General features: G+C 39.2%; 9 protein-coding genes and 1 long non-coding RNA gene across 11 annotated transcripts; 5 read left to right on the plus strand and 5 right to left on the minus strand.

The window, feature by feature from the left end:
- Window positions 1-15962: 15962 nt before the first annotated feature.
- On the minus strand, window positions 15963-28279 carry socs5b (suppressor of cytokine signaling 5b). The gene is made up of 2 exons (XM_087802177.1): window positions 27897-28279; window positions 15963-21687 (listed from the first exon to the last, which is right to left on the minus strand). Exon 2 carries the CDS (start codon window positions 21647-21649, stop codon window positions 19982-19984), a length of 1668 nt encoding a protein of 555 aa, XP_087658303.1. The 5' UTR covers window positions 21650-21687; window positions 27897-28279; the 3' UTR covers window positions 15963-19981.
- Window positions 28280-35199: 6920 nt separating this feature from the next.
- Window positions 35200-51217, minus strand: LOC148069178 (rho-related GTP-binding protein RhoQ). The gene is made up of 5 exons (XM_087803207.1): window positions 51016-51217; window positions 50720-50778; window positions 41852-42016; window positions 38430-38525; window positions 35200-36943 (listed from the first exon to the last, which is right to left on the minus strand). Exons 1-5 carry the CDS (start codon window positions 51158-51160, stop codon window positions 36782-36784), a joined length of 627 nt encoding a protein of 208 aa, XP_087659333.1. The 5' UTR covers window positions 51161-51217; the 3' UTR covers window positions 35200-36781.
- Window positions 51218-58789: 7572 nt separating this feature from the next.
- On the minus strand, window positions 58790-61041 carry LOC148069179 (uncharacterized). The gene is made up of 3 exons (XM_087803266.1): window positions 60443-61041; window positions 59993-60180; window positions 58790-59494 (listed from the first exon to the last, which is right to left on the minus strand). Exons 1-3 carry the CDS (start codon window positions 60462-60464, stop codon window positions 58790-58792), a joined length of 915 nt encoding a protein of 304 aa, XP_087659392.1. The 5' UTR covers window positions 60465-61041.
- A 2957-nt stretch (window positions 61042-63998) lies between these two features.
- On the plus strand, window positions 63999-67222 carry LOC148069180 (transmembrane protein 254-like). The gene is made up of 4 exons (XM_087803209.1): window positions 63999-64856; window positions 65899-66002; window positions 66184-66243; window positions 66665-67222. The coding sequence occupies exons 1-4, from the start codon at window positions 64770-64772 to the stop codon at window positions 66783-66785; spliced, it is 372 nt and encodes a 123-aa protein (XP_087659335.1). The 5' UTR covers window positions 63999-64769; the 3' UTR covers window positions 66786-67222.
- A 906-nt stretch (window positions 67223-68128) lies between these two features.
- Window positions 68129-69979, plus strand: LOC148069181 (transmembrane protein 254-like). The gene is made up of 4 exons (XM_087803210.1): window positions 68129-68213; window positions 68854-68954; window positions 69133-69192; window positions 69696-69979. Exons 1-4 carry the CDS (start codon window positions 68136-68138, stop codon window positions 69814-69816), a joined length of 360 nt encoding a protein of 119 aa, XP_087659336.1. The 5' UTR covers window positions 68129-68135; the 3' UTR covers window positions 69817-69979.
- Window positions 69980-72335: 2356 nt separating this feature from the next.
- Window positions 72336-73832, plus strand: LOC148069182 (transmembrane protein 254-like). The gene is made up of 4 exons (XM_087803211.1): window positions 72336-72413; window positions 73091-73194; window positions 73452-73511; window positions 73712-73832. The coding sequence occupies exons 1-4, from the start codon at window positions 72336-72338 to the stop codon at window positions 73830-73832; spliced, it is 363 nt and encodes a 120-aa protein (XP_087659337.1).
- A 1837-nt stretch (window positions 73833-75669) lies between these two features.
- LOC148069183 (uncharacterized) lies at window positions 75670-86586 on the minus strand. Its single transcript, XM_087802614.1, has 11 exons — window positions 86466-86586; window positions 83018-83348; window positions 82839-82955; window positions 80831-81072; window positions 80596-80761; window positions 79389-79488; window positions 79231-79306; window positions 79039-79164; window positions 77589-77756; window positions 77456-77513; window positions 75670-75796 (listed from the first exon to the last, which is right to left on the minus strand). The coding sequence occupies exons 1-11, from the start codon at window positions 86579-86581 to the stop codon at window positions 75698-75700; spliced, it is 1599 nt and encodes a 532-aa protein (XP_087658740.1). The 5' UTR covers window positions 86582-86586; the 3' UTR covers window positions 75670-75697.
- Window positions 86587-90535: 3949 nt separating this feature from the next.
- On the plus strand, window positions 90536-93233 carry LOC148069184 (uncharacterized). 2 transcript variants are annotated; one of them, XR_015713014.1, is made up of 4 exons: window positions 90536-90657; window positions 92517-92608; window positions 92758-92908; window positions 92951-93233. It is a non-coding gene; the product is annotated as an uncharacterized LOC148069184 (long non-coding RNA). The 2 variants fall into 2 exon arrangements; XR_015713013.1 differs by having other exon boundaries at window positions 92758-93233.
- A 5437-nt stretch (window positions 93234-98670) lies between these two features.
- On the minus strand, window positions 98671-191244 carry stk32c (serine/threonine kinase 32C). Its single transcript, XM_087802982.1, has 12 exons — window positions 190894-191244; window positions 150977-151032; window positions 124787-124938; window positions 114821-114994; window positions 109177-109214; window positions 108919-109008; window positions 104344-104447; window positions 104146-104262; window positions 100751-100876; window positions 100358-100486; window positions 98982-99049; window positions 98671-98917 (listed from the first exon to the last, which is right to left on the minus strand). The coding sequence occupies exons 1-12, from the start codon at window positions 190973-190975 to the stop codon at window positions 98743-98745; spliced, it is 1311 nt and encodes a 436-aa protein (XP_087659108.1). The 5' UTR covers window positions 190976-191244; the 3' UTR covers window positions 98671-98742.
- Window positions 191245-198594: 7350 nt separating this feature from the next.
- Window positions 198595-205767, plus strand: pwwp2b (PWWP domain containing 2B). The gene is made up of 3 exons (XM_087802877.1): window positions 198595-199016; window positions 200899-202624; window positions 204732-205767. Exons 1-2 carry the CDS (start codon window positions 198877-198879, stop codon window positions 202622-202624), a joined length of 1866 nt encoding a protein of 621 aa, XP_087659003.1. The 5' UTR covers window positions 198595-198876; the 3' UTR covers window positions 204732-205767.
- Window positions 205768-225188: the final 19421 nt, after the last annotated feature.

Consider the following 225188-nt stretch of genomic DNA (forward strand, 5'->3'; position numbering starts at 1 on the left):
CCTGCACACACACCTGCACACACACCTGCACACACACATGCACACACACCTGCACACACATGTAACACACCTGTCAAACACCTGCACACACACATGCACACACACCTGCACACACACCTGCACACACACATGCACACACACCTGCACACACATGTAACACACCTGTCAAACACCTGCACACACACATGCACACACACCTGCACACACATGTAACACACCTGTCAAACACCTGCACACACCTGCACACACACCTGCACACACACATGCACACACCTGCACACACACACACCTGCACACACATATGCACACACACACCTGCGCACACACACATGCACACACCTGCACACACACACCTGTCAAACACCTGCACACACATCTGTCACACTTCTGCACAAACCTGATCACACTTTTCTCTGATGTTCTCCGTGTTTTCTCTTCTTCATCAGTTCACAGATGTAACCCAGCAGCCGATGACTGTTAAAGAAGTAGAGAAAGTCATGCCTTCCTTCCTTCCTTCCTTCCTTCCTTCCTTCCTTCCTTCCTTCCTTCCTTCCTTCCTTCCTTCCTTCCTTCCTTCCTTCCTTCCTTCCTTCCTTCTTTGTGACCTATTTAAAACATGCATCCTTCTTTCCTTCCCATATACCTGCCTCTGTTGCTACCTTTCTACCTTCCTTTGAGCTCAACTACCTTTTCTTCCTTTCTATATTTGATCTTTTTCTTTCTACTTCCTTACTTCCTTCCTTATTTCTGTCCTTTCTTTTTACTTGCTGACTTTCTTTCTTTTCTAAATATGGTCAATCTTTCTTTCTGTCTCTCTTATTTACTTTCTTCATATGTTTGTTTATTCATTCATTTTCTTTCTTTCATTTCATTTCTTCTATCTATATTTCTTGCTTTATTTATTTTTTCTATCAGCATTTGTTTCTCTTTCTCTTTCTTTTTTCTTTCATACTATTGTGTTTTTATTTTTTCTATCTGTATTCCCTTCTTCCTTTTTTTTCATGATTTCCTTTCTTCTCTAAATTTCCATCTATATTAGATCTTTCTGTATTTTTTCTTACTTATTGTCTTCGTTTCTTACCGACCACTAGTGATTTTCTAATGAAGCTTCATGAAACAGTGTCATTATTCTCAGAGTCCACTAGATGGCGTCTCTGCACTATTTTCCTTTTGTTTTGAACAACTGCTTTAATGAAACATCATTTTTAAACTGATGGCGCCACCTACTGACCTCTGAACAACATGACACTGTTTCATGAAGCTTCATCAACACATCACTACACCCACGACCTGTTCCTGACGCTTTCCTCACTCCATCCTTCCCTCCCTCCCTTCCTACCGTCTGACGGATGTAGGTCGACACCTCGGACATCACGATGTTGACGATCATCAGTTGGTGGAAGTCGTTCTGGAAGAAGAAAAAACACTTTGCTGAAGAGCAACGCGAGCAGCAACTGCAGTAGAAATCTTCTATTATCGTCTCACTTCCTCGAAGCCAGTCGCTGACGCTGCGATCACTGTGGCGTCGAGCCCGGCGAGGGTCAGCTGTCGAGATGTGGATCTACGGAGATTCCTCCTCCGTCCAGGACTCCTCGGAGGGTGTCGACTTTCTCCCACGCCGGCTTCTATCCGATCCAGAACACATCCTCCTGCGTGACCTCTGACCTCCCCCTTGCCGACACAGAAAGTAGACGACAAGAGAGTCGACTCTTCCTCACCTTTTCTGGGCGTCTTTGCTCGGGTTCACGTAGCTACGACCCTTATTAGGTTCAGACCTGAGAGTCACTCTGGCTGCGACCTCTTGACCTCAGGGTGACCCCAGGAAGTCAGGCATATCGCTGCTGATTTTATCTGCTCTTATCAAGATATCCTCTTATAAAAACACTGTTCAAGTACTGCTCATAACGACATATACGATCCTTCCAAATGTATATAGATCACTCATTTGTTCGTAGTAAAACATTGAAAATATAATGGTAATTTTTAAATAAAATACTAATAAAAACATTTGTCAAAGAAATGTTAAAATAAATTACTACAAGTAAAAAAGATCTTTGAGACATAAAACATACTGTTAATAATAGTAATAATTCAAATAATTTAAATAAATATTGTTAAAAAAAGGTCAGAGTTGTAATAAGAAATATTTCAAAATAATGGAAAATCATTAAAAGTCAACATTATATTGGAACATGTTTCCAAGATTTTTTTAAGAACTATAACTAAAAGACTAAAATAAAGTCAATATATAAACACAAAAAGGTAGAAACAACTACAGCAAAAATCATCGTGATTATTAATATTATAAATGATTATTATTAAAATCATCATTTGATTTAAAAACACGAAGTTTAAGAAAAATAGTTAAAGTTAAAATAAGGCAAAACAATATTAAGTAGAGAAAAAAACATTTATCTTTAGAAAAATGTCTGGTTAATGTTTAAAAAAATATCATAAAAATAACAATAAAAGCATTTGATATATATAAGAGATAAGATAAAAATATAAACCTAGACATTTTGTTGTACAATTAAAAAAATAATTTATAATATTAGCAATAATAATATAGTCGTTGGCAGTTGGCAATTCTCTCGAGATATCAGCAAATCTTTGCTGCAGCAGAGGACCGTACAGTGATGATTCCAACGCTGGTAACCATGGCGATGACACCCGCCTCTCCTGTATCTGAGAGTCGGGCCCGACGCCGGGTCGACGCCGCGCTCCCCTTCCCTCACCGACGCCGGAGCTTCACCTCGCCGCACACGTCTAAAAGTGCTCGCTCATTAGAGTTCTCTCACAGTCACACCAGCCGACCTCGAGACGAGTCGGGTTTCTGCGGCTCCTCTGAGCACATTGTCGTCTGCCTGGGAGGTTATTCTTAGCGGCGCCGGGTGAGAGCGAGAGGATGCAGATGAGAGACGAGCCTTCGTGATCCAGACCCGATCCTCAAGTGACTGCAGGGAGCAGCAGCGCCGAGACCTTTGGTTGTTGAGACCAACATGATTTTAATACACAAGACGTTATATATTCCTGCATCTTTGCTCTACAGCGCCCCCTAAAAAAAACTATACCTTACTTTTTGTTTACCTCTGTGTCTTTAAAAAAAAAATACGAACAAATTTGATTTGATTTTTTTCTCCAAAATCACGAGAAGTAGACGAATCGCTGAGCAAATACAATTTTAAAATACAAAAAAACAAAGACGCTCCAAGAAAGACTAATACAGAGAATTATTGTGGGGTGTAAATTTCCAGAAAACAAAATAGAAATAAAAAGAGCAAAGTGCAAATAAAAAGAGCAAAGTGCAAATTATAAGAGCAAAGTCCATTAAAAAGAGAAAAGTTCAAATAAAAAGAGCAAAGTGCAAATTAAAAGAGCAAAGTGCGAATAAAAAGAGCAAAGTTCAAATAAAAAGAGCAAAGTTCGAATAAAAAGAACGAAGTTCAAATTAAAAGAGCAAAGTGCAAATAAAAAAAGACAAAGTTCAAATAAAAAGGGCAAAGTGCAAAGAGATAACAAAGTGCAAATAATCTTGAAAGAGTTAAAGAGAAGTCAAAAAGTAAATAAAAACAACATTTTAATAATTTATTTCAATATTTATATCATGTTTAAACCATCAATTTAAATAAATCTATTAAAATAATTTGCTAACAACAAGAAAATAAACCTGACAATGTATTATTATATATAAATATTTTTATATAGTTCCAGTTCACAGCAGAAAATATAAGGTAGAACCATTTCATTAAAGCACAAACAAGAACAAAGTGCAAAGTAAAAGAGCAAATAAAAAGAGCAAAGAGAAAATAAAAAGAGCAAAGTACAAATCAAAAGAGAAAAGTTCAAATAAAAAGAGCAAAGTTCTAATAAAAAGAACAAAGAGCAAATTAAAAGAGCAAAGTTCAAATAAAAAGAGCAAACTGCAAATAAAAAGAGCAAAGTGCAAAGAGATAACAAAGTGCAAATAATCTTGAAAGAGTTAAAGAGAAGTCAAATAAGTAAATTAAAATAACATTTTAATAATTTATTTCAATATTTATATCATGTTTAAACCATCAATTTAAATAAATCTATTACAAATAATTTGCTAACAACAAGAAAATAAACCTGACAATGTATTATTATATATAAATATTTGTATATAGTTCCAGTTCACGGCAGAAAATATAAGGTAGAACCATTTCATTAAAGCACAAACAAGAACAAGTGCAAATTAAAAGAGCAAAGAGAAAATAAAAAGAGCAAAGTACAAATCAAAAGAGAAAAGCGCAAATAAAAAGAGCAAATAAAAAGAGCAAAGTGCAAATAAAAAAGCCAAAGTGCAAAGAGATAACAAAGTGCAAATAAAAAGAGCAAAGTGCAAATAAAAAAGCTAAAGTGCAAAGAGATAACAAAGTGCGAATATAAAGAGATTAGATCAGAGGAAATAACACAAATATATTAGCAACAAATAAAAAAAGATTTAAAAAACATCAGTATTTGTCAATAATGCAGGATGTTTAAATAATAAATCAACCAAACGATCAATAAAAGTGAGGTAACGGTGAAAGAGGCGTCTCTGCTCCTCCAACGTCGCACAAAGAAAGGGCGGCGATGAGTCGGGAGTGACTTGTGGAGGAAATATTGAATGTCCTCGTGTTTCTCAGTCGTATTCTGCCCTCGTCTCTCCTGCCAACAACACAAACTCTCTATTTTGTTCCCCGAGCAGCACTTTGGAATTCCATCTCCACATATTTCCTGCTCCGAGGTTTCAGCCTTAAGTGTGTGTTCGCGTGTGAGCGCCAGTTCATTGTACTTTCAGAACTCAAACCACTGTGTGTGTGTGTGTGTGTGTGTGTGTGTGTGTGTGTGTGTGTGTGTGTGTGTGTGTGTGTGTGTGTGTGAGTGTGTGTGTGTGAGCAGGAACAATCAGCCCTTTATGGAGTAAATACCACGGCGAGGAACAAGGACCCTGAACACATCAGCCATGTGACCCACTCCGAGCCGAGAACCGACCAATGACCCGACAGCGTCGCAAAAGTTCATCAGACTTTTTTTTTTTAAACGTCTCCTCGGGTCGAGGGGAACGAAGTTTTACGATCACAGCCGTGACCTTTGACCTGAGGCCTAATAAATACGTCTCCATGTTCAAACACTTCGCGAGTTAAAGACTCGAAAACCTTTGGTTTGAAAAGGTTTGATACGATGATGTCAAAGATTGATTCTAGTGAAAATGTATTGTGATGAATAATATGAATCAAATAAACAATGCAACAGATTTCTTTATTATTTTTTAAATTATTGATCAACTTTATTTTAATAAATCGAAAGATAATAAAAAACCTATTAATAAAATAACATGAAAAAAAAAATGTGGTAGTGTGAAAAATATTAGTTAAGCTATATTTAAAGCAACAATGAAATACAAAATATTTATTTTTGTCATTTTGTTTTCAATACATTTTAAAATTATATAATTATTTATTTAAATATTTGATCAATTTATTAAAATGATTTAATTGTTCTTGTTAATGTATTTTAATGCTAATGTTATTGATGCTAATGTTATTGATGCTTATGCTGGCAATGCAAATGTAAGTGATGCTAATGTAGGGGATGTTAATGTTAGTGATTACAATGTTAGCAACGCTAATGTTAGTGATGCTAATGTTAGGGATGTTAATGTTAGTGATTACAATGTTAGCAACGCTAATGTTAGTGATGCTAATGTTAGGGATGTTAATGTTAGTGATTACAATGTTAGCAACGCTAATGTTAGTGATGCTAATGTTAGGGATGTTAATGTTAGTGATGCTAATGTTAGTGATGTTAATATTAGTGATTACAATGTTAGCAACGCTAATGTTAGTGATGCTAATGTTAGGGATGTTAATGTTAGTGATTACAATGTTAGCAACGCTAATGTTAGTGATGCTAATGTTAGGGATGTTAATGTTAGTGATGCTAATGTTAGTGATGCTAATGTTAGTGATGTTAATGTTAGTGATGCTAATGTTAGTGATGCTAATGTTAGTGATGTTAATGTTAGTGATGCTAATGTTAGTGATGTTAATGTTAGTGATGCTAATGTTAGTGATGCTAATGTTAGTGATGCTAATGTTAGTGATGTTAATGTTAGTGATGTTAATGTTAGTGATGCTAATGTTAGTGATGCTAATGTTAGTGATGCTAATGTTAGTGATGTTAATGTTAGTGATGCTAATGTTAGTGATGTTAATGTTAGTGATGTTAATGTTAGTGATGTTAATGTTAGTGATGCTAATGTTAGTGATGATAGGGTTAGTGATGCTTATCTCAGCAAAGTCTGAAAATAATCATACTTTTGAGTAATATCTGCTTTATACTAGATTAAAAATGATGCTCTGTAAAATAATTAAACTAATTATTGTACTTTAAAGAGTTGTAGCGTGAAAAAGAAGTCAAATAATTAAATAAATATATATATATAGATTTCATTTTAAAAAACATGGCGTTATATCATATTTATATACAAATAATAATTCAGTGGTAAATGTTTAAAAATACTTTGATGATACTTGTGAAAACACACAGAGGCTGCTGACACTATGTGTGTGTGCTGAAATCCCACTGAGTCGACTTGTGACTAAAAACTATTCCAACATTGTTTGGACGCCACTAAAGATGGAACGTCGACGGACGTGGCGGCGTCGGGATCAGGGGTCGGAGGTCGTCGTGCTGCTCAAGTGACATCTCATCTACCGACGGAGAGAAGAAGAAGAAGAAGGTGCTCGAGCGAAAAGAGTGGAAAGTGACGTGAGAACCAGCAGCAGAATAATTATACGAGTGAGCGAGTGAATCAGGAAATAGCTTTTTTGGTTTTGGGAAACTCAAGAGTGGACGGGAGGGCTGCCATGTGCTAAATGAAAAACAGGAGCGTGAGAGGAGCGTGTGTGTGTGTGTGTGTGTGTGTGTGTGGAGGTGGTCAGCAGGAGTCGAACCCTCACCTCCTCCGGGGGTTGAGTCTCTCGCTCCATGTTCCTGGTTCCTCGGTTTCCCTCCTATCTTCCCCATCACACTGTTTTATTGCAGGAAATTTTCGGCACACCACATCGCGTGAGCTGCTGCTCCATTCTTAGCCCGGTCGGTGCTGAGCGCCAGAGTGTGGAGCCTGCCAGTGTGTGTGTGTGTGTGTGTGTGTGTGTGTGTGTGTGTGTGGGGTGAACCAAAGTGCTGCCTCTGATGCCAGTGCCCCCCCCACCCACCCACCCCCTCCTTCTTAAGCGAACAATAGTCCAGACCCAAATATGAACAAAGTTGTGTTTGTGAGTCAGCGTGCTGAAGAAAGACAGGAATTTGACTCACAACCTCCCCCAACCCCGTCCTCCCCGAAAACCACCGTCACCCACACCCAACCTTTTGACTCATGGGTGCGCTTCAAACCCTCACCTGGGCGTTCCTCTGGTGGTTTGTGGGGTTTAATTGAAATAATATTTACAGAACTTCTCTTCCTCGCTTCTCCCGACGGCGAGCGTTTATTTTTAGCGGCGTTGTGTCATTTCCTGTTGCAGGGGCGACCATGAGCTGCCTTCACACACTCTCTGGGCATCATTCACACACACACCCGCACACCCGCACACACACACACACACACACACACACACACACACACACAGGGAAGGGAAGGACCACGTGGTGATTTTGTTTTAGTTCAGGCAAACTAAGTAGATGCTATGATGCATCATTATAGCAATGCTAATGCTAACGATGCTAATGATAGCAATGGTAATGTTAGTGATGCTAATGTTAGCAATGCTAATGCTAGTGATGCTAATGTTAGTGATGCTAACTATAGTGATGCAAGTGTTACCAATGCTACTGTTAGTGATACTCATGTTAGAAATGCTACCTTTTCTGGTGCTAATGTTGGTGATGCTAATGTTAGTGATTCTAATGTTTGCAATGCTAATGTTAATGATGGTAATGTAAGCAATACTAATGTTAGTGATGGTAATGTTAGCAATGGTTATGTAAGTGATGCCAATTGTAGTGACGCAAATGTTAGCAATGCTACTGTTAGTGATGCTAATGTTAGCAATGCTACTGTCTGTGATGCTAATGTTAGTGATTCTAATGTTAGCAATGCAAATGCTAGTGATGCTAGTGTTAGTAATGCTAATGTAAGCAATACTAATGTAAGTGATGGTAATATTAGCAATGCAAATGTTATTGATGCTAATGTTAGCAATACTAATGTTAGTGATGCTAATGTTAGTTATTCCAATGTTAGCAATGCTAATGTTAGTGATGCTAATGTAAGTGATGCCAATGTTCGCAATACTTATGTTAGTGATGGTAATATTAGCAATGCAAATTTTAGTGATGTTAATGATAGCAATGCTAATGTTAGTGATTCCAATGTTATCAATGCTAATGTTAGCAATGCTTATGTTTACAAAATGTAGTATAATATATATTTAAATGTTCTTTCAAAAGAATACTCTATTTTTTATCTTTTACTGACTTATAAATGGTTGTGAATTGAAATATAACATTTAATGAAATGTTAATTTGTTATACTTTTTAGATTGAAATTCAATCAACAAAACAAAATACCTTTTTTAATGAATAGTAACATAGTTTTAGTTATTACTGAGTTATGACTCTGACCTCGTCTTGACAGCCATTCAGAAATCACTATTTTGACTTCAGCTCCTTTGCTGTCACAGCAGGGTTGCTGGTTAGAGTCCACGGTCATTTGGGGTTAACCAGATCCAACTCCTTAATAGACAGTTGGACCATGACTGTGTCCAACTTCGGTCACGAGGATGTAAAAGAGCGTTTAAAGAATCACCGGTACGAAAAAATTAAATAAAGTCAAGATTAGGTGAAGCGGAACCAAAACCCCAGAAACCAACTGCTCATTTTTTTTAATTCAATTTCACGAACATGCCTGAGGACTGAGAATTTTTTGGAGCGTTTCTGAACCGTCTTAAATCTTTGTTTTGACTTCCAAATAATCTCATCAGGAGTTTTTAGGCTCTGACAAAGACATTAGCTTGGCTCCATCGCAACGGAAAATATCTAAACAGAGCAAAAAAAAAGTATTGTGGACAGAACACAAAAGTATTTCATTCTTTTTACTTTTAAAAATGTATCACATAATTAAATTGGAAATATTTTTTATCAGTTATTACACATTGCAGGGGAAGAAGCTTAATCCCTAAAACTGGACTATTGGCATTGAAGGGCCTCGGTTGTGTTTAATTTGTGTCTAAGGGACTTGGTGTAGGTGTTAGCAAGAGTGCTGCTTCCACTGAGCACTTTGTTAGCATTTTTTTTAAACGCTGATACCTGAAGCTACACTGCTAATGTAGCCGCTAGCATGCTTACAAGCACACGAAGGGAACATTTTCTTTAAAAAACAGATTCTTCTTGTTGATTAGAAATCTTGGTCTGTCCGACAGGAAATGTGTTCCCCTGATGACATCATCATCTCCAAAGATGGTCAATACTAATACAGGAAGCTACACTGCTAATGTAGCCGCTAGCATGCTAACACGCACACTAAGGAACAGTCTTCTTTGAAAACAGCTTATTCACATTGACCAAGAAACCTTTTCTGTCCGGCAGGAAATGTGTTCCCCTGATGACATCATCATCTCCAAATATGGTCAGTACAAATACAAGAAGCTACACTCATTAGCAGTGTAGCTTCTTGCATTTGTATTGATACTGCTAGCATGCTAAAAAGTTAACTAAGGAACAGCTTATTTTCGTTGGGTGGGAATCTTTGTCCGGCAGGAAATGTTATCCCCTGATGACATCATCATCTCAAAAGATGGTCAATACTAATTCAAGAAGCTACACTGCTAATGTAGCCGCTAGCATGCTAACAAGTACAATAAAAAGCACACTAAGGCACAATCGAAAACAGCTTCTTTATCGTTGACCGGGAATCTTGGTCCGGCAGGAAATTGTTTTCCCCTGATGACATCATCATATCCATAGATGGTCAATTCTAATACAGGAAGCTACAATGCTAATGTAGCCGCTAGCATGCTAACAAGCACACTAACAAGAACACAAACAAGCACACTAACAAGCACACTAACAAGCACACCAACAAGCACACTGAGGAACAATTGAAAACAGCTTCTTTTGGTTGACCGGGAATCTTGGTCCGACAGGAAATGTGTTCCCCTGATGACATCATCATCTCAAAAGATGGTCAATACTAATTCAAGAAGCTACATTGCTAATGTAACCGCTAGCATTCCAACAAGTACACTAACAAGCACACTGAGGAACAATCGAAAACAGCTTCTTTTGGTTGACCTGGAATCTTGGTCCGGCAGGAAATCGTGTTCCCCTGATGACATCATCATATCCATAGATGGTCAATTCTAATACAGGAAGCTACAATGCTAATGTAGCCGCTAGCATTCCAACAAGTACACTAACAAGCACACTGAGGAACAATCGAAAACAGCTTCTTTTGGTTGACTGGGAATCTTGGTCCGGCAGGAAATGTGTTCCCCTGATGACATCATCATCTCAAAAGATGGTCAATACTAATTCAAGAAGCTATATTGCTAATGTAACCGCTAGCATTCCAACAAGTACACTAACAAGCACACTGAGGAACAATCGAAAACAGCTTCTTTTGGTTGACCGGGAATCTTGGTCCGGCAGGAAATCGTGTTCCCCTGATGACATCATCATATCCATAGATGGTCAATTCTAATACAGGAAGCTACAATGCTAATGTAGCCGCTAGCATTCCAACAAGCACACTAACAAGCACACTGAGGAACAATCGAAAACAGCTTCTTTTGGTTGACCGGGAATCTTGGTCCGGCAGGAAATGTGTTCCCCTGATGACATCATCATCTCAAAAGATGGTCAATACTAATTCAAGAAGCTACATTGCTAATGTAACCGCTAGCATTCCAACAAGTACACTAACAAGCACACTGAGGAACAATCGAAAACAGCTTCTTTTGGTTGACCGGGAATCTTGGTCCGGCAGGAAATCGTGTTCCCCTGATGATCATCATTTCCAGAGAAGGTCAATGGACTCAGACTTGATCAATCAAACCGAGTCACTTCTGAGGTTTTTTGGTCCAGATGGAGCGAGATGATTCAAACACGGGTGGGAGGAGTGACTCAGATCAGAAGTCGTCAGAGCAACTGTTGCTCAGAATCCAAGACCACAGGTTCACAAGTGACTCAGCAGGAAGTTGAATGTTGCAACAGGAAGTCCAGGAGGATCAAAATATGGGAAAAGATGGTTTAAATCAAACTCTGAAATAATGATTCTGTACTAGTAGGTTGTGACCCAAAGGTGGATTAGAGGCCGTTTCCTTGGCGAAATCAATTTTATTTTTGAGTAAATACACTTTTTTCGTCGTCCATCTGAGTCCCATCATGGCCGCCAAAGAGGGCGTCCGACTCTCCACCGCTGCACAGGCCTCAGGAACGAGGGATTAAATATAATGTTGCATGCGGAGTCTGCTGCAGCAGCGAGCTGAGCCGAGGAGGAAGGAATTTGTCAGAACTCCATAAACACATGCGAGGACGTGGATGCCAAAGCACTTCTGGAGCGAAAGGGGGGAAGTTTTCCAGGGGCCCGGGCGAGCGGAGAGGGAGCCGAGCAGCGAGCCCGGGAGTTGACGCCGGGGCCAGCCAAGTGGTGGCGACTCACCGCAGGAGACGCTCACGAGGGCGACGGAGAAATGAAAGCGTTCGCTCCGGGAGGAGAGAGAAGTATTAAGTGGACACTGGGATTTTCCACGATGGCTGCCAAAGGTCTGATCGGCGATAGAAGACGAGAGGAAGTGATAATCCAAACAGATCGAAGAACATCCATCTTCTCCTTTCATCCTCCTTCTGCGTCGTTTCTTCTTCTCTTCTCCTGTTATTCTCCATCACTAATCATTCTCTCTTTCTCTTTCTTTTCCTCCTCATCCTCTTTTCTTTCATCATGAATTTGTCCTCTCTTCTTAGGCCAGGACCGGATCGCTCTCTCTCTCTTATCCTTTATTTTATGCTTTTTCTTTTATCGTAAGAGTTCTCTATGTTTCTCCTCCCCCGTTTCACTTTGTTGTATCTGCTTTTCTTCTTTTTCATCCTTTAATCACACTCTCCAATAAAGTTTTTTCGGTTCGGTCCATCCTCTCCTTTTTTACCCCCTTTAATTAAACCTGGTCAAAATGTTGAGCGGCTCCAACCTAAGTGCCAGGTAGTCGTGCTTTCAGAATAAGTGATGATAATAATAATACACAATAGTACACAAATACCTTTTTACTAGTGATGGTCTTGTTGAAGCTTCATGAAGCAGTGTCATTATTTTCAGAGTCCACTAGATGGCGTCATTGCACTATTTTGCTTTGTTTTGAAAAACTGTTTTAATGAAACATCATTTTTAAACTGATGGCGCCACCTACTGACCTCTGAACAACATGACACTGCTTCATGAAGCTTCATCAACACATCACTACTTTTTACATAGACAAAATAATTATTAAGTATATATACAAACAGAACATGGTTACTAAGAAACACAAATACTTTTTTTTCTTATTGAAATGTTGAAATTATTATTTTCTATATAATTAAAATAGACATTGAATTGTTAAACTTTTTTTTTATAATGAGTAATTGAACAAAATGTGATTATTTTCACAATTAGTGTAGATGTTTAAACATAGAGTTACATATTCTAATTCCAATAATAAAAAATAAAGTGTCTAAATGTAATATTTTTTTTAAATATTTTTTTGCCTCTTAAATTCAGTATAAAAATGTTACCAAAAACCTTCTTGATCGTTGTCACATGATCACAGCATGTTGTGTGATTGGCTGGAAGTCAACTAACTATATATATATATATATGTGTATATTCCATATTAAAGCTATCTGCCTCCTCCCCTGTGTAGCTAGGACAGCCTCCACGAGAAGATGCATCTCTGAGATCCGTCTGGTCCAGACTAGAACCTCAAACGGATGATATCGATTCACATTCGCAGACAGAACTCCAGCTGTTCTCCACATCTGTGCGAGACAAGAAAAGCCTCTTGTCTTCTTTCGCTCTCATTCTTTTTATAACCATTTTCTTGTTGTGCGTCCAAGTCCGACAAACAAAGGAGTTTCTTCTTCCTCGTGTCACGGGGGGTCGACGTGTCCGAGGGTCTCTCTGGTCGCGCCTCAGATGATCACGTTTGTAGAGTCGCTGTCTGTCTTCAGCACCAGCAGGTCAGTCGTTCACGACACAAACTAAACAAAGAGACCCGAGGCTGTGACTGATGACATCAACTAATGATCGGACTGAGTTCAATGAGTGGGAGTGAGTCGGATAGACAAAATTGTATTTGTTTCTAGTGAGTCTGTAAAACATAATTGCCATCAGAATATTGAATGCTTGGATCTAACATTTCAGATATTGTAACGTTGAATTCTCTTCTTTATTTTATAATTGAATTCAACTTTTTGACATTTTAAAAAATGAAATACGTAATTTTCACACATTTAGTTTGATATTTTAATTTCAATTATTCAAAGATAAATGTTATGGATTTATTTTTAATTTTTAATTCATAGCCTTTTAAATTCAATATTAATAAATTTGAGGCCTTTTAAATTCAATATATATATATATTTAAGCCTTTTAAATTAAATTTTTAAAAAAAATTGAAAGCCTTGCAAATTCAATATTAAAGTTTTGAGGCCTTTTAAATTCAATAGCGAAATATTTGAAGCCATTTAAACTCAATATTGAAAAATGTGAAGCTTTGCAAATTCAATATTTAAAATTTGAAACCTTTTAAGTAAATATGAATACAATTTAGGCCTTTTTAAATTCTTTTTTTTTAAAGCCTTTTAAATTCAATATTGAAAAATGTGAAGCTTTGCAAATTCAATATTAAAACAATTGAAACCTTTGAAATTCAATATTGAAAAATGTGAGGCCTTGCAAATTCAACATAAATTCAGGTCTAAAAGTGCCACGAGACAAAACCAAACGATTACCGAGCTACTTGATCGTACTTTCAGCCACTCATGCATAAACGATCATGTGACGTCATCACTGCCGCATCCGTTCAGGTATTTTCCTGACAAAGTGTCAACTTTGTTTTAACGTCTTTAACATCTTAAAGTACATCACGATCAACGAGTACATTCAGATGTCAAAGGATTTAAGCGGGAACAATGTTTTTAGTCTGACGGTCAGATCCTTCTGTATAAGACTGTTTGTTGAAGCCCCGCCCACAACTTCTTTTGGGACCAAAAGTAAATGTTAGAATATTTTAAAATGTCGATATCCTGATGGCAATGATGTACTTCCATAGAAATAGTACACTCAGCAATGACGTTAAAATAGTAAAGTCAGATAGTTTGGCAGTACTCATCACAGAAACCCATTTTTATGATCCGACGAAAACGTGTTAGCAACGACAGGTGACCTTTGACCTGCGATAGACGAGTGTTTTCTGATATAAAAACTTCATCACTTCCATCCTCGGTGACCCACATCCAACTCTGGATTCCACAAGTTATTGCTGGGGAGTTATTGGCTGCGTGTCTATTGTGGTCGAGCCAGCAGACTTCAGGACTGTTTAAAAAAAAAAAAAAACATGGCGGCAAATGTACCGGAGCAAGTTTACACAAGTTTGTTGCTAAAGTTTTGTCACCCACAGAAAGTAGTCCCCCCCCTCGACCCTCCTTCCTCTTGGGCGAGCATCAATTATTCATAACCTTGGGTAGCTAACATGAAACCGATAACCCACATGCTATTTATACTTCGTTTGGGTCGAACAAATACTTGACTGTGAAGTCGTGTCTGTCGGCGGAGACTCTGAGGAACACGGAGGAGACCGAGGAGCTGAGGACGCAAGGAAGGAAGCAGCGAAAGTGCAAACCAAGTATGGATGAACGTCCGAGTTACAGGTCGAGTGTTACATAAACAACAGAATCTTATGTGTTTGGACAAAAACTAGGAATTTTAAGGAGAAAAAACACCGGAAAATCTGTACAAAAGCGACATTCGTGGGCTTGATGATGTGAAAAATGATAAACTTCAGCATCAGAAGTCACCTAAAATGTTTTTTTAAAAGTGCTGACTAATAGAAAATAAATACAGCAAGAAATAATACAAACGCAGTAAAAGAAAATTAACCAAAAATGATTTTAATGATTTTTTTAGCTAGTATTCAACATTTAAATGGGTATTATCATCATTATCTTATCGCATCGATTAAAAATCGAACCTGTGATGTCATTAGATCTTGTGACATCACTTGTTTAAAATTTGTTAAGTTTAAAAAAATGTACTCGGGCGTCATAGAAAATGAGATAATTGAAAATAAATAGACAGTCAAATAAAATAAAAATGACAATTTAGAAAAAATAAGAGTTTTTGGAATACTTTATAAATAGTCAGAAACTTTACAAAAAGATGCACAAAAACTTTTTTACAAAAAGAAATTAAAAAGAAAAACAACAACACATTGTGAATAAATTAAAAGTAGCATTAACATAAATGAAAAAGAAAAAATAAGTAAATGTAGTTTTAATGAATAACATTTTTTTTTTTATATATATATGTTTCATCTGTTGAATGATGTTTGAATTGACACAGTTTTAACATATTTATTTCATATTAATAAATAAACATAACAAAAACAAAGTGGCGTCACATGATCTTTAGTTTGATAAAATTACGAGTTGAAAGCTGAAATTTAAAAAAAAGCAGATTTTATCGTGTCAAAAAGAGTGAATAGAAGCACCGAAAAAAAATCTTTAACAAATCAAATAAATTCCAAATAAGTTTGTCGATACTTTTAATCATTTGTGTTGGTCTTGGGAGCAGGAGTTTTTTTTTTTGAACCTGAAACCTTGTGTCGTGAGAACAGACTGGAACATGTGTGTGTGTGTGTGTGTGTGCGTGTGCCGGACAGAAAAAAAACGACAACACAGCAGGCGACGTCATGGGCCAGTGTGGATTACACTTAACAGTTTTATTTGGAATATTAAGACAATGAAGCAGAAGCCAAAGCACCAAGAGTGACAGCTACACATGTCGCGTCCGACGCCTCTTCAAACGAAACAACCGGTGAAGCAGATACACACACGACAGACAGTGAAATGTGAGTGTGCCATTTACACAACTGACGGAAGGAAAAAGGAAAGAGAGAAAAAAAAAAAAGGATTGGCCGTGTTTGTCCGCCGGCAGCTCTCGGTTTCAGGACTCTCTGAAATGGGGGCTTCTGTGATTGGTCGGGGGGGACGAGTGAACGGCGAACCCCCCCCACCCCTCCGAGTTCCCGTCTTTGTGGGGTCCCGTTGCCTCGGCGCCCGCGACCACGCGGCAGCCAATGTGCACGTACAGCATTAAAGTGACAGAGGATTGTAACCATGGTTACGCGACACTCCGTTGCATATCAGGGAGGCGTCGTCACGAAAAAATAAAAGTTCTCTCATACATCTTTGTTTGCATATGAAAACCAGCTTCTCTCAAATATACAAGGGACAAATAAAATAGATCTACTTTGTTAGCTGGTAGAATCACGAGTCGTACCGAAGGTCAGGGGGGGTCGGAGGGTGAAGGGGGTCCTATCCACTTTACAGCCGGCGACATCGCCCCGGCTGCCTCTTGTAGTGCAGTTAATTTAGAAGTGTTTAATACGCATGGAACGCCCGTTTTTTTAGGAGAAGAAGGGTTGCACAGAAATGGCTAAAGTGTGGTCCATGTTTACGAGTCCCTGCTTCTAGGGCGGAGGGTCCGGGCATTGGCAGTAAAGCCAGGGGCGATAGATCGCCGTGCGGTTCCAAGTATGATGTCGGGTTTTTTGCCCGGTGCCGTTTTCAACGACTCCAAAAGCCGAGGCGTTCATATTCATCGTCGACTGATCGTGTAGCCATTAGCGCAATGATGCTGTGGTGTTGGGTGATGCAAAATGGATGAAACCAGACTAGCTACCACGACGATGACCCTGATGATGGACCTGACACAGGGGGTGTCGAACTCAAGTCGTACGAGGGGGTCGAGATCATAGAATTTATCTCAATTATTTCCATATTTGTTCTCAGTATCTCAGTATCAACATGAACATCAATCTTCTTCTGAGCCAACCGTCCGGCGGGCCACGTTAAAAACCCCTCTTGCGCCATGAGTTCCACGCGACCCCGGGGTCCACCATCAGGTCATCGGGATGATCGGCTACGATCGCACAGCCTGCGCCCGACTTCCACAGAAGAAGAGTCTTTTATCTTTATCTCGGCTCGTTTACATATTTATTTCCATCGAACGTACAACTAAGTCTACGGGGGTTAATATGGCAAACATGTGCTACAGTTAATGTCAGTTATTTCCCATGGGGAAAACCGGCCGAGGGTCCTGGGACTCTCCGTACAATGGGCCTGCCTGAGACGAGGGGGGTTTGGGTGGGGCGCGATGACGGTGGCGGAGCTGCTCATAGGGGTCGCCGTCGAACCCCTCACGCTCGTGACCGCGCCGTCATCTCGTTTCGAAAAACCCCTCAAATGTGGCTCCGTCCATTCACAAATATACCTCCAGAACAACACACACACTATAAGTCTGCAGCTCGAGGGGGGGCTATGGGGGGGGGGGGCAAGCTCTAAAAACTTCAAGTGAAATATATCTGGACCGACTGCTGCTTCCTCCTCTTCACACTCATTCATCTTGTTGTCTTTCCAGCACACAAGTACTCAGACAGTGACATCGTTTTTTTTCAGCTCAGAGCAGAAGCAGGATCTGGTTTTCTCTGGACTGAACGAATGACTGTCTCATTTAAAAACAGCAACAACCGACGGCACATTATCGACTTTGTGTGAAAGCGGCCGTCTCACCGTTGAGTTTGTGGGAACCTTTTCTTTTTTTTTTTTTTGTTGCCATCGAATCAAGTGCCAACACAATAAAACTGCATCGCTGTCTGATCCTCGCCAACTGCACTTTGGAACACAAATAAACAATTAAAGTGCCTTTTAAAAGAAGATAATAAAGTGTGCAGGCCACGACAAAAAAACAAGCGAGGGCACTCGGGGCACTCTCGGCGTCCGGTTCCGCTTTCAGAATTAGACACGGTTGATGTGACCAATAAGAGCGACGAGTTGTTGGAGCCTTTAAGGCAACACAGAGTTGCCCGGTTTAAAACCCGGCGATGGTGAGGTTAGCCCGGGACGTACAAATAATTCTAAAGTGGACCCTTTGAAAAGCCGATGTTTGCATCTACACCTTCGTAGATCTTGGAAAAAGCTGACGTAACGGTATATCAGTGACGACATGACGAGGTTTTTTTTTTATAGCAGCGTTCATCTATAACAGCATCGAATACAAGGAGGATTATAATTTTTTTAAGAAACCGATACAAAGCGGGGCCAACCGGTGCGGTTCATACTCTACTGGCCAGAACCACGTTAGCAACAAAAGCACGCGAGCCTCTCGCTACTGATATCGATCACCAACACTGTATCGTTTTCAGATGAAAGCACGTTTATCTGAGTGGAATATTGTTCACATTACACACCTGTGCTACAGCTGGGCTGAAATTGGACCTTCTTTGAAAACACTACCACACTAACATGCAAGCGTTAGCAATCCTTGAAAAAAAAAAAAAAAAATCGAACGAGCTGACTTAGCACCAGTGTAACGTGATCGAGCTGCGCATTGTTTTGCTCGGGTCTTCTTTGACGGCGTCATTATTGACTGAAAAAGCAAATTCACTGTAGATTATGTAATATTTGAAGAGGTTAATGTCCTCACCGAGGAACAAATATAGGAATATTGTATCACTCCTCTTCATAGCTGGGTGGTAGTACCACAGAAATTACGTTAATAAACTTCTGTTGCCTTAGAAAAATGTATAATTTGGTGTTTGTGTTTACTTGGATATTTTCTTGACACACCTTAAGATTCCATGGGAAACCCACATACTCCACTAAGCCCACCACCAGAAGCTCAAAAATCTTTTGTCTACTTACAGATTACTCTGATAAATGACACTTGAGTGGTGGAACTGAAGAAAAAAGTATGAGGCCAGTTTTCATTCTTGGTTGCTGGCAACACAAGAAAAAAAAAACCAAATCTTAAGGTCAAAACATGTCAAAGGCATTAGGAGGCAAATTTGAAGACGCCGCCAAATCAGAGCGTTTGCAAAACTGAACACTGTTGAGCACCGTAATTATGGCGAGACCAGACACCTCAAATCATCTCACGGCTAACAAGAATACTCCCGACAGAATGGAGCGCTCCAAAGCTGACGTGGTGGGAAGTTTGGTGGCTCTGCAGTTAGTCATTTTACGATCGTCATATTAAGGGAAACTTGTGTTATTAAAGGAGATTTAGCTCGGTGGATTTACTATTCTAAACTATATAGACCCTCCCAAAATCCCTTTCCTGTTTGTGGCTTAGCTGATCCTCTTGTGCAAATAGACGGCCGAGAATGTGCCTGATGTAGCTTTATCCATAGGAAAAGCTCAGACTGCAATGACGGCACCTCCAGATGCCCTCTACACACACACACACACGCACACACACATACCTTCAAAAAGCTCTGAGGTTTTCCTACATGCTCAGAAAGGAAACGTAGAGCACAGAAGTGAACTGTACAAAATAGCCATGAGGGTCTAAAAGGTGGTTTTTCGAGTCGTAATCGATGAAGGAGGCGGCATGCGGGCGGGTGTACAGGCGGGATGATGTCGTGGGATCAAGCAAAAAAATGTGAGAGGGGACGAGATGAAGCACTGATGATACTTCCACCCCTCGTCAGAAACAAGTTAGCAAGCCAGACAGCATTATACTGAAGATAATCATGTGCATTTCTGTGATGTTTAGTCATAACTAAAAGATTAGAATGAATCTTGTATAGCTTGTTACATTTTAATTCCATCTGACAACAGAACGGAGAACCATGTCAGTATAGCCTCTGATTGGCTGAAGAGGAATCCCTCCAGTTCTATGACCCTCCTGTAGTGTGTAGCGTGGGCAATGGAGACCACCATCTTATTTGACCTTAAGTGGCGGTTCCCTCTCCAGCCAGCGAACACGTACTTTCTGTTTATAGTGATACTCTTTGAGGAAGTCCTGCAGGGCAGGCGGTAGCGGCAAAGAACCTATGCCGTCGTAAGTGGTCCAGCGGCAGATGGCGGCCCGGGCCAAGTGCTGCAAGCCGAAGGGAAAGGTCCGATGAAGGGGCGCCGTGAGCAGCGGCTCGAAAAACATACAGGCGCTGGGGTCCTTGTAGTGCTCCAGCAGTCCGGTGACGGTAGAAGAGTGAAAGACGCAAGGGTCGTGTGCGTCGAAGCTAAAGTTGTGGTTCCACTGCTCGATGCGGGCGTGCAGTGAGCGGTTGTAACGACGGAAGCTAACAGAAAAAAGGTAATCCTCCTGGGCAGAGTCACGGAGTAGGAAAGTGCCTTCTGGCCGTCCGTCCAGCAGCGACTCGGCCTCGTAACGGTCCATCACGCCCCAGTAACAGGGCAGTGCGGTGATCTGCAACAAGTCTGGCACCAGACAGTGGATGTAGTCTATCTGGGTGTGAACCTTCCAGGGCCCTGGCTGCTGCCTACTCTGATGGCCTTCCCCTGAGGTGTGCCTTTGTTTGGGCTTCCTAGCCTGCAGACAGAGGGTTGTCGAATCCTCCTCAGAGTCACAGTCTTGGACCACTGCTGCTGTACCAAACACTTGAGCACAGGCCCCCGAAGATAGAGCACCCAGAGAGCTTCCAGATGTAGAGGGCCTGATCTCCCCAGAACCCTCCCCAATGCCAGGAGCCATTTTTGGTCCCAGTTTGTAGACGGATGAGCCTGGCACGGAGGCTTCCAGGGTATGGATCTGTGCGTTCGGTGGTGGGTCCACGCCTTCCTCGATGCTAAGTCTGCGGCGTTCTCTGAGGCGTTCCTCCTCGTCCTCAGGAGAAGGGTGAGCTGGATCGAAGGATTCCAGCAGGGCAGTGGAGGAATGCGGGCTGACCGGTGCCGTGTGTTGCTTGATCAAGTGCCACTTGTTGGCCAAGTCTGATCCCGGTGGAAAGGGGCAAGTCTCCAGCATAAGCTCCGTCAGGTGAATCTTGCGCTTGGAGCCGTTGGGGTTCTTGGAAGAGTGTCTGCGAGCAGGCAGTGGCAAACACAGTCCTACAGTATCACTAAGGCGCTGGCGCAGGGACCGCGAATTGAGGGTGCGTCCCACCGACACGGAGTCGCTCATCTCCTGGATCGAGCAGCCTCCGTAGCGTCGCTCCCTGCGACTGCCGCTCCCTCGCAAGCGTCCAGGACGTCGATCCGCCTCGAGCGAGCTCTGGGTTTTAGTCGAGCACGAATGTTTTTTCTTCCCCCCCCATGGTGCGTGGCGGGAATACGAGTCTCTGCGGGCCATAGGAACACCCCCGGGCCCGACTCGCACATCGTCAGTGTCCTTGTCCAACGTGATCTCTACTATTTGAGGTGTGTCCGACACACAGTTGTGATGGCGGCGTCCGGCTGTCACCATTGGCACGGGGAGGAGACTCCTGGATGGGCTGGAGGCGCTTGACGTCTGAGCCTCCGCAGAGCTGCTCCCTTGGCCCAGGTCCACCACACAGTGGACGGCATCCGCATCAATCCTGCTCTCGCCGGATCCAGAAGTGCCGCTATGGAAGAGTGTTTGGCATTTGCTCTTCAGATTGCTCCACATGATGCCAGTTTTTCTTCTCGAACAAGAGTCCGAGGGACCTGGGGGACAGAAGACATACGACCCGTTAAGAAGTGAATCGTAGCTTAGCTGCGACATGTTTAGAAAGTGAAGAGAAGTAGTTTGGAAACTTTGAAATTGTCCAGACTACTGTGCATCCAGTAATTACATGTGGTGTGAATATAACGTGGCCAAAGTGTCTGAGCGCTGGGTGAGCTTGAGTAGCTGGAGCAGCAGAGTTGCCAGGCAGACATGCAGGGACACAAGGCCACAGCTATAAATGAACCCGGGATCTGCTCACAGCTGATCTGCTGGTATGTACTGTATTACAGAGCCAGTCTAGACCTGACCCAAACCGTTCCCCATAACAGCAGCAGACAGCCCCGCATGCACACACAACTAATATGCTGGTGACTTACTTTAATTTGAAACCGGGCAGAGTAGCACCAGGTTAGAATCACAAAAAAGGAATGGTCATCATCTCAAACACAGTTCATTTGTGTTCTTTTTTTGAGTGTTATCTAGTCTTATCAGACACAGACACGAAACTCCTGACTGAGAAGCGGCAGGGCACGTACGGCCGATAAGAGAATATTAGATCCTCCACTTAAAGTCCTCCCGCGCATCTTTTTCTTTGCGATAAGCTAACTCAATTAGAGACGGGGATAAAAGCTGCAGCTGCACGCAAAGGGGAAGGTAATACTGATAAAGACATTATAGATTTGCACAGTCAGCTGTGACTGTGATGACCAAGAGGGCAGACCATTCCTCTGCACATGACTGTCCCGATGAAGCCCGTAACAAGGCAGGGACAGATTCCCAAATGACTAGATCAGCACGACTAACTCGGTTTAATATCAACCCTGAATGGTGCCTTTCATTTGCAGTAAAGATAAGGATAGCGACAGGGCTTTTCAGGCATGAAGATTGAAATTTAGTCTAAAATGTACAGTAGAGTAGTAGTAGTTCTCCATTTAAGTGCAAACTTGCGTTTGTTTATGTTAGCTTAGAGATTCAGGATGAACTCAGTAAACTAATCGAATTCACTTCCGTCTGTTGAGCAATGAACCTCAGCAACTGACCTTTGTGAATCTCCATATTGACACACACTGCACATGATGCAGTTTTTCAAGAAATAATTAAGCATTTAATTTAATTTTCAATGAATGATATGCGAGTAGAAAAAAAAAATGGAATTACTTAGCTTGTTGAATTGACGCACTTTAACAATCCTGTCCTATTTCTTAAGAAAAGATTTCAATTTTCCAATAGGTTTTGTTTTTTGTCTCAAGGGGAATTTATTTTCCCATAAAATATTTCACAGCTGTCCAAAAAAAACCCCAAGAAAACCAAAATTGCAGGAATCAGATCTGATTTGATCTCTTTTATCAACAAATAATTAATAAACCTTAGAATAAATCAATATTATTATAATCATTATAATCAATAAATCACGTAGGCTGTTGCTAATACTAGTGTAGATAATTCAAATAATCTATATATACGTCTTATGGTGTAATAAAATGTAACCTAACAAAATAATGTCACATGGAAATTGTCACATTTTCACAATTTCCAGGACAGGCCTGGTGTTATTTATTTATTCTCTACAAACTGCAATATTTATTTGGTGTCCTTGCCTAACAGTACAGAACATCTTTATTAACACTTTATTTTAAAATACGGCCCATGATTTAGGCCTCCAAACCCGTCCTCACAGGACACTATGAAGTGCAGCATGTTTAATGGAGATTTGTGACGTCATCAAATTCACCATGACTCACTCAGAAGTGGCTAATCTGCACGTCCTCACACACTAAGCCTAAATAAAGGATCTTCACTGTCCAGCATTCCTTTGTGCAACTTTAACAGGCTAATCTGATTTCCGCTGAGAGCTCTGAAGCCAGCCGTGATAAACCGGCCATGATATCAAACAAACCATATCATCATCAATTCTATTGTCCCTCCTCGTGCTTCAACAGGAGAAAAAAACAACGATGAAATTCTCTTTTGTTGAAACACATCTGCTTCTTGAAAGAGCATGTAGAGCATAATTGCTTCGATTATTGCTTTCTTAAAAAAAAAGAAAAGGTCAATTTATTGTCAGAACATAAACATTTCATCAGCTATTTTCCCCATGAGTTAGTTATGGATTTAATTGTTTTCTTTTTAAAGATTCCATGGGCCAAGAGCCTTTCTTGAACCTTCACAACCAATAGTGTATAGAATATCACAAAAAAAAGACACTACCTTCCGAATAAAATACATACTATTCTGTAGCGTTTCCATCTCATTATGACTCAACCATTGCGTGTGAACTGGAGGCCCGACGTAAATATTATCATAATTTCTGTCACATAAATCAAAACCATTTTCATTTAGGAGTTTGCCTCGCAGTGGAAAAAATGTGAGAATTAGAGGTTTAAGTGGTGTAGCAATCCATGACAGGAAATGAAATAGAAATGTGTTAAAGTAAATAATCCCTGACACCTTTCTTCAGGAAAGTTTCCTCAGGACTTGAATGAACTTCTTCATGGTTCGATCTGCTCGTACATTTTTCGGTTTCACTTTTTGAGTCATCCGACTAAATACAATACGAAGAGCACATGTAGGTTATACGTTTGTGATGTTATGGAATACATTTGTTGTTGAAATTATGTTATAAAGGTCAAAAGGCCGTCTGTGTATCCAAAGGTCCCTCTCTCCAAAAGACCGTAAATGTTGCCTATATTATTGAACATATCTTCGTTATCATATACAGTAAATGCAAATTCTGACTTCGGACCACCTCGGAATGTATTTCCTTTAGTGTAAGAGGGTTGATACCACCTGGGGAAGTAGATAACTATATTAACCAAAAGTCAATCAAAGAGCAACTTTTCAAGTACCATACTTTTCGTCTTTAAGGGCCGTTTTTGGATTGTTTTATCCCGACGGACATTATTGATACTCTGTTTTTTTGTGCTTTTTATTCGCCCCTTTTTAATGATAATGGAAATACATTGTTTTGTGTTGTAGAGATGTGAAAGTTTGTCCGCAAGCGACAACTTTCATAGTTTTCAGATCTGCCGAAAAACATCAATTGAGTAAAACTTGGAAAAGATACATTTATGTGAATAAATGGTTTCAGAGCACAATGAATCACTCAACTTGGGATTAAACTGCTGAATGAGAATTCCAACCCACTCCAAGCGTGGGAGTCGTGTTTGATAAGTGGATCTAACCCGGCGAGGCGGGCGAGCACCGCTGGTGAAGGATTTTCAGCCACTAATGTTGTTAGCTCTTGCCTCACCTCTGCAGCTACAGTGACATTACATACTTTCCATATATTCACTCCAGTGCTCCCAACATGATGAGCTGTTGTTTGGGGCTGGTTTCATATCAGATCAACTCCAGGTGGTTTTTCCATTGGGGCGTGTTTTCCACTTCGCTCGTAAAACGTACGCACAATTATGAATTAAAGTTTATATATAAATAGTATAATAGCAATTAAATCACAAGAACTATTTAAAAAAAAAAACTTTTTAGGGTTAGTTTTGCCCAACAACACAATATTTCCACAGCTAGAAACATTGAAATAAGTAAAGTATGAATAAATTCTGCCTTAACAATTATTTGACAAAATGTAAAGTTATTTCTATTTAATTAACTAGAATAGGGTTCATAATAAACATTTAATTAATTTAATCTAAAAGAAGTAACACCGCACACGCTCACTCAACCCAAAAAATAGCCCGCAAGGTACAACACAAATTAACCCTTTTACTGCTTTTTCACCAAATGCATTCCTTATTACAATATAATAACCATCACAATAGTCATATTTAATTTCATTAAAAAAATGTATTCATCTTTATCTTTCTTTAGTAAAGTATGGTTGTCACTTTGGCAAAAAAAAAAATCCTTAGGGGCCACATTTTATGCAGTGGCGGTTGTGAGGGGCCATCAAACAAAAACAAAAAGCAAAAAGTACAAAATCAAGTAATAAAATCTTGGCAAATATACTGAAACTATTATTTTATTGTATTTTATATACATTTAATTGTTTTAATCTGGTGTAAAACCAATGTTATTTTTATATTCAACTGGATTTTTTAAGGGGCAATAATGCATACAAAAAAATAACTATAGTCATATTACAGAGACTATTTATGAATAATTGTTATATTTTCTATGATCTTTGACCTCAATAGGGACAGGTGAATTATTATAGGTACTTTACTCAGGTGTGATCTACAGGCATTACACAATCATCAATTTATGATGAAAATAACTTTAAATTCAATAAACAGTCTGTTACAAAGGGTTGGGATTTTTTTAAATATACAAATGCCCTAAATGTATTTTACCTATACAATTCAATAAATTCTTGAACATTTGAAATATATACCACAATGTGAACTCGCTTACACAACACACGCAGTAGCTGGAAATAATGGTCGCCTCACACTACACCTCTCTCTACTCGACCCCCCCAGAAAAGAATAGTGGTGACGGAATAATGACGTCATCTGTTCCTTGACCCGCTATCAATTTTCTGGAAATGTAATCGGAATTCCTGCATCCTATTGTGTGGTATTTTGTTAATAGACAGAAAAAAACACAAGCAATGTATAAAAAAAATCCTAAGCCAACAACTGTCCTGCCAAGTTGATACACATAAAACTATTGAACGTAGGTGAAGATGCTTTGTTGAATTGTTGTCTGGATTGTGTGACATTTCCTCAACCATCAAATTATCTCAAATTTCACACCAATTCATTTGACAGTAGGACTGTAGCGAGTACTTATCTCACGATGGCGATATAGTCAGCTCACGATTAAAACATGGTATATTTTGAGACACTTGTCAGAATTTTTGGATCGATTTTTAGGGGAAACTTAATTTTAACTGACATCTTGTGATTAATCCACTCCCTATTGGTTGAATGAATATAACTCAGAGACATAGTATTCACAGCTTAAAAACTGCTGGAGTCGACTGTATCCTCTTGTCCTTAGTCATTCCGCTGGATTTCATTGTTCCTTTTATCTGCGGTGGACGTAACGACAAGGTTTAAATGAGACACAATAATGAACACGTGAAAAAGTTTTATAAAATAGATACCGTGTTGTTAAATATCGATACAGTATTAACAGAGATGTTTAAGTGTATGGATATTTTTTCCCACACCCCAAACCAGACAGGTTAATTCCTATTTATAGACCAGGTCGAGCATGTAAGGCCACTGGATGATCGTCACGACATGAATCAAGACTACACCACGAACCAGGCGTATTTGGCTCTCCGGGCCCCCGGCACACACACACACCCATTCTCCTGGGATCCAACCGGTCTAAGAGAGGCCCCGGAGAGAAGACACGATTAAGGAAGAGCAACTTCTTCTTTCTTTTTTTTAACCTCACAGTCGATCAGCGTTAATGAGATATTTGTAGCATCTCCCATTCTGTAAGCTATGCAGAATGGCAGATAGCCATAGGGGTCTATAAGTGACTGCCAAACACACATTCCCCCACAGGATCGTCTGTCAGACCCAATTAATTTCATTAATTAATGAACAGAATTGACTCCTGACAGTGACAGTGAGTCTTGGATCTGGAGATGCTTGAAGGGCTTCATCTGAAATAGCTCTTTTATATTATAAACATGCCACAACAACTGTTACATCAGTGACCATTTAATCTAAGATGACTTGAGTGCTTTAAGTGACTTGTCCTCACTGGAACCTTTAAAAAAAAAAAAAAGCTAAAAAACGATGCAACTTAACTTGGGCGAGAAAATGCATTTAAAAGTGAGTTTGGGATAGGATAAAAGGTAATAATAGGTGGTAAGTTTAAGTGAATGTGTGGTCATTATGCTGTAATAACGGTTAGAAGGCCGCTTGGCTTTACGGAGGCCCCACTCTTCTCTGGCCCCAGAGTTAGCATCGCGGCTAACACGGTTAGCTTTCGCTTTATTTAACACCGAAAACCGTTTTAAAATGATTTAAATACAAGTCCGGGCGATTAAACGTGTAATAACACGTTAACTCACGCGTCTTTTATTCAGTTTGTCGGTGTTTTTGACTGAAAAAGACAATGCATTAGCATTCCCTGGAAAGCTAGTTAGCATGTTAGCTCGTGGAGGGAAAAAAATCGACACAAAAATTCAGAATCGACGAAAAAAAGGGGTAAATTCGGGTGTTATTCACGTGTTATTACGACGCGTGTGGCTGTTGGAAAGTTGTATTTGGGGTTTTTTAAATCTTACCCTTGTGTCTTCGTGGAAGCTCTTTTTTTTAGCAGCTCTTTGTCTGCAGAAAATGGCTCTGGAGAGGAGTCCGGGATAAATCCTCCCCCTGGTGGACCGCGGCGTCGGATGAAAGCGCTTCACGTCCGCGGTTCCGTGGTGGAGTCATTCCGAGTTTTGTTTCCCGAACCGAACCCCGAGTCCGTTTTTAAAAGTGTCCGCCGCCGCCGCTGCCGCCGCTGCTGCTGCTCTTCATGGTGGCCGAGGGTCTCTCGTCTCTCTCTGCCTCCAGCAGCCAATATGACGGGCGGACCGAGCAGGACACGGGAGAGCCGGAGAGGAGGAACTCTGGTTCGGGGGGTGAGAGGGAGGAAGCCGACTGACAGCGGCCCGGTCCAATGACAGGAAGAGAAAGGACGGAGCCACTTCCGACCGAGGAGCCTCGGATAGGGAATGACCCGGAGGTGTCTCCGTGTGACGGGCGGGAGGAGCGGCCAATGAGAGGAGGTCCAGGAGGAGGAGGAGGAGGAGGAGGAGGAGGAGGGGGGAGACGTGGAGCAGTGATGCCGGAGGAGTCCCCGGGAGACGCTGATGTCATCCAGGTGAGTCAGGAACAAAGGCTCAGGTGCCCGCTGTCTGTCTGGACAGGGGTTGATGATATCGAGGAGACAAAAGGGTTTCAAAAAAAGGTGCAGTTGGAAACCAGACGAGGGGCCTCTGGCTGGACCAGATCATTGGAGTCTCTAAGAAAAATACAATGGTGTCTCACATGCTATTACTGTGTAATAGAAACAAGTAAGTAATACTTGATGTTTTCCGACAAGGTTGGTATTCATTGTGAATCTACACATACACTATGAATTGACAAGTATAAGTGTTTTATTTTCTTACTACTGAAAAATGTTAAAGCAAGTGTGTGTATTAGATATACAGTCTATGTGTGTTTGTTGGAGTATGTATGTTGGAAGTATGTTGGATTTAGTTATTGTGCATATAGTCCTCTTACATCGATTTAATTAAGTATATCTGCAATTTACAAAACAAAATCCACACACACACACACACACACACACACACACACACACACACACACACACACACACACACACACACACACACACACACACACACACACACACACACACACACACACACACACACACACACACACACACACACACACACACACACACACACATATATTTGGTAACATACAAATAACATAAGAATAACATAAGAATAACATAAGAATAACATAAGAATAATAAGAATAACATACGAATAACATACGAATAACATACGAATAACATAAGAACAATAAGAATAACATAAGAATAATAAGAATAACATATGAATAACATAAGAACAATAAGAATAACATAAGAATAATAAGAATAACATACGAATAACACAAAAATAATAAGAATAACAAAAGAATAACATAAGAATAATAAGAATAACATACGAATAACATAAGCATACTAAGATTAACATAAGAATAATAAGAATAACATAAGAATAATAAGAATAACATACAAATAACATACGAATAACATACAAATAACATAAGAATAACATAAGAATAACATAAGAATAATAAGAATAACATACGAATAACATACGAATAACATACGAATAACATACGAATAACATAAGAACAATAAGAATAACATAAGAATAATAAGAATAACATATGAATAATATAAGAACAATAAGAATAACATAAGAATAATAAGAATAACATAAGAATAATAAGAACAACATATGAATAATAAGAATAACATAATAATAATTAGAATAACATACAAATAATATAAGAACAATAAGAATAACATACAAATAATAAGAATAACATATGAATAACATAAGAATAATAAGAAAAACATACAAATAACATAATAAGAATAAGAATAACACTAGAATATTAAGAATAACATATTAATAACATAAGAATAATAAGAATACAATAACATATATATCATAACTATAACATATAAAGTATTTTACTAGTGAAAAAGCTACAAAATGAGTATATTATGTTTATTAATATGATAACTATAACATGTTCAGATCTGTATTTTAATATCCTTGTTTCTGGAGAGGAAGTCATTATTGCCCGAGGTTGTGGTGCGTAATCTCAAGGTTACAAAAGCCTCTTGGTTCATAAAAACCCAGACGAAGACAAGACTCTTTCATTCTCCGTCCAATTAAAGTGATCTAGTAGCCAATGAAAATAGTGAAAAGTGTCTGACGGTGAATTAATCTTAGCATTGCATCCCCGCGGGCCGTTTAAATCGGGTTACGGCACGTACACATTATTAGGAGCTGTCAAAATCCCTCCACACACACACACACACACACACACACACACACACACACACACACACACACACACACACACACACACACACACACACACACACACACACACATACACACACACACACACACACACACACACACACACACACACACACACACACACATGAGGTCATCCCTGGATCACTCGTAAGCACATGACACAAGAGCTAATATTCAGTGGGAGCGGTGAACGAGTGACTCAGCTCTGAGACTCATCTTTAAACACAGATGGGTTTCGTTCACGATCGGAATCTTGCTTCCTTTTCCCAAATCCACACATTTTGATCACTTGGATTTTGGGCATTTCCGTGGATGACGGGAACCCAGCCTTACACTCGTGCTTCAGTCATTCATGACCCAATGATGAGGCCATCACACAATGACTCTTCTCTCAAAAGCATGTATGGACAAGACTTGTTTAAATGCTCATAGAAATGTGTAGTAATATAGGTTTATATTTGTCTGAATCATATTTGGTAATTAATAATCTGATTACGTCTTCATAATAAGAGTAATTTGGAAATTAAAACAGTGTGGATGAATTCTGATGAATCCTTTTGGGAAGAATAACATACGAATAACATACGAATAACATATGAATAACATATGAATAACATATGAATAACATACGAATAACATACGAATAATAGGAATAACATACGAATACATAGGCATAATAAGATTAGTATAAGAATAATAAAAATAACAGAAAAATAATAAGAATAACATAAGAATAACATACGAATAACATGAGAACAATAAGAATAACATAAGAATAATAAAAATAACATAAGAATAATAAGAATAACATAAGAATAACATAAGAATAACGTACGAATAACATAAGAATAACATACGAATAACATAAGAATAACATATGAATAACATAAGAATAACATACGAATAACATACGAATAACATACGAATAACATATGAATAACATACGAATAACATACGAATAACATACGAATAACATACGAATAACATATGAATAACATAAGAATAACATAAGAATAACATAAGAATAAGATACGAATAACATAAGAATAACATATGAATAACATAAGAATAATAAGAATAACATAATCATAATAATAATAATAAGAATAACATACGGATAACATATGAATAACATAAGAATAATAAGAATAACATACAAATAACATAAGCATAATAAGAATAAAATAAGAATAGCATAAGAATAATAAGAATAACATAAGAATAATAAGAATAACATACGAATAACATAAGAACAATAAGAATAACATAATCATAATAATAATAATAAGAATAACATACGAATAACATATGAATAACATAAGAATAATAAGAATAACATACAAATAACATAAGCATAATAAGAATAAAATAAGAATAGCATAAGAATAATAAGAATAACATAAGAATAATAAGAATAACATAAGAATAACAAGAATAACATACGAATAACATAAGAATAACATAAGAATAACATAAGAATAACTAAATAATAACATAAGAATAATAATAATAACATACGAATAACATAAGAACAATAGGCGCAGTGATATGATATATTTTGCAATTCTATACTTACAATAATTTATATTTGTAGTATTGTCTGATGTAGTATTGACAAAGTTGTAACTGCTTTCATTAAAACTGTACAAACATCAACTCTAAAAGCTGCTGAAAACTGCTGTATCCTCTTGTCCTTAGTCACCGCTGGAATGCACCCCCAAAAAATGCTGTCAATATTTGAATAAAAAAAATCTTAAAAAAAATCAAACTATTTAATTGATATATAAACATTATTGTTATTAAAATAAAAAGTAGTGATGGTTTGATGAAGCTTCATGAAACAGTGTTGTTTAGAGGTCAGTAGGTGGCGCCATCAGTTTAAAAATGATGTTTCAGTAGAACAGTTGTTCAAAACAAAGGAAAATAGTGCAGAATCTAGTGGACTCTGACGATAATGACACTGTTTCATGAAGCTTCATCAAGAAGCCAACGGATTCGTATGAACAGACACTAGATGGCAGTGTTGTTATTAGCATTGACTTAGATACGATGACACTAAAGGAAATGTTGTCCAATGTTCCACAAGGCAAATCTCATTTCACAAAATACATTTTCAGTTTTATAATCGTTTTTTTTTTTGGGTTTGAACATGACAAATAAAAATGTTTAAAAGCACATTTTTTTTACTAAGACTAAAATACAAGTAACAAATGTTACATTTACATTAGTGGACATGTGCAAACAATTTAATATTTGTAGATCAACCGTGTGTTTAGGAATATTAATGAGTCAAATATCAGCCCATATAAAATAGAAAAGAAGATTTATTATGATAATAAAGTATTGTTTAATTCACTACACAGATTCAACTTTTGATAATTATACTTCATGAATTTTCACTGCTATGCCACTAGTAAGTAGTGACGGTCTGATGAAGCTTCATGAAGCAGTGTCATTATTGTCAGAGTCCACTAGATGGCGTCTCTACACTATTTTCCTTTGTTTTGAACAACTGTTCTAATGAAACATCCTTTTTAAACTGATGGCGCCACCTACTGACCTCTAAACAACATGACACTGTTTCATGAAGCTTCATCAACACATCACTCGAGGCACCATAGGATGTTACGTCACTCTCTTTTGAGTCTTTCTGTCAATGAGTGGACGTAAAAATGAAAATTAACGAGTAGAACAATTTAACTAATTTAAGATGATAACAAATACACTTCAAGATAACATCCTAGGATCGGTTAAGAATTGCGTATTTTCACTATTTTAAGAGCAACTAATGTGTTGATTTAAGTGTGTCTTACATAGATGTTTGACTTTATTGTATCATAAGTGTCTGTTTGTACGAAACTCTCTTTTGATTGAAATATTGACGTTAGAAAATGATCTTAAGCCCCGCCCACTCTGCTGTGATTGGTCAAACACAGAGGTTTGTCCCACAGCATCATCAATGCAGGAAGTCTCCATCTCCAAGGGACTCGTTGTATAAACAAAGCGGGGCGTGATTACAGCTGGCTTGGGGGAGGAGTGAAGCCAATTATCACGTCATAGTTGACTCTCGTAACCTCTCGTTCGCTGAGATCGTATTGACCAACTTCTAGGGTGGACTTGATTTTAATGGTTTGGGTTAAACTCATGTTTGATCCTCAAAAACATCATGTTATAGTAGTACTTAGTAAGTTGTCTTGTTCAAAGACGTGGTCCTGGAGACGTTGGTATGGTCTTGTTACACCTACTTCACACTGTGATAAATCTTCATAATGGTATGTCTGGTTGCATGTCATGCTAATGTGTCAATGAAAGACTCAAACACTCACACATTTCCACAGAAGCGTTTTGATTTCCTGTGATTCACGTGGTCGTGACGTCCAAATTCCTGCCCAGCCAGTTGCTACAGGCCTCGCCGCCTGAACGATCAGGTGCGAAGTTCAGCGAGGAGTAAGAACTGATTCATATTTTTCCGTAAGAATGACACTCGGGCCGAATTCTGAGTAAAGAGAACAAATCTGAGGTGTTGACAGGCTGGACTTCTGTGTGGGCAGTCGTTCAGTCCTGAAATAGATCTGGACGCAGAGCGGGATGGCGAGGGACTGGACACAGACACACACCGATGTTAATATCCTTTTATTAAAGACACAAAAAAACAAGATGTCTCGTCAAATATAGGCTTTTATGAGGAAACATCATTTACTTCTTAATCAGTCCTGGTGATCCAGGGTCCTGGAGCTGGACCTGAGGTACCAACTGAGCTGCGACCTCCCTGAACTTAACTTTATTTGGGCAGTAAAAACGGACAACATGATTGACAGGTGGTCATAATGTTCCTGTCACTACGTTCGATACAACTTTCTATCAGTTCCTGACAGGTAAGAGTCTCCGCCTTGTGGTGAGATGAAGTAATGCGACGTCACGATCAGACAAAAAATTAATACAAATGTATTCTGAAATTAGTTTTTCATTTTTGTCCATCTTTTATCTGGTTATAACCAGAGAACAGTTATTTTCAAAACAAATATAAAATGTGTGGATGAATTCGAATTAAACTAATTTATGACAAATAACACTCGCTTATTTGTGAAAAAAAGTGTAAACAATATTTTTATTCATGATATAATTACTTGTTTTGTTTAAAATATTACACATAAAAATTGTCCTGATATTATTAATTTTCGGAATGATGTATTTATTTATTATTTATTATTGACATTCATGAATAATACACATTTATTTATGATATATGGCCGTAATAAATAATTATAAATCAAAATACCACAGTATAATTAGAGACTAAATCATTCGACCAATAATCTAAATTAATCTGACCTTTGAATGACGAGGGAAATAAAAAAAATATGCAAAAGAAAACTATCTGAATAAAAACAAAAGAACAAACAAACATACAAGTAGCCACTAGGTTGTCCGCTGACTTTAGTCAATATAATTCTAATATTCAGATAACTTAAATATCGTATATATCACATTTTTTTTTGCATCAATTTTGTAAATAAAAATAAAATAAAAATCCTAAAACTTCAAAAAGAAGTCTTTAAAATAAACTAAAACTGTCCCGTTTTGTTAAAAATTACAAAATAAAGTCTTAATATCATGTATTCTAAAAATATATTCGATTATGAATTGTAATTTCATTTTAAACATGTATTAATAATTAAAATTGTTAAACGTAATTTATACAATTTAATTTCTTTATTTCTGTAAAGATACACAACTGTAATATATATATATATAAATATTATAAATTACCTGTAGATATGGAGTTAAAGTTTTGTTTAAATTTAGAACATTAAACGTTAGAAAATATTTTTAATTAAATGTTTATTCTTCTTTATTTATTTTGATGCATTGAATACAGTCTTAACTAAGAGGATTGTAGTTGATGATGCTCGTGACCTTTGACCCGTGCAATCCCATCAGAGCCATGCGTGGGCGAAGCAAGTTAAAAACACTGTCAACACGTTTATTAAGAGGAGCATCAGCAGGAGAATCGGCACTTCAGGGTTTCAGAACGAAAACATTGAGCAGGCGAAGAGAACAGGATCAGGCCGAGCAGAGCAGGAAGAGCACCGGAGACGTTAAAGCAGTCGAACCCATGAGCACGAGCTTGGTAGCAAAAGTTGGCACCTTTGACTTTAAAATAAAAAAAACAGCATACAAAGAAGAGCAAAGATTGACTAAATATGAAGCAACTGTATACACGTGTTTCCTGTGGTCAGCAAACTAGTTTCCCGTTTCTGATTTGAAAGTGAAGACAGCTTCGGTCAAGAAGGGAAACGATGCTTTTTTCAAGTGTATTTCACACTTAAAGGTCAAAGAAAACAGTCACATGCAAATGTTACTTCAGAGAAAATATTTGTTTTGTCTTGCTCAGGTGTGTACTTTGCTGACCAGGAAACTAGTTTACAGACCTCTAGACAGTCCTGGATATAGTTCGTACTTCTTGTTGAAGGGGTCAGAGGGCGCCCTCTGCTGACTGGTGTTTGTGCTGCAGCAAGTTCGCACCGTCACGACTTCTTAGAAAAGACACTTTTTACAGACTTCAAGCGAACATCTCAATGTGGACTGAACTTGGACATTGATTTCAACATTATTTCAATTTTTCGAGACCTTATTTCTATGGAATTTGGTTGTCAGATACAAATATTTTGCATTATTTAAAACATTTTTTTGATGAAGACATACTTTACAAATACATATTTTGTTGTCTCGCTATGAAATCGATTTATTTTTCACAATAATCTCTCATTAAAATGTTTATCTCTGGCAAAATGAGAAGCTTGCATCGAATGCAACCCTTTAAACGTTAGGTCAGAAAATTATTTAGACAGTTAACAATTTTATGTTGTATTTATTATTGTATTCTTTGTCCTATTTGTAAATATTTCCTAAATATTGAGTTCAGATTTACAATTCTGATTTAATAAAAGTATGTATTATTTCACTTTTTTGGCCCCTCACAACAGTCACATTATACATGTGGCCCCTGAGGAAAATGTTAGCTTGAAGTCAATCCAACCGACATCTTGAGCTTTCGTCAACCGTTAGCGACATGAGCGTCCGTGTGCTGTTAGCTTCTTGTGCATTATAGTTAGTAACATGTCGTACTGTGCTTCTTTGAGTTACGGAACCATGAGCGCCCCCTGTACATCAGGAGGTTGAAGCACAGTGGAATGTTTCTCATTGTGCGGCGGAAGTTTTGCATCATGTCAACGACATCTTGAGTTCTCGATCGTCCGATGAAAAAAGGGGATAAAAATGTTCCTGCTAAAGCAAGGAAAAAAGGAAAAAAGCTTTGGTTGGATCTCTGCTCGAGGGATCATTTACAATCATAACTCTTGGTAAAGTACATTTATAGAACGAAGAAAGTTTTTCACGAGGAGCAGCAGGAGTCACAGCTCGACGTCAGCGAAACGTTTAGAAAAGAAGATTTTCAGAGTCAACCCTGATCATGTCTCTGCACAGTCTGGCTTTTGTTTCAAGTCCAGGAGAAACAAAAAAAAAGGCAGATTTGAGTTTGTGCATCATGTGATCAGGCAGCAGTTGATGCAGCGAGGGCCCAGCCTTCTCTTCATCGCTCCCTTCTTCCTCTTGGGACTCAGGATAGCGATGATGGCCTCGTCGAAGACGGTCTTCAGGCCCTTCTGGGTCAGCGCCGAACATTCCACGTAACAACACGCGCCGATCTGAGGGACACGGAGGGAACATCAGCGGTGGTTGAGAAACGACAACACGAATGTACGGAAGAGCAGTCGCTCTATCCACACGTCAAGTTAAGTTAAACATCAAAAAAATCATTTGGACAAACTTACTGGACTTTTAAATGTACCGGCTGGTGACGTGGAAAACATTAGCAAATGGACTCAAAACCCAAGAGATGCGCAATCAGTAAAAGATGGATCGTTTTGTGGTATATTTGCACCAAAGTCACAGCACAAAAAAAATGAGAAAGAGGCAATTTGTGCATAATATGTGAAACCTGGTGCAGACGCCAGAACATAATCCTTCATCGACCGCAGTTCAGCCATTTTCTTCTCCTGTTCTTTCATCAACTTTTTTTTGGTTCTCCAGGATTAACAATCACATCTTTGCACCCAAAACTTTCTATAAATCCCTTTTACTCACTTGTTTTGGATTTTAGTTTGTGTCATTTTTTTTTTTATAATTCCTCCGGATTGAAACTGACCATCTTTTGTTTAACTGGACTGGTTGGACTCGCAATTGGACTTTTCTGACTCATAATTTGACTTGCTGGACTCATTATCCGACTGATTGGAATCACATTTAGACTTGTTTTACTCACAATTAGACTGGTTGGAGTCGCAATTGGACTGGTTTGACGCATAATTACGACTGATTGAACTCACAATCGTACTTGTTGGACTCACAATTGGACTTGTATGACTCATAATTTGTCTAGTTGGACTCGCAATTGGATTTGTCTTATTCATAATTTGACTTGTTGGACTCCGGTTTGGACTTTTCTGACTCATAATTTGTCTAGTTGGAGTTGCAATTGGACTAGTCTTACTTATAATATGACTTGTTGGACTCGCAATTGGACTTGTCTAACTCATTGGACTTATTGGACTTGTTTGACTCGCAATTAGACTTGTTGGGGCTCGCAATTTTACTTGTATGACTCGTAATTTGACTTGTTTGACTCACAATTGGACTTGTTTAGCTCATAATTCAACTGATTGGACTCACATTTAGACCTGTTGGACTCACAATTGGACTTGTCTATCTCAGAAATCGACTTGTTGGGCTCGCAATTAGACTAGTTTGACTTGTAATTTGTAGTTGGAGGTCAATAAGTTCATCTTCAGGTCCTTTATAAAAATATTTGTATTTGGGTTAATCAAGTAAAAAGTAGGAAGATGTATCAAAACTATTGTTAATAAAAAAATATAATCAAATGAGATCTATGGTTTTGTCGTAGACTTTCAGGATCTGGTCTGGATTAATCACCGGTGACCGCTGTAGCCCTGAACTTCCACCATCGATGTATTTCTGGAGTAATTGTCAGCCAAAGATGGAGCAGAGTTCTAAACCCGGGCACGAAACTCACATTCCCACAAGCTCATGTAACCGGATCTGACAGCTCCACAGCGTCCACAGACTCATTCTCTTGCCCTGCGGCTGTTTATCTTTTTAGGCGACTGTACAAACCTCCTTGGCCAGTTTCTGTCCCTGCTCGGTGGCGACCGGCTTCTCCTTCATGTCGTTGAGTTTGGCGATAGTCTTGGGGTCGTCACGGAGGTCGATCTGGAGGAGACGAAGGTTAGGCTGAAGCAACACAAATGTTTTTTTTTGGTTCTGATTCTGGATGAAGCCTCTGATACCAGAGACTCTAAATATGAACATGAATTGTTTATTTTTTTCCTTTTACAAAAACCAGAAGATGTTTGGCTCCATCCCAGGTCACCACAACATCTCTCACAGTAACTCACTACATGAGGATCAGACTAAACTGGTTCTTCTTTGATAAGACCATGTGACTAAGATGGTTAAAATACGATGATTTACTGATTAATTTCTACAAAAGTCTACATTCAAATGAATTTTTACTATTTCAAATCTTAATCCTTCTCTTTAAAATGATGTGAAACCTTTATATGGGTCATTGAATTGTTATAATTCTGGGTTAACAGTCTTCATCTTCTAGAAGAGACGACCATCATTGATCGTAACTTGAGATAATTATTGATTTATAGCATGATGAGAATAACATGTATGAGTCACAGCAAACATATTATGGTTAAATTATCAATTTCTACAAAAAAAATCTACATTAAAATGTTATGAAATTGTATTATTTAAAAATCTTAAAGCTACTATGATCTTAAATTAAATTAAGATTAAATGATCTGAAACCTATTAACCAGGTGACCATCGAAATCTAAATTAGTTTCAAACAATCAATAAAAAATATGAACGAACGTGGATTTTAAACAGTAAAAATATGACCGCGATAAACAAAATGAGGCGAACGGAACCTCGTTCTGATCCGATGCTCTTAATTTGAAATTGTATTTCCTCCTTCTGAATGGCGTCTGGGGAAGTTATGGTAAAGTTTAGCGAGATCTCTCCGCACTTAACGATGCGAGAAACCCAAACAACTGATAGTTTGACCCCAGTACGATGTTATCGTTGTGGCTGGTACGATAGACTCCAAGCTCCGCCTCTTGTTGCTTCTGATTGGTCAATATTGCGTAGTGTCTTCTGTGATTGGCTAGATTTACGCCAAAGGGTCCAAAGTTCATTATCATTAAAAACATATATACATAGTATTGAATAGGTAAATATAAGCCTGAGAAATGTCATGTCAAAGCATGACTGCACACTTAAATATGAAAAGGAAACAATGTTCCAAAGTAAAAAAAGTTTGATTATTTTGTAGTTGTATTTCGTAGAATGGGAATCAAACCTAATGGTCAAGCTTTATAAAATCATCAGACCGTCCTCCTCCTCCTGCAGTTCACTGATTGGTCCACAGCTCAGCATCAGAGTTCAGAGATTTTTAACATTTGAGTTCAAATCCTCAACTTATCTCTTAAGTCAGCTGCTCTTAAAAACTCAAGCTCAGCTTCGCTGCCGAGTTGATAGTGTTTCCCCGGCAACCGAACACAAGAGTGGTGGAGAGTAGACGAGTCCGAGTGGGCGTCCGATGATCCGTGTCGTTTCTTCTCTGACGATCGTGCGTAACGTTGATCTTGTGGTTTATCGGACGCGGCAAAAAAGGGGGAAGCTGCTGGATGAGCAACGAGAAGTTGGACTGTGAAATAACTTTGCACAAGAGCAGGAAGTGTGAGCCAACGACCGCCGAGAAGCAGCTGCTCCAGAGTCTGAATCGATTCAGCGGCGACTCACTTTGAATCCGTTCTCCTGCTGGAGGATGAATTAACTACTACGAGGGATTTTTAACAAAGAATCCATGTTTGAAAAGAAAGTTTAGTCCGGAGAAGTCGACTCAAGAACTCTTAAAAACACTTAAGAGGTCTTGTCTGACTCATGCGAAAGACTATAAAAAAAATTCTGATCAGCTCTAGTAGAAGAACTCACATTTCTCAGATCCTTAAATCTCTTCACTGGCTGCCAGTTTCTTTCAGGATCAACTTTCAATTCTGGTTCTTACTTTCAGATCTATTCATGGTCAGACCTTCCATCAGTGATCTGATCCAGACTTACACCCCAGCTCGGGCTCTGAGGTCCGTGGATCAGAATCTACTGATGGTTCCTGAACACGCTTCAGGACCAGAGGAGAGAAATCCTTCCAGACTGTTGCTCCTAAGCTTTGGAACCATCTCTGTGTTTGATGATCTACTGACTCCTTCAAGAAACATATTTTTTATTAACCTTTGTTTTGATTCTGGGTCAAAGTGACCCGACCTCCCTGGCTTCCAGAAATACATATACAGTGGTGGAGGTCGTTCACCTTTAATCAGAGGTAACACAATGGATACCACAAACACATTTGTTTGGGGTTAATAAAAAGTTCTTCTATCAGAGACACTTCCAACGTTGAGTTTAGAAAGCCAATGATACAAACATTTTAAATTGGGTAATGACATTTTTTAAATTTACATATAAAGCAATTCATCTTAAAATGTCTCATTAATAATGTTTATAGCTTGGATATTAATATATAATTGTGGTTTAAAACAGCCCTGTGAGAAAATAATAATAATAATAATATTAAAAGTTAGAATAGAATTAAAATTGATGGAGAAGGTTAAATTAAAATGTTCAGAAAGAACATTGGTTCGCTTGCTCCTTAAACTATCCAAAACTTCTTTTTACTCTCTTAAAAGTGATCGTCCTTACAAACTGTAATCGAAACTAGAAGAATTGCATTTCCAGAAGAAAATCACAAAGCAGATGAAGTAGTAGAATTAGTATAATAAGTAGTGGAAGTATAAGTAATAGAATTAGTAGTAGAATTAGTAGTAGAAGTATAAGAAGTAGTAGTAGAATAAGTAGTAGAAGTAGAATAATAAGAAGTGGAAGTATAAAAAGTAAAATAAGTAGTAGAAGTAGAAGTAGTAGAAGTAGTAGTTGTCGATGTAAAAGTAGTAGAATTAGTAGTAGAAGTAGCAGTAGGATTAGTTGTAGAAGTAGAACTAGTAGAACTAGTAGTAGAAGTAGAAATAGTAAAAGTCGTAGTAGAATTAGTAGAAGTAGTAGAAATAGTAGTAGAATTTGAAGTACAAGTATAAGAAGTAGAACTTTCAGTAGAAATATAAGTAGTATAATTAGTAGTAGACGTAGAATAAGTAGTAATATAATTATTAGTAGAAGTAGTATAATTATCAGTAGAAGTTGTACAAGTAGTAGTAGAAGTAGAAGACGTAATAGTAGAATTAGTAGTAGAAGTAGAAGAAGTCTAATCATCAGTAATAGTAAAATCAAGTCGTACAAGTAGTAGTAGAAGTAGTAGTAGAAGTAGTAGTAGGCCTGAGCAGCCTGATAATAATAATGACAAATAAAGAGAAGAACAGGATCTCAATGATGTAAATGCGAATCATTAATGATATCCAACTCTATGTACCCCCATGACTGTTTCAAACCTCTTGAATCTCAGACCGACTCACCTGAGTGCCTATGAGCAGGTACGGGACGCTGGGCGCGTACTCCTGCAGCTCCGGCACCCACTCCTCGCGCACGTTCTGGAAGCTGGCGGGGTTGACCACCGAGAAGCAGATGAGGAAGACATCGGTCATCGGGTATGACAGCGGTCTGAGTCGGTCGTAGTCCTCCTGGAGAAAGAACGAGGGGTTTACGATGGAGGTCAGGGTCAGAGAGGAGAGAGTCAGCCATGATTGATGTCCGCAAACCTGTGACCGATCGTCCTTCATGAATCATTCAGGTGTGTAATGAAGGAGTCTGGAGGAAGACCAGGGCAGTGTCCCAGATCGCATACTTGCGTACTCAAAGTTAGTATTTTTAGTGCATAAGTGCGTCTCAATTCTTAGTATGCGAAATTTAGTGCGCCATGCACACTAAATTGTCACTAAAATGCCCACAAAACTGAGTATGGTTCGATGGACACTTTCTACCCTAAACAGCTCCATCTTAATGACGTTTTAAACGTAAGTTACGTCATATATATATGCATATATATGCATATATATGCAGGTGCATTTTCAGCAGCAGTAGAAGGATGACACGTCTTCGGTGCTGATACCGGCATAAATATCTCGCGAATATTTTCTGGTTGAAACCATCGTTAAATAGTAGTAGAATAAGAAGCTGTTGCGTCATTTCCTGTTAGTGCATAGCAGCAGTGTTTGATTTGAGACATACTATCTGTTGAGAATTTGCGTACTAGTTAGTATGCACACTATCCTGATGCATACTAACTTCTAGTATACTAAGAGAAGTATGCGATTTGAGCACAGGGCTGTGTCCCAGATCGCACACTTCAGCACTTACACTTAGTATTTTTAGTGCATAAGTGCGTCTCAATTCTTAGTATGCGAAATTTAGTGCGCCATGCACACTAAATTGTCACTAAAACGCCCACAAAACTGAGTATGGTTCGATGAACACTTTCTACCCTAAACAGCTGCCATCTTAATGACGTTTTAAACGTAAGTTACGTCATATATATATGCATATATATGCAGGTGCATTTTCAGCAGCAGTAGAAGGATGACACGTCTTTGATGCTGATACCAGCTTAAATATCTCGCGAATATTTTCTGGTTGAAACCATTGTTAAATAGTAGTAGAATAAGAAGCTGTTGCGTCATTTCCTGTTAGTGCATAGCAGCAGTGTTTGATTTGAGACATACTATCTGTTGAGAATTTGCGTACTAGTTAGTATGCACACTATCCTGATGCATACTAACTTCTAGTATACTAAGAGAAGTATGCGATTTGAGCACAGGGCTGTGTCCCAGATCGCGCACTTCAGCACTTACACTTAGTATTTTGAGTGCACAAGTGCGTCCCAATTAGCAGTGTGCTAAAATGTAGTACGCAACGAGCACTCAAATGGCCAGAAAATTGAGTGTGGATCGATGGACACTTTCCACCCTTAACGTCCTCCATCTTAGTGACGTAGATGAAGCTAAACTGAAGCTACGTCACTGACGACACGTCTTCGGAGCAGATACTGACATAAATGTCTCGAGAAAACAACTTAAACTTGTTTCAATTGGTGAAAAGTGTTGTCAAGTGTCTGCGATATGGTTCCAACTTATGGTTGCGATCAGCGTTAAAAAGTAGTAGAAGAGGAAGCTGTAATTTCCAGAGAAGTCTTTGATTTCGGACACAATCAAGCACTTCTCAAGTACACTGGTTTATAGTACACATTAAGACAGTGTACGTACCAGGCCAGTGCATAATCTTTGACAGGGTAGTACTGTCTCAAATCAAACTCTGCTGCTACACACTTACAGGAAATGACTCGACAGCTTCTTCTTCTACTACTTTTTAACTTTGATGGCAACCAACAGTTGAAACACTATCACTGACACTTCATAGCACTTTTCGCCAGTTGAAACAAGTTATTAAGTTGTGTTTCATTGTTGTTGTGTGCTTTTGTAAAATAAGACATTTACGTCAGTATCTGCTCCGAAGACGTGTCGTCAGTGACGTAGCTTCAGTTTAGCATCATCTACGTCACTAAGATGGAGGACGTTAAGGGTGGAAAGTGTCCATCGATCCACACTCAACTTGCCATGTGAGTGCTCATTGCATACTACATTTTCGCACACTGCTAATTGGGAAGCACTTAAAATACCAAGTATAAGTGCATGAATTGAGACACAGTCCTGGAAACTTTAGCATCACGTGTCTCTGCAGAAGTTCTGCCAAGAAACTGAGGTATCAGGTTGAGATCCAGGGAATGGAGCAAAGAAAAGAGTGGAAACCAGAGCATGAGGTCATTGAGGGTCTTCAGCATCAAAGTGTGTGAACTCTTGCCGTTCCACTTCCCCAGCTTCAATTTAATACCATAATAAACGTCAGCGGCGGTTGAGTTATGACAAGGCGAAGACTGAGGGACCTTCACGAGGAGGATTGCTTCCTCTTTTTTTCACTCGCTGACGGAGACCATTACTGGCTCGTTTTTTTTGTTTTTTTTTCATTCCTTCGTCCTTCAAAACGAGGCGTCGCCTCCAGACCCGGACGTGCTGCCAACCCTCATAGCTGAACGGGCTAATTCACGCCACACGTCCCCTGTGTCGGATCAGCTTCTTTGGGATAAACACCTTTGACAGGCCTTGTGAATATTTGCCTCATGATGAACTGCTGGATCCACAGATGGGTTCAGGGCGGCGACAGAAACTGTGTCAAAGCCCGAGGTGGGTTTGAAGGTGTCCTGGTGCTCGTCCTACCTGCACAAGTATCACTTTAACGGTTCAAACTTTCCCTCTGATGTTTGCAAAAACGCTCTTTTGAAAAACTGTACAGCAGCTCTGAATCCACTAACATTTTTATCCTAGTTATTGAATGGTTTATATGTCAATAAAGTATGTTTCAATTAAAATAATTTGATTTTATTCCAAACATATATACATTTAACGTGCAAAGATTGATGGCGTTTGTTCATTTTTGTGTTGCGATTAAACTTTCTGCCACTACATGGTAACAGTCGCCTCGTCCTTCGCAGCTGGCGGAACGATGAAATCTGGCATGAACCCGGGGATGACTGAGGAAGTAGTAGATAAGTAGTGATAAGTACTAAAACTAGAATAATGAGAAGTAGTATACGTATAAGAATAGTAGTAGAAGTAGAAGATGTAGAATTAATTGTAGAAGTAGAAGTCTTAGAATAAGTAGTAGAATTAGTAGTAGAAGTAAAAGTAGTAGTAGAATTATGAGCAGAAGTATAAGAAGTAGTAGTAGAAGTAGAAGTAGAAGAAGTAGTAGTAGAATTAGTTGAAGATTTAGTTGTAGAAGTACAAGTGGTATAATTAGTAGTATAATTAGTAGTAGAAGTAGTAGAATAAGTAGTAGAAGTAGTATAGAGTTCTAAGTAGAGGTATAAGTAGTACAAGTAGTAGTAGAATTAGTTGTAGAAGTATAAGTAGAATAATTAGTAGTAGAAGTGGTAGAATAAGTAGTATAATTAGTAGTAGAAGTAAAAGTAGTAGAAGCAGAATATAATTATCAGTAGAAGTAGAAGTAGTACAAGTAGTAGTAGGCCGAAGCGGCCTGATAATGATAATAGGACAAAAAAAGAGTAGTAGACCAAATCGAATAAAATAAATAATAACAATATCATATTACTTGTTTATCCTAGTTATTTTATGGTTTGTATATCAATAAAGTGTGTATAAATTAAAATAATTCTATTTGATTTTGAAAATATATACAATTAACGTGCAAAGATTGATAACGTTTGTTCATTTTTGTGTTGCGATTAAACTTTTGCCACTAAATAAAAGCAGTCATGTCCTCCGCATTGTACGGAACGATGAAATCTGGCACGAACCCGGGGATGACTGAGGACTAGAGGATACACTCCACTCAAGCAGCTTTTAAAGCCGATGTTTGGACCTATTTTGTTTTGAAAACAAGTAGAAGCAGCGACAAATTTCGAGTCATGTGGTCTGTTCATTCTGCCAGGACTAAGTACTCAATACTACAAATATATACTTGTTCCTACTGCGTCACGATATATCGTATCAACCTCTAAACGCTAGTCAGTAATGCTTCATAATCGAAGTCTCTCGCACACCGATGCTCCAGTTGTGTCCTCAAATGTTTCCTGAACACAAAGACGCACAAAAGCCGACCGGAAGCGTTGATTGGATTTGTCCGCGGCTCACGACGATTACGACATCAGGACGTCCTGGATATTATCGGACAGACGCGCTTATGTCGGGTCGCATCATCCGTGTCATGTTGGAACAAGTGTGTGTTTATTTGTGTGTCGTGACCTTTTTTTGCTTTGACAAGAGTCACACACACAAGAAGGAACACAATGTGAGCAGTCAGCAGTTTACAGTCAACAGACCCAAAGCTTCTCTGGGGCCCGTTGTGTGTATGTGAATGTGTGTGTGTATGAGTGTGTGTGTGTGTGTACACAGACTGTAAATAGTCTTTTACTCAAATCTTCGGTTTGATGAGCAGATACATGAACACCTTGTGTAGCGTCTCTCTGTGGCTGAACAGAAATGTTGCACAACCGAGGGAGACGTGTACAAAGTGAAGACTTTTTTACTTTTTCATCTGCCAGAGAAACAAGCAGGAAGTTCGCTTCTCCAGGGACACGGTCAACTTGTTAGTGAGGTCAACAGCTAAAGGAACAATCGAATCATGTGAGATCCCAGGCCATGACTGAGTACGAGTGGATACAGTCGTCTCCAGCAGCGTTTAAAAAGTTGACTACTTGGATGTTGTGACTTGTGCTTGTGTTGAAGACCAAACTTTCCCAAAAGCTATCATCAGTTTTAAAACTTAATTGAGGTTCACTTGACTGTGCTAATGGCTACATTAGCTTTGCTTTTTAGTGATGATTTTGTTTAAGGTATCTTTTTTTTCTTCGAGTGTTATATCCGGACTTAAGACCCCAGATTTAAATAGGAGCAGATCAGCCGCCCCAAAAACTTACTCCCTGTGTTGTAATGAAGTGGTTCACTAAGGTTGTGTATTGGCAAGAATCTGACGATACAATATATTGCGTTACTGAAAACACAAGAGTATATTTGTAGTACTGTCAAGTACTTGACTCTGGCATTACCGGGTTTCCAAACAACATGACTCCTGATGAAGTCGTAACTGCTTTCATTTGTTTTGAAACCAAAATCTGTCCAAACATCAACATTAAACGCTGCTGGAGTCGACTGTATCCTCTCGTCCTCAGTCATCGCCGGGGATCTCAGGTTGTTCCTTCAGCTGTGAAGGACATGATGACTGCTGCTATTTTTGCATGTTAATTCTATATGTGCATGTCAACTATATTGACCTTTTCTACACAATTTTACATTATTATATTGTACTGTGTTTTTGTGTATTATTGTGTTTTTGCTTTATTTGTATGTGATGTATTATGTTAACTGTCTGCATCTTTGTTGAGGACTACAGATGGAAAGTAACATTGTCCTTTTAAAATAAACTGAACAACTTTATTGAAATACCATAAAAACCATAAACAATTATGATAATAATATATTATGAAAGTTCTATACTGTATATATACATAGCACTGTAAAAAATACCGCTTTATTTAAGTGTATCGATATTCTTAAACCCCCTAATTATTACAGATAATAGCAAGCTTGTCGCACATCCTAGACCAGACCTGGGCAGAGTGTGGCCCCTTTGACTGTATTTATGTGGCACTCGTGATGTCAAAGTATGATCATATATAAATGGTTCTAATGCATTAACAAATGTATTTATTATTAATTTTCACATAACACATAACATTTTTTGAGTATTTATTAAGTAAATTGAAGAAATGTTTTGGAAAAAAAACTCATATATATATAATAATAAAATTGCATCTTATTTGGCTGAATGTCCTTTTTTGGGGGGGATTTTCATTGTCTTTCTTTTTTCTTGACGGTCCCTAACAACATTCACATAATTTAATGTGGCCCTTGAAGAATTATAACTGCCCTGTTCTAGACACCATTCAGTGAACACTGCTGTCGCTCCGACCATTAATATCCTTAGTCGCCTCCGTCCTATCGGCTCATTTCATCCTGTCGGCTCGGCGACGTTCTCTCGTGAGGCTCAAAGTCGTCTGAGCCGAATGATATCGGTGACTCATCCCTCGCTCATGCCTGTAGTTCAAACCGTCTCCTGCGGGGTCTCGCTGTCAACAACGCTCCCGTCAGACGTCGGCGTCTCGACACAAAAGTTAGCTTCGGTATCTGCTGCTACATTCATCCGTTCATCCACCACGTCGGCCATGACCAGAGGTGGTGAGTCAACGCTGTGGCGAAGAAAAAAACCATCTGAGCAGTTTCACCTCCTTCCTCCTTCTGTTTCCTTCCCTTTTCTTTCCTCCTCTCTGCTCTCTTGCTTTTTTCGGGCCAAGTGGCTCTTTGATCAGGGAGCTGTAAACATTACCAGCTGGACGTCGAGGGGTGCAGGGAAGTGAGGAATAACTCCAGTCTGAACCCACATCTGTGACGACTTCTCCAATTCAGAGTGAAAAACCCCCCCAAAAAAACCCTTCCAGACTTCAAACTCATGTTGCTCTTCCTGGAACCTTCGTCCATGAGTTTGAAGAAGCAGCATTCAACACTACAGTGTGTCGAAGGTGGGGTAGATGTTCTATAAAACGGTGTGAGCAGGTTGGATTTTGTATCCTCCTCTGTTACGAATGCTCCCTAAGACAAAATCTATGAACCAGCTTTTTTTATCTATCTATCTATCTATCTATCTATCTATCTATCTATCTATCTATCTATCTATCTATCTATCTATCTATCTATCTATCTATCTATCTATCTATCTATCTATCTATCTATCTATCTATCTATCTATCTATCTATCTATCTATCTATCTATCTATCTATCTATCTATCTATCTATCTATCTATCTATCTATCTATCTATCTATCTATCTATCTATCTATCTATCTATCTATCCATCCATCCATCCATCCATCCATCCATCCATCCATCCATCCATCCATCCATCCATCCATCCATCCATCCATCCATCCATCCATCCATCCATCCATCCATCATCCATCCATCCATCCATCCATCCATCCATCCATCCATCCATCCATCCATCTATCTACGTATCTATCTATGTATCTATCCATCCATCATCTACGTATCTATCTATATATCTATCCATCTATCCATCCATCATCTATGTATCTATCTATCCATCCATCCATCCATCATCTATGTATCTATCTATCCATCCATCCATCTATTCATCCATCCATCTATCTAAGACGAGTGAAAATATTGAATATTTTTATCACGATACTGTGTTGATATTCAACAAATGTATTCTTTCGTTTTGCTCATATTCAATTTTTTTGTTTCATCAGCTGTTTTATGAAATATATATAAAAAGTTATATAAAATGATATAATCAAACTTTCTTATTTAAAATAAACATAGCAGATATTAATCACTTTTTGTGTTGCAATTCATCTTCTTGCAGCTAGATAGCAGCAGTCGTTACGTCTAAAGGAACTGAGGACGAGAGGATACAGTCGACTCCAGCAGCTTTTTACAGTTTATATTTGGGCAAATGTTGGTTTAAAAACCAATAAAAAGTAGTTAAGACTTCTTTAAGAGTCATGTGGTCTGTAAATTCTGCAGTCGAGTTATATAGTAATTCCTTCAGTATGTCGCGTATCTTTGCCTCTGTATCGTGGTACGTATTATCGGATTCTTGTCAATACACACACCTGGTTTTTACAGTGCCTTAAAAACAAATGTACCATTTACTGTTAACTGTTTGAATGCCACTTAAATGTCATTTTATTAATCATTTCAGGAGTTGACCAAACATGGCACCAGAAAAATACAATTTCACAACATTTGTTAAATCTTTAAGAGGTTGCTTTTTATAAAACCCCACAAAATGTCCCCTAATCCCCCATAAACCCTCCCCAACATTCTTTAATCTGGATGAACTGGACTTACTTGACGACACCACGCTGAGCAGCTCTGACTGAAAAAAGGTCTGGAAATATTTTATAATCTCACTAAACAGATGTGGTTTCATGCGTGAGTTTGAAAACATTTTTTTTTAAATTTTTATGGCTTAATTTTCATTTGACCCCAAATATTATTTACACATAAAACAGATTAAACTCTCGTCATAACCGGTGAGGTTCACTTTCACTTTCCACGGTCTGACTTCAATTTAAAACGTTTATATTCCTGATCAATTTATAGCTTTTTTAAATGTAGCCATCAGCTCAACCATGCAACATTTCTTTTTTCAAATATAAAAAAAACTACAATCCAAGACCGAAACTCGTAGAATGAATGCTAACAATAATGATTCAACTTTCTATTACTGTTGCCTTGTCTCAGAGTGTGTGTGCGTTTGTGTGTCAGCATGCAAGAGTACACAACTCATATGCTGAGTGGAAACATTATTGTGTGTGTGTGTGTGTTTGTGTGCGTGCACGTTCTCCGGGGGCTTTAACTTGTGCACTGCTGAATGGAACATTGTAAAGGAAAAGCCCCGGCACTAACACATCTGTGACATCACTACTGGACATTGGGGGCCTGTTCTGCACATAATACAACTATTGACGCCCCCCCCACCCCTCAACGCCGACCCCGACACACACCAGACCCGGGGGCCAAAAAGAACCGTCACCTGTTGCAGCTTAAGAGTCTGGGCCCTGGTGGAGGATCTGTTATTAGTCCCACATGGTGGGACCAAGATAGAGGAGGGGTTTTTTTTTTGGAGGGGTGGGGTGTGTGTGGGGTGTGTGTGTGTGTGTGGGGGGGGGGGGGGGGGGTTGACCTTGACATGGTTGGACTCAGACCAGAGTCCAAAATAGACGTACCTGACCAGCCGTGTCGTAGAGTCCCAACAAGTACTGCTTCCCTTCGACGTTGACACTCACTGCGAAAATAAAAAAAACGACAAAGAAACAGATGAGAGGAGGAAGAAAGTGAGGGTGGGGGAGTTAGAGAGGGGGGGAGAATAAAAGGGGGAGTGGGAGGGTTGGGGTGTGTGGGGGGGTTCCCCAACCTCTCCCTGCTAAAGGGAGGCAAACAAGTGGTTTTGATCCCAGCAACAGATGCAATGCAGTGAAGAAGTGTCAGAGACTTGATGTTTTTTTTGGGGGGGGGGTCTCACCTGCGTAATGGTCGAACACCGTGGGCACGTACTCCTCCGGGAAGGCGTCGTTGGCGTAGCTCATGAGCAGACACGTCTTCCCCACCGCGCCGTCTCCCACCACCACGCACTTCAGCATGACAACAGCACCGGTTCCGTTGGCCATGATCCCCACCTTACCATCCTCTCACCACCACCACGACGCCCTGTTCCCCCGACACGCCGGGATCACCCCCCCTCCTCCCACCTCCTCCCTCCCACTCCTCCTCCTCCTCCTCCTCCTCCTGATGCGGCGGCAGCGGCTGCTGGGCGGCGGTGGTGCGGGCATCACCAGCCTCAGAGGCGGACTCGGACCTGGACTCCCATCGCCCTCCTCCTCCTCCTCCTTCTAGTCCAAACTGAGTTTTTTTTTTAACTGGTTGCAGCTGTTTGGATTCTGGACGGAACCAGCAGCTCTTTTCCGAAGCTTCTCCCGTCCTCTCTCGCTGCGCTCCCCCGGTCAGTTGTCACGTTGCCCGGCGTGCCCTCGACTGTCCGCCCGCTCCTGGCGCACTGAGCCGCTGGAGCTGCTGCTGCCGGACAAGGTGGGCGCGCTCGCTGGAGGGGCGGAGCTTAGGTTAAAAAAAAAGAAAGAAAACCAAGGGGCTGAGGATAAAGTACAAACCACAGTGCTGGCATCAACATGAAGACTTGAAAAAAAAAAAATCAATCTAATGAGAAATCGTTGAAGTTGTTACTGAAGATCAATGAAGTCATGTCAGATCCTGGCGATGACTCAGGATGAGAGGATACAGTTAACTCCAAGCTGCTTTTAACGATGATGATTTTGTTTTTTTTAGAACTTGTTTATTGTCAATTCACATCAATCATAGATGACCTATCCATAATATGTAATATACATACAACAAGGTACTCCTATTCAAGTCACCCTTCAGGTAGATACAAGAAACACAGTATATAATACAAAGGCAAATCAAAAAGAAAGAAACTAAAAAAAGAATACGAATGATGAAAATAATAAAAAACATCAACAACCTTTACCTTGAGACAAATTAAGAAAGGGCTAAACATTCAGTTCGACAGTGTCTGTATTCAGATTATGCATCTCAAGTATACTTTTAGTTCTTCAGAACTGAAACAAAAGAAGGGGTGAAGAGGAAGAGAAGTAAAACAAATCCACAAAGCAAATCACAACTGTATTACAATGCTATAACAAAAGTAATTGCTCACCAACCAACCAGTTCTTGACCGTAATAATGAATGACAGAGGACCATCTTTTTTCAAACAAAGGGACTTTAAGTTGCAGTTGGGCAGTCATGATGTTTTGAGGTATGAACACATCAAAAACAAATAAAAGCGGATACGAATTTGTCATTGTGGTGTGTAAAATCCGGAGTAAAGTACTCGGACAATACTACAAATATATCCTGCTTCCTATAGTATCGTAGTGTATTGTAAGTAAGTAAGTAAGTCATTTTTATTTGTATAGCGCTTTTCCAGACCAGGGTCACAAAGCGCTTAAACAATCAAAACAAATTTCAATAAAGTATATACTTTAAAGGTCAAGAAAAAACTGATAACACAACAGGAGTTCCAGAAAATCAAGGAAAAGCTTGAACAAATAAAAACATATATCATTGTTATTGCTATAGAATCGCAGTGTATTGGTGTGGTGCTTATTGTATGGACAGATTCTTGGTAATACACATTAAAAGTGATGGGTGTTGGGTGAAATTTTCTGTGTTTTTGTTTCTGAAACATTTAAATAAAATAAACATTGTTATCCTGATATATAAGGAAAATGTAAATAAATGAATTTGAGTATTTGTTTTTCAATTCCAGAAAACCAAAAGACTGAATACAAAATCTTTTTTTTTTTAAAACACAAAACATACACTACAAATACATTCAGCTAATACAAGCATGTAAACATAAAACTGTTATCAGAATCAGAATTCGCTATTTGTGTCATTATTATTGTTTCAGCATACTGTGCAAACATCAAACATTATAGAATAAAATAAAATGAAATACTAAACATAAATACAAGATACATAATTAAGGCACACCAAGAACAAAATAAACACACATACAGTAGAAATAAACACCAAGCAAACATACACACACACAAAAAATCAGAAAACATAAATACAATTCAACCAAAACCCTTGAAAAGGACAAATATTTATATAACATGAAAACGAGCACAGACACACATTCAAAGTACAAAACAATATCAGAGAGCGAACAAAAATAAGAGGGAAACACAAAAACACACATAAAAGATCCTGCACATATGCATAAAGTAACACACACAGATTTGTACACAAATAAGAGTGTTTTTAATCCATTTATTTACTCTGAAACGACAGAATGGTGGAGTATCCTGCGGGTGAGATTCTTCCAGAGGTCAGAGGGTGACACACTTTCAGAGCAACATGACTCTCAGCTGACTCACAGCTGACAGGAAACTAGATCTGCATGTTTTTTTTAAATATCTTATCTAAATTAACACCTGATAAGATCCATGTTAAAATGTCGCAACATTAACGAAACTTTATTTATTTATTTATTTATTTTTTAGCAACGATAGTTGCTCTAATAATTGGCACTCGAGGCTTCTGTGGATCTCACAAGTTGGCTGACGATCCCTGGACCGACCAATCGTGCAGCAGGAGGTGGTTCTGGAGGAGACAGCTGCTGCTGCAGCAGGTCACATGACCAAACAATTACGTCATTGCATGTAGTAGCGAGAGAAGGTGTTGCATCCAGAGCACGTGAACTGGGCGTAGGTGACGTGATGATGAGAAGACCCTCGACTATGGATACCAAGATTACTTTTTTCTTACTTTGTTTTGCATTTTTTTGTTTTTAAATCAATTTTTTTTTGGTTGATCATGTGACTGCAGATTTTTTTTTTTTTTTACTTCACACACGGAATGTTGAAACTAAAAATCCTGTGACTTACAGTCCTAACAAAGTACTCAAAATCTAATGATGTAGCTTCACGACAGTGACTTCAGACAATTATGGTCTCTAATCTTGCGTAGCTGATCCTCATCTTAGATGTCTTGTCTAGATTCCTATGCCGAGAAACACCAATATCTTTTTTTTTTTTAAAGATATTGAATGTCTATTTATGGAGGTTGTGCGTCTCCAGTTTCCCCACTAAGGTCCAGACACCGTCTGATGGCAGCACTCTTGCAGAGTGGACGTTACATTTACTCTCACAAAAGTTTCCCAAATTAGCTCGTCGGCCGGTTTGAAGGGTTGGGTTTGGATTACTTTGGACTCATATTTTTAGGGAGGGCGGGGTTTGACATCCAGGAAGTTGTCGGCAGCTGAAGACCATCACTCACACGTCTGTCTGCTTCCAGCCGGTTGTGTGTGCATGTGTGTGTGTGTGTGTGTGTGTGTGTGTGTGTGTGAGTGTGTGTGTGTGTGTGTGTGTGTGTGTGACAGACAGAGTGTCGATGTCTGCAGGAGATTGTGGGTCAGAAATGTCTCCAGACATCCAACACTGCGACTGCCGAGATGACCTTTGTAGCTCACTCAGTAGGTTCATTTCATCGGGGATTTAAATGCATTCTAACAATGAATGATGAAATACAAATGCATAGTATTATATCGTCTTTAAAATAAATATTTACATTAAATGTATAAATGCAAATACTCTAAATTTCAGGTTAATTTCAATTGGAATTGGACAATCTTTTTTCCTCATTATTTTTAAGATCGCTTGAATTGTTACATAATTCCGTGTTTTTGCATTAAATAAATACATCAATAAAAACAGTATTTTTTACATTATTTTATTTAAAATCAAAATTTTACAATTACAATTGTAAACAATTGTAACTTTTTTTTAACTTCAATTTAAACTACTTTGCTGTTCATTTTACACAAAAAGAAATATTGTATTTCGACATGTGTCAAAAAATTTGAATCATGAATTAAATATGACATTTTTATGAATTTTTAATTCACATTATCATATTAGCTCATATTTTTATTTAAAAAAAAATATAAACAACATTAAGTTTTACCTTACCTTACCTTAAGCACTGAGGTGAAATGACTTTTACTTTCACTTGTATGCATGCAAACATACACAAAAACTTCTAGGACCCTTCAGTTTAAAAGAGTTAACCCTATTTGATTTATTATCTTCCTAAAAACTCCCTCACAGATCCCAACCTGACCTCGACCTTTTTCGCAGTTTTGACAGGAAGAAATAACCTGTCGCAGTCGTGTTGACACTTTCTAGTCACGGGGGACGACCTTAGATACATTGACTTGACACATTTATGAAACTTCTCCATGCGTGTCATGAGCCTTTGACCAAATATGGCGACAAAACACGTGAAAACAAATCAGTTGCTGTGAGTTTTCACTTTCGGCTCTGCTGTGTGTCAGAGCAGGACCAGAAGAAGCAGAAGTGGAGGAACATGTGACTCCTTTCGTTTGGAAGTTCACACAAATAACAGCAAGAAAAACACACACAGATAGTGGAAAGTATAAAAATGTGGTTGTAGATTAAAAAAAAAAAATGTTGTCACTATTTTCATCCACTAATTATTTTCTTTTTATTCAACAGTTGCAGATACAGATTTTAGAATCCAGATCTCCAGTACTTATGGAGAATAACTAGATTGTCTTGGGTCTGCCTCGGACAGTAACTTGGAAGGCATTCATTCTCAAGATTCACAATTTTTATTTTATTTTATTTTATTAATTAATTTCTTTGCCTACTACTACTACTGACTCCTTTAAGAAACATCTTAAGACGTTTTTATTTGTTCAGGCTTTTCCTTGATTTTCTGGAACTCCTGTTGTGTTATCAGTGTTATCTTGACCTCTAAAGTATATACTTTATTTATTATCTGTTTTGATTGTTTAAGCGCTTTGTGACCCTGGTCTGGAAAAGCGCTATACAAATAAAAATGACTTACTTACTTACAATAATTCTTGTTGTTGTTTATTTTATATTTTCTAAAAGAAAACCCAGTTTACATTAAAAACGAGGTTTACAATACTAAATATCTTAAAACAAACTTACCAAACTAAAAATATATGACACATTGGAAGAAACCCTTTTTTTTTTAAAACATATATCAAATGAAAAGAGATTTAAAACATCAATAGTTCAATAGAAAAGCCAATAAGGGTGGGTTGGGAATTCAAATTTAACCAAAATATCATTAAAATCTAAATGTGACTGTAGCAGTACAAACAACCCTAAATAGAATGTAAAAAGAATGAAAATAGAAAAGTCACAAAAACAAAATTACCCTCATTTTTTTTTTTTTAGCTTTGTAGCCTTTTTAGCTAGAAAAATGTTAGCTGCTAACTAGCTAATATTTTTGGTTCCAAATCAAAAAAGAGTGAGAAAAAAAATTGTCAAATGAATAATGAAGTCTTTAGTGTATTCTTTATGTATGCAGGTGTCATTTGAGAAGGTCTGCTTTAGATTTTCAACTTGTTTCTCAACTGAATTGTTCATTTTTATGTAGTTATAGAAAGTGTGACACAGCAAGTTATTCACGCTCGACCGTCTGCTGCCTTTGTTTTGAAGACACCTGTCCCGCTGCTGGTCTGAAGCACTTCCTGACGGGGTCTAAGTTTAGAGGAGCGTAGCACCCCGAGAGTCACGTCCCAACCAGCTCTCGCTCGGAGTCATTGTTCACGTCGGACAGGAACACGGAGACGACACCCATCCTCCAGGAGCCTGTAAACATGCTGTCGAGACTGGACCACTTCCATAATATCTGGTATTAAAATATACATCAGAGGATCAGGAGACAAACATCCTCCGATGATTCCTGCCTGAGCTTTTCATCTTGAACTCGAGTTCAAACTTCTGAAAAAATAAAGTTCACAAACATATTTGAAAGACAGCTGGAAGTTATTATGGGGCTTTTTTGAATGTGAGTTCTGACTTGTGTGGAAGTCCCACGCACTTCCTGAGACTACTTATAAAACTGTACTTTTTTTTACTATTTAGAAATAAATAATTTCATTCATAAGTTATTAAATATGTAAGAAATATAGATTTAGATTTTTCCTTTATTAGTCCCACAAGAGGATTTTTTGGTTTACAGCAGCATCAAAAGAAAAAAAGAAAATAAGCAAGAGCATACAAAAAAACTAAAATGTTATGAAATACTTAATAAGATATTAATACTAAATAAGAATACATTATGAATAGACTTCTAAATTTGAAAAACTTGTTATTTCACGGTATATAAAAAATGTACAATATTTACAAAATTCCCTGTTAGTTTTAAGTTGGTGCAGAAAACATTTTGGAAATATTTGTTATTTACTTTCTACACTATTACAAAATAATCTAGAGGAATGTTAAATAAAGATATTTTTTTCTAAAATTGACTATTTCATGGAGCCTGATGTCAGCAGGAGTGTGGAGATGAATAAGAGGAACAATAGCTTCAAACAACCATATGTAGTTATTATTACTAAATAATAGAAACATCATTTGATAATAACTCAGTATTTAATTATGACATAATATTATATTAATACAAAAATAAATATATAAATGCATTAGCAATATTTTATGTAAGGAATGAACTTCCTGCTGACAAAACAAAACAATTGTGGAAATATGTTTTTGAAATCTGTTCTTTTTAAAACGTATTAAACAACAAGAAGAGTTTAAATGAATTAAGATCTATTTCTCAAATATAGTTAAAAAAGTAAAAGATGATTTTCATCAAATATCTGCTGAATTATCTTGAGATATTGACCATTTTATTAGCCTTATGCTAGCAGGAGTGTGGCGGTAAACAAAGGTAACAAAAGTTACAAACCACAGAATGTTGAACAGTTTAATAATCACTGTTTCGATAAAATATGAATAAACTAATACAAAATAAATAAATACATGCATAAGTAATATGTTATGTAACAAATGTATTTTTGATTTAAAATTAAATATTAAATTGTATTAAATGTGGAAATATGTTGTCGAAATATCGTAAATGACCTTTACTTTCTACAATATATTTAAACGTATTTTAAAACGAGAAGAGTTGTGTTGAATTCATACATTATTTTAAATTTTAGGTTTAAAAAAATAAATAATTAAAAAATAATAATTATGAACTCTATCATTAAATATCCGCTCGATAAACCGGAAGTGTTCAGAATGGTATGTAGCCTGATGCTAGCATGAGATTGGCGCTAAACAAGAACAACAAAAGCTTGAAACAACCTCATATAGAACCTAGTTGTTGTTGCTAAAATAATATAAAAGTTGTTTTTGGTCAGAAAATTAACTTTATTCCTCTCTGAACGATCCCTTGGAAGAACCAGAACCTTTTTTAAAAATCGTAAGTTATAATTCATTAATGTGTACCCTTTGTTAAAATGGCGATAAGGAAACCGCTCTGGAGTTCTCGAATAATAAACCTTAAGTTTGTAATGTCATTTCAATGTCAAACTAAGAAACATCTTCTAAAATAGTGTGAGCGTGTAAACAGCGCCACCTACTGGTCGACATCGTTGACCTACTTTCCAGTCACGATTGATTGAAAATCAATTCAAGTCAATCATCTGCCAGAGTTTTGAATAAAAGTACAAGACTCAGGTCTTTTTAAATGTTTTTTTTAATTTTATTTTAAATACCATCATAGTACAAAAGTGCAGAAAGTCATAAATAAGCATTAAATAGTGGGTTAATGAATAAATACAGTCGTTAAATATAAAAATGAATGAAGCTAACAACCTAAGAAAATATGCTAACAAAGGGTTTTCTAAACTTCTTGTGTTCCATCAGGAGATGACCATCTTCTCGGCGTTGCTGTCCAGTCCTTCTCCTCCCAGCCAGTCCTCGTCCAGCTCGCCCAGGATCTCCTGCAGGGACAGCTCAGGCAGAGGCGCCACGGCCTGAAGTCCGCAGTCTTTGCCGCTGCCGTCCAGCGACATCCCGGTCCAGGACTCGTCCACCTGTGAGTAGTGACCCTCCGCGGGCGGGCTGTTCTCCAGACCGACGTCCCAGTACCCGGAGTCCGGGGTGTCGGGTGTGGACGAGTGCGAGTTGAACATGTACATCTGCTGCTCGGCCGACCCGGGCATCATGAAGGGCTGGTAGGGCTTCCTCATCTCCATGTGCGGCTGGCACCAGCGTGGCATCATGGGTGGGGTCTGGTTCCCCGGTTGCGGCCAGTACCATATCTGGGTCGGGCTTTCTCCCACTCTGTGTTGGCGCCCGAACATGGACTGGTAGTAGCCTTGCTCCTCCATGCTGGAGTAGTTGGAGGTGCAGGATCCAAACAGACAGGTGTCCTCCATCTCCTCCTTCACCTGGACCGGGTAGGCGGGAGGAGGTCTCTGTGGCAGCAGGGGTCCCGGCGGAGATCCCCTCGTCCTGGCGTGGGACGGGGTCAGGCTCTCTGGGACTTGACCCTCCAGCTGCCAAAGTCCTTTCTTGACTCCTTTGCACTTGAGGGTTCGAGCTCTTCGGTTCTGGAACCAAACCTGCGGAGCGGAGAGTTGGTTAGTGAGTGAGCGACTCCACAGCAGATGGTTCTGAAGGTTGTGATCGTGATGTTTATGGTCCAGAAACATCTCACATCTCACATTTTTACCAAATATATTACTTTAAATGGAACAGTTTATAAACATATCAGTTTCAATTTAGCTCTTAGAGGCTAATCTTTAGCATAAAACATTTCCAAACACTAATCAAAGTGTCTAAAAAACAACTTATTAAATGCTAAACTGTAATGTTGATGCTCAATATGCTTAATTAACTTTTATTTTTTATCAGATATATATCCAAATAGCCATAAATACTCACAAAAATCGCATAAGAGGAGGACAAAAGTCATAAAACCAGAACCCCTATCATCATATTTAGAGATTAGTACTGAGTAATAGAAACGAAAACAACATAAAATGGCTATTTTTGTACATGACCTTTGACTGAGGAGGGCCACAAAAATTAAAGTTACAATGCAAAAGCCAAAGCCGTACCTGGATGCGTGACTCCGGGAGCCCGGTGGTCTGCGACAGGCTCTCCCTGAGGCTGATGCCGGGGTAGGGGTCTGTCTCGAAGGTGGCTCGCAGCAACTCCACGTGCTCTTTGGAGAAGCTGGTTCTTTTCCTGCGGCTGGTGCTGCGAGAGGAGGCTCCGGCGGCGGGGGTGCCGGCCCTGGACTCATCTGGAGGTTTCAAGAAAAAGAAGAGCAGCTTGTTAAGTTCAGATGCTTTGAAACCAGGATGAAGCAGAAAATTCCTTAGAAACCATTATTTAAAAGAATTAAAAGTTGGTGATGACAATACGTCTAAATCTTTTTTTTAACAGTTGTCAATATTCTCCAAAATACTTCCGATTACAGAACATCTTGGATACAATGTAAAAACAGTCAAGTCTAGTATAAGAAGTGTAGCTCCACTCATCTTAGTGAAGGTCAAAGTTCTTACCGTTGCTGGTCTCTTTCCACATCTTCAGAATAAAAGCTGCTCTGATGTGTTCCAGCTGTAAATCCTCTGAAGCCCCCCTGAGTGGTTGTGACCTCTCTGTCTCTTGCCCTGACCTTTTATAGCTCTTACCTGGATGGTCCTGACCTGAAGGTTGGCAGTGGGGGTTGGAAGGGGTCCTTTGGACCGCCCCCCACACCCCCTCCTCTTCTGTCAGTAGTTGTCACCTGGCCTCAAAGCGAGGAAGCGAAGGGAAGTGACAACGACCGATGGGTCCTTAATGAGGCTCATCGATACCAATCCACTGAAGTCGTCAACGAACTTCCCGACACGTGATGGTTGTTCTGAGACTAATGTTCATTTCAATATTATCCAGTTACGTTTGCACTGATTTACATGTTTAATTCACCATTTCCACTCATTTCAACCTTAAACACATTTTAATCTTGTTTGTGCGATTTATTATCGACTGAACTTCCTGTAATTTCTTTTTCTTTTTTTTACATTATCTATTAATATTTGTTTTCCTTTTTTATTATGATAGTTTCTAAATAATATTTAATTTTTTTTAAATATGTTTAAATGGTAATTTACATCTTGCATACAAGCTCTTTAGTTTATTTTTTTTTTTCTGTAATACCTTTATTTGTGTCAAAAAAAACTTTTTTTTCAAGTTTATTTTCTGTTATTTTTATTTTTATTCAAATAATTATATTTAAAAAAAGGATTAGTTGTATCAGAAACTTAAACTTGTATTACCATAACATAGGATTTTTGTTGTGGTGTCAGTATGAAATAAGATAACACGAAAATGAACAATAGAAATATAGTTTCACATTTTTATTACTGGTAATTGTTGTCATAATTTTAATATTAACAACATTTTTTATTATTGAGTGACAATTATCTTGTCAAAACCATGAAAAGGGTAGAAATAAATACTCAACTCGATTCTTTTTTTTTACATATTTAAGTTTGCAAAAAAAAGTAGATTAGTGACGTTGAAGAACCAGGTTTTAGAAAAACTCATCTTAAACAATACAGGAAACTTTTAATATGCAAGATACAGATCAGAGCCATGATAACAAACACAATGTCAGTATGATTTTAACATTTGAAAAAAGTTCTAATCCTTCAACCCCACCTAACACTCTTGATTGATTTGTCGCATTGATTCCTGTGGTTCACGTGAAACGAACAAACAAACTTGGATTTGCAAACTGTCGGACGTTAATCAGGAAACAAAAGCTTTTGCAGAAGATGTTTAACCGAGCAGCGCCGCCACAAGCCCGTCAGCTTTCCTTTCATATGCACAGCAGTTTATCAGAGGCCGAGACAAAGAGGAGAATTGTTGGCTGATTAAAAGACTACACAGACTTCTGCTGCCATTCTAGCTGTCAAACGGTGTAAAAGGTGAGTGTTATTCATATATTTATTAGACAAAATGTTAAATCTGGTTCAACTTTACTTTACATTGATTTAAAAAATAAAAATTACATTTCAAGAAGATGTACATTTAAACAAGCCATGAATTAGTGACTTTCAAATAAACTGAAAGACATGCGCTATTTCTAATTTATTCATATTTAAAAGTTTGGGCTATAAAAATGTAGTGGAAGAAAATACATATGTTTATCTTAAATAATATATGTGATGTCTATGAAAAATATATGAAACATAAAAAAAAATAAGTTGGTGTTGTATTGAGCAAGGTATATATTTTACAATTATTTAATTAATTATCCTTATGATTAAAATAATCTAAAATTTGATTTTTTTTCTAATTGAAAAATATGAAATTAAGAACATTATTTGAATTTTTATTTTTATGTGGGTGTTTTTTTTTCCAAGAACATGGACAAATTGGAGAAAAATATTATGAATATATATTTTGTACAATGAGAAGCCAATATGAAAATAAAGTAAAAACATCAGTAAATATGTGGCACAAAGGCAATTGATTTTTTTTATTGAAAGGTTGATGTTATATTTATAAAAAATAGTTTTATTAATAAAATCATTCTTTAACAATACAAAATACATGTAAAACTACAAACAGAAAATGCCTGTGTTTATTTGAAATTATTTAATTTTTTTTATGTGGGTGTTTTTTTTAAGTACATGGACAAATTGGATAAAAATATTATGAATATATATTTTGTACAATGAGAAGCTAATATGAAAATAAAGTAAAAACATCAGTAAATATGTGGCACAAAGGCAATTGATTTTTTTATTGAAAGGTTGATGTTATATTTATAAAATGAGTTTTATTAATAAAATCATTTTTTTAATAATAAAAAATACAGGTTAAACTACAAACAGAAAATGCCTGTGTTTTTTTTATTATTTAAACTAACGTTCAATGGGCGCAGCAGAGTGGTAAATCATAAAACAGTGCAGGAGGTCAAAGGGCAGAGTTGTACTTTAAAACAGTGATGTCTGAAGTTTATCTGCTGCTGCTCCACAAACTCAGATCTTCTTCCTTATCATCTCCAGGAGCAGAATCAATGCAGCGGCTCCTGGAGTCTCACGGCTCTGCAGCTATCTATCCGCCTCCAGAACACACTGGAGGATTGATTGTTGAATTGTTGCTGCTTCATATTTGTTGAGTTTGGAATGATCTCGGAGAGATAAACAACCGAAGGGAAGAGTCTTATCAGGCGGAACCGAGATGAATGTATGGCTGCGTTTACATACAGGGATCCGTGATTAATCGCAGGTTAAGTGCAGCTCGGCGGAGGCTCCTTCACTGTCGACTGTCATAAGAAAACAAGTCACATGATCAGTTTATCAGCTTGACAGTGACAGGAAGTTACAAGTCCATCAGCGTAAGAATATAAATGTTTCTATGAAACAGAATGGGATCATCAGACTGTTGGATTATGAATTTAAGTTGTCTGGACTTAATATTTTCTTCAGGAAACTACAAGAAAAAACGTGACCAACCTCCTTTAAAAATCTATTTTTATCTTTACTGTTGATCAATAAAACACCTGCATAGATAGTCAAATCTGAAAGTCTTCTGAATGAAGGAGCTGCAATAACAACTTACTCTTCTAATGTTTATTTTTTAAATCCTTGAATGACATTTTGATGCGTCTCCATGGTATACAGTATGTGTTGTCTATACCTTAATGTTATTATGATTATTAATGCTCTTCCATGTGAAGCTGCTCGAGGGTTTGTTACCGTGGTGAAGGTAATATTGATCAAATAGGTAGAAATAAAATTATCATCAGCGTTTTATGTCAGAAAGTTAAGAAAAATATGACCGAAAAAAAATGTCAGAGCGACAGCTCATGTGGATGTTTAGAGAGAAGGTTAGGGAGTTGAAATGGAGAGACAGTATTGGAACAGAAATGTTTAAGATGACAAAAGTAAATCAACAATTTTACAAGGATTTCATAGAAAATTAAATATAAGATGTATCTGAATGTTAGTGATGAAGAACAAAGAAACAATGGCATGACAGGAAAAGTAAAACAATAGATATTAACAAGGATTGAATAAAAAAAAAAATCATTATATATAAGTGTAATTTATTTTTAGCTAAAATGTAGTAAATTGTTTTTATTAAATACACATTTCATTTCAACATGAATCATAGATTTGAATAGCTTTTACATTTTTCTTCCAATGTAAATTGTCACAAAAATTAAAAGCATGTATGTAGTGAGTATTTTAAGAAACAAGTACAAGTACTTTTATAATGTTTATCGTTTTTATATGCTGGACTATAAACCAATGCCCAGTGAGAATGATCCAAATTAAATACATATACAACCTTAACAAAAAAAAATCTAAATAAAATGACTAAAGCAGTTGAGCAAAAACGATTCGGATTTATATATTAATTTTGATTTTTTATTGAAGGTCTAACTCGGATGCACTGTTTTTTTGAATCCACAAGAGGGAAGCAACTTATACACAATCTGCTTCATAGTTGAAAAGACAATATTTATATTGACTATTTCCAACAGTATTTCGCCTTTTGGCCTATTTTTTCATCATAAACCCCTTTTTTAAATGTTACGTTTCGCTTTTTTTATTTGATTAAAAACACGATACAAACTTGTCAAAAACGGATTGTAGTCAAGAAAAGCAAAATCGCTCCAATAAACCATAAGTAAAAGGATTAAATGATTTTTTTTTAGCTAAAAGTAAAAGTGCGTCGATAACAGCTGTGGGCTGGATCAATATTCGGAGACATCCACCACTAGGGGGCAGTGACTCGGTAGAACCAACCAGACCCAGAGAACCATAGAAGAAGACGACGCTGTCAGATCCAGGGAATTCCAACAAAGCAGAAACTCAAACTCAAAAAAAAATGGCCCAAACAGGCAGAAATGACTATTTCAAAAGAACTAGTTTGTTCTGGATCGTCGCCGTCTCGTTGGCTGTCGGACATTTTACTGTAAGTCTATTTAAATGTTTATTAAAGTTAATTTTAAAGAAAAAAACCATCGCGATGAATGGAATAACACGTTAACAGAATTAAGTTGTCATTCATCCGTTATGTTTTCATCATATTAATGGTTACTTATTTAAAAGAAACAAAAAATAGGCGTTATTTTCCATCATAAATGTTTTACGTTGACATGTTGCGTTCACAGTAAACTTGTAAAACTCCAAAGTTTGTTTGTATTGAGACACATTTTTTTGTATTTAAATGTCCTTTCCTGTGTGTCCAAATGTTACGATCGATTCCTCTGTCCGTATCGTGCATCTGGTTATCTTATCGTCTTTTAGCCACTTCTTGTCAATAGTCAGCTCAAAGTCCAGAGAGTAATTGAACGCATCACTTGTCAAGAACCGGATTCGCTTCCAAATCTGACAGTATTTACGTTTGTGCTGTATTTTGCACAAACCTAAAAGCTCAAATTAGCCAAAAAGTAATTATCTGTTTGGCTCCAGTTTACCTCTTTCATTCGGCTTCTAATAATAATAATAATAATAAACAACATTTATATGTAAGCAGGAACATGTTTGTTGGAGCAGTCAGACTCCTTAGACTTGAGGTTTGCCTGGACTTACTATGTCAATCCAAGAGTACTGTTGACAGTTCATTTCGGTGTGTTTATAAATAATATTTACTTAAATACACTTTGTTATAATTTAGCTGTTGGCTGTTTAACTACTTTTTGTGTAATCAAATCCAGACTGTCTGCCCTGGGCAAAGACTGACTATAGAAGGTTTATATTTGTCTTGTGTGAGAAAATACTCAAAACACATGATATCCTTTACAGAGTTGCAAAACTAATTGACTTGCGTTTTACACATTTTCTTCACGACCAGGCTGCTCTTTACACTAAAATGGTGGCACTGTATGTTGGTGGCCTGGAGCACTGAGACTCCAGATGCTTTTTTAGGTTAAAGTGGATATTATATAATAATAATAATAATAATCTCTATTTATATGTGTCACATATGGTTGTGTTGATGACCGTTTTCGCAGGTGCTTGTGTTTTCACCGGAATACTTCCCCTTCGCTTACCTGGGTCCGTATGGCACCTTTTGCAAGTTCCTTCAAGAAAACCACAGCCAGAAATTGTACAACGTGTAAGTGCTTTCTTTTTTTCAAATTTGATGTGACTCAAATTACTCTTATCATTTTATAGTTAAGTATTTTAAGTAATACAAAGATATAATTGTATCTACAAATATCCGTCTTGATACACTGTAGGTTTTAAAAAGACAAATAATGATCAATTTACAATGCAAGTCACTTTCTATCATCCAGGTGGTTGGTGTCGTTTGCCATCCATGTCGCTGAGTCCATCATCTCACTGGTCGTGTGCAGGTTAGTTGTCGAACTCCTTCTTCTGCTCAGCTTGTTGGATGTTTGGAAACCAGAAAAAGAGTCTGTAGTCCTGACCCCACCACCAGATGAGCTTTGAACAAAATACAACCACTGGTTAAAAGGCAGAGGCAAACAAAAAGGTTCAGTTTTAAATTCTCTACAGATCCTCGGGCACGTCCACAGATTTGGATGTTGATAGATGAACAACGCTTCTCCTTGAGTTTTCATTTCAAAAGTGGGACACATTTATGTGCGAAAGGGTTAATATCTTGAGGGTACATCAGATAAATAGCCAGGACTGAGACACTTAAGAGCAGGATGTTCAGCGAACAATCATTTCCCTAATCCTCTTACAGGCTTAGTCTCATTAAATTGATATGAATCTCCTCAGGAACATCTTTTTGACTCTTTTCCTCCGCAGATACAAGGGCATCACGAGTGGATCGGCACGTTTAATGTGGTTCGTCCAGACCTTCCTGTTCGGGATCCTCTCTCTCTCCCTGCTGCTCAAGTACAATCCCAAACGGCCCAAACAAAACTGAGGAACTCCGTGTGGACCTTGTTGGGACTGATTTTAAATATGCAGTCATGGTTAAAAAAAATGATGAGGTCATCTTGTGTTCTTCCATTCCAGTTGAAATGAGTGTCTGGTGCAACTAAAGGTACATTTGTTTGGACAAGTGTAATGACGACAACAATCTCATTAGAGTTTAATTTAAGAGCTGATATCTATAAACGTTCCAATGTTTTCTTCATGATAACTAATCAAGTTCTCACGTTGCTTTTAGACATTACATGTTTTATTTTCTGCCCGTTATATTCACATAATACACACAATACTACCTGCTGGCATCACCATCATTTTTTTGAAGGGTGGCCTAGTCATCGTACATGATTGCTTTTTGTGTATTTGTTTTTTTGCATTCCACTTTGGTTGATGATTTACAGTGATGCAGAAGATTAAATATGTTTCAACTCATATTTTCTTCGTAGTTTTACTTTTTACACAGTAAGCAAGCAACCGTTATTTGTAAAGAGTCTTTCTAGACCAGGGTCACAAAGAACTTGAACAATCAAAAGCAATACACCGCTAAAAATACCTACAAGTTTAAAAACTCCAAAAGGCCAAGACACATAAGGCAAATTAAGAAGTCCCAGAATATTAGGAAAAAGCACGAATAAAAAGGTCTTAAGATGTTTCTTGAAGGAGTCAAAAGCAGGAGAGGAAGATCGTTTCAAAGCTTAGGAGGAACAGCCTGGAAGGATTTCTCTCCTCTGGTCCAGAAGCGTGTTCAGGAACCATCAGTAGATTCTGATCCACAGACCTCAGAGCCCGAGCTGGGGTGTAAGGCTGGATCAGATCACTGATGTAAGGAGGAGTCTGAATAGATCTGAAAGTAAGAACCAGAATTTTAAAATAAATCCTAAAAGAAACTGGCAGCCAATGCAGAGTTTTAAGTATCGGGGAAATGTGAGTTCTTCTACTAGAGCTTGTCAGAATTCTCTCTGCAGAGTTTTGTATTAACTGCAGGTGAGACAGCACCTAGTTTATCTATCCATCTAAAATAAAGATGGATAGATAGATAGATGGATAGATAGAAGGGCCAGATGTGGCCCTTTACCTGTATGAAGTATTCAGGAACAGTGTACTGCAACAGCACCTTATGAAACCCTCTCCCAGGCAGAAACAGAAATGACTAGTAGAGCTCAAGTCCTCAGGTGTTTTTTTTTTAACTGTGACTTTATGAACCAGTTTTGATATTTGAACACATATGCCTGTGGCACAAACAAATGTGACAATCCTGTTACAATGTGTGAATCTCCTACTTTCCTGCTCGCTTATATAAACGCTCAAGGTGACAGGAGCTCATACGTGACCAGAGGACGCAAGAATGTCTCAGTGCAACTTTTTCCGGACAGTAATCTTCTCCAAATGTGTGTCAGCGCTGATCTTTGATGGATTCTTCACAGTAAGTTTTCTAAATGAAAAGTTTAACAAGTTATTCATTATATCATCTTTGTTCATTCAACTTAACTTAATGTATTTAAATACTATATTGGCAATATTCTAAATATATGTAATTCATATTTTTCAGGTTTGAAATTAAAACGTCGCAAGAATTCGAAAAGTTTTGCAAAAATATATATATATATATATATATAAAAAAAAGGCTGTGACTTTTGGAGCTTTTATATATTCATATATTTTCAAATGAATGTCAATATTATAAATCCTGTTTTTGTAGCAAATACAAATATGTAAATTTAAGTAAAAAAACAAATATGGAAAATAAAATGATGACAGCGACACTAATCAGTAATCAGACATATTTAAATGATGGAAAGAAAAAAAATATATATACAGTATATATACAGTATATGTATACACCTTTAACATATTGCCTTTTTATTTGTCCTGTTAAATATTGTAGATTTTTTAAAGTATTTTCTGGCACCTTTTGTAATTTCTCTCTGATCCTAGTTCTTTTTTTTAAAGCTTAGTTTTACTTTTCATAAATATTCAGTGTTTTTCCTCAACGTTTTCTTCTAGTCATTCTCTAGTGTCTTTCATTCGTCGTGTCTTTCAAACTCTCCTCTGTTTCCCTGCAGCTGCTGGCCTTCGCCCCAGACCTGCTTCCTCTCTCTCACCTCGGCTCGTCGGGCTTCTACCAGGACCTGTTGGACGACTACAGTGCAGGGCTGACTAACTTGTAAGTTGGTCTTGTTTACTTTCTATACTTTCATTTTTAGAAACAAATAGTCGAGCTTTTCTGTGACCATTTTGAAAAAAAAAAAGGATTTATTTTAGAGCTGTAATGATGTGTTGACTCTGCAACAACAACAACAAAAAATGATGTGACTCATTTGTTTCTCTCTTTTTATCAACAGTTGGTGGTTCCTGTTTGGCCTTCACCTTGCAGAAGCTTTTATTGTGCTGAGACTGTGCACGTAAGTTCTGCCCCATCTGAAATCTCAGCAAACAAGAGGTTACAAGAGCAAAGTCCAGGGCAGCTGTTATCACGCCCAGCTTTGTTTATACAACAAGTCCAAAATCTGGGCAAAAAGAGGTTACGAGAGTGGAGTCCATTTTGATGTAATAATGGCTTCACTCCCCCAGTCAGCTGTAATTACGCCCAGCTTTGTTTGTACAACGAGTCCAAAATCTGGGCGAACAAAAGTTTACGAGAGCGGAGTCAATTATGACGAGATAATGGCTTCACTCCTCCTCCAGCCAGCTGTAATCACGGCATTTTTTTTAAGCAAAGAGTCGAAAATCTGGGTGAACAAGAGGTTACGAGAGTGGATTCCATGATGACGTAATAATGACTTCACTCCTCCAGCCAGCTGTAATCACGCCTGCTTTGTTTATACAACCAGTTTACGTGAAGGAAGTGTTTTGTTGTGTGAGCAGCTTGATCGTCAACAATGTTATCTGTTGTGTGTTTCCATAGCGACAGAGGCGTCACAGATGGCACCACACGCTTCCTGTGGTTCTTCCAGACCTTATTTTTCGGCTACCTGTCGATGGAGCTGCTCTTCGACTTCCACCCGGACCGTCAAAAGCAAAAATGAGACGAGCAGCAGAATCACAGAAAGAACCATCGGCGTGACATGTGACTTGTTGTTGGTATTATGTTGAAAAATGGTGCAAAAACATGTTTAACAAACTACACGTCAAATTCAGCCCATGGATGTGCGTTGAGTTGCCCAGAGTCGCTATTGTCTCCTAAATGAAGCTTTTGTATTTCTCTCTCCTCCAATAAGATCACTCCTTTATTCAGCGACGACATACTTGACATTCTGGTAAAAACTCACGACAAAACCACACCACAATGTCAGTATGTATTGTTTGATGTTGTACACAACCTTCAAAGAAAATGAAGCATGTGACCCGCTTTATATTAAGTTTAGTTTTAGTTCCGTCGGTGCATTGGCAGTCGACTCCTACATCGAATGCCTTTAGTTGTTGACCTTTTTTTTTTTTTTTTAAAAGAACTGCGGCGTCAGATACCTGTGGCTTTTACGCAGCGTGTTCCTCGGTTTAAAAGTGACAGCTCGACGTCGCAAACCTAAACAAGGAACGTAATCTCGCAAAGAAATTTACGGAATTCCACCTGGGTTACAAAAAGCTGACACTTGAAACGGCGTTTTGTTGGTTTAGAAGCGGATACAATGCTCCTCTGATAACGTAACAAAAATAAACTCGAAATGTTCTGAAAACCAATCCTTTCAATGGTGATTGAGCCGCAGCAGCTATGTTGTGGTTAGCCTAGCATCACTAGCATTGCAGCTAGATTAGCTCATTGTACCCCCTGAAAATAAAATACAAACATAATGCTTTAAACCATTATATGCTAAACTATTTTTTATTTTGAATCCTAAACCCTGCCACTGCTAAACTGTTAGCCAAATGCTAAAGAGAGTTACTGATGTCGTTGTATAGTTATTACTGCATTGATTTGAACCAAAACCTTTCATTTTGAATAAAAAAAACAAACTAACAGATTCTTTTATGATACATTTTAGACAATAAATGTGTTTTGAAAAGAACATGTCAAATGAAAGCCTTGAAATAAACCAGTGACACCTTTGACCAACATAAAGTACATTAGGTTTGTGTGTATTTTCTGCTTCCAGGATATTGTACATTCGATCATACAATCTTAACGGCTGTTGGATTCACCTTTCGACTGCGCTCGCCATGTTTTCGTCACCACTTTACACAATGTCCTAGTTTATGTAGAAAATTGACCCTGAAGTTCACACGCATCAAATCTCCAACAAAGTTTATTACTCGACAAAACTACCTCGCAAATATCTCAGGTATGTAAACTTTTATTTAGAATCACTTTTATATTAAAAATGATACATTTATCTGCCGAATATATTTTAGCCTGAATTTCCAACGATAATTTCATGAATTTGATCAATTACAATTACACCTGTGCTTTATGTTTCCATAACTGTACATTCAAACAACTTATGGTGTGTTTGTTCAACAAATGACAAACATTGTCTTCTCGAATGTTAATTAATTGATTAAAATGAATGAATATTTATCATAAATTTATCAAGCTTTCCAATGATGTCAACCTTTTTTTTCTTTCAAAATTGGGATTAGCAAGTTATGACATTTTGATAACATAAAGGTCACAGCTTAACTATTGAACCCCAATGATTAAGAATCAAGAATGAATAATTCCATAATGACACTCATATAGACGCATGCATTTGTATGATGCAAAGCTTCACCTATCTTGCGTGGGGAAGAAAATAATAGTATTTATTTCAGTGACGCAGTTCACGCATGCTCCAGCAGAGGGAGCTACAAACTTTCAGATCCTTTAAAAATCTTTGCACCATCGTCAGCCACACGTCAACGGCTCAGTGTTCAAATAAAACATGCACATCTGGTTATACGAACAGAAATAGTTTCAGGCCTCAGACCAAAGCTGTGTCTGAAATCGCACACTTGCGTACTTAAACTTAGTATTTTTAGTGCATAAGTGCGTCTCAATTCTTAGTATGCGAAATGTAGTTCGCCATGCACACTAAATTGTTGTACTAAAACGCTCACAAAACTGAGTATGGATTGATGGACACTTTCTACGCTAAACGGCCGCCATCTTGGAATCTGTAAAAAGAAGTTATATATATATATATATATATATATATACACAGTATATATATATACTGTATATATATATACGGTATATACAACAGGTGCATTTTCAGTTAGTGACGTTGACACGTCTTCGGTGCTGATACCGTCGTAACTGCACCATCCCGGCCCTTTGAGGACCGGTTTGGAGACCCCTGGGCTTAGGCGAAAAAGGAGGAATGTTGTAAAAATAATAAAGCACCTCAGCTCTCCTCCCTCTTACCTGCTCATTTACCAACTCTTGTCGACGGGAGCTCAGGCTGAAGCAGCCGAGGCGACCATGACAGAGGACCGGTTTGGAGACCCCTAGGCTTAGGCGAAAAAGGAGGAATGTTGTAAAATAATAAAGCACCTCAGCTCTCCTCCCTCTTACCTGCTCATTTAACAACTCTTGTCGACGGGAGCTCAGTCTGAAGCAGCCGAGGCGACCATGACACATTCCGACTTTTTTCAACTGGCAGGTTTCTTCACTTGGCTGGCAGGAATCCCCTTCGATGGATTCTTTACCGTAAGTCTTGTCAAATATTCCATGACTCTTTCATTCAAGAACTACATTTATCTGCCTTTTCTCTGATTTATTTTCATCCAAGATAAAGCTCAAGAATGTACCTCAGAAACCTGCTACTGTGTTTTTCCACTTAACCCTAATAATCCTTTTAATTTTTATGATTTTATGTTTCAAAATATGATGCTTTTTCTGTTCAGGGATTGTTTGTTTTTATCTAAAAAAAATATATTTGTTCTGTTTTCCAATTCCCATTTGGTATCATACGTCACATATACAATTTTTTTTTCAATTAAAATGTTCCCAGTACTGATCCTTGTGGAACTCCACATTTAATTTTCCTTTGATTTGGTTTCATATCATTTACATGTACACACAAGTGTTGTCTCCTACATAGGTACGTTCTCGCATGCCCACATATTCTCTAGCTTGTGAGTTTAGATATTTATTTTTTAAACAAAACCAAGTTTTTATTAGATGATAACTTACACTTACATCTGCCTCTGAATGTAACATTTGAATATTAAAGTTTTTTTCCATTAAGGCAATATTTATTTTATCATCATGTCTTTGTTGTCATGCTTAAAAAGTATTTATTTGGTTCATCTTTATAATTATTTCATTCAAATACCACAAATTTGAGGTTCATTTGTGTTTTTCATTTTCTTTCTTGGATGCAGTTGCTGGCCTTTAACCCAGATCTGCTTCCCCTCTCGTACCTCGGGCCCTTCGGCGGATTCTGCCAGGGCCTGATCGACAGCAACAGTGCAGGACCGGCTCACTTGTAAGTAGTTTTTTTTTCCTGAAATGTATGTCTGAACCGAAGCTCCTAAAACTGGTTTGAGGTTCCGATTTTTACTTATGTACATATTTCAGAGATTCTTTAGTAATTGCAGGTTTTGCGCTCAGACTGGTTTTGACTCGTTCACACAAGCTTTTCTGTCTGCATTCTGAAAGACTTCATGACACTTTATTGCTCTCAATGATGTTGTTGTATTTGTGTAGTGGTGACGTCTGATCGAATCTCCTTTCCTTCAACAGCTGGTGGTTCCTCTTAGGGGTTCACATCACAGAAGCTCTACTATCGCTGCGAGTGTGCACGTGAGGATCCTTCCACACTTACCGTCATCATCATTTTTACTTCAAAACATTTGCAAAGAATGTATTTTTAAATTTCCATGTTGTCCTTTTGAAGAAATAAGCGCAATTTTGAGTATTTACCATCATCTTTAAACTTTTGAAAAGTACACATTTTCCAGAATTATTGGGTCAATTATTCTCTTTTCTTCTTGTTTCTGCAGTGAAAAAGGCGTCACGACCAGCAGGGCGCGCTTCCTGTGGTTCTTCCAGACTTTCCTTTTCGGCTACTTCTCTCTCGGCCTCCTCTTTAATTTCTACCCGGATGGCAAAAAGCAGAAATAAAACAAACACCACAAGCATGAAGACTCAGCTATACATGAAGCTTTCCTGCAGGAAAAATGTGTTCTTTCATTAAAGACAACAAATCTCACTGCTTACTTTTTCCTGTCGGTTCTTGTCATTATTTTTTACTGATAACTATTACTTTATGCCACATGATGTAAAATATAGGCTCTTATTAAATGCATGGTTTAGTGTTGGACTGTAAGTAAGTAATATTTGTAGAGCGCTTTTCGAGACCAGGGTCACGAAACGCTTAAACAATCACAACAGTCATGATAGAAGGAGGAGCCTGACCATGAATAGATATGAAAGTAAGAACCAGAATTTTAAAGTTGATCCTGAAAGAAACTGGCAGCCAGTGAAGAGATTCAAGGATCGGAGAAATGTGAGTTCTTCTACTAGAGCAGGTCAGAATTCTCGCTGCAGAGTTTTGTATCAACTGCAGGCGAGACAGATCCTTCTTGTTTAGACATGAAAACAAACAATAGTCCAGATGAGAAGACACAAACACATGGATTATAAGCTCCAGATCCTACTGTGGAAACTTTATAGTGGTTTTCAGCAACAACAAGCTGCAGTTTTACCCATTTAATCTGCAGGTTTTTTTCAATTCGATGAAGACGTGCATCTGTCCAGAGGTCAAAGTTCCTCATTGATGAACATGTGATTTAAAGCTATTTAGTAGGTATGTCAAGAAAATTCTTCTTTCTTTAATATTTGCATGTTGATTGTAAATGAAAAAAAAAGATGTATTATTAAATTGTAAACCAAATAAATCAATATAGTGCCGTCCAATATAAATACAGAACCATGAGAAAAAGAAACATATCCAAATCAGTATTTTCTAACACCTGTATTATTGAATTCAGTCATTCACACACAGAGAAACTGTGTGAACAACGTTACCACTGATGTATTGTTTATACCGACAAACTTTTAACTGCTCTCAGCTAGTCAAGTTACAAACATTCACTTCCTGCTGCTCATGTTTTTGAAGCTGGTCTTCAGATGCCTTCATCATTTAAGAAAATAATATATTAAAATAGGCTTTAAATAGACACGTTTCCGATTGAATACTTATATTTAATTGAATTTGTATGATTGTTTAAGTTTTTATGTAATTGGTGGTTTAATTGTTGTCACTACAGCATAGTTACCATTGTTACAAGCATCTTTATTTAAAGTTAGAAAAAAATGATTCTGGAATTTATACATAAGAACACGATGCATAAATGAATCTCAAACGTTCCCTGGACTTTATCTGTTAAAAACCTGAATATTCTGGCCGATAACATCTGCGTGTTTCGGAGGGAAAATATATAATTTTTAGACCTGTTAAAAATGGTTGAAAAAGTGGCCAAAAAAACGCTGTTTCTTGGTTACAGTGAATTTGTTCTTCCTCAGGGCTGAAAAATCCCCTCGCCACCCAGCAGGGGGCAGTGTCGCCTCACCCGTCAATGAAAGGTTCCCATTCAAACTGTATTTGGATCATTTTATTGAGGGAATAGTTTTGCTCACTCTAGCAGCTTGACCCGTACAAACAGAGCAGATATATAAACATGCATCATCTCGTGGTGTGGATGAATAAATATAGACTTTCTTCCTGATGCTAATTCAGAGTTGAACACACTCTAAAGAAGATCTTCTCACGGCTGTGATCTCAGCAGCTAAAGAGCAGTCGGGGCCCTCATGCTTTAATTCCACGTCTCTGTAATGACACTATAACAGCAGCGGAGTTAACACACACCTCACACCTGCTCTATAAGCTGGCGAGGGTGTGTGTGTAGCAACAGTCAGAGTTGTGTATTTACAAGCTTTTTTTTTTTTTCTTCTTCTTGTGTTGAAATGAACATGTGTTTCAATGATCACCGGTCCAGCCAGCGCAGAGATGGATAACGCTCACTCAGCATCTTCCGCAGATGTGCACTTTGTGTCTTGTCCCTGGTCTCCACCACACACTCCACCTGTCGACACACACACACACACACACACACACACACACACACACACACACACACACACACACACACACACACACACACACACACACACACACACACACACACACACACACACACACACACACAGTTAATGAGCTAAACCCTTTCACCTTCCTGACTGAATAAATGTCGGTGTTGTGACGGCACAGAAGTCGAGGCTTTGTCCTCATTAGACTCGTCTACACGTTCAGTTGATCCTCATTTCCAGCAGATGCTTCGCGGTTATGTCGCATCAGTGCCAGATCCCAGCGGCTGCTGCCACTTTATGGTTCCATTATTTTTTAATACTTTCAGGATTAGGAGAAACTTTTTAACGTATGTTTTGGAAAACAATTTTTTTTCCTACAAAGGAAGGATTTATTTGATCAAAAAGACAAAATTTGTTCATTAAACAGATTTTATCGATATGATGACAATTTATATTAGTGATGGTCTGATGAAGCTTCATGAAGCAGTGTCATTATTTTCAGAGTCCACTAGATGGCGTCTCTGCACTATTTTCCTTTGTTTTGAACAACTGTTCTAATGAAACATTATTTTTAAACGGATGGCGCCACCTACTGACCTCTAAACAACATGACACTGTTTCATGAAGCTTCATCGGAACATCACAATTGTAGTGTATGATAGTTGTGTATCATCACACAGTGGCCCCAAAACTTTTTACAGATAACACGGGTGCCTAAACGTTAAAAGGTAGTTTGGTAAGGTAAGTTGATGGTTTCTATCTTTGTCTTGTATTCATGTTACAAATCAACACAGCTTTCTTATTTTGAAAATATTTTACCATGGTATCCACTACTGATGGTGTGACGAAGCTTCATGAAGCATTGTCATTATTTTCAGAGTCCACTAGATGGCGTCTCTGCACTATTTTCCTTCGTTTTGAACAACTGTTCTAATGAATCATCACATCATTTTTAAACTGATGGCGCCACCTACTGACCTCTAAACAACATGACACTGTTTCATGGAGCTTCATCGGAACATCACAATTGTAGTGTATGATAGTTGTGTATCATCACACAGTGGCCCCAAAACTTTTTACAGATAACACGGGTGCCTAAACGTTAAAAGGTAGTTTGGTAAGGTAAGTTGATGGTTTCTATCTTTGTCTTGTATTCATGTTACAAATCAACACAGCTTTCTTATTTTGAAAATATTTTACCATGGTATCCACTACTGATGGTGTGACGAAGCTTCATGAAGCATTGTCATTATTTTCAGAGTCCACTAGATGGCGTCTCTGCACTATTTTCCTTCGTTTTGAACAACTGTTCTAATGAATCATCACATCATTTTTAAACTGATGGCGCCACCTACTGACCTCTAAACAACATGACACTGTTTCATGAAGCTTCATCAACACATCACTAGTATCCATGTTGTCTTAAAGGCCTTAGTGTCTAAAACTTGATAATCTGATTTTAAGGGTGAACTATGTCTTAAAAATATGTCTTAGATATAAATACAAAAAGTTCTAGACATGAATTAACGCCACTTGTATTCAAAACAAAAGTATATTGTATAACACAAACTGTTTCCGTTGCTGTGATTTTATCTGATGTTTTTACGGCGTTGAGACTGTGAAAAAAGGAAATGTTCCCGATTCACATCACTCACCCTGGCCTTGAAAATGTCAGCCCTGTCACTGTGTCTCCGGTGGCAGACGTCTAAGAGCCTGAGGACGAGGAGAGGCGGTTTTAGGAGAAAAGTTCAAACTGCGACGAGGGGACGGCGGCGGCCGTGCACTCGCCTGATGTCTTCTCTGGACAAGACGTCCAGCAGCTTGGCCATGTCTCCGGGCCATTCCCCGAGCTGCACCGAGAACTTGCTGACCCGGTCGTCCAGTACCAAGGCGCGGTCCACGCACTGTCGCACCAGCTCCAGGTCCATGTTGGCGCTGCTCACCACCACCGCCACTCTACAGCACATAAAGAAGTCACCTTCCCATATTCAAGACAGTGTTAAATCTAGAAAATGTATTTGTCGTAGGCGTGCGACGGCTATGGATGGTACCAAGACTAGTACCAGCTCATCATGATAGTGATGTGTTGATGAAGCTTCATGAAACAGTGTCATGTTGTTTAGAGGTCAGTAGGTGGCGCCATCAGTTTAAAAATGATGTTTCATTAGAACAGTTGTTCAAAACAAAGGAAAATAGTGCAGAGACGCCATCTAGTGGACTCTGAAAATAATGACACTGCTTCATGAAGCTTCATCAAGACCATCACTAGTTACCTGATCAAAAAGCAAAGCAGATGCTTGTGCCTTGTTTTAGTTTTGCCGTCTTTTTTCCTGACAAAATAATTTTGGGTAAATACAAGCATTAAACGTGTTTTAATAAATGTCGTCAAGCAACTCGGCATCGCGACAGTACGCCATCTCAAATGATCTCCAAAATATACCTTCAGAAATACTTATTCAGTGACTGTTCAAATTGACCAAATTAAGCTTTGAAACCATTGTTTTTATAGAGCAAAACCAAAAGAACGATCTTCTGGCATTTTTTAACTTACATCCAGGAATGACTGATAATGAACTATCCTTTGGTTTTATCCGATACTATAACAAAAAGGCTAAATTTAAAGGGTTGGAATGGAATGGAAATTGAATAAATAAATACAGATTATATTATTATATTATGTTTGTTGTTATTGCTCGTATAAGTTAACATTCCAACAAACTATTTCTGTATTTTCGGGTTTTGTTGTGTGTTTGCATCAGATGCATCTCTTTATTATTTCAAATCTCAGAAAACTATGAAAAACTGAAACGATTCCCAAAAATGAGGCACTGAAGTCTGAGTAACCTTTAGGTCATATATATTTTTGTCATAACCGCTGTAGCTACGAGTACTAACCATCCCTATGTAGGATAATAATCCCAACGCAGGAAATGATTCTATAGTTTCTGATCGTTTACCACAAAAATGGCCTCATTACAGCTGCATTGAAAGGCTGAGGTCTCCAGCTTCTCTGGTTTGTAACTCAGGAAGTTTGGTGCAAAGATGTCATTGGTTTCTGTTTTCATCCGATGCAGTTGATCTCAGACGCTGGGTTAGTTCTAATTCTTGCTCACACATCTTCATTGGCCTGTTTCTATTAAGTACTCTAAGTGCAGCTTTCCCTTTTCTACTGTTTGTTCCACTATTGGTCAGTTTCTCATATCATAGACATGGTAAATGCAATAAAACGTCAACCCACCTCTTCCCCTTCAGTTCTGGTAGCTGACCCGCCAGGATGGCTGCCAGGCCCAGAGCTCCTTCGGTGTCCACCGTCGAGCGCTCGAACTCCTGAAACCGAAGCATCGCCACCAGAGAGTCCTCCTCGCTGCGCAGACAACAGGTTTTCAGTTCTTACTGTTTCTAGTGTTTTCCCGGAGCATGTCAGCAGTACCTGACGGAGATGACTTTATCCACCAGAGTCTTTGCCAGATGGAAGGTGTTGTCGCCGAGAGAACGCTCCACCAGATCTGAGACGGGAACACGGTCGCGTTACTGATAAACATAATGTATTTATAATATATATATATAATGTCTTGACAAAAAAGATACCTCCATATAGTTTGATATTCTGGTTGCCGTGAACATCTTTGACGGGACCATCTGTTTTCAGAGACTGTAGCAGCAGAGGGAAGCCTTCTGGTTCAATTCCCTGTTAAAGGAAACTTCATGTTAGAGATGTGAGAATTATTGCTGTTGGAAAAACTGTTAGAGAAACTATAACTTGTACATAAAATCATCTCCTGAATATTGTAATATCAGTTTAGTGAAGGATCATTTTTATATACTGTATATATATATATAGAAAATGATCCTTCACTAAACTGATATTACAATGTTACAATTACTTGTAAAAATTCATTAGAAAAGTTCAAAACAAATGAAAATAGTGCAGAGACGCCATCTGGTGGACTCTGAAAATAATGACACTGTTTTATGAAGCTTCATCAGACCATTGCTGGTAACCAGATCAAAAAGGCGAAACAGATACTTGTGCCTTGTATGTATATATATAAATATATATATATACACATATGTCAAGTTGTATTTTATTCTGTAATTATGGATTTGGTTTAATAGATCATGACAGGCAGTAGATCAGAGACAGAGCTTGCATTCATTTCCATAATGGAAAAGCACCAAGAGGACTTTCTTTTTTAGGTTTCCAAAAAAACTCAATAAAGTAGTTTTTTTTGGTATTTGAATAAATACACATGCAGACTGTGGCAGTGGTTTAGAGCTACATTGAATTGCTTGTTCTGCAGAAGTGTTCTTCCCCAGATTAATCTTAGAAATATAAAGTATCTGCAAGTTTGGAACAGCTAGTCGAAGGCCAATTTTGAACACTATCGTCGTGCTTTGGTGAAAAGTGGTTTCGGGTCAAAATTAAGTGTTTTTTCAAGCTCTTGTGGGCCACTCCAAATGGCTTCGTGGTCGGTTTGACATATTTGTTTAAAAAAGGTTTGCTGAAACACCGACACAGTTAATCCAAAAAACACGTGGTTGGGGAAAAACAGTTTTCGCCGTCTTCCTCCTTCCGAAAACAAAGCTGGCCGTGGGCAGATTAGAGGACGAGGGACTCTGGCAACATCTCGCTATGACAATCCAAACAGAATAAAAAGAAGTTTGGATGAAAACCAGGGGGACGTGGGAGGAGGATAGCAAGCAGGATTTAAAGGATTCGCAACCTACAGCAAGAATGAAGCATCTATACGTTCGCTGGATGCTGCCCACACTTGTGGACCAGAGCTTCACTTACTATGACAAGGATTTTGGAGTTGAGGTGTTTGATCGCTGCTGCCGTACCGGCCAGTAGGCCGTACTGTCCGGCCGCCGGAACCACCACCGCGTCCAGTTTAGGGACTTGTTCATAAATTTCCATCCCCACCGTTCCCAGTCCGGCCAGGTACGATGGACTTTCATCCCTGGATTTCAAAAATAAAGAGTCAAGAAGAGAAGTTTTTTTAAAGGACCCTCTGTGTTGAGGAACCGACTCTTCCAGGTAGAGGTATCCGTTCTCCTCGGCTAGGTGGCGAGCGTGGTTCTGCGAGTCGCGACCGGCGCTCCCGTACGAGATGACCATGGCACCGTAGTCCCTGTAGATCCTCAGGCGAGACGAGGGGCAGCAGGACGGCATGATCACGAAGACGGGGATCTTCAGCTCGACGGCGTGGTGGGACACGGCCAGGGAGAAGTTGCAGTCGGTGGCCACGATCACACCTTTCCTTTGCTGCTCCTGGAACAAGATCCAACTGCTTTTTAGCTCATCAGACTTGGAGAAGTTCTTCTAAGAACACGATTTACATTCTGAGGAAGCTACTTTTATTTTTGCTAGATAGTTTTCTTGAGCTGCAAACTACTGAGCGACTACTGCTGATGCATCACATGATGGTGTTTGGTTGAGTAATAGTGAAGTGGAATTGGTCCCTTAGACCTGAAACTAAGATACAATTTGTTGTATTGTGTGAATGCTGAAGGCATCTCCTCCTAGATGATTTGAACCAGGCAAACTTTTATCATTATGTTTCTAGCTTTCTTTTATCTCTTCAACTCTTTCTTCTATTCCCCTTTTTCTAGCCTTTTCCCCCCCATTTACTTGAATGGAAAAAATGTTCAACTCATGCTTCAACTCTTTTTACTTTGACCTTCAGGTACATTCATCTACTCACACCTAGAAACTTCATTCAACTTTAAAAACACTTTTGTGTACTTACTACTATTAATATTACTTCTGTTTTTTACTAAATATACTTCTACTATAACTTCTATTACTAATTCTACTACTTCTTCCAATGCCCCACCTTGTACTTCTACTACTACTTTTTCTACTTCTGCTACTAATTCTAATACTAATTTTTCTACTTCTACTTCTACTACTTCTTCTAATCCCACTACTACCTTTACTACTTTCTATTCTCTCTATTTTATACTTCTTCTACTAATTATTCTACAACTACTCCTACTACTTATTCTACTTCTAATACTTCTTCTACTCCCACTACTACTTTTACTACTTATTATTCTTCTACTACTAATTCTTCAGCAACTACTCCTACTACTTACTCTACTTCTATTACTTTTACTTCTATTTCTACTTCTACTATTAATTCTTCTACAACTACTCCCACTACTTATTCTACTTCTGCTTCTACTACTTCTTCTACTCCCACTACTACTTTTAACACTTCTTCTTCTTCTACTACTAATTCAGCTACTGCTTATTCTACTACTTTTACTAGTACTCCTTCTACTTCTACTATAAATTATTATTTTTTTTGTTCTTCTACTTCCTTTTCATCTTCTTAACCCTTTTCACTTCATTTCAACTTTTTCACATTCTTTCTGTCTTTCTTCTTTATGCCATCATTTCAACTGCTTCCACACATATTCCACCTTGAATACTGATTCAATACTTTCTAGCATTTCAGTTTTAAAGATTCGTCATTCACGCTGCGTTTTCTACTGGAAATGCAAATGTTCTAGTTTCATTTATTATTCATGGCAGTCATAAATGTTTTCTAATGCAAGGTCCAATCAATACTGCAACTGAATCTCTGTCCTTGGACCTGCAACAAGTAGCAAACCTTCTGCTGTAATGATAAAACTTCTTTTTATTATTGACTAGTCCTGAAGAAACAGGAAAGGTTCAAGGTTCAAGGTTCAGCCTGCAGTGCTCATGGTGATTCTAGAACCATCTCTAAAAGTAGGAGAACAAAAAGCCTCGGAAGGAGCTTGTCCACATTACAAAGCACCTCTTGCCAACATTGTCATCCCTAGTGGGAATAATCCCCGGGACTTTGTCCTAAAGCGGATCCATGCTTCTTTAATGGCTTTGCCAAAGAGGATAAAGAAGTGGGAAGTTTTTCCACCTGAGAATTGAATCCCTCGTCAGTCAAGCCGTCACATTGGCTGGACAACAAACATACATTATAATCACTTCCCTCCAGGGCAGTCAGGACCGCTTCTCAAGTCACCTGACCTGGCGTAATGGCTTTTCTTTACCTGTGTGAGGGACGTGAGCAGGTACAAAGCTCCTCGCTCCTTCACAGACCCGGTATAGTGCAGGTGCTCCTTTTTCAAGTAGATCTCCATTCCGTACTGTTTGGAAAGCCTGGAGTACTGAAGAAGACAGAGACGGTTCCTAAAACTCTCGTGTTGTTAATAAAATATATTCGATCTACCGTGCATGGCGTCTTCTGAATCCCCGCCTGGATCCTGAAGGCGGCGGCGCTGATGTCTTCAAAGCGCAGATACTGGATGGGCGGTCTCGGGACGACCCGGAACTCACTGAGCCGCCTGGTCTTTGGCGGGCAACCTTGGACCTTGATCTCTTTCCGTTGAGAGACGACGGTCCCGTGGGTCTTCACGTCTCCGTTCAACAGTTCCTCCTCACCGAAGTCCTTCAGCCTCTCCGGCTCGATGAGCGTCGGTCTCCGTCCGGCGGTGCCGTTTTGGAAAGGCCCGACTTTGTGGAAGGCGTCTTGTAGTTCAGGGCCGAGGCGCAGCTCGTCCCTGTTGAGCAGATGTTGGCATTTAGTTCTGAACCCATCACACTATTTTAGTAAATAACAATTAAATACAATGAAAAAACACATTGAAACATCATCAACTGATCACAACCAGTTACAGTACTGTGAACTGTAGTATATCTGTAGGAACGTTGTTGTATATAATCAACTAATCACTACTAAATGTATATATTAGTAATGGTCTGATGAAGCTTCATGAAACAGTGTCATTATTTTCAGAGTCCACTAGATGGCGTCTCTGCACTATTTCCCTTTGTTTTGAACAACTGTTCTAATGAAACATCATTTTATAGAACATAGTTGAACTGATGGCGCCACCTACTGACCTCTAAACAATATGACACTGTTTCATGAAGCTTCATCAACACATCACTAGTAAATAGACCAACTTATTTCTCATGAACCACGTCATAAGACCCTGTCTGTTTCCCTTGCTCTGTTCTTTTATTAAATTGTTATTTTTCTCTTCTCAAAGATAGAAAAGATTTTGAATTTGATGCATGAAGTTTCATCCAGAAATATTAAGGTAAAAACTGAGGTAGTTTGATGCATGAGTACAGAGCATCAAGTGATCTAAGTTAAACTGATAAGTTTACATTTGGGAGTTTTTTAACAGGTTCGGTTCATTGGATTAAACATTTTTGTCAACGCTGCTTCTATTAATAATAAAACATTACTTCAGAAAACCAGCGCTAAAACGTAAAGAATGAAATTTCATCCATAGATATAAAGGTAAAAACTAAATTGGATTACGGTAGCTACGTTTTTGTTAAGTAGCCGATGCTAACTAGATTTTAACTTAACAGATTTACATAGACCTTTATCTTAATTAACTCAAACTAATGGGTTTACATTAGAAGAATCAGCACTGTTTCCACATCAGATTTGGTTCATTGGATTAAAGTAAACAATGGCACAAACCAGTGCTAGTTAGCATCGGCTAATAACGCAGGAGTTGCTGAAATTAAACAGATTTTACCTCCTTACTGTGATTGTATAACATTGTTTTTCTTTCTCATAAATAAAAATGATTTAAAATGTAATTTATTAAGTTTCATCCAGAAATGGGAAGATAAAAACAATCTAGCTTGCGCTAGCAGCTTGTTCGTTAAGTAGCTGATGCTAACTAGCTGCACTTGCTGGAGTGGGGATTTGTGTTCGTATATATAGAACTGTTTATACAACATAAACTGATGAGTCTACATTTGGAGAATCAGCACATTTTCCAGATCAGATTTGGTTCATTGGATTAAACCGTTTTCGTCATCCATGCTACTCTAACCTGGTTGCAGCAACCCAGTGCTAGCTAGAAGATAAAAACAATCTAGCTTGAGCTCGCGGCTTGTTCTTTAAGTAGCTGATGCCAACTAGCTAAATTCACTGGAGTTTGGATTTTTGTTAGCGCATAGAGCTTCAGACCAATGAACTTAAACAGATAAATCTAATTTTGGAGATACAGCACATTTCCAAGATCAGGTTTGTTAGACTAAACTTTTTTTTTTTCATCCCCGCTGTTTCAAAAAATCAAAACCTTGCTTCAGGAAACCAGCGCTAGTTAGCATCAGCTAATAAACAAACACGGAATGAAACTTATTTCACCACTTTACCGTGGTTGTATCAACATTTTTCTTTCTCTTTAAAATGATTTCAAACCTTATTTGTTAAATTTAATCCAGAAATATGAGGATAAAAAATTATACCTATCAAGCTTCAAAACCTGCAACCAAAACCCGAAGTGAAAGTAAACAAAATGAAACAAAGGTCTTTACATGTTCACACCTACATGACTGTGCACAGCATGAATACTGAGCTCTTAAAGTACCATTTCTCTTAAAATGTGGATCTGCGATGACCTTGACAGCATCAAACACTGACTCCAGAGAAAGATAAATGGATTCACCTTCCATGTCTGTGCAGCTTTCACTCAAGGTGACAGATAATGTCCTCCAAACCCACCTTTGATTCATGGGCTTTGTTTTTTTTATGAGGACATTTAGAGAAGGGATTTCAGGGCTAAAAGTGGACGGAGAGATGAATAGTATAGCCGTGTGAAAATAAGACTAAATGTAAACGTTCTGTTGTCGTGGAAACACGCTCTGCATAACAAGATGATGGGAAGAGATTTACACTTAATCTCCAGGCGACTTTTGAATACATGTTTATGAAGATCCAAAGCAAAATTATCGAGTGAATATTTGCCATTTGAGTGAAAAAGAATTCCACTAATGAAACACAAGGGGGCGCCGTCTCCTCTTGTGTGTGTTCATTTCCTCTTCGACGTCTCTAATGGTTATTTTCCGAATGGTCAGTCATCAACAATTACACACCCCTGATCCAATACTACCTCATCCTTCACGCTTGATTCAACACGCTCCAAGAGAAGATGGAGTCACGACACTCTTTGTGTCGCACTCGTCACATTAAACAAATGAAAGAAAGAAAAATGCTCCTTCTTTCATATGCAAAAAAAAACTAGGGGAATAAAAATAGATGAGAATAAATGCATGTAAACAGCCCTGTGAGGTATAATATTCTTGTTAAAGTATGTGTTATTTTACATCTTTTTTTCTTTGACTTTCAACGTGTCTCAAGGCTCGTCCTCGCCGTTAATCAAACTTTGACCTTTAGCGCCGCTTTTGATCTGAAGACTCATCATCCAGTGCCAAAGGAAACAGGAATTCAGGTAACACGGGTCTTAATCTTAAATTAGTGAGAATTTTTCGATGTCCTGAAGCAGGAGTCGCAAAATTTATTGATACCTTGAAGGACACTGAGTGACCCAGAGTGGTCACTGTTTGTTTAATAACTTTGGATGGAAAGATTTCACCAGAAACAAAAAAACACAGAAAAAAGGGCAAGTTTTAGCTGTTTTTTACGTGAACTAGATGTCAGCGATATGCTAGCTTTTAAGCTAACTCACCCAAAATTATTTTTTTTGCTTTAAAATTGTGTTAAAATGGTAAAATTACATATAATTCCCATTTAAAAACTGTACGTTGTGAGTGAAAGTTGGTGCGACTCAAATCCAGTTTCTGAGTTTGTCATTTTGGCCAAAGTTTGACTCTGAGGGTGCTCTCAGCTACAGGGTGTGATTCCTCACCTCTGCCAGAAGGGGTCATTCTCCACGCTGCCTTTTATCGCAGGTTTCGGTGAAAACAGTCGCTCGAGTCGCTCGTTCAGGTAGGAGGAGTAGAAGAGTTGAGCAGCAAAGTTCATGATGGACCAAAAAAAAAACGCGATGAAAGCAAAGATTCCCGGCTGTTTTCGGAGGGACGCCCACTGGTGCCGCTCCCACGGTGTAATGTCCGACTGCACCACTTCCTCCCCTGCAGAGCAGCTCAGAGGCTGCTTAAGACGGGATTACCCGAAGGGCACATGGACGCATGTACGCAGGCCCTTCTTGCGTCTCTCTGGCCTGGACCCGTCCTGGCCCCGGGACTCTATTCTTGGACCCAGACCTGGATTAGTTCCCCGCTCTGTGACGTAGTGCTAATCAGACAGTCTCAGGAGATAGATCCAGACTTAGGGTTTACCTGGAGAGAACGGAGAGGAGGCGACTCTCTGTGAGAAGAGAGGAAATTGTTTACAGATTAGAGGTCGGCAACTCTTGACCTCGGACATGTGCCTGGGTGGGATTAGACACAAATCAAGTATGATTGCAAGTAGTGATGGTCTGATGAAGCTTCATGAAGCAGTGTCATTATTTTCAAAGTCCACTAGATGGCGGTCTCTGAACTATTTTCCTTTGTTTTGAACAACTGTTCTAATGAAACATAATTTGTAAAATGATGGCGCCACCTACTGACCTCTAAACAACTTGACAATGCTTTATGAAGCTTCATCAGACCATCACTAGTCTTAAAATTTACCGCCGTAATCCGAGATAATCCCCGGAGTTCTGGATAAAGTGGGTGAAACAATCTCAAGACATGATGAGAAGAAAGAAAATATGATCTATCTATTTGTTTAGTTTTATGTACTGTATTGGTGCTAATTTCAACCCTCTGTAAGTAGTCATGGACGAATGAAGCTTCATGAAACAGTGTCATGTTGTCAGTAGGTGGCGCCATCAGTTTAAAAATGATGTTTAGTTAGAACAGTTGTTCAAAACAAAGGAAAATAGTGCAGAGACGCCATCTAGTGGACTCTGAAAATAATGACACTGCTTCATGAAGCTTCATCTGTAACAACCGCGCTGAAAAAACAATACATACAAACACTAAACCGTGGATTCTTTCTTAATTTTGGACCTTTTAAAGAGACACTTTACACCCTTATTTTCAAAGCAATTCATTTTAGCATTTCATTTAATAAGATCTGAAATATGCTACTTGATTCTTCCCTCTGATGTTGCAAACATAAACATTTTTCAGAAATACACAACTCACATATGTTGGCATGCACACGCAAACCCACACAGGAAGCGCTATTACCAGACAGGAAGTTCTGACGGACTCGGAGATAAACTGACTTTCTGGCACCGCCTCGGGCGCGTTGAGGTGAAGCCACCTGATGGATCAGAAGGTCAAAGGTCAGGATTCATCATCAGGTCTCGTTTACGATCATCTGCGTTCAGTCGCTGACATACAAACGCACACTCACACACACACTCGTGAGTTGTTATGGAATTATCTGGGACCCCGCGGCGCGTCATCGCGAGGCGGTTGACAGGCACTCGATGATTGATCGCCAGAGTTACTGATGACCACGGCTGGCGGCCATGATGGCGAGCAACAGAAATAGAGAAGGTGACCCCCCCTCAAGCGCGGTCACCGCACCAATGACAAGACTGTCACGCCCGACAGATGGCGTTCGCCCACTGAGGCACTTTAGGGTCTGAATCTTTCTATCAATCTATCACTTTCTTTTTATGAAACCTCAAGTAATCCTGAAATAAATAAATATTTGCAATGTTTACTATTGTCAAGTCAGGAAGGAAATGCAAATATACAGCCCTGTGAGATATAATATTCTTGTTAAAGTATGTATTATTGTAGTTTTTCTTTGACTTTCAACGTGTCTCAAGGCTTGTCCTCGCCGTTAATCACCTTTTGCGCCGCTCTTGATCTGAACACTCATCGTCCAGTGCCAGAGGAAACAGGAATTCAGGTAACTGAAGAATTTTCGATGTCCCGAAGCAGGAGTCGCCAACAAGTTTTAGCTGTTTTTCATGTGAATTGGATGTTAGAGACATGCTAGCTTTCAAGCTAACTCTATGTTTTAGCTTTAACGTTTGTTTTAAAATTGTAAAATTACGTATAATTCCCTTTTAAAAACGATATGCCGTGAGTCAAAGTTGGTGTGACTAAAATCCAGTTTCTGAGTTTGTCATTTTGGCCAAAGTTCATGCAATTCTTAGTATTGTAGCTACAGAGCATTGATACTTACAAAGGTTTCATCTAAATATATGCACAACAGTCTAGTTGCACAGCTGCAATCTGATGCCCCTCCACCCGCTCTCTGAAGCCCCTACTTTGCAGATGGGTATCTGCTGTCTCAGGCCTCTCAAGCCACTTTCTCCATCCTCTACTTTGCAGACAGCCATCTGCTGTCTCAGGCCTCTCAAGCCACTTTCTCAAGCCTCAACTTTGCAGACGGGTATCTGCTGTCTCAGGCCTCTCAAGCCACTTTCTCAAGCCTCTATTTTGCAGACGGGTATCTGCTCTCTCAGGCCCCTCCAGTCGCTCTCTCAAGCCCCTAAAAACGTCAATCGTTGGTCAAATACGAATATGTTTGACAGTCATCATTTATATATATTTGTAATCTAAATGTATGAATATGTCTTAAAATGGAAGTAAATAATGGCGTGACTGTAAATCCAAGTCAAAACTAACTAAATAAAACTAACGTGAGCGTTAAAAAATACCGGTTAAAAATGCAGAAAATGTCAGTTGTTGACCTGAAAAACAACACAGCTCTGACTCATCTTTGTTATAGATTTTTAACTGATGTTTTCACACACTTCCTTTCAGGACTGTAAATGTCACACGTCCTGATCTCCACCTTCACTCAGTTTTGCTTCTTAACACGAAGATCTGCTTAGTTGTCCAGACGATGACAGTCTGGCTTATAGAAGATAACCACGTCACAGCCTCACTCTGTGTGTGTGTGTGTGTGTGTGTGTGTGTTCACTTAGTGAAAAACACAGCCAGAAGTCATCTGAGTGAGACTAGCAGGAACCAATCAATGGGATGGAAAAGGTTATTCTCTGCGGCTCCATCGATTCTGACTTCCTGCTGACCAGAAATGCTGGTGTTATTTAGGCACTTGTTTCTTTTTCCTTTTCACATGTGAGGATGTGGGTGAGAAACTCAGTACTGAGCTGTGTTTTCATCATTCACTGACGCAGAAGAATGAGCTTGACCCATTTGCTACAGCGCCACCTTAAGGCAGCAACTATCCTTTTTTTAATCTCTTATTTTCTGTATAATAGTCTATAATAGTTTATAAATTATTTACTTCCATTCCATACTTGTGGTGTGATTGGTAGTGATGTATTGATGAAGCTTCATGAAACAGTGTCATGTTGTTTAGAGGTCAGTAGGTGGCGCCACCAGTTTAAAAATCATGTTTCATTAGAACTTGTTGTTCAAAACCAAGGGAAATAGTGCAGAGACCACCATCTAGTGGACTCTGAAGATAATGACACTGTTTAATGAAGCTTCATCAGACCAAAACTACTAAAAACTCTGTTGGAGTTCTTATATTTCTATGCATTTGTGACACTGTAAAATACTTTTCTACCTCAAATACAATCACGTTATTACTCAATAAATATGTGTTTTTACCAACAGGAGTTTTGTATTTGTCTCACTCCCTCTCATTGACCTCAATTCTCTTCAACTGTATTGTTTCATTTCATTCAAAATCCTACACATAATTGAAATTGAAACTTTTATTTTCAAAAATGTAAAAAAAAATCCTGTCAATAAAGGGTTAAATATTTTTTTTTTGCATTTATTCACTCACAGAACAGAACAACAAGCCCAAAGATTTACAGTCAAAATCACTTCTCTGGACTCAAGTTGAAGTTGAACAAGCTCGTCTGCTGAAGAAGCAGTTGGTGGCGGAGGGTCTTCAGCAGGGTCCAACCCCCTTTTTTCCCCCCCTGAATCGGACCTCCCCCCTCAGATACCGAGGGGTTCTGGTTTTAATGTTTTCATTAGCAAACGGGGACGAACCAGGGAAGCGAGGTTCGAGAAGAAGAGTTTGAGAACTTCTGCTGCTCGACATGAATCCTCTCTCCTCGCTGGGACTCTTCTTCTTCTTCTTGATTGGCTGCGCACTGGCAGGTACGAAGATGGTGGTGGGTGGGAGGTCAGGGGTCAAAGGTTTAAACTGGAAAATCAGCTCAGGGGATGAGAGGTTTTTTTAGTCTGTAAGGATCATCGTCATTTGACTTTCCAGAAACCTGTCGGTTCTTATGTTAGCTAGTGAACACACACACACACACACACACACACACACACACACACATGCACACACACACACATCACCAGAGGAGCTGTGTGTGTGTGTGTGTGTTCACCGACACATATGTTCCTAATTTTCCCGGCAGCTCTGCTGGCACTTAATCTAATATTTAGTCAACACAGTTTGGGGAGTCGTACCTTCATCCCTGCTGAGCCTGCAGCTTTGTTTGCTCACAACACAAACATCCGGACCAGATCCTCCCGAGCGTGACCACCCGGGCGAAGGGTCCGCGTGACTTCATATCCAAGGAATGGGACCAAAGTTAAGGGGGGTTCGGGGGGGGAGTAGTATGAAACAAAACATGCGGCAGGAGAAGCGTTGTGTTTGTGTTGTTGTGTACGGGGCTATTACTGTTGCTGAAGATTTGTAAAGGCGTGAAAGGAATTGCAAATAAACACGTGTATCTGAACATTGATCCACAAATGCGTAACTCGATATAATCCTTTCACACATTTACAAAGCTTTAGAGTAACATTAATTGCCCCATAGGATTGGCTGTGATGTGACGCCCAAATAACACAACAACAGTACAAGTCTTATGGAAACGGTTTTACAAAAATGACTAAGAGTGAGTTTGTGAGGGAGTTAATCTTGTTTGAACGATTTATTATAGGATTAATTATTAGTTTTTTTTTGCTTTAAATCTGTTTTTTGTAAAGTCAAGTGATTATTATTTATTTCTCTTATCTCCCTGTCTCTCCTTCTCCCTCCCTGATTCTGGTTCTACTCAAGGTTTCTGCCAGCTGAGAAGGACGTTCTATCTCCTGATTGTCGCTCATTGTGATTCGCTGGGACCTTGTTTTTCTCATTTTTTCTTTCTTATACAGTGTTATTTTTTACTGTATAATGTCAAACTTCATCACGCAACTTCACCCATTTTCTACTCACCCTCATGTCGACTAAGGGTTTGGGATTATTTTCAGAGTAATCTGCTGTTTTTAGAGTTATAGACCAAAACATTTGTTCATTTTAATGTAGCGACTGGAGCTCAGTTGTCTTCGTCTTCATCTCTGTCCAAAGAGACACTTAAAAACATCCAAATACCTCATTTTTTTTGTATATTTATATATGTATATATATAATTAATGAAATGTGAAGGAACAAAGACCAGTCTGGCCTGCAGTGACTTCTCAGTTGAACACCTCACAAAACTCCTGGACGCACAAACGCTCCTCATGTTCACCTGGAGTAAGAGCCAGAGAACAGTCTCTGAGAACATGGAACATCGAGGACGCCTCTTGTAACCGGATCTGCTGCTGGCCACAATTTTCTTTCTCCCGCTCAGCCAAAGATACTTTCACATTCTTGGAAGCACTTGTGCTCGTAAATAAGGAGGCAGTTTGATGCCGACACATGATTTGATGTCGCTCTGATTGAAAAACCCTGCGAATCATCTTCTGAGATTTTAAAAAAGTGTCCGACTGAGTTTCTGATGGAAGATGTGTGTCTGCGTGACGTCTGCGGAAAAACTCATTTGGTTTTGATGGGAGATCAGTCGTCGCTCGTCCATTTGTCGCCGTGGAAGCGCTGGAGGGATGAAGAAGTCTCCTGTTGATCGACGTCCTAGAAGGAGCATCAGACAGTTTTATGTTCAACAACATCGTTTCGTGCTCAGCGCTCGCTCGATTTATGTGATTTGAACTTTCTGCACAAAAAACAAACTTTGTGTGTTTTAAAGGAGACGAGTCGGACCGTGAACCTCGAGCCCTGCCTTCAGGTGTGTGTCAGGATCACAACAGCTTCCACAGTCGTCTGGACCAGGTGGAGAAGGTCAGTCTTTTTCATCACTTTTTTCACAATTATTTCAAACATTCTTGTCTTAAATGTGATTCTTTGGCTCCGGGAGGTTCAAAAAGTATCTCATAGAGATGTCCAAATATTCTCCCTCCATAATCTGACCTCTGTTGTCTCTCCATCAGAAGGTGGAGGTGACGGTGGAGCAGCTGGAGGAGGAGCTGGCTGCTCTCCTCGACGTCATTGAGGCGCCCAGGTGGCGCCCCCTTCTGGAGAACACGCAGAAGAATATCGATATCCTGCAGGATCCGCCAGTGCAAGCCTGAGATGAAGGGACGGTGGATGGACCTGTTCGTGTCCAAATATCTACCAACAGTTTCTATAGGTTCGGTACATCGAAAACATACTCTTACGTGGATAACATTTAATCAATAATGAAACTTATATGAAAACAGGAAGAGAAAATGAACATAATGCGAGGAAATATTCTCACTGCTGCCTCTCTTTGTATTGTTTATAAGTTATGTGATGAAATAATTGTGAACTGATGAGACTGAGAGATAAAGAAGTAAAAAATGTGAATGTAAGTCGATAGCTATGTGGGAAAAAACAATCCATCAAAAATGCAAGATACAAAAATCTTGATAATAAATAAATAAAAATCGGAATAATGTCAGAAAAATGGTGTTTATTATGATTTATAAAAGTTGGACTGTATGGTGAATATATAGTTCAACAAACATTGTTTAATATAAACAAATAAAGTGTTATTGTTAAAAATCTATAAGCAATTTGGCAATCAATCTCTTACACATTTATCATATGGTTTTCTGCTGCCTGAAAAGTGTTATAAAAAATCCGTAAATAAAATAAATGTTCTATTTAGAATTATTAATAATATATATAAAAAAGAAACAACAAGGGATTTAAATTGGATTGAATTTTATGAATTGAATAACAATCGAAATGAAGATTTAAATATGAGAAAAGAAATTGTTGCTGATATATAACCCTTGATCTGATCCACTAAATATGTTTAACTGTATATAGTGCCATCTAGTGGCCTTTCAAAATGAAGACACTGTATCATGATACCTCATCTACCCATTACCAGCCTTTTCTATTGATGGGTTGAAGCGTTCAGTATGTGACGCTAAATATCCAAAAATCATACCATAGTTTAATCAAGAGATGTGTTGATGAAGCTTCATGAAGCAGTTTAATGTTGTTCAGAGGTCTGTAGGTGGCGCCATCAGTTTAAAAATGATGCTTCATTAGAACAGTTGGAACAAAGGAAAATAGTTCAGAGACCGCCATCTAGTGGAATAGGACCATCCCTAGTTTAATTTAATGGCCTTTTTTATTATTAAAACACTGTTTTACTACTTCTTAATCTAAGTTTTAGTTGATATCTAAAGGAAACACAAACACAAGAATCCAGTTTTATCTCTTTATCAAAGCAGCGAAGCAGCATGTCGTTGAACACAGATCGAACACTTCCAGGCTTTTTTCTATCCATTTTCAGTGTTTTTTTCACAGCCGTCATAAATCTCGCCGCACAACAACATTATGCAAAATAGAACCACACAGGGCCGGGAGGAGCGAGCGGAGCAGCAGGAGTCACTTCCTTTTCTTTCGAGCTGAGACGGTGAGGAGACGGTGTCGCGGGAGCGAAACGGCATTCAGGACGAAGAACACGTGGAGGTAACACAACGTTTTTTTTGTTTGTTTTTTTTGGCGAGAGCTGTCCCGTCCAAGGGGTTCGAGGAAGCTGCAGGTCAGAGTTACAAAAAGCTACGAGGAGTTATAATACAAATAATTACACCACAACGTTTTTCGCACTCCCTACGCATCCCTCGCCACCTCCTGCAGGACTTCATGCCGAGTATACAGTTGAGTACAGTCACGGGTCACAACACTCAGTCCGGCGGCGTGTGCATGCAACTTGTCCGGGCGTCGGGCGGTGACACCGTTGAGGTACATGCAGAGAAGCACGGCCAGTCTGTGTTTGTTTCGGCAGATCAGGAAAAGATGCAGCTGGAAAAATCCCCGTCGAGAAGCTCATCGTCATGTAGAAGAAGATGATTCTCTTAATTCAATAAGAAGCTTTTTTTGGAAAAATACACTTGGTGTCAGAGAAAGAGTGAAAAATGGATTATACACAACAGGCGCCGGGGGGGTTGGTCATTAGCTTAGCTTACGTAGCCTAGCTTAGCTTAGTCTTGCTCGACTGGATGACGGGTAGTTTCCATTTGAATTATGGGTAAAGCCTTGTGGATTGTTGGATCTTGTTGGCTTCGCTAAAATCAAAACCCAAATTCTTCCACAGGAGGGTCATTAGCCTAGCTTAGATAGCATAGCATAGCTTATGTAGCTCAGTGAGGTCACTCCATGAAACCTGGTCCATTTCCACTTTGCATTAAAATCAAAAATCACTCTTAAGCTAATTTAACCTCCTAAGGCATAAATCACTATTTCCTCAAAAGGCATTTAAATTATTGTTTCACCTCGTAACATACAAGATTCACTCCATTAGACATCATCCATAAATTGTATCTTAATGTCATTTTTTAGTGTCATTAAAATGTCCATTTGAGGTTACAAGTTTGTTATTTAGCAGGAGGTTTAGGGAACCTGTTACAGGCTAGTAAACCTCACTTCTGAATGACTGTAGCTAGCACAGCAAGCCACTAGCTAAGATAGCAAGTATAGCATTACATTTCAATTCCCTTTACTTAGTGGTAACAACATCATTTTAACGGTTTATGTGTATCATGTGTTACTTGGGGTAGGGTTAAGTTATCGACAATCTAACTACCAAAAAAATGAATGAAATAATACAGGCATTTTCATCTGTTTGAGAAAATAAGCATGAAAATATCCCCCCAAAATTCCTAAGACAATAGCATGAAAAACTGAAAGAAAATCCCCCAAAAACAATAAATATATTTTTCAACTAATGAGAAATAATTAGAAGAAAACTGAAAACAAATTGCCCTTTTTTTTCCTAAATGCACAAATTATACTTTTACTTTTTAAAACCTAATTTACTGTAGTGTGAAGGACATTTTGTAAAAAATTGAGATTTAAACGAGTATGCTAGCTTGTAACTCTATGCAAGACATCATCTAAAATAGAAATTGTTACTGTAAAAAGATCTCTAGTACAGATTTATACTTACAATTGTGATACTTTTAAACTTATTATGGTTTTATAGAGTAACCCCGGACGTCATGCTTCAGACTATCATTTAAAAAGCTAACGAAAGCTAAGCTAATCACAGCCTCCATTATGCAAAGATGTGAAAGAAACGAAAGCTCTTTCCCGCGATGTTTACTAGTTCAGTTGCGAGTCGTGTAGTTAATCCCGACACGAGTGGTAGAAATGATCCATGTTGCAGGAGGAAAAAAAAAAAAGCTAATCTACATGGAAACGAAAAAAGGCGTCGACGCGCTCACTCCCTCAGAAGTGATCACGTCAATGGTAGAAAAAAGCTTTGGCATCGATTTGCCGACAAGTTGTGCCCGCACACTTGGAGCGAAGAGCGGCACGGACGGCATGAAGGATCCACTTCACACTCTTCTGCTCGCAGTCCCACATAAAACTGTGGTGAGGTTAAAGTTCAGACTCTATTTACACTCTTTTTTTTTATAGCTTATTAGGCTAGTAAGGTTTAGAAGTGGACGTTTTGCTACATGTTCGCACGACGACGAGCCGGCGTTCGACCGTCGCCCGTGATGACGGGTCTCGACGTACCCGGGACAAGATCCAGAGCCGGTGGAGGGAGAAGATTTTTAGAAGGTGTTCTAGGTTTCCATGGCAACAGCGTTGTCAACTTGAAATAAAACCGCGGTGAGTGGAGTATATGGTGGAGGACGGAGAAAAAGGAACCCGACGATAAAGTTAAGGAGGCTGTAAATGAAACCTTTTGTGCTCGTAGGGTCAAGAGAATTTGGAAATCTGTGCTTGTGGCTGATAACGTATCACCGGTCGGTAAACGGACCTAAAAGTCTACGTGGACTCAAAATGACTAAATAATAGTTTTGGTCTAATGAAGCTTCAAGAAGCAGTGTCATTATTTTCAGAGTCCACTAGATGGCGGTCTCTGCACTATTTTCCTTTGTTTTTGAACAACTGTTCTAATGAAACATCATTTTTTAAACTGATGGCGCCACCTACTGACCTCTAAACAACATGACACTGTTTCATGAAGCTTCATCAACACATCACTAATGAACAAAGGGTCACCAAAGTTTGACAATGAGGTAGGACATTGTGTTCGTGGAACAATTGTGTGCGAGTCGGTCTGTGTTTTTGAACGAAATCCGATTGTAACTAGAAAAAACAGGGTTAGGAGAAATTGATACAAGGTCACAGACATTAGGTATCGAGCCAAGATACGATGTTCGAACAATGCATTCAGATGGTGAAGAAAGTCATGTGTACAAAGTCCGTGAATCTCTGAGAGTCGGGTTATAAAAGGTAACTTGGCTCGATATGTAATGCATGTGACACAAAAAACAAACAAAAAAAAAGATTTATAGTCTCTTATTTTGCCATAATTGTATTTTCTCGAAATGTAAATAAAAATATTCACATGTTTACTTAACAAACGCGTTTTTTTCTTACCTCATAGTCAACTTTCCGGTCTGGCTTGACAGTCCCTTTCATCGCTTTAGCTACTTTTCTAAAACTCTTGTTCTAAAGGTGCGTTCACACCAAGTGGACTGATTGACATTTTAAGTCAAAGAACAGGTTGTATTGCAAACTGTTGCGCTACGATATGAGAACAGAAAGAGTGACACATTTGTGGCGGCAGAGTCACGTCTTCAATGCTTTTCTAAATATCTCTACATATCAAACAATCGAGTCGAAATCTGAGCCATGGAGAAAGGTTACCTTGAATATTACTTTCCCCAATAGTCTGATCCACCATTTCGACTTTCCACTAACCTAAGACCCCCAGCAGATTGAACTAATTTAAAAAAAAAGAAACAACCGAAAAACAGCGTACGTTGCTTTGTTGACGACTACGGCTGAATTAGTTTCGCCATATCGGTGTGAACGCACCTCGAGACAAGTCCCTTCACCTTTGAACAAGACCTTTAGATACCATTTGTATTTCAAGTGATTCTAACTTTAACCTTTTCGTCTCAATGAAGATTATATTGACGTTGAATCAAACCACATGACCTCCAATAAATCCCTTTAAGTACCCTTAAAAAAGACCAATGCTGTGTCTCAAATTGCGCACTTCTCCCAGTGCACTGCTTTATAGTACACTGTTAAACAGCGAACTTACTTGCGCAGTGCTCAAATTTGGACAGTATGGAGAGTATAGTGGACAGTATTAGTGTCTTAAATCAAACTCTGCTGCTACACACTTACAGGAAATGACTCGACAGCTTCTTCTTCTACTACTTTTTTAACTCTGATTGTAACCAGTCGTTGAAACACTATCACTGACACTTGACAGTACTTTTTGGCAATTGAAACAACTTATTAAGTTGTGTTTCATTGTGTTATTATTGTTGTTTTGTGGTAAAAATTGGTGATTTCTCGGGACAATTTTATGGCCATTTGAGGGCTCATTGCGCACTATATTTTCGCACACTACTAATCAGGACACACTTGTGTACTCAAAATATTAAGTGTAGAAGTGCACGATTTGGGACACAGCCCATATCACCCTTAACCTTAAACCCAGACCACGTTCCGCTCCAAGACCTCTCGGGTCAAGAGGTCGCAAACACTTACACAACAACACACAGTAACGAGCCGTGCATTGGGTCGTGCTTGTGTTCGAGAGCAGAAGAGTTGAATTACTCGGGCGTCGCCCCTCGTCTGAAGGCTGAGACGGAAAAAAACGAAAAGAAGGCTATTGCTCTGGATGTCATCATCGCAGCGTTCGTGGATCTTTTCCCCCCAAAAATAACCCTTTCCCGGCGTCATCGTCACTGGAACATTGCATAGAAGTTTAGACGAGCGAAGAAAATCTCTCATGCTGGACCCGAGCTACAGAGGAGTCCAAGACGACAGAAGCCGGTTTTATATTTTCCGAGGGTCCGTCCGGCAGCTTTCCTGGCTACGATGGGGGTCGGGGGTCGGGAGGGGGGGGCGGCGAAGGTGAGGATGTATCAGTTGGCACGGACACCAGGGGGCGCCAGGTGCTAGCAGCTGCCCGGCGAGGAGCACACGGAGCCGCACATGCTCAGTTTGGAGGAGGATTCCGGTTCCGGTTCGGGATTGGGTTCGGGGGCGTCTTCGGGGGCCTCGGCGTCTCCGTCGCCGCTGGGCTCCTCGCTGCCGGCCTCGCACTGGCCCTCGTCCCGACGGCGTTTTAACCTTCAAAACATGACAACGAAAGATAAACAAGTGGGTCGTGGACGGCGCCATCGTCTCCACGTACTTTTCCCGGTTGAAGATCATGAACTCCTGCTGCACCACCTCGAGGCACTCCTGAAGGTAGTCGTTCTCCTGAGGACGGGAAGCATCTCATCGTCAACGTTTAATTAGATGTGACCTCGTGAAGGTCAACCTCAACACTTCCTGCGTCTATTTTCCTCCATCCTTCGCACACGACTCGTGGATCGTCTGTGACTTTTCCCTCAAATTGGATGTTTGGCTCGAGGCAGAAATAGAAGCTCATATATCCTGAAGCAGTCGAGCCCATGACAACAGCACCGGAGGCTTCGTAATTAAATCATCTGGTCACACACACACACACACACACACACACACACACACACACACACACACACTAATGTCCCGAATCCAAGATTGTTGGAGACAAACAGTGACGTTTGCCGATGTCATGGCAACGAGATAAATCATTTCTTAAAGCCTGCGACGATGAAGCCAAAAACAAAAGATCCAGGAAGACTTGTTGTGTGTTTATGTCACAGTGACTTTCTCGGGTCTTTCATAAAATTGTAATTGATTAATTAATTGAGTCTAAGAAACAAGAATTTCAACACACTCCCCCCCCTCCCCAAAGTCAAACTATTAACTCGCTTTATTAAGTTTCCATCATTCATTACATTTTATTTTATTGACGACTCAACAATTGAAAACTTTTTGGTTTATGAGACTTTTCACTGTTTAAATATTACATTTGATTTATTCCATAACTATGTTGATTTGATTTGTATTTTGAATTTTTTTTTCTGTATGATTTTCTTTAGGTTGACTTAGGTTAGGTTTATATTGTAATTTTTCTGGAGGGTGAAAGAGGTTTTAAAATATATATATTTTTCCTCATTATTATCTTTTTTATTTATCAGTATAATTGTTCTTATTTAGTGTTTTATCCTCTGTGGTATTAAATAATGCCCATAATTAAATCATGAGTTTTAATTTTAACATTTTTAATCTCGATTTCTCTAAAAAAAAAACTTTTAATTGGTCCTCTATTGAAATCTTTTTTTTTTTATTCTTAAATAAAGTATTTATATAAAGTTATATATATTATATATTGTAAAATATCTGTTCTCATTTCACAAACAATTGACTTTTTATTTTCCAAATTATCATTTTTCCTTAGATGTTTGCGATTTAATTTACCGTTTTCAGAATTTTTTAACAGTTTGAAGCTTAAAAACTGCATGTATTACAGTCTTGAATCACACAAAACTAAATCAAGATTGTGTTGTTCAGTTGTGTCAACTGTTATCAAGAACTGAAGTGTCAAGGGGGAAAAACAAACAGTCCTGATCTCAAGCATCACTAACACGAGTCCGATGGTCGTAAGAGCCTAAATGTCGTGTGGAACGAAAAAACACTCACAGACTGCGAGTCCTTGCTGTTGTCTCTGGACCGGTTCTTGGCGAGTCTCTTCTTCTTCTTGTGCAGCGGCCGAGACTCCAGGATCATCTCCTCCAGCTCGAAAGTGGGGTCGCAGTGGAGACGACCTTTCTGCGGGGCCGGACGGGCGACAGGAGGTCGTTAGTGACTCACATGCGCGCTCGTAAAACACACACACTCACACACACACACACACACACACAAACACACACACACTCTGGCGTGTGGCTGGCAGCGTGCAAACGTGTGCAGTCAGCTCCAGCTGCATTATTCAGTCGCTACACGTCGCTCATTAGCAGAAGTGCCTGTTTGTTGCTTCGTGTTCACATGTTCTTGGCGTGTTAAAGTGCGGCGTGTTCACGCCACCGCGCTCACGTTGGGAACGAAACCGGCCTCCGTCTTCTTCTCGGACACGGCGTCCCAGTTGACGTCGGCAAGGTAGGGAGAGGTCTGCATGTCGGCCAGGCTGGAGAATCGATGCTCCGGGTTGACGGTCAGGAGCTGCAGAAACACACACACACACACAGACAGACGCACACACACACACACACACAGCTCAGGGCCACTATATGGTCTTCACAAACCCACTTCCCACTCATTGCCAGACACCGCGGGAGGTGAAATCGACTCGGAAGAGTAACAAGCTCCCGCAAATAACCCGGAAAATCTGCGGCTATTTTTAGATTCCCCTGAATTTTTCCACCTCAGACAAGTGAACAGGTTCGCGAACAGATAACGGTTCAGGCTTAAAAAAAAAAAAGTGACTCACAGACGTCGCCTCGTCTTTGTGATCAAAACTCCAACGTCAGACTGATAATTATTATTGACATTTAATGAGTCACGCGACCTTTTTCTGTTTTGTTGATCATTTGTTGACTCATTTTTTTGGGATATTTTTCACATATTATTTGTCAATGTTTGTCAGTTCTGCTTTATCTACATTGTCCAGGTTTTGTACATGTTTATACATTTTATTTTTACACTCAGTAAATAGAAGATAATGAAGAAAAAAAAGGAGAAAAAGGGGAAAAGTTGAAATAGAATTAGTAGTAGGAGAAGAAGTAATAGAAGTAGAATAAGTTATAGTAGAAGTAGTAGAATTAGTAGTAAAAGTATAAGTAGAAATAGTGGTAAAAGTATACGTATAAGTAGTAGTAAAAATATTAGTATATTAGAGCTAATAGTAGAATTACTAGTATAAGTATAAGTTGAAGTAGAATTATGGGTATAAGTATAGGTGGTAAAAGTAGTAGTAGAATTAGTAGTAAAAGCACAAGTCTAAGTAGTGGAATAAGTAGTAGTATAATTATAAGTAGGATAAGCAGTAGTAGAATTAGTAGAATTAGTAGTAAAATTATAAGTAGAAGTTGTAGAAGTAGCAGAATTATAAAAGCAGTAGTAGAATAAGTAGTAGTATAATTTGTATAAAGTATAAGTAATAAAAATAGTAGTAGTAATAGTAGTAGTAAGTAGCAACAATTTTATTTGTCTTTCAGGTCGATACTGTTGACTATTTTGCATTATTTCCCAAATCCAACCTTCGATCTTTGCTCAACATAACTATTTCTGTGGCGAAATACTTTGTGAAAGATTTAATTTAATCTCATATAATATCAAACTTTCATTAATATGTGTGATCATCACAAATTTATCTACTTTATAGTTTTTGTCTAGTTTTTTACTAGTGATGAAGCTTCATGAAACAGTGTCATTATTTTCAGAGTCCACTAGATGGCGATCTCTGCACTATTTTCCTTTGTTTTGAATGAAACATCACATCAGTTTTAAACCGACGGCGCCACCTACTGACCTCTAAACAACATGACACTGTTTCATGAAGCTTCATCAACACATCACTAATTTATTTTCGAGGTTTGTTTTGATTTAATCAACATATTTCAAAACGTCGACCGTCATTTTACCACATGGATCATAGATTTTTTGAAGGATTCTTCACTCTCTACTGCCGCTTTTCTGGCTTTTATCCTCAACACAAAACGTCATTGTTATCGTCAACATATTCAGACTGTGAGTTCAAGTTGTTGACGAGCGTCACTCAAACCTATTTCAGGCCACATCACTGAATTAAAGGTTCGTATGAATCACAGATATTTTTTGTTCTCGCCGTTTTTTGTCCTGAAAGCATCAAAACATCATGGCGTTCAGACTCTGGTGTGAATCATCTGTCGTGACGTGTTTGGTTTTTTTGTATTTTAGCCGAAACATGCTGAGCATCTTCAGTCTCCAGCTGTGAGTCAGCAATTATTGGGCGAATTCACTGCTAATTATTTCCCTTCATCCTCCCTCGGAGCGAACTTTGTTCTTTGTTTCTAATGATTCCGAGACGTGCCGCCAACAGGGGGCAGTGTGGCTCGGATCGCTCGGATCCAGTTGCGGTTCGCGAGCAGCCGTCTGCCTCGACCCGCCGGACACTTTTGGGTAACTCTTCTTTCCTCCTGCAGGGACGATTCTTCCGGTCCGACTGGATGAACTCCAGACGTGCTAATCGATCAGCGCTGGAGCGGAAGAGACGCCGCCGCCGCTCCCAGGAATACTTCTGTTAAAACACTGCCGGGTCTCCTGTCGCTCCGGCTCTTTCTAAAATACATCGAGCCGCAGGTGAAGAAGCGAACGAAAGACCACGAAGATCTCGTGGTTCACGACTGCATTTACCTCGCAGACGAAGATAACAAGTGAGAGGAACTAGAAAATGAGAAGATGCATGTGTGAATGTTGAATCTGTAACCTGAAGTACTAGTATTTTACTAGGATTCAAAGCAAGACTGGAAAATGTTGAAATTATAACATAAAGGACAAAGACTGATTTGAAAACCTTAAAATGAACTGGAAAAAAATGAGAAGAAAAAAAGAAGAAAAGGAAGGAAAAAAGAGAAAAATTAAAATAGAAGTAGTAGTAAGAGAAGTAATAGAATTAGTAGTAAAAGTACAAGTAGTAAAAGCAGTAGTAGAATAAGTAGTAAAATTACAAGTATAATTAGTAGTAAAAGTATAAATATACGTAAAAGTAAAAAGTATAAGTAGGAATAGAAATTGTAGTATAAGTATAAGTAGAAAACGCAGTAGTAGAATTAGTAGTAAAAGTACAAGTAGAATTAGTAGTAAAAGTATAAATATAATTAGAAGTAAAAGTAAAAAGTATAAGTATTAATAGAAAAAGTAGTAAAGGTATAAGTAGAAAAAGCATTAGTAGAATTAGTAATAAAGGTACAAGTATAATTAGTAGTATAATTAGTAGTAAAACTATAAGTAGAATGAATAGTAAAATTAGTAGTATAAGTATAAGTAGTAGTAGAATTAGTAATATAAGTATAGGTAGTAAAATAAGTAGTAGACTTAGTTTTAAAAGTATAAGCAGAATTAGTAGTATAAGTAATAAAAATAGTAGTAGTAATTAGACAAAAGTGTTTAAAGTGGAAGATGTGAGTAGATAAAGGTCAAAGGTCAAGTGAATGGGGGCAAAAGGGGGAGAAAAAGAGGAATAGAAGAAAGAGTAGAAGAGATAAAAGAAGGCTAGAACATAGCTTGCATTTCAGGAACGAACCGAATTGATAAAAGTTTAAATGGTTTAAATCGAATAAAATTTTGTTGATGAAGAAGTAAAAAAAAAAACGTGTAAAGAGAGAAAACAGGATCTCAGTGATGTACTGCATTCAGCATTCACACAATTATATAAATAATATCTCTGACAACACAAGGAAAATGGCGTCCAGTTTGTTTTGAGGTCAGTCACATGATGTCGTTCCACTGACCTTCCTCAGGAGAGACACCAGATCTTTGGGCCAGGTCGGGCTGTACTGGACGCTGACGGTGCTGAAGAGCTGGATCAGAGAGTCCACAGAGTTGCTGGTGTGGATGTCGTAGGGTCTCTGGGGGGAACACGGAACCTCGTCAGGTCAGGAGGCCCAAAGAAAACAAGGGGAAGATGCGACCGCGGTGACCATCCTCACCCAGCCCCGCAGGACCTCGAAGACGGTCACCCCGAGGGACCACCAGTCCACTTCCACGGCGTAGCCGGTCCCTCCGTTCAAGAAGGACTGGAAGATCTCTGGAGCTGGAAAAACAACAACAACACATAAATATATGATTTTGATCATTTGTCTGACGGCAAATTACAAGTTAAAGCACCAGAATATAAAACTAAACACATTACAAGCTCAAATAAAAATAGAGAATCCAACAATCTCTGCACCCACAGATCCTTAGACAGTTGATACGGGTCATGATAGCTAAAAAAAGCTTTTCTATTGTATTTTAAATATTTTCAAAACAAAATCAATCCACGAACGAGTGCTAGAATCAACACAAGCTCTGTGACTCCGACCGAAAAACACATTAACTAGAAACAGGTATCACGACACAGTGTCTTCATTTTGAAAAAAACACCACTAGATGGCACTAGTTTGACAAAGATGTCCGACTTCATTGGATCGGTAGATCAGAGCCATAAGTGTCATGTCTTGGTCTCATGATCTTATTTTGAAACTTGTTTTGCGTATCTTTTTCTGTTCCCTAAAGTTGGTCGGCGCCTGTTGCTCTCACAGCAGCTGCAGCTCATCATCTAATCACCACCTCGGCTGCTTACAGCCACCTCTCCTGCAGCAACAGGCGCCAGATTATAATCCTCACTCCCTGTCATGTACATTTTCTATTTCTCTTATCATGGACTACATTTTTGTTTGTTCTTAGTATTTTTGTCCTCCTTGTGCCTGAGCCTTCTTTTTTTTTTAATATAATATCCAACGTTTATTTTTTTTAATCACTGCTCTCTTGTTTTTTTAGTCTCTGTGAATTCTTGTTTTATACCTGTGGTGCTCTTCTATAGTTCTTTGGACTGTGATATCGACACTTTGAGACTGTGTCTCAAATTGCATACTTATCTTAGTGCACTGGTGGTTAGTATGCATCAGGATAGTGTGCATTCTAACTAGTACGCAAATTCTCAACAGATAGTATGTCTCAAATCAAACACTGCAGGAAACGACGCGACAGCTTCTTCTTCTACTACTATTTAACGATGATTTCAACCAGCTGTAGGAACACTATCGCCACCTGCTGGCAGCACGTTTTATTTGGATCAAAAATGATGAGAAACGAAATATTCGCAAGATATTTACGCCAGTATCAGCATCAACGTGTCATCCTCCTACTGCTGACTGAAAATGTACCTGTAAGTTTATATATACTGTATATATATATATATGACTCAAGTAACTTCCGTTTACAACGTCAACATCACTAAGATAGAGCTGTTTAGGGTAGAAAGTGTCCATCGATCCATACTCAGTTTTTTGGGCGTTTTAGTGACAATTTAGTGTGCATGTACATAAATAATAAATAAATTACAAGCCATAATCAACATCAACTAAATCTGACAAAAACATTGGTTCCCTTCAAAATAAAAGCTTTAGAAAATCCTTGCAGATGTGGGTTGTGATCCTACCAGTTAAGAATCACTCCAACAAAAGACTAAAAACGTTTTCACTGTGGCAGAATTTGAGCTCTACCACGACTGATAACAAAAGTAGGCGTGCGACCATCGATGCTAAATAGATTCTACCAACACAACAACGTGACTCTAACCTTGAACAACCGTCACTGAATGGCTCTGAAATAAAAGTCTTAACGATTTATCCCGATGAGGATATATTTTCTAACATGGTGGATTGTATTTGACGTGCACCAGCAACATCAGCTCTCTTCTGATTATAGATTCAGAGACGCATCTATCACTCTCCAATCTGTTTCCCTCTCAAGTCTTTAAGCTGCTCAACAAAGTTAGAAAACAAGAGTTTGTAACGCACCAATTAACAAAATCGCTTCTCCTGGTGGTTTATTTCGGGAGTCGAGACGGGAGGAAGCGTTTGAAAGGAACCTTCTAATTATCTCCACAAAGGACGGCAGAGTTATCGGTTTATTTTCTTTCTGTCGGCGAGTTTGCAGGATTAATGGGAACGAATAACGGCGCGGGAACACAATCGATCACCGCGCTGGTCGCTTATAACCGAGGTGAAGTTACGAGGTTTGGTGAAACTCTGAAACAGAACTTTCCAGGTTCTATCTTTGTAAAACTTGGGACCGTGTTAACAGCAACCTGGTGAAATTAACTTCAGCATCAAGCGGCTTGTTTGTCAAAAGACTTCCTGTTTCCTGACACTGACTGCGTGGACTCGCAGCTGGACCTTGTTTCCATGATTACCGGTTTTAATTGGCGTCTTATGACATGAAGCAGGTGAATGTTCTCTGATAGCGGTTACAACTCTTGTCTCTTGTTGATCTCGCTTCGTTGATTATTTGACGGGTCTGAACTCTTGCATTTGCGATTTCTATTTCAGGTACTTTTTTCTTATTTACAAATGTTTCTTTTTGTGCTACCTGTGGGTAAGAAATACGTGAATTATGTGCAATACTACACATATCCTCCATGTTTTTAGCACTACCAGATGCGGACAAAAGTGTAGCGTAGAACTAGATATAGGGGTGTGTCCCAAATCAAGCACTTCTGCACTTGCACTTAATATTTTGAGTGCACAAGTGCCGATGAGCAGTGTACGAAAAAGTAGTTTGCAATGAGCGGTCAATTGGCCAGAATATTGAGTGTGGATCGATGGACACTTTCCACCCTTGACGTCCTCCAGCTTAGTGACGTAGATGAAGCTAAACTGAAGCCACTGACGACGCGTCTTCGGAGCAGATACCGGCGTAAATGTCTTGAGAAAACATTAATTTGACCAGAAAACAACACAAGAACAGTAATAACACAATAAAACACAACCTAATAATTGGCAAAAAGTGCTGTCAAATGTTGGTAATAGAGTTGCAACAGCTGGTTGCAATCAGTGTTAAAAAGTAGTAGAAGAAGAAGCTGTCGAGTCATTTCCTGTAAGTGTGTAGCAACAGAGTTTGATTTGAGACAGTACTACCCTGTCGAACTTTGAGCACTGCACAAGTACTGTAAAGCAGCGCACTTTAGAGAGTGCACGATTTAAGACGCCGCATGGGAAATCAGCAATCCATATTCGCACGTGTGTTGCATTCAAAATACGCAACTTTATTTATATAGCTGATAACATAGAGTCTCTTCGAGTCCCAAATAATCGATTTTACGAAGGATAAAGAGAAAAACTAATTATTGTGTCTATAGAATCTAGTGGTGAAAATCAATATCAGGACCTTCCAGGGAAAGTTTTTTGGAAGTTTAGGCAAAGAGGGAAACATGACGTGAGCTCCGCAGTCGTGTCGATGATTGTAATAAAAGGTGGTTCTTAGAAGCTTCCAGTTTATCACAGGGGAAATAATTGTGTCGTGATTCAACTGATTGTACATCATAGCAGACAAAACCTCCTGATGTTTAAAGTAAATGTACCGAGACCCTGTTATTATCTTTCATAAATGCTTCAGGACTGGAAGAGACAATACGTTCTTGGATTTATAAATAAAATGATGTTTTTGAATGCAACACACACGCATACAAATAGACTGTACTGACACTACTATACAGTAGTCCGAATCGAAAAAACATAGCAAATCGAAACAGGTGATTACGAATGCGGGCGCGTAGATTTCCACAGCTGTGTCTCAAATCGCATACTTGCGTACTTCAACTTAGTATTTTAAGTGCATCTCAATTCTTCAATGCGAAATGTAGTGATCCATGCACACTAAATTGTCGTACTAAAACGCCCACAAAACTGAGTATGGATCAACGGACACTTTCTACCCTAAACAGCCACCATCTTAGTGATGTTGACATGATGTCAATTATATATATATATATATATATATATATATATATATATATATATATATTTATATGCATATACTTACAGGTGCATTTTCAGCAGCAGTAGGAGGATGACAAGTCTTCGATTCTGATTTTTCTCATTTCTTGATCCAAACAAAACGTGCTGCCAGCAGGTGGCGATAGTGTTCCTACAGCTGGTCTTAATCATAGTCAAATAGTAGTAGAAGAAGAAGCTGTCGCGTCATTTCCGGTTAGTTCGTAGCGGCAGAGTTTGATTTGAGACATACTTTCTGTCGAGAATTTACGTACTAGTTAGTGTGCACACTATCCTGATGCATACTAACCACCAGTGCACTAAGATAAGTATGTGATTTGAGACACAGAACAAGATTGTGTACTGAAAACCCCCATGTATGATCAAACAACTTTGTTGTTTGGACAATAATCCCAGCACATGTTGTCCCTGAGGGAAATCACTCTTTATTTTGAACCGTACTGTTTGGTTTTTGTTCCATTTGTGTTTTTCCAGGTCTTATTATTGGATGTTAGGAGCTAAATGGGAAACCTGACTTGCTCTCCGATGCAATATGAGGACGTGTTGTGGTCGACAGCGCCACATTAAGGCCACATTAAGTCTGGTCAACAAAATGCCTGCTGGACTTTTTGGCTTGAAAGGTTTTTGCCGTCAACCCGAGGGAAGGTCTGATCGATTAAGACATCCGTCAACAGAACGATGGTGTCAAAACATGATGCATCTCCTTCCCGGGCGCGACGACTTTACCCATGTACGGTTTGGTTCCCGCTAAGGCCGTGGCTCGCTCGCCGTCCTTGATGATGGTCGCGATGTTGAAGTCCGTCAGGTGAACGTGACCTGCCGAGGGCGAAGCACAGAGTCAGACTCCTGGAGGCTAAAAAAAGAATGTGTGATTTTAGAAACCAGACCAGAGTGTCCTTTTTTTTTTTGGAACCAAACACTGCTGTGACCTCTTTGGTTTGAGAATCGGGGTCAGATCCTGGTGGAAGATGCGCCAAGACTCACCTTGTTCATCCAGAAGAATATTGTCCGGCTTCACGTCCCTGAAAGACAGACGATCAAATATTGAAGCCAGAGCTACGTAGTCATCATCATGTTCACACTTTTCTACAGTTGGTGCAACAAGCTCGTGTGATTCCACATCCAGAGGGAACATTCCCAGCAGGACCGGCCCCCGAAAGTCGACATAAGAGAGCTGAGGAAGTTTATTCTTTAGTCTTGAGCTAACTTTTGACGCAGTGGCTCACGTGGATGTCTGGTCTTTAATCTTTTGAAAGTCATAGAAAGTTGGTTAGAAGTAAATTGTTTTTTTAAAACAAGCAAGAACTGACAAGCGACTTCAATTAACGTTTCAAAGGATACAGGATTGATTATGAGACGAAACCGCTGCACTGTTGAAAAGACAGCTTTGCTGAATCTATATTTTGTCATTAAAGTTGAGAAGTTTTTTTAATGTAAGAGTTTGGTCTTACAATTGTTTCGTCTTCTCTCAAGTAGCGACAAAGGCTCACTGGATAAGTTTGTTTTTCAAGATGACAGCGAAGTTCTAAGGGACACTATTCCTCCTATGAAGGAAACATTTAACATGTTTTAGGTTAAAAAAGAAAAAGCTAGTTAGATAGTTATTCCTATGATTGATCCTGTATGTGCAAATTTGCATTTTGGTCAGAATCTATATTCAACAAACATGCACAGGGTCACCTAAGTAAAACTTTTGGAACAATCATAAGTAAGTAGTATTTAATTTATACATATAAATGTGTCTACTCGTTTGGGCTATTGTAACAGTTTATTTTCATGTCTGAACAAGAAGGAGCTGTCACGCCTGCAGTTAATACAAAACTCTGCAGCGAGAATTCTGACCTGCTCTAGTAGAAGAACTCACATTTCCCCCGATCCTTAAAACTCTTCACTGGCTAAAAGTTTAAAATTCTGGTTCTTACTTTCAGAGCAATTCTGATTTTATTCAATTTATTGTTTCTATTCAAACAACAGAGGAGAGAAATCCTTCCAGACTGTTGCTCCTAAGCTTTGGAACCATCTCTGTGTTTGATGATCTACTGACTCCTTCAAGAAACATCTTAAGACCTTTTTATTTGTGCTTTTTCCTAATTTTCTTCCTAATGAATATTCTGTTGATACCCAGTCAGGGCCAGTTAGCTTTAGCATGTGGCTAATTGTTTACAAGCATATTTAATAAATGAGGACTAATCTATTTTCTTAAAAAATATGAATTACCAGGGCTGCCATTATTAGTTAATAAAAAAGTAATTCAACACATTAGATTACAGTATATAACCGACCTTAATTATGGTGCCCATGATGCATTTCTGCATGCAAATCTGAAAAGGAACGCGGTGCCCACGCAAACACAAACATGTGAAGCGACTCTACAGGTGTCGAACATTCGTGAACGACACGTTTCCTTTAGATTACCCTCACGATCCAGGAAGTAATCACCGATCTCACTCAGGGCGACACATTAAGGGGGTACATCTGCTCGCCGGCGCACGTGTAAAGTGGGTGTTGGATCAACATGTGTGAGGACCTGAGGGAGGCCACTCTCCCGCCGAGACCCCGGAGATGAGCTCAAGATGGCCGTATAGCAACACGGAAGCCTCCGCGGGCCATTAACGCCACTCGGATTATTGAACGAGGCCGTGAACGACGGAGACGCTAACACGCCTCGAACTCCTGAGCCACCTTTTTTTCCTGCTGTTTTCGTGTCTAATGACCAGAATTCTCTCTCTTGTCTTCAAGGGGAGGAACAAAGCCGAGATGAGAGGCTCCAACAGGTGTCCTCGGATGAAAGAGTGAGGGGAGATTCTTCCGCCGCTTTCTTCCTTCTCATAAGACTTTTATTTTTATTTTTTTTTTAACATCCATCGGGCCTGGTGGCGGCAGCTGACTGTTGCTAGGAGACCGGCAGAAGGGTCTTCCTGCAGTCGGCGCCACATAATAACAGCGTAGTATTCCGCTGTCACAAACTAACAGGGTGGAACCAAATTGCGGAGCCGAGGACGGACGCTGGCAGGCGGGGAAGGGATTACAGCCGTGGGAGGAGGAGACGGCATTGTGTCGGGGATGTCACGATCTGGGATAAATACGTTTGGTCTGTCGAGAGATTTTTTCGCCCGGTGGATCATCAAATATGACAACCTGTGCGCCACAGAGGACGCACACTTCCCTTTTCTCTCACTTTCTTATGAGCCAGTAGCATCGGCATCTTTTTTTGGAACGCATTCTCTGTGATTCGATCTTTTTAAATAATACTAATTAAGTAATAATACTTTCTCAACATTCTTTTAGATCTTTAATCCACATTTCTAAGATAATTTCTGGTCAAGTATGTGTTTCCACTAGTGATGGTCTCATGAAGCTTCATGAAACAGTGTCATTGTTTTCAGAGTCCACTAGATGGCGTCTCTGCACTATTTTCCTTTGTTTTGAACAACTGTTCTAATGAAACATCATTTTTAAACTGATGGCGCCACCTACTGAACTCTAAACATCATGAAACTATTTCATGAAGCTTCATCAACACATCACTAGTTTCCACATCAACCCATTAATCAAAATTGTCTTATCTTTTCTTGAGATTATGTTCCATTTTTCAACTGTGTGTCTTCTGAGTCATGATTTTTAACTTCATAATTAGTAGTTGTTTTAGTTAGATAAGTTATCTTGACAGTTGTTTTGAAAGTAGTACCGAAAAGCAAAAGCAAAAAAACATTCTGTAGTATTAATTCTGTATACTTTGTTGTATTACTGTTGTAGCAGGAGTAGAAGTAAATAAAACAAACAAAAAAAGAGTAATCTATGTTGTAATAGTAGGTGTAATAATACAAAGTTGTGGTGATTATAGTTAATATTTGTTGTTATATTACGATGATAATACAAGTAGCAATAGTTGTAACAACATTTGTAATATAAGCAGTGGTAATGGGTTGATGAAGCTTCGTGAAACAGTGTCATGTTGTTTAGAGGTCAGTAGGTGACGCCATCAGTTTAAAAATGATGTTTCATTCGAACAGTTGTTCAAAACACAGGGAAAATAGTGCAGAGACGCCATCTAGTGGACTCTGAAAATAATGACACTGCTTCATGAAGCTTCATCAGACCCTCACTACTTTTTAGTAATTTCCAAAATGACTCACTCGGCATTGTGGCAATCATGGAAAAAATACTTTTACAATTAAGACATTTTAAGTTGTATTTATTTCGTATTTCCAATTTTTAACCTTGATGACAAAACCTTTAAAATGCCTTGAAATCCAGATGAAACTACACCAAAAAAACTCTCAACTAATAACAAATCAATAAACTCCTTGTGAGAGGTACATGTTGTATCATTGATCAAATAGAAAGAGTTAAAATGATCTGTTATTATAATCATAGTAGTTATAATTAGTGATGGTCTGATGAAGCTTCATGAAGCAGTGTCATTATTTTCAGAGTCCACTAGATGGCGTCTCTGCCCTATTTTCCTTTATTTTGAACAACTGTTCTAATGAAACATCATTTTTAAACTGATGGCGCCACCTACTGACCTCTAAACAACATGACACTGCTTCATGAAGCTTCATCAAAACATCACTAGTTGTGAAGATGTACTAGTTAGCTATAGAACAAGTGCTGGTCGTCAAACACTCCCAGCCTTCATCATTAAATCCTACATGAGTCGTAAAAAAAACAAGTTTTTATTTCCAGTTCTGGAAATGTTTAATTAGAGTCCAAGCATTTATCTGTTAATGAAAGAGAAACACTCGAGCGGAGGAGCCAAAAAAAAAGGGTTTTTTGAACGAGGCTCAAACACGTCGGCCGCCATCTGCGGGACCAAACTGGAGGTCTGGCGGACGACTGGCTCGCTCACACTCTTTGGGCGGAAGTTTGATGTCGGATGATGACAGATGATGACGACTGCAGTGACAGACGTGTGACGATTATCTACTGTATGTAGAATCTGAGGTTTTCAAGAAACAAAACAGTTTTATCCTGTCGCTCGTTCGTCTGATGAAGACCATCACAACAAACGTAATACACAACACGGCGTGTGTTGAATGTTGCCGTAAAGGTAGCGTCGCCCCGGGCGGACATCCGTGCGTCAGGTGTCTGCAGGGGATGTCGGAAGAACCTCCGACAGTCACTGAGCTTATTTTACCTCTCGTAGTGTTTAATTCATGGCCAACATTTCCGCGGCCGCCGGAGCCGAAGTGAATCTGGGGTCGAGCGTTACACGCCTGAGTTCACCGCCGGAGAGGGAGTGCGTGGCCAACGGGCGCCAGGAGACTCAGCGTTTTTTTTTTCGTCTCGATAAAAAAATAATGACTCGAAAAATCTATTCGGTGATACACTAGCCTTTTGATGGTTTTTCTTTTTATCTCGTAAATGGAATCTAAATTATTTTCTTTATCTTTCGGAGTCAAATGTGAGCCTCGTATATCAGGACCCTCCTCGTGTTTCCTTCACGTTGATCTAATGCAGGAGGATGTGATGTAGGGCTGGAGAGTACGAGGGTCGTTTACGAAAAAACATCATCCGGGACATCTTGGTCATAAATTCCTATTGATTTTTTTTTCTCTTATTGTGACTCAGCGGTGGTTTTGTTTAACCTCTTTTCACATTAAAGTTGGTAAATTTGAACATTTGAAAATGATTTAATTGTAATTGGGCTTTCAAGAAAATGTGTTTACAATTTCTTTTTACAGTATAATATATTAAACAGAGGTGAATAGCTTTTCTTTCAGAAAATACGTTTCTTTTGTTTTCAAAACACATTTTATTTTATTTGTGATGGTCTGATGAAGCTTCATGAAACAGTGTCATTATCCTCAGAGCCCACTAGATGGCGTCTCTGCACTATTTTCCTTTGTTTTGAACAACTGTTGTAATGAAACATCATTTTTAAACTGATGGCGCCACCTACTGACCTCTGAACAACATTGTTTCATGAAGCTTCATCAACACATCACTCATTTTGATTTTAATTATTTAAGGTTTATATGTCAAATAAAATAGTTTGATTTTTAATTTTTTAATTCAAGTATTGACAGCATATTTTTGTGGCGCAATTAAACTCCTGACCACTAGATGGCAGCAATCATAACGCAGCTAAATAAACAATGTAACCCTGCAATATTCCAGCAGCGACTAAGGACGAGAGGATACAGCGGATTTCAGCAGCTTTTAAAGTTGATGTTTGTACATTTTTTTTGTTTTTAATGAAAGCAGATACAACTTTGTCAATACTACAACAGACAATACTACAAATATATATCCTTGTAACTACAGTATCGCAAAAAATACTGTATCATTGCGACTGTATCGTGATACGTATCTCCTGATTCTTGCCAATACGCACACCTAATTGTAACTAGTGATGGTCTGATGAAGCTTCATGAAACATTGTCATGTTGTTTAGAGGTCAGTAGGTGGCGCCATCAGTTTAAAAATGATGTTTCCTTAGAACAGGTGTTCAAAACCCGGGGAAATAGTGCAGAGACCGCCATCTAGTGGACTCTGACGATAATGACACTGTTTCATGAAGCTTCATCACTAATTGTAACTGTTTCTATCCACGTGTGCAAGGGGAGCAGAATTCTTTATTGTAATAGAAAAAAAAGATGGACGCCATTTCCGTGTGTCTCACCTGTGTATGATGTGCTGACTCTGCAGGTAGTCCAGCGCCAGCGTCATCTCGCACAGGTAGAGTTTGACGGCGCCCTCGCTGAACTGCACGTTCTGCTGCAGGTGGTACCGGAGGTCCCCCCCCAGCAGCAGGTCCACCACCATGAACATGTCCTCCTCATCCTGGAAGGAGTACCTGGCAGGCGTAGGGGGCGACAGAGAGCGACAGATCACTCAGGGGGGGCGAGTCACGTGACGCACACGAACAACAAGACGCCATCGCACGGTCGACACAAATACTGCGTCACGAACACACAAAAAAGGCGCATTCGGGGGTCGGCATGCAGCTTCTGTCGGGGGGGTGCAGGTGTGCGACTCACGTCTTCTCATGCTCAGACGTGTGCGACTCACGTCTTCTCGTGCTCAGACGTGTGCGACTCACGTCTTCTCGTGCTCAGACGTGTGCGACTCACGTCTTCTCGTGCTCAGACGTGTGCGACTCACGTCTTCTCGTGCTCAGACGTGTGCGACTCACGTCTTCTCATGCATCTGTTCACTCGCTGAGACGTGTGCGATTCAGTCACAGTCCGGGCTAAGATGAAAGTCCTTTGTCGTTCCCCCTATGACTTGATGTGTCCACAGGTGTGTGGGATTCAGTGACAGTGTGAGTCGGTACCACTTCCTGTTTCACTTTTTTTAAGGATAAGACAGATCTGGGGGTCTCGTTGAGTTCGACCGACTTCCTGAGTCTCAGGGACTCACAAGCATGTGTGTCAAAGTTAGAATGGTGGGATTCAGTGACTCACTCAGGTTTGTGGGATTCAAGGGGAAGACATGAGGTGTTTGCCACTTCTTGTCGAGAAACTGGAGCCAAAAAAGAAGTCCACTGATCAACTCAGTTTCATGTACTTCCTGTCCATCCTGATGACTCTAGACGTGTGGGATTCAGTGTGAGGATGAGTTGGACTCTCTGCTACTCTAGTAACAAGAATTACCAGGTGCGACATTTATACACAATCTGACGAAATCAGACTAAAGAACTGTGATCTCAAGGGTCAGATTAGGTTATATCAAGCGACCTGGACGTGTAGGACTCATCACAAAACATGAGCCCTAACAGTGACATAGAAATTCAACGAGTCAGACCAATTTCCTGTCTACTTTAGGGATCATAGACCCAAGTATTTCAAGTTTTTCAAGTATTTTGAAGAATAAATGTTGAAGAATGAGTCCCACAACTGAAGCATCTTTAAACATGCTTCTACTCAAACATAAGCTAAGAACTGGAGATGGACTTCAATAACGTAGAATCCAGACCACGATCCTCAAATTAAAGCCTCAGCGCGTGATGGTTGCACAGTTTCTTCCCCAGATACCGGATCCCTGTCGACGGCCTCGGCGGTTTTTCACCGTTTCCACACTTTACTCCTCATCAAAGCTGCCGCGTCTGCACCGAGCTCTCGGCGGCGGCGATCGCATTCAGGTGCAATTTCCTGCCTGTCTGAGAGTGGAAATGGAAGCCGAGTGAAAATAATTCCATTTCATCCTCTGATCGCTGGAGACGCCGCGAGAGAAGAGACGAACGATCCGATCTGGAGTCGGGTTTGTTTCTCGAGGTAACTAACGTGCCGAGTTAAAGACATTGATTAATGAATCATTGATTAATCATTGATTAATCAGAAGACACGGTTCTTTAGACTGCAGCCGTACTTGAAGCAAAGCGTACGTCGATATATATAAATGAATAATGACTTTAGTACTTCAGTAAAGTTGGCTTTTGATTGGCAGATTCGATCTTTGTGCGTTAATTACACAGAAACAAAAATGTGTTGAATTACACAATCGCACATCTTTGTAATCACAGCTGCCTGCTGTATCGACTACAAGCCTATTTAAACTAAAATATTTAATCGTGTTGTCCTCACAAAATACATGGATCTTTATGCAGACGAGTGTAAGGGACCGTCCTCCAATAGATGAAAAACTTGAGAGCTTTAATCTTAAATTTTCAGGAAAGAAAAATGATCAAGTATTTAAAATAAATTCTTCAAGTACCTGAAATCGTAAAATTTACATCCTCCGTGACCTTGGGTCCGTTTCGCACCTCATTTGCCTTCATATTCATTCATACAACAGTTCTTATTTTTTTCATTTAATTTTAATTTTAATTTATTTTATGAAGTATTTTCAATTATACTTTTATAAGTGATGGTCTGATGAAGCTTCATGAAACAGTGTCATGTTGTTTAGAGGTCAGTAGGTGGCGCCATCAGTTTAAAAATGATGTTTCAGTTGTTCAAAACAAAGGAAAATAGTGCAGAGACGCCATCTAGTGGACTCTTAAAATAATGACACTGTTTCATGAAGCTTCATCAGATCTTTACTAGTTTATATAAATGATCCATGATATAATATGTAATTATTTCATTATTAATATATTTTAGTTGTTTCTGCACTTTTTATCGGATATTTTTATTGGCTGTACAAATCCATCTATTTCTTAATTAATTACACCAACAATACATAAAATGCATTTTTTTTTCCAACTACCCTGTTGCGTCAAAATTCGTTCCGATCAAAAGAGAGGTTTGAACTTTTCATGAAAATATTTGGATGCCAATGACCTTTATCACTCATTTGACAGCCGACATTTTGCGACTCCATCCACGTGGCCGCAGGTCCGTCAGCGACGTCCTCCTGAACTTCCTCCTGGCGTCAAGGAAGCCACTGAATCCAGAAATGTTGTGTCTGAGGCAGGCGGGGAGGTTTTGTGCTTCGCAGAAGGAAGCGTGTCGCACAAAACGGATAAGAAGTGAGACGCCTCAGCAGATGGTAGCTCCGGGAGGCAGCCGAGCGTTTGGCAGGGATCCTTCGCCGTCACCTTTTTATCACCTCATTGTCACCGCAGCCTCTGTCCCCGGCACCCCACTATCTGCGCCGCCAACATATCTGGGCTCCCGTCACCGGCTGTTCTGGTTGTCACTTCCTGATGTCGACGCGTTGACACCGCTTGTCAGACCACAGCGGGCGACGAGCAGGAGCTAGAAGCTGACAACTTTCATCACCTTCTCTGGAGAAACCGTTTGTCCCATTTCCCGTCAGTCAGTCTGAGCTCGACACCAGAGCCAGCGTCTCAAAAAATGTTCTTTAATTAAAGAATCTCTCAATCAAGTCCAACATCTGGTTAGTAGTGATGGTCTGATGAAGCTTCATGAAGCAGTGTCATGTTGTTTAGAGGTCAGTAGGTGGCGCCATCAGTTTAAAAATGATGTTTTATTAGAACAGTTACTCAAACAAAGTAAAATAGTGCAGAGACGCCATCTAGTGGACTCTGAAAATAATGACACTGCTTCATGAAGCTTCATCAGACCATCACTACTGGTTAGTACCTCACCTGAGCACTAGTGTATGTTTTCAGCATTATTTACATACTGGGCTGGACTAACATAATGTTTATTTATCATACAGTTGACATGGCTAAATTAAAAATCAATAAACTCAAAATGAATATTCTCTAATTTATTTATTAATATTTTAATGACACTTTTCCGTTCTACTTATATAATCAGGGTAATATATGTGTTTATGTATATGATAAAATGTATATTTAATATATGTTTAGTATAATAAATGAGTTATTATTTATATAAAATATAGATATTTACTTTATATAAGGGAATTTTTTTGCTTTTCATTTGCAGTTTGATAATTATTTTTCTGTTTCGCTTCAAAACCCTGATTTTCATGATTTTATCATCGTTTCTTTTTTATTATTGGAAAAGAAAAACTATTTTACAAGACCCTGACAAAATATTGTTTGTTAATAATAATAACGTATATTTTCTTCCTCTTTATCTATTTTTTTTTTAACATATTACTGGTTTCTTTTTTTTTTAAATTTATTTCCACATTTCAACAGATTTTCTATAAAATTACTTTTTTATTTCTTAAATGTTGCTTTTAGATTCAGACTTATCTTTCATAATAATAATACATTTATCTTATTCTTTTTTGGCAATAGAACATTTATTTAAATATATAATATTTGTTGAGAAGTAACATTTTTTTAAAGAAATGTGTTGTTTATTTTTTTTTCAAATACTACTAAAATAAAAAAGTTTGGCCTTTAATTTACATTGTAACTGGTGATGGGCTTAAAATAGTGAGACCGCCATCTAGTGGACTCTAGTGGAATGACACTGCTCCATGAATCTTCATCAGACCATCATTAGTGATACAGAGGGTGGTTGTTGAGAATCCCTTTCAAATGGAAAAAGATTGAGCTGAAATTTAGTGCTAAAATTCCTGTTCCTTTCCAGTCTCTATGGCACCAAGGACCGGACTCTGGAGTTGGCGTATTGCATCTGGAGGAAGACGTGAAATCTGTTCCACTCGTCCGTTCGCCTCCTGATTCGGTCGATACGCCGCGATCCGATCTATTTCCAGCGTAATTACATCTACATGATCGACGTTACGATTCATGACTCTGACTGACACTCCGTCTAACTGATATGGTACTTAACATGCAACGTTCTCCCCCTCGGGTGACTCCGGCCGGTTATTAACGGAGAGTAAAATCTCCGGCTGAGTGATCGTCCGGCACTAATTCGGCCTCTCACGAGCGTGCGTTAGTTAAAAAGCTGCAGGAAGGGAACTCGCGAAAAGTCCGGGGTTGGAAGTCCTGCCGCAACCGTTCCAGTGACTTGGAGGAATATGAGCGAGCTGGAGTGAGAACAAGGAACAGGCTGAAATAATCAGGCCACGGTGACAAATGAGCCGAGGGAAGCAGGGAGGGAAGGGACGGAGGAGAGGAAAACAAGAGCCTGTGATTCGCTTGTTTGGAAAGTTTGGAGTGGCCTCAATAAAGTTAAGACTCAATCATGTGACGTTGAAAAACTCGTGAGCTCGTTCACCTCAAACTTCTCCTTCCGTTGTCCTGCTTTTTTTTTTTTACGATGACGACCATAAATCGGCGACGAGTCGGCGTCGAGGAGAGCGTGCCGTGTTGGAGAAACAGTCCGAACGCCTCCTTCGGGAATCATCTCGTAGCTCGCCGTTTACGAGGACGATTTAACGCCGGCCCGACTCGATGTAACTGCTGACAGTGGGGTGTGGGGGGGGGTATAGAGGCTAATTTGTTCCACGGTCTCCGAAGGCCTTGTTCCGGCCCGGGCTCAGATCAATATTCCTAATGGAGGCTGCTCATCCATCCTCGCTCGCTCGCTCGCCGTGGAGGATGTTGGAGGAGTAAAGGGTTGACAGGCCCCACGAGGCGTCGGCGTCGGCGGTGGTCTCGGCCTGATTTTCTCCTCATCGATTGAGAAAGAGGGGGAACGATTGTAGAATTTGATAACCCGAGCAGAGGACAGGAGAAAGCAGATACACATTTCATAAGTAGGAAGTTGAGCTAGGTTTGGGGTTAAACTTAAAGGGTCACTTTAACAAGGGCTAGTGATGTGTTGATGAAGCTTCATGAAGCAGTGTCATTATTTTCAGAGTCCACTAGATGGCGTCCCTGCACTATTTTCCTTTGTTTTGAACAACTGTTCTAATGAAACATCACATCATTTTTAAACTGATGGCGCCACCTACTGACCTAAACAACATGATACTGTTTCATGAAGCTTCATCACTGGTGTTTCAAAGCTGCCCTAGTTCCTTCACGCATTACCCAAAATACTTCTTCATCTTCGTCTCCATATAATCTAATATCTTTGCACATATTTCATCCATTGACTACCTGCCCGAACAACTTGTTGTGAACACCCACGGTGTTCCATGTAACACAACGGTTTAAATTTGGAACTAAGCCGGAGGAGGTCTTGAGTGACCTCTAGATAGTGGTCTTTGTGTTCGGTCCTGCTGGGTGCTGACTGTGAGGCGGTACTGTGACGCACCATCCTAGGAGTTTGCTTTGAAGAAACAGCTGCACTAAATTGGAGAACTATATGGGGGGGGGGGCACCAGGGATGAGGGTGACACTGCAGAATAAGGATCCTCCTGGAGTTGGTAAGAAAAGTCTTCTCAGAGGTGTAGTTATCGTTGTTCATCACATCAAGAACAAAAAGAAAGAGAAGATTTTGCTGCTTTTTCGAACAAGTTTGCGTGATCTTTAAGCCCCAGCAACGCTTTTAAAAAGTACCGCCATGACACTGGTACCGGATGAAACCCAAACCATACCCATCCCTAGAGATGTGTGCCAGGATGGAGTCTGGAACTGACTGGGTAGGTCACCTAAATATAGGAACGCTACGCCACTTGCAAACCTCTCAGGTTTACGGCACACAATGAGATCAGAGGCACTTTAATTTGTCATCAACGAAGTTGATCACTGACATCGCCGGCATCATCTCTTGTACCGGGAGTCGGACCCTCTGCTCTTAGGGATTTTCAAAAACATTCGCCAGAGAAAAGCAGAAGCCGGTGTCTTTTCATGTGCGACAAATCCTTGTGTGGATTTGGTCGTGCAGCCGATGATTCTTCCTTCCTCCTCCCGGGGTAATCCCTACAATGTAACCTCCGCTCCTACACATCATATCTTCTGCTCCGTCCAGGCAATTACGGCGAGCTGCAACACCGCTCTGGCTTAGCGCTCGCCTTTTCTCCCCGCTGACGCGACCGGTGCGCTCGGAATCTAATGAAATTCCTCTGAAGGTAGAGCCGTTCAAAAGCAAAAAAAAACCTGCTTTGACAGAAATAAATTGTGTCCGCAGGTTCGGAAAGAGAATAAAATATAAATCCTCTTAGTGGGCTCTTCATTTTTTGACAGAACGAATCAATGCCAGAGACTTCTGAGAGCAGCACATCTCACCTCTGCTTTCTACTTCCTCTGTGATTACAAAAGCCTCAGTGCCTCCGACGCCCGTTTGCTGTGGTTTTTTTCTTCTTGTCTCCTGTCTAACTGGAGCTGACGCGTCTTCCTCGCAGAAACGCAGGGAATGAAGTCGATTCAAAGGTAGGGTTTCTTTACAGGGACGTCCCTCGTGTGGACGTAGTCGAGAAAAAGCGGTTCCTGTATTCCCTGGCTGCTCTAATCCCATGTCCGTTAATAATTTACCACCACAAAAGGGAGGGAAAAAAACCTATAGAAGCTCAAGAGTGGCTCTGTTTACACGAGGGCACTTATTTGCAGGAAAACACAGAAACAATTCTTTGAATATTTGACAACGTGTCATCATTTGAGTGCTTGAGTTTGTTAGGTTGCGAGTAATGAATGCCATTTTTGGTTTTCCACAGGGAAACATAGCTGCTTATTATAAAGAGGAGCAAAAGCCAAGAAGTGCAGAGTCTGCAGCACTACTTATATATATATGCAGGTACATTCCCTACCATTGTCGCCACAGATACATATACTGACTTATGTAACCAATAACTAATTATACCATATCTGTGCAATGTAACCAGTACAATAATAGTGTTGGTGGGGTTTCACGATACAGTATGATACGGTGTCCTCATTTTCAAAAGCTACCAGAAGGCACTCTGCTTTATTATACTTGGCTCTAAACTTTAAAAGTTAATAAAACCTCACGTCATTATAAAAATGACTTGGCTCTGAAAATCACATCACTTATAAACAGAAGAGTAGAAACTTTCACCTTCCTAAAAACTGGGCTACGTTTAAATGTTGACTTCCGCTTACACTTTAAGAGTTCTGGGGGTATATTTGATATATAATAATACATTTTTATGGAGATATTGAAATTTCAAGATATTTACCACTTTCTAAATTACTTTTTATTCAAATTTTTTTACTTAAACAATTCCTGACAAGTAGGTTCGTATTCATCTTTACCTACCTGCTTTGAGGATCTCCTTCTCTCTAGTCACCCCCAATGACAATCTAGTAGTACTTTCCTCTCTGACTCCTTTAACTAGTGATGTGCTGGTGAAGCTTCTTGAAACAGTGTTATGTTGTTCAGAGGTCAGTAGGTGGCGCAATCAGTTTAAAAATGATGTTTCATTAGAACAGTTGTTCAAAACAAAGGAAAATAGTGCAGAGACGCCATCTAGTGGACTCTGAAAATAATGACACTGCTTCATGAAGCCTCATCAGACCATCACTACCTTTAACTATCTCAAGCCAGCCCTGGCGAAAAATGATTTGACATGGCCGGCAGGCGTTAACACATTATTATTTAGTTCAAAATGATCCTCAATAATAATTAAAAAGATCAGCAAGAAGAGATTTTACATTCTAAGAGTTCATCTAAAGACTCCCAAAAAACAACAAGTGCTTGGCTCATGATCACTGTTGGTCTGAGGCAAAGTCTTATCTTCCCGGTCCACCCCACAAGCACTCTTTTCTTCCCTCCTTACAGGCAGAATTCTTTTTTTTTCAGGCAGAAATAAATTACTTTTTATCACCTCTATGTTCTATTTTTATTTAAGCGGTGTGGAGGAAAATAACTTCCACATAAGTTGCCATTGTCTTCCACTTATCCAGAGTCTGGATGCAGCAGCTTCAGGAGGTAGCTCCTCACTGGGGAACCCTAAGCCACTTTGAAATAGTCTCTCTTGCCGCAAAAGGTCATCAACAGTTTTGCAACTGCGAGCTACTGCAGGGGAAATGTATGACCCAAAGTGCTACCATTGGTTTGGGACACACTTTTAAAATAACTTAATATATTTTATTAAATCTGAAAAAAGGATATTCCTTTTAATACACGTATTGAAATATCGATCCTCCAATAAATACCAATGGGGCAACTGGAAAGGAAACACAGAATAAAACATAATAAAGTGGATAAAGATTTTTTTGGGAAAAGTACTTCTACAACTTCTTTGGTGACCTCTGCTCTAGTGTGTCCTGGGTCTCCCCAATGGTTTCCTACCAGGAGGTCTCGCTCACCAGACGTCCAAGACTGTACTGTGTGTCTGTGCTGAGCTAAGGCTTTTGTCCACCCAAAATGAATGATGTGTTGACGAAGCTTCATGAAACAGTGTCATGTTGTTTAGAGGTGAGTAGGTGGCGCCATCAGTTTAAAAATTATGTTTCATTGGAACAGTTGTTCAAAACAAAGGAAAATAGTGCAGAGACGCCATCTAGTGGACTCTGAAAATAATGACACTGCTTCATGAAGCTTCATCCGACCATCACTAGATGTGTCAAGATCATTAGCGAAAAACCTAAATGTTTTCCCACAGTTTTTGGGCTCCCTAGGTCGTGATTTGAACCCCCCAACTAGAGGCAGCGCAAGCGTTTCGAGGAATCTCTGGCAAAAGATTGAAGAAAAGTTTACTGTAAAAGTCATCCTCTCCTCTGCGGCCTCTTGGGAAAATTAATAACCCAAAGGCTTCGTCAGCGAAACAATACACACCGAAGAAGTTGGCTAGCTTACGTGCATTAAGGCGAGAGCTCGAAGAGAAGACGCAGGAGCAGTCGCCGTAACTTGTATATTAAATAAATCATCCAGGACTCGGGCCGACGGATAAGCCCTTGCACTTTGTCTCGGTTCATCTTCTCACAATCTCCACATCATCAATCCATCACGGGACGTGTGAAAAACAAAATCACCTGGCAACGATCGCTCGGCGAAAAGATAAGAACACGCTCTGTCATTGGACCATTTACAGGAGTTAAGTGCTGGATGTAATTTGCCATGCATGCTGTGCCAGGTCCCCAATTACATTTAGAAGCGTGTCCCGCTCGGAGATGAGCGTTGAATAATGAAAGCAGCCTGGATTCACCCACATATCAGACTCTGGGGAGGAGCGAGGTCACTTCAGACCGCAGTAATTATCAAAAGTGGGCTTCGCAGGCTGCCATTCAAAAAAAAAATGTAAACCCTGAATTCTCTTTCTTTTTCCAAAGTTCTTGTTGGTTTGTGAAAAGGACTGTTTTTCCCACTCAAGCATGCAACAGCATTCGGAGAGCTATTTTAAGCAGCGTGAGCATGCACCTCTCCTCCCTCTGTTTAAGGGCACATCTAGGAATGCAGACAGACAAAGCAGCACATTGAGATTGTAGAAACGTTCGGATAGTCACCAGAGATTTACTAAAAAAACATGTTCAATTTCCTGAAGGATCTCAAGCTCTCTAAAGACGTTTCGGACCTCGTCTCTCTCGATGCACTGGTGCTTGTTCATGTACTTCATGGCGTACATCTTCTCCGTGTCCCTCTTCTGCACGATGCACACCTGCGAGGCAGAAGGAGAATCAGTCAGGACAACACTATTAACGCCGACCACGGCTATTATTACGGAGACACATTTGAGCTGCAACCAGGGCTTCTATGCAAATATGTTTCTAAAACAGCCCACAGCTGTTGATGAACGCCGAAGATGCAGAGCGACGATGATTACGTTTCTGCAGCCTCCAACGATATCTTCATTTGTTTGTTTCGGGTTTTTATTGTGGCGCAATGAAGGTCGTGAGCAGGACAAGCTTTAAAAAAAACAAAACATACTGCTAATAACACTCCATTAAACTGACATTTTTATTATACATAACACACGTTTTACAAGCTGAGTTGGTTCTCGCTGTTCCACAGCACTGCCAATGACACCTGACCCAATATAACTTCTGGAGGAGAACCAAGGTAGGAAGGAAGTTCTAGATGTCTAATTATGAAAGACGTTTATCCATAAATGTATAGAATAAAAAGAAGGATTTCATCTTTTTTAAATTGATGTACCATTATCGGACAGTAGACAACTTATTTGTGGTCTCAATCTTGTATTGGTCTAGAACAGGGGTGGGCAAACTCGGTCCTCAAGGACCGCAGGGTGTGCAGGTTTTTGTTCCAACCGATCGAGCATGCACAGTTTAACCAATGAGGTTTCAGCTGAAACAAGCAACACCTGACTGACAATCAACTGATTAAACTTCTAAGACACCTGATTGGTCAAAATGTGTCCTCTTGATCGGTTGGAACAAAAACCTGCACACCCTGCGGCCCTTGAGGACCGAGTTTGCCCACCCCTGGTCTAGAGGTTCCATGGTCTTGGCCCCGCCCTGGTATCCAGCTTTAATCCTGGTCTTGAAGCAAAATGGACCAAGTTCTTCAACTCTATCAAGTTATTGTGTATATCAAGTTCCCTATTTTTAGTTGATCTCAAACTTAGTCTGGAAAGGTTTTGGTCTTGACTTAGTCTTGTCTTGATCTCAACACTTTATGGTATGGGTAGGGTCTTGATATGATCTTGTTTCCTGGTCTTCCAAGAGGTTCCAAATCAAGTCAACTGGACTGTGTAGAGTTCTAGGACGACGTTTCGCTCGTCATCCGAGAAGCTTCTTTAAATCCCCTCCCACAGTCCAGTTGACTCGCCTTTGAACCTCTTGGATCACCATGACCTGGATGAATGAGAACCTTCACGGGCAGATTCCCTGGTCTTGTTCCACGATGAGTCAGTCTTGAGTAGAAATCTATTGGACGGACAGAAAAAAAGTTTCTTTCTAGACTTTACAGAGAGTGGCCGTAAGAAATGGTTTATCACATCTACCTGTATCGACTATGAGGTCTGACAGTAGACTAGGTTTCAGTAATGAACTGGGTTCAGACTCAGACTGGAGGCAAACAAGCAGTTTTGGGTGCTTTAGAGAAATTCGTCAGAACTAACTAAACCCCGGACAAACCTGTGAATATGTGATAAGACACTCCAGACACTCCACAATCAATTTAAGTTCATCTGGCTCTTGTTAACGGAGTTTGAGTGTTCCGGGTCGGGTGACTCGTGAATGACTCATTCATGCTCGAGCTTTCTGGCAACGAAACAAACTCTAGAAATCAACCGTCGAAGGAAGCTTTCGCGAATCAAAACCCAAGAGGGATTTTAATCGTATTACCCGATGAGTCAGTCAGAGTCTCTCCCAAGACTTAATCACACATATGCAGCATCTTAACAAGTTATTTGGGAGACTCCACATTATGAGGAAACACATAGAATTCAAGGTGAACTTTGTCTGCAGCAGAACTTTGTTGCTGCAGGAATTTAGTGCGGCTCCCTCCGGCCCACTTATTGAACACATCCTGGCACAAAAGTCAAGCAAAACTTCAAGCTGCTGGGAAGTTACAAGCATCTTAAATCAAACTCTGTAGAATTTCAAAAGTGTTTCCTGGACGAGATACGTTTTTTCATTTGGCTCTTAAATAAGTTGGAGAGTGACCGAACGATAGTCGAAGTTTTCAGAACAGACTTAATGAGCAGCAGATGGTCATCAAAAATACTTCCATAATAAAATACTTTCAAAAGTGTCTATAGTTGTCTTGTGTTTCCAAAGTGAACATGTGGAGCAACTACTGTTAGCCTTGGGGCCAGATATGGCTTTTGTCCCTCTTAAGTTAAACTATAAATCTGATCAATATCAACCAAAAAAGTGATTTTTCTATTATCTTGGTGCAATTACTTTCTTTTCTCTTTTGCATTTCTTTGGGGCAAACTATATCCAGATTATATGATCTATCTCCTGATAGATATTAAGATCTGAGTCACAGCGAGTCACGGATTTATGAGGTTGAGTCGATGACGAAGAGGACCAGAACAACTTAACTAGTGCCCAACCCATTTCAAAACGGGGTTCAAGAAGAAAATATACTCTTCTTCCTGACTACTATGACTACTAGTTGACTCCACTTCCTCTCCAGGACGTCTGAAGTATTGAACATGAAGTGAATGAGATTGACTTCTAGTATAACTCCTGAATTTTTTACTACTCTTGAGTTGAGTCCACAATACCGTCCCATAAAAACAAACATTTTCCTAGAAAGAGAATGTGAGTCACTCAGCTGGTAAATCTCCCTAAAGTGAACATGAACAAATCCCAGTTTAAATATGATTCTCTAAGAGGACCAAACATGCTGAATTTGTCCTTTTATTCACTCGTACTGACCTCCTACTCGGGCCATCGTTCAATGAGAGGTAGAGAAGCGCAAATATCTTTTTGGTCAACTGTGTCTCAACTCAGTGCCTCGGGCTTGTTTTCATCCCATTTCTGCGGTTCAACCTCAAACAGACCCAGTTTCTGTTGGCCCCCAGCGAGGCCAGTCGTGGCCATCTGCTGCTAGCTACTCATGCTACGCTTCTCAAAACAACGCTTTTGAACAATCCTACCGTTTTCCTCAGTGACGGTGGACACTGTGGGCAAAGTATTCGGATGGTGACATTTACTACTCTGGGGTCGCACAACCAGACAAAACAAGGGCGACAACACTGACTCATTATGCTGTTTTTTTTTTTTTAAATACCAGCTTTTTGTCCTTCAGCCCGTGCCTCTGACTCACTCAATATTTGATACGTCTTCATTCACATGCAGCGCAGCGTTCTGCCGCTCTTCCTGTAACCGTCTTATGTCTCTCAGCGCGACTATCACTTCAGCTCCAGATGTTCTGCCCACAGAGTACATCGAACGTCACACAAATGTATTTCACTTTGCAAAGGAGGTTATATGAGTATGATGACTGCAATTTGGCCGAGTCCTGAATAACCATCTGGATCCACAAATGACTTGGAGATTCATGAGTGTGTTGTGCGAGTGAGTTCCACAAAACTACTCCCAACTACTGTGTCATTGGAGTAATGGCTACCAATATGTTTCTTTATAATGCAAAGGTATTTAATTATAAGAATAAAATACATGTAATAAATCACCATTTAAGCTTAAATAAGATGCTTGGAATATGATGTCACAACACGATCTGGACCTTATAATCCATGTGTTTGTGTCTTCTTGTTTAGACTATTGTAACAGTATTTTTTCGGATCTTAACAAGAAGGATCTGTCTCGCCTGCAGTTAATACAAAACTCTGCAGCCAGAATTCTGAGCTGCTCTAGTAGAAGAACTCACATTTCTCCGATCCTTAAAACTCTTCACTGGCTTCCAATTTCTTTCAGAATCCATTTAAATTTTTTCAGATCTATTCATGGTCAGGCTCCTCCTTCCATCAGTGATCCGATCCAGACTTACACCCCAGCTCGGGCTCTGAGGTCTGTGGATCAGAATCTACTGATGGTTCCTGAACACGCTTCCGGACCAGAGGAGAGAAATCCTTCCAGACTGTTGCTCCTAAGCTTTGGAACGATCTTCCTCTGTGTTTGATGATCTACTGACTCCTTCAAGAAACATCTTAAGACATTTTTACTTGTGCTTTTTCCTGATTTTCTGAGACTCCTGTGTTTGTCTTAAGTTTCTTGATCTTTGAAAGTTTATATTTTATTGTGTATTATTTTTGATTGTTCAAGTGCTTTGTGACCCTGGTCTAGAAAAGGTGCTTTACAAATAACCTTCACCTACTTACTTGGCGGATGTCTGCGTTCCCTGAGTGTTGTCTCTAGATTATTGTCAGCTCTTATGTCCAATACTTTGACACTGGTTCAGATTACCGTCTGTCATGTTCTTTAAGATTTATTCTATTTTTCTTCATAAATTTCTTTCTCTTACATTTTCTTCTAGTTTTTGTACTTTTGTTTCATCTGGTTAGTTTGTACTGTTACATGTATTACTTGTTTTCTTTTTTTAGAATTTAAAATGTGATTTTTTTTTTTTAATTAATTAATTAGTTTGCTTTTGAGGGTCCACTCTTTTACAGTTTTAACTATTGTCTTATCACAGGGTCAACATAACCAAATAACAAAAGTTTGTTGTATCTCTTTAACCGTGGTCGTTCACCTTGACCCACGAACATATTTGTTTTCAGGCCACGGGGTCATGTTGACCCAGAGACAACACAAGGTTAAAGGAAAATGTAAGTAAAGTCTCAGCATGAAAAATATAGTCCAAATTGCAGGCTGAACAAAGTGTATCAAGATGACTCTTTAGTGGTGGGCAATTCAATTTCCTCAGGGGCCAGATTTTATGCAGTGTCTGTCGCCAGGGGCCGTCAAGTAAGAATAGGAGCAACAAGTATAAAATAAAGTAATGAATCAACCTAAAAGTGCTAAAATTATTATTTAATTATTGCATTTTATATCAGTTTGATTTAAATAAAAAAAATGGATATAAAAGCACCTTTCTACAAATATTTCTTTTTACAATATACGCCAAAATATAACAAAAGCTCAGGACAAAAATGTCCTAAAACTAAAATCCTTGAGCCACATTTAATAAACAAAATAAATAAATAGATAAACAGAAAATAAAATGTTAGTTTCCCTACAAACTTTGACCTCATGAAGGCCACTTATATACAGGCAAGGAGTCGTACTTCCCCTGCTTTAGATGGACGACAACATTGTCTTCCTTCAGTCGACACAGCTTCGACTCTTTGTCTAAATTGAGTATAGTTTGGCTTTAACGCAATAGTCCAGCAATAATCCCTGCAAACGTCGAAGACACAAACCGACTAAGAGCCGGTCCTCATCAATAACCTCATCGCTCGACTACGTCTTTGAACTCGTCTTCAATAAAGCCTTCAAAACGAGAAGATGACGGTGGAGCTCCCCCTGAGCTGTCGTCTCTCGTTTAGAAAGCATTCATGTTCATTATGGGATGCGCGCCTCTCACGCTCCGCGGCGATTGAGTATCGATTGCATCACGGTTTCTAATTTTAGAGCCTCTTTATTAATTGTGCAGGAAAAAAAAAAGCCGGAGCTCAAATATCACGCCGCCGGCTCAACCCCCTTATCTGGAATCCCCAGGAGCCGGGTCAGCGTCTCGCAATGACGAAAAAAAAAGGACTTATTCATATATTCATGGGGCACATTAGCAAGTCAATGCGGGCGAGCGATGCGGTGTGGAGGTGGAGGGAAGTTACAGTTTGGAGGTGAGAGGTGTGAGAATGGAGGCTACGTACGTTTTAAAAGTGCCGCTAATGAATTCTCCCACGTTATCTAGCGCGCGATAATTACCGCGGGCGGCTAACTTCTATTTTGTCTTTGTCCTCATTAACGGACACCTGCTGTTGCTACGGTTTCCATTTAAAAAAAAAGGTCACTCGGTGAGAGAGGGTGACACTGACCACCCGGTTCCCGAAAGAATGGTAGTGAAGATAGGAGACGGCGTTGGACCAACAATGACGGAGATGAATCAAGAGACTCAGGACGACCAGCGATTTTAATGGATGAATTAGTGGAGGTTTTTATTTGTAAAGCGTCTTTCACAGACCAGGGTAAGTGCTTGAACAACAAAACAATACTTAAAAACACACATTTAAAAGCGTTAGAAGGCCAAGACAACACAGTGACATTTATTATGAACTGAGAGAAGAAAATCAAAACACTTTTCTATCCAAATATTCTTTTCACGATACCATTTTGATTTAATTTAATTTAATTTTTTCAATTGTTTATCCTTCAAGACTAGGGGTGTATTTAGATATTTGGGGGGGTCACGGAAAACTCAGTCATGGGGATCTCAACTATCTACTACAGTAGGAGTCTCCAGCTGTTTTAACGGACAGACCTTCAAAAAACAACCTTAAACAAACACCATATCTGGCAAAAAATAAATTAATGTGAAGTGCATGAGAACTACATCTTAACGCTGAATCAGTTCACCGGAAGTTTACAGGTTTCTTTTTTGAGTAAACTTCACAGAAAAGGCGACAATGTTAGTTTGATTCCATAGAAAATCTGGTCTTTTAATTTCAAAATAAAAGACCTTCTAGGAGTCGTTAGCGCAGTCGCTTCAATATCGATTTCACAGCAAGAAGGTTGACGGTTCACCTCCTGGTCTGGAGGGAGGCACCTTGTGACCTGTCTGTGTGGAGTGTGTATGTTCTTCCTGTGTTGCGTGGGTTTACTCCGGGCACTCCGGTTTCCTCCCACAGTCCAAAAACATACAGAGGTTGATTGAGAACTTGGGGAAATTGTCCGTAAGTATGAGTGTGTGTGTGAATGGTTGTGTGTCTTTGTGTGCCCTGAGACAGACTGGCATCCTGTCCAGGGTGTCCCTGGCCTCTCGCCTGAAGAAACAGGGATAGGCTCCAGCCCCCCATAACGGAAAAAGTGGTAGAAAATGAATAATCCTAATAACATCAACTAAGAATGTTAGTTTTTATTTCTGTGCGCTTCTGTATCAAGTTCCTCATGGACCAGATTCGGCCGTCTTGTGGTGACTAGACCAGGGGTTCCTATACTTCACCAGGTCAAGGCCCCCCAGACATCATTAGACCGGGGACCCCCTTTGCCAACCACATCAAATTCTTAAAAATATTTAAATAATCATGAACTTTTAGAGTATTTTCTTCCTATTATTAACTTTCAATGTAAGGTTGGCATGAACACTGATATGAACAATAACTAATATGTTTCGTTACCATAGAAACCGTCATATTAAAGTCTTTTTTATATATATATTTTGAGAAAAAAAGTTCAACTTAAGAACAACAATTCACTATTTTTCATTTGATCTTTTTCGCGCTGAATATATCTGAAATTGCCATTTCAACGCATTTCTACTTTAAATATACTTTCTGTCAGAACTAATTCGGGTCAAAAAACTGCATGCAGGCTTTGCCAGGTGAGTTCCCTGGTTCTGATGTGACTCTAATTTTAGATGTTTTAATGTTTTATTCAGAAAAATTAAAATCAAGAAGAATCTGCAGGTCTAGTTGCAGCTTCCATATCCGATCCAGGTATGGGTTTCTATCCCCACCTTCACATCCGTCCACCGCACTTGGAAAAGTTGTATTTTCAACACTTGCTCGTGGGCGGCACACGCAGCAGATACAGCCTGGAAAATTGTTGAATGTTGTGTAACCATCAGGCCGGATTTGTGCCACAGTTAAAATTAAAACACCAAAAAAAAAAAAAAAAAAATTGGCTTCTATAACTTTTACATGCTGTAACTTTCTTCGCCCACTTTCATAACTATTCACTAAAAACACTTTTCCTTTAGTTGAAGGTAAGACCTGGTCTAGAGACTACTAGCCTTGAATGAAGACAAGAGCTCGGTCTTTCAAACTCTTAGACCCCAAACTAAGAGTTGATCAACAAAGTTGCATATTTTTCCATTATTTTAAGTTTTGGGCACCTTGAACAAGACTTGGTCACCTTAACCCTTGCTTTACCTCTGGGACAATGTGACCCAAAGGCCTGGCAACAAATGTGTTTGTGGCATCCCTTGTCTTGTGGATTTACAATACACATTGATGGAGTCTACTGACTCCTTTAAGAAACATCTTAAGACGTTTCTATTTGTTCAGGCTTTTCCTTGATTTTCTGGAACTCCTGTGTTGTTCTCAGTATTATCTTGATCTTTAAAATATATACTTTTTTGAGTATTGTTTTGATTGTTTAAGCGCTTTGTGACCCTGGTCTGGAAAAGCGCTATATAAATAAATCGTACTTACTTACTTACTTACTTACTAATAATGGAAGTACACGTGAGCCATCGCCTTTGAACACATTTTTGGACAATTTTTACATCATCAAAATCTAACTTTGAATTTGAAAAAAAGAAAAAATGTTCAAGCACTTTTTTAAATGCATTACAAACTTCTGGTGAAAATTCAACATCTAAAAAAAAAAGGAAAATTGTTCAGAGGTCTGGGATCGATTGCTCTTCATTGGTTGCCTGAATGTTTAAACTGAATTTTGTTTACACAGAGTTTCTCACACTGACATTTATTAACATTTAATTTTACTTTACACAATTTTTTACACTTACATATTTTTACAATGATTGTTTTTTTCAGATACAATTTTACACTGAATTTAATTATACATTTAAAAGTAAAATTAGATGTATTTTTAAATTCAAAATCCGATGTTGATGCTGTAACAATTCAAATTAAAGTCTGATGGCACATTTTTACTTTTATAATACTAGAGTAATGACAAACATCTCTCACACATAAAGTACATTTGGGGACAGAATTATCCCCCAAAAAACAATCAGTCAAGTGCTTTCAATTTTTAAAACCATGAGTGTGTTAAGTGTTTAGATTATTTTCTCCTCATTCAGTCATTTTGCTTCGTCTTCTTCTCACAATAACATGGTATCAGCGGCTGAGTTGCTCACAAAGTCGATAAATTCAGCGGCAGACGGCGTTCGGTCGCGAAAATGGAAAAAACTCAATCGAAGAGTAAATACAAAAAACGAAGAAAAAAAAAAACCTGCCATTTATGGGTCGCTTGGTTTTTGTTCACGCTCACAAACCCCTAAAATCTGTGTCCAGAAGCAGTCGGGATGACAGCGCTGGCTCCGGGTGGGAAGCTGTCACCACTCTGGCTGTAATCTCTGACCACCAGCTGCACATGGCACCTGTTTATCTCCCCTGAAGAGAGCGCTTTGGACACACACACGCACACACACACACACACACACACACACACACGCACACACGAGAACACAAAGTGCATCGATTCCTCTCCGGCTTGTGCGAGGAGCTTGATGTCATTAAGAGCAGATTCAAAGCGGCGTCTGCACATGAGAGCACCTGTCAGTCTCATCAGCGTCTTCAAACACGTCCTACTTTGCATCACAACAAATCCCGCGACTCGTCCTTAATGGCTTTGGGCCCTGGAGCATGAAACTAACTTTGTTTTTGTTTTTTTTTTCTTCCCGCCGCACAATCATTATTTCATCAGAGAAGAGGCGTCGCCGCTAACGACCAAGAGAAACGTTTCCCCCTGAAGCCGATCAACGTCTGAGGAATAAATAATTATCCTGTCGTCGCGTTTCTGCTCTCAGCAAATGGTGTCAGAGGTAGGATCAGTAGGGCTGAGTATTGGCGAGAATCTGGCAACGATACGTATCCCGATATATGTGTGGCGATACGATATATTGAGATACTGTAGTAACAACGATATATTGCGATATATTGCGATAATGTAGTAACAACGATATATTGAGATACTGTGGTAACAACGATATATTGCGATAATGTAGTAACGATACATTGCGATACTGTAGTAACAACGATATATTGAGATACTGTGGTAACAACGATATATTGCGATATATTGCGATATATTGCGATATATTGCGATAATGTAGTAACGATACATTGCGATACTGTAGTAGCAACGATATATTGAGATACTGTGGTAACAACGATATATTGCGATATATTGCGATATATTGCGATAATGTAGTAACGATACATTGTGATACTGTAGTAAGAACGATATATTGCGATATATTGCGATAATGTAGTAACGATACATTGCGATACTGTAATAACAACGATATATTGCGATACTGTAGTAACAACGATATATTGAGATAATGTAGTAACGATACATTGCGATACTGTAGTAACATCGATATATTGCGATATATTGCGATCCTGTAGTTACAACGATACATTGTGATACTGTAGTAACAACGATATATTGCAATACTGTAGTGACAACAATATATTGCGATATATTGCAATACTGTAGTAACAACAATATATTGCGATATATTGCAATACTGTAGTTACAGCAATATATTGCGATTCTGTGGTTACAACGGTATATTACGATATATTGTGATACTGTAGTAACAACGATATATTGTGATACTGTAGTAACAACGAAACATATACTGTACTTACTGATCTCTGGGATTTCGAAAACGGTCTGTGATCTTTTGTCACTAAAAAAACTGGTCGCAACACTCACTTAAGAACCAGGATTTTTAAAATAATTTTTGATCAGTATTTGTTTTTCTAAATTGTTATTACACAATGAACACCGTAAAACCGAAAAAAGTAAGGATGGATAGTTAAAAATGTAATTTATGTTGGAAAAAAAGAGCTGAGCCAGGAGCAAATACATTTAAATTTGGTCACCTTTGTTCATTTGCATAAACATTAAGCTTTTTCTTGGAATCCTTCTCGTTTCCTAATTTCAGAACTTTATTTTTAATTTCGGGCCTTCGGGTCACCTTGACCCTAAGATAACACAAATGTAAAAAAAACTGTTTTTGAAGAGTTACAAAGTAGAAATTCTCCTCCTCCAGTTGGGATTTTGGCAGGTTTTCTCGTGGACTAAGTCAAACTTTTTTATATGAATTTATATTAAATCATGAGTTCTTACAAAAATATAACACAATGAAAAACTAAAATGTATGATTGATAACTCAAAAGGAATTTGTCGTTGAAAAGTGGAAAAACACAATTCGTAGGAATTTCGTTACAATTCATAATAACAAATGAAAAACTCACTAAGAACAACTTTGTATAATTGTGTTATTAAAAGGTTAAAATAACAGGTAAGTACACATACATTCCATAATTCACTAAGAGGGTAAAATAGTCGGCTAAAAACAGAACCAGGCTGAACTAATTGAGCTTTGGAAAAAACTGAATAAAACTGCGATAGTGTCGAGGTGTTACCTTGACGTTATCAAAATCTCTTCTCAAGTGTTTCCTGCCACCCCAGAGAGCTCATGTCATCCCAGCGAGAAAAGAAATGGGGAAAATCTCAGTCGAGAATCAGCTCTTAAAGAGCTATTCTTGACCTCCGCGATCAGCAATCTCAAATATATAAATATATATCTCGACCTCCGGAGCTCCAGCTGCCATCATTACCTCTGCATGGAGATCAGATTGCTCGGCACCAGGCGGGCCAATCGTGGCGCCGGAGCTCCCTTGCGGGGGGGCGTGGACGCCTAACCGAGGGACACGGTCCTGTATCGCGGAGTCAGGTGATGAAAGCTTCAATCAGTCGAAGGGGAAAAAAAAAACGAGAGCCGCCGGTTCGCACCACCGTGGAGAACGACTCGCTGCCAGTAACAAGACGGATCTGTCGGGGTGTCAATCACGCTAATGGCTGGTTTTATCCATCGGCTGAATGTTATATCGGGCTTTCATACGAGGGTTTCGGCAGATTTATCTATCAGCGTGATGGGGAGCGCCATATGAGCCGGAGTCTTCTGTCACGTCGATGAATATGTATGAGGGTTTTATTGAAAGACCACACATTAAACACCTTGAGTCGAGAGACGACTCCAGTTTTTCTATATGTTCGCTCGTCCGTGGCATCTTTATCTGTTTTCCTGTCCGTGCGGTTGTTTTGTTTGAGATGTTGACGCAACGAGTCTCTTCAGGAAACACATCAGCCTTCATCGTTTTGTATGTGGTTCATTCTTTCTTCCAGTTCTTTTATTTCAGGTCAGACCTCTTTGTGTTCCGGTGCCACCGACAAGGGACCGATTTCTTAGGTTAACTGGGACGATATAAATCTCTCTTTATTGCCTATTATTTTCCCCTTGAATGGTTTCTAAACCTCCAAAATTCTAAACTTTGTTCAAAAACGTTTATTTCAAGTAGGTACTTTTGGCAAATTAAAGCGATATTTCTTAAAAAATGTCTAGGGATGGATATTGTTATATACAACAGTACTTTTGTAACCCAAACTTTTTCGCAATAAAATATTTCAACTGATAAAACAGCTTCTGAAATGAATAAGTATGACCAATTTTCGACGAAATTTGAGTATATTTGGTTCTTGTTCAGCTCTTTCTTCCCCCAACGATTACAGATGCAGTGTCTAGCATCTCGAAATTCCCCTCACTCTAGAACAACACCTTGAGATGCTTGAAGAACAGTACTTTTTTTCTGAGAACTATGGCATGAAAGACATCAATTTAAAACATTCTTTGATTTTTAGATTAGATTCGATTTTCTATCAATCTCTCAAAAAATTAAATTTGATCTCAAAAATATTGATTCATTATATCAGACACATTCTTCTGGTTATTTTTCCTCACTCCTGAACAAGACCCTGAGATACTTGAAGGTGGTGATAATGAAGCTTCATGAAGCAGTGTCATTATTTTGAGAGTCCACTAGATGGCGGTCTCTGCACTACTTTCATTTGTTTTACTACTAACTGTTCTAATGAAACATCATTTTTAAACTGATGGGCGCCACCTACTGACCTCTAAACAACATGACACTGTTTCATGAAGCTTCATCAAACCATCACTACTGCAAGAACCTCATTTCCAACCTTGAGGGGAGATTCCAATGTTTTTTACAACTGAGAACCATGGTCTCAGACTTCAGTGAATGAAGTCCCCTCTCAAAAATAATAATGAAAGAAGGAGAAATATTCCTTCCAAATTTTGAAATATATTCCCTTTTAGGATTTTTGTGAATTTATGTTTGAATTTCTCTCTAAGAAAACTTATATTAAACCAAATTTTGTTCGACTCAGTCACAAGTTCTTGTTTTTACAGCGAGCCTTGTTGAAACATAACAATTCTCTAGAAATATCAACTAATTGTTTGCTGGAATTCCAGGATAATCTTCATGACAGAACATTGTTTATTTGAAGCGAGTGTTTTGTGCACCAAAATCAATTGAAGGGAGTCGAATCGACCGGCGTGACTGAAGTTATTGTTTATGGCGCCAGCGTGTAGATCAGCGCTCCATTCATCGTTTTGGATGTTTAATCTATGGGAGCAGCCTGATGGCGCTCGGCTGTGTTGCGTCACGACTGGAACCATTAGATTATTAATCAGTCGCCGCGAACCCAATTACTTAATTGCTTCATTGTTTGACCGTTTCTTTCGTGGAAAAGCGACTCACAGAGTCTCATGGTCTGCTGGCTGTGATGTCGAGGACGTTGAGTGGTCGAGAATAATAAGGTTGTTAAGAAGGAACTAACATCGGAATCAGGTGAATAGTGGAAATACTGGTGACACTTTTTTGGCTTTAAAATCTCTTTTTTTTGTATTATTTTTTTTATCTCTTGTCTATATTACCATTAAGTGTGTTCACAATAAAAAATAATTCAATTTTTAAATTCACAATTCACATGCATTCATATTCATGCTGTTTGTTCATTTTTGTGTTGCAGTTAGACATCCGGACACTAGATGCCAGCATTGATTACCTCCTCTGCAGATAAGAGGAACAATACAATCCTGCAAGATTCCAGCTATGACTGAGGACGAGAGGATACAGTCGACCCCTTAAGGTGGATGTTTTGGTTTAAAACAAATGAAAGCAGTTACGACTTTGTCGAGAGTCAGTTCTGTACTCAGGCAATACTACAATACTACTACAATATAATCCTGTTCCTTCAGTATTGCAATGTATCGCATCGTTGACATCGTTTCGTTTGGTAGATTTTTGCCAATAAACATTCCTACGATTGGATAGTTACAGACGGTTGGGAATACACCTTTTTTTTTGGGTCAACACTGGAGGGAGTTTTTTTGTTTTTGTCAAAAACTGAGTACCAGAGGTTCTCCAGTGTCGGCATCTTGACATGAACAAACATGTTGAAGACAATAAAGGAAAATACTTTTTTTTGTTATTCAGGGTCGTCTCTCCGATCATGAAGAACTAAGAGCAAACGTTTATTTGTGTCTCTTAATGAATAGTGACGTTTTGTTGTGTATTGTGACAGACGGGCGACTTGTTTACTCTCGCTCCTACCCCGAGTAGCTGGATTTTGTAACCAAATCCATGAAAGAAATGCCTGGATGCTTAGATAAGTTGTTTTTTTCAGATGCACTCTGTCCTTCTCCCGACAACGTTCAGCATGTTTAATTACACTTTCCTGTCAAATCCCTCGGATTCAACGTGTCCATCCTCCTGAAAGTTCATTTCCTTGAAGTGATAATTGATTTGTTGTTGTAGTTCGTGGACAAATTGGTGTTTACTTGTGTTGAGTTAACACGAGGCGTCGTTTTATTCTGCATCGACAGGCCTGGCATTTCCCTCGGCGGCAACAAATCCCTGCATAATTCTCACTGACTGAGATGTCAGCGTAATAACGCCCCGCTCGTATTTACACACGGAAATCGGAAAATCCTTTTTTTCGAGCCTGAGCCGTCTCAGTTATTAGGTTACACAAAGTTTTTGGCTTGACCCGGGAAGACGTCTGATCCGTGACTCCGCTCATTACCGTCATCGCGGTCCCGGAGCCGCCTCGAGACGGACGGACGATCTTTTCGTAAACACTTTCATTTCCTGCGGGCTGACAGGCCGGAGCAGCCTGAGCATCCAGCGGAATGAAGCAAATGAAAGAGCAAATGATTCCGTCTTTTTCCTCCGGATGACATGTTCATCAGACCCTGAAAATGTTTGCCTCGCTTCCCGTCCTCAAAGCGCTCGCCCGATCGCACGTTCCCAGGTTAGCGTTCGCTTGTACGAGTGCCTTCCAAATCACTGCTGAGGCGTCAAAGTAAGTGAACAAACTGGAACCCCAATCTCAGAGCTGGAAAGATGTCAGCACTAAATGTGCTAGATTTTCGCTCAACTTAAAAAGAAGGAGTCAAGCTGCGCTCCTGCTCGCTCCCCCCCTCCGGCACTGGTCCTCGATCTTGTTTATCCTGCGTGTCTCAGCGAGAGGCTTCTGGCCGACTTGGCACTTACCTGACCTAGAAAACCCCCCGCCCCCAAAAAAAAATCCTCAGCCCACTGACGCCGTCCACTAACTTTCACGCACCGAACTCTTTTCTCTGTGATAACGGTTGAGATTTGAGCGAGAGAAGGAGGCAGGCGGCAGATTAAAAAGGTACACAACATGCCGTCCATTCTGGGATTTTTAAGTGACTCTCGGCTTTGAAGCGCGACATGAAAGAAGCCCTTTTTTTTTCGAGAGCCGAGGCCGACGCAGCTGATGTAGATTTAATAACTGCCTGTGTACACAGAGTCCGGACGGTGAGAATAACCAGAGGGGGGGGGGGTCCGGTCGATCGGTGGGACGGGGGTCTGAGGAGGCACACGGTCACATCTTTGGTTCATTCCATCTCCCAGATTTATGGCAGTAGGAATGCATTTTTTTTTTTAGACTTACAAGGACAGAGGCCTGAGGACAGCCTGCTCGTATATCTAGTAGTTGCAACAGAGTCATCTGACTCTCACCGATCAAGTCTGTCATTGTTTGTTCGTGGTCACAGTTGTGGTGACACCGACGACCCGAGCCACCTCCGGCAGTGGAAGACTCTGATCTGAGACCGGAAGGTGTTCAAACCCTTTTCAAGGAAGGTATGATTAGATGATGAGCAAATTTAACTGATACTGGAATCAAATTTTTCCCTATGCAAATATATGTTGAGGACAAGATCTACATGCATTTTTATTATTTTTTATAATCCTTTTCCACACTATATACTCCCAAAAACCTACTTTATTTTAATAACAGGCAATTAGAAAATGTGCATTTCCAGAAGAAAATGCAGCGTGAATGCTGACTCTGCTGAATCTGTAAACGTCACATAATAGAATTGTATCTAGTACTTAACTAAGTGTGTTGATATAAATTGAAGTTTCGAGGTAAGAGTAGATTAAGTTACCTGAAGGTCAAAGTGGAAGGAGTTAAAAGATGAGTTGAAGAGTTTTCCTATTCAAGTGAATGGGGAAAAAGTTATTAATAAATAACTGCAATTCATTGGACAATGGACAAGGTTTAAGCTATCAACATTTATGTCAATTTGTAAACCCATCATTGCATGTGGGTTCCCTCTCAACAACTCTCTCAGTAACGGTCACCTAACAAAATATACGCCTGTGATGCTTTGCCGCCCAGCCAATGAATCACAACTGTTTTTTACTTTCTACACACCAACATAGACCTTGTATGTAAATACAGAACTGTAGCAACCAATCAAACGTCTCTAAATAGGGCAGTGCGTAGCAAGGCATCATGGGAGTCGGCGGGTGAGGTATTTAGTGCCTCCTACTACGTTTTACAATGTTAATAAAAAAAGTGAACAAAGACAAGAAGCTTTTTCTTCCCTGACCATAGAAAAATAATCTGTGAGACTTTCAAAGGTCAATGGCTGCGATTTAAGTGTAAAACTCACCAACATTATGGTGTAGGAGATATATTGTTAAATGTAAGAAAACAGACAGACTTTCTTTAAGTCCGGGGCACCATTTTTTTTATAAAACCCCATTGACACTTTCAATTTTATCGCTTTATCAAACGTGGAGTCATTTCAGCTGATTCCACAGGAAATTAATCCACCCGAGAGAAACTTCAGTCCAGCCTGCCGAGGTTAAAGAAGCGTATATTTGGTCTCGCCTCTGATATCCTGATGTCCAGCCTCGGGCGGCGACCGCCGCGATGATAGAGGATCCTGCCTTCCTGGAGACGAGAGAAAACCTTAAGTGAACCGTTTCGGCTAAACGAGAGCCATTTTTTATCATATTTCTTTATCTGATTTTAATCACGGAATCTCACCTCGTCCTGCCGTCACAGTTTCGCAATTTATTCTCCACGCTGATATCAAAAGTTGTGGAGGTGGAACAAAGCTCTTCCCGACAACTCAGAGTAAGAGAAAATGACACGGTCGGATTCCCCTCGTGGGGAGAAGGAGGTGGGATGATGATGAATTATTGAAGGTGGTTAAAAACCTCCTGATTCATTTGTGGGGTTTTTTTCAGGTGAAACTACCACGTGTTCGTACAACTTTGATTTTAACTACAGTAGAAGTTGAACTAACCCACATTTGACACCCAATTTCTCTGGAGAATAAAAGTTCAAATTGTCAAAGTTATGTTTAAGTTAGAAGTTAAAATCCTCAATTTATTGGGTAATCATTTATTGTTTAGGTCAATAGAATACTTTTCTATGGCTGGCTAATAGTATCTAAGACATCAAAGTAAAATCCACAATTAAAGATCAGTCGCATCAGTCACAAAGGGAAATGACAATGATGAGATAAAAGAAGTCAAATTAGTTAGTAAGTAAGTAAATTATATTTATAGAGCGCTTTTCCAGACTAGGGTCACAAAGCGCTTAAACAAACAAAACAATACCCAATAAAATATATACTTAAAAGGTCAAGATAACACCAAGAACCACACATGAGTTCTAGAAAATCAAGGACAAACACTAGGGGTGTGTCCCATATCGCGCACCTCTGCACTTACACTTAATATTTTGTGCGTTCCAAATAGAAGTGTCCAAAGATGTAGCAATGAGCACTAGATTGGCGCACTTAAATGGCCAGAAAATCCACCTGTGTCTACATCTAGAGATACGTTGCTAAAAGGAAGCTACTTCACTGACGACACGTCTTCGGAGCAGATACCGGCGTAAATGTCTCAAGAAAAAAAACACATATTGTGCCAAAAAGCACAAAACAACCATAATAACACAATGAAACACAACTTAATAACTTGTTTCGATTGGTAAAAAGTGCTGTCAAGTGTCGGTGATAGTGTTTCAACGACTGGTTTCAATCAGTGTTAAAAAGTAGTAGAAACAATTTCCCAAAGGAGACCTCCTGAGGGATCAATAAACTTTTACCTTACCTTACCTTAAGAAGAAGCTGTCGAGTCATTTCCTGTAAGTGTGTAGCAGCGGAGTTTGATTTTAGACTGTACTACCCTGTCCAAATTTGAGCACTGCGCAAGTATGTTCACTGTCTTACAGTGTACTGTAAAGCAGTGCACTTTGAGAAGTGTGCGATTTGAGACACAAGATAGGATGAGGAAACCTAAGGCTTATCGTAAGCACCTTATCCTTGGCTTTGTTTAGAGAATATTTGGCACTCTCGATGTCTCACACCCATTAAATCCATCTGCCGCTCGAGTGGCTTTTTATCTCCGAACCCATAAAAGGAAAGTTTACCAGAAGGACACATTGAAAACTTCGAGGGGGTTGTTGTTTTTTTGTTGCGAATTCAGCTCCTATGTGGTCACAGTTCCTCTCAGCGAGTCTGTGTTAGCCACGGCGAAAGCAAAGCCTCCATCGTCTCTTGACCTTTCCCATACGACGGAGGTGTCACTCTGTGACCGTCCTCTCATCATCACCTTCCTCGCCACTTCTGCCGCTCGCCGACCCTTCCATCTCCTAACGAGGGGTTTTCACGCCTCGCGTGGGATCCACCTGCGACCTCCGACCTCCCGCGTTCGCCCGTCTAACCCGTCAGTCGTTGGCCGCCTGTCGTCTCACCTGCAAACCTTCACACCACCTGCCTTAATGAGCCCCGCGGCGGAAATGGATGTCGGCAAAACAGTGTGAGCCGAGGAAGCCGAGTGACAAAGGTGAGTGGGGGGGGGGGTGTTGATGCACATGGCGGCGAAAGAAAGAAGTGAGTGAAGGGAAGAAGAGGAGCAACAGGGGAGCAGGCAATTATCCTTAGTAGATGGCCGTCCAGCCCGGGTAGCAGGAGTGAAACAAATGAGCTATATCTTTCACTGCCGGGGAAATAATCACACCATCTTCCCATCACTCTGCTCTGCCACCTGGGGGAAGTGGAGACGCTTCCAAATATTAGAAGCCAGGCACAGAGAGAGACCATCGCCGCCGGTGGGAATTCAAACAATGCCACGTTTTTTTCTTATATCGCTCCGCCAGCACAGGTGCCGCCGCCGCTCTCTTCCCCGTCAAACGTTTTTTTTTCAGAACCTGATCAAATACGACGGCAAATAAACAAGACAATACGGGCGTTGTTTACGGCCCCGGCTCGGAGAAAGTTTTGTCGGGATTTTGGTTTCCACTTTCAAAACATGACAAAATCTTGACGGAGGATCCTGGTTGACGGAGGAAACGTCGGTCCGGATCAGTGACTGAAGATTCTCTTTGACAGCGGGCCGGGGGGGGGGGTGGTGGTGGTGGTGGGGGGTTTTGTAGCGTCTGCCTGTTGGCAGGAGCTGGAGGGCGGGTGGAGGGCGAGCCGGGGTTCCTCCGTGATCAAGAGCTGCTTTCCCGTAATCATTGATTTTCACAACCTCTGATTTTAAAGGCTTGATCGCCATCATAAGAGAATTTTCATAAACAGACGGCTGGAAGAAAAGCACATACATCCGAGGATGTGATATCACTTCCTGTTGGCTTTTATTTTGTATGCTTTCATCAGGATTTATTACTTTACGACCGTCTCACCATGACGTCTCTTCCCTCGCCGGCTTCCAATCGCGACCAGAATATTCCCTAAAGACCATGAGAGTACCAGGACCAGGTTGTGGTACGATAAACCTTGCTGGTCCTTCACTGAAAGTCTTGCTCTAGGAACTCAAAATAGTTTCCAAAGTGTTGGAATAAACACACAGTTGAACACTTTATGCATCCGAGTCTCTTTCAATCCAAAGATGCAAAACCAATCTTCTTGCATAGGTCTATATATTACTATTTAGCATCGCTAGTTAGCTTAGCTTCTTGGTTTTGAAATCCATGATCATGAAAATGAAGATAAACGCTTCTAAGTCTGTCCTGTTTCCCAATTCAAGTATGACTATTGAAGTTCCTTAGTATCTGCTTTTCTTAAGCACTTCCGTGGCTCGACTGATTTCCTAGTTAGAGTCAGAGGTCCACACCTGTCTCTAGTCCTGCTGATCATTGTCGTGTTTTTGGACAAGCAAAATGTCACCTATTATTTCCAAAGGTTATCTGATGATATATTTTTTTCCGTGTGGACCTTATAAGCCCGGTATAAACACAAATCAATAAAGTATCTTCCATTAATCAAGAATTGTCCAAAAAGTAAATACCAAGACCAGGAATCCAACAACTTAATACCTGATTTATCAAGATTCTATCTAGTAAAGTTACCCCTAAAACATTGTTGAATAATAAATAGCACACGTTGTCACAACATCAATGGGATGTGTTTGGTTTTAGGAATCTAGTTCTTTGTTGTGTTTGACTTTTTTTTATTGATAGTTCTGGACAGAGCAGTAGGAACTACACATAAGTGAAAGAAGAAACCTTCAAAACCATCCCGGATCCAGATGGAACACCCAATATATCTACTCGCTTCTAGCTGATCCTATTTGATGAGTCATGCTGTCAAATAAAAGACTAGAATCACAGTCTTGGATCCCCCAAGTGATCCACAAAACCTACCTGTGGTATCATGGAAACTTTTCTGATATGTTGAAAACCTCACCGTTAATGTGTGTTTTGTTGAGTTATGTCTTTCCAGTACTGCTGATTCAACTATCGAAGCTAAGTTTTTCAAATCTGTGACACAAGCCTGCTTTTTTGGTGACTCACTCAAGTGTGAAAGACCACTTCTACTAAGTCCAGATGTTCAGTCGGGGAAACTAATTCCAGCAAAAAGGCAACAACTCCACTCGTGACACCAGAGGTGTGTTATAACTCAATTCTTTTCAAGCACTAAACTCCTAAGCTTTCGTTAAAGGCGTCTTAGAAAGAAGGTCGGCGCCGAGAACAGGTCTCTTCAAAGCGCCGGGATGAAGCCGACTCAAATATGCAGTTTTGGGGGGAAAAGTTAGCAACGAAAACCTGCCGTGTAAGTGCTAAAGATAGAGGCTGAGGTGAGAAGAGCAAAAGAGGCACGAGGTGTGCGAGCAGATTGGAGAGGAGGAGGAGGAGGACGGATCTTCAGGACCTCTCTGATCTTCAAGCTGCAGCCTCAAAAACCGCCTACTGTGCAGGAGCAAGACACGCGCTGACAACTTCAGTGAGCTACAGCAGGAGACAAGCTGGTGACCCCACGGAGCTCTGAGGGATTACTGCCTCACCTGCCTCCAAAACATCTCTGTGTGTCAGTTTAGATGAGCTTCTTTAAACTTCTCTTTGTTCTTATGTTCAACTTTTATCAACGGTGTCATCATCTTTTTCACCAAAGAGTTTGACCGACTACATATCTGGGTCTGACCCAAAGCCTCCACCTAGTTCAACATCTCACTAATCAAGTTTTTGTAAACTACAAACTAAAAAGTATTGATAGAACGAATACGTATTCAGCTACTAATAGACCCATAAAAGTCCATTTTTTTTAGTCTATGTGTAGCACTAGTACTACACTTACACTTACTATTGAAAATAATAATAAATCCATTGCCCTCCATTTTGCATTTAGTCTACTAGTACTAGACCAGAAAACTAGTCGTACTATTAGACCCCAAAAAAAGTATACTAATAATGATACTATTCGATCAAAAATGTCTACTAGAAGGAGAAGAGAAAGAACACACAAAATGTTTACTAAAAGAAAGAAGTACATCATTATTACATCTAAAAACATCTAGTAGTACTACTAGACAAAAAAGTATACTTAAACTAAGAGAGCAGAAAAATACTATAAGAACTCGTAGACCAATACACATATATAAAAAGTAGCCCAGAAAACGTTATCTGGTACCATGTATATACTATACTAATACTTAATATAATTATATATTAATTATATATTATTATATACTAAATAATATATACTTAAACTTTATAATACACATACTATGAGTATTAACAGACCAAAGAACATATTCATGTACTAGTAGACTAAAAAAAAGTAGTAGATAAAAAATGTTTACTAGAACCCCTTGACCAAGAGACAACACAAGTGATACCACAAACACATTTATTTTTTGGACCCTGGGTCACTTTGACCCAAAGACAACACAAGGGATACCACAAACTAATTTCTTCTCAGGCCTTCGGGTCACCTTGACCCAGAGAAAACAAAAGGGATTCCACAAACACATTTGTTTTAGGGCCTTCGGGTCACTTTAACCCTAAGTAACCACGAGGGTTAAATGAAGAAAATCTAAATCTTGATTTTTGCAATTTAAAGAAAAAAAACCTTCTTCAAGTTCCTTTTATCGTCCAAACCTGAGTCTTTTAAAAGTTGAGGTGTAAGTAGTTCAGCGTTTGTACTTTTGTTATCCGGTCACAGCTTTCACCGTCGCCGACCTCGACTGTGTCCGACGGGAATACGTGCAAAAACTCAAGTGTCCGGAAAAACAGCAGCAACGGAGTCGCGGCCTCAGCGGGGGAATGGCAGCGCCGACAGGAGGACGTCTAACAAGGGCGAGCTTTAACCGCCGCCCCTCAGGGCGCCGCTCTGACAGCAGGAGTGTTGGTGAGGACGAATCAGCTCCACCTGGACCAACTCGTGGTTCTCCACTGTCCCCCCCCGAACCCCTTGAGGGACGTCGCCCATGTGTCGCCCCGTTAACGCGTGTAAATCATTATCTAATGCTTGGAAAAACATTTGTCTAAGCAGAGAGGTGCCTTTTTTTCCAGCGCCTTCCCTCCGGCGTCACAGGAAGTGACAGCCGCTCGCGGGAACAAAGCAGGAACGTGGAATTAACATAAATTCCGATGCAAATGTATTCGGCATCGGGCGATGATTTTCCCGGAGAACAGAGGGAGCCGTTTTTGACGGAGGATTCCCGTCTGAACGCGAGAAATGATTCGCTCAGACGTTATCAGCAAACATTAGCCTGAAATATGGGATACAAAGTAAAGATTAGCTATTCTAATTTTCACAGCAACACACACTCGAAATGTGAGATTCTCGCTCACATGATTTAATCAGCAGAGATTAACTGCACAACGTCTGAGGCAGAACAACTTTGACATCCTGACTCAGCAGGTTTATAGAAATGCGTTATCAGAGTTCCACTTTGTAATGGAATAGTCTTTAAATAAAGTTTTTACAATATTTAAACAGTTTAATAATGTGGTTAAAAAAACAATATAGTTGTTTTTTTTTAGGTCGAATTTATATATGTCTTAGTAAAGTTATTTGTTTCAGTAATTTGTTTCCCCTTTTTTAAATTTTGCTTATCTTTTTATTTTTAACCACTCTTTTGAATCTGTTATTTTATTATTTATATTTAGGATATTACAATTGTTATTTGTAGCCCTTTTTTTTATTTCGCTTATTGCTTTTTTTAAGCAATCATTTTATATCTGTTATTTATATTAAGGATATTAAAAAAAACAGAAAATACAAACAAATTAATTGATTTTTTCATTTAAAAATTGAGACTTATTCTTGTTTTTATTACAATATATCGTACATACTGTATATTTTTAAAGTGTAACTATCAACTTTAGCCTAGTTTTTCTTCCGCTCACAACAGTCCCAGCATATACTGTCATTTCATTTGAGAATTGAATTGTTGTTTTTATTTTCCTACAGTCGCAACTTATTTCAACTTTTGATTCTGTCAATATAGATACACTTTTGTTGATCCCTCTGGAGGTCTCCTTCGGGAAATTGTTTTTCCAGCTCACAGCAACTCAGACGATAGATTCATAAGAACAAGAACAAAGTGCAATAAAAAGAAAGTGCAAGATGACACAATCTAACTCTAAAGATAAATAACATAGATCAGATAAGAAAAGGATACAAAGATTAACTTGGTATAGAATCATCTTTTCACTTCACTCCTGCCCCCAAACTCAGAATTAAACAATCTAATAACACAAGGAATGAATGAGTCCCTAAGTCTATTAGGGTTGCATCATGGGAGGAGCATTCATGCTCCATCTTCTTCTCTGTTCACTGATGACAGTTTTCAGAAGATGACTGTTATCATCCATGATGAGTATCTTCTCAAGTGATCTCCTCTACGCAACTGTCACATGCATACATATCGTTGTTTGTCTAAAAAACAGCAAATATACTTTTTCTCTCAACCTATTTTCTCTTTACTTCTTCTTTAAGTGTTGTTGTTTTTTTTCCAAGGACCTTCTTTCAATTTTAGCTGCGAGTAAACGGTCCTACATGGTTCCTCCTTCATCATCATGTCATGTTGGCCAAAGTTAACACAACAAGATTGTTTTAATGAAAATATTGCACAAACAGTTTTAATTAAAGTGGCAAAACTAAGATTGAGTTCTTTGTTTCTGGCTCACCCCAGTGTCAGAACAGTGTTTTTTGAAGATCAATTTTGAAGATCATCTTGTAAGTGATGTTCTGATGAAGCTTCATGATGCAGTGTCATGTTGTTTAGAGGTCAGTAGGTGGCGCCATCAGTTTAAAAATGACGTTTCATTAGAACAGTTATTCAAAACAAAGTAAAATAGTGCAGAGGCGCCATCTAGTGGACTCTGAAAATAATGACACTGCTTCATGAAGCTCCATCAGATCATCACTACCCGACTAACAACATCTGGTTCAAAAAAGTCTCTGAATACTTCTAATGAAAAACAATCCCTGACTCACTTCTGTAAAGCTGTTTGGTGGTCACATGACACTCACAGACTCCCCGGATTGGTTTTAAGACAAGGTAGTAAAAGAACATAAAATAGAAGCTGGAAAGTTCTACTGCACCAGTGACAAGTGTCCAAAATTAAAAAGAAAAGTTTAAATCTTACGTACTTTTGCTTTAACACAATATTTGTATCACTATCAACCACATAGTAAGCAAGTTAGTAATAGTTACTTGTAAAAACACCTTGACCAGGGTCACAAGGCGCTTGAACAATCAAAAGCAATACACAGTTAAAAATACCTATACATTTTAAAACTCTAAAATGCCAAGACAACATAAGAGAAACACAGAAATAAATTTAAAAAAGTTAAATATCCTTCATGAACAAACTTTTACTTTTATCTTGTGTGTCCTGTTTGAGAGGAAGTTAGCCTTTCAGCTGTATCTTTTTAGAATAAAGTATAAACCAGAGGAGTGTCTTTGATTAAGCGTCGAAATGCTCTTATTTTGAAATCCTTTTTTTTTAGTAAATTATTCTAACTTAGTGACTGGCACTCTCTAGAAGTCATTTCTCTTCTAACAGTAGGAACATCTTTATGTCAAGGGCCACAGAGAAAAGTAACTAAATAATCCAGATAATTTGTATCAGATGTTAGTGATGGTCTGATGAAGCTTCATGAAGCAGTTTCATTATTTTCAGAGTCCACTAGATGCACTATTTTCTTATGTTTTAAACAACTGTTCTAATAAAACATCATTTTTAAACTGATGGCGCCACCTACTGACCTCTAAACAACATGACACTGTTTCATGAAGCTTCGCTAGTCCATCACTATCAAATGTCGCTAAAGTAAGAATTTTTAATCTCAGGTTCTACTCACCAAACTGTTTTCGCTCTTCGTATATCTTGGGCGTGTTTTGAGGACCACGATAATTAAAAAAAAGAAATGGTGATTCCTATATTTCCCAAGAAGCACTTTGAACATAAGGCTATTTTCCCTCCAGAATGGAAGGAAAAGTTAATGTGAAATGTCACTTTTATCAACAACAAAAGGCGATGCTGGCAGCGGCTTGAAAAGAAACACAGTAATTTGGTTTCACACTCCCAGAGACACACACACACACATAGGCAAGACGTTTTTTTTTTTTATTTTATTTTTTATTTCCTCGCCGCTCCGTTCAGCACATCCACCGAGCGTGATGACAAACGCCGCCGCGGAATCGTGCGGCTCAGTAATTAAATGGAGATTTGGGGTCAAAACTCCCAACAGGTTGGCTGGTGTGAGATGAAAAGTAAATTGCTTTCCTTCGCTAAGTGACTTCCCGCCAAGACAACTATAAAACTTATTCATAACAATTATTAAAAATGGAGGGGGGGGGGTGCGATACCTTTAAGGGGCGAGACCTTTGGCGGTCGTGCGGCTCGGATAATGTTTAATTGCCAAAAAAAACAACACCACGAATGAAACGGTGACGTTACCTTCCCGAAGCTGCCTTTCCCGATGGCGCGCAGGATCTGGAAGTGGTCGAAGTTCACTGCGAGAGGGAAAAAAAGAGAAAAGATCAGGAATGGTGGCAGCGACGAGCTGGAAGCAGACGGACCGAAGAAGAGTTCCCACGTCGACGAGAGAGAGGAGAGTAATTGTCTGTGTCGACGGCCATTATCGCCGGGCAGGAAATCCTCCGCCATCAATAAACGGTTGAAGCTCACCACCCGCAGTCGTTAGCAACCATTGCTTTGTTAATTAAAGGACGGAGTCGAATGTTTCGCTCCGAGAAGGATTGACCGCCAGAGAGCGAGGCCGAGTATTTGATCTCGGTTTCTATTTCCCTGGAGCTCGGAGGTGAAATTCAGTTTTCTTTGGCACTTTAGGTGTCCTCCGATAATAATCATTTTTTTAAAACTAATATTATTGTTGAAAATGCACTGTTTTTTCTTTATTACGCTATTTTATTTTCTATATATTTATTGTATTATTATATTTCAATTAAAATGTCTAATAAACCAGAAAAAATACAATTAGAAAGTAGAACTTTTTTCCCCTATTACTAGTGATGTGTTGATGAAGCTTCATGAAGCAGTATCATGTTGTTTAGAGGTCAGTAGGTGGCGCCATCAGTTTAATAATGATGTTTCATTAGAACAGTTGTTCAAAACAAAGGAAAACAGTGCAGAGACGCCATCTAGTGGACTCTGACAATAATGACACTGTTTCATGAAGCTTCATCAGACCATCACTACTACATATTATTTATTTTATTGGTTTTCTTTAACTTGAAATTAAAATATGAGAAAAAATAGATTAAATAAAGATAATTTCCAGCAAATAGAATTGTTATTGTCTACTTAATTAACAGCTACATTTTTTGTATGATACATCAATATATTGTGGGGCAAAATATAAATTAAAAAAACTAAAAATACATTTTTTATAGTGATAAAAAATGTTATTATTTGGGTGCAATCCTGTAATTAAAATAAAATAAAAAATACATGTACAAGGGTCAACAAGTTACGAAAAAAGGTAAGGAGAACATATGTTGTAGTTGTCGTATAAAAAGTATACTATTTAATGAATACTTTTAACAAGTATTTTACATTTAAATTGCTTTAAGTCACAACCCATTACAAAAAAAAACAACTTTAAAATGTGTTAAATAATATAAGAAATGATAATATTTAAATAAATCCTTATAGACTTGTGTGGAGGCATCACAACAGAAGAAGAAAAAAGTTGAAAAAGTTCACTTTGAAATGACCAGAAGCAGTGTCATTTTTTAAATAACTGTCAAGATCTTAGATGTCCGTCTAATTAGAAAAGGACTCCACGTCAAACATCGACAGCCGGAGGGATCATCGCCTCGACTGATGATGTTCGTACGGTTCCGTCCCTGACGGTGAAGCTGCTGCATTACTTTAAGTTGCTGCCATGAATAATTCACGTCAACAGTGTATCCGATGACCATGTGAGATTAGAAGCGACGCTTCCGGAGAGGCCCGATCAAACCGACCCGAGCTGGTACTGAGCGCCGAACTTAGCGGGTCTTCAAAGTGTCACATTTTAATTTGCTGTTTTTAGAGAACACGCTCCCACCGAACCTGCACGCGAGCAGACGTTTGCTTTCAAGTGATAATTAAGAGAGAATCTCACACCTTCAGCTGAAGCTTCGTGTCGTCAGACGGTGAGAACGAGAACATGTTTCGAGAGACTTGATGAAGCCTGGATCGCAGTTTTGCTCACATTAGTTTTGGGGAATAAGTTTTACTTGAGGACACAACAGTCTGACATCACTATCTTAGATTGCGCACTTCTCTGAGTGCACTGGTTTACAGTACATGTTAAGAAAGTGCATGTACTTGCCCAGTGCGCAAATTTCGACATGTAGTACTGCCTCAAATCAAACATACCTTAGCAGAAATGACTCGACAGATTCTTCTTCTACTACTTTTTAACACTCATTGCAACCAGAAGTTGGAACCTTATTGCAGACACTTGACAGCATTTTACGCCAATTGAAAGTTATTAAGTTGTGTTTCATTGTGTTATAACTGTTGTTGAGTTGTTTTTGTGTTAAAATAAGTGTTTTCTCGAGACATTTACGTCAGTATCTGCTCCGAAGACACGTCGTCAGTGACGTAGCTTCAGTTTAGCTTCATCTACGTCACTAAGATGGAGGACGTTAAGGGTGGAAAGTGTCCATCGATCCACACTGACGGCTATTTGAGTGCGCCAATTGAGTGCTTATTCGCACACTTCTAATTGGGACGCCCTTGTGCACTGTAAGTGTAGGAGTGTGTGATTTGGGACACAGCATCAGACTTGTGATGGGTCCATCTTAGCTGGCTTCTTCAATGAATAGACCATACATCTATTAGTAGCAACCACCTTTTAAAGTTTTGGTAAAATATTGAAGAAGACGAATAATCAACTGTGAAATGAAGAAATGACATTTCAGCTTTTAAAACAACCGCATTATCTTTTTTACAGGTAACTTTTTCCAATTTGGAACTCGGTATCAACTCCCTGTCTCTCTTTTATTGGATTCAATTCTTCAATGTTCTTTATTTAGCTGGTAAAGGAATTAGTTGTTAAATATATATATATATATATATATATATATATATATATATATATATATATATATATGTCACAGTACAGATTGGAATCCAGTAGGATTCCAGATCCTACTAGTACAGATTGAACTGAACTACTGAACTGGGATCTCAATATTGGAATTCAAATCTGGCCTAGGAGGATTCCAGATTCTACTAGTGAATCCCGATCTCTAATAGGAGAGATTGGAATCGTACTATTGTATTGGGATCTGAATATTGGAATTCCAATCCAAATTGTCCAAATGGTAATTCTACCAGGACAATCTTCCATTCTAATAAGAGAAATTCAGATTACATTAAAATGTTTTGGAAAATAGGGGTTTCACACCTAAAATGTCAGCATAGGAAGCCTACATTCACTATTCTAGGTGAATTATTTCATATTTTAGATATCTAATAAGCCTTTTGTCAATACACATTGTAACCATGGGGACAGCCGTCTGGTCCAGGTCATAGATCTGGAATTGGAATTCCAATCTGTACAAGTAGGATTCCAGAGACTACTGGATTCCCATCTATACTGCGACATATATATAAACATCCACCATTTTATTTTGAAGGTCAACTATTCTTGATCTTTTTTCAATGATTTTTGACATTTTCCCCCTCGCATCTTTTTAAAGATCTACATGTGACGCACATCGAAACTGTTCTTGCTCCAGCATGCAGTGTGTTGTTCATTGACGTCGACATTATTTGAAATTCTCAAAAAGATATGAAGTTTTATAGCCACGGAAATATAATATAGAGTCAAACGTTACAGTAGCTCAGTAGAAGTCTGTCCTTTCTGAAGGTTTTCAGAGATGTATTACTTGTTTTTTGGCAATTTTTTCCTTCCAGATTCACACTTTAACTTGTATACCGTATAAATATTTTGGTTTAAAAACCAATCTCTAACTGTAAAGCGACAAAAAACAACTGTAGTTATGATAAAACAAGTACTTGATAGTAGCTGATACTAGATGATACTTAACATGGAAATTGTGAAGACTTGTTTGAAATTTAGGCGCTGTTAGAAATCTACTTTATCTTCACACACACACACAAACACACACACACACACACACACACACACACACACACACACACACACACACACACACACACACACACACACACACACACACACACACACACGCTAAACACTTCTGCTGATGCAAAGTGAAGCTAATCACGTCTTGAAGTGATGAAATTGAGTTAAATTGGGCAGCGACGAGAGGCTGACGAGGGTCAGACGTGGAAGCGAAGGACGCACGAATGAAGCGCACCCTCAGGAAACGTGTCCGCGAGCGAACCCAGCACGACACTCCAGCCTGTGAAGTTCACATCCGGATCCGATCGACCCTAGACAAGGTGATCATTAGAGACGAACGTCACGCTGGGCTGCCGGTGGAAAAAAAACAGTACCTGCGAAGCTGCGGGGCTGGTTCTTAAAGTCTCACGCCGGCTTCTGACACCAAAAAACCCGCTAATCTGATCCGGCGTGAATTCCTGCTGCCGACGAGCCGCTGGAATCTTCTCGCAGACTCCATGTCCTCCCGATTCATCCACAAGTCGCCCAGTCACGACCATATCACAAAGAAAAACTGCGCAATCACGAAAGTATTTTATCGCCGATTTTTTATTCATCACGACTAATCCCCGTCCTTCTCTCTCCTCCCTCAGATGTTCCCACAGCGTCATGGCAGGTGTTTGGATAGTTATTTTGTTCACAGCTGCGATGACTCGACGTGAGGCCGACGAAATCCTCTTAATCCCAGAGTAAGATTCAGTAAGAAATCTTCACCTTCTTTAGTAATCCCGAAAGTCACTTCCTGTGTGGTTTCGAATTGGAAACTAACTAGTTATGTGTACAATTATCAAAAATATACTAATGTCATTTCATAGCTTTTTGTGAAATACATAAAAAATATAGGATCCACACTAGGGCTGATCCTTAAAACTCTTCACTGGCTTCCAGTTTCTTTCAGGATCAACTATAAAATTCTGGTTCTTACTTTCAGATCTATTCATGGTCAGGCTCCTCCTTACATCACTGATCTGATCCAGCCTTACACCCCAGCTCGGGCTCTGAGGTCTGTGGATCAGAATCTACTTAGGGTTCCACGCACACGGCTCAGGACCAGAGGAGAGAAATCTTTTCAGGCTGTTGCGCCTAAGCTTTGGAACGATCTTCCTCTCTCTTTGCGCTTGATGGATCTACTGACTCCTTTAAGAAACATCTTAAGACGTTTCTATTTGTTCAGGCTTTTCCTTGATTTTCTGGAACTCCTGTGTTGTTCTCAGTATTATCTTGATCTTTAAAGTATATACTTTTTTGAGTATTGTTTTGATTGTTAAAGCGCTTTGTGACCCTGGTCTGGAAAAGCGCTTTATAAATAAATATTACTTACTTACTTACTTACTAGGGCTGCACGATATTGGAAATAAGTGCGATATTTGATATCAATGTCTTGAATTGTGATATCGACATAAATGCAATATTTATTTATTTTGTCCCAAAAATGCACGCCAGCGAGACACGTTGCCATAGCAACCGAGCCTAGCAAGCGAGCCTAGCAAGCTGCGCCGCACAGCTAACAGACAGACAGAGACAGAAACGACCACGAGACATAGAAGTACAAATTGACAACTTTACAGAACGTGACACTGATTTGTCAAAGTACGCATTTAAGAAAATCTGGATTTATAGAATACAAAATTATAAATGATCGCACATGTTTTCGATATGCATATCGCACGTGCCAATTTTGCGATTTTTCCGATATATCGTGCAGCCCTACTCCACACCTCCACTCTGGTAGTACTAAAAAAAAACGTTACAATCTAAATATTTTTCTCAAATTTGATTAAAATAGTAAAAAAGTAACGTGTGATCCAAGTATCATGGAGATTACCCAATCACTTATTGGGGGAAAAAAAGGTTTCTGTTTGTTTGCATGTTTCTTGGAATAGTCTCCAAACTGAGCTAAAATTTCAAAACTTGACATCTTTGGGAGCTTTCGGCTGAATCTTAAAAGACCAAGAACGGAAATTCACCAAGCAGTGCTTATTTTTTTTATTTTTTTTAATTGTTAGTGTGATTACAACTCCTTGTATTTCAGTGTTTTCTAGTTTTTTGCCTTACTTTTGTTTGATTTCGATGTTAGCTGCTGATTTTCTTGGTCCTAGTTCGTCCTTGTGTAAAAGCTCTTGATCTCATTAGGTCTTTTTATCTGGTTAAATAAAGGCTAAATAAAAATATACACCTTTCTATCTACCAATAAGTAGCATAAATTACCTGGTAATGGACCCCAAACTCCACAACTTGAACCGTCTTTGATTTTGCTTTTATTTTGTTACTTCACTTCCTGTCTCTCCTTTTTATATTCCCTTGAGCTTGACTAATGGAACACGGCTGGTACTCATCTGCAATCAAGACCCGACAACCTACTACACCCCCCTTAGGGCAGACTTATGTGTCTGTAGAAATTTGCCTCTTGTTTTACATAACTTTCAGATTGGACTTTTGGTATTTTTTCTCTCTTCTCATACCCACGGAGATTTAGTTAGTTCCTTGTTTGTTCGTGAGTGTTATGACCTCTGTGTTTTCTGTTCTATTTTAAAGGATCCCTGTTCTTGACTTTCTGTTTATTTCCATGGTTGAGTGGACATTTTTGGTTTAAAACCCCCCCCGAGTTATCTTCATAATCTCAGGTTCTACGAATTGGTGCTCCGCCCCCCCAAACGCTTTGCTATTGGTTTATCCTCAAGGCAATAGCGAAGCGGTTAGAGGGAGGACCACTATGAAGTAGAACCCCTGAGTTATCTTCATAATCTCAGGTTCTACGAATTGGTGCAAAGCCCTCTAACCGCTTCGCTATTGCCTCGAGGATAAACCAATAGCGAAGCGGTTAGAGGGCGGAGCACCAATATGAAGTAGAACTTATGAGATATTGGACTCTTGTTGTTCAACTTATTGGACTATGTTGTTTGTATTAAATTGTGTGTCACTGCTGCTCACTTTGTCGTCTGCTTCTAACCGGCACCTGCACTTGGGCTCCGCCCTTGTGGGCAACCATATCAACTTTACAATTTTCATGACAACTAGCATTATGACTTCTTAACCACGATAGCAAAAAAAAGATGGCAACAGGAGCCCAAAGAAAACTGAACCGAGCCGTTATAAGAAAAGCTAACAAGTGAACTGAAGCACATACATCAGTCCAGTGTGAAAATCTGATCTCCATATATTCAGACCGTGACAGATGCGATGATGCATTTACGGTAAAATTCACGATCAAAAGACACCGAAAACAGACGAGTGGGTCGGTGGTTCTGACATGACTCATCGACGCTGATCTACTGTCTCCGGTAGGTTCCGATGCCAGCACGGAGATACTTCAATCTGGTTTCCGCAGGGTAACCTTGAGGGAAAAAAGCACCTCGGTCTTGGTCTTGGATCAAGCTTCTAGAACAAGTCCCAGACGCACATCGAAATAGCACCGCAAAGAGAAGTCTTCTGTTGGATGAAGGTGACATTTGTGTAGCTCGGATTTCCTCCCTTCCCACGACACACTTTTCCAAAAGCCACACATCGACCGATTGAACTCATTTAACGCTTGATCGATGTTAAACCGGCTACAAGTAAACCATTATCAAACCAACAACCCACAACGGCCAGCCGGAGCCCTCTGCGCCAGACTCCGTCACGGAAAGGTCAGACTTGTCAGCCGCACTCTTGGTTTTGATGCAGGGAAATGAAAAAAAAAGTGAGTCGACGATTGAAAATTTGGAAGGTGATCCGACATGACGCGGAGCACAATTACCCGTCTGCGTCAACTTTTCTTGTTAAACATCGATCCCCGTCGCCCCAGCTTCCTTGAAGTGTGAGTCATCGGCTGATGCAAAACAAAGAGACGCTCCATTAAAAGCCGCTCGCCGTGTGAAGTCGCTCTTCTGTCGTTCGGGGACGGCAGATTTTTAGGATCGGATGCCACACCGAGGATGTAATTAGAGCGTATGGAGAAAGAAGCTGGGAGCTGTGGACTCGGCATCAGAGGGTCTCACCCCCGCGGGGAGCCACGAGGGCTCTCTCGCACCGAGAACATAACTGTTGAGGGAGACACTCGCGGTCGTCTCTAACTCCAGGATCTTTCAGTTTATCTTCCACCTCAGAGCTCAATTAAACAACACATGATGTCATCATGAAATATTTACTTCCTACCATTGGTCGACAAAATCCGCTTCACACTAGGGAACGAAACGAGATACTTGTCTTGGCATGGACACATCTGATCAATAAAACATGTGTATATTTTATATTAAAATCCTTCATTTCACAAAGATTCCCTGCTTAAAAGCATCATAACATTTGTAACATTTGTAAAAACAAACTCAAACTAAAATATGCAACTTTGAATTTTTTTAAATTTCCAATCGAACACAATTAAAACATTGAATATGTTGATAGAATATAGTGAAAAAAAATGTAATCTAAGTGTCTGAACCATCTATTGACATTTAAAAGCCGATAATCTGACAATTGTTTGCAGTGTGTGCTACAAATATATATTTTCTAAGTCTCAAATTGTTAAAAATTATGTTTTGATTTTATTGTGACACACTTCCTGTTTTGTTCTACTTGTTTGAGTTTCGTTCAGTACCTCTGCGCCTGTTGCTGCAACAGCTGCGGCTCGTCAAGCAATCAATCCATCAGCTGGAGAGTTTAGAGGCAAGTCTTTCACAGCAACAGGCGCCAGATTATAATCTTCGTTACATGGTTTTTCACGTTTCAATTCTGCTCCTGTAATTTTTTGTATTTCTTTTTTTTTTGTTGTTCTTAGTTCACATTGTGCCTGCTTGTCGCCCTGTTGTATGTTGTGTTTATTAGCGTGTGTTTTTCCGTGTTTTTCAGGCTTCCTTCATTTGTTTTCCGCCCGGTTTGTGGTGCGCTTTAAGTTAACTTGGACTGTGATATAGACACTTACAATTCTGGACACTTTTTTAAATTATTTTTTTATTTAATATGTTCCTTGGTAACCATATCACTTCACAAATTTTAGCATCATGACAACAAGCATAATGACTTTTTAGCCTCGATAGCTAAAAGGGTGGCAACAGGAGCCCCAAAAACCCCCGTAAAAGAGCCTTTAAAAGAAAAGCAATCAAGTGAAAGAAAGTTGGCGAACGCACATCCATCAGTCCAGCTTTGGGTTTGTAACAAAAAGCCACATAAAAGACTCATCTTACAGCAAACACTGCACAAAAAGCCAAAACGTGTGAACTCGATCTTGTGTCGACGCTGGCGAAGATTAGCAAGTTGCTGACGAACAACCTCGGATTAATTTTAGCTGAGCTGGCGTGATCGGTCGAGAGGTAAAGCCTCCATCAATCGGGGGTCAGCGGGGATGTTAATCGTGTGTAACCACGTGTGACTTTATGTACAAACCTCGTCCAACCGTTTGCGTCATGTTTTATTTAAGCCGGGACTATTCTTAGTCTGGCTACTCGGGGACAGACGTCGGGGACACCCTGGACTGGTCTATTTCACAGACGACAACATCTCGCACTGATGATGAACACGTCGTCAAGGAAGTGCTCAGGTGGAACTGGATTCAAGCCCCGAAAACATCGCAAAAAAAACAAGTCCGTTTTTCAGCCTTAGCTTTCCATATTGAAGGATTATGGTTCGGCAACACAGATCATTAGGGACGTGGTAAATGATGGAGGAAAGAATACGGTGGAGAAAATGGATTGAAATTGTTAATTACGCGGCGGGGAGAAAAAAAAAGAAGTGTTTTGACGTTAATGGTTGGAGAGAAAACTGAAGCTGCGAGAACAGCAAAGGGCGACATTAATCTCATGATGAATACGGCGAGTATCGCGGCTCATTGTTGGAACATGGAAGAGCGTAAATGCAATTAAGCGCACCGGGGTTATTAAGAGGCAGGACAAGGTGTCGGGAATATGGAAGATAAAAACGGGATCACTATTTTCTATTAATTATGAAGCCAGGGATGTAATTTTCATGAGACGTTCTTTATTAATCACAGTCGGCGCTCCGGGCGTGTGTGTGTGTGTGTGTGTGTGTGTGTGTGTGTGTGTGTGTGTGTGTGTGTGTGTGTGTGTGTGTGTGTGTGTGTGTGTGTGTGTGTGTGTGTGTGTGTGTGTGTGTGTGATCCATCCAGGAGGAGCTGATGAAATATGGGTTCAAGTCGGGGTAGGTGCCGTTTAGGCAACCGACGCACGATTCCCGTCAACAGATGCTTGGCACCTGAGCCGCGAGTCGTGAGTTGCCATTTCTGCACCGTTGCCTTTGCTCGGGGAGGAGGCGTGATCGAGAGCGTGTGCTGCGAAATTAACCGGCGAGCTTCGCCAACACAGCTGGTTCCGGACAAGAGCTGCATATATTTAAACTCGTTGACGAATGGATTTTTTTAAATATTGGTTGAGAAAAAGAGCTTATTTTCTTGACGTTACTACCAGTGAGGACGAATGTATCCGATTACTTTGTATTTGTCTTATTTTGCGTACAAACTTCGAGTCCACCTAGTAAAAAAAAGGAGTTTCCATATCTACTTCTGGAGGGTTTTTAAGCTTAACACATGCATGGTTTTCACTAGTGTTTGGTGAAGCTTCATGAAGCAGTGTCATGATGTTTAGAGGTCAGTAGGTGGCGCCATCAGTTTAAAAATGATGTGATGTGTCATTAAAACAGTTGTTTAAAACAAAGGAAAATAGTGCAGAGACGCCATCTAGTGGACTCTGAACATCATGACACTGCTTCATGAAACTTCATGAAACAGTGTCATGATGTTTAGAGGTCAGTAGGTGGCGCCATCAGTTAAAAATGATGGGATGTTTCATTAAAACAGTTGTTTACAACAAAGTAAAATAGTGCAGAGACCCCATCTAGTGGACTCTGATGATATTGACACGGCTTCATGAAGCTTCACTAATTTTCACTTTAAAGTGACAATCCATACTTTTTTAAATGTTGCATCTGGCGACCCCCGTGTCAGAAAAGTGTAACAGCAATGCTGTAAAACCTCTGTTGCACCATTTCCAAATACAGCATGTGCGTTTGTTTATTAAACGAAATCTACTTGCAAAAGCATCGTGCAACAACGTGAAATCTTTGTATGTTATGAAAAGCAATAAATAATGAATTGAAACATCATCTGATCTCAGAAGTGTTTTTTGATCGTGCAAAGATTTTTTGAAATGACTGACCACGTGTTAATGCCTTTCAAGTGTTCGGTTATCTTGCTAGCAACACATGATAATGCTAAGGCTTTGGTTTCCAACACCTTTCATCTTTGATATCTGAACGCAGAGATACATTAAAAAGAACAACAAATGCATTGTTGCATTTCCTCTCGCTATGTTACCATCTCAAAACTAGGGGGGGCTGGAGTCTCATCCAGGGACTTGATAAGGTCGCCCACCTGTCTCAGGGAAACATGGAGACACACAACCGTTGGTGCACGCACTCGAACCCATGGGTATTCTAGAGTACTCAATCAACCTGTGTATCTGTTTGGACTGTGGGACACAAAGAGCCTGCAGGTCGCCTGAAGCTGAAAGCAGTACCAGCATCGTTCTTGCTGTAAAGTGGACTTGCTGACTAGGTCTGAACTGATATATCGTGATCGCATCTCTATCTATAAGATGTAAAAGCTGAAGATATTATCATTGAGAAAACAACTATATCGAACTCATCCTGCATGTAGCAGAAGGTGTTGTTGAAGCAAATAATCCAGAGAACACATTGAGTAAAAGTGTTCTGTTGTATTTTGAAGACTATAAAATATGTTTTGTAAGTAGTGATGTCCTGATGAAGCTTCATGAAGCAGTGTCATGTTGTTTAGAGGTCAGTAGGTGGCGCCATCAGTTCTATTTATATTATTTTGTATCGTATTCTTATTTAAGTATTTTATTCAATTTTTGTTTATTTTTGTGTGCTCTTGCTTATTGCATTTTTGCTTTTCACCTGATGCTGCTTTAAACAAAAAATTCCTCTTTTGGGACTAATAAAGGAAAATGTATCTAACCTAAACTGATGGCGCCACCTACTGACCTCTAAACCACATGACACTGTTTCATGAAGCTTCATCAGACCATCAGTAACTTAAAGTTCGCAATAATGTAAGTCAGATATTGACGCAGCATCAGTTAGGGACCGTCAATAAATTCCAATCCTGGTCTTCACTCAGGTGTTTTTGATGACAGTTTTAAGATGGTTTCCAGCTTTATCAGCTGTTGATTTACATTTAAGTTACTAGATAACCCGAGATATATATTAAATTGTTCAAAATCCACAAAAAAATAGAAGTTTCGGTTGACTTGTAATAATCAGGAATATTTTTTTTTCATCCCTCATCGGGGGTCGCGGGGAGACTGGAGTCTATCCCAGTTTCAATGGGCGAGAGGCAGGGGACACCCTGGACAGGACGCCAGTCTGTCGCAGGGCACACAAAGACAGACAACAATTCACACACACACTCATACCTAGAGACAATTTCCCAAACTTCTCAATCAACCTCTGTATGTTTTTGGACTGTGGGAGGAAACCGGAGTACCCGGAGTAAACCCACGCAACACAGGGAGAACATACAAACTCCACACAGATCACAAGGGTATGAGACAGAATTACTCCAAATGTACTTTTAAAAGAACACTTTAAAAGGCACTTTAAAGATTTTAGTTTGTATTACATAATGTTATTTCTATATATGATTTGTTTTAAATCATGAAATTATTATTTACATTTTGGAATCAGAGATTTTTTTATATTTCTCTCTTGACCACGACTGTTTCTATGAACCCGCTACAGGATCAAGTAGATAACAGGTTTGAAATAACGATAAGTCGGGTCAAAATAAAATACCTTTCGCGACACGAAGGAGAGAGTCGACCCGGTGAACGTTAATGCAGAGTACATTTGGAGCGCGACCCGCTCATCAAATCACGCTAAGCGAAAAAAGCAGCCTGTGCGGACGAGTCTGTTGGACCTGGATCAAAAAACCTCCTAGCATCGATCCCTTCCTGCTCTGCCTTTGGAGAGTACGCCTCGGCTTCTAATCCAATCCCATGCTGTCTGCCTCTGCACTACGTTATCGGCCTTGAGTACGAGCCGTTCCTCACATTTTTTTTTTTTTTGCTGACAGGTTTCCATTTTGCATAGCACAAAAAAAAAACCCACAATGCAGCACTTCTTCTTGGAAGCTTCCGCTTTGGCTCCGGAACCGTCCTTAGGTTACGAGAGACGACGGCGTCGAAAAAGCAACAGTTCGCTGGGGAATGAAGGCTTGTTGTTGAGGACGCTCGTGTTTTCTTTACAGCCGCTACTTCACCCTGGTGATTACTGAATATTTTATGGAGGTAGTAAGCCATATTTCATGGCGTGTAGTAGGCGGGCAGCCACAGGGACGGACCCGGGGTCTTTGATATGGAGCAGTGAAGCGAGGGAACGGAACAAAAGGACTTTGACTTGTAACAGGAGAGTTATGCTATTGACCCCCACCGTCTCGTCATACATGTTCCTGAGAGCTGCATGTGGGCCATCGTGAGCTCGACCTTCCCCTGCTCTTCTTTTATCTGTATTGATGTGAGGCTAATTATAACGCGGCGGAGGAAAAAGACGGATGTATGCGCCGGCCCTGGACCGCGATTAGATGAATATTGAGGGTTTTTACGTGGTTTGTTTCCCTCTCTCTCTCTCTCTCTCTCTCTCTCTCTCTCTCTCTCTCTCTCTCGCGCTTCTTATGGAACTAATTACTCGGAAGTAGAACGAGAAGAGTGAGGATGTGTTTTTGTGTCAACACGACATGTATTTTTATCGTACACGACACTGAGTTTTAATTAAAAATTCCTTTTGAAATGTAGAATTTATCGGACGTGAGGTCAAGGTGGCAGCAGCATAAATAAAGTAGCCCAGACCTCCACATCTGGCAGGTTCTCCTGTGTGATGTGAATATCACCTTACTAGGTAGAAAGCAAGGATCTTGGCGATATGGAGAAAAAATGTCATCATGACAGAAAAAAAGAATCACAATTTCTGTCAATTTGTAATGTTCCATGAGCCAGAGGCCCAGAAACAAATGTGTCTCTGACATCCCTTGTCTTTTGTCTGGGTCAAAGTGACCTGGAGGCCCGAAAACCATTATGTTTGATATATCCCTTGTGTTGTCCCTGGGTCAAGGTGATCCAAAGGCCCGAATACAAATGTGTTTCTGGTATCCCTTCTGTTGTTACCAGGTCATCTTGACTGAGAGACAAGGTTAAGTGAAATTGGAAGCTATCAAAAAGATTTATTTTGTCTAAAATGCTTTTATTTTATTTATTTGTTGGAATTTGAGCGTAATTAGATTAAAAAATATACATACATTTTTAAAGAATATCCTAAATTTGAGTTGTGATGGTCTGATGAAGCTTCATGAAGTATTGTCATGTTGTTAAGTGGTCAGTAGGTGGCGGACTCTGCACTATTTCCCTTTGTTTTGAACAACTGTTCTAATGAAACATAATTTTTAAACTGATGGCGCCACCTACTGACCTCTGAACAACATGACACTGCTTCATGAAGCTTCGTCAAGACATCGCTACTGAATATGCTCATTTTCTTAAATCTCATTCCAGGTTCAACTAAATAAGAGCTCAAACGTTGAGAAAGTTAAAGCTTTTTAAAGGTCGCAAGTCCTCCAACTTTTTTTGGCTTTCTTTTATCCCTGAGCAGCCTCCACATCTTCTTTACGGAATTTATTGCTATCGTCCGGAAAATGAGTCTCCTTCGAAGTCCATTTAAGCATGTTAAAGGGACAATAGAATATTTTAAACTAAGGTTAAACTAGGTTTTCAATATTTTCGGGGGGGTTTTATTTAATTTTTGTTGTTTTTTTACAGATCCAAACTGTTGTGTTTCAGATACGAATGGATATTTTCTACGATTTACTGAAAACAAACAACAGTGAACCAGTGAATCCATATGTTTCTTTCACTTTATTTCTCCGCCCTCGCCAGGAACTGTAAATTGCGTGACTCACCCTTACGTTTATTTTCTACTCCCGCGTGTTATCGACACAAAAGGGAAGATGCCAAGAGGGCGCTGACACGAGACACCAGCCACGATTTGCTCCTGAGGCCACGTTTGATGAATGTGTTTACTCAAATCACTATCATCAGCACGCAGCCGTCATCATGGTTTTCTCCTTGAACGCTACAAGACTAATTCGGGCTAATTGCAGGCTCTCCAAACATGCCATTAATATTCATGGGCACCGCAGAGCGCATTGTCTTCAGAACTCCAGCGATGGATCCCCGGCTGATGACGAAAAAAGGGAGGACGCACGTGAAAAAAAAGGTGCGTCGCTGGATAATTAAGACCTCGGGCTGAAAAACGCTGTCATCTGAGTCACCCCCGGAGTGTTTACCGCACAAGTCTCACAACGCTTTGGAGAATGAAAGGCTGACGTGGCATTTATTAGCTCCGGTCCAGACACTGATGGGATTAGTGGAGGCAGAAAACAACAAAAAAGAGCAGCGAGGACCGTCGTTGGAAAAGGAGAGACGAGCACTCGGAGATCAACAGGCGGTTCGGAGCGGATGGATGTTTGTTTAATAAGCAGCGGAGTAAATATCATTTTATATTCCTTTTGTTTCTTCATACATAGCCGAGAGGACTGGCGCACATGTGTGTGTGTTTTGCCTCAGTGAATCAATATTTATGCCTCACGTCTAGAGAACCAATCACGGCTCACGCTTCATTTTCTCTACATGTCAAAGGATGATGAGTGTCTATTGTATTCCTCTTCTCGTTTAGACTATTGTAACAGTTTATTGTCTTGTCTAAAAAAGAAGGATCTGTCTCGCCTGCAAAACTGCAGCGAGAATTCTGACCTGCTCTAGTAGAAGAACTCACATTTCTCCGATCCTTAAAAGTCTTCACTGGCTGCCAGTTTCTTTCAGGATCAACTTTAAAATTCTGGTTCTTACTTTCAGATCTATTCATGGTCAGACCTTCCATCAGTGATCTGATCCAGACTTACACTCCAGCTCGGGCTCTGAGGTCTGTGGATCAGAATCTACTGATGGTTCCTGAACACGCTTCAGGACCAGAGGAGAGAAATCCTTCCAGACTGTTGCTCCTAAGCTTTAGAACATCTCTGTGTTTGATGATCTACTGACTCCTTCAAGAATCATCTTAAGACCTTTTTAACCTTTTTCCTAATCTTATTCTACGCCATATTTCATGTGTGATGTGCACATTATGTGATTATGTGTGGGTGTCATGTGAGCATATTAACTATTTAATGTATTTACTGTACAATAACAAGCTTTTACTTACTACTAGAATTGTAGTTTTTTTCTGACAGTTGAAAAATGTCCAGGGGCCTCAAGTACTAAGAGGTCGTACGCACAAAAAACGTGCGATTTATACATCTGAATATTTTTGTACGTGCAGCCTTTTCCTGGATTTGAGTGCAGTTTTTATTGGAAAATCCACAAAATTGTATAGGACCTGAAGCAGTTCCTAAACTGATTGATACTCCAAATGTTTCCATTATTTCATCTCCTATTTGTCTCACTCCCTCTCAGAGAACCAATAGCTATACCTGGAAGTGTGTACTGGTGTGAGTTTTCAATATAGCTCTTGACTATGTGCTACTAATCGTTGCCATACTTCAAAATTACGTTGGCAAAAACATTTTAAAAGGCAGAACAAGCACGTCCACGGATCCATTCATAATAGAAGCTAGAGTGGAATTTTTCAATTGACAGAAGTAAAGGATGTTTCGCTGGCATATATCTGGTGACCTCGAAAACTATTTTTACACATTTAGTTTTCACATTTTTTGAATGGGTGGGGGGGCAACATGGGATTTCCCCACTAAAATGACCCATTTCTGTCTGACATACTGTCAATTCTTAAGCGACACGTTCGACTTAAGAGACGTTTTCCTCGGTTCTGATGTGAAAATGGTTGAGAAGAATTTGCAAAGTAAACCCTCAAAAAACAGGTGCCTCGGAGGAGGACGACGAAACCTTCTCTTTACAAACGGAGACGCGATCGTGGGAGTCGGTATCGCACACGTAAAGGCTGTCAAGACAAAGGCGGCGAGGACGGAAACACTTCAAAAGATAATTCCGCGCCACGGCGAGGGAACTCTCGCACGCTCGGCGCTGTCACAAAGAAACATCATCTGGACCGTGTGAAAAACTTCTGAGGTTGCCATGGCGACGTGTGCTTCTGCGTGTTACGGAGCTGCCACATCATCTTCCAGCTCCTGCATTTGTATAATGGATTCGCTGTGATTCACAACTCCAGCACATTGTGTCTCCTTGGCAGCCCGTCGGGGGGGCGGAGGAGACGAATCGGAGCCGGTGTCTCGTAAAGTGGTGCTTCGTCGTGATATTGCAAGCTTTAGGAAAACACCCTTGAACTGAGGGTCGCTTCCCTCTGTGCTGTCTGGAAGGTTGGAGGTCACGTCTCCGTGGACTGATGTTGACTTTTAAAATCTTTCCTTTAATTTTCACTTACTTTTTATTTCACGAGTAGATAAAGTTGGTTCTATCTGCACCTGACAGATCTTTCCATCAACTTGACCCACAACTTTATCTGGTCCAAGACTGAGTGGATTTGAAAATGTTCATCTTATAATTAAACTTAAACGATGATTCCACCGTAGGGCTGCACGACGTTGGAAATAAGTGCGATATTAGATATTGGTGTCTTGAATTGCAATATTCTTTCACCTTAAAAATGTAGCCGCTTGCACGCGCAAGTACTGTAGGGGAGGTCCGGGGGTTTAGAGAAGGAAAACGATGCCATATTTCCCTTTTCGTTTATTTCCGCGCTTCGGTGCCGACATGATCGGACAAAAATATAACTTATATAACGCTCAGTCTCGAGGGACTTGCACCGGTTTTCAGCGAAACTGAGCGACATCAGAGAGGAGCCGCCGGCGCGTCGCGATATCACCAAATCAATATTAAATCCCACCTCCTTGTACACGCACACATAACAGTTTATAAACGACTTGACACTAGCAACTTAGCTCATTAGCATACGGCGCAGACGGACAGGTTTACACTTGTTTGGAAGTTCTTATAAAAACGCCGGAAATGAGATGAAAAGTTACAATATGTTGCTTTAACAAAGTGGGTTTAAAGACATGAGTGACTGGATCACTAGCGTTTAAGTAGCGCTCATAAGTTAGTCTTACTTCTGTTAACATACTGAGCAGTGCTAAGTCATCGCGCCAGCTATACGCGTTTCCATAGCAACCAAACCTAGCAAGCTGCGACGCACAGCTAACAGACGGACGGAGACGTAAACGACAACGCGACATAGAAGTACAAATTGACAACTTTACAGTACTTGACACTGATTGGTCGAAGTGCGCATTTAAGAAATGCTTGATTTAAACAATTTTTTTTTTTTAATTATCGCACATGTTTTCGATATGCATATCGCATGTGCCAATATCGCGATATCGATATATTTCCGATATATCGTGCAGCCCTATGCCATCGCCATCTCCTGTCTCGTATTTCCTCCTAAAGTAGTAATTTCACAGCAACATCCAGTTCTGCAACATCTGTTGATCTTATTGAAAATTTGAAGACAAAGTCATACTGTAGACTCGTCTTTCATTATAATGAGCAGCAAACGTTCAACAATAAAGACGAGAAGCTGCCTGACGTCAGGCAGAAAAAACCATTGAGAATTTTAAGATAATCACAAGCATAAGTTTCTTGTTAATGACCAGATGTCGTCATTCCATTTGTCTTCAAGTATAATAATCAATAATCATTCAACATCCTCGTTTATGTTGACGGCAGTGTGGACAAGACTGGGTTCTTCATCTTAAGCTCTCTAGAGGGTCCATACTAAAAGAGAGACGTCAGTTTGTGGTCATTTCCTCCTCACAGTATGGCCAGTCATGAATCATGGATTTACCTCTACGTCTTATCCTGGTTCAGTTTGTGTTTTGAACCTTTTCACCAATTGATTTTTATTTTCAATTGTCTTATAATAATAATAATTATCAAAAACACAGAAGATAAATGTGGATTATTAGACAGAGATAAGAACCCACTTTCTATCTACTTACAAATAATTAAGACCCAAAATAATACTGACAGAACTAGTGATGGGTTGACGAAGCAGTGTCATGTTTTTTAGAGGTCAGTAGGTGGCGCCATCAGTTTAAAAATGATGTGATTCATCAGAACAGTTGTTGGAACTGGTGACCACTAAACAACATGACACTGCTTCATAAAGCTTCGTCAGACCAACACTAGACAGAACATAACACAGAACAAGTTTGTAACGGTTAAAACTTGTTCCAAATGACTATATTTTGCCTTATAATTTGCTCCCTTTAAAAAAGAAATACCAGTATTTGTACAAACGTTGAGTTTAACCTTGAGAATAGTTTGAGGACTTGTTTGGCACCAGTTCTTGGATATGACTAAACGATTATGTGACGAATTATCGCCGCTATATTTCTGACATTATATTGGAGAAAATACTCAACACAACACAAACTCCACAATGCGCTGAATTTACAAGCTAAAAGGTCATCATGGCCACTAGATGTCACTCCCTCATTTGAAATCTCCAGCTATTAACCAATAATTCATTAAATGAAAGATATTAGCTCAATGGTCCAGCAGGTGGCGGTAGTGTTTAGAAACTCACTCTCACTACAAACAGTAGGCGAGGAGGAGTTGCTCGAGCTCAACACCACAGAGAGGGATCCAGATGGTTTTTTTAAACCCTTCTCTGGGTCAAGTTGGCCCAAAAACAAATGTGTTTGTGGTATCCCTTGTGTTGTCTCTGGGTCAAGGTGAACAACCTCCACCACTGCATATGTATTTCTGGAAGCCATGGAGGGACAAACACATATTTTTTGGGCCTTCGGGTCACCTTGACCCAGAGGCAACCGAGGGTTCAACAGATTTTTGTCGTGAAATTCACTTCCATCCAATCTGGTGCTTCGGTTGTGAGTTCAGTTACAGGTTGTGTTCACTCTGGTCGGTCTACAGTGTGCACTTGATATGATTCTTTCGTGTTAGCATGTAGAATCAATCATTTATCGTCTCGCAAACGTTCCCCAGTTACCCGACACTCGTGAAGCTCCGTGGACGAACACGTGTTACCTTCAAACCAAACACACTACATTCTGCAACCACAAAAGTCTGACGCACCTGTTGAGAGCGTCTGAGAAGGAAAAACAGTGACTGACTCATCATCTGACCTCCGTCTTCGCAGATAAATAAAAAAAAGACTTGAATAATCATCAGTGATTATTTCGCTCCAAACCACGGCATCATTACTAATGGATGTCTTCTTATATCGCAGCTAGTTAGCTTTCTTCAAGCGCTCTAACAGATGATGGGAAATTATTCATAACGAAGAAAGTCCTCCGGCAAGAGCGTCTATTTTTGGTGGATTCGACGTTAATATTGCAACGTTCACAAGTTCACCGTCATCGCGGCTGATTGTGTAGCGGCGGGATTGTGTTGTGTGTGTGTGTGTGTGTGATCCGTTGTTAGTTTCGCACCAGACTAGCCTTTCGAGATCCTGCGGTGGGAGGATTCGAGGAAGGGTGTAGGATGAACTGCGATTGTGTAAATATGCATAGATGTGGTATAAATACACCGTCAGGAGGAAGTAGAGAAGGTGGATGAATACAACATGATTACACACAGTCGTCGGCGAAGAATTCATTCGCGGAGCATGAAATTAGCCTCAATAGTGTCATCGATTGTGACACGATCTCCTGCCACTTAATCATCCGACCCGCCATCCATCCATGTCTTCTGTTTGTCCCGGGTTAGCGGCGGCTTTACTTAAAAGATTAATCTCTCTTTATGTGGGTGATCTCACCGAGAAGAAGTCGTGCTTCTTTAGTAAATGGTGTCATATTTATTAAGTACTATAAATGATTATATTAGACACGGTTGGCTGTGAGTTATTTCTAATGTATGGCTGCAGATTACTTTAAAATGTAATAATGATATTGTCACCTTTTTCAAGATAAATTACATTTTTAAATATCTACAACTACTTAACTGCTACTTCCTTACATGTTGAGACCTCCATTCAGGCATAAATAATCCATCAGAGATGATGATTTTTATATAGTTATAATAATTAAATTGGACGATTATTATTATTATTATTTTGTCTCAGTTGACTAGAAAATGCCAAGGGGCCTCATGTACTAAGAGCTTGTACGCACAAAAACGTGCGGACATACTTTTCCAGGTCAAAGTTCATGTGTATCAAAAGAAAAAGTTTGGACTTCTAGACAAGATCTTAGCTGTACGTCCTTATTTACTGCTCAGATGCATGTCGGCCTCACTCGTCTTGCTGAGACGTTCACATCAGAGTTACATTAACGATCAATATTGAATAAAACATTAACACACACACAAACACAAGTGTTTGTAGTAACACGAGTGGATATTAAATTATTCACATACTTATAAATATGTTCTCGTTCTCCAAACTGATGATCTGAATTTATTAGGACGATCGTTTTATACTAAATATACAGTAACAATAGGCTTGTTTTTATAATAATGTATACAATATACAACATACAAGTCTTTCTCCACAATAGTCACAGACGTTCTTGTGAAACAACATCATGTCCGTTTCACAAACTCAACATTTTCAACATTTTTCAATTCATTATTATGTGTTGTATGTTAGGAGAATGTAATCAGATTCTTTTCATCCAATGATGCCGATTCCCACCTCATCATCAGCATCAATGAGCTCATCGTATATCATCAAATATGACTAAAGTTTGCACCGATTTGTCTTAAGTTGGCGTCTGAATGGTAACATTTATGAAAGTCATTCAAAATTTGCCAGTTTGTCAAAATGAAATAAGAAAAAAAGAGTTATGGATTCATGAAGAAACATTAATTAATTAAACAATAAGAGATTTCAGGTCTTCAAAGAAGGATTTCTGTAACCAGCTCTTAGTTATATCTGAAAACTTTTGCCAAAAAAGAAGTAAAAAGACTGATCAAGGTCACCTCAACGTTTGTGCAAATACTTGTGTTAGCAATTTACGATTTTGAACGGGGGAAAATTAAAGAGAATATTTTGGTGATTTTAAATGAGTTTCCACTGTTCAAACTCAGTCTGTGTTACGTTCTATCAGTATTATTTTGGGGCTAAACTGTTTGTAGATAGATAGAAAGCGGGTTCTTATCTCTATCGTTTAGATGATTATCATTAGAAGAAAATTAAGCCAAAAAATTGGTGCAAATATCAATCCTTGTGGGGTTTGACACATCACGTATCAAGACACACTCTGAGCTTTTTTGTTACTTCAAGACTTTATAAAAAACCTCAAAGTCCCGTCAAGCGTGAGTGATCGAGATAAGCAGGAAGTCCGTAAAACGGCCAAATATCCAGAACAAAAACCTTCTTTCAGACAGTGTGAGCGAGCAAAAGATTGAAACAAGATGAGTTACGAAGCAGTCCTGGTGTATTTTAAGGGTAAAAAAAAAAGGAGGAAATGGACGGCGTGGCCTAGATCTGTCCTGTCTGAAAAGGCCCGGTTCTAAGGGAGGCAGGTTCTGGCCCAGATTCACCTGACTCCCGCTCAGTCCTCGCAGCTATCGAGGACGAGCAGCCGAGCAGTAAATCCACAGTCAGGTGATGCGTCCGCCGCAGTGATTCTGCAGATTCTCTTCCTCGCTTGACTTTTGGTTTCGCACCCGAAACTGTATTTGTTTCCGCGGCCCACTCGTGCACAGAGCGGCGCCGGCTTGTTTGCGTTCACACTCCCCTGGAGTACAGCGGACAGCTGGAAGGGAGGAGCCTCTGTCACATTTAATAGTGTCACATTTCACTGGCCGTCCAGTTCACAGCACTGAGACTATGGATCCGTGTGTGTGTGTGTGTCACACATCTTTAACACACACACACACACACACACAGACACACGATTGTGATTAAAAATGCCAGACGATAAGTGGGTCATATCTCAGATCAGAAGTGGTTTGAAGATCATTTCAAGCTGCAATTAAACATCATCATCGTTTTGTCATCGATTACTTAAATAAAACGTGATCGTGAACCGCAGAGTTTAAAAAAAAATTACACAACAATGAAAGTAAACGCGTCCTGTCGGCCGGTCTCCATGGATACGTAGGGAAATGTCATATTTTTGGAATTCAGAGGCTCTCCTTACATCACAACTCTCTTAAGAGTCTGAAAGCAACAATTTTCCACAAAGTGCTTTTCTCCACTGAAGGATTTTTTTTTTTCGGCAGGAGCCTCGTAAGTCTTGTGAAATCTTTTCGGTGGTAAATGTACTTTTAAATAAGCAGAACTATTTCTCTCAATTATCAGGAAACTCGAATTGTGTAATCTATTCATGAGGAATTCACATTGAGAGCCATTTTGGTTGTATTAAAAAGTGTTTTATTGTGTTTTGAGATACACTTTAACGTCTTAAAATAACAAAACAATTGCCTTTGTTTAGGCTTCAACTGGTAAATGAAGTAAAAAATAGTTCATCTGTGGATTATTCTGTCAATTATTTCGATTCAACAGGGTCAGCTGTAAGTACAACTTGCTAAGCTAATGCTAAGCTAACAGATGGATGGATGCAAACGACAGGAAGTTCAGAATTTTGGGAATGTTGGAATTTGTCGGATCACAGATGTGACAAATGTTAGAATATAAAAGGATTTCACGACTTTTCATGCCTTTTGATTTTTGTTTTGATTTAAAAATTCCATTTTCTTATTCACCTTTCCAAAAAAAACATTCAAGAATTGTTCATTCAAATTGAAAAGGAAAAGGTATTAAACTTGTAACTAAATCCTCTCTGTTTTTATCTGTGAGCTTGTTCTTTAGTGACTACAAAGCTCGAGACAAAAGGAGAGAGTAGTAATCAACTGTAAATAGTTGCCTTTTAGCTCAGCTCTTTATCATGACAGTCCATATTAATGCTTAAACTCATCCACCCTTGGACAGGATCATTACCTCTTTTCTAAGCAGACTTAAGGGAGATAATCGTTCAAATCCACACCTTCCTTCAGCCATAAGTGTAGGTTTGGGACAGTAGATCAAATGGAACCACATTCAAGAGCCATCGCCGGTAAATTACACGTTTAAAAGAATTGATTCCGAAGAGAAACGTTGAGAGACCTTGATCCTAAAGTGTGATCATAAAAGCGATCAAAAAGGGCCTCTCAGCAATTTCAAAGAACGATGAATCAGCCTCTCCACGTTTGAGTCTGACACCGACTTCATTCATGACTTTTGTTCACACATTGGTGACTCATTTCAAATCCCCCCTGTGAGACAACACACAGTGAGAGAGAGAGAGAGAGAGAGAGGGAGAGAGAGGGAGAGAGGGAGAGAGAGGAGGATAATAGTCTATTAATCACAGAGTTATTTCGTCTAATAGTCCATAAAATTGATTTACAATTAAGATCAATTCAACTTCAATCTTGACCTCGTGACCTGAAATATTCATTTCTATTTCCTGTGAAAAAAAAAATGTTAGGGCTGCACGATATTGTAAATAAATGCGATATTCGATATTGGTGTCTTGAATTTTGATATTGATATTAATGCAATTTTTTTTCACCTATACATGAAGCAGCGTGCAACAGACAGACTGAGACGTAAAGAACAACGAGACATAGAAGTACAAATTGACAACTTTACAGAACGTGACACTGATTGGTCAAAGTGCGCATTTAATAAATGCTTGATTTATACAATAAAAAATGATAAATTATCGCACATGTTTTCGATATGAATATCGCACATGCCAATGTCGCGTTATCGATATTTTTTCGATATGTAGTTTAGCCCAAAAAAGGAAGTTTTTAATCGAAAAGGTAGGAAAGAACTTAAACTTCAAACAATGAAAAAAAGGTTACAAACTTGATTGTAAAAGTTATACAACTATAGTTAGTTATAAATTATTATTATAAAAATTATAAATACCATGGTTTTGTAATTATTGGTACATACAACGTTAATTTTTATTATATTCCTTTTCTTTGGTGTTTCTGTTGCTTCGACAGTAACTGGAATTTCCCCTCAAGAGACTAATAAAGGATTATTATCTTATCTTAAAGCAGCTGAACATGTGATGGTCTGATGAAGCTTCATGAAACAGTGTCATGTTGTTTAGAGGTCAGTAGGTGGCGCCATCAGTTTAAAAAGGATGTTTCATTAGAAAAGTTGTTCAAAACAAAGGAAAATAGTGCAGAGACGCCATCTAGTGGACTCTGAAGATAATGACACTGCTTCATGAAGCTTCATCAAGACCATCACTGCTGAACATAGGTTAACACAGTAGGCAGCATTTATTTTTGTCAATTGAATCTTGTAATGAATTTTTAATTTATTTAAGCAGAAAAAATTCAATGAAAGCAAATTGAATTCAAAGGAAAAACGTTTCTTTGTGATTTTAGAATGAATGACGTCCATCAGGATTAGAGTTTTGCCAAAGATGAACAGACAGTGTTGCCATGGCTTCCTGGAAGCAGCAGATTCAAACTTCTCGCAAAGAGACATAATCTTAAATAATTTGATTCCACAGTCGAGCAAAAGAAAAAAAAACAGACGTGAGAATAAATCAGATTACCGATCCTGCAGCATGTAAACACGAGCTAACCCTGTTATTCCTCACCGGGTAACTGTAACTTCCTGTTTTAACCAGATTACGCCCCCAAAATAATCCGGCCCGTCTTGTTGGACGTCCTGCGTCTGAGGAGCACAGTCACCTTCCTGTCACCTCATTCCCTAACAAGCCTCCTGAAGGAAAAATCCAATCACACGAGTGAGCAGTTACAGGCCTTTTAAATTCCCTTTCATTGGAGCGGCGTCTCCGTGTTCAGAGCCCCGGAATGTGGGTGAATAAATAATAAATAGTTTTCATTTCAGGTCTTTAAAAAGCTACGGAGTTTTCAGGAGATGATAAAAAAAAAAAAACTGCTCCAGATCCAACACCGGTGCCAGACCAGAACTTTTGAAACGGTGTTTTTCGTCCGAAATAAAAGAAACTTTGAACATCTCTCTTGAGTCCAGACTAACAGACTTTTTGTTTTGTTCTGTAAGAATTATTTTGGGTCTTAATTAGCGCGTGCATTAAGGTTTATTCATTTCTACTGTCTTTTAATTTTAATTAGTGAAAAATAAAATCTGATTTAAAGTTACATTTCTCGTTTTTTTTTTTGGAAGACATCACTCCGTCTTGAAGTTCAGTGGAAAAGAAAAAACACAACTTCCTATTTACATCTCGGCTGCACTCGCCGTGACCTTTTTGTGCCACAAAAGTGCCGCTCCGGTCACCTAGCAACCGTGCTGCGTTTGGAAAAAAAAAACGTGTGAGCGGATGAAGTTGTGCTCTAGAAAACTTTGATTTATTGATGAACCTGTCAACATCATTATGCAAGACATTCGCTTGAAAGCCACGGCAGAAATCTAATGAGAGGAAAAAAAAAATAAAAAATACACAGTTGTCATGGCAACCCTGTCGTCGCACTGTACCCGAATTCTGAGAGACTTGTTAGAAAAAAAAAGGTGATTGGGTTTTGTTTTCCGACAGAATAGAAAGAGGTATGTCATCACGAAGGCTCATTCAAGATTCCTGTCTACTTCTATTTTGTTCGTCCACTTCCTTTTTGGCAAACTTTTACCTTAATTTAAGTTTTCAATCCTCTTAAAATTTCAAGGTTTTATTGAAATAAAAGTAGTGATGTGTTGATGAAGCTTCATGAAGCAGTGTCATGTTGTTCAGAGGTCAGTAGGTGGCGCCATCAGTTGAAAAATGATGTTTCATTAGAACAGTTGTTCAAAACAAAGAAAAATAGTGCGGAGACCGCCATCTAGTGGACACTGCTTCATCAGAACATCCCTAGTTTATGAAAGCACGTGTGTTGGCTCGGGCAAAAATATCCTGCTTATATCCTATTTTTTGTCAATTAATTTCAAAGCAGTTTCCCCTTAAAATGTTTATTTAACGTCTACCATCTTGTATGAAGTCTGTGAAGCATCAAAGCATTAAAGTTCTGTCCTTGACCAACTTTTACTGCAGCAGGAGGACGAGACGCTTTAGTTGCAGCGAAACAAACTTGAAGAGTTTGTGTTTGAAAGACATTTTGAAGTAGATTTAATATCGTGAGAGAATTTTCGCTATCCAGGCAGAAGGTGTGAGAGTCAGCACAAAAACGCACCCAACAAAACCAGCAGCAGTAGCTTTACCCTTGTAATAATCCCTCACGCACACACACACCTAAACACACACACCTACACACACACACACAAGCACGACCTTTCTAGTCTCTTGTCAACTCAGCATCATGTCTCTTTGAAGAAGCTGCCACTGGAGCTGCTGCAACAACCATCACCTGACGGGGTTACACAAGAGGGATCAGGCCGAGTGACAGGAGAGTTTTCCCATTTTACGAAACACAATATCTTTCATTGATTGATCAGTCAATAAAAAAAAAATGACCTTTTTGTGATCTATTGACACCTAGCGTTTGAAAGCAGTGAGGTCATAGTGATATTATATACACTGTATAATTATAAAGAGGTGTCTTTTATAGCAGCGTTAATAACAACATTATTATGTGTTATAATGACATTATCTGTGACTTGTCGCTGGAAATTATAGTTCCAGTTCGTCTATCTATCGTTTGTGTCTATTTTATTCTTCACTTTTAAGGAAGTACCATTTTTTTTAACTCTTTTTCGAAACTGTCAATTGGATTTAAAAATAAGATTATCTAGTACTATTTGTGCTTCTTAGTAATAATAATAATAATAGTAACAATAATAATAGAATCCCTGCCAAAAATCACGAGGGTGGGCTGTAAGCTTTGCCCTGTGATTTAAAAAAAAAAGGATGAAAGCCAAGAAAAAGACAAATCCCACGTTGATAATTTGGACTTTTATCTAAATTTTAAAGTTTGAATGGCGTGTCTCTGTCAAAGTATGCCAGAGATGTCAAACTTTGAAAAACTTTTTTTTTCCCCCACAATTCATTGTCAACGGGGAAATGAGTATGTCAACTGTTACAACTCTGGAAAGTATCACAGTTTTTGAGCCTTATTTGTGGCCAGGACCGTCACAGAAAAATACAATTTTGGAGTGAATTTTTGAATCTCACTCTGTCAGTTGACCCTCTCCACTCTGCTGCACGAACATACACAATCGTTGAAAAAATCCCTGAATTTTTCTCACCGTCATTCAAGGCTCACAGTTAGAAAACTAAACATTGTAGGAAAAAAGTTCAAATACAAAAGAAATACTCAAAACATTGGCTCCAAGTTTCAGTATCTTATGTCGACTCCGCTCTCTGAAAGTAAGAGCCACCACACAATAAAGAAGAATCTATTATACTCATCAGTATGTTTATTTCTGCACAAAACTCTCATTTAATAAAGATATTTACATTAGAAAATACGCTTCAGCGCCGCCCACTTAAAATATACTGTTTTGGCTGAGAAGAAGTCTCGTCCAAGCAACCACACCCACTCTGCTCTGATTGGTCACAAAAACACGAGTTGTATTCAAGGACTCACGTGAATTTCAAACTCAACCCTGAAACTCCCGTTTTGTACATTAAAAACGAATAATAAAAAAATGGTTTGCTGCTTGATGTACACGTTACAAAAACACCTAAAGGCAGAAGTAACTCTCACCATGTTTACATAAATATTTATTTTGTTTCACAATTAACATGTAGGTACTTTACTGATTTAAGGCTTCTAGGGGAGGACACCTGCACCAGTGTGATGTCAGAATGTATAATTTAAACCGTGATCTCGTTTGGCGAGATTTCAGAAGAGAACTTTATTAAGTAATAACTTCAAGTCGGATCAACGTCATGATGAATGAACTACTACATTTTGAAGAGAACGACTTCAACATTTACAACATGTGAATAAGCAAAACAAGCCGTTTATTCTACATATTAAATGTGACTATAACATGTTTTATTAAAAGTCACCTCCACAACTCTTTGATTCCAGGTGTAAAACAAACCTCTGGTGGTTTCTCTCGCCACTCTCTTCCAACAGCGACAGCACGCTCACTTTTAATCTGTTTTCATTTGCATGCTCACTTCCCATTAAACCATCTGTTCCTCTAACGAGATGAACATATTTAATGGCTGACAACAACACACGGTTTTTTTTCGAAGTGCAGAGGAAATGGCGAGTTTTCGCTGATTTAACTGACAGCTCGGCGATGTTTCCTCCGTAAGTGGGCAGATGATGGAAATTCTCTTCCTGCTAATTGATGGATAAACTCAAGCAAACCGCCTTCTACACTTCAGCGAGACTCGTTACCTTCAGATGCTGGTCGTTCTATAAAACATGTTTTTTAAAATATGGATGTGAAATAGGAGAGTAAAAACCAGAGCTACAGACATAATGAGAGCATGAATAAACTGCGGGTGTTTGGCAACAAATAAACAGGCTCTGGCCGGGAAGAAAAAACTGTCAAACACTCACTTAATACTTAAGCAGCTACAACAAAACTGAGTTATTGTCAAAGTAAAGGCTTATTGGTGGCAGTCCAGATTCATCATGGCTGGTGCCAGAACGATAATAAAACATTTCTTTGCCAAAAAAAAGTACAAACTTAACTCTTAAAGATGCAGTAAGTCACTCATCATGACCATGTTTTGAACTTGTTACTTTATAAAGTTCTCCCCACCCAGTCTGAAATCTTGGCGAACGAGAGGTTATGAGAGCGGAGTCCATTATGACGTAATAATGGCTTCACTCCTCCTCCAGCCAGGTGTAATCACGTCCCGCTTTGTTTATACAACGAGTCCCTTGGAGGTATAAACTTCCAGGTATGACAAAACTACGCATTTTCATAGGACGGGTCTCAAGTACATTTTCTAATGTGAATATTTCAATGAAGAGAAAGTTTTGTACAAACAGACACATACAGTACTGATGATACAATAGAGTCCAACATCTATTTAAGACACAATAACATAAATGGCATCAGCAAAGCTACCAAAACACCTAAATCAGCAACTACACATTTATGTTACCACAATTATATGCTAGTTACTGTATATAGGAATAAAGGGCAACCAATTTTCAAATTCCACTCAGTTTCTACTCTATTATTTCCAAAGTAATCTGTTCCTTTTTAGAGTTATAAACAAAAATGTTTGTTCATTTTAATGTAGCAACTGGAGCTCAGTCGTCTTCCTCTTCATCTTCGCCCAAAAACACACTTAAAAACATTAGAATACCTCCATACTGCTCGTCTGTAACATCCCTCTTGTATTGACGCTTTGACATGGGGAATTGTTCCCGGACAATCTTTAACAAGTCTATTTTTAAGGTTGTTTCTAAGCAGATGCTGCTAGGCTAACTGCTAGGCTAACATTCTAAACACTCCTTATTGTAGTTTTCACCTTAGAGCTTGAGTAATGTAGCGATAACTTCTTAGAACGGACTCTGTTTCTACAGTGTGAAAGCTGGAAAGGTGAAAGGAAGCAGCCAAGCAGCGTCTCAGCAGGGCATATGAATCGGGATTTACAGGTTTAAAATCTCCCAGAGGCGAGTTATGGGTTATCAAAAAGGTAAACAGGTAAACAATTTTGAGGGACTAGTTTGAAGTTCTGATTAGGAAGCGACCAGGTCTACAAAATAGGAATCATAGCGACCTGCTCCACACCAGTACAAACACTGTGGCATTGTGGGAGCTGTGGATTTTTTACACCATGGTCAACAACGCTAACAACTACAGTAGCTTCTTAACAATAGCAGGAAGTGCTAACAAGTAAAGTGCTAACAACTAAAGTGCTTACAGTACGAGGACCACCGGGACCCGAGTAAAACCAGGTACATTTACATTCAACCTCAATTAATGTTGAGTGTGTTTCTAAATATTCATGTGAATATTTGTGCTCTCGAACCAGCACTACGGTCTTTTAGCGATCGGTAATGATCTCTCGGCGGGTACATGTACGCGCCGACACGCTCGGACGAGTCCTTTTAAATGAAGTTGCTGATGCTGCATTAATCTCTCTGGTTATGACACCTACGGTTTTTATGGTCGGAGAGTAATTCCGACTTTGACACATGTACTCGATCCGTCCGGCGTTGAGGATTCCGAGGAGCGCGTCGGCAGGTCTTGAGAGTGGACATTATGGATTCGGAGAGGATAGTGCAACATGACCCTGACGGTGCTCCTCACCTACCGCTCCGCTGCCAAGGCCAATTACGGCGGCGAGAGACGGTTGCGCCGCCAGCAGCCGAGGCGAATAAAAAAAGCGAAAGGGAAGAAATGGAGAGTTTGTAACGCGGATGAAAGAAAGTTAGTGTGCTCGGTATTCAGAGCGAGTAATCAGCCATCTCTGCGTCTATCTTTATCCTCCACCAAATCTGCTCTCAATGCCTCGTACACTTATCCTTGAGGAAGATCACTCATGCACACACACACACACACACACACACACACACACACTGAACTTATTGTCCACCGGAGAAATCTGCCGTCGGCTTAATCTGGGATTTTCCGAGCAAACAGCTCCATGACAGCGGAACATGGGGACATAATACAATTAACGCCACTGCTGGTGCGGACGTGCACGCTCGTAATCCTGCAAGAAGAAGCAGAAAAGAATATACTCGACTGTCCACGGGCATGAGAGGCGGCAAGGTTCCCAAAAAAAGCTCAGCATTGGATCAATCTTACTTCAATCTCAAACGGTGGAGTACAGTGACCGGCAAGAAACCTTGATACAACCAGACTCAGGAAAGGAGACCAATAGTCAAAAACCGAAGATAGACAATACGATGCAACGCTCCCCCAAGCAACAATCGGGTTAGGATTTGGAGAGCTGAATGTACCAGTTACTTTTTAGTTACAGCCTTTACTACTGGGTGTCCTGTCCTTGCCACTGTACCTCCACTTGATCCAAGTTTATATTTAAGATGGTCGCTAATTAGAAGCAGATTTTCTGAATGTAATATGTTATAGATATGTTCCTTTTTGTTTGCTAGAAATCAAACAATGGCTGAGTGAAAACACTTTACAGCTTAATGTGGACAAAACTGAAACTCTGGTGATTGCTCCTGATGATAAGATTCCAGGGTTGAGTCAGTACTTGGGTGACTTAGGTCAGTCTGTCAAACTGAGCCTGAGAAACCTGGGTGTTGTATTTGATAAAGACATGTCTCTTGTTCAACACTGCAGAAAACTGACCAGAAACTGTTTCCTTCAACTGAGAAAAATCTCTAAACTTAGGAAAATGTTGTCACAACATGATCTGGAGCTTGTAATCCATGCGTTTGTTTCTTCTCGTCTGGACTATTGTAACAGTTTGTTTTCATGTCTTAACAAGAAGGAGCTGTCTCGTCTGCAGTTGATTCAGAACTCTGCAGCGAGAATTCTGACCCGATCTAGTAGAAGAACTCACATTTCTCCGATCCTTAAAACTCTTCACTGGCTTCCAGTTTATTTTTTAGAGCTATTCATGGTCAGGCTCCTCCTTACATCACTGATCTGATCCAGCCTTACACCCCAGCTCGGTCTCTGAGGTCTGTGGATCAGAATCTACTTATGGTTCCACGCACACGGTTCAGGACCAGAGGAGAGAAATCTTTTCAGGCTGTTGCTCCTAAGCTTTGGAACAATCTTCCTCTCTCTTTGCGCTTGATGGAGTCTACTGACTCCTTTAAGAAACATCTTAAGACGTTTCTATTTGTTCAGGCTTTTCCTTGAATTTCTCGAACTCCTGTGTTGTTCTTGGTGTTATCTTGATCTTTGAAGTATGTACTGTTTTGAGTATTGTTTTGATTGTTAAAGCGCTTTGTGACCCTGGTCTCGAAAAGCGCTATATAAATAAATATTACTTACTTACTTACTTACTTTTTTTAATGATACAGTATGCTTTAAGTTTTATTTTATTTCTTGTTTTTATTGTAGTTCTTTTATGGTTCATATTTTAATACGTTGCTAACAATATAATAATTAAAAAAACATATATGTCACAGTAAAGATTGGAATCCAGTAAGATTCCAGATCCTACTCGTAGAGATTGGAACACCAATCTGTCCCAGGAGGATTCCAGATTCTATATTGGGATCTGAATATTGGAATTCCTATATGTTCTAGAAATGGGAATTCTACCAATTCTAATAGTAGAAATTTGGATTATATCAAAATGTTATTTTGATGTAATCAAACCCAAACCCTAACCCTCGTAAAGATTGGAATTCCAATTCAAGTAGGATTCCAGATCCTACTAGATTCCAATCTGTACTGTTAAATATGTCAACTAACTGAAATGTTTAGCTCTCAAAAAGAGAATATCCTTAAAGTGATGGTTCAAGCACCTCCACTGTAGCCCCATCTGAACATAGACCAGATTCACCTGCACTGGTGTCAGTAGTTTGTTCGTAGAGGAGGCTCCAGGTCTAGCAGCTCCAGCTACAAGTTTATCCTCGATGAAACTCATTACAAGATTTACGCTGTTGGCTCAAAATATTGATTTGTTTAATTATTTTCGGAACAATTCCTAATGTCGAGGCTTCAATACAAGATTATAGACCATTACCGAGGTATTTGGATGTGTTTTTAAATGTCATTTTGGAAGAAGATGAAAACGATGATACCGCGCCAGTTGCTGTATTTAAATATGTTGTATGTATATGATGTATAAGTCAAAATAGACTAAATACTTTGAAAATATATATATATATATTTACAATTAACATACAAATATTCACAATGTTCGTTTTGTGGTGCAATTAAACTTAATTCTTGCAAGGATTCCGGCGATGACTGAGGACGAGAGGATACAGTCGACTCCACTTAATTTAATAAACGTTACACAACTTTTAATTCATAATAAACTTCATAACTGGTTGTAACCGGGTTGTGAGAAAATATCGATACACTTAGATATCGTAATTTTTTTTTCGCGAAAAAGATGACTGAGGACGAGAGGATACAGTCCGACTCAAGCAGCTTTTAATGGTGATGTATTTTGGTTTCAAAACAAAGCAGTTTAGACTTTGTCAAGAGTCACGCAGGCTCTACCTTCTGCAACACCAGAGTCAGGTACTCGACAATACTACAAATAAATCCTTAAGTTATCTTAATATATCACAATATATCACATAGTTGCCCCTGTATCGTGATACATATCGTACTGCCAGATTCTTGCCAATTCAAACCCGTATTTATCATCTAAAGTAAGGAACCCCAGTCCCTGCGGACACATTTTTAAGTATTAAAGAATTGTTTGGGAAAATATATTTGTAGTACACGAACACCAGGTTTCCACAGAAACCGACTACGGCCATTTCTTGGTTCACGATGGGTCTCAAATGGGGGGCAATTGGTGTACAGATGCCTGTGACACACCCATGGGCACCGTAGACTGATCAGGAGTGACCGACCAAATCAGAATGGAATGCATTACTGTTGCCGAAAAACAAAATCTAAGGTGGGAATGTATGCTATGGAATGAGGAGCCTTTTTGCACTAAATCCATTCATTCACTCATTCATACGACTCGTCTTCCTTTAGCCTGTTCTTTATTTTGATAATAAGCTATGAATGAATAAAAATATCTCTGCAAAGATTTTCCCCAAAGATTTAGATAAATTAAAAATTATTCAGCCTCTCACCATGTTGCCGTTGTGCTTTTATCACCAACACAAAAGTGGGCATCAGTTTAAACCAGGACCGACACTCAAAAAGCACACAAATCCTCTTCTTCCTTTTGGCTTGACGGTCACAATTTTCGGCACAAGAGCCACAATTTTTACTGCCTACCCGTGCATTGAAGTGAGATAATCACAATTCACGGTCGCCGCGGTACATTCAGGTTTCGGCGCAGCGAGATTGGAGTGTCGAAGCTCCGGGTTCCGACCCGATTTATCTCTCCCGACTTTTTAGTTTCTCTTCCTGAAAGCAGCTCCTGAATGAGGACTGCAATCCATCCAGCTGCCTCTCCTCGCAGCTCCTGCCAACGAAAAGACATCCTGCCCCGCTACACCCCGGCATCCACCTGACCGCTTGATTCTGTTTGCAGGCCCGGAGAGCTCGGATGTTTCCCGCCCAACGCCGGCACCGCACCGGGTTTCCAAGAAACCGAGGAGATACTGTTTCTCTAACGAGCGGCAGGAGACGATGGAAGTCGGCGTCCTCGGCTTTTATTGTTCTTAGATCGTCGCTGCTTTGAAGGGAGTCGAACGCAAATATTACACACAAGCTGTCTCTGGGATGGAGGCGAGGGATGTTGGGCCGGTTTTTTTTTTAAGCAAAGCACACGAGAACTCAAGGCCTGGCACTGGAACAAGAAACTGCTTTAGGTGCAGAACTGATGATGGAAATGTAGAAATTACTGGACCTGAACAAACTCACATGTTGGAACGCTTTGAGAAGGTGGAGGAAATAAATGCTACTCCAGCAATTAAATCAAAAATATATAAATAACGGTACATACAAGTCTTTAATAGTCATAACTAAATATATATACTATGGTTTACGTTCGAAATATCAAATTGTTGAGCTCTCAAAAAGCTCCCTTAAAGGTCAACTAATGTGGTAATTTAAGTGTATCTTAAATTAATCTTGCACTCTGTTGTACTCATCAGTATGTTTGTAACAAAAAACTCTCTTTTCATTGAAATATTTACATTAGAAAATGATCTTAAGCCACGCCCACTGAAAACACTTGGGGCTAAAATCTTGTTTACCATAACCACACCCACTCTGCTGCCATTGGTCAAGCATCAATGTTTGTCACCGCGCATCATCACTCCCGGAAGTCTCCACCTCAAAGGGACTCGTTGTATAAACAAAGCGGGGGCGTGATTACGGCTGGCCGGAGGACGAGTGAAGCCATTGTTACGTCATACTGGACTCCGCTCTCGTAACCTCTCGTTCGCATAGATTTCAGACACGGTGAGAACTTTATAAAGCAATTTTCTTCAAAAGGGACATATGCCTTTTTTCCAAATTTCCACCAACTGCTAAAAGTAACCGAAAAGATGACACAAAATATTTTTTTTTGGTTTGCTGCACAAAGGGTCCCAAATGGCGGAGGTTTGGGGTACAAACCACTACGGTCAAGTTAATTTGAGGCAAAATGAAATAATGCAAAAAAGATTTTTTTAAAGTAATCGATCCATACTTCTCCATAAGCCAATAACAATTAATTGTTGGGTTGTTGTTGTTGTTTTTTTAAACATAAAATATATTAAGATTGCAGTATGCTTTCTCCTAAACATTACTCGGATTCTAACTAGCATTTTCCAATCATTACACACAATTTCAGGGAAAAAGAAAAATTGCTATCTTTACACACAAGCGTTTTGCTAGTGTCTTGGCACGGTGATATTTATGTATCTTACAGGAATGGCCAGTAAATTGAGGACTTTTGGTGATGTAACAACCCTCTCACGGTATAAAAGTAACAAAGTAAGTAGTATTTTTATGTACATATTGAGCCGTCTTGCTCTTTGCAAAAATGATAGCGATCCCAGCTTATACTTTTGATCTCTAATGAATGCTAGCTACTGCGTGTTTGTCATCAGGATCAGAAATGTTCATCGCCAGCTTTGTAAACACATGATAACTACTAAAAAATGAAACTGATACATCATAGATTTTAAAGGTATCAGCCAACAAAATAAATCATTTCCAGAGGCTGCGTGAGAGAGTTCCGTGAGCGCCTCATCCACTGTGTTTCCGTCAGCACGTGTGCGCTTCATCCATAATCACATCAAACGCTCCCGCGGCGCTTGATCGTCTCTCGGTGTCGCCGCCGACGGCGCTCGTGACGAGGGAGCGATGACGCCTCGACAATGGCGAACTCTCGACGCCCCTGGATCCGGATTGGAAAAAAAAAAAATGAAACGCGGCCACGGCGGCGTCATTAACGCGCGATGGGTCGTACGTAAGCGCCACCTGTCTGTCGCTGAAGACGAGAAGGTGATTGAAGCTGATCTCAGACCAGCCACACAGGAACTTGTTACAGGCAGCAGGAGAACATAGGTTTGTTCTTGAACCACTGATTTACTTGAATATAACAATTTTTGCTCCTTCAGTACAAAGTCAACTGCAATACTCCACAAATTACTTTTACCGGTGTTACGTACAATCTTGTGATCAAGCTCTTATTCTTTACTTTCAGTCACCGTTTAAATGATTTTTGATTCCATCGATCCTTCGTGGATTTATTAGACGAAAAAGCCTGAATAACTACTGACACAAGAGCAGGTGAATCTGGTCTATGTTTGGATGGTGCGACAGTGATTTTCTTGAGCTACTAGTGAAGCTTCGTGAAGCAGTGTCATGTTGTTCAGAGGTCAGTAGGTGGCGCCATCAGTTTAAAAATGATGTTTCATTAGAACAGTTGTTCAGAAAAAAAAAGGAAAATAGTGTACAGACCGCCATCTAGTGGGCTCTAGAATAATGACACTGTTTCATGAAGCTTCATGAAGCAGTGTCATGTTGTTTAGAGGTCAGTAGGTGGCGCCATCAGTTTAAAAATGATGTTTCATTAGAACAGTTGTTTAAAACAAAAGGAAAATGGTGCAGAGACGCCATCTAGTGGACTCTGAAAATAATGACACTGTTTCATGAAGATTCATGAAGCAGTGTCATGTTGTTTAGAGGTCAGTAGGTGGCGCCATCAGTTTAAAAATCATGTTTCATTAGAACAGTTGCTCAAAACAAAAGGAAAATAGTGTAGAGACCGCCATCTAGTGGGCTCTAGAATAATGACAGTGTTTCATCAAGCTTCATGAAACAGTGTCATGTTGTTTAGAGGTCAGTAGGTGGCGCCATCAGTTTAAAAATGATGTTTCATTAAAACAGTTGTTCAAAATATAGGAGAATATCACAGAGACGCAATCTAGTGGACTCTGAAAATAATGACACTGTTTCATGAAGCTTCGTCAGAACATCACTAGTTTAGATGTGGCTTATGTGTTGGCTCGGGAAAAAATATCCTGCACCATCCTTCGGGGAAATTGAGAAATAAATTAGGGTAAACTTCTATTTTTTGTCGATTAATTTCAAACAACAACAACAGGAAAATAGTGCAGAGACCGCCATCTAGTGGACTCTGACAACAATGACACTGTTTCATGAAGCTTGGTCAGACCATCACTATGAGTTACCGAACCAACAGAAGTTTCTGGATATTTCATAGACAGGACAACCCTTGAATGAGGTCAGGGAGATGTTAAATGTGCATTTCATTTTGTCAATAAAAGTTTTTAAAAGTGTTTGAATAGTTAGATAAACTAAAGAAAAAATATTGGCAATAAAAAAAAAAATACCTCATTGGTGGTCATAATCTTATGTTATCATAAAAGTCACCACCTATATTTTACCAATAATAACAATTTTTTCCTCGTCGCTAACATCCCGATCCGACTCAGTAAAAGTGGATTCCGTCCAAAGATGAGGTCAATGAACGCGTGGCTTGGAGAAGCTTACTCTCCCGAACAAGCCGTCGTGAATGAACGTCGCCATCATGCGTGACACTAATCTGCTCTTAAATATGCAATTAACATTTCTGAGGTTTAAGACGCTCAGTCAGACGGAGGAGGACGAGCAGATTTCAAAATCATGTTTAAAAGTGTTATCTTGTCCAGAGTGTTGTTCGCTCACCTGTGTTTTATAGAAGAAACAAAATACAGGTATTTATTATAAATATAATTTATTTAAGGAACTCAGAAAATTTCTTAGAATATATTTAATGTTTTGGAAAGATATTCGTACAAAACTGTCATTTTATGCAGGATATTTAAATATATATTGTTATAAATAAAAGTGTTTTATTTTTTTAATTAAACAGTTTGACCCTGTAACGCTTGTTTGTCTTTTACAGAGATGATTAATTCAAACCTTCCCAGGAGCCAAGGTCTACACCAGAAAAGCTCCAGCACAGTTTGATTATTCGCTCTTTTGGGTAGTTAAATAGTTATTATACTTAACCCCATAATAAACAGTTTTAATTACATTTTTTCGAACTTTTTAAGTAAAGTGAAGGACATTTTAAATGGATGCTATACTTGTTAGCTTAGCTTGTTGCTAGTAGCTAGCTGCAGTCATTCTGATGTTCAGATATACTTTGTGTTTTTTGTATATCACGAATATAAGAGTCAAAATGATGTAAATATTTTACTAAATAAGTCTCCAGTAAAGTGCAACACTTTCATGTTGTCTATTACAAAACAATGTCAAACTCAAACCTTCACAGGAGCCAAGGTCAACAGGGTAAAAGTACCCACACAGTTTTATTATTATCTGTTTTGGGTAGTTAAAAAGTAATAAACTTTACCTTATAAATGAACAGTTTTAATGAAGTTTTTTAGAACTTCAAAGTAAAATGAAGGACGTTTTTTAAAATCAATGCTATACTTGCTAGCTTAGCTTGTTGCTAGTAGCTAGCCGTTCAGATATACTTTGTGTCTTTGTATATCATTAATATAAGAATCAAAACCATTTAAATATTTTACTAAATAAGTCTTGAATAAAGTGCAACACTTTCATGTTTTCTGTTACAAAATAATGTCTAATTCAAACCTTAACAGGAGCCAAGGTCTACAGCGGAAAAGTTCCCACACAGTTTTATTGTTATCTTTTTTGGGTAGTTAAAGTAATAAACTTAACCTTATAAAAAAAACAGTTTTAAAGTAAAATGAAGGACGTTTTTTCAAAATGAATGCTATACTTGCTAGCTTAGCTTGTTGCTAGTAGTTACCCGTTCAGATATACTTTGTGTCTTTGTATATATAATGAATATAAGAATCAAAATAAATTAAATATTCTACTAAAAAATCTCAAATAAAGTGTATATTCTTCACAACAATTCCCCCCCCGAGTGCCTCAAAAACCTAGCGTCAAAAATGATGACTCAAAATTCTCATCTTTTAACCAAAATCTCCATCTTCTGTAACCATGTATTCGTGGAACAGTTTGCTGCCCCCGCGACCCTCGTGTCTAAAGAAAATAAAATATATACAAAACCATGTCATACAATTAATTATGTCATATACTAGTAATTTAAGTAATAAAGTGTTTGGAAAAAATGTAAAAATAATTTGAGTTTCATTTAATTGCTTAATACCTGAACCTCCAAAATAAAAGCTCATAATAGATCAATATGTTTAAAATTAATTAATTCGAATTTTGCAAGTTTTTATCTTCACAACTTTGACAAGTTCAAAGGTCGCTGAGAGGAAGATAAGAATGAAGACACGCAGAGAAAGTTGCGTGTGAAGCTCACCATCCTCCTTCTCGTCGAACACGGGTCTCTTAGAAGAACTGTTGGCCCCCATCCTCTTCTTCCACTTGCCCCAGTGAAACATGGATGCTCCGATAGCATTCCTCGCCTCTGGACCGGAGAAACTAGACCCTCGAGCAGGGGACCCTCCTCCGGAGACACCGGCGGCTCTCGCTCATCATCTCAGGACCCGTCAGTTGGCGTCGGTTGCGCGGCGGTTGTTGCGCAGGAGAACCAAGTCAAGCTTCTTCTTCTTCTTCTTCTTCTTCTTGGAGACGACAACATGAAGAGTTGCTCAAGGATGACGGCGGCGGGGGTGAAGTTGAGGGGTGCTGAGGGTCAGTCGCCACGAGAGCGACTCGGTTCTTCCGCGGTGTTGATCGGAACCAGAGACTTGTGAGGCTTGTGAGCTTGTCTGGGCTTCAGAGCAGAGAGTCAGCGCAGACGGAGAGAAGCGCCGGAAGTAGATTGATGCTGCCACCAAAATAAGAGTGACGAAAATTCACTTCGATTTTAGTCGTGAATTGTTCACTATTAGTATTTTAGGAAGAATGCTATGATGCACGATAAATGACTTGTATAAATAAATGTGAAAATGTATAAATAAATGTGAAAATGTATAAATAGATGTATAAATAAATGTGAAAATGTATAAATAGATGTATAAATAAATGTATAAATAAAAGTGAAAATGTATAAATAAATGTATAAATAAATGTGAAAATGTATAAATAAATGTATAAATAAATGTATGAATAAAAGTGAAAATGTATAAATAAATGTATAAATAAATGTGAAAATGTATAAATAGATGTATAAATAAATGTGAAAATGTATAAATAAATGTATAAATAAATGTATGAATAAAAGTGAAAATGTATAAATAAATGTATAAATAAATGTATAAATAAAAGTGAAAATGTATGAATAGTTGTATAAATAAATGTGAAAATGTATAAATAAAAGTGAAAATGTATAAATAAATGTATAAATAAAAGTGAAAATGTATAAATAAATGTATAAATAGATGTATAAATAAAAGTGAAAATGTATGAATAGATGTATAAATAAATGTGAAAATGTACAAATAAATGTGAAAATGTATAAATAGATGTATAAATAAATGTGAAAATGTATAAATAGATGTATAAATAAATGTATAAATAAAAGTGAAAATGTATAAATAAATGTATAAATAAATGTGAAAATGTATAAATAAATGTATAAATAAATGTATAAATAAATGTATGAATAAAAGTGAAAATGTATAAATAAATGTATAAATAAATGTATAAATAAATGTATAAATAAATGTATAAATAAATGTGAAAATGTATAAATAGATGTATAAATAAATGTATAAATAAAAGTGAAAATGTATAAATAGATGTATAAATAAATGTGAAAATGTATAAATAAATGTATAAATAAAAGTCAAAATGTATAAATAAATGTATAAATAAAAGTGAAAATGTATAAATAAATGTATAAATACGTAACAAAATGTATAGATGTATTAATAAATGTCAAAATGTTTAAATAACAAAATGTGTATTTTTACATAAAACAGCTCCATTCTTTGACCAAAATTAAATCAGAAGTCATTTATTTATTTTGACATTTTGACATATTGATATTTATCTAAAAATGTATTTATACATTTTGTAACGTATTTATAGATTTTGTTGCGTATTTATACTTTCATACATTTATTTATACATTTATACATTTATTTATACAGTTATTTATACATTTTTACATTTATCTATACATTTATTCATACATTTATTTATACAGTTATTTATACATTTATATATTTATTCATACATTTATTTATACATTTATTCATACATTTATTTATACAGTTATTTATACATTTATTCATACATTTATTTATACATTTATTTATACAGTTATTTATACATTTTTACATTTATTTATACATTTATTTATATGTTCATTTATAATTTTATTTATACATTAATTTATACATTTATTTATACATTTATTTATACATTTGAACATTTATTTATACATAAGTCATTTATCATCCTTTATAGGATGCAAGACACAAGACTTCTGTTGCACTGTTGTGTAATTTATTTACCGCAGACTAAAATGAGTTTAAATTTCATTTTAAAATGTAACTTTACTTAACATTGGAGCTAAAAATAAAAAGTGTTTTGGAAACTAAGTAATTACACTAAGAATAATTGGTGCTGCAAACATATGTAGAAGAATAAAAACTAAATAATCCTGTTATTAAATCATTGAATAATGTTCATTAAGAAAAGTTGATTTCGCTTTTTTAAAAGTCAAGAAAAAATTAGGAAAAGTTTGCTCGATTATTGCTTAAGTGTGTTGAGTGAAAATAAATAATTTGATAAAACTTATCTTAAATGACATTTTGAGATTGTGCTGTGGAAATCAAAGCAATACTTTTATTTTGGTTGTTTTTTTTAAGAACGATTGTTCTCGTCTGGCTTCACCTGCAGAGGGAAGTTCTAGCAGTGAACCTGCAACTACTCTCATGGAGGTGTTTTTGTTCTGGAAGTTCTCGTTTACTTGGTTCCAAACTATTATTTCACACACGCAGTCGAGAACCCGGTTTAGAGTTTTATGCTGAAAGTCTTGGCCGGATGTGGTCTGGAAAGCCTCTCTAGCTCAACGCTGTGACTAAAGCAGACGTTCGAACGATCATAAGTGAAATTAAATCATCTTTTAAAGTTCACTATTTGAACTGTTTTCATTCAACAACATGTGCTTGACGTTGTTTGTTTGAATTCAATTCATTACTGTAAAGTCTAGTTGTAAAGTTAGCAATATTCAAGTGTGTGACGTGAGTCTGTGATGAATGAATCACTGACGACAGTCATTGAATGGATGAGAGAGAAGCTGGAGATCAAGTGATGATGATGGTGTTTGTTTGGTGATCGTGTTTATTGAGGACCAGCAGAGCCTGGAGGGTCAGGAGGCTTTGTTGCCCTCAGTGTCAGCGTTGCCATGGTTACCGCAATTATTATAATTATTACTACTTAATTTCAATGTTTTTACAATTTTTTTTTACCATTTTATTTCAAGAGGGATTAAACAAAAATATATATATATTACAAATTCGGATCAATGAAGTTGAGAAGATATATATATGTTTATATTTATATATATATATATATAAATGTATATTTATTTATGTACACGTTTTACTTATTTTAAACGTTATTATTTATATCTATGATATATATGATTATTTATATTTCTTGATATTTTAGAACCATAAAAAAATAAGAAATGTAATATTTTTTTTCCTTTTTTTAAATGACTGAAATTAATCAAGTTTATTAAAACAGAAACATAAATTATATATCTATCATATTAGTGTTACTTATGGTAAACAAAGATAATAGTGAGATATTAATATTGAAAACATTTAAAATAAATAACTTACCTGAGTAATTATAATATTAAAAATACTACTACTACTCATAATAATAATCATCATCCTCATAATAATAATAATAATAATAATAATAATAATAATAATAATAATAATAATAATTATAATTATAATTATAATTATTATTATTATTATATATAGTCATAATCATGGGAAATACAAGTATTACTTATTTACTTTACTTATTACTTTTATCAAAAAGTTTTTACAATACAAAAATATTGAACTTGAACCATAAAAATATGAAGTCATAAAATAATAAACAGAAAGAAATAACGACCAGAGTAAAATGTTAATTTAATCTAAAGGTATATTTTCAATTAAAATATATAAAAAATAAAAATATGACTGGTGTGAAATAAAATGATTAATTCAGTACAATTTTAATTAAATAGTAATTACATTTAATTGTTTTATCCCTCGTGTTGTTAAAAAAAAACGAGATGAATCCAGCACAGGAAGTGTAAACCAGGATCATCACGTGCGCTGCATGAACATACATGTTACATGTGACGTGGTGGCTTCACACCGGTCACAGGTCTCATGTGGCCCCGGGCTCTGCCAGCCTGGCGCCCTAAATATCTCGGCAACAGCTGAGGCTTCTGCTCCCTCGCCGCCCTCTCAGTAATATCATCATCCACATGAAGATGATCGATCAGACGCAGCTGGGAGGCTGACAGTGATCCGGGGGGAGAGAGACCATCCTGCACCGGAGACATTTACATTCTGCAGACTCAGCATCTTTTTTTTACAATTCAATTATCCAATTTGGTACTTTGGGAACTCAACCCGCTGCTCACAAGATTGTGCCACGAGATGACGGTATGATGAACGCTGGGCTTCATCGTTGCTCTGCTCGCCTTGTTCCCTCAACTCTGACCGTGTTATGATTCCATCATCGAGACTGAAAACAATAACATGATAATGTGTTTTAACCTCCGACTGATCCGTCAGTTTGACAGAAAACTGGTTTCAGTTGATTCCTTTCACTCTATTTGACATGTTTTAAATATTTAACAGCACCTCTTCTTGTTATTTTTGTAAATATGTTATATATATATAATATGGTGCAGATTTCTATTTGATTCTATTTAGATTTTTTTCATTTTATTATTTTATTTCTGGGTGTTTTTATTTGTTTGTATATTGCTCTGCTGTTTAAACCGAATTTCCCCTCGCGGGACAAATAAAGGATTCTGATTCTGATTCTGATTAAAATATGCTGTTCATTGTTTCAGGTCAGAGTTTCATTTAATATTGTTTATGAAATTGTTTTTAATTATAATTTTGACCTAGAACATTGAGGTAAAATAAAATTCCCCTGGAAGGGAGATTTTATAAATTTAAATTTAATTTTACATTTTTACATGACAAAAAAACGAAATAATTGAAATAATAAAATAATAAAAACACGTTGTAATTCATGGAATTGTCAAATATATAGATGTTTTACTCTTTGTTTGTTTTATATTATTTAAGGTGTAGTACGTTTTTTCTTTAATTATAGATATTTTCTTGTTTCTTTTTCTTTTGTTTGCTTATCTTTATTTATGAAACAGGCTTGTTTTGTTTATACTTATTTAGTTTATATAAAAATAATTGTCTATTGTTCATTCCTCTCCACTAAAATTCATGAAGGGAACCACTATGTAAACGTTTCTAAAGGTCACAAGGTCAAAAGTCACAAATTAAACAAAAATGGATAAATCTTAGTGATAAAAATAGTGAGTTCTATGACTTCATCTTCGTGTTTATTTTAAATAAAGATATGAACACGTGACTTTGCCTGAAGACATCCTGATGAACTGCCATCCCAACATATCTTCTTTGAGGAGCTATTAGTTCATTTTATTGACACGTTGATTTGTAAGAAAAGAAGCGGCCACGAGGGGGCAGTAGAACCCCGCGGTTGTTCCCGGTGACTCGAGACCTGTCGAAACGATAAAAATGAAATATCAGCAAATAAAACAACGAGCTCTCCGTCGGGAAATCTGTCAGTATTAATGGTGCTGGTGAAGCTCAGATCATATCTGAAGCGAGCGTCGTTATCAGTGATCAACTGTGAGACTGGGAACAACTATAAACTGGATTGGTTTGATATTTCTACTACTTCTGGTTGATGCCCTTTTATTTATTTTACAACGTGTTAAATCATAGAAACTGAAAACCTCTGAAACTAACTTTATTTATTAGTGGCTTTATTGTATATTTTGTATTTATTCATCTAATCGAAATATATTATTTACTTATTGCAAATGGTGTTATGCATTTTGGGGAGTGTTGAAATACTTGATGAGATGATTATAAAAGTTAGAATATTACACTTGTGAATTTATTTATTATTTTTCTATCATATTTTCACTTTTATCTTTACAATACTTTACAATAGATTATTTTTTAATAAAACCCTTCATTAGATTTTAAATAATACTATAGACAGCTATTATTCAAATTGTTGTACATTTTCTCTTTTAATCAGCCTTTTTTATCCATCTATTTATTTATTATATGTTTATTAGTGATGATTTTCTGTGTCTCTAGATCAAAACTTTTTGTTTTTTATATTGTTTATATAAAGTTTATATTATATTCTGCACCAACCCCTTTTACGTTAATGATTTGTTTTTAACACACGTTAAAATTTATTTTAAGCTTCATTTCATTTTTTTTTAAATATATTTGTTTTACTCTATTTAGGTTATATTGTGTTATGTAATAATGTACTATTTCTCTGCTCGTTGCTGTTGTAAAAAAAAGATTTCCCGGAGAATTAGCGGCATCTAGCGGCAGCATCGTGAACTACTAATGGAGGGTATCAGCACTTTTCTTTGTTCTGCCAGAGTCACGTTGCTCTGTTGCAAAAACAGACGAAGAACATCAGATAATTGACCACAGAGTCGCCTGTTTGTTGTACAAAGATGACAGAAACACTGAGGGCGAGACAGCAATACAATTATTAACTCTCACTGGTTCTTGAAAGCCATTAGTACACGGACCACAAAGACAGGCCTTCATCCTGCTTCGGCCTCGGAAATGACCAAAAACATATATAATGTCACTTTTATTTGCCTCCGCTGCAGAACAACAAGATTAAAAAACATTTTGCCTTCAGGATAAGATGCTTATCTTCCTCTTGTTGAGTAGCTTATCTTGATTATTTCAAAGCTTTATAGTGTCAATAGCACTAGTTTTAGATTTGCTTGTTTCTTTTTTTGTGTTTTTAATGTCTGATGTTAAAAGATTTATGTGAATCTCATGATAATCCCATTCAAAGAGGTGTTTGTTATCTCAGTTACTAGCAATTCATCTTAATGACATGTTTTGAAATGTTTTATTTCAGGTTTGAATCCGAAATAAAGATGCTGTAACGAAAACGTTTGTGGTTCAATCATGTAACAATATCTTAAACATGACCCTTTTACTGGTCCTTATAGCAAAACTATAAACAGATGCCATGTTTTATTATGTATATAATCTATACTTCAGTTTCCTTTAGGTTGTATGATAATAAAAGCTATTTTTACTTACATTAGTCATAGTTTTAGTCACACATTTTAACATGATAAACATAGTATATCTCAGATTTTAATGTCAAGCTACAGATGCAGGAAGATCTACATTTATAATGTTCCACTAACATGTAAGTAAGTAAGTAAGTCATTTTTATTTATATAGCGCTTTTCCAGACCAGGGTCACAAAGCGCTTAAACAATCAAAACAATATTCAATAAAGTATATACTTTAAAGATCAAGATAAAACTGATAACACAACAGGAGTTCCAGAAAATCAAGGAAAAGCCTGAACAAATAAAAAACGCCTTAAGATGTCCACTGCCCCTTTCCCTGTGTAGCTGGGATCTCTTTATCATATTGTTTAAATATGTGGAATAAAATGAATGGCTTAATCTTTTTTTTTTATGTAATTCTGCTCAAAAGCCTTAGTAACAAACATAAAACACTTGTTTTTGTTAATATTCTTCTTAAAAAAAAACCAAATGGAGTTAAAATGTCAGATTAAAATAAGGTTTCATTGAAGAAAATGTGATGTTTTTTTTAATGTTATAATCATATAATAACAGGTTGTTTATTATTCTTATGACGTTGTTCTTTAAATAACTTCCTAACATGTCTCATGTGTGTGTTCAATGCTCCACAGAATCGATGCTCCAGTGTTACACAGCGACACCGGAGCAGCCCATTAAAAAAAAAAAAAACCTTCTCCTTCATCGCCGCGGAAAAAAAAAATCTCTCCATTTTTCTAGGCCAAGAAAGTGTAAAAAATGAGGCATCAAACTCGGGTGAAAAGACGGACAGAAAGGGAAGGCCTTGTCTCCGGCACACGGAGCGTGATGTCAGCGGTGGCAGTGCTGTTGTAATTGCCTCGGCGTGGAGGGCTGATGGCGTCATTCCATGCCCCGCTGTAGCCTCCTGCTTCCATAGCGCAGGACCAGACGGATCTCTCGACCGACGCGACCGTGGCTCCCTTGGCCGGGATCGAGCACCGCCGAGCCGGATACCGCACCGCGGGAAACATGGAGGCTGCGGCCGAGGAGCTGCTGGCCGGCTCTCGGCTACCTGTCACTATCGATCAAATAGTTAACGACACGCTGGTGGTGACGCTCACCTACCGGGACCGGAGCTACACGGGGATCCTGCTCGACTGCGACAAAAAGTGAGTTTTCCCATTTTCTCCCGGAATCCCCATTTTTTTCCTCTTCTTTTTTTCGGGAAAAAAACTTCGGCGGGGTGACGGAAGCTAACGGCTAACAAGGCCGCGCTAACTACAGACACAGATTGTAGCTGACAGCGGATGCTAACTGGCTAGCATGCTAACAGCACTGATTTCACGCTGCCTCGAATATAACGTGACATAAACGACATTTTATCGTTTAAACACCTCGAATGGCGACGACGTCAGCCAGTCTATACGTTCACTTCACCGGGTGTTTTCGTGGAAAACGGCAAATGTGGTTTGGTTTATGTGTAGCTTATTGTTAGCCTATCAATCAAACATTAGCAGCTTCAAGGAAGGAAAAGCTAGGCCTGAGCTGCAATTTTTATTTAAAAAAAAAAACACAAAAAATGTCACTCAGGATCGAATGCATGTTAAATAAAACAAAACAAGGTTGAGTCAAGATCAGATTATATCATCCAGTGGTGATGTAATAAAGATGATGTTTTAACTGACAACTGGTTCAGTCATATATGCATCTGTAGAAACAATAGATAATGACATTAATTCATCACAATCTAAACATGATGTTAGTATATTTCAAACAATGTAATGTCAATTCCAGATTATTTAGTTTAAAATAAAAGCTGAGCTGATGATGTTGTGAATTGTCAAAAAAAACCTTAAAGCAATGTTATTATAATCTTTTATATGTTATGTTTCCATGACTAGTTCACAACCTCAAGAACTCAGTTGATCTGTCGCTTCTACATGTTTAAAGTAGAAAAATAACTTCATCAGTTTGTCAATATGGATGATTGATCTTTTTTTTTTTCATGTCTCTTCACGTTCTGTAAAAATAAACCATCCAAGTGGGAAGCTGAAAATAGAGCTTGTATTCCAGGCCGTGTCACTGATAAGTTAGTGGCTTCTCCTTCCTTTTTTTTTTTTTTACCAGTCGAAGCAGTTCCTGTCATTGTTTGTGTTCCTTATGTCATGATTCTGGTGAGTTATACAGTTGAAGAGAAGGGCAACGTTATTATGGCTGCTGCTCCTTGTTGCTGCGCTGGACTCGGGCCTCCAGCTCCACTATATACTGCGAAGGCTTAAAACATGTCGTCCGCACATTTAGGTTCTTTTTTCTAGCTTCACCCAGGGATTGGTTCGCTTTGCCAGGTATTACTCTTGGGTTCCAGCTTTTTTCTCCCAAATGCACACTAATTAATAATTTCACCTCGCATTAAACCACAAGCTCAAAACAAACGGCAGGTCTCCTGGCTCCACTGTGTGTATATCTGTGAATCCCAAATGATTCATGGAATTGTTTTTGTTCAGTCAGATGTTGTTGAAAGAAAGGGGGGGTAGTCGGCGGGTGGAGGGTGGGGGGGCATCCTGGAGTCTTTTGTGTACTAGCTAAAGCAGCTCTGCCATGTTGTAGTTTGACTGCCAAGCACTTTTTTTTTAAAAAGACACCTTGGCGTCGGGGTAGAGCTGGATGGAAAGACGAATCTCTCACAGATATAATATGAGAGCCATTATCTTGCTCCGAGCAGAGCGACGGATAACTGCCTGCGTTTGCAGCTCCCATCCCCCACATGTAAAGATTTCTCAGCATACAGGTGACAGGGTGCACAGCGTCAGTTTGTTCCTGACATGAAGCTCCACTTATTTCTCATCTCGACCCGATGCCTAAAACCCCCGACGTTTCCCTCCTGTCGGCTTTACTTTAGAAAATGAAATGCGTGTTCTCCCACCCACGTGTTCAAGTCTTCAATTGTTAAACGTCATCATTAAATCATGTTTCTAAAAGTGTGTCGGGAGAATGTTTTCATTAACAACTGGCACTCGCATGTATTCATTATTGTGTTTATCTTCGTTTCAGGACCGGACTCTTCTGTCTACCCGAGTTCACGGCGAAGCCGGGGGACTTTCCAGTGTCTAAATCAACCTGTGAAGTCCCGGACGTTTTGAGCGAGATCCCAGTCCCTAAATCTCCCAGCCAAGATTCTCACAGACCAAAAGACGAAAACACGCTCCCGGAAAGCGACGAACTCGCGACGCCCTTGCACCCCTGCCCCGTGCCCACCCCGGTTCCCGCCGGACAGACCCCGTATCCTCCTTATTTTGAAGGAGCCCCGTTCCCCCAGCCTTTATGGGTGCGACACAGCTACAACCAATGGGTGCCGCAGCCGCCGCCACGACCAATCAAGAGGAAGAAGCGGCGGACGCGAGAGCCGGGCCGCATGACCATGAGCACGATCCGCTTGCGGCCTCGGCAGGTGCTCTGCGAAAAGTGTAAAAACACCCTGAACAGCGACGAGGACAGCAAGGATGGCATGAGCAACACTAAGACGTCCAGAAAAGAGAACGCACTACACAGCGAGGACGACGGCGACGACAAGGACACGCCCGCCAAGCTGTCGAGAAAAGATACCGTGGTCACGCCCAAGGACAATAAGAGGCGCGAGAACGGCACGAGCATCGACGGCAAGCGCTTCAGGAAGGACAAACGAGGAGAATCGGAAGGGGAGAAGTTCCTCGGCGCTGATGTCATCCCTCACAGCCCCGTCATCAAGATCTCCTACAGCACTCCGCAAGGAAAGGGCGAGGTCATGAAGATCCCCGCGAGAGTCCACGGCTCGGTCAAACCCTTCTGTCCCAAACAACTCGTTCAAAATGGACTCGGGGAAAACGGCAAACCGAGTACGGATCCCACCAAGGAGCAAAGGCACATTCTCGACGCCACGCGATCGGGCCTGACGGTGTCCATTCCCAAACTGAAACTATCTAGACCATTTACAAATGTGGGTCAGGACTTGCCCTCTCCAAAGATCTGCTTAAAGACTCCTCAGAGGGAAAGTGACGAGGGTGTGGTGGAATATGAGGCAGAACTGGTAGGGGGTGCCAGGAGAAGGAGCCCACGGGCGCCGGGCCTCCCGCACTCCGAAGACTCCCGCGAGGAGAAGAACTCCCTGGAGCTGTGGTCGGGGAGCTCGGGCGAGGAAGGGGAACGAGGCCACAATGACCTCACGCTTCTTATTAATTTCCGTAAACGTAAAGCGGATTCCTCGAGCTTGTCCGTCTGCAGTAGCGACAGCTTGGACGAGTCCAAATCCTTCAGCTCCGACGGCACCTCACCGGAGCTCTGCGACCTGGCACCGGGCGAGGACCTCTCGGTGACCTCCTCTTCCGTGCCCTCCCGGGACGACTGTAAGACGGTACCCCCCATCACGGTGCGCCTTCACACCCGCAGCATGACGAAGTGCGTGACGGAGGACGGTCACGCCGTAGCGGTGGGCGACATCGTCTGGGGGAAGATCCACGGCTTCCCCTGGTGGCCCGCCCGGGTCCTGAGCATCAACGGCACCCGCAAACAGGAAACGGCGACGTGCGAAGCCCAGTGGCCTCAAGCCAAGGTGGCGTGGTTCGGTTCGCCCACCACCTCCCAGCTCTCCGTCGCCAAACTCTCGCCCTTCAGAGACTTTTTTAGGTCCCGCTTCAATCGGAAAAAGAAAGGGATGTACCGAAGAGCCATCCTGGAGGCGGCCAAGGCGGTCGGTCACATGAGCCCAGAGATTACGTCGCTGATTTCCCACTGCGATACGTAGGTCAGTTGACGCCGGCGGTATTTTCTGTACGATTGTTGTCGAATGAGTAATGAATTGGTTAAGGTCGCCCAGGATTATTCGGCTCGTCCGGCCCATCATAACATCGTCCATGTGTTCTATGCTAGCATCCAGTTTAGATAGAATCTAAATAGGCCCCGATATTGCGTAATACACATTCTTATTTCATCTATCTATGTGTTCAAGGTCACACGGTTCTTTTAAACAAATAAGTGGGAGTTGGTCTGAGATTTGAATTTAAGACGCTGCTTTGAGCCTGTGCTTATTCAAGTAGGGAAGTAGTAGCTTCTTAGTGTATTATTTTTCGCAGCTAGGAAGCCTGCTGTGATCACGTTGCGACGGCAGGCGAGGAGACCTCTCGTGCACTTACATCATGAAGCAGCTGTTGCAGTGGATTCAGGCAGTAAATCTTTCAAGAGTCCTTCTGCAGACTGTCTGAAGGAATGTATGGGGAAGAAAATGAAGAGGACAGGAAGCGAGAGATGGTTAAATCGGTCTCATTAGCGAAGGAATGTCATGATTTAAAGAAGTCAATCGGTGCCATTGAGCCTGGAGTAGGTCTTTAGACTATCAGTGACCAGATCGGGATCCTACATGGTCCTAATTGAAACGTAGATCCTGGCGAGACCTCAAACCTCCAGCTGCTGACTTCTTCTTTTTTCACGTTCTTAAACTCCCAAGAGGAAACCGGTCTAACTTTAAAACTTGCGCAACATGGAATCTAGCAGATGTTTGATCAGTGTGTGTAACTCATTGCTCAACAAGTCGACCGGTGAGCCAAATATAAACGTAGCAGAAACATATTCTTAAGAAGGACTTCTACAGGTCTGAGTGAAGAGAAATTGAAAACTTGGCATCATATAAAGATTGCGACAGAAAGGCAATCAAAATAAAACTGGATTACTTGACCCCGGAAATTAATAGACAACAATCTAAAACAAACTGGCAAAAATACACTTGAGAAGTATTGCCTTAAGATATGGCATCGCTAAGTCATGTTATTTCAAGGTGATCTTTTGTCCAAAGTTTCGTTATTTAAATGCTTTTAATCTTTTAATTAAATGAATTAGTAAATTAGGCAAAACCTGTGAAGTGTCACAAACCAGCTTAACCGAAAATTCCAATCCACAACGTCATCAAACAAAAAGCAGGGTCCTAAAAAAAAAAAGGGGAAAAAAAAGTTTATTCTGCATTGTGTTTTTGAATTGTTTTGTTTTTTTAACTGATTAAACGTTTTAAGTCACGTTTCAGTGTATGTTGACCTTGGGTGTAGAAAAGTTGCCTAAAAATAAAATGTAATATCATGTTAAAGGTTGAACACAAACGTTAACAGTACCAGTAACTTGACATCTGACATAAGAAAATTGTTTTAAAAAATCGAGGAAAACGAATGAAAATTTGAAGTATCCGCTGTAAAGTAACAAGTCAGGGTCTACTTAAATAAAAGCATTGCCTGTTAAAAGACGCGTTAGGTAATCGGCCAATCCCAGTTCAGTCATGTAAACAGAAAGTTAATGGTCGACCATACAGACGAGAAAATGTTGTTGCGTATGAATTCTTTATCAAGGTTCGCTCTTGTTATCGCGTCTAGATCCCATTAAAACATGAGGTTGGCGAGTGAGAAGATGGAATGTCTCAACCCATCTCGAGCAATACATTCGGAGAGACCTAAAGGAAGATACTTAAAAGAGAGAGAACCTTGCTGGTGTTTACCCCCCCCCCCCCCCCCTCTCCACCGACGGCAAACAAAAGATCTCTTGTGTCTCGGAGACACTTAGCCGGGAATGTTTTTGACAAGCTCATTGTCGGGCCGTGGCCGTTTCATTTCCGAAAGAATCCGTGTGTGTTCAAGCCGTGTGTACTTGACTCTGAAAGGTTAAAAGATTGTCTGAAAGTGATAGGAGGCAGGAACAAACATGACGGATGACCTATATTTCCTTTATAAGAACACCCCCCCCTCCCAACCCCTTCTAAAGGAAATGTTTCTCGGGGGGGTCGAAGAGTTGAATTTTTGTTTTATCTGAAATTAAGACCCGGCTCAACATCGATAACCTGTTTGCTCATCATCGCTCCTCTCTTTCATCCACAGGCCCACAGGAGGTCTTTTGAGTTTTTCCTGAGTGCCCAGTCTCTGTCATCCAGACCCAGAGGGAGGACGTGCGGTTGCCACGGTTACTATTTATATGCCTTTTTTTTTCCTTTTTTTTCTTCTTCCCACCATGGTGGAGATTTGTTGAGACTGAAGGGAGCAGAACCAGGCCACAACTCCTACTGAGGGATTACACTATTCCACCTTTTTTTTTGAAGTCCATATTTCAATAGCAAATAATCACACACTACGAAAGACCCGAATGTATTATTTATGTTTCAAGTCTGGCTGGGTTTGCTGCTGTCGTCGTCAGAAGGACCGACTCTATGCCCTCCCCCTTCCACCCCAGGACTTTTGGCTGCAGTTTTTTTTTGTTTTAAGAAAGTCTTATCGTAAAAATGTGAACGGCTCGTACCGGGCGACTGCTCTCGCGAATCCTTCGTAGCTACCTACCTAGCTGGACCCCCCCCCCCACACCCCCTGGATGTATTTATGCTGAACTTTATTCACAATCGTCTCCCATTTTCCTTTTGGGGGAAAAAACCTGCCCTTTTCGACTCGTTTTCTCATCCATCCAGAGACCCATTTCTACATCCTCTTTTTAAGTTATTTAAAGCGTCACATTAAGAAAAAAGAAGCACTTTATCTGTACCTTGGTGGCCTGCTGTTAGCGCACTGTCTGACACATTATCGCGAGATACAGCCCTGGTCCAGAAATGCTATTGTCGACTATCCACGGCCTTGGAAATGAAAATAGAACGACCTTTTTATTTTATTTTTTTGGTTGGTTTATCGTACGACCCCCCCCCCCCCAGGGTCATACACACGGTATTGCTGTGTTCGACTCGGGGTGGTGGTCTCTCTCTCCCCTCGCTTCGTCCTCGAGCGTTCGCGACCATCGGTTTCGGAACGAACACGCCGTCGGATTTACTGTGAATTCAACTGCTGAGATGTAAAGCTGGCTCCCGGTTATGGAGACGTCGGCCAAAGCAAACTGTGGCGCTAACCTTTAGTGACCTTTTTGTTGAAAAGCGGCTCTGTTTCGGGGAGGGGGGGGGAAGGGGGGAGTGGTGGTGGTGGTGGGGGTCTGTAGAGAAGCAGCCCTCGATCAAAAAAAAAAAAATTGCACACAGTCAATGTCAACTGACCAGACCGGCTCCTCTTTTTTTTTTTTCCCCCCCCCGCTTGACGAGAAACGCTTCTGTTGTGGCGGGTTCTGCCCGACGAGGAAAAAGGGGGCGGAGTCCCCGAAAAAAAAGAAGGAAGGATGTGGTGGTCGCGGGCTCCACGTACGAGCAACGATGGTTGTTACTGTTGCCCATGTTGGACAATGTTATTGGCTACTTTTTTTTTTTTTGTTGTTTTCCTTTTTTCTTTTTTTTTTTACATGTACTGTACATAAAATAAAATATACAAGCAATACCTCTGTAGCAGTGAATCTTCTGTTAAAAGAACTTCATTTTACCATCGACGTGCTTTCGCAACATTTTGTCGTGACGCAGTTGCATCTCGGGTCGACGATATGGGAGCAAGGAAGACGGTTCCTATTGTGTGTCGGGTACCCCTAGTGGCGAAAATGGAACTGAACTATACGATGTATATGTACGTGAAGGTTTTCATTCATCCAGGTCATGGTTATCCAAGAGGTTCTAGAAAGACGTTTCCTAGTTCGGTTCTGAACTGAAGAAGGTTCTCGGATCGGAGGTGAAACGTCTTCCTACACAGTCCAGTTTCCTGTCTTTTGAACCTCTTGGATAATGTATATGTAATGTTACATACTACTGCTAAAAGTGTGTGCCGAGTACCCATCAAATGAAATTCTCAAAATACATTAGGTTATGTTCATGGGTTCTAGGTTCCCCAACGTTATTTTTTTGGCGCAGCGGACCAGATTAATATCGGCATTATATTCATGGGCCGACCTTTTAAATAAAAACATTTTTGTCCACTAGTTGACAAGTTTATTTTTGGAGTCAAGTCAAAGTATTTAAGTGAATTAAACAGTAACATTTTATTTATTTTTAGCATAACTTCGGCCAAATGTGTTTTCACTTTGCTGCATTTTCAAACACTAGAGATTTGCGTTGGACAAAATTTCGGACTTGAAAAGGTTGATGGTGCAAATGATGAGAATAACTTGTGAAAATAATGTCTTGCTGTTTTGTGTGTGTGTGTATGTGTGCTGATATATAGATATAACCTATTTAATTTCATTGGTGAAAGGACGGTGCCTTGAGGTGTCCCTTGATCATCTGTTATTACTCCTGGCGGTTTTGTGGGAGTTTAACCAGAGTCATGTGAACCCATGACTCCTAAACCAGTCATGTGAACCCATGACTCCTAAACCAAACCCCTGAGTCACCCTCCAGTACGTGGTCTTAGAAGGTTAAAAACACGAAGACCTGGACATGCATGGCTGCGCTGTTCTCTCGGTGCCGGTGTAACGTCACACCGAGGCTAGCCACTCATTCTGGAGTCTAAGTTCGTCTGTTGCGTAAGCGCCGAGGGATTCATGGAGCTCCAGGTACTGTGGCTCAGCTGACACTTCCCCCCCCCCCCCACACAACCTCAGCCTGCTCGCAACCAACCTGAACGTTTCGTAACACTTGAATTTCAATGTGTGCACGAGGGCCGTAAAGAAGACGTCGCTTGTAAAGACGAGTCATACGTCCAGGAGGTCATTTGATTTTAATCTGCGACTGTGTGTTCAGACTGTGGTAATAAAACCCTAAACTACACTGTTTTAAATCTAAAAATAAATCTAACATTTCTTTAAAAAAACACAATTTCTTTAAGGACATACCAGTATTGAAGCGTAGATAGAAGATCAAACTAGGAAAAAAAATCCTTAATTTTCCCTTTTTATCAGCCATTATCTTTTTTTTAAACCCATTTTATACCTGTTTGAACCCCATAAGTGACATTTAGTTAACATGGAATTTAATTTTAAAACGTTGAAAAGAGGTGAATATAGTCTAATCAATCATTTTTTCTCCAAGGAAAATACTTTCTCTCTTTTTTAAATAATAGTCATTGACATTATTAATTAAAGCCACCAAAAAAATGTTCTTGTTTATTATAAACCAAGTGTTTTTATTGAAGTAGCCAAGAATAAAATGACAATTTATTTCCAATATGGAGAATTGTAATTGTCGCAATTGTTATGTAAGTAACAAGAATTGAAGATTTAATGACAAATGTCCTTTTTTTATCGTGGAGTTATGCTCCGCCCACTTTCTGAACCTGAATTTACTACGAAATATGAGAAAATAAATCTAAAATGTTCCCTTTTTTATCAGCCTTTTTTTTTAATTCATCGAATGACATTTTAAAAATTTATAAAGAAATTAATCTAGTCTTTAACCGATCATTTTAAATACTTTCTTTCTTTAGTGAATAATAGTCTAATTTGTTTTTACATTTTTAACCATTTCCCCACGTAAATAAGCATTCAATTATTTATTGTATTAATGTAAAGGTTAAAAAATATACATATATTTCACCAAAAATGTTCTTGTTTATAATCAACCAAGTGTTTTTATTGAAGTAACCAAGTATTAAATAACAATCTAACAAACTACTTTTATTTTCAGTATCAATTTGTTGGTATTAATAACAAGAATCGAAAATGAATTAAAATTGTTAGATGCTCCGCCCACTTCTCTCTATTTAAATGTGAATTTACCACAAAATTTGACAAATAAATCTTGAACATTCCCTTTTTTACCGGCATTAAAAAATGTAATATTTGAACTTTTTCTTCTTTTTCTTTTATTTGAACCCGTATGTGAAATTCTTAGTGTCAGAATGGAATATGTGGAATAAGAATTTAAAACATAAAGAAGGTATTAATGTTATCTTTAAACAAACTTATTCAGTAGAAAAAACCTTAATATCTAAAAAAAGGTACAGTTTTTTGCAAAATAAATCTCTTATCTCTATCTAATCTCTCTATTATTTTATACATTTTAAACCATTTCCCTACATCAATACACATCCAATCATTTTAACCTTATGGGGAATTATCTGTTTTTGTTTTCAACAAACATAACATAAATGTATTAAAACATTTAAAGAATAATCCTCTATTCAACCCTCTTAATAGTTACAATTTTAAGTCTCAGTTTTGAAGATATAACAACTAGAAATGTCATTTATTTTGGGTCGTTTCTTTAAATACCTTGTGGATATAAGTAACAAAAGTTGGAGATTAATCAAGATTGTTATAGTTGAGTTAAGCTCCGCCCACCTCCCCTCCAAAGGACCTGGAATTCACCACATTTTTTATGAGCTGAAATTCTTGGTCGGTCAACCCTGCAGACTTTTTCAATCGAGTGAATCTCTGCTCGCTCGTGCTGCTGCTGCTGCAGGCGTCTTCTTCTCTTCATCCAGGGCTCGACAGGTGAGATTCCAGGGGGGGATTTGTGGGGGTTGGGGGGGGGGGTCCAAGTTATTCACAGGTTGAATAACTCGCAACACTGCGGCTGTTGAGACAAGATGGCGGCTCGTGTTTCCAAAAGAATCTCCCACAAATGTATAAACATCAAACACATTTAGTGGCATATTTTAGCAGGAAGAACGAGTAACGCTACTGTACGTTATTTCGTTTTTTTTAAATGAACGTGACCTGAATCTGTTCCTCCGCTCTAGCCGAACATCTGAACCTATTGTTGACATGAAAACGACGCTCAGGAACATCTCCTTCTATTTCCTCCTGACGGGAATCTCTGCTCAATCCTTGTTTACCTGACAAGCCGGGGCTGAGGCTGCAGGATGTTCAGAGCTCGTGTCAGTCATGAAAGAATCAAAAATGGTGGTGAGACAGTAATTACAGCTAATGATACGCCTCCATGCGAGCCACGGTCGTAATTAGCTCGACAGGAAGAGGGTTGGCAGCGGTTTCTGAAGCCGAACCTGAGACCCGGACCCTTCAGCGTGAAGACGGTCACGGTGGTCCGGAGTGAAACGATGGGTTGACGAAAGAGCTGAGCCAGAAGACATGACTCTCCAATGACGGTCGATTTTTTTCTAATCTTATCTGTGGTGACGGGCTTTTGCAGTGACTCGAGAACAAGATCCAAGACTTGGAGTAGATCATGTGGTTGTGTCATGGTACCACCCAACGTACTGAAGACCCCATGAATAACGTAGTAATGGTGCAGAGGTTAAACTTGGGTCAAAATATTTATTTTGCCTGAAATTCCCTTTTTATTTTTTAACGGTACTTTAAGTATTTTTAAAGTAATTTTATGATTTTTATGAACCTTTGTAATATTTAAAAAAAAGTCTAATCCAGAGTGAGTTTTTAAGCTACAATTTCAATTATTTTACTTGTAAATAAATAGTAAGTTATACACAAATAATTACCTGCTTAATATTAGTGATGTTTTAATGAAGCTTCATGAAACAGTGTCATGTTGTTTGGAGGTCAGTAGGTGGCGCCATCAGTTTAAAAAAGAAAAGGTAAATGTTCATTAGAACAGAACAAAAGAAAAGATAATAGACTGCCATCTAGTGGACTCTGAATATAATGACACTGCTTCATTAAGCTTCATGAAGCAGTGTCATGTTGTTTAGAGGTCAGTAGGTGGCGCCAACAGTTTAAAAATGATGTTTCATTAGAACAGTTGTTCAAAACAAAGGAAAATAGTGCAGAGACGCCATCTAGTGGACTCTGGCGATAATGACACTGCTTCATGAAGCTTCATCAGACCATCACTAGTATTTATATATATATATTTTAAATACAAACTTTAAATTTCAGAGACGTCCAGGGTTGATAAATATTCTCAAACCAGTTAAAAAAAACAGTCATGTATTTGTGATCGTCAGGTTTGATTTTTAATCTCCAATTTGTAACCAAATTTAGTTTTTTACATTCGTCTTCATCTTACATTCTACATTTTTAAATTCTATATCAAGTTATACTTGATTTATGTATTAGAATTTTCCTTATTAAATGTGTATTTAATTGAACCGTCCACTTTAACTTATAATACATCTTAATTTCTATTCAACCCAAATTTTCGCGATTTTTTTTAAAAGCTGTCACTTTCTTTCTACTCCATCAACCAGATGTCGGAGCTTTCTTTTCCCTCTTCGACTTATACTCGCGACGGAATAAAACTGGCACAACAAGATGGAAACAAACAAGGATCCAAAGCCAGTGAGTGTTACTCCCTCAACCCTCCCCCTCTCTCTCTCTCTGTCCACACTCTCCCCCTCTCTCTCTCTCCCTCTCCCTCTCTCTCTCTCTCTCCCTCTCCCTCTCCCTCTCTCTCTCTCTCTCTCTCTCTCTCTCTCTCTCTCTCTCTCTCTCTCTCTCTCTCTCTCTCTCTCTCCCTCTCCCTTTCTCTCTCCACCTCTCTCCCTCTCTCCCTCTCTCTCTCTCTCTCTCTCTCCCTCTCCCTCTCTCTTTCCCTCTCCCTCTCTCTCTCTCTCTCTCTCTCTCTCACAGAAGGAAATCCATTGTGACATCCTTGTGTCGAAGCCTTCAAGGCCTGTGTTGAGCCTCCTGGATGTTTGCATGAGTCAATATCTGTCAATATTGATGTTATGTCAGGGGTTTTGATCCTGGTTGGAAGAGCTGCTCGATCCTGGTCTGGTTAAAGAGAGAAGCTTCGCCACATGTGTCCTTGAACTGTCAACCACATACTTTTAACAGAGGCAGCTTTTTTAGGAAGGGTTGATATCGGTTTACAGCAGGGAGTATTCAAGGGCCACATTAAATTCTGTGAATGTTGTTAGGGGCCGTCAAGCAAAAAGAAAGATGAGGAAAATCCCTTAATAAAAAAAAGACATTTGTCATTAGACCGTGACATTTATTAAGCTAAATAAGCTGCAATTTTATTCTTGTGTATATGAGTTTTTTTCAAAACATTTCTTCAACTAACCAAAAGAAAATGTCTTGAGGGATTAATATATACTCAAAAGATTACACACAAGAAAGGAGGGAAATAAGTGTGTAAATGTAAATGAATAATAAATACAAAATACATTTGTTAATGCATTAGAACCTTTTATACATGATCATGTGCTTTGGTCTGGTTTACAGTGTAGCCATTAGCGCTGTCGTGAGCGAGACATATTCGGTCAGGTGACGGTCACGGTGGTCCGGAGTGAACGATGGGTTGACGAAAGAGCTGAGCCAGAAGACATAACTCTCCAATGACGGTAGATTTTTCTAATCTTATCGGTGGTGACGGGCATTTGTAGTGACTCGAGAACAAGATCCAAGACTTGGAGTAGATCACGTGGTCTTTCGAAAGAGATGACGGTTGTCTCATGGTACAGCCCGATGTACTAAAGACCCCATGAATAATGTAGTAATTACTCAGATTTGAGGTTTAAATTTAAAGTATTTTTCAAGTAGTTTTAAGAACCTTTGTATTACTAAAAAACGTCTAATCCAGAGTGAGTTTTGAGCTACAATTTCAATTATTTTACTTGTAAATAAATAGACAGTTATACACAAATAATCAAAGTCAAAATAAATACAGTCAAAGGGCCGCACTTAACCCAGGTCTGGTTTACAGTGTAGCCATTAGCACTGTCGTGAGCGAGACATATTTCCAGGTTTCTTTCCTTAACGTCTTCATAAATAATGACATGTATTTTTCGGGGGTCAGGACTTTTCTCTTGGACGGTAAAATATCCTGGGTGTGGTTCTTTTTTCATCTGGTCTATTTACACGAGGAGCCCGCGGGTCAGAACCACGTGACCCGGGCTCCTTGGGGGGGGGGGGGAGCAGTCGGTGACTTCAGAAGTGGAACCACAAGCAGTGACTGAGTCAACATGTCTTCGTCGGATCAGGCTTTTATTATTTTTTTTTTTTTTCGCGAGTCGCCCTCTCGAAGTCGTCCAGGATGTGGCCGGTGGCCCGGATCGAGCGAGCTTCAGCCCCGGGGCCTCCTCCTCCAGCAGCTGTCGACGGGCTCCTTCGAAAAAAAATAAAATAAAAAGAGCCGCCCTGCCCCCAACTTACCATCCTGCTTCCCCTGCAGGGACTGGGAGAGGAGAGGGGGGATGGGCTCGACATGAGCGGCTAAAAACTACAGCTTCATATTTGTGCCGTAATTCATGGTAACAGGCTGACGAGCTGAGATCCCTCATGTGTGTTTTATTAGCCTCATCTGGAGAAAAGAAGAGAATAAATCCATCCTTCTCTGACATTGTTCTTCCTCTGAACCACATTTTCAGGTGAAAAAAAAAAAAAATCCACCACAAACATTTTTTCCTGCTGGAATGAAAAGTCACCGCTTGCTGACTCAATGTTGAGCGAGCGGATTTCACTTCTCGACTCAGTGGTGGGTTGTTTTTTTTTTAGGTCAGAGGAAGAAAATGGCAGAAACGGAAATGAGTATTTAGGGGTTAGTCATTGTTTAAAGAGATATTAAACCAGTGACTTGAGTTAAAACTTCTCTCAAGGTTGGGATTATTCTCAGAGAAATCTGTTCCTTTTTTAGAGTTTATTAATTTTCTAACGCTTTATCCCTTATGGGGGTCGCGGGGAGACTGGAGTCTATCCCAGTTTCATAGGGCGAGAGGCAGGGGACACCCTGGACAGGACGCCAGTCTGTCGCAGGACACACAAAGACAGACAACCATTCACACACACACTCATACCTATGGACAATTTCCCCAAGTTCTCAATCAACCTCTGTATGTTTTTGGACCCTATGATGAAACAAAAAAAGTTTGTTCATTTTAATGTAGCGACTGGAAGTCAGTGATCGTCATCTTCGTCCAACACTAGGGATGTGTTGATGAAGCTTCATGAAACAGTGTCATGTTGTTTAGAGGTCAGTAGGTGGCGCCAGTCGTTCAAAACAATGGAAAATAGTGCAGAGAACTAAAATAATGACACTGTTTCATGACGCTTTGTCACATTTAAAAACATCCAAATACCTCCATACTGCTCGTCTGTAATGTCCATCTTGTTTTGAAGCCTTTTTTTCAAAAACCAAATGAACAAATCTACATTTTAAGCTGGTTTGTAGCATAAGCTAACACGCTAACATGCTACACAGGATGCAGGAAACACAGCTCTCGCGATAGAGAATAGAAATAGAATAGTTATAAGAAGACGACGACAACTTCAGTCGCTACATTTTTAAAGCCAGCTGGAGTCGACTGTATCCTCTCGTCCTCATGTATCAAAGGGTTCTAAAAGGATTTCATCAGCTGTGGAGGACGTAACGACTAATGCCATCTAGTGGCTGAAAGGTAAATTTCAACATAAAATAAATATATTGTAGCGGGTACATGTGGGTGTACATGTGGATGTACACAAGGGATGATGGGTAGTGATCTACCGAAGGTTATGAATGTTGATTTTTTAGTTGTTGTGTTTTAGAACACGGAGAAAGAGCTGAGCCAAGAGACAACCATCTCTCCACTTTGTAGAGTCTAAAGAAAAAAGTAGTTTCCAGGTTTCTTTGTTAAAAATCCATTTAGAGTCGTCCAGAAGAGACTCAGAGTAGAGCCTCTGATCCTGGAGATCCAGGACTGATTAATGGTGTCCAAAGTTGTATCGTTGTATTTTTAAGTATTTGAACAAGATACACAAACTCGCCCGAACCGTTCGGGTCGTAAACTCGTGACACATTCTGCTGAGTCAGCAACGATCACTCCGTGACTCACTCGCGCGTCATAAACTCCTAACGAACCTCTTTTTACGTCGAGCTGCCGAGTCCATTTGTCGGCAATTAAAAAGAACCAACTGGTCCGGAACTGAACGTCTGAAGTTAAATCCCTTCCTACGTATGAAGAAGCGTCACATAACTGACAGGAAGTTGTTAACTGTAAATTATCGATCATTTGTCGTCATGGTAACGCTTGGAAATGACATATTTATTTATACTTAATACTTATTTAATCGAACAAGTTTTAATTTACTTGATGTATAAATAGAAATGCATTATTATTATTACAAATATAAGTAAAATCTAAAGAAAGATACATTATAAAAAACAAGCAAATATATAGAAAATATTTATTTTATAATTCGTTTTGTCGTTACTTTTATTCCCTGGCTTTTAACTCAGCATGAATTAACTGTGTTTATTTATTTTATTGTGTTATCTTAGTGTTTTGAACTGTTTTTATTTGCAATATTTGATGTTCTTTGTACAGCACTTTATCTCAATTATTGTCGTTTTAAAGTGCTGTATAAATAAAGTTGAGTCGAGTAAGCTAATATATATTAATCATTAAAAATATATATTTTTAACTATATATTTTTTCATTTGTTATTTATTAGTAATTATTAGTAATAATGTGGATTTTCTATGGTGTTACTCTGAGCTAAAACGACATGTTAATGATTACTTTATAAAGTTAACTCGCTGAAAATTTGACCAAAAGCCACAATTGGACCGGAACTTTTTCCAACATGTCTGAACCAACCCCTGTCAAAAGGAGCCCGGGGTGGTCATGTGACCCGTCTGCATATCTTAAACCACGACGTAAATATTGTGGGGATTTTCCGTAAGGTCGGACCTTGACCGGAAACATGACAACACGCCCTCCATCTCTCCAATCACCTCACACGTTCCTCCTCTTATCATTCCCGTCTCATTTCTCTGGTACTGTCAGCTTTATCTCGCCCGCCATCCGTTGGCAACATCACGGCGACATTCCAAGATGGCCGACTCACGCGGGAACACACACGAGTCCGAAATCCTTCTCATCAGCCGGCCTGGAATAAACATGTTGAACCTGAGATCCAGAAAAAAAAACAGTTTCTCCATCACCCTCTGATGATTTTTATCCACGATTCCCTGGTGTGTGATCCCATCTGTGACCCCTGACCCCACACCACACCATCACGCCTCCGCCTCCATTGTTTCTCTAATCCAGCTCCAGTTACGCGGCCACGGCAACTGCAGGACTCTCTCCGAAAAAGACCGAAAATCTAATTAACCAGGAGAAGAAGAGTGTGTGCGAGTTAACAGGATCCGGCGGATTAGCGCCTTTTTGAAAAGTGGGGTGGCCCCCGGGGGGGGGGGAGCACCGAGATGGAGCATACCTCTGCCAAGGAGCTCATTTCAGGCACAAAAACGAAGCAGAACAATTGTGTAAAATAACTTTATCATGGAGTTATGTCGGCGCGTGGAAACAATTCTGGTCTGGGAAACTTCCTAACCTAATAGGGGGCCAAATTATAAACTTTTGTGAGGGGCCAAATGAAAGAAGGGTAGAAGAAAAAGCGCCTACATATGATGGGAGGGAAATGGAAGAAACACTGATGGTCTGATGAAGCTTCATGAAGCAGTGTCGTTATTTTCAGAGTCCACTAGATGGCGGTCTATGCACTATTTTACTTTGTTTTGAACAACTGTTCTAATGGAACATCATTTTTAAACTGATGGCGCCACCTACTGACCTCTAAACAACATGACACTGTTTCATGAAGCTTCATCAACACATCACTCAAAATTAGGTAAAGAAAAGCAGGTATTTTGTTGTATATCTTTAGGTACTGTATATAATGCACATTAATTATAAATTTAAGTGAAATTTGAAGCATTACACAGCGATAGATCTAGACCTTGAACCAGTAATTAATAATAAGGCAAAAAGAAAGTTGTATGTAATCAGTAGTGATGTGTTGATGAAGCTTCATGAAACAGTGTCATTTTGTTTAGGGGTCAGTAGGTGGCGCCATCAGTTTAAAAATGATGTTTCATTAGAACAGTTGTTCAAAACAAAGGTAAATAGTGCAGAGACGCCATCTAGTGGACTCAATAATGACACTGTTTCATGAAGCTTCAACAGAGCATTACTAGTGATCAGTTATAGATTGTATTCTCAGATGGACCATTAGCATTAGCATTTTTTGGGCTAACTCTGGATTAATATTGTTACCATTTTTGAGGAAATAAAATAAATTTTTGTTACATAATTATTTCCCAGATGTTTACTGTGATACAAATGAAAGTTTCAAATGACAAATAAATGTTGTGAATCTATTCTCAGTTCATCTCAACGACACCCAGTCACGACTATCGAAGCGTGTCTGAAGGATTCGATGCTTCTGAAGACCACAGATGACTCTGCATGAATCTGTTTTACCTCTTTTTTTTTGCCACTCTTGCACCCACAGGCTCCACCATGAGCCGAAAAAATGTTTAAAAAAATAAATAATGGCTGCCAAAGAGTCGTACAGCTGGACAAACATCCTCGCCAGCGACACACCCTTCACACCGTCATGGACGGATCATGTGATGAACGTGGAAGAAAGAGTTTCACGCTCAGATTCTCTCCATCAGGATCATATGTTTGACGTGAGTCACTATTTTTTATTGATGACAGGAAATGCCAAAGTGTGATCGCAGTCACTGATTCATCTCAAATGTTGCTTTTAGAACATTCTCTTCTAGAGACAAAGATGATGAAATAGAAGAATATGTTTTAACAAAACCAGGTTGTTTTTTATTGCCGTTTCTCTTCACAGTAACAACAATAACCTATTCCTTTACAATCAGAGAATATAATACTGAGAATTCTGTGATTGTAAAGTATATTTTTTATTCAACTGTCATTCTCTCATACTAACCAAAATCACAGATGTTTCCTTGACAAACAGAGGAAGACGATGAAATATTTGTCTGGTGATCTAAACCCTCCCACAATCCCCTGCAGTGACATCGGTATCTAACGGCAACCTAGCGTGCTGTCAGCAGAATGTCCATCAACTGCCACACACACAAACACAAACACACACCAGCAGGGGACAAATCAATCTCTCCGTCAGACAACAACATCACGACTGAAACCTTTTACTTTCTGCTTTCACATCTATCAACCTGAGATTATTCTTACCTTCATTAACCACTGGTTAATCCCTTAACATGGCTCTGAGGGCTGATGGATGGATGGATGGATGGATGGATGGATGGATGGATGGATGGATGGATGGATGGATGGATGGATGGATGGATGGATGGATGGATGGATGGATGGATGGATGGATGGATGGATGGATGGATGGATGGATGGATGGATGATGTATGATATATGACGTAAGATGTGTGATGTATGATGTATGTATATATTTATGGATGGATGATGGATGGATTTATAGATGGATGGATGGATAAATGGATATGAGAGTAAGATGTATGATGTATGATGTTTGTATATATGCATGGATGGATGATGGAGGATGGATGTATGATGTATGATGTATGATGTATGATGTATGATGTATGATGTATGATGTATGATGTCTGTATGGATGGATGATGAATGGATTTATGGATGGAAGGATGCATGGAAGGATGGATGGATGGATGGATGAATGGTTGGATAGGATGGGTGGTTGATGGATGGATAAGATGGGTGGAGGGATGATAGATGGACAGATGGATTGATATGAATGAATGGATGGGTAGATGGATGGATGAATATAAATTAATGAGATGGATGATTGGATGGATGGATGGATGGATGGATGGATGGATGGATGGATGGATGGATGGATGGATGGATGGATGGATGGATATGAGAGTAAGATGTATGATGTATGATGTTTGTATATATGCATGGATGTATGATGTATGATGTCTGTATGGATGGATGATGAATGGATTTATGGATGGAAGGATGGATGGAAGGATGGATGGATGGATGGATGGATGGATGGATGGATGGATGGATGGATGGATGGATGGATGGATGGATGGTTGGTTGGATAGGATGGGTGGATGATGGATGGATAAGATGGGTGGAGGGATGATAGATGGACAGATGGATTGATATGAATGAATGGATGGGTAGATGGATGGATGAATATAAATTAATGAGATGGATGGATGGATGGATGGATGGATGGATGGATGGATGGATGGATGGATGGATGGATGGATGGATGGATGATGTATGATGTATGATGTCTGTATGGATGGATGATGAATGGATTTATGGATGGAAGGATGCATGGAAGGATGGATGGATGGATGGATGAATGGTTGGATAGGATGGGTGGTTGATGGATGGATAAGATGGGTGGAGGGATGATAGATGGACAGATGGATTGATATGAATGAATGGATGGGTAGATGGATGGATGAATATAAATTAATGAGATAGATGATTGGATGGATGGATGGATGGATGTATGGATGGATGGATGGATGGATATGAGAGTAAGATGTATGATGTATGATGTTTGTATATATGCATGGATGTATGATGTATGATGTATGATGTCTGTATGGATGGATGATGAATGGATTTATGGATGGAAGGATGGATGGAAGGATGGATGGATGGATGGATGGATGGATGGATGGATGGATGGATGGATGGATGGATGGATGGTTGGATAGGATGGGTGGATGATGGATGGATAAGATGGGTGGAGGGATGATAGATGGACAGATTGATATGAATGAATGGATGGGTAGATGGATGGATGAATATAAATTAATGAGATGGATGGATGGATGGATGGATGGATGGATGGATGGATGGATGGATGGATGGATGGATGGATGGATACAAATGGATGAGATAGATTATGAGGTGCATTGATGGATGGATTGATAAAAAGGAATGTGATGGGTGGATGGCTATAAACGGATGGATGAATGGGTGTAGGTAGAACTTTAGGGATGGATAAATAAAAAAAATGGTATTATATATATATATTAATGAGATGGATGGATGGATGGATGGATGGATGGATGGATGGATGGATGGATGGATGAGTTAGATGGATGGATAGGAATGGATGACATGGATGTATAGTATAAATGGATGGATGGGTGTGTGGATGGATGACCAGGTGGATGTAAATGAAATGAAAGACAGGAAGAGAGACAGACAGAAGTGGTCGAGACTTCATGGACTCACTGCAGTGACTCAAGTGCCGAACAAACAATGAAAGCATGACAAACATGCAGAGCAGCCGATCAACCTGTGGAGTCACCAGAAGAACAATCATCATCGTTCTGATGTGACCACCACGCACTGGGCTGTGGGACCAGGAGCGTGATCTAGCGCCCCCTCTGGTGGTCGTGAGGATGACAGAAAAAGATTGAAAGGTTCAACTGGTGTCAGTGTGGGGTCATAGGTCATCGTTCCGATCCGTTGCTCCTGAATTTTCCTGAAGAATTGATCGAGAAGCTTCAGGAACGTGTGGTGGCTGTACATCTGTCACCAGAAGGAGCGAGGGATCCACATTCGTTCAACCACCGACGGTGGTCACGGCGTTCTGTCGGCAAACCAACCGGTGACTCATCGCTCCGGAAAAAAACCCGAGTCGTTCCCGTCACCGGATTAACGTCCGTGCAACTAGCGGCTCAGGTTCCAATCCAGTGTCAGCAGATATTTCATATCTTACTTGTACAAACATCGTTTCGTGCTGATGAAGTTTTTCTCGTGTAGTTTCCTGCTGATGCAAGATGTGAGTCTTTATCACACGTCCGTTGATTTTTATCTCCACTTTAGCAGGAACTCGCTGGCAGAAGTAACAGGAAGTAGTTCAAGTAAAGATAAACTATCAGCTCTTGTACACTTGTAGTTCAATAAAACCGTACATGTCAATCGAGCTCCAAGTTTAAAATGTTGATTAAGATTGTCATTTCTTCATCAAAAATATAGAATAATAACACAATAAATATAAAATAACAAAACTATTTAATGTATTCTTCCATTGCTTTTCCAGATATAAAATAAAAACAAAAACATTTATGTGGCAGAACATAGTGTAGTGGGAAAGTAACCAATAAAGTAATTCAATGATGTAGCACAGTAACTAGTATTTGTACTTTGTAGCTCTGCAAGAAGTGAATTCGCATTTTCTTCATGATATTCTTACACATGCTAACTGAAAACGTAGCTATTCCTGTCACTGTGAGCATATGCTAACTTTGATTGATTGATTGATATGCTAACTGCTGAACACAAACTAAAATAGGATTTTAAATTGTGTGTGAGATTATCTTAGGCTCAAGTTTTCCGAGTAAATGGAAACACAATATTAAATATATTTTATATTTATATTAAAGCTAACAGTTTATACGCTAACGCCGGTGTTTAGAACACTTTAGGATGGATTTGCAACATGGAATTTTCGCGCTGGCTCTCGAATCTTTTCCCCAAATGTGTGATTTAATCTTCCACAAACGTTTTACGATTTCTGTGTGTTAAAAGAGTTGAAACAGCGCCCCCTTCTGCTCGGTGTACGAAGAACAACTTGACCAACATGAACAGAAGAGAAGCCAGTTCAATTCACTAGCACTGTAAAACAGTGTACTTAGAGAAGTTCACGATTTGAGACACTACTTACTTACTTACGCAGTGCTCAAATTCCGACAGGGTATTACTGGAGCTCACAGCGCCACCTATAGTACGGGAGGCTATACTACAAAATATATAGTCGGATTTTAGGGGTTTAATTGATCCAATTCTTTAGACAAACTATTGTTTTGAGGCCATACTTTGAATTTCCTCGAATGGCTCCGGAATCTTGTTCTCGCAAAGAACTTCTTGGAAAATCTGTAACAAGTTGCATCAGAGCGTCTGGTTCTTCAGCGAAACTGAAAAAAGACTGTCAGGTATTTCTTCATCGCCGTCTCCCCGTACAGCTGGGATTGATGGAAACACAGATAACAGGAAGTTCACATCAAAAATCCAGCATTGCCAAACAGATTGGATACAAATCAAGTTCTGACAATCGTCCTCCGGGCGAGTCAACAATCATGAGACGACAGTTACAGAACACACCAGAGACTATAATATATCATCTTGATTCAAGTGATTTTTGAACAAGCACTAATTTCTATCGACTGGCTGTGATGTTTATACACATGTTTTATTCATGACTTATGTTCTATTGTTTGCTCACAGAGCAGTAAAGCGAACTATGAACTCTGGTCCTTGACCTCTCGTTGAATGTCGCTCCATGTCTCGCTGAAATACGAGCTGGATAATTCCACTTTATCCACCGACTCGCTGCCTCGTCACGGTGGAACCACAGCCTCCTGACCACTGCTGCAACGTTCTCTGCAAATGTGCGTCAATTTAACTGGAATTTAATCCGGTTTTGGATCTTCTCGGCTGTGTCCACATGTGGACCTGGAGTCGAGGAAGCATGTGACATCGGCAAGAGTCGACCAGAGAAATTGACAAATTAGTTGGAAAAAAACATGATCTCATCAAACTATTTTTATACAACCTCCACTATAATTAATATAATTAAACTACTTTAAGTTTAATTTTAATCTTGAAAAAAGACATATATATAACATATATCATTGTTTTTGTTTTATATCTCTCTGACTCTATGCATTATTTTGCGTTCACCCTTTTAATTGAGGGGCTTTAAGAAAAAATTTTTTTATATATACATGTATATACATATTTTTAAACATATTTTAAGGGTATGTTTTTTATTAAAACATTTAAATCTTTTGGGAATAGCTAATGTTTTTGTTGGTTTGCGTTTTCAATTTCTCTAAAAATTCATTCGACAAAAGAAAAAATAACTTTTTACTATATTTTTTTTTACACAAGTATATTTTTATTTAATGTATTGCAATTTAATCCATAAAAAAGGGATTCCTGATGTGCAATTTTCATTCACAATAATCCTCATTTATTTTCGAGGTTATTTATTTATGTAAACTACAGGTTTCTGTAAAATTAAAGTTTTAATATAAAACATCAAAACAATCGATAACCAAAAACATATTTCACGGTTAGTGACTCAGATAAAAAAGGGGCTTTCTTGTGGCCAGTTAAAGTTCACATTTTATTATTTAATTGTCTTTTTAAATAGATAAACTTTTGCAGGGAGTGTTGCAAAGAAGGGGTTGACAGGTGACAGCTGTAACCCTCGCACTCTCATGGGGTGGCGGGTCGAGGGGTTTGGTCTTTCTTCCGAGGGTCACCTCCATCACCACCCAGCTGCTGCAGTGTTGTCACTCACCGTGTTATCTTGGCCCCTCATCTGGACCAGATAATGGGACCGAGGAGGAACAGTCGCTCCTGAGTGACAACAGTGTTTAACTCGAACCTAGAGTGAGCAACACTGACATCTGGTGGCTTGATCGAACACAACAAGCCCAAATGTTCGTCTGAACGTTGATTAAGAACGTTTATAAAAAAAAGAATAAGAAAAGCGTTATTTATATTTTAAATTATTTACCTTGAACTTCCACATAGTTATAGTAAATGTATTTAAGGATTTGTTATTAAATAATTAATTAAAAAAAAACTTTTTGCAAGAACATCGCTTAAATAAATTTGTATTTTTTTTTATTTGACCTAATATCACTTCATGAAGCTGGATATTTATTTATTAATCATACTTTATTAAGGGTATTAGGCTGATGATCAAAAAATAAAAATGTTCTGTTAAACAGAAAATATTGGAGTAACTACAATGAAATATCTTAATATTTGCTTCCCTCTATTGGCCTTTCGTAAGAATGCAGCATCCACTTTTCTAGCGGTCACGTGGTTTAAGTTTTTTGAAAACCTGTAGTTTTAATGTGTCGCTCTTGACGAAGTGCATCATGCTATCAGGAAAATAAGTATAATTTTGGTGCTCGTTGAATTATTTAAATTATAGCTTGTTTGTCTATGAAGCAGAAAGAGGAAATACATGTCAAATCATTTTAACGATTGCTAGTCATTGATTTTATTTGACTCAGGAATTGTCCAGGTGATCTTCCTCACAATCCTTCTTTGCTGCTGTTTTTAAACTAGTTTTCAAACAAAATGCTCTGTAAAATTGGAATTTTTACGGGTGACAGAAAACGACATAGTACTTGTAAAGCTCCCGCAACACACGAGGAATGAGCGCAACCTAAACATGGAAAAAGTTAAGTTGTTGTTGCGCTGTTACTACGTCATACCTGACGACAAATAGACAAAGACTTGAGAATGTAGTTAGACAGTGATGTCTGTGGACCTATATTCATAGTAAGTATTTAAATTAATGTGATTTATTTACCTGTTTTTTCTTATTCTGGGTTAAAAACTACAAAGACGTGGCAATAAATTCATTGATTTTTTTCTAAATGAAGGTTATGGTCTTTTGGACAAAAACATGCTTTTTGTTTTTCAAAATCTATTCAATAATAGACCAAAGTTTCAGATCTGTTGATAATGTGACAGGGAGTTGGTAGTGATGTGTTGATGAAGCTTCATGAAACAGTGTCATGTTGTTTAGAGGTCAGTAGGTGGCGCCATCAGTTTAAATATGATTTTCATTAGAACAGTTGTTCAAAAAAACAAAGGAAAATAGTGCAGAGAACGCCATCTGGTGGAAAATAATGACACTGCTTCATGAAGCTTCATCAGATCATTACTAGGAATCAATCGTGACCCAAGATATAATATGGACGAGGCCTTAGACGTTGACAACACAGACTTAATACCAGGAGTAAGTTTTTCACAAATATCCAGGATATGAAAACCAATGAACCAGACTTAGTCCCTGGACCCTTTCACGCAGGAACTGTAGTGCGTGAGAGGTGTGATATTTTGCCAGAGGCAACTCCGAGTTAGATGCTGACAAGCACGTAACCAGTTACTCAACATTGCAAAATAGCTAAAGGATGTGCAGTGAGGAGTGAGGGGGTGCGAGGTGTCTTCTTGGTATTTGGACGCTGAAATACGACAAAACCGTATAGTCAGGTTTTCTGCGACATAAGTATATCTTGCGTATATGTTTCTGTCTGCAGCAGGTAGGAGTCCGAACAAGATAATCCAGATGTGGCTCAACGAGTTGGGGAAGCAGATCTTGGTCATACTTTACACACAGTGCCTGGTGGAACCGGCAGTAATACTGAAGGGACGTAGTCCAAGGTCAACATAAACGTTTGACTCAAAACCTGTTCTTAAGACAAACTTCTTCCACCTGGTACGTCCTCGGTGGAAAAGCCAAGTGTCTGAGTCACCCTGGTCTGAAGCAAAAGCAAACATCTGCCGGTCACAAGGTGGAACAATTTCATCATTTTCTCCGCGGCCGGCCTCGACAGTTGCTGTCAATTAAAAGCCTCGCTCTGCCGGGACATTTACATAAGGCTCTGGAGAGCAGCACAGAGCTCGGTTTGTTTCCCACTTTGGCAGCGCCGGTTTCCTAGATACACTCGGGCCTGTTTTCGGAACCTTCAGGAGCTTTTTTTTTGTGTTTGACGAGCGGGAAAAAAAAGGCCGAATCCATCTGAGTTTATATTTGGACTCATCGCGACACCTCAGAATCACGAGGCTCTACACTTGACAGATCGCCAGGTCCATGGAGACGGACGGACGGGGGGGGCCCTAGGGCCTTGTGGGGGGTCATCTGGGATGTTTGGATGAGCCACTGCTGTTTGTCTTCGGGTGAGTGCGGCAGACCGATGACGCACTCGCTGGTTTCCAAGCTGCGATTCAATCATAGAAAAAAGTTGTTTTGACTAAAGCGGTCGAAGAAATCAGAGGTCACTCTTGTCTTGGCCG

This window comes from Callionymus lyra, chromosome 11 (genome assembly GCF_982586985.1).
Source record: "Callionymus lyra chromosome 11, fCalLyr1.hap1.1, whole genome shotgun sequence".
Classification (NCBI taxonomy): domain Eukaryota; kingdom Metazoa; phylum Chordata; class Actinopteri; order Syngnathiformes; family Callionymidae; genus Callionymus; species Callionymus lyra.

Bases quoted from the DNA above. Each gene is read 5' to 3' on its own strand.
- socs5b (XM_087802177.1), bottom strand. From the start codon at position 21,649: ATGTGGAGCAATCTGAAGAGCAAATGCCAAACACTCTTCCATAGCGGC.
- LOC148069178 (XM_087803207.1), bottom strand. From the start codon at position 51,160: ATGGCCAACGGAACCGGTGCTGTTGTCATGCTGAAGTGCGTGGTGGTG. The intron at 42,017-50,719 runs GTACGTCTATTT...TTCTTTCTCCAG, and splicing joins TCTACGACACGGCTGGTCAG to GAGGACTACGACCGACTCAG. The intron at 38,526-41,851 runs GTGAGTCGGTCT...CGTCTCCTCCAG, and splicing joins ACCTGCTCATAGGCACTCAG to ATCGACCTCCGTGACGACCC.
- LOC148069179 (XM_087803266.1), bottom strand. From the start codon at position 60,464: ATGTGGAAAGAGACCAGCAACG. The intron at 60,181-60,442 runs GTAAGAACTTTG...TGAAACCTCCAG, and splicing joins GTGGAAAGAGACCAGCAACG to ATGAGTCCAGGGCCGGCACC. The intron at 59,495-59,992 runs GTACGGCTTTGG...TCCGCTCCGCAG, and splicing joins TCCCGGAGTCACGCATCCAG to GTTTGGTTCCAGAACCGAAG.
- LOC148069180 (XM_087803209.1), top strand. From the start codon at position 64,770: ATGGCCCAAACAGGCAGAAATGACTATTTCAAAAGAACTAGTTTGTTC. The intron at 64,857-65,898 runs GTAAGTCTATTT...CCGTTTTCGCAG, and splicing joins TGGCTGTCGGACATTTTACT to GTGCTTGTGTTTTCACCGGA. The intron at 66,244-66,664 runs GTTAGTTGTCGA...TTTCCTCCGCAG, and splicing joins ATCTCACTGGTCGTGTGCAG to ATACAAGGGCATCACGAGTG.
- LOC148069181 (XM_087803210.1), top strand. From the start codon at position 68,136: ATGTCTCAGTGCAACTTTTTCCGGACAGTAATCTTCTCCAAATGTGTG. The intron at 68,955-69,132 runs GTAAGTTGGTCT...TTTTATCAACAG, and splicing joins AGTGCAGGGCTGACTAACTT to TTGGTGGTTCCTGTTTGGCC. The intron at 69,193-69,695 runs GTAAGTTCTGCC...GTGTTTCCATAG, and splicing joins ATTGTGCTGAGACTGTGCAC to CGACAGAGGCGTCACAGATG.
- LOC148069182 (XM_087803211.1), top strand. From the start codon at position 72,336: ATGACACATTCCGACTTTTTTCAACTGGCAGGTTTCTTCACTTGGCTG. The intron at 72,414-73,090 runs GTAAGTCTTGTC...TCTTGGATGCAG, and splicing joins CCTTCGATGGATTCTTTACC to TTGCTGGCCTTTAACCCAGA. The intron at 73,512-73,711 runs GTGAGGATCCTT...TTGTTTCTGCAG, and splicing joins CTATCGCTGCGAGTGTGCAC to TGAAAAAGGCGTCACGACCA.
- LOC148069183 (XM_087802614.1), bottom strand. From the start codon at position 86,581: ATGAACTTTGCTGCTCAACTCTTCTACTCCTCCTACCTGAACGAGCGA. The intron at 79,489-80,595 runs GTAAGTGAAGCT...TTCCTTTAACAG, and splicing joins ACTCCAAAATCCTTGTCATA to GGAATTGAACCAGAAGGCTT. The intron at 77,514-77,588 runs GCGAGTGCACGG...CCTCGTCCTCAG, and splicing joins TTGTCCAGAGAAGACATCAG to GCTCTTAGACGTCTGCCACC.
- stk32c (XM_087802982.1), bottom strand. From the start codon at position 190,975: ATGTTTCACTGGGGCAAGTGGAAGAAGAGGATGGGGGCCAACAGTTCT. The intron at 109,009-109,176 runs GTGAGTCTTGGC...CGCCCTCGGCAG, and splicing joins TATTCTTCTGGATGAACAAG to GTCACGTTCACCTGACGGAC. The intron at 98,918-98,981 runs GTACGTGGAGAC...CATGTTTTGAAG, and splicing joins ATGATCTTCAACCGGGAAAA to GTTAAAACGCCGTCGGGACG.
- pwwp2b (XM_087802877.1), top strand. From the start codon at position 198,877: ATGGAGGCTGCGGCCGAGGAGCTGCTGGCCGGCTCTCGGCTACCTGTC. The intron at 199,017-200,898 runs GTGAGTTTTCCC...TCTTCGTTTCAG, and splicing joins CTGCTCGACTGCGACAAAAA to GACCGGACTCTTCTGTCTAC.